Source organism: Lampetra planeri, chromosome 3 (assembly GCF_965212315.1).
Source record: "Lampetra planeri chromosome 3, kcLamPlan1.2.h2, whole genome shotgun sequence".
NCBI lineage: Eukaryota > Metazoa > Chordata > Hyperoartia > Petromyzontiformes > Petromyzontidae > Lampetra > Lampetra planeri.
The window spans coordinates 7,404,082-7,663,468 of NC_136109.1; the positions used below are offsets into that span (position 1 = coordinate 7,404,082).

At 46.6% G+C, this 259,387-nt stretch overlaps 7 protein-coding genes across 7 annotated transcripts; 4 read left to right on the forward strand and 3 right to left on the reverse strand.

The window, feature by feature from the left end:
- Positions 1-6,373: 6,373 nt before the first annotated feature.
- On the reverse strand, positions 6,374-23,277 carry LOC144734522 (adenine phosphoribosyltransferase-like). Its single transcript, XM_078616761.1, has 5 exons — positions 23,140-23,277; positions 18,938-19,031; positions 16,436-16,582; positions 8,061-8,156; positions 6,374-6,552 (listed from the first exon to the last, which is right to left on the reverse strand). The coding sequence occupies exons 1-5, from the start codon at positions 23,260-23,262 to the stop codon at positions 6,374-6,376; spliced, it is 639 nt and encodes a 212-aa protein (XP_078472887.1). The 5' UTR covers positions 23,263-23,277.
- A 16,490-nt stretch (positions 23,278-39,767) lies between these two features.
- SSC4D (scavenger receptor cysteine rich family member with 4 domains) lies at positions 39,768-92,013 on the forward strand. The gene is made up of 11 exons (XM_078616773.1): positions 39,768-39,810; positions 41,050-41,167; positions 41,991-42,073; positions 74,140-74,487; positions 75,224-75,283; positions 77,291-77,626; positions 79,205-79,294; positions 83,292-83,348; positions 85,961-86,275; positions 88,830-88,913; positions 91,548-92,013. The coding sequence occupies exons 1-11, from the start codon at positions 39,768-39,770 to the stop codon at positions 91,943-91,945; spliced, it is 1,932 nt and encodes a 643-aa protein (XP_078472899.1). The 3' UTR covers positions 91,946-92,013.
- Positions 92,014-101,074: 9,061 nt separating this feature from the next.
- On the forward strand, positions 101,075-105,943 carry LOC144737429 (uncharacterized). The gene is made up of 2 exons (XM_078620111.1): positions 101,075-101,598; positions 105,576-105,943. The coding sequence occupies exons 1-2, from the start codon at positions 101,197-101,199 to the stop codon at positions 105,726-105,728; spliced, it is 555 nt and encodes a 184-aa protein (XP_078476237.1). The 5' UTR covers positions 101,075-101,196; the 3' UTR covers positions 105,729-105,943.
- A 10,193-nt stretch (positions 105,944-116,136) lies between these two features.
- Positions 116,137-119,944, reverse strand: LOC144737433 (bifunctional peptidase and arginyl-hydroxylase JMJD5-like). Its single transcript, XM_078620127.1, has one exon. It carries the CDS (start codon positions 119,394-119,396, stop codon positions 118,053-118,055), a length of 1,344 nt encoding a protein of 447 aa, XP_078476253.1. The 5' UTR covers positions 119,397-119,944; the 3' UTR covers positions 116,137-118,052.
- Positions 119,945-126,378: 6,434 nt separating this feature from the next.
- On the forward strand, positions 126,379-159,099 carry USP30 (ubiquitin specific peptidase 30). Its single transcript, XM_078620141.1, has 12 exons — positions 126,379-126,485; positions 130,079-131,680; positions 132,704-132,807; positions 133,459-133,551; positions 134,311-134,356; positions 136,063-136,154; positions 138,502-138,561; positions 152,783-152,869; positions 153,319-153,378; positions 155,469-155,595; positions 156,577-156,702; positions 158,598-159,099. The coding sequence occupies exons 1-12, from the start codon at positions 126,386-126,388 to the stop codon at positions 158,699-158,701; spliced, it is 2,601 nt and encodes an 866-aa protein (XP_078476267.1). The 5' UTR covers positions 126,379-126,385; the 3' UTR covers positions 158,702-159,099.
- A 6,535-nt stretch (positions 159,100-165,634) lies between these two features.
- On the forward strand, positions 165,635-171,762 carry LOC144737444 (L-serine dehydratase/L-threonine deaminase-like). Its single transcript, XM_078620152.1, has 3 exons — positions 165,635-166,265; positions 169,171-169,544; positions 170,691-171,762. Exons 1-3 carry the CDS (start codon positions 165,939-165,941, stop codon positions 171,013-171,015), a joined length of 1,026 nt encoding a protein of 341 aa, XP_078476278.1. The 5' UTR covers positions 165,635-165,938; the 3' UTR covers positions 171,016-171,762.
- Positions 171,763-179,437: 7,675 nt separating this feature from the next.
- Positions 179,438-240,725, reverse strand: CORO1C (coronin 1C). The gene is made up of 12 exons (XM_078620165.1): positions 240,639-240,725; positions 213,510-213,805; positions 207,312-207,434; positions 204,802-204,931; positions 204,117-204,298; positions 196,825-196,944; positions 194,992-195,096; positions 192,340-192,485; positions 189,838-189,895; positions 186,473-186,622; positions 185,071-185,187; positions 179,438-181,195 (listed from the first exon to the last, which is right to left on the reverse strand). The coding sequence occupies exons 2-12, from the start codon at positions 213,711-213,713 to the stop codon at positions 180,131-180,133; spliced, it is 2,400 nt and encodes a 799-aa protein (XP_078476291.1). The 5' UTR covers positions 213,714-213,805; positions 240,639-240,725; the 3' UTR covers positions 179,438-180,130.
- Between the last annotated feature and the right edge of the window lie 18,662 nt (positions 240,726-259,387).

Below are 259,387 nucleotides of genomic sequence, written 5' to 3' on the forward strand. Positions count from 1 at the left end.
TGCACAAAGGAGACTGAGTTTCGCGGTCATTTGGGTCGGATCGCGTGAGCAATACGTTCAACAACCTCCTCCGCCCGATGCAACCAATTAATAAAGTAGTCGCGTGAACTAGAATGTGTACAGTGCACTACATTTTATCATTTAATTACATCACATTTTAGAAAGATTTCTGCAAGTAATAAATATTCAATGTCTATCATACCGCCGCGTTCAACACGAGAACATTTTATGCTTAAAATTCCAAACTAACCAATCCCTCGCAGCTGCACTGTTTTAATTCTTCTTCTTGGTTCTTTCGACAAAGTCACGTAGAAGGGAGATAATAAAATAATAAAAATAAAACATAATAAAATAATACAATTCTCACGACGTTTCGGCCACAACGCAAGCAGCCGTCCTCAGGTGAAGAACAGGTCTTTCGGAAAGACAGCGTCTGACAGACCTGTTCTTCACCTGAGGACGGCTGCTTGGGTTGTGGCCGAAACGTCGTGAGAATTGTATTATTTTATTATGTTTTATTTCTATTATTTTATTATCTCCCTTCTACGTGACTTTACCGAAAGAACCAAGAAGATGAATCCCTGCAGTCACGAAAGCTTTAAATCGAAATTTATTTTAATTCTCCTTAATCGATTCACTGTCCTTTTTACACGAGGTGAAGGCTTTTACTTCCCAAATGATTTGTTTTTATTACGGTGGGGTGTTTTTTACGCTTGGGGTTTATTCTTGACTTTGAAACGTAATGAATGTAACATGCATATATCAGTGTCTCGCTTCACAGCGTGAGTTGGTGTCAGACAGAAAACCACCGGACACGTGGTGGTAACGAAGCGGTCACGTGATCCTCGGAACCCACGAAGAGGCATTTGGCAATGTGTACTGATAAAGGGCCGTCCAAAAATGACGTCACGCGCCTAGGGGGGATGGGGGGGAGGTCAGCCATTTGTGACGATGTGTGACGGGGGGGGGGGTTTGAGAAATGTGACGTCACAACAAAATGCGCAACTTTCAATAAATATAGACAACACATTCTACTTAATTAAATAGACTTTTTAATAAATGTTTTCTCCTACAACAGAGTGCAGCGCCACATTAAATACGCACTACAATGACAATAGTTTAAAGCGATTTGAAGCATGTTTTATATGTTTGGGGGGGGGGGGGGGGGGCAGAGCTTTGTGACATCATATTTGAGGGGGGGGTCTGACTTTGGGTGATGCACAGTTACCGACGTTACACTTTGCAACTGGGTATCTGGCTTCACTAATAGCATTTCATAACTCACTCTTACGTCGTTAAGATATCTTATTTGTTTACAATCGGGCGATTTTAAAACAATACTACAATGCAATGATGTATAGAATGGCAGTCAGTCCTGTGACCACCTCTATCCTTTGTCTCCTGTCCAGACAACCGAACCTAACGATAGCTCTAAACTTAGACAAGAATTGCAGTCCACTCGGTCAAAGATAACACTGGTCAACACACTTGTTCTGGTATTCTAACGGTTTTAAGGAAATTTTGGGGTGCTGATTCCGAATCTGGCATCAGTTTTTGTCTATCACATCAGGTTTTTGAGATATCAAATATTGCATTTTCAATAAAAACTTCAGAAGAAAAATATTAAATAAATGTGGATATCTACATTAAATGATATTATAAACACACCATCCTAAAAATACAGCACCATATTTTAACACTAAAGCAGTCACTGACTCGCAACAACTTGCAATCATAAGTGACAGAGTTAATTTCTGGTAAAATCAATGAAAATGGGGTATGCCGATAGCATAAAAATGAGATGTGATAGAGCACATCTGAGATCAGATTTGGAATCAGCACCCTGAAATTAGTCTAAAACAGCTGCAAAAGTCCAGGCGAGAAAGAAAAAAAATTGTTGATCAGTGTAATATAAAGCAAATATATTGGATACAAACTAAAAAAAACGTAAATAAAAAATACGGAAAACAACTCAAATTCGTGGGTTTTTTCGCATTTGTGTCGTCAAGAGTCTGCATGCATTGCACAGGCACTGCCACTGATGATGTGACCTCATCAGCGATGTTTCATGCTAACATTGTATTTTCTTTAAAACACACTGGTTAACTACGATGCTTTTATGCATCCAACGAATATACAAATTAAGACGCGTTGCCACGGTGTTAAGTGACGTTAAATAGATCAGAAACGTAATCGTTAGTATGTTAATTCGAAACGAATTTCAGGATTTCTATTTTGTGAACCGAAAGGCTGCCAGAAATGTCAGTGTCCGCTAAGTGACGCCAGAAAAGTCGAATATTTCGAACGAACCTGTTTTCATATTAAATTAGTTAACTGAAGCAGCATTTTTATGCGAAAATATAAACATTGGCTTAAGGACCATTGCTGTTTCTACGCTGCAGAATTTTCCTGCAGCAAAACCACTCTACTATCCGTGGATGTTGCCGTGTAAGATATCAGGGCTATACAGCACTGATCATTACTTATTTATTTCTACGTACGTGACTTACCGAAATAACCAAAGAGTATGGATTCCTGCAGTCACAAAACTTTCAAATCAAGATTGTCAATTACTGTTAAGTTTCTCATTTGTGCTCAGGTCCGAGCTAGCATCATAATGCAGATCGATAATAGCAATTGCATTAAAACTGTGTTATCGGCATCATGTACAGAGGTGAAACACATTCCTGCGTAGGGAGCTGGTAGGAACGTTGGGTTGCTCGGTCAATGGCCAGGGTCAACGGCGGCGTGGTGTATTCTGCAAATATGGCTGACTGTGAGGGCGGGCACAAGCCGGCGTGAGTAGGTTAAACGTTGAGTTTTATAAGGGCACCACGGGGTGACCAGCCCCTCCCCACCCAGCCCCACCTCTCCCACCCCCCACCCAGCCCCAGCCTCCCCACCCAGCCCCTCCCCACCATCCCCTCCCCACCCAGCCCCTCCCCATCCTCCCCACCCAGCCCCTCCCCACCCTCCCCTCTCCACGCAGCTCCACCCCTCCCATTTTTGGATCCACGACGGACGGACGGACACAATAATCCCCTGTGAGCTGGTGTAACCAGGAGGTTCCTACCAGTATAATCCAGAAATCTCACAGCAGCATGCACCAATTATCAGAGAACAGCACAGGGAAGAGAGAGAGAGAGGTACGTCCAAATTGGGTTCTGAGCATAGATGGCTCGGCACTGACCACGAATAGCCCACGTGCAAGGTCCATCGGGATTGGATACGGGTGGAGACAGTACGGCGCCGATCACGAGGGCGCCGATAACTAATTGGGGCGCCGTGGTGGCCAGAAGATCTTAACTACCTCGCCTGGTATACAGGACGGTCGTGGGTTCGATCCCGACCCTGACGCCTGCTGTATATTTTGAGTTTGCGTGTCTCTCTCTCATCATCATCACGGTGGCCGGGAGATGTTAACTACCTCGCCTGGAATGCAGGAGGTCGTGGCTTCGATCCCGACCCTAACGCCTGCTGTATCATTTGGAGTTTGCCGTGTCTCTCTCCCCGTCGTCGCGTGGATTTCTCTCCTAGTCCTCTGTTTTTTCCCCTTCATATTTAGAATCAACAACCACGCGTTTAGACTATTTGGCTGCTATACATTTCACGCGATGAAATCACTCAGTTGAGGTTTCGTTTGTGCCCACGTCCCTTCTGAAAAAGAGATGTATGGCTCAGTGGGCCTTACCTGATAAAATACAAAAAAAATTAGTTTTGACTAATTCGAAGGTGGAAATGAAGTGGAATCGATACCTGTACAAGACAGCTGTCCAGGATGGCACGCTCATATTAACAGGCGAAGAACGTAGCCCTAGCCATGACTACAGTCAGAAACAGAAATACTTTTGTCCGAAGTATAATTGTAAAGCTGCCTTGTCTATTTGTAGGGGATTTGAATATTGGCACCTTTCAATGTACTGAATGTGCCCTGGATTTTAAAGTGTCATGAGCGTCGTTATCTGAATTATGTTTAGTGCATTGTGTACGTTTAACTACGTACGTTCTCAAGTTGATAGTCCTCGTCAGATTAGTACTGTACATAAGCTGTGTTCATATTAATTTTATAGAATTGTTTTGTGCATGTAATGTGGAACTCTGCTGCAAAGAAAGTGGTTTTTTTTGCTTCTACAAATTTCGTCCACACCAGTTAGGACTACTGAAAGTTACCCAGGTCTGCTTTACAAGGATCTCCGTTGGCAATAACAGGTTAAAGCAGACTGGGGCTTGAAAAAAAAAACATAAATAAACTTTATTACTGTACAATACTGTCTTAATACAGTATATTATTGCACTAGAATTGCATATTCTTATATACATTGTTTTGCAGCAAATCCACTGGGTATGCGGAGTTTGGTTCTTAAGACTTAGTGGGATGTAATGACAGTTAAACCCCTCTTATCCAGACTCTTAATATCTGCAGCCCTTACCTTTGATTTGCACTCTGAATAAGAATTGTGCAGCACATTCATCCTGCACGCACATTTATACACACACACACGTGAATACATCACCAGGAATTGGTCTAATCTGTTGAGATATCAGAAGCCGGGCAGGGGTGAGTCTGGATGTTACTTGGATGCAGAGCCGGCCCAGCCACTAAGCGACCCTTGCAATTGCAAAGGGCCCCGTGGCCAGCAGAGGGCCCCCTAGAGTCACTGCTAGCTCGTGGGTGAAAAAAATCATACATCAAAGGGGCCTCCAACCAAATTTTGCTTAGGGCCCCCAAAGGTCTAGGACCGGTTCTGCTTGGATGGGCAACTGCCTTGGACAGTAGGTTGCTATAGGCTGCTGTGGGGGCTACATGGCGGGCAACAGAACGCAGTGTAGCAAAATCTATTTGGTTGCTCTTCTTCTGGCTACAAGCAGGAATTACTGACGCATCTGATGAGATGGAAGGTTGTATGTGCGGAATAGAACTCGAGAAACGGCCGATGGAAAAATAACAAGGATGTTCCCACGATGGAAAAATAGAAGGAAATAGGGGAGAGGAATTGAAATTATATTTTGATTTGACTGTTCTCCACGAGACACGCCGATGGTCGCAAAAGATCAAATGTCTATGCCATGGACATCATCCCTCGGTTACGGTGATGACGTGAGATTGAAGTCTGTTTTGAAAGCGAAAAATACTTTTTCTTGGTTCTTTCGGTAAAGTCACGTAGAAGGGAAATAATAAAATAATAAAAATAACACATAATAAAATACAATTTTCACGACGTTTCGGCCACAACGCAAGCAGCCGTCCTCAGGTGAAGAACAGGGCTGTCGGAAAGACAGCGTCTGAATGAACACCACCAAGCTGCCGAAAGAACCAAGAAGAACCAATAAGATGAATCCCTGCAGTCACGAAAGCTTTAAATCGAAAAATACTTTTTCCTTCCATTTTGCAGATGAAATTAGGTTTTCCACTGCTGAGGTACAAGACAAATTGTCACACGATGGGGAGAATAATGTGTTTCATTACTGAAAATAAGGGAGAACTACATGTGAAAGGCATCCTCTTGCGTGGTGTAATTATTACATAAATAACAAAAAAAAAAAAATTAGACTTTTAGTGTCCCGGAGCAACTGACGAATTTTTCATCAGGATGGCTAACTCAAAAACACATTCCTGCGCAGGGAGCTGGTAGGAACGTTGGGTTGCTCGGTCAATGGCCAGGGTCAACGGCGGCGTGGTGTATTCCGCAAATATGGCCGACTGTGAGGGCGGGCACAAGCCGGCGTGAGTAGGTTAAACGTTGAGTTTTATAAGGGCACCACGGGGTGACCAGCCCCTCCCCAGCCAGCCCCACCCATCCCACCCCCCACCCAGCCCCTCCCCACCCAGCCCCTCCCCACCCTCCCCACCCAGCCCCTCCCCACCCTCCCCTCCCCACCCAGCCCCTCCCCACCCAGCCCCTCCCCACCCAGCCCCTCCCCACTCTCCCCACCCAGCCCCTCCCCACCCTCCCTTCTCCACCCAGCCCCACCCCTCCCATTTTTGGATGCACGACGGACGGACGGACACAATAATCCCCTGTGGGCTGGTGTAACCAGGAGGTTCCTACCAGTAAGAGGACGATCCTGCGAACTCCAGGGCAGGTGGCAACCATATATGGAGGGGAGTGGGAGATGGATGGAGCCCATGGATTTTGTGGGTCATAAAATGCTGACCCTGGGTCAGCATTTGTATAAACATCACGAGGTCTCACGTGGTTTTAACAATTGATCGACTAATCGTCCCCATTGGTGGTTGCCAACTTTTTTGGTACGTTTGAATATATTTCATTTGATTCCATCTCGGCTCAGTCCGATCGGGAAAAATGGCCCTTGATGAAGAAAATCCGGTTTCTGTGTGTGTATTCATGAGCTCGTACGGTCCGATTCCACGTCACTTCCACCCGACGCCGTTACGAAGAGGCTCGTGCTGAATCTGAAATGCGTTGAAGGAGCCCAGGCACTTGGAGTTGAACTCTCCCTGGATCTCTTTCGGGATGCACACGGAGCACTTGTAGCTCTTCTGCAGGGAAACCCCAGCCGCCGTCTCCTCCATGCAGATTGTGGCCACGCCTGCAATGCACAATTACGGACACATTTTCGTCCCCAATTTTGCCACGCTCACGTTGAATTTCTTTCGCGCCGTATGGAGCCAACCGTGCTAATCGGAGGTGCGAGGGAAAAGACGGAACTCTCGCCGGATTTTCAGAAACGCCGGATAATCGCATCATTACTCTTTGGTTCTTTCGGTAAAGTCACGTCGTTAGAAATAAAATAAAAGCGGTCGGTTACGACCGCTTGTGTTACGATCGAAACGTCGTGATTTGCTTTATTTTATTTCTAACTACGTGACTTTACCGAAAGAACCAATGAGTATGGATTCCTGCGGTCACGAAAGCTTCAAATCAAAATCGCATCATTATTTAAAATAGCTTTTTGTGTGCACATTCTTGTGTATACGTTTTCGTGTTTTAAATGTGTTTACTATGTGGAATTGGCGTAAAGAAACATAACAATTGACAAGAACAAATATCCCACTGTTAAAAGTTACTCTATTTACTGTACCGTACTTACCACTCCAATCTCGAAGACTCTGCACGGGATGATGTTCGTACTCACGCTCTTATGTCAACTACTCGCTGTGTTTGAAGGACGCGGGACTGATGCAGCCTTTAGACCCGTGCTCAGGCGAACTTTTCGCCGGTATCGCACTGTCTATTTTATGTTATTACTGCAGTTATACTGGTAGGAACCTCCTGGTTATACCAGCCCACAGGGGATTATTGTGTCCGTCCGTCCGTCGTGCATCCAAAAATGGGATCGGTGGGTGGAGAGGGGAGGGTGGGGAAGGGCTGGGTGGGGAGGGTGGGGCTGGGTTGGGGGTGGGAGGGGTGGGGCTGGATGGGGAGGGGCTGGTCACCCCGTGGTGCCCTTATAAAACTCAACGTTTAACCTACTCACGCCGGCTTGTGCCCACCCTCACAGTCGGCCATATTTGCGGAATTCACCACGCCGCCGTTGACCCTGGCCATTGACTGAGCAACCCAACGTTCCTACCAGCTCCCTCCGCAGGAATGTGTTATTTGACACTGACATCAAGCATAGCAACTCTTTTTGTCACGCACGTGGTGCCGATCGCCGCCGGACTGGTTACAGTCTTTAGAGCGGTTTTGTCGGATCGGCCCGGGACCGCCACATAATGTTGGAAGCAGCCGGATAATTCAATCGTCATATCCGCATCTCCTTTTGCTTTTGCCTCAGCTCCCCACTCCCAGCCCCGCTCTCTTCCCCTCCCCACCCCCCGACAAATCCCTTCTAGCTGCTCTTCACTCGGCAGCTCTCCACTTCCCCTACCCCACACCCCCCTCTCTATCTCTCCTCCCTGGCTCCTCCCCCCCTCTCTTACCTATATAGCCTCTTGTTACAGCAGCCCTTTTGCCCACTTCAGCAATTGTTTCTTGCTGTGGTTGTCCCACCTGATGACGGACGCTTGAGTTGCGCCCGAAACGTCGTGATTTAATCAATTTGATACCTACGCGAGTATAGAGCCGGAGAATTATCGACGATCGACCGTCACTCGCCTGCAACGGTACCCCCCAGGTTCTCCACCAGAGCAATGGCTGCATTCATTGTGCCGCCAGTCTCAATCCATTGGTCCACAATGAGGACGCGGATGCCTGCAGAGACAACAAAGACAACATTCGTCCGTTTAAGTAGCATAGCTTCTTCATACTAAGCGCTTTTAGTTTCACACTAAGTGCAGCCAAGGGGTTCTTTTCGATTGGGATCTTCAAGTTTCATATAAAATTAATTTCTTTTTTCAAAAACATTTCCGATTTTAACTTCTTAGCTATCCCTCCCCCTTTGGCATCGATGTAAAGCACCTTGGGATTGTATTATAACAGCTGCTATATTGTCTGTAATTATTGCTATTAATTGTTCAGCATCGTAAAAAAATGCAAACAATTCTCTATATTGAATTACACAGTACGTCGTTAGACATATGTGCCAACCTCCTACACTCATGAAAATGTAAGAATATTTCACAGTGTGACTGTGGTCAGCAATGTCCAACCATGGACCACACGATAACGCCACTACCCCCTTAGATCATTCCCTCATATTCACCAGACGACTCCTGGATGGGTCGTTTACTAACTTTGAAACGAATATGTATGCATGTAGAAATGATTTCGCACTGTACGCAGCCAACCGCAATAATCAGAAGTACTGGGGAAGGACAACGAACTAAACACAATGAACAGTTCTAAAGAATTTTGATTTAAAGCTTTCGTGACTGCAGGGATTCATATTCTTGGTTCTTTCGGTAAAGTCACGTAGAAGGGAAACAATAAACTAATACAAATATAAAACAATAAAATTCTCACGACGTTTCGACTGCAACACAAGCAATCATCATCATGTGTGAAAACCACAGCAAGAACATTTGAAAAAAGTGGCGGTCTTTTCTTAACGTTAGCACCATTCCATTCTCTTCCTCTCCCCCCTCCTCTTTTCCGATCATAGATGGACTCGTCCATCTGAACAACTGCCAAATTGCTGTCCGTGGTGCTGACGTTAAGAAAAAAACGCCACTTTTTAAAAACATTCTTGCTGTGTTTTTCCTACCTGATGATGATTGCTTGTTGCAGTCGAAACGTCGTGAGAATTTTATTGTTTATATTTGTATTATTTTATTGTTTTCCTCTACGTGACTTTACCGAAAGAACCAATAATATAGTTCAAAGAAATTCGTTTTCAATTTAGATTTAAGAGTGCATAGCACCAATCTTAATTTTAGAACTTTCGTGACTGCAGGAATTATTATTTGGTTCTTTCGGTTAAGTCACGTCTAAAGATAAAATAATAAATTAAATTAAATAAAATCAGGAGAAAGACACACTAAAATTAAATAACCTAGTAAAATATCGAAATGTAATGTAATACAACACAGAGGGTCGGTCAACACACAATTAACGCATAGCCTGGTTGATTACGTATTTCAAAGATTGCTAAGTTAGAATTTAAGTGTGAACATTCTAAAGAGGACACAGGCAGAGAAAACAAGTCGCCAGAGAGAGAGAAAAAAGATAAGCTTAAAACTTCCCCGTAGAAGTGGTTCAATCTTAATTTTAGAACTTTCGTGACTGCAGGAATTATTATTTGGTTCTTTCGGTTAAGTCAACCGAAAGAACCAAATAATAACTTAACCGAAAGAACCAAATAATAATTCCTGCAGTCACGAAAGTTCTAAAATTAAGATTGAACCACTTCTACGGGGAAGTTTTAAGCTTATCTTTTTTCTCTCTCTCTGGCGACTTGTTTTCTCTGCCTGTGTCCTCTTTAGAATGTTCACACTTAAATTCTAACTTAGCAATCTTTGAAATACGTAATCAACCAGGCTATGCGTTAATTGTGTGTTGACCGACCCTCTGTGTTGTATTACATTACATTTCGATATTTTACTAGGTTATTTAATTTTAGTGTGTCTTTCTCCTGATTTTATTTAATTTAATTTATTATTTTATCTTTAGACGTGACTTAACTGCATAGCACCAGTGGCTTCCTAATATCGGAAGTAAGAGTGTTCCAGACGGCTGCAGAAGCACATCTGAAAGGGCGCGATGGTTAGCCAAAAGCCGCTGCTGCGAGGATGACCGGGATTTCCTTGATGGTTTATGCTCCTTGAGATCAGCAAGGTATTGTGGTTCATTTGTGGCAAGCACTTTGTGTGTAATTAGTGCGACCTCGTAATGTCTCCGTTCGGCAACCGGAATCCAATGCAGCTCGGTGAGCACTGACTCGACCTTCCTCTGCGTTAGTGTAAAAATCCACCCACTCATGAATATTAATTAGGGGGGGTGGGTCTCATGTGGAGTGACGTCACGTGCGGGACACACACATTCTTGGCTCATATGGATAATATTGGTCGCGAAAGCTGACGTGTTAAACTGACCCTTACGTGTGTATGTATGTATGTTACCTCTTTACTATCGCCATAAAATACACTGAAAGATGAGGGCACTTTTTGAAGCCTCGACAAAATTGGGGTGCACACGCACTTGATTCATATGCATTAAGACGAGCACTGAGCACCCCACCCTGGCTTCCTCAGTCAGCGTGTAATATCAAACTCAAATGCCTGTAGAATAACAGCTGCTTCTATTCCAGCCAAGGCATACAGTTACCTTCCCACAAATATATGGATGTGCAGTCGGAGCTACGATGGTGATTGATCACAGAGCAATATGTTCATGAACAGGCTGTAGGAGCAAGTCCTGTTCGCGGGCACCTATGAAGGCCGGCATGGCATACAAGGAGGTGGGTGGCCAGCAACCACGCCCAGCCGCTTTTGTCTTCTTAGTGGCGATGTTTACACACCGCAGCAGATACTGTACTAGGGGAGGCCCAAGACTGGTTTAAATATTCGTCACTGGCGTTGAGCGGGAATCGAACCCGGGTCGCCAGGTTCGCAGTGCAGCGTGCGAACCACTGCACTACCACTCTTCATAAACACATACAAACACACGTGTGTAGTGACACAGTGCCGACTGCTGTCCAGCAGCGGCAACTGCGGTGAACAGTAGTGCACACGCCGTTGAGCATATACACGGGTGTGCCGGCAGGGCGGAGGAACTGGGGCAAGGGCCACGGAAGACCTCATCTGGAAGCCCCTGGAACCTGCTAGTGGGTTCGAGAAGGGAGGCGCGGCCAGGGCGGAGCCATGTGTAGTGTGGTTAAATACGTGGCGCACACTGTTGCAACCGAGGACAAACACGTGCGTGTGTGCAACATTAGGTTGCACGAGCAAACTGCCACCTAATTTGGGAGAGAAGCGAGTGCAGACCAGGTCGGCCCGAGGTCACACACTGACACCGGAGGTGTTACCAGGGAGACGTGCGATAAGGGGTGATTGATGGCCTGACAGGCGCCAGCCTGTCTGGCCCTTAAGAGACACAAGGGAGGAGCTGGATAATTGGGAGGGGGCTATAAAGACGTGCGTGAGAGCGGAGCGGGAGTTCGTGTTGCTGGGGACCAGGGAGATAAGACGTCTCGCCGCTGCCGCTCAAGCCGTGAACGGACCTCAACTCACACGAGTCGCCGGGCAGGTGATGGTTGATCCCTCCCGCCACTCGGGATGGATGAGTGAGTAGGTCCGAGGGAGCGGAGGCGAGGGCAGCGGTGGAAAGGGGGTGCTGTGTGAGAAGCTGTGTGCAAGTCTCTGTGTGCAAGCCTCTGTGCGAGCGCCGCTGTGTGCAAGCCTCTGTGTGAGAGCTAATGGGTGCAAGCCTCTGTGTGGAGGGCTGCTGTGTGCGGAGCCTTGAGTGCAGAGCTGCTGAGAGCGAGATCTGCTGTGTGCAGGTTAGCGAGGTGTAACGTAGATAGGGGGAATTGGTTAACAGAAGTGACCATATAGACAGTGATAGGAGTCTCTACAACTGGTGCAAAATGCTAATAAAGTGTAAGCAGGTGACCTGTTACAACGTCTGAGTGATTTTACAAGACACTACACTTGTAAAAATAAACCCACAACAATGGGTGCTCGGTGAATTATTACGCCGCAGGAATGTCAGATATGATAGTGGCTTCATCTAGCAACGGATTGACCATGACTCATGACAATGAACATTATAAAGGCAACCAGCCACCATATCCAATTGTCAACATTCTTGCTCATGGGTTACGCAAGAAGCGTTTGGGCCAAATGCCTATTTTGAGAATGGATTTTGTTTGCTTGCATCTAACTCCGGAGTGCCTCGAGAAAACTCCACGCAATGTAGAGAAGAACTCTCAAAACGCTCCTCAGCCACACAGGCCACTTCATTCGGGATTAGCATTCTTCATCATGAGCATATATGGTACACTTTAATGCTTTAGAAACTCAAAGTGCCTTGACTCGCATTTCATCTCAGCCATTTCAATGCCTGCTGAGATCAACCCAAGAGACCGCCCCCCTCATCGAGTAGCAGCTGTTCGTGTATAATCCAAGTGTAGGCAGTACCGACATTGCAAATAATTCTGGCAGTCGGGGGGGCATACCCTACTCTTTTTATATGTCAAGGGATTTTTTTAATACACGGTCAATACACTTACAGTGAGGGAAAAAAGTATTTGATCCCCTGCTGATTTTGTACGTTTGCCCACTGACAAAGAAATGATCAGTCTATAATTTTGATGGTAGGTTTATCTGAACAGTGAGAGACAGAATAACAACAAAAAAATCCAGAAAAACGCATGTAAAAAATGTTATAAGTTGATTTGCATTTTAATGAGGGAAATAAGTATTTGACCCCCTCTCAATCAGAAAGATTTCTGGCTCCCAGATGTCTTTTATACATGTAAGAAAGCACATATACATGCCCGTCTGAAGTTTGCCAATGAACATCTGAATGATTCAGAGGGCAACTAGGTGAAAGTGTTGTGGTCAGATGAGACCAAAATGGAGCTCTTTGGCATCAACTCAACTCGCCGTGTTTGGAGGAGGAGGAATGCTGCCTATGACCCCAAGAACACCATCCCCACCGTCAAACATGGAGGTGGAAACATTATGCTTTGGGGGTGTTTTTCTGCTAAGGGGACAGGACAACTTCACCGCATCAAAAGGACGATGGACGGGGCCATGTACCGTCAAATCTTGGGTGAGAACCTCCTTCCCTCAGCCAGGGCATTGAAAATGGGTCGTGGATGGGTATTCCAGCATGACAATGACCCAAAACACACGGCCAAGGCAACAAAGGAGTGGCTCAAGAAGAAGCACATTAAGGTCCTGGAGTGGCCTAGCCAGTCTCCAGACCTTAATCCCATAGAAAATCTGTGGAGGGAGTTGAAGGGTCGAGTTGCCAAACGTCAGCCTCGAAACCTTAATGACTTGGAGAAGATCTGCAAAGAGGAGTGGGACAAAATCCCTCCTGAGATGTGTGCAAACCAACTACAAGAAACGTCTGACCTCTGTAATTGCCAACAAGGGGTTTTCCACCAAGTACTAAGTCATGTTTTGCAGAGGGGTCAAATACTTATTTCCCTCATTAAAATGCAAATCAATTCATAACATTTTTGACATGCGTTTTTCTGGATTTTTTTGTTGTTATTCTGTCTCTCACTGTTCAAATAAACCTACCATTAAAATTATAGACTGATTATTTCTTTGTCAGTGGGCAAACGTACAAAATCAGCAGGAGATCAAATACTTTTTTCCCTCACTGTACATGTAGTATTTAAACACATTCCTGCGGAGGTAGCTGGTAGGAACGTTGGGTTGCTCGGTCAATGGCCAGGGTCAATGGCGGCGTGGTGTATTCCGCAAATATGGCCAACTGAAGGCGGGCACAAGCCGGCGTGCGTAGGTTAAACGTTGAGTTTTATAAGGGCACCACGGGGTGACCAGCCCCTCCCCACCCAGCCCCACCCCTCCCACCCCCCACCCAGCCCCTCCCAACCCTCCCCACTCAGCCCCTCCCCACCCTCCCCTCTCCACCCAGCCTCACCCCTCCCATTTTTGGATGCACGACGGACGGACGGACACAATAATCCCCTGTGGGCTGGTGTAACCAGGAGGTTCCTACCAGTACTACCAAACATGCCTTATGCACAGTGTACATGGGTACACTACGGGTCAAGTGTGGGTACTCCCATCTCCTGCAAGACTCCTCTCCAGCATGTAAGAATAGGCCAAATGCCCTCCAAAGAGTCTCTGTCGAGAACTTCCTCCAGTGGAGGCCCTTCCACCGGCGGTGGCGTGAGCAAATAATTTCACGGCTGCACCTTTAACCATAATTACACGCATCTCCGTGCTCCTGTGACCCAATATTGGCATCATTCGCAAGACTTGAAACTGAATACATGCAGGGCTCTAGCCCCCAGGCCCTCAGAGATTATGGCTCACTGCTTCTGAAGGACATGACCCTGAGGAAGGATATTTCTAACCGCCATCGACACCTTCTGCATTCCAGAACCGTCAACTAAGCGTGTCACGTGGCATCTAGGTCACGTTTATTTTTAATTCTGCCGACTCCTAGTTTCTGCTGATGCCCACGTTTAAACACCCAGTCATGACAATAATCTTGATCAATTTACAGATGGATGAAGGTTCCTCCCCCCCCCCCCTACGTTATCATCATCGTTCTTCTTGCAATGTCCTAATATATCTAGGTCCTGCATGTGAGCTAAGCTTACGACTCGAGCTACAGTCGTGGCTATCCCGTCCTCCTGGGCCATCATCCCTCCTAGCGATGTGTTCTGCCTAAGCCCACTTTTCGAAGAAATAAATTTGTCTTTCATATAACGCTTGTTTTGTGATCTATGGTGTTCTCTTTTTTTTCTGGCACTCAAAGTAATCCCCAATAGAATGCATGTTGGAGATTACTGTGGTGGGATGTTAACTACCTCGCCTGGTATGCATGAGGCCGTGGGTTCGATCCTGACCCTGATGCATGTACATGAGGAGTTTACATGTTCGCCCGGTGGTCGCGTGGATTTTTCTCCGGGTACTCTGGTTTCTCTCTCCACATTTAGAATCAACATGCGTTTGGAGTATCTGGCTGCGATAAATGTCCACGTGATGAGCCACTTCGTTGAGCTATTATTTGTGGCCAGGTTGCTTTTGAAAAAGAGCTACGTAGCTCAGTGGGCCTTACCTGGTAAAATAAATAAAAAATAGTTTCGTTAGCAATAGTTCGTCAGTGACTCTGCTGAGACCAACTTGTCACACAAGAGAACCGGGTTTAATCGCAGGCGGCTGCCTGGATGCAAACCCCGGGTCTCAGCGGTGCATGCTCGGCACTCTGATTTTTGAGTCATCCAGCTTTGACCCCGAGTTTATCTTTAAAAATAGAAAAAAAAACAGGTGGTGTGGGGCCTGAAACGTGCTCACGCCATTCCCCAGAAGAATGGATTCTACTAGAGAAAACTCTAGGGGGCCCCTTTTATAGCGTATATTTGGCTTACTCTTCCACATCGGTCAGACATCGTAAGAGATAGGGGTATCCATACGTTTGAGTCACATGTTTCAATGACGAATGAGTGTACCTTTGACCATATCACTCGGGATGCACCCAATCTCTTTCACATTTTGCAACTCAAGCAGAATCGAGCCGTGGCCCTTGGGCGGTGTCCACCACGTCTTAAAGACGGGGGCAATAGGCGTTGTGGGCAGTAGACGGCAGTGTAGAAAAATATACCCCCCCCCCCCATCCTTCATTAACCTGTATGAAGTAGTCTGTTCTCCTAGACCGCGGCAATTGCGTTCCTGAAAAGGAGGGAACCCTGTACGAGAAATATTTTGAAGTTAAACAAACTAAGGTATTTTTTATTTTACCAGGTCATGCCCACTAAGCGATATAGCTGTTTTTCAGAAGGGACCTGGTCACAAACGATTGCTCGAAAAAGTGGCTTTTCGCGTGGAACTATATCTAGCAGCCAAATACTCTAAACACGTGTTTCTCAATGTGGAGGGAAAGAACTGGAGAACACGCAAACTCCAAATATACAGCAGGCGTCAGTGTCGGGATGGAAGCCACGACCTCGTGCATACCAGGCCAGAGGGTGCCACCATGGCAGCAAACATCGTGCTGCTCGCAGCAGACATCGCGGCTGTCGCGATTTTCACCTGAAGACGATGGCTTGTGTTGCTATCGAAACGTCGTGAGTTATTTTGTTTAATTTCTACCTACGTGACTTTACCGAAAGAACCGAAGAGTATGGATTCCCGCAGTCACGAAAGCTTCAAATCGAGAATGAACAGTTATTTATGTTTAGTTTTTTTTGGTCCTTCCCCCGCACCTCCGATTAGCACAGTTGGCCACGTACGGTGCGAAAGAAGTTCAACGTACATACGCGCATTTGTATTGTCGCTTAATCTTTGCAATTCCTTCGCCGACAACCATTCCTCCCACTTCCTCGACCCTACCTACCCTACCCATGCCCCGTGTGTGTGTGTGCGTCTCTCTCTCTCTCTCACCTGGTTTAATAACATCCGTCCTGACCTCCATCTCCTTGTTTTTTCCCGAGTAGTCGGTGTAATTCTGGCTGATGGTTTTCACGCACAGGTGACCCGCCTTGCGGATCGCCAGGAACCCCTTGTGCAAGCGGTACGCGACAGCCGTTCCTGGGCAATGGAAAACGACCATCTCGTTGATAAGTGGAGATAGTGTGTGCCATCATCCACAAGGGGCGATGCAGGCACGGTGTCAATCATGGTGAACACATTGAAAGGCGTATGACCGTGCTGTGGACTTGTTTGATCGGTTGTCAGATGTCACTCGTCACCACCTGATTTTGGCCGTGATCTGGAATTAAAACCCAGGTGTGGACCGGGTTAATAGCGCAGTGCGCTCACCACTGCACCACCGCTCCACCCCCTGATCGATAATGATGGTGTGTAATAATAATAAAAGAGGATAAATGTTATTCACTGCTCAATCGACAACAATGGCGTCGCCGGTTTGATTCAATTTATCGACGTGGCACTTGAAACAATGGGGCAAGTGTCTTAAATCCTACCCCCCCCCCCTCTCTTGCCTCTGTCCGCACAGCAGTAAACGGGAACTCCACAGTGAGTCGATTGGTTGCGTGTGGTGGGGTAGAGTGTGGGTGCACCAACCTCTCAATGCATTAATATGTGTGTGTGTAAAACAATTAGCACTTCAACGATTCAACAGATTTGATAAAATGTTCACAAAGTAATGAATTGTCGTGATTTTAACTCACAAATCCATTAAACAATGAATGTTTTTGTGCCGTCCGGTTTCTGTCTTATGTGTATTATCCATACTGTCTACTGTGTAATTTTCCTGTTTGTATTGTCGAAACATGTACATATAACACTATGAGATCTCTTTTACCAGTGGCAAAATATAATGGTAGGTTTTAACCCTTTTAACTGGTACAAAACTGACACCTTTATTCAAGGCAAACATGATGCCTTGAATAAAGGTGTCAGTTTTGTACCAGTTAAAAGGGTAAAAACCTACCATTATGTACATATAATTTGTACAGTCCTACCGCACCCTAATATACTCTGCGTGAACAAAATCATCAAGCGCGACGATGACTGCCACGAACGCAACCACGGACCAAAGTGTGACAAGAAGAAATGAACGATTCTCAATGAAGACACAGATTAAGATTATTTCGGTAATATTATTAGAGACTGCATTGCACCGAGGAAGCCAAACAATGGCTGTATATAAATGACTGATTTCACCGAGTAGTAGACCTGTAAATGGGGAGAAAATTTGCGTGCTCCTCACACCGAAGCATTTAATGACCAAGATTGGACTGTACGTCAGGGTGCTTTAGTCGACAAAAAAGGACGACAAGACAATTCGCAAAGCACGAGATTCAAACTCCACAGGCTGCACTAAGACCACGGCCGAAATAAAACATTCTGCACTGAATTAACACCGCTTAGCACCCACATCACACTCGCCACTGGAGGAGTCAACCAATCTTGATTTGAAGTTTTCGTTACTGCAGGGATCCATACTCTTTGGTTCTTTCGGTAAAGTCACGTAGGTATAAAACAAAATAAATCACGACGTTTCGGGCGCAACACAAGCGTCCTTCATCAGGTGGGACAACCACAGCAAGAAAAAATTGCTGAAGTGGGCAAGAGGGCTGCTGTGACAAGAGGCTATATAGGTAAGAGAGGGGGGAGGAGGAGCCAGGGAGGAGAGATAGAGAGGGGGGTGTGGGGTAGGGCGAGCAAGGAGAGCAAGGCAAAATGCCAGGGGGGCAGAGGTCGCAACCGGGTACCCGATACCCGTACCCTACCCGATACCTGGCTACCCGTACCCGGCCGGGTACGGGTACGGGTACCCGTTTGCGACCCTGTTGCGGCCGGGTACAGGTACGGGTAGGCCGTGAGTCACTGGTGAGTAACCGTTTGTCACTCATTTCCCAACGTCTTGTCTCTTCTCACAATTCAAGTTCCTAGAATCAACCCACCCGCGCCTGCAACATGGCTTCATCCCAGAGGTTGCAATCAGGTACCCGTACCCGATACCCGGCCGGGTATGGGTAGCCGGGTATCGGGTAGGGTACGGGTACCCGTACCCTACCCGATACCCGGCCGGGAACGGGTAGCCGGGTATCGGGTAGGGTACGGGTACCCGTACCCTACCCGATACCCGGCCGGGAACGGGTAGCCGGGTATCGGGTAGGGTACGGGTACGGGTACCCGTTTGCGACCCTGGTGCGGCCGGGTATGGGTACGGGTAAGAAATCAAAACCTGTTTGCGACCTCCGCAGGGGGGGAAGTGAGCGGGGCTGGGAGTGGGAGGCTGCCAGTTAGAGAGGAGGGAAGAGCCAGGGAGGAGAGATAGAGAGGGGGGTGTGGGGTAGTGCGAGCAAGGAGAGCAAGGCAACATGCCGGGGGGGGGGGAGTGAGCGGGGCTGGGAGTGGGAGGCTGAAGAAACTGGAGTCAACCACTCTGCGTGAAGCTCCAAAGCTGTGACTCACCCAGGATGAAGCCCATGCCATCGATTCCTGCCACAATGTCGATGGAGTCGTTCAGGAAGGGTCCCACCAGGTCCTCCACGCAGTCTCTCAGAGCCTGTGCAAGATGGGTCAGAGCGTAGAATTGGATATTTAACACGTAGGCTTTCACGACCAGTATTATTCATAATAAAGGCTTTTGGATGAGATTGCATAAGTATAAATGTGTCACAACCCACCACCACCCGACACGGCCAATCAGTAAAACATGTATCACGTTAACAAGACGCCAATTAGTTACTTCTTCAGCCCATCGGTGTGTTTGAAGAGTGAATCCACAACATTTACAATTTGAGTACGACGTTTCGCTGGTAATTACAGTACACAACATTAAAAAAACGAATGTCTTGTACGAAAGATGAATTACCTAAGTTATCAACAGAAGGTGTATATGGGATCAATTGCTTATGCGGTAAATGTTATATTGGACACACGGGACGTAACATTAGCATAAGACTAAAAGAACACCAAAGGAACTTTAAATTCTCTCAAACACAACTGTCGGCAGTGGCAGAACACGCTTGCCAACAAGGACACTCAATTGATTTTGATAACGTTGAAGTGTTATGCAAAACTAATTATTATTGGCCAAGACAAATTCGAGAATCCATCGAAATTGAGGGAAATACCAATAATTTTAACCGCTCTGATAGCTACAGACGTAACACAGCCTGGAAGCGTATTATACAGGTAGGAACAACAGTTCCACACTGCCCACCAGGGATTATTTGTCTGTCGTGCACAGCTACGCCTCGATTTGTAATTCATAGAGTGCTTCGGGCGGGCTCAGCACCACGTGACGCGCCGCTCCACGCAGCTTGCGCCGCGTGACACGAATCGCACGAATGCGCTGTCCAACCAAGTTCCTACCTGCCCACTCCGAAGGAACGTGTTCAAGTAATACACAATACATATTACATTTCCTTATAGAGGAATCACATACTAATTAACTGATTACTAATCTATTATATAATTACAATAGCCCTCCCACCGCCTCTGATCTCGAAACCTGATGGGGTTCAACAATGATGACGTCGTCCTGCACTATTTAAGACCGGAAGCAGGTGTTTCGATCCGGATGATCGCTGCAAAGTATGATCTGTGTTTTGATTTAGTGTGCTGATCTTAAAGGTGCATTGAAAAATGTTGATACTCCGACTGATGCTCCTACTGTTGTGGAGTGACTCATGCAGCCAGCTATGGCTGCAGAGTTTGGTAGTACATGTTAACGTCGTTTATTGTGAAAATTCGGTCACAGTTCCTATGATCACTGTCTCATTGCTTGTATGGCTTTATTTGGGTGATTTTCGAAAAGTTTTTTGGTTTGGCCATGTTTGTTTGTTGTAGTACAGAGTTAGACTGATGGCCTTAATCTAAGTTGTCTTGTGGTTGTTGTTGTTGTTTGACTTGCATCCCACTGGGATTTTTGCACACAGTGTTGGTGTACGGTGATTTTTCTGCAATATTTTGCTGTCTTTTCTTGGATTTTCTGTTTGCACATAGTTACTTTAAGATGTATTCTTGTTCATGGTTTTGTTTTTTGTTTTTTGCGGTTGCACCCGATTCAAGAGCCGAATGGCTCACAGGGCTATACCTAATAAATGAACTTGAACTTGAGGTGGATGGCTTCACTATTCTGTCAAATCGCCAGAAGATGCTGGATGTAATTACCAGCGAAACGTCGTACTCAAATTCTAAATGTTGTGGATTCACTCTTCAAACACACCGGTGGGCTGAAGAAGTAACTAATTGGCGTCTTGTTAACGTGACACATTTTTTACTGATTGGCCGTGTCGGGTGGTGGAGGGTTGCGACACATTTATGCGAACGCGATCGAACCCAAAAGCCTTTTATGAAGAATTGGAGATATGTGTGTGTATAGTTATAACCAAGTCACCTGGAATGCACTCGATCTCGTCAGATGTTGGATCAAGGTCAAGCAGAGCTGTGGGCTTCAGCGGGCAAAGGGCACTTCCTTTCCAAGCCATAAGTCTGCCACATTTTCTCTTAGTTGTGGTAAGCTTATATAAATTGGTACAATGAGAAAGTGATAGTTGAGAGTGAGGGGTTTTCCTGGTGGAATACCTGTTTAGTCTAAATTTGAAGTTTTCGTGACTGCAGGGATCCATACTCTTTGGTTCTTTCGGTAAAGTCACGTAGGTATAAAAAGTAAAATTAATTTAATCACGACGTTTCGGGCGCAACACAACCACAGCAAGAAACAATTGCTGAAGTGGTATCACTTCAGCAATTTTTTCTTGCTGTGGTTGTCCCACCTGATGACGGATGCTTGTGTTGCGCCCGAAACGTCGTGATTAAATTTATTTAGTTTTTTATACCTACGTGACTTTACCAAAAGAACCAAAGAGTATACCTGTTTAATGTTGCGTGTTCGTGGTGGTGATAGTGGTGAACACAGGCGAAGTGGCGACTGACGGGTACCGGTGGAAGGGGGTAAACAGCAGAGGGACTCCCACACTTCCCCGAATGTCATAAGCCAGTGACAGCTCGCATGCCAAGTGGGTCGCTCAATGGAGTTCTTGCCTCCGAAAGGAACCTGCAACCTTTAACTGCGGTGGTGATACAGTGTGGGAAAAGGCGGCGTAGTGGTTTGCGCACTGCGCTACGAACCCAGCGACACGAGTTCGATTCCCATTCACGACCAATAATAACAGGGGGCGAATATCTGAACCAGATTCCCAGCCTCCCCTAGGTCTATTCAGCCTCAAATAAATAACTGGTTCGTTGTGTAAACATCGCCACTGGGAAGACAAAGGGGGCCGGGCGTGGTGCTGACCCGCCCACCCCCTCGTGTGCCGTGTCAGCCTTCATGGGTGCTCACTCACAGCACTTGCCCCAACAGTCCGTTCAGGGTATACGGTGGATCTGTCTTTTAGTTATAAAGTGCAGTACTGTGCGCCAAGCGAGGTTGACTGTATGGTGTTTGCTGGATGCCAGTGTGGTGTGAATCAGCGGGACTGACTCTACAAAGCCATGTGTAGTAGTGGGGAGTGTGCAAGTCCCACAGAGACAATAGGCAGAGAGCCATGGAGGGTGACTTTAATTGAGAAATCTTGAAACGCATTTCAATGTTGCAACTGATGTGTGACACCTCGAGATAATGCTGCTAATTGAGTGAGAGTAAATCAAGTGCGGTATGGCTGTGAGAGCTTAGGAACAAGCACTGTTTGTTGTGGTGTGGTGTGTGGCCACTGGCACAGAAAGTTATGTTAAAATGCATTCGATGCGTGTCTGTGTGGAGCACTAAGCCCCCGAACCATTTATAGGTTCAAGGTGGTGATGGCAAGTGGTGTAAACTAATGTGTTGACACCTAAATATTGTGCTAATACCCTATTCATATTGTGTGTACAAGGCGACTCTTTTGACGACTTTCAGGCCACGCAATTCACACTTGATATAGTCGTGTTTAGACCAGGACACATTTAGGTGGTGCTGTTTCTCTTGCCGTCAGGGTTCCCTTTTAAACTGGCGGTGTGATGCATCACCGAAGAATCTCCCTTCAACGATGGCGAGAGTAGAATTAAACCGCTTGAACTCCTTAAACGCGTCTCAGTCCTGATATGTTGCATCTCATGCTGTTGGTCATCCCACGTCATAAGTGACTGATGGAACCATTTTGCAAATTAATCCGAGGGACTCAAAGATGTGAGTCCACCCCAGAATTCGTATCATGGTAAAGTAGGTAGGGTAAGTAGCTATGCTATATACCCATCTTGCTGCAGACGATGATGGTGATGGTCAGTGATGGACTCGAACAAAAAATCGGCCAAGGCATTTGTAAACACACTGGCCCAAATTCTGGCTATGGAGTGACTTGACTTGTGATGTGACGTATTAGCGCGATTTTGGCGACCTCATTGGCCCATTTGCGCTGGGTCCAAAAAACAAATGGGCCGGTGAGGAATATTTGGGGCTGCTGAATATGGGACTTAATGGCACCCGAGAGCGTAAATAAGCAACGGAGTGTACAAATTAACGGTAATAAACTATTGTAAAAAAAAAAAATCAAAATTACTCTGATCACACATTTGCAATTTCCCTACACAAACCGGCCCACCGGCCCTCGGAATGGACCGGCCCTCCCAAGTATTTTCCCGGACTGTCCTATGGCCAGCAGCCACACCGAAAGCTCCGACTTCCTAACCTCCTTGTTGCAGTAGAGGCGAGATGGGTCCAGCCAGGCATATTTGGGTCCCTTCTCGTTCGGTGCCATGAGGTCCAGATACCAGCCCCGCCGCTGCTTGTTTATCGGGTTCCACACGTCCATCGCTTCTGGGCAGGGCTGAAAATCGTCCATACATTTTAGTAAAATACAAATCAGAAGGCGCGGTGTAAAATTCGTACACAGTTGAAACTACACCCGTTGCAGGATGTGGTTAGATTATTTGAGAATACTTCATGCTGGTCAGTGGAGATTTTGACACAGGTTTGGGAATATAACTCAGGTCGCAAGGATTCACAGCAAAGCGTGGTCACCACTATCCCAGCGTTCCAACATAAATATGTGCAAATATTGTACTGACACGGAGTGCGGTGTAGTGACATCGCGGACACCACAAGGGTGCGGGTGTAGTACCGGCCCTAGAGGGACCTAGTGAGCACTGAATGATCGCGCTTGATGGCACCACGCTTTGCGTGCAGTGCCAGCCCCTACAGGACAGGGTGTGTGAGTGCCGGCCGAGGTTACTCGAGGCCATGAAACTGTGGTTGACCCGGGAGGACACGTGACCAGTTAAGTCTACAAAGGGGCCCCCAGAGGGGGCTAGGGGTGGTCATGTGGTTGGGACCCAGATCCTTCCCGAGGATTCTAGAAGGTGGTCGTGGTCAAGGGCGGAGCTGGCCACGCCACAGAGGATATAAGCCGGGTCCTGAGAGGGACCGGGGTTGTTGTTCATCTTGGAAGAAACCTTCGTCTACGTTCTCCGTTCAACGAGTCTCCAACACGTGGACCCGGACCCAAGCTGTTGGTCCTGGTCCGTAGTAGTTACGTTGTAACTAGTGTAGTTAGCCTGGTGGTCACCAGCACAGGTTGTTATTCTGTTAAGGGGAAGTTACTTGAATAAATGTGTTGCCTCCACGTCTACGTCTGCGACTCAGTTGAACTTACTACATATGCTTGTGTGTGCAAAGCGTCTGGGAGCACATAAGTACGGTACGATAATGGATTTTACTCTGCATTGCCCTCTGCCGCCCACCACAGAGCCCTGTTGCCCTGTATCAACCTGTTTCATGCAAGGCTGTCACCCGTCCAAGCTCTATCCAGGCTCAATGTTGCTTAGCGTCCAAGAAATATACGGGCCTATGTATGGTTCATATGCCCATGTATTCCATTGCAGTCCATCGCAATTGTGCAGAGCTGGATATTTGCCTGCGCATATTCAAGATGTCACTATCAGTGAAAACCACACCGAGAGGTGCGATGGATGTGGACACCACCGCAGCCACTCCTTTTGCTAAAATTAAATTGCTGAACACCACGCAGCAGCACGTGCTGTAACTGATGCGATGACTGAAATTGCAAGCAAGCGACCTTTGCCTCGATGGGGAATTAGGGGTTGTAGGCTTGTATAACAGAAATTGCGATGGACCACCTCAAGTCAGTAAAATATCCTGCTCCTGTGACGTCACAAAGCTGCAGTCAACTTCTCCGCTGAATGTAACCCAATAAATAAATCAAAACCCTCCTGCTGTCAATTTTCGAACTGTAACCATCCAGCAACCGACAGAGCCAAACAAATTAAGTTGTCACGTGTGCAAATATGCCAATTTACTTGGTTTATCGGCATTTGCTTGGCTTTCATCATTGCAGTTTTCAAAGAAACCTATATGCAGTTTTCAAAGAAACCTATATGCAGTTTTCAAAGAAACCTATATGAATTTGCATATTTGTCCACGTGGCAACTTGAATTGACTTGGGTGATGGAGGGTTATAGTTAAAAAAAGACATTATACTTACACGATATAACCCTAAATAAATTATTGATGTTTGTACTATTGCGGGTCGTGAAAGTCTATGTACAAGATTATACACATTTTTATTTGAAAATGACGGACTCAAATAGCCCACGGCATTCATTAATGGGAGTTTTAATCTAATCGTATTTATTGGAATGCTTACAGAAAATGCTCTGCCTTAGTAAGCTGTTTCCTAAGTGTTATTGAGATGTGTTGTGATTTGTGAAATTAATGTTTCTGCAGTTCATGCACAAATCACAATTATCCCTTGTTCAGTGGCTGTTGGCTAGCCGTCGACCGAAGATGGGCACCGCATTGCGTGCTTTCAAATGCACTTCTGCAGCCGTCGACAATGCTCTCTTCCTTCCAATATTAGGAAGTCACTGGACCTATGCACACCGTTAAATCTATATTTAAAACCAATATCTTTAGAACTGCTTTTTGTGTTTAGTTCGTTGTCCTTACCCCGCACCTGCGATTAGCACGGTTTTGCTACGTACGGTGCAAAAAAAGTTCAAAATACATCCAAACAAATGATGTCTGCAATCTCGAATTCAAGCTAGTACAGCACATGATTGTGTGATGTGACAAAAATGTACCCATGCTCAGCTGCATTCGTCTCCCCAGTACTTGTGGGGGTTTACACACCCCACCAGCTACTTGTTTTTTTAGACCGAGTTGACCTACGGGAGGCCTAAGACAAATTCAGATACATATTGCCACGTCTATTGCATGTTGTAAAAAAAATTGGACCTGGCAGTATACTGGTGATGAAATTGGCCACGGCTATCAGCGACAGAGAGAAAGGCTACTTGGGATATTGATATTTACGAGCACCTATTAAAAGACAGCACTTCAACAACAATAGTCGAGGTGACCTCACCACGGCGCTTATGCCAGGCCAGGTGCACTTTGAGGCCACGTGAAGTGTTGAAGGCTCGCTGTTGACAGGAATTCACGGGACAGACCCAGGTGCCATGGGTTGACCGACCGAGATAACAGACAGATGCACCAGTTATGCCCCCCGCCGTGCCAGATTGCTTCGTTTTATCCTCCCGGCGTTCCGCCGGTTGTTGTGAGCGTCGCTCCTCTGCCTTCCGCTGTTGTTTAAGGGCGACTGCTTCCAATTGACCAGTAGCGCCCTTCACAAGCCTCCTCCATAGCACCTCAGAGAGTGGTATAACCAACACCACATGCTTGGCCGCCTTTGGTGTTTGCGCCGTTCTTAGAGCACAAGGCTATCGTTTCAGAGTCGGGGGCGATGCTGCTACGTGTCATCCGAATTGAGCGATTTGTGGGTAATTTTTCGATTTTGGAAAAGTTGGACCATAATGGCCTATTCGTTTTACATTCACAAACCGCACTTATTTAGGGCCTAGTCAACCTAGGGGAGGCCCAGCACCTGTTTAGACAATTGTCACTGGTGGTGGCCGTGAGTGGGGGGATCAAATCCGGGTCGCCGGGTTCGTAGAGCAGTGTGCTAACCACTACACTACCGCAGCCCCCACGAGGTGAACATACACTTGCACACATACACTCACACAGACTGGCACACACACACACCTGCACAGAAATCTACACATCTGCACACAAAAAACAATGAACCCCCGTATGGCCTTAATAGAGTGTTGGGGCAAGTGTTGCAAATGTTAACACACACACACACCAGGACAAATAAACGCGCACACGCAGCCACGCACCTACTTTGGACTGTTGCCGATGTGAGCTCAGATCCTGTGCCGTTTCTCGGCCTCATGATGCCCTCGTGCCCAGAGGCACCTTTAAAAAGGAGCGCAGTGCAGTGGGCGGATGTATTCACGACCAATCGCGACCTTTCAGGGCGGACACTCAAAGGTGATCAGTGAGAAATGGATTTCTTCGCAGCGCAGCACAAGGAGAGGATGAGCCGAGCATATTCGATTGCAAGTTCTAAATACGGCTGTCAATGTGGCAAGCGCCTAAACACAGCTGTCCAGAAGTTGTGTTACACACCGCAGACATGGGCTCACCACGTGGCAGCTAGGCTACGGACATAGCTGGCCCTAAATGTGGGCTGAACAGAGCAGATGTGGTATATAGCAACTATCAGATGGCAATCTGCAAACACAGCAGGCCAGGTGGAGGGCTGTTACATTAAATTGGATGGCAGGATACAGGCACAGCTGACCAGATAGGAGGTTGTTAACACAGCATGCCGATTGTGAACCCATCGGGCTGTAGACATTGCATGAAATGTAAGAGCAGAGGACATAAACACAGCGAACTAGCAAGTGGGCTCTGTTTACAGCAGACCAGATGCCCAGGCTGTATACATCTGCAGGAGACCTGGCACATTCTGTTTGATTTGGTCATAGGTGCGTATGTGTGGTATAGCGAGATTGAATCGTGAAAAAGAATGCACCGTTACTGACTCAAACAACTCGACATCAGCTCTGTTGAAAAACAAACACAGGGAGTTGCACAAACTCCGTGGACTTAACTGAATTGCCGTGGCATTGGTGCGCATAGTTTAACTTCAGATTAATACTGGTAGGAACCTCCTGGTTACACCAGCCCACAGGGGATTATTGTGTCCGTCCGTCCGTCGTGCAGGGAGGGGCTGGGTGGGGAGGGGAGGGTGGGGAGGGGCTGGGTGGGAGGGGAGGGTGGGGAGGGGCTGGGTGGGGACGGAGGGGAGGGTGGGGAGGGGCTGGGTGGGGAGGGTTGGGAGGGGCTGGGTGGGGAGGGGGGAGGGGCTGGGTGGGGAGGGGCTGGGTGGGGAGGGTAGGGCTGGGTGGGGAGGGGCTGGTCATCCCGTGGTGCCCTTATAAAACCTAACGTTTAACCTACTCACGCCGGCTTGTGCCCGCCCTCACAGTCGGGCATATTTGCGGAATACACCAAGCCGCCGTTGACCCTGGCCATTGACCGAGCAACCCGACGTTCCTACCAGCTCCCTCTGCAGGAATGTTTCATCCCACTGATGGCAATTTCACACTATTGTATTGGACGGGTTTGAGCTCTTGGCACTCTTTGACAATGGGGGCAATATTCTTCACAGATGATCAAAATAACACGCTGCGACCAAGTCAAACAAACAAACAAACACGAAAACACTGCTGGCCTTTCGGTAAAGTAACGTAGGTATAAAATAAAATAAATCACGACGTTTCGGGCGCAACACAAGCGTCGCAACAATTGTTTATTTCTGTGGTTGTCCCACCTGATGACGGACGCTTGTGTTGCGCCCGAAACGTCGTGATTTATTGTCTTTTATACCTACGTGACTTTACCGAAAGAACCAAAGAGTATGGATCCCTGCAGTCACGAAAACTTCAAATCTAGACTGATGGCCTATTGACCGTTCCACGTCAGTGCCTCATGTAATGAAACACAATCGTATCCCTTCTCAGTAAACGTGCAACGTTGTGTTGACATTGGCCCAAAGGCGACCGTTCTTGACTCGACGTTGCATGTTTACTGGGTTGTCGGTTTCCCAGCCAATTTTGGAGAACAGAATTGACCCTACATTTGTATCGGGGGGCTAATTTGTTTTAATACATTGTATTATTATTATCAGCACCACTATGTTCGGTTCATTTACATTTATAAAACACATTCCTGCGGAGGGAGCTGGTAGGAACGTTGGGTTGCTCGGTCAATGGCCAGGGTCAACGGCGGCGTGGTGTATTCCGCAAATATGCCCGACTGTGAGGGCGGGCACAAGCCGGCGTGAGTAGGTTAAACGTTGAGTTTTATAAGGGCACCACGGGGTAACCAGCCCCTTCCCACCCAGCCCCACCCCTGCCACCCCCCACCCAGCCCCACCCTCCCCACCCAGCCCCTCCCCACCCTCCACACCCAGCCCCTCCCCACTCTCCACACCCAGCCCCTCCCCACTCTCTCCTCCCCACCCAGCCCCACCCTCCCCACCCAGCCCCTCCCTTCCCCACCTAGCCCCTTCCTCCCCACCCAGCCCCTCCCTGCACGACGGACGGACGGACACAATAATCCCCTGTGGGCTGGTGTAACCAGGAGGTTCCTACCAGTATTATTCAACTCGAATGGAACGTTCCCGAGAGCTTTGAAACGCTCATTTGATTAGTCGTGTAAATCATATTATTTGATTTAATACTGTAATATATTCTAGCGATTATATTTCACGGTTTTCAGTTTCATCCACAGCGATCAATGATCTCTTTACATCTGGTCATTTTTTATTCAAAGGTAAGGGTGCAGCCCTGCAATTGCTGACTCGTGCCATTGCTAGCAAAAGGGCCCCCATTAGCAGGAGCTCTAGATAGGCTCTATAGAGGATATTTGGCCCACTTTCCAGACGTATTCCATGGTTCTTTCGGTAAAGTCACGAAGATAGAAAAAAGTTGTAAAAAAATATATATTTAATTTTAGTTTTAAGTCAAAACTTTCCAGACCTCTTGGATAAGTTACACTTTAGCCGAGTGTAACTACCTTTGTCAAAGATATCCGACCTTCTCACATATTTCCTTAAGTGCACAGCACGTCGGATATGCGACATTGTTATTGTACTGCCTTCTGACAAATTGGTTGAAATATCAATCATTTGAATCGATGCTTATTTAAAACGTCTCATGTGTAATCTATTTCCTTTTTCGGCACCTTACTAACGTGTGTAGTCAAAGATGATCACACTCAGCAAGGTCTGGAAACAATAACACTCTTAAAGAATAATAAAACAAGGGAACAACCAAAACACATACTGCTTAAGTTTTGTATTCTTTTCATACGCTTTAATTTAACTCACTCTGTCTGTTGTCGTATCCTCAAAAAAAGAATTGTAACTCAATTTTTACCCAATTCCCAATGTGGTATCGACTGCAAACTTGGTATACTTATGTAATACTGATGACAAGATTATATTCTATCATAAAAAAAATCTAAAACATATTTTAAAACATTCTTTTACACGCTTTTGATAAACTCACTCTGTCTGTTATCGTATCCTCAAATCTTGTAACTCAATTTTAACCCACTTCCCAATGTCGTATCGACTGCACACTTGGTATACGTATGTCATACTGCTGACAGTACTATATTCTATCATATATAAACAATATTTGTTATATGTTATGTTTCGGCTTGGGTCTGTAATTGCCAACGGCTCCTTACGCTATGGCAAGTTTCGGGGCCACTTCCTGGAGTCGTGGAGTTCTGCCATTACTAGTAGGGTACATTTCATTAAAGCGTGTTTATTTTTTTTAAAGTATTTTTTAAATATAACTTATTAGGTTTAAGTTTACTGCAACTCGCACATTGCTTCGCCCTCACTGTCCAATACGGCAGAAAGAAAATGCCTCCGCCCCCTTTAACTATGACGGCAAATGTTAGTTTGTCCACACACTTAAACAACTTCGGCATAAAAGGGGAACACAACCTACCGGTTCAGAACACGTTCTCGAAGACTGTGTCTTTGATCACATTGTTCTAAATCTGTGAGCGCTTGAGTCGTAATTAATACACGCTGTCGTGGTGTAATGGTCAGCAGTTCAGATGTCGCCAATTTTAAACACATTCCTGCGGAGGGAGCTGGTAGGAACGTTGGGTTGCTCGGTCAATGGCCAGGGTCAACGGTGGCGTGGTGTATTCCGCAAATATGCCTGACTGTGAGGGCGGGCACAAGCCGGCGTGAGTAGGTTAAATGTTGAGTTTTATAAGGGCACCACGGGGTGACCAGTCCCTCCCCACCTAGCCCCACTCCTCCCACCCTCCACCCAGCCCCACCCTCCACAACCAGCCCCTCCCTCCCCACCCAGCCCCTCCCTGCACGACGGACGGACGGACACAATAATCCCATGTGGGCTGGTGTAACCAGGAGGTTCCTACCAGTATAAATATCGCTGCTCGACAGCTGTTGTTGCAAGGGGAGAGTTCATGACATCTCCCAACCTCCTACCCAGCAGCAGTATTAAGGTGCACAGCACAGTTCGTCAACCGGCGTGGAAGAGTAGGCCAAATACCCTCCCGAGAAACTTGTGAGCACCGTCTAGTCGTCCCTATGGCTAGCAGAGGTGTCAGCATGCATTGTCAGGGGTGTACTTTTACCGTTGTAAACATGAACAAATGATTGTGTTGAGTTTGCTGTCCTTCCCACGCACCTCCGATTAGAGCGGTCTGTCTACGTAAGGGGCCGTCCATAAATGACGTCACGCACCTGGGGGAAGGGGGGGGGGTCAATACATTTGTGACGATGTGTGACGAAGGGGGGGGGAGGTTGAGAAATGTGATGACACATCAAAATGCGCAACTTTAAATAAATATAAACACGTTCTACTTAAATAGACTTTTTAATAAATGTTTTCTCCTACAACATCAGAGTGCAGCGCCACATTAAATACGCAACACAATGACAATAGTTTAAAGCGATTCGAAGCATGTTTTATTTTTAAAATGGAAATATGGTTTTGGGGGGGTGGGGGACAGAGCTTTGTGACGTCATATTTGAGGGGGGGGTCTGCCTTTTTGTGACGCCGTGTGACGATGGGGGGAAGGGGGGGGGTAAAAAATCGTCCAAAATCGCGTGACATCATTTATGGACTCCCCCTAAAACATATTCCCACACTCGTGAATTACGAATCGCCTCTTGCGTTTGACAATTGATGATTTACAGTTAATGGAAACCTCCGGGAAAGTTATTCGCTACTGTGGATATAGTTACACGTAGGCAAATTGAAATGACCAAACTTGTACAAGCGAGAACAACTAAGCGTGAAAATGTATAAATGATGATTTGAAGTTTGAATTTTTCGTGACTGCATCGATTCATAATACTCTTTGATGTTTTCGGTAAAGTCAGGTAGGTAAAAAATTTAAAATAAATTGAATCACGACGTTTCGGGCGCAACACAAGCGTGTCCTCACATCACTTGAGCGGTTGTGCTTTGGCCTAGTTGTCCCCACCCGAAGAAGGACGCTTGTGTTGCGCCCGCAACGTCGTGATTTAATTTATTTTAACTTTTTTACCTACCTGACTTTACCGGGATAAACAAAGAGTATGATTTGAAGCTTTCGTCACTGCAGGAATCCATACTCTTTGATTCTTTCGGTAAAGTCACGTAGTTATATTTTATTTCATACCGACGTGACTTTACCGAAAGAACCAACGAGTATATATCAATTACATGACAAAAAACGAGGCAAGGAATGTTTAAATCGAAGACACCGAATTGTAACAATTCATTGAATCGTCCGCAAAGACGGCAACTACTAAACGCAATGGGATATCACCTGCTCAAATTGAACAAACTCAAAATAAACACGTCACTTCCCTTCGGCAAATCCGCGCAAGCGGCAGTGGTTGGGAACGGCATGCATCGGTTTGAGCTCACTCGCACACTCACGTTCGCCCTGTCAATCACCTGCAGTTCACAGGGTTCACGGTGGCCGTGCGCGAACTCAATGGTGTTTCGGCTGTCGACTAGACAGCCGATACACCATGGCCAGGAGGTGGCATCGGGCCCTGAGGCAGAGGTCGCAAACGGGTTTTGATTCAAACTTGATTTGGAGCTTTCGTGACTGCAGGAATTATTATTTGGTTCTTTCGGTAAAGTCACGTATAAAGATAAAATAATAAATTAAATTAAATACTAGCATACGACGTTTCGATTGCAACACAAGCAATCATCATCAGGTATAAATTAAATAGAAACACAAATCTAGTATACTTAGAAATGTAATGTAATACAACAGAGAGTCGGATAACATAACAGTCAACACCCTATCTGGTTGATTACGTTCTTCCTGAGAATGCTAAATTTGAGAGAGAGATTCCTTACCCGTTCCCGTACCCGGCCGCACCAGGGCCGAAAATGGGTACCCGTATCCGGCCGGGTACGGCCGTGTACGGGTACCCCTTCACTACCCGTACCCTACCCGAAATGAGTGACAAACGGTTACTCACCAGTGACTCACGGCCTACCCGTACCCGTACCCGGCCGCACCAGGGTCGCAAACGGCTACCCGTACCTGGCCGGGTACGGGTAGCCGGGTATCGGGTAGGGTACGGGTATCGGGTACCCGGTTGCGACCTCTGCCCTGAGGCCAGGGCCAGTGTTCGCTGGTACACGTGTTGTGTAGTCGGTGTGTATTCTTATTCTTGGCTCTTACGGTAAAGTCACGTAGAAGGGAAATAATAAAATAAAACTTTATAAAATACAATTCTCACGACGTTTCGGCCACAACGCAAGCAGCCGTCCTCAGGTGAAGAACAGGGCTGTCGGAAAGACAGCGTCTGAATGAGTCTTTCCAACAGACAGCGTCTGAATGAGTCTTTCCGACAGCCCTGTTTTTCACCTGAGGACGGCTGCTTGCGTTGTGGCCGAAACGTCGTGAGAATTGTATGTTATTGTTTTATTTTTATTATTTTATTATTTCATTCTACGTGACTTTACCGAAAGAACCAAGAAGATGAATCCCTGCAGTCACGACAGCTTTAAATCGAAATTTAGTTGTGTATTGTTGGTTCTTTCGGTAAAGTCATGTATAAGGGAAATAATAAAATAATTATAAAATATAAAACAATAAAATTCTCACGACGTTTCGACTGCAACGCAAGCAATCATCATCGGGTGTGAAATCCACAGCAAGACACGTCGTGAGAATTTTATTGTTTTCTATTTTATAATTATTTTATTGTTTCCTTTCTACGTGACTTTACCGAAAGAACCAAGAATATGAATCCCTGCAGTCACGACAGCTTTACATACAAATTTAGTAGGTGTGTGTTAAGTCCAGTGACTTCGCTGTGGGTTAGCAGCGTTCGCTGGTACACGTGTTGCGTAGTAGGTGTGTGTTACTGGTAGGAACCTTCTGGCTACACCAGCCCACAGGGGATTATTGTGTCCGTCCGTCGTGCAGGGAGGGGCTGGGTGGGGACGGAGGGGCTGGGTGGGGAGGGGAGGGTGGGGAGGGGCTGGGTGGGGAGGATGGGGCTGGATTCGGGAGGGGAGGGTGGGGAGGGGCTGGGTGGGGAGGGTGGGGCTGGGTGGGGGGTGGGAGGGGAAGGGCTGGGTGGGGAGGGGCTGGTCACCCCGTGGTGCCCTTATAAAACTCAACGTTTAACCTACTCACGCCGGCTTGTGCCCTCCCTCACAGTCGGTCATATTTGCGGAATACACCACGCCGCCGTTGACCCTGGCCATTGACCGAGCAACCCAACGTTCCTACCAGCTCCCTCCGCAGGAATGTGTTTAAAGCGTGTTTTGAAAAAATATATTTTTTAATATTACTTATGTTTGCTGCTTTTTAGTCGTGGTGTTCGCAGTGCGATGCAGTGACACTGGCCGACGATGCCACCACACCTTGCCGACGATGCCTGCTGAAATCGACGCCGGCCCCGACGGTTTAGCATTTACTTATTTATTTACCTTCATTGATTGAAGCACCACCACCACTTTCTTTCGCCTGTGCCCCTTACCCACACGTATTTGTCATCTTCTCTCCACTGACTCGCCACTCACAATAGCGGGGGGGGGGGGGCGAAAGGGAAACAACACAAAAGGTCGCTTGTGTTGAGCACCAGCCAGACCCACCCCACTATCTGAACGGGCGCAGGTATTTTCTGTGACAGATAAAAAGAGTGATCAAATAAATAAATAAACATTTTCCCTTTGGCGGACGGTGGTTGCGTGGGGGGGCAGAAGGGGGCGAAAGGCATTTTCACGGCTGCTTCTCCCGCAGTGCTTGCATATGCGTGGGCTCGAGTTGAATTATTGAACGTTTTGTGAGTTTGATGTTTTGGTTTGCGTTCATTTTTTCCCGCTTCGTATTTTTGATGACAATGTGAGTCACAATGGAAGAGGTGTGCCTGTGCAGATTCTCACAGCGGAGGTAAGGTGGGGGAGAGGTGGTGGGGGGGTGCGTGGCTCAGGGTTGTTGTGTAAGATTTGTTTTTTTTTAGTTTGCTTGCCAACACAGAGCTTTGTCATCAGAGCTCGATTACAGATCAGAGGTTTTTTTAATTAACCTGGTTTAAAACATGTTTTTTTTATTTAAAAAAAAGCTTCACTCGTGCTCAAAATGAGATTTGCGTTGCACTTGTGCGTCTCTTTAGCGGTCCGAAACTCGCGGTGAAAAAATTCCACATCGTGGGTTTTTTTTTGCGAGACGAGTCTTTATTGAAGTCAATCGCTTGTTGATTTGTGGTACCTATTGTATCGACCACGGAGGAATGAATGATGCGCCGGGTCGGCCCACAATGGGGGGATTGTGAATCGGGAGGTCTAATCACAGTGTCGCCTCCCCTGGATTTAATGAGTTCCTTACAACAACAATAATTATGACCGTCGCGTTAAAATGCAATATAATTACAGTATTGTTGGTTTCTTTATGATGATTCTCTGGAGAGCGCTATACAAAAAAATATTGCTGTGGTTTTCACACCTGATGATGATTGCTTGTGTTGCAATCGAAACGTCGTGATTAAATTTATTTTATATGTTATACCTACGTGACTTTTATCGAAAGAACCAAAGAGTATATGGATCCCTGGCAGTCACGAAAACTTCAAATCTAGATTGAGCGCTATACAGTCAAATCCTAGCTGGGAGACTGACTCAACCCATCATTTCTCCTCGGGTCGTTGTAACAATTGCCAGCTTACTAGGGGATAAAAAAAAGACACTTGTCTCTTTTAGAATTTGAAACGTTTGTTTCACGCCGTAGGAATGCGGATTTTCCCCCACCACAGTTGTCGGACCGTTAACGGATTTAATCACTTCGACTCCCGTCGTATCGTTAGTTTTAGCGTATTGTTATCATCATTCATATGATATTCTTATCGTCATAGCCGTCATCGTCTGTGCTCGATTATGACCTCCCCCAAGTCGTCGCCAATTTCTCACTGTCCTGAAATGTAACTATTCAACGAGCACGTGCACACGGGCCAATTTCGTGGCTCCATCTCTGCGGTGGATGATCCTTTTCGAGCTCGTTCGCCGCCTTTGGCTGCTACTCCAGTCAGTCTGGAACCACCGGCGATCACCTCTCTGTGTGATGTCTCAAACCTGCGTACGTTGCGTTACTGGAGTGGTGTTGAGTAACGCCGCCGACCCTGAATAATTACAGCCTCATTGTTACCCCGCACCTCCGATTAGCACCGTTGGCTATATTCTTAGGTTTTTTCGGTAAAGTCACGTAGGTAAAAATTAAAATTAATAAAATTAAAATAAAAAATCTAAAATAAAAATCACGACGTTTCGGAGGCAACACAAGCTTCCGTCTTCAGGTGGAACAGTCACAGCACGATAGCTGTATTATTATTAATTAAAAAATTTTACCTACGTGACTTTACCGAAAAAACCTAAGAATATGAATCATTGCAGTCTCGAAAGCTTCAAATCTAGAACCGTTGGCTATGTACGGTGAGAAAGAAGTTCAACATACTAATAAGGGGTTTTCCCCTTTTTTTCTGACAACAAAACTGACACCTTTTGCAAGGAATCATGTTTACATTAACCACAATACTTGCAGTCAAATGCAAACAAAAAACAATACTCTGATAATTTATGCATTGTCTTTTAAACTGATTGGTCCACGCCAGAGATAGCTTTCTTTAGAGCCTAGTCTCATACGGTGTTCGACCAGATGACGCCAAAAGGCGCACAGTTCAAAGACAACGCACTTATCAGAGTAATGAGAGCTCGGGGTAAGCATCTACATCATGGGACCTCCTTTGTCAATACCAACATATACTAATAGGGTTTTCCCCCTGGTGTGGACCAATCAGTTTAAAAGACAATGCATACATTATCAGAGTATTGTTTTTTGTTTGCATTTGACTGCAAGTATTGTGGTTAATGTAAACATGATTTTTTGCAAAAGGTGTCAGTTTTGTTGCCAGAAAAAAGTGGGAAAACCCCTATTAGTATATTTTGGTACTGGCAAAGGAGGCCCCATGATATAAGTTCAACATACACACACTGAGACGTAGACGCATTTTATAATTCAACATCACCCGGCGGCCTTGACCTATCCGCGTGCGTCAGGATACAATCATCTATCACGCTCAATCTACGTCTCGTCCTGGAACACAAACCGATGTCATTACACGGAATCGCAGAGCGGTCGAAAGTGTGAGACGTATCCCGGTGACTGCTTGGCGATGTGAGTGGCAGGGCTTGGGAAGTACACGTTACGAGAAGTTGATGATGGCAGCCAAAGGTCTAACCCGCCCGCGTGTGGCATGCAAGCAACGGTTTGTGTAGTTGTCATGGTTGAATGGTAAGGTCCTTGAACCAATCCAAGGCGATACTGCCAGGGTGTGAGTGAATGGGGGCACTCGGCGGCGATGTGTTTGATAATCTGGGCTTCATCACAGTCGCAGATTGGTTGATTTATTTTATTTTATTTTCCATTCGTGGAACGTGTGCGCACATCTCCCGTGCTGCAGTGTGGTCCAAAGCCGCCGTGAAAGAGAGAACCACGGAACTTCCATAGTCGGGTCGAAGAGGATGTAGACTGTAATAACAACCCTGTGTACATTTAGTAGCAACAGTAAAGTAGAAATACGTTGTTATTGTTGTTGAGACGTCAACTGTCGCAATTACAATTGTGGAACGCGTATTTCATTGTTGAAGGATGCCTGGTGCTCAAGTGCTACCGTTTCAAAACAGGTCATCAGGTGAAAAAAAAACCTCACATAATTCTCATCAGGCCCCCATGGTGTTAATTCTAGTCTCCAACCCATATCAACTCGAGGAGCTCTCTCACCTCTTTGTTTGTGTGCTATGAGGAAGGGCCACTGTCCGGAAAGTCGCCAAATATACATTACTTTTTTTCTTTGAAGGCGGTGTTGTTGACGAGTTCATTGATGTAATAATAGGGGGTTTTCCCCTTTTTTCTGGCAACAAAACTGAAACCTTTTTTTTACGAGGATTAATGTCTGCATTAACCACAATACTTGCAGTCAAAATGCAAACAAAAAACACACGATGATAATTTATGCATTGTCCTTGAAACTGATTGATCCACACCAAGGGACGGCTTTCTTTTGAGCCTCGATCCAATTGGTGCTCGAGAAACGAGGCTCAAAAGAAAGCCGTCCCTTGGTGTGGACCAATCAGTTTCAAGGACAAAGCATAAATTATCATCGTGTGTTATTTGTTTGCATTTTTACCACAAGCATTGTGGTTAATGCAGACATGAATCCTCGTAAAAAAAGGTTTCAGTTTTGTTGCCAGAAAAAGGGGAAAAACCCTATTATTATATTTTGGTACCGGCAAAGGAGGTCTAAAGAGTATATTGAGGGTTTTCTGTTGTTGTTAATTGTGCTTGTGCACCACTGCCATCGGCAACATCACCAAGCAGACACGTGAAAACTAGTCCCGCTTTTGCCTTGTGTGAACAGCTGATGTGGAGAAACATTAGTCCAGTGGGCCACTCATCAGCTGTTCACCTTGAATGCTATCTAAATTGGCAATAACACATAGACCTTGTATTCGGCATGCAGCATAATGATTCACAAATGACTCAATTTGGGATCATACGTAGCAATCATCGCTCTCCTACTGTAAAACTTGGCAGGACCCTCCTTGAAATATTGGAATCAGTTGAGGCTTTCGTGGGCATTCAACAAGCATCACGATAATAATTCCCCACGACTTCCGCTACGTGAGCAATTGCCGGCATGATTCTCGGTCACTGAAAACAAATCTGTTATTGTCTCGTTCGTTTATTCTCTCGTCTTTGTCATTTGTGCCATCCTGCCTGTAGTTGGTCTCATTTGTGTCCTGTTCATCTCGTTTTGGATTGCCTCGTACGTCACGAAAAGTTTAGGGGCGCCATGGTGGCGAGATGTAAACTACCTCGCCTGGTCTACAAGAGGTCGGTGGGTTCGATCCCAACCCTGACGCCTGCTGTATATTTGGAGTTTGCAACTCTCTCTCTCCGTGGTCGCGTGGATTTTTTTTTTCTCAGGGTACGTCGAGTTTTTCCTTCCAACATTAGAAACGTGCGTTTAGATTATTTGGCTGCTTTAGATTTCCGCAGGATAAGTCACTTCGTTGAACTATCATTTGTGACCAGGTCGCTTCTGAAAAATAACTATATAGCTTAGTGGGCCTTACCTGGTAACATTAAACAATGCAGTTTTAGTTTACGTGCTGCCTTGTCTATCATGTGCATTGTATTGTCTCGATTCTACGTGTCTATCATGTGACCTACTGGTTGACTGTCTCGTTTCGTTGTGTTTGCCTCTTCTGTACTATTTTCTATATAAATATGTTATATTTACTATATTGAGATGCGGCCATTGAAGTAATGGTTAGTACACTGAAAGAATGGACACTATTTTTGATTTGAAGCTTTCGTGACTGCAGGAATCCATACTCTTCAGCAATTATTTCTTGCTGTGGTTGCCCCACCTGATGACGGACGCTTGTGTTGCACCCGAAACGTCGTGATTTATTTTGTTTTGTTTATACCTACGTGACTTACCGAAAGAACCAAAGAGAATGGACAACATTCTTAAATGTTACCTGCGTCTGTCTAACACAGTACTGTGTAAATGTATACACTGCAATCGGTGTGCGAGTTGCATGTGTTGGGGTGAAGTGTGGGTACTCCTACCTCTTCCAAGATGCCTGCCGTTGTCGAAAAGTAGATTTAAAAACCCTGAGGTGGGGTTTTCCAGAGCTACATGTGTATATGTGTATGCATATACATATACACATGCACCACTGATGATATAGCATTGCTGAAACAAACAGAAGCCAGCAACGCCATATAATGGCGTGAGAAAGTGTGCCTCTCAATTTCAGTTCCTGAATAAGATCCCATAATGTGGAATGAAACAAGGCCGTAGCCATGGAGTCAACATTGGGGGAGACCAAATCTTTCAGGGTGTCTGGTGCCCTCCCCCCCCCCCGCCCCCAGAAAATATCTACATTTGAAAACTAATTTCCTGCCTAAAATATGAAAAAAATTCACTAACACATGGGATGGACCTTTTTTTTACAATAATGTCTAATAGTGTATTGTATTACATTGCTCTGTTTTTTTCTGTTTTACCATTTCTTGTTCATTGTATGTAATGGCAGAGATTAGTGATTAATAAAGTACAACCATAACCACAATCATATGAACATAAATCTATGCATTGATTTATATGAAGACAAGTCCTGATATTGTGGCCAAGGTTTAGCAAATTGTTGTTTTTATATACATAGCATAGCAATTTTTATAGCAATATATTGGGGGGGGGGGGGCATTTTGAACATATTTGAATATTGGGGGGGATATGTCCCCCTCAAGAAATATTATAATTACGGCCTTGAAATGAAACGTCGGACAGCATGTCGAACAACCCGAGGTACAATCAGAAAACACATCAGAGAGCTGTCGTTCTAACCTTGTCACTGAGGATGTAAACATGGCCGACTGGAATGGAAATCCATCTCTCTCGATAGAACTTAAGTGTCAGGGACCTACCACCCATTGTTTATTAAGGCAGAATTTTTACATTTTATTATCAGTCTAGTTGACAACAACTTGTGGAATGTTCTTCTTGGTTCTTTCGGTAAAGTCACGTAGAATGGAAATAATAAAACAATAAAAATAAAACATAATAAATTAATTCCCACGACGTTTCGGCCACAACACAAGCAGCCGTCCTCAGGTGAAGAACAGGTCTGTCAGAAAGACAGCGTCTGAATGAACACCACCAGGCTTGGCAGCGTATATTTAAGCTGGGTTGGAGGGGGAAGAGCGCCTTGACAAAGGAATTTGCATATCAATAGGAATTTAGCATATTTATGGGAAATGCAGGTATGTGATTAGGTATCTTCATCTGCCATGGTTTGTGCAGATGTGGTTTATGGTGGATTATGAGCTTCGTGGAAGATCAAACCCAGGGATATTTTACGTTGGGTCTTTGTCAAGGTGTTTGTTTGTGAGTTCTTTTGAACTCCATTCAGTTTTCGAAGCTCCACTGTGCGTGTTTAAACTGGCACCGTTGAAGGTATTTTCGTCGCTGGTTTCCTGAACGTATTCTAACACCGCCGCCATCTTGACCGTTCTGTGGTTCCAGGAACCTGCTCGTGTATGGAGGCGTGGGCCCTCAGCGTGCGTGCCCCGTGGCCCTGTATAGGCGAGGAGGGCCGCAGGGATGTGGGCCCTGAGGCCGCCCGGGTGGCGCATGGCAGTGCTGCTTCGCGGACTCGCCATTGTCGCACTCACCCACCTGGGACAAAGCTGCCCACGGCACGGTGAGTGACAACGCGCTCGAGGTGCAGAAAAGTGAAAAGTGGACAGAAAGTAAAACGGCCATGCTCTATTTAGGAACGAGTGGGGGAGGAAACTGGAGTGTCCCACCAAAACAGAAGTTATCTGGAAGTGGCAGTTCAGTCATCCTCGTGTGCGCGTTTCAACACAGATCCTGGTAGCAGTACGAGATCGAGGTATTTTAGGTGTAATTACGAGTGACTAGGCTGAGATGTATAAGCTACTCCACTTGATAACATGGTTAAGCCACTTCGTTGAGCTACCGTTTGTGACCGGGTCGCTTCTGAAAAAAAAGCTATGCAGCTCAGCGGGCCCTTTCCTGGTAAAATAAAAAGTTTTTAGCATATGAACATTTTTCGATGTAAAGCTTTCGTGACTGCAGGGATTCATCTTCTTGATTATTTCGGTAAAGTCACGTAGAAGGGAAATAATAAAATAAAAAATAAAACATAATAAAATACAATTCTCACGACGTTTCGGCCACAACGCAAGCAGCCGTCCTCAGGTGAAGAACAGGTCTGTCGGAAAGACAGCGTTGTGGCCGAAACGTCGTGAGAATTGTATTTTATTATGTTTTATTTTTATTACTTTATTATTTCCCTTCTACGTGACTTTACCGAAAGAACCAAGAAGACATATGAACATTATCCCATTGAGTCCGCCAGACGCAGAACTTGACCCTAGCTGTATCTCAGAGGTGCTGACGCAGCACCCTGACATTAACATCAGCCCTCTCATAGTCAGCTCAGCTCCAGTGATCAAACCCAGGTTTCTCAGAGGGTGCTGGCTCCGTGCCCTCTGGCGCAGGTATCAGCTGCCTGAGAAAATCCTCTTCTCGAGCTTGAACCCAGGTTTCTCAGAGGGATTGCTGGATCGGTGCCCCAACGCTGGTGTCATCCTCCCAAAGAGAGAAAGAGAGAGAGAGAGAAACAGCCACCCATCGCCCCATATCTTGCATGACTCTGGTCTCGATACCAAAAATATTCATAACAGACACGGTCCGTTTGAAGTCCTTAAGCGGAAACGATTCTGTTGTTGTGGCCAATTTGGGTGCCCGAGACGGAGAGCATGGCGATTGTTTTGTGCGAAGGCAGGGGCGCTGCAATTGGAGGGAGGCGAGGTCCCGCGGGTGCTGACAGCTGCGGCCCAGCGACCATGGTTCCCCTTTGATACCCACGATACCCTCCCGCCCCTGACACCGGAGCCTCCCACCCCCACCCCTCCCCGGCTCTGTTCCGTAACCTCCTTTGCGAGCCAAGAGGGGCAGGCTGGCCTTGGGAGTGGTCACGGGAGGAACCTCGTCGGCTCACATCTGAATAGGGTTTGCTACCTGTGAGGCACAAACGAATTAGGCCACGTACGGGAAAAATAAAATCTCGCCGTCCCGGCAGAGGGGAGAACTTCATGTTGAAGGTGCACTGCTGCGATTTCTTGCTCAAGCTGCTGCTGACACTAGGACCTCCATTATAGGGAGAGAGAACACATTCCTACGGAGGGAGCTGGTAGGAACGTTGGGTTGCTCGGTCAATGGCCAGGGTCAACGGCGGCGTGGTGTATTCCGCAAATATGCTCGACTGTGAGGGCGGGCACAAGCCGGTGTGAGTAGGTTAAACGTTGAGTTTTATAAGGGCACCACGGGGTGACCAGCCCCTCCCCACCCAGCACCACCCCTACCTCCCACCCCCCACCCAGCCTCACCCTACCCACCAAGCCCCTCCCCACCCTCCCCACCCAGCGCCTCCCGACCCTCCCCTCCCCACCCAGCCCCACCCTCCCCACCCAGCCCCTCCCCACCCTCCCCACCCAGCCCCACCCTCCCCACCCAGCCCCTTCCTCCCCACCCAACCCCTCCCTGCATGACGGACACAATAATCCCATGTGGGCTGGTGTAACCAGGAGGTTCCTACCGTTAAAAAAAAGAGAGAGAGGGCTCTCTAGCGATCTCTAGAGAGCTCTGGAGTCAAGTTCACATGTATTTGTTTAAACAGGCAAGAATTCAAAAGACCAGGATGAGTCTCAATTACAACAGTCGCCATGGTCACCGAAATAACAAAAGCCAAAACATATAAAAATCGAACGCCGCAATGAAGCAAACCGAAATCGGGGCCCAAAACAATTGTCTCGCGCGAGAAATAACACAAAATATTGCACGAACATAATTGAAATGTTAATATTAAATTCCCTGTAGCGTAAGTCGACTTGGGCAGATGATTTTATGTTGGCGGTAGTGGATGTGCAATGTCAGCTTCTGTGTGCGAGTGTGCTCGCATGTAGCCCACATGCCCAGCCACCGAATGCCCAAACGGCTTTTGTTTGGTCGGATTGAGGGGTCTAAACGGGTGCGGCACGGGCTCGAGAAGAGATGGACTGATGTGGTACAAGAGGATGTGGAGCTTCAAGTTAAAGTTAATTTATTAGGTTTAGCCCTGTGAGCCATTCGGCTCTTGAATCGGGTGCAACCGCAACAAACAAAAAACAAAAACATGAACAAGAAAACATCTTAAACATCCCTTTATTACTGCTAACCCTACCTCCTCCATTTGTTGCTGCTAATCCTACATAATGCATATGACTTTGACCTCCCCCCCACCTCCTACGCATTCCACAAGTAGTGACTAATCCCATATCTGCATTTGCCATAAATATGCTAAATTCCTCTGTTGATATGCAAATTCCTTTGTCAAGGCGCCCTTCCTCCCCTAACTCAGCTTAAATATACGCTGCCAAGCTTGGTGGTGTTCATTCAGACGCTGTCTTTCCGACAGACCTGTTATTCACCTGAGGACGACTGCTTGCGTTGTGGCCGAAACGTCGTGAGAATTGTATTTTATTATGTTTTATTTTTATTATTTTATTATTTCCCTTCTACGTGACTTTACCGAAAGAACCAAGAAGATCTTAAAGTGACTATGTGACTATGTGGAGCTGAGTGGACTTGCCGATGAATGGTATCAGCGGTGTCAAAATCGGCCTCTGTGGAGGAGGCTCGTGAAGGATGCTACTGAGCAGTTGGAGGGCAGAGGAGCGACGCTCACAACAACGAGCGGATGCTAAATCAGTCAACCCATGGCACCTGCATCTGTCCCGTAACCTCCTGCCAGTAAGCCTTCGACACTTCACGTGGCCTCAAAGTGTACATAGCCTGGCACAAGCGCGTTGGTAACGTCACTGTCACTTCCTGGCGAATGGCGGTTGGTGTTGTTGTTGTTGGATGTGACAGAGGTGGGGGGACGGGGGCGAGGGTGTACGTGTAGATTTGGAGTTTTAGCCCACAAACATTCACTTACACACGCAGACATGTAAGGGGCCGTCCATAAATGACGTCACGCGATTTTGGACGATTTTTGACCTCCTCCCCCCTTCGTCACACGGCGTCACAAAAAGTCAGACTCCCCCTAAAACATGACGTCACAAAGCTCTGCCCCCGTCCCCCCAAAAAAAGAAAACATGCTTCAAATCGCTTTAAACCATTGTCATTGTAGTGCGTATTTATTGTGCCGCTGCACTCTGATGTTGTAGGAGAAAACATTTATTAAAAAGTCGATTTCATTAAGTAGAACGTGTTGTCTATATTTATTGAAAGTTGCGCATTTTGATGTGACGTCACATTTCTCAAACCCCCCCCCTCCGCCCCCCCCTCGTCACACATCGTCACAAATGTCTGACCCCCCCCCCCCCTCCCAGGTGCGTGACGTCATTTAAAGACGGCCCCTAACCTTCACATGGGGTGGTGCCACCATCTACAATTGATTGGGGGGCGGGGGGGGGGTCGGAGGGGTGGGTCGGGGGTTGGGAGAGATAACTGATTCCACGCTCGCGCGGGGGGGGTGAGGGGGGCGTGGGAATAGGGGGCTGGAGGGCAGGGCTAATGACGTAGATGTTAAGTAGCTATGCAGCAGCATCTGCTGCTGCTTACTGGCTGGTTGGATCGCATTAATATCAATGCGTCGTTAGCCAAATCACCACACGATACAGTCAATTAGTAAGGTTTGTCACGTCAACAAAATGTGCCCGTTAGTTGCTACTTCAGCACACCGGTGCGTTGGAGAGTAAACGCACAACGTGAACAATTTTTAGATTTAAAGCTTTCGTGACTGCAGGGATTCGTATTCTTTCGGTAAAGTCTCGTAGAAGGGGAATAATAAAATAATACAAATAAATATAAAAAAAAAATTACTTTATTATTTCCCTTCTACGTGACTTTACCGAAAGAACCAAGAATATGTGAACAATTGTAATATGATCTTTCGCTGGTGATTACAACCAGCTTCATAAGACGACTTGCCAGAATTGTTTACGTGGAAAACCATACTAATTGGCTGTGTCGGGTGGTGGGGGGTTAACGACACATTTATATTTACGCGATCTGACAAAATAAAAAAAACTTATTTTAAATAATATTGGTCGTTAAAGTAGCGATTCAGATATCACTCAACACTGATATTAGCCATGACCAAAATCTAATTCAGGCTGGCAGTTTCATAGCGCAGTGCACGAATCACTCTGCCCAGATAAAATGTTTTACTGGTAGGAACCTCCTGGTTCCACCATCCCACAGGGGATTATTGTGTCCGTCCGTCCGTCGTGCATCCAAAAATGGGAGGAGTGGGGCTGGGTGGAGAGGGGAGGGTGAGGAGGGGCTGGGTGGGGAGGGTGGGGAGGGTGGGGCTGGGTGGGGAGGGTGGGGAGGGGCTGGTAACCCCGTGGTGCCCTTATAAAACTCAACGTTTAACCTATTCACGCCGGCTTGTACCCGCCCTCACAGTCAGGCATATTTGCGGAATACACAACGCCGCCGTTGACCCTGGCCATTGACCGAGCAACCCAACGTTCCTACCAGCTCCCTCCACAGGAATGTTTTTGTAGCGTGATGTTGCCTTCCTCGCCTGGTATACAAGAGGTTGGGGAGGTTGGGGATTTGACCCCGACACCGTCGCTTGTATATTTGGAGTTTCCACGTCTCTCTCCCCGTGGTCGCGTGGATTTTTTTTCTTTTCTCAGGGCCCTCGAGTTTTCCCCCTCCACGTTTAGAAACGTGCGTTTTAGATTATTTGGCTGCCATATATTTCCACACGATGATGAGCCGCTTCGTTGAGCTATCATTTGTGGCTAGGTCGCTTCTGAAAAATAAGCTAATAGCTCAGTGGCATTTACCTGGTGAAATAAAAAAAATTGTGATTGGCTTACCATTCCTATACTATGGACTCCTATCGTGTTTTCCGATTAATTGTTGTTTCAACTTTCTGACACGCCCCTAATGGACACCTGTAAAAAAAGAGCTGTATAGTTCATTGGATTCTTCCTGTAGTGTTTTACGCGAGTAAGGGGCCGTCCATAAATGACGTCACGCACCTGGCGGGGGGGGGGGTCAGACATTTGTGACGATGTGTGACGAGGGGGGGGGGGGTTGAGAAATGTGACGTCACATCAAAATGCGCAACTTTAAATAAATACAGCAAACACGTTCTACTTAATTAAATAGACTTTACAATAAATGTTTTCTCCTGCAACATCAGTGTGCAGCGCCACATTAAATACGCACTACGATGACAATAGTTTAAAGCGATTTGAAGCATGTTTTATATATTTGGGGGGGGGGCAGAGCTTTGTGACGTCATATTTGAGAGGGGGGGGTCTGACTTTTTGTGACGCCGTGTGACGATGGCGGGGGGGTGTCAAAAATCGTCCCAAATCGCGTGACGTCATTTACGGACGGCCCCTAAGCCACGTCCAGTAGTATGAATGAGTACACCGGAGTCGATCGGCCAACTGGTCGGATGGAGTGGTTAAGTGTGGGCACTCCCACCTCTCCCAAAACGTCCGATCAGCGTGGTAGTTTCGGCCTAAATACCGTCCGGAGAAGGAGCTGTTTTATTGCTCCCTCTAGCAAAGATCCTTCCGGTACAACAGTGGCACGAGCAAAAATTGTCAGCGCTGTGCTCATGGGCGGCGTTTGCGGGGTGAGGGGGGCACGGGGAGGGGCTCGGGGGGCACGGGGAGGGAAAGCCCCCCCCCCCCCTCAAAACTGGACACCTTTGTTAATCTATTTTCAGTCGTTTACAATTAAAATTCAACGTAATAATAATTATATGCATCCGCGATTCCGAATGTGAGGGACAAAGCGAAGCCCTGACCTCCCCCCCTCAAAGATAGAAGTCAAGCTCCGCCTATGGCTGTGCTTTTATCTCTCTGAACATCTGTGTCATCGATAAAAAAACAATCGAAGTGGAATCCCACTGCTTGCTTGCGCCTGGTATACAGGAAGGTCGTGGGTTCAAACCCGACCTTGACGCTTGTATATTTGGAGTTTGCGTGTTCTTTCTCTGCCCGTGGCCGCGTGGATTTCCCTCCGGGTCCTCCGGTTTTTTTTCCCCTCCACGTTAAGAATCAACATGGGTTTAGAGTATTTGATTGACTGCTGTACGGTAATTTTCCACGTGATAAGCCACTTCGTTGAGCTATTATTTGTGGTGGCCAGGTTTGTTCTGAAAAATAAGCTACATAGCTCAGTGGGCCTTAGCTGGTAAAATATAATAAAAAGTGTAATCTTGATTTGAAGCTTTCGTGACTGCAGGAATCCTTACTCTTTGGTTATTTCGGTAAAGTCACGTAGGTAAAAAATTGCGCACTCGTGATAACCTAGGCTATAAGAATAAAATACGACGTTTCGATTGCAACACAAGCAACTATCTTCAGGTACAAATTAATGAGAAAACAAACATAGTAAACTTGGAAATATAAGGCAATACAACACAGCGAGTCGGCCAACAAAACAGACAACACCCCACCTGGTTGATTACGATCTTCCAAAGATCGTGTTGCAATCTAGACGTCGTATTCTATTATTATTTAATTTAATTCATTTCTACGTGACTTTACCGAAAGAACCAAAGAGTATAAAAATTAGTTTAGTTTTTATCATGCGTGTCTGTGAAACAATAAAAAAATACTAAAATAAAATATACTAAAATAGAAAATAAAAATAAATTATTTTATGTTATACCTACGTGACATTACCGAAAGAACCAAAGAGCATAAAAAATAGTTTAGTTTTTATCATGCCGTGTCTGTGAAAATGTACGCACCATACACAGCTCCGTTAACATTTCCACGTTTGTGTTTGTGCCGGCAGCTATTGGGAGAATCACGATTCAAGACGGCGAATACGGTACTCGACCCCCCCCCCACCACCCTTCTCACTCCTCCTGGTGGCAGCACACACAGAGGCATCCTTATGAGCCTCGGCACATTCATTCAGCTCCGCTGAGACTGACACCAAATTGAAAATATCTTCCCATCGTTGGCATCAAGGGAATGGAGCGGATTTCCCTCACAAATAAAATAAGTGCACAGTTTCGTTTAGATGCGGTAAGACTCATCTTGTCTGCCCTTTCGTGGCTGTGTAATATGCAGATTGCAAGATGCACTTTGCCCTCGATAAAGTGTTTTAAAGGAGAAGTTGGGGGAGGGTCTTATAATCTGGCATGTATGTGTGTGTGTGTGATCCGATTTGTCTAACTTTATTGACACCGGGGGCACGTTTGCGATATGGCTTTCTTTTCGGAGCATCGTATTATCTGAAGAATATGGAACCTACTTTTCCGATTATATCCGATTCAATTCGCAGACCTTTCTATTTATCCGCACATCAATGATTCCTATTTTGTGCACATATGTATGTTGAACTTCTTTTGTACCATACGTAGCCAGTCGTGCTAATCGGAGGTGCGCGGGAAAGACAACAAACTAAACACACAAAGCAGTTCTAAAGAATGATAGATTTAAAGTTTTCGTGACTGCAAGGATCCATACTCTTTGGTTCTTTCGGTAAAGTCACGTAGGTATAAAATAAAAAAAGATAAAAATTAAAATAATAAAAATAGAAAATGACTAAATTAGATCACGACGTTTCGGAAGCAACACAATAAACGGAAACTTGTGTTGCTTCCAAAACGTCGTGAATTAATTTAGTTATTTTCTATTATTATTATTATTATTTTTTTCACCTACGTGACTTTACCGCAAGAACCAAAGAGTACAGTTCTAAAGAAATTAGTTTTCAGTCTCGATTTAAAAGTGCATCGCTCCATTAGCTTCCTAATATCGTGAGGAAGAGCGTTCCAGACGGCCGCGGAAGTGCATCTGAAAGCGCGCGATGCAGTGACCACCTTTGTCCAATGGCCAGCCAAAATCCGCCGTGAGAATGACCGGAGTTCACGTGAAGCTTTATGCTCCTTGACGAAATCAGCAAGGCTATTGTGGTAAAATTTCGATTTAAAGCTTTCGTGACTGCAGGGATTCATCTTCTTGGTTCTTTCGGTAAAGTCACGTAGAAGGGAAATAATAAAATAATAAAAATAAAACATAATAAAAAACAATTCTCACGACGTTTCGGCCACAACGCAAGCAGCCGTCCTCAGGTAAAGAACAGGTCTGTCGGACGCTGTCTTTCCGACAGACCTGTTCTTCACCTAAGGACGGCTGCTTGCGTTGTGGCCGAAACGTCGTGAGAATTGTATTTTATTATGTTTGATTTTTTTATTATTTTATTATTTTCCTTCTACGTGACTTTACCGAAAGATCTTCTTAGGTTTTTTTCGGTAAAGTCACGTAGAAAGTAAAATAAAATAAAAAACAAAAATCACGACGTTTCGGAGGCAACACAAGTCTCCGTCATCAGGTGGGACCGTCACAGTCAGATTAGCTGTATCAAGTGAGGCAATGATTCAAGATGTAATCCCTTAAAAGCGAGTTGAGGGGGGAGGGAGAGGGAGGGGGGAGCTCATCAGACTATGGTAGCCAATGAAAGGAACGTATCGGGAGGGAGGGGGGGCGAGGCCAAAAGGGTGGGCGATGGACGTGGAAGCGCTTGTGGTTCATTTGTGGCAAGCACATTGTGCGTGACGAGTGCGATCTTATCATGTATTCGTCAGGTGCACGTTTGGTAGTTGCCCCATTGTTATAACACAAGGCTATCACAAAGGCGGTTTTTTTTCACAGACAGGTAAAATCTACTAATAGTTGCTATCTGGTTTTTACATAATTGTGTTGCGATCGCAAACACAAGTGGTCGTCTTGATGTCGACCGCTTGTGTTGCGATCGAAACGCCGTAGTTTTTTTGTTATTTTCTTTAAACCTATCTACGTGACTTTACCGAAAGACCCAATGAATATGGATAACTGCAGTCACGAAAGCTTTAAGTCAAGATTTAATTCAGTAATTTGCCGATAACTTTCTAAAAACTGGCAAATGTTGTACCGTGATGCCGACGCATACAGCCTACGCTTTTTGTCTCGTTAACGCCACAGGATCTTTAACGTGAACTGTGACGCATCCTGTATGTTATGGTTAACACATCTGTAGTATATTAACCGGAGTTGCTCCTGGCCTCGCACCACGAAACTCTGCAACTACCTTACTACAGCTCGACAATGTCACCACTCTTACCTCTCTCTCATGCTCTGTCAGTACAAAATTAATGTTTTGCTATTCTAAATAAGCAAACATAGAGGAATATATATTCTTGGTTCTTTCGGTAAAGTCACGTAGAAGGGAAACAATAAAATAATGAAAATATAAGACGATAACATTCTCACGACGTTTCGACTGCAACACAAGTAATCATCATCATTGTCTTATATATTTTTATTTTTTTATTGTTTGCCTTCTACGTGACTTTACCGAAAGAACCAAGAATATGAATCCCTGCAGTCACGAAAGCTTTAAATCAAAATATAGTAATATATTATAATTTATTACATAAAGTTTACGTAACTCGAAAAATATAGATTTTTTTTTATACACACGATTCGAAGCTTGTTTTTGTAATTGTAAGCATTTTGGTGGACGAATCAATGAATCATTATGTGCAGACCGTTACTGACTGTGTGTAATGTTATATAGCGTGCCGTGGTCCCCCAGCTTGGCCGCTTGCTCGACCATCATTCATCGTTATCATCTTGCATTGTGCGCAATTCACATATCGTTTCAAAGCGCATGTCACAACACAGATCAAATACAGAAATGCGGTCAAAGTAAATGAATACGGTGCCGATCGTGTCGAGGAATGTTTATTTCATGGAACACAAACGGCATTTACTCGAACATTTCATTCATTGCCCCGCACAATGGACTCTTGATTAACTGCACTCCAGTAAACTGGCCGAGTGATCAACCTTTTTCTCGCACAGCTGAGCGTGATTATGTATTTCTTTATAATTTAAACTGGTCTACTTTTATCCTCAATTGTATTCCAATGGCACCGTCAGAGTCATGTCGTGAGATAAATACATTTCCATTTGTAGGAAGCGGTGTAACCTAACCCCGTGATACAGGACAACCCGTGGAAGTTGATATCACAGAATTACTTCTGTGAACCGTTCAATTGCCTCGTATCCACACTCGGCAGTGCGCCTTCTAACATGCCATGCTACAGGGATGTTCACAAATAGCCATTAAAGTGAACGTGTAATTTTAGTCCTCGAAAGTTTGAATATTTAAATTAAGTGAAACACCAAGTGTATTGTCACGGGGGTTTTTTGGTTTGTTTTGTATGGTGATTGGCAACTAGGCTGAGAAAATGGTAGACCACGGGTAGATAAAACTTGGATTCGAATACCAGGACTCAGCCACCGATGGTTGTTTTCAAATCTGAATGTGGGGTTTGACCCGTGTCCAAAAATTACATATGTGCCCGATCTCATCAGATCTGATAAGCTGAGCAGGTCTGAGCCTGGACAGTGGCTCCATAGGTGACCATTGCATCTCCACTTAGCGCGTTTGGCTGCGTACTGTGTGAAATAAGTTCAACATACATACATTGTGAACATAACAGGTGTTGTCGACTACTGCAGGGCTACGTTGAAAAGTATGTGTATTTATGAATGCTCAATTCTTATAGCCTAAAAACTCAATTCGAAGATTTCGTGACCGCAGGAATTACTTTTTGGTTCTTTCGGCAAAGTCACGTAGAAAGGAATTAAATTAAATAATAATAGAATACGACGTTTCGATTGCAACACGATCTTTGGAAGATCGTAACCAACCAGGTGGGGTGTTGACTGTTTTGTTGGCCGACTCGCTGTGTTGTATTGCCTTATATTTCCAAGTTTACTATGTTTGGTTTCTCATTAATTTGTACCTGAAGATGGTTGCTTGTGCTGCAATCGAAACGTCGTATTTTATTCTTATAGCCTAGGTTATCACGAGTGCGCAACATAGATACACAGTAAGCTCTCGTCTAGATCTGAAATTTTCGTGACCGCAGGGATCCATACCCTTTGGTTCTTTCGGTAAAGTCACGTAGGTATAAAATCAAATTAAATCACGACGTTTCTGGCGCAACACAAGCGTCCGTCATCAGGTGAGACAACCACAGAAAGAAACAATTGCTGAAGTGGGCAAAATGGCTGCTGGAGCACCCCCCCCCCTCTCTCTATCTCTCCCCCCTTGCTCCTCCCCTCTCCTCTCTTACCTATATAGCCTCTTGTTACAGCAGCCCTTTTTCCCACTTCAGCAATTGTTTCTTGCTGTGGTTGTCCCACCTGATGACGGACGCTTGTGTTGCGCCCGAAACGTCGTGATAAAATGTTTTTTATACCTACGTGACTTTACCGAAAGAACCAAAGAGTATATATAATAAGCTCTGTTCAACATTTCTGCCTTGCATTTTCTACTGAACTGGTTAAATGTCAATGAAGAGTCTCGAACATCGTGCGGCTACAGTGAGTTCCAGGCCGAAGTACCGCTGACGGCGAATCTGCAAGGTCCGACTCTCGCTGTCCGAGTGCGCAGAACGATCAGGGTCACCGTGAGCTGCCGAACGAAGATGACGATGGTTGACAATGGAGTGTGCCGGCACCCACGTGTCCATCCGATTGCGTGGAGCAGATTGGTGTAGACACACACTTTGTGTATACAAATGTGCACAGCTCGTAATCCATCGTTAGTTGAATTGGCAGCCAGTGCAGGTCATCACGAATAATCAGTGCGGCGATGATGTCGTAATTCCACTTTTGCACCATCGGACGTGCCGTTGAGTCAACAAAGGGCAGTGCGGAAAAATCCATTGTTGTACTGTACCGTGCTCCAACGTCTATGCTCTCCACCTTCACCAACCCGCGTTAACCGGCGTAGTAAAGGATGGTCAAATGACCCTCACGACCTGCATGACATGGGAAGGCCTTCATTTAGCAGTGGCTTGATCAGAAAAAAACCCGGCGACCCGAGTTCGATTCACACTCACGGCCAACACCAGCGACGATTATTTTAACCGGTCCTGTACCTCCCCTAGGTGGACTCAGCGTCAAATGAGTTCCTGGACCAGTGTGCAAACACCGCCACTAGGAAGACAAAGGCGGCCGGGAGTGGTGCTGGCCACCCACCCTCTCGTGTGCCGTGCCGTCCTTCATAGGTGCTCGCTAACAGCACTTACTCCCACCGTCCGTTAAGGCTATACGGGGGATCTTTGTCTTTGTTTCACACCTCCTCTACTCACTCCCACATGCCCTCCCACTTGCACTTTCACCGTGCATCGCTTCTTCCAACTAGAGCACGGACGGGTGGCTCATCGTTTTCCCTCGGATGACTTAGCACAGAGCAAGGCCGTAGCCATGGAGTCAACATTGGGGGGGGGACCAAATCTTCCAGGGGGTATGGGGTCCCCCCCCCCAGAAAAAAAATCTAAAATTCAAAACTCATTTCCTGCCTAAAATATTAAAACATTCACTAACACATAGGACGGAGTTTTTATTTATTTTTTACAATAATGTCTAATAGTGTATTGTATTACATTGCTCTGTTTTTTTTCTTTATTACCTTTTCTTGTTTCATTGTATGTAATGGCAGAGATTCGGGATGAATAAAGTACAACCATAACCACAATCATATAAACAGCAATCTATTTCATAGCAAAAATATTGGGGGGGGGGGGGGACATTTCGAGCATTTTTGAATATGGGGGGGGGGGGATGTGTCCACCCCAATATTATAATTACGGCCTTGGCACAGAGAACCCGGGGGGTGAAGGAGAAGGTAGGCCACAGGCCTCATGGCTGCACTGTTGAGACTTGGGGATAGGAAGACGCTCGCTTAGGAACTTTCCCAGGAGGGACGCCTAGGAAGGGGGATTGCTTGGGGGCTTTGCCAGGAGGGATCATAGGGGTTGCCGCCAGAGGATGGATCCCGCTATGCGTTGTCTCGGTAAATGCTTCCACGTTTGATTTTACTTGATTGAGGATCTGATTAATTGCTAAAGCTTATTTAGACAGGTAGTGACTGGGGAAAAACCGGAGGAAACTGGAGAAAAATCCACGCGACCACGGGGAGAACACGCAAACTTCAAATATCACAGCAGGCGTCAGGGTCGGGTTCGGGATCGAACCGCACAACCTCCTGTATACCAGGCGAGGTAGTTAACATCTCACCACCGAAAATATAGTAAGCCATTTGGGCCGGCGTTACGGTCCAAATAAAAATAAAATTACCTTAGCAATGACTCATTTGGGACGATACAGAAATCGTCTCCCCGCTCCCCACCCCACTGATTTACTACTGCAGAGCATTCCTGTGAAACATTACGCCTTCATGAAAGATCCTCGCGCAATGTAAGTGCGAATAGCAAGTGTTCTCATGATTTCAATCGATTCTGACACCTAACGATGTGGGGCGCACGTCAGGAGGGGGACATCGTTGCCCAAGAGGCAAAAACTCAAGGTGGCATTCTGGAATTTGAAGTTTTCGTGACTGCATTTCAGCAATTGTTTCTTGCTGTGGTTGTCCCAACCTGACGACAGACGCTTGCGTTGCGCCCGAAACGTCGTGATTATTATTATTATTATTATTTTTATACCTACGTGACTTTACCGAAAGAATCAAGATGGCATGTCCGTTTGTGGATGGGCTATGGCCTCTGCGTGGCTCAGAAATCACCGAACTAAACGGGTCCTCTCGTATCCCCGGGATACGACGAGCCCCTTGCTTTATCCCCTCACGCCTTTCAGGTTCCAGAGACGCTGACAGAAACGCTTTCAGGGCCGCCTACAGTGCGCACTGTTGGGCCGAAACAGATGGGCGTCTGTTGAGGTTGGGTTTTTTTTGTGTGTGGCACGACTGTACGTGCGCGCGTGTGGTCACGTTGGGGGAGTGGTGGTGCAGCGGTTGGCGCCGCCGCGCTACGAACCCGGCGTGTCCCGAGTTCGAACCCCGCCCACGGCCAACACCGAGTGACGATCATCTGAACCGGTGCTGGGAGTCCCCTAGGTCGGCTCAGACTCAAATAAGTACCCGGTGCGGCGTGTCTACAATGCCACGAGGGAGACAAAGGCGGCCGGGCGAGGTGTTGCCCCCCCCCCCCCCCCTTAACCCTCGTGTGCCGTTCCGGTCTTCATAGGTGCTCACTAACAGCACTTGCTCCAACAGTCTGTTCAGGCTATACGGGAGATCTCTGTCTTTTGGTGATGTGTGGAGGAGTGGTGGCACAGCAGTTAGCGCGCTGTGCGACCCGTGTTCAATGCTGCCGCTCGCGACCAAATAACTGTGGCGAATATATGTTTGAACCAGTCCTGAGCCTTCCCTTGGTCGACTCAGCCTTAAATAAGTAACCAGTGTGGTGTGCGAACATCCGCATTGGGGTGACAAAGGTGGTCGGGTACGTGCTGTACCGGCTTTTACAGGTGCTCGCTAACACCACTTGTTCTCAATAGCCTGTTAAAGGCAATTACAATGAATCGTTGTACTGTATTTATTGTGTGGCGTAGTAGTTCGTGCCCCTTCCATATGTAGACCCTTTTTTAACACGCTTTCATTTAACTCATTCTGTCTGTTGTTGTCGTATCCTCAAATCTCGTAACTCAATTTTAACCCACTTCCCAATGTGGTATCGACTGCAAACTTGGTATACATATGTCATACTGATGACAATACTATATTCTATCATAAAAAAGAAAAATAAAGCATTTTTAAACATTCTTTTTTATATGTTATGTTTCGGCTTGGGTCTAATTGTCCACGCTCAACTGACGTTGGCTGTATATCACCACGGTTCCTTACGTTATGGCAAGCCTCGGGGCCACTTCCTGGAGTCATGGAGTTTTGCCATTACGAGTACGGTACATTTCATCAAAGCGTGTTTTTTATTAAGTATGTTTAAATAGTACTTATTACCGTGGAGCACTCCATAAGATCGCAAATAGCAATTGCACAGTATTTCAGGTTTCCCTGAGTCTTCCCCAAGGTCCACTCATCGTAAACTATTGAGCAACTGTTGTGGCGTGTCTACAGGGGGTGGGCATGTGACGATTAAATCCCCAAGCGATTCTGTAAATTTCCCAAATTTAGGAAAAAAAATAAGAAACAATACAAACAAGACATTATAATCTAGATTTGAAGTTTTCGTGACTGCAGGGATCGATACTCTTTGGTTCTTTCGGTAAAGTCAGGTAGGTATAAAATAACCTCTTACCACGGCAATTCTCTCTCCCACTTCAGCAAAAAAAAATTGCTGTGGTTTTCCCACCTGATGATGATTGCTTGTGTTGCAATCGAAACGTCGTGATTTAATTTATTTTATTTTATACCTACGTTACTTTACCGAAAGAACCAAAGAGTAAGACATTGACAAAAACAAATACATTCTTAAATTGCATCGTGACCATGAATCATGATAATGTATTGAATATCTTAGTGTTTGGATTGGCGAGTGGTGGGAGAATTGAGATGAATTGTTACAAGCCTGATTGAAATGAAAAAAAACAATGATCCCTCCTGGAGTAAACTAAACGAGTACCAATTAGTGACAAATGAAGGGCATTTAGATGCTATATATTTCCATATTTTATTATTTTGCCGTAAAGCAATGGTTAGCTTACCGATGGACATGCCATCTCCACTATCAGTGTTTTGGATCACATCTTAATACGTATTCCTTCAACCTACGTTTTCTTAATTACGTGCAAAATGTTTTTTTAATGTTGTAAACATCTGTGCATACGTTTAAAGAGACATTTCCCTTTGTAATGTTAAAATATCCCTGCAGCGTTAACCTGACGATATTAATGGCCACCTTCATCTGCACAATATTCAGCGTGAAAATGAAAAAAATTCAAACATTAACTATTGAGACTTTTAAATGCCACGTGGCAACGTCGTGTTTAACAAGCTCGCTAAAGTATGCAAACGTATTTCCCCGTGTTATTATACAAATGCTTTACTTGTTGAAAGGCCTTTTTTTTAAATATCAATTCCCATGCCTCGTCCCATTTTTAGGTGGCAGAACAAATGAAAAAATTTATGCAACAGCACGCAGTGAATATGAAGGTGAGCTGCCTATCTATGAGATCAACACGCACAACTGTATCGGCACAGCACCTTCTGATGCTGTCGCCCTTAAATGCTGTATACATCAGCATCTGGCCAGCGGGGAAAAGTAGGCCAAGTACCCTCTTAGAGGAGCTCTCCTGAGCTCCCCCTAATAGAAGACCTTCCGTGAGGACCAAATTCACTAGAATTTGCTAGAACTGAAACCACTGGTTGATTTGTCCATGGGCATACACGTACAGGCCTTTTCCACTGCTGGATGAGCACCTCCCCACACGTTGTGGGTCTATGGGTGTTATTCTAACGTAGTCTATACTATGCTGGTCAGTTGCTGGTTGGGCGAAGGTGGAGAGCATAGACGTGGGAGCATAGTGCAGTACAACAACATTCTTCGCTGCACTGCCTTCTACTGCTAGCAACGTTGCCCCATTGCAGTCTAGAACACCATATTCTTGGTTCTTTCGGTAGAGTCACGTAGAAGGGAAATAATTAAAGAATAAAAAGAAAAGACTAAAATTACTTTTATTGTGACTTTACCGAAAGAACCAAGAATATGAATCCCTGCAGTCACGAAAGCTTTAAATCGAAATCTAGAACACCTGTTTTATGCGTGGTGGTCACGAGTAGTGAACTAAGCTAAATGTTTTGGAAGGGATAACTCATTGCGGGCAAGAAAAATGTATTGCATATAATTGAAGCTTTGCTTGATTTTTTTGGTTGTTATTTAAAAGGGAAATAAACATCAAACATCATGAATTAACTAAAATTTTACATTCGTGAAAAAAATCTCAAAAAATAGTTTCTCATATGCAGCGGTCCATCTAAAAAAACAAATGTCACCGCTCTGGTCGGTGCAGGATGGTGAAGGGGAAACATCCAGGATCGGTTCAGGGCATCAATCACGACTGACTTTCACCATGGCCACGAATCGAACTCAGGCAGTCAGGTTCATGGGGCAGTGCGCTAATCACTGTACCGTCACTTTCGATCACTGCTTCCCCATGTGATTAAGATTTCCCTGGCCATGTAAAAGCGGGACAGTAATGCGAATGGGTCCTGACGTCATTAATGTCATGTCCTGTGTTCATCTTTACACAGTCGGCAGAATGAATGGGAAAATATATTCGACGACAAAAAGTGCTTACGAAGGTGAGTTGCTTCCACTTCATTCGAAGCAAGAGTTGGAAACATTTTCAAACAGTACTTTCACATTCATTATTGTTGTCTCGCTGCCTTGCCCAAGCTTACATTTGATCTTTAAAAAATCTGCAATGTGTACGACCATGCTGTAATCTATATTTGTATTTACTTTCCTCAAATGTTCTCTACCTTACTATTATATATTTTCGTGTATTTTTGTTGTCGGTCGAACTTGCTGTCCCAGCCCTTCCGGGCATCTGTGCAAAAAGAGCTTCGATGCACATCGATATTCTTCCTGTGTCAATAAAGATTGTGATGCTTTGGCCATCCACACACGAGGTCACACCTTGAGCGTTATTCAATAACAAAGCACGAAAACACAATTCTGGTTCACCTTCGACCGCATGCACGAATTAAATGCCTGGGCCTGCATTGTTCTCATTAATTGTGAGGGTCAAAATTCTGCAGAAGAGACACACAGCGAAGAGCCTTGCAGTGATGGATATGAATATCGTACACAGCATGAGGCTGTGTACGATATTTTGTTTTAGTTCCACAGTTGCCGACCCGAAGGTCCAAAATGTCAAGCGACCAGCAATAAATGACACGATTAGCAAAGCTGTAGTAGATAAGAGATTACACGGTTGCTGAATAAGGGCTTAGGAAAAGAGACCGTATTTAGATCTGGCCACACCTGAGTTCCATTCTCTGCCGTGGTAAGTGGCATATAAACCGGTCCGGGCTCCTAAGTTCACCAACTCACACAGTCCATTTGTGGTTAAGTATCGTCAAACAACCTCATGACCAATGTGTGGGAGAGCCTTCATCTAACAGTGGATTAATAAGTGGCATAAACTTAATTTTTCATCATAATTTTTTCATCATATAATTGAAAGCGCAACACAGGGACAATATCTGCCAGACACTATGACGTCCGATCTGCCTTTGACTTTTATGGTCATGGACACAATATATTCATGCAGATGTTTCAATTGAACAGGTGCAAGAACTCATGGGAAAATGCATTCAACGTCACGACGCCCTTATGAAGGTGGGTTGTGTAGAGATTGACGTGAATATAATAAAAAAAAACAATAATCTGTTATTACATCAACCAGCAACATTCCCAAGGCGATGCAGGTATACATACACAATTTCAATATGCTGAACAATTAATACGCCTCAGTGTGTCAATATAATTGAATTATTTTAATTTGCAAGTGTCGGGTATGTCAACCGTGGTCATGATATGAATGTATTGGTCCCCTTCCATGAGAAAGCAGAATTGAAACCCCTGGCTTAGGTCAAATAACTAATTAAAGCGGGGGCAGCAGAGGAATGATTTATATACGAAGTATGTCATTGGTTCCTGGAAATCCTCACATCAAGGTTAATGAAATCCTGCAGCTGTTTTAATCACAGCTCCGATTAGTCTTCTTGGTTCTTTCGGTAAAGTCACGTAGAAGGGAAGTAATAAAATAATAAAAATAAAACATAATAAAACAATTCTCACGACGTTTCGGCCACAACGCAAGCAGCCATCCTCAGGCGAAGAATGAAACACCCCAAGCTTGGAGCGTATATTTAAGCTGGGTTAGAGGGGGGGGGAGGTGGGAAGAAGAGCGCCTAAACAAAATAATTTGCATATCAAGAGGAATTCAGCATATGGAAAATGCGTAGGAGGTGGGCGGGGGGGGGTTCCAAATCAATACTATGCCCGTGCATTATGCAGGATTAGCAGCATCAAAGGGGGGGGGGGGAAGGGGGGGAGCATTAACAAAGGAAAGGAATGTTAATAGTATGTAGCTGTAGTTACTAAACAACCACGTAAAAAACTACAGTATAAACTGCATGACAAACTAAAGTATAAACTACATAGCATCATCAGTAAACTTACTATACTCTACAATAAGCTGAGTTACTAACAGTAAGTAATACATGAAAAATTCTACGTTGTAAAAAATTATATAATATGCTTCCATCTAAACTTTATTCTCTTACATCACACGCGTCTATACCGTACTATATACTTCCATAGGCAAAACCAACATTAAATTACATACTGTATTGCTATAAACCACCCTATACCTTATACATTTTAAATATAACACTATGTATTATTCTACCCACCCTAATGTGTATCAAAATGGTTTATTACGTCCTTCCAGTGATTGCTAAGCCAGAATCCATCTTCTCGGTTAAAATTGTCTCTGTGTTTGTAAATGTGGATCGCCTCATGTACGAATCTCTCATGATAGCCAGATGGCTTGCAGAGAACCTCTGTCTTGGAGAAGTCAATGTCATGTGAGCCCACTGAGTTGTAACAGTGATCTGCCACGGCTGAGGTGTTTGTCCTACAGTGTTTCAGGTCAGCTTTATGTTCACGGATGCGGTCCGAGACATGTCGTTTGGTTTCCCCAATGTAACTGCTACCACAGAGGCAACTTAGTTTGTAGACACCAGGGTACTGTATGTCTGGAACCACATCTTTTACAGACGGTACCAGATCACGGATTTTATGTACTGTGTTGAATCGGACCTGGATCTTGTGTTTAATCAGGATTTTGGAGATCTTTTTTGTGACCCCAGCAATGTAGGGTAAGGTGATGGTCTTGAAAGGCTCCTCAACAGGATCCTTCTTGGTGGTTGGAGTGATGGCTTTGCGGATTGTGTAGTCGGAGTAACCATTAGCCTTAAGAGCTTGGCGTACGTGTTTGAGTTCACTGGAAATGTGTTCATGGTCGGAGATGCATTGGGCTCTATGATATAGAGTCTTGATGAGGGAATTCTTCTGGGATGGATGGTGGTGGGAATCCGGTTTTAGATAAGCATCCGTGTGGGTGGCTTTCCTGTAGACAGAGTGGCTCATTGAACCATCAGGTCTCCTTTTGATTAGGACATCCAAAAAGGGTAGCTTGCCATCATTTTCGACTTCCATGGTGAATCTGATGGCTGGGTGTATGGAATTGATATGGTCGAGAAATTGGTCTAGAGCAGGCCGGCCATGTGGCCAGATGACAAAAGTGTCGTCTACGTACCTCTTCCATAAGGTCGGGCGTAGAGTGGCAGTCTGGATGGCGTCCGTCTCAAATTTCTCCATGAAGATGTTGGCTACAACCGGAGATAAGGGGGAGCCCATTGGGGTGCCCTCAATTTGCTTGTAGAAGGTTCCATTCCAGGTGAAGTATGTATTGGTTAAGCAGTGTCTCACCAGGGGGGGTACCCCAGCATTCAGTCCTTGATGAACCAAGTCTTCAATGATTGCGATGGTGTCAGGCACAGGCACCTTGGTGAACAAGGAAACCACATCAAAACTGACAAGCAGGTCGTCTGGGGACAGGGCAATCCCCTTGATTGTTGATACCAGGTCAGTAGAGTTTAGTACTGCAGAGGTGGTTTTTCCAGTGAAAGGCCGTAGGATTTCGGACAAAAAACGAGCCAGTTTGTAAGTCGGGGAGTTGATAGTAGAGACAATGGGACGAAGAAGTGTATCTTCTTTATGTATCTTTGGCAAGCAAGAAGATACACCTCTTCGTCCCATTGTCTCTACTATCAACTCCCCGACTTACAAACTGGCTCGTTTTTTGTCCGAAATCCTACGGCCTTTCACTGGAAAAACCACCTCTGCAGTACTAAACTCTACTGACCTGGTATCAACAATCAAGGGGATTGCCCTGTCCCCAGACGACCTGCTTGTCAGTTTTGATGTGGTTTCCTTGTTCACCAAGGTGCCTGTGCCTGACACCATCGCAATCATTGAAGACTTGGTTCATCAAGGACTGAATGCTGGGGTACCCCCCCTGGTGAGACACTGCTTAACCAATACATACTTCACCTGGAATGGAACCTTCTACAAGCAAATTGAGGGCACCCCAATGGGCTCCCCCTTATCTCCGGTTGTAGCCAACATCTTCATGGAGAAATTTGAGACGGACGCCATCCAGACTGCCACTCTACGCCCGACCTTATGGAAGAGGTACGTAGACGACACTTTTGTCATCTGGCCACATGGCCGGCCTGCTCTAGACCAATTTCTCGACCATATCAATTCCATACACCCAGCCATCAGATTCACCATGGAAGTCGAAAATGATGGCAAGCTACCCTTTTTGGATGTCCTAATCAAAAGGAGACCTGATGGTTCAATGAGCCACTCTGTCTACAGGAAAGCCACCCACACGGATGCTTATCTAAAACCGGATTCCCACCACCATCCATCCCAGAAGAATTCCCTCATCAAGACTCTATATCATAGAGCCCAATGCATCTCCGACCATGAACACATTTCCAGTGAACTCAAACACGTACGCCAAGCTCTTAAGGCTAATGGTTACTCCGACTACACAATCCGCAAAGCCATCACTCCAACCACCAAGAAGGATCCTGTTGAGGAGCCTTTCAAGACCATCACCTTACCCTACATTGCTGGGGTCACAAAAAAGATCTCCAAAATCCTGATTAAACACAAGATCCAGGTCCGATTCAACACAGTACATAAAATCCGTGATCTGGTACCGTCTGTAAAAGATGTGGTTCCAGACATACAGTACCCTGGTGTCTACAAACTAAGTTGCCTCTGTGGTAGCAGTTACATTGGGGAAACCAAACGACATGTCTCGGACCGCATCCGTGAACATAAAGCTGACCTGAAACACTGTAGGACAAACACCTCAGCCGTGGCAGATCACTGTTACAACTCAGTGGGCTCACATGACATTGACTTCTCCAAGACAGAGGTTCTCTGCAAGCCATCTGGCTATCATGAGAGATTCGTACATGAGGCGATCCACATTTACAAACACAGAGACAATTTTAACCGAGAAGATGGATTCTGGCTTAGCAATCACTGGAAGGACGTAATAAACCATTTTGATACACATTAGGGTGGGTAGAATAATACATAGTGTTATATTAAAAATGTATAAGGTATAGGGTGGTTTATAGCAATACAGTATGTAATTTAATGTTGGTTTTGCCTATGGAAGTATATAGTACGGTATAGACGCGTGTGATGTAAGAGAATAAAGTTTAGATGGAAGCATATTATATAATTTTTTACAACGTAGAATTTTTCATGTATTACTTACTGTTAGTAACTCAGCTTATTGTAGAGTATAGTAAGTTTACTGATGATGCTATGTAGTTTATACTTTAGTTTGTCATGCAGTTTATACTGTAGTTTTTTACGTGGTTGTTTAGTAACTACAGCTACATACTATTAACATTCCTTTCCTTTGTTAATGCTCCCCCCCTTCCCCCCCCCCCCTTTGATGCTGCTAATCCTGCATAATGCACGGGCATAGTATTGATTTGGAACCCCCCCCCGCCCACCTCCTACGCATTTTCCATATGCTGAATTCCTCTTGATATGCAAATTATTTTGTTTAGGCGCTCTTCTTCCCACCTCCCCCCCCTCTAACCCAGCTTAAATATACGCTCCAAGCTTGGGGTGTTTCATTCTTCGCCTGAGGATGGCTGCTTGCGTTGTGGCCGAAACGTCGTGAGAATTGTTTTATTATGTTTTATTTTTATTATTTTATTACTTCCCTTCTACGTGACTTTACCGAAAGAACCAAGAAGATGAATCCCTGCAGTCACGAAAGCTTTAAATCGAAAAGCTCCGATTAGCACGGTTGGCTACGTACGGTGCGAGAGAAGTTCAACATACATACATATTCTACTCTCAAAGCTAGAATCCAAAATTGTCGACAATGCAATCACTATGAGTGTACCAGATGTCAGTAGCTACGCATACCATGAGCCTGGCTAGTACTTGGATGGGAGTGTGTCTGGGAACACCAGGTGACAGCAACAGGTCCTGATTTTTTCCCTCTCAATTCATTCAAATCTGCTCGTTATTAACGAGTTGGATTCTGGCTACAGCTGCCTGAAAATGTGTAAGGGAGAGCTATTGATTTTAAGCTGAATGCTCAAGGTTCTCTGCTGTCGGCTTTCACATGAGTAGGGAATTGTGTGGCACTAGTATCATAACTTGAATCTTAAAATGGCCCATGTATAGTAATGTAAAACATAGCCAGATTTAACACATTCCTGTGGAGGGAGCTGGTAGGAACGTTGGGTTGTTCGGTCAATGGCCAGGGTCAACGGCGGCGTGGTGTATTCCACAAATATGCCCGACTGTGAGGGCGGGCACAAGCCGGCGTGAGTAGGTTAAACGTTGAGTTTTATAAGGGCACCACGGGGTGACCAGCCCCTCCCCACCCAGCCCCACCTCTCCCACCCCCCACCCAGCCCCACCCTCCCCACCCTCCCCTCCCCACCCAGCCCCTCCCCACCCTCCCCTCTCCACCCAGCCCCACCCCTCTAATTTTTGGATGCACGACGGACGGACACAATAATCCCATGTGGGCTGGTGGAACCAAGTGTTTCCTTCCAGTATCAAAATCTATCTTACTGAAGACAATACATTATCATGTAATTAATTGCACACGTACAGCTATATATGTATACATCTTAATTTTAGAACTTTCGTGACTGCAGGAATTATTATTTGGTTCTTTCGGTTAAGTCACGTCTAAAGATAAAATAATAAATTAAATAATAGAATACGACGTTTCGATTGCAACACAAGCAATCATCATCAGGTATAATGAAATAGCGACATAATATCTAACCAGAAAACTATAGACAGACATATTAGCAGACAGATATCACAAGATACATACATAGCGAGAGCAACACAGGTGACAGAGAGGGGTGATCGTCTCTGTGGGGTGGCCTTAAATAGACAGAGGGGGGGCGGAGGCAGAGAGAGGGAGGGGGGTTAGAAAAAATTAGCATATCAATGAGTGGTCCAAAAGAAAACGTGGTGCTGCGAGTACGATGGCACAGCAAGCAAGCCTGAAAATCAGGAGAAAGACACACTAAAATTAAATAACCTAGTAAAATATCGAAATGTAATGTAATACAACACAGAGGGTCGGTCAACACACAATTAACGCATAGCCTGGTTGATTACGTATTTCAAAGATTGCTAAGTTAGAATTTAAGTGTGAACATTCTAAAGAGGACACAGGCAGAGAAAACAAGTCGCCAGAGAGAGAGAAAAAAGATAAGCTTAAAACTTCCCCGTAGAAGTGGTTCAATCTTAATTTTAGAACTTTCGTGACTGCAGGAATTATTATTTGGTTCTTTCGGTTAAGTCACGTCTAAAGATAAAATAATAAATTAAATAATAGAATACGACGTTTCGATTGCAACACAAGCAATCATCATCAGGTATAATGAAATAGCGACATAATATCTAACCAGAAAACTATAGACAGACATTAGCAGACAGATATCACAAGATACATACATAGCGAGAGCAACACAGGTGACAGAGAGGGGTGATCGTCTCTGTGGGGTGGCCTTAAATAGACAGAGGGGGGGCGGAGGCAGAGAGAGGGAGGGGGGTTAGAAAAAATTAGCATATCGATGAGTGGTCCAAAAGAAAACGTGGTGCTGCGAGTACGATGGCACAGCAAGCAAGCCTGAAAATCAGGAGAAAGACACACTAAAATTAAATAACCTAGTAAAATATCGAAATGTAATGTAATACAACACAGAGGGTCGGTCAACACACAATTAACGCATAGCCTGGTTGATTACGTATTTCAAAGATTGCTAAGTTAGAATTTAAGTGTGAACATTCTAAAGAGGACACAGGCAGAGAAAACAAGTCGCCAGAGAGAGAGAAAAAAGATAAGCTTAAAACTTCCCCGTAGAAGTGGTTCAATCTTAATTTTAGAACTTTCGTGACTGCAGGAATTATTATTTGGTTCTTTCGGTTAAGTCACGTCTAAAGATAAAATAATAAATTAAATAATAGAATACGACGTTTCGATTGCAACACAAGCAATCATCATCAGGTATAATGAAATAGCGACATAATATCTAACCAGAAAACTATAGACAGACATATTAGCAGACAGATATCACAAGATACATACATAGCGAGAGCAACACAGGTGACAGAGAGGGGTGATCGTCTCTGTGGGGTGGCCTTAAATAGACAGAGGGGGGGCGGAGGCAGAGAGAGGGAGGGGGGTTAGAAAAAATTAGGATATCAATGAGTGGTCCAAAAGAAAACGTGGTGCTGCGAGTACGATGGCACAGCAAGCAAGCCTGAAAATCAGGAGAAAGACACACTAAAATTAAATAACCTAGTAAAATATCGAAATGTAATGTAATACAACACAGAGGGTCGGTCAACACACAATTAACGCATAGCCTGGTTGATTACGTATTTCAAAGATTGCTAAGTTAGAATTTAAGTGTGAACATTCTAAAGAGGACACAGGCAGAGAAAACAAGTCGCCAGAGAGAGAGAAAAAAGATAAGCTTAAAACTTCCCCGTAGAAGTGGTTCAATCTTAATTTTAGAACTTTCGTGACTGCAGGAATTATTATTTGGTTCTTTCGGTTAAGTCACGTCTAAAGATAAAATAATAAATTAAATAATAGAATACGACGTTTCGATTGCAACACAAGCAATCATCATCAGGTATAATGAAATAGCGACATAATATCTAACCAGAAAACTATAGACAGACATATTAGCAGACAGATATCACAAGATACATACATAGCGAGAGCAACACAGGTGACAGAGAGGGGTGATCGTCTCTGTGGGGTGGCCTTAAATAGACAGAGGGGGGGCGGAGGCAGAGAGAGGGAGGGGGGTTAGAAAAAATTAGCATATCAATGAGTGGTCCAAAAGAAAACGTGGTGCTGCGAGTACGATGGCACAGCAAGCAAGCCTGAAAATCAGGAGAAAGACACACTAAAATTAAATAACCTAGTAAAATATCGAAATGTAATGTAATACAACACAGAGGGTCGGTCAACACACAATTAACGCATAGCCTGGTTGATTACGTATTTCAAAGATTGCTAAGTTAGAATTTAAGTGTGAACATTCTAAAGAGGACACAGGCAGAGAAAACAAGTCGCCAGAGAGAGAGAAGTTTTAAGCTTATCTTTTTTCTCTCTCTCTGGCGACTTGTTTTCTCTGCCTGTGTCCTCTTTAGAATGTTCACACTTAAATTCTAACTTAGCAATCTTTGAAATACGTAATCAACCAGGCTATGCGTTAATTGTGTGTTGACCGACCCTCTGTGTTGTATTACATTACATTTCGATATTTTACTAGGTTATTTAATTTTAGTGTGTCTTTCTCCTGATTTTCAGGCTTGCTTGCTGTGCCATCGTACTCGCAGCACCACGTTTTCTTTTGGACCACTCATTGATATGCTAATTTTTTCTAACCCCCCTCCCTCTCTCTGCCTCCGCCCCCCCTCTGTCTATTTAAGGCCACCCCACAGAGACGATCACCCCTCTCTGTCACCTGTGTTGCTCTCGCTATGTATGTATCTTGTGATATCTGTCTGCTAATATGTCTGTCTATAGTTTTCTGGTTAGATATTATGTCGCTATTTCATTATACCTGATGACGATTGCTTGTGTTGCAATCGAAACGTCGTATTCTATTATTTAATTTATTATTTTATCTTTAGACGTGACTTAACCGAAAGAACCAAATAATAATTCCTGCAGTCACGAAAGTTCTAAAATTAAGATTGAACCACTTCTACGGGGAAGTTTTAAGCTTATCTTTTTTCTCTCTCTCTGGCGACTTGTTTTCTCTGCCTGTGTCCTCTTTAGAATGTTCACACTTAAATTCTAACTTAGCAATCTTTGAAATACGTAATCAACCAGGCTATGCGTTAATTGTGTGTTGACCGACCCTCTGTGTTGTATTACATTACATTTCGATATTTTACTAGGTTATTTAATTTTAGTGTGTCTTTCTCCTGATTTTCAGGCTTGCTTGCTGTGCCATCGTACTCGCAGCACCACGTTTTCTTTTGGACCACTCATTGATATGCTAATTTTTTCTAACCCCCCTCCCTCTCTCTGCCTCCGCCCCCCCTCTGTCTATTTAAGGCCACCCCACAGAGACGATCACCCCTCTCTGTCACCTGTGTTGCTCTCGCTATGTATGTATCTTGTGATATCTGTCTGCTAATATGTCTGTCTATAGTTTTCTGGTTAGATATTATGTCGCTATTTCATTATACCTGATGATGATTGCTTGTGTTGCAATCGAAACGTCGTATTCTATTATTTAATTTATTATTTTATCTTTAGACGTGACTTAACCGAAAGAACCAAATAATAATTCCTGCAGTCACGAAAGTTCTAAAATTAAGATTGAACCACTTCTACGGGGAAGTTTTAAGCTTATCTTTTTTCTCTCTCTCTGGCGACTTGTTTTCTCTGCCTGTGTCCTCTTTAGAATGTTCACACTTAAATTCTAACTTAGCAATCTTTGAAATACGTAATCAACCAGGCTATGCGTTAATTGTGTGTTGACCGACCCTCTGTGTTGTATTACATTACATTTCGATATTTTACTAGGTTATTTAATTTTAGTGTGTCTTTCTCCTGATTTTCAGGCTTGCTTGCTGTGCCATCGTACTCGCAGCACCACGTTTTCTTTTGGACCACTCATTGATATGCTAATTTTTTCTAACCCCCCTCCCTCTCTCTGCCTCCGCCCCCCCTCTGTCTATTTAAGGCCACCCCACAGAGACGATCACCCCTCTCTGTCACCTGTGTTGCTCTCGCTATGTATGTATCTTGTGATATCTGTCTGCTAATATGTCTGTCTATAGTTTTCTGGTTAGATATTATGTCGCTATTTCATTATACCTGATGATGATTGCTTGTGTTGCAATCGAAACGTCGTATTCTATTATTTAATTTATTATTTTATCTTTAGACGTGACTTAACCGAAAGAACCAAATAATAATTCCTGCAGTCACGAAAGTTCTAAAATTAAGATTGAACCACTTCTACGGGGAAGTTTTAAGCTTATCTTTTTTCTCTCTCTCTGGCGACTTGTTTTCTCTGCCTGTGTCCTCTTTAGAATGTTCACACTTAAATTCTAACTTAGCAATCTTTGAAATACGTAATCAACCAGGCTATGCGTTAATTGTGTGTTGACCGACCCTCTGTGTTGTATTACATTACATTTCGATATTTTACTAGGTTATTTAATTTTAGTGTGTCTTTCTCCTGATTTTCAGGCTTGCTTGCTGTGCCATCGTACTCGCAGCACCACGTTTTCTTTTGGACCACTCATTGATATGCTAATTTTTTCTAACCCCCCTCCCTCTCTCTGCCTCCGCCCCCCCTCTGTCTATTTAAGGCCACCCCACAGAGACGATCACCCCTCTCTGTCACCTGTGTTGCTCTCGCTATGTATGTATCTTGTGATATCTGTCTGCTAATATGTCTGTCTATAGTTTTCTGGTTAGATATTATGTCGCTATTTCATTATACCTGATGATGATTGCTTGTGTTGCAATCGAAACGTCGTATTCTATTATTTAATTTATTATTTTATCTTTAGACGTGACTTAACCGAAAGAACCAAATAATAATTCCTGCAGTCACGAAAGTTCTAAAATTAAGATTGAACCACTTCTACGGGGAAGTTTTAAGCTTATCTTTTTTCTCTCTCTCTGGCGACTTGTTTTCTCTGCCTGTGTCCTCTTTAGAATGTTCACACTTAAATTCTAACTTAGCAATCTTTGAAATACGTAATCAACCAGGCTATGCGTTAATTGTGTGTTGACCGACCCTCTGTGTTGTATTACATTACATTTCGATATTTTACTAGGTTATTTAATTTTAGTGTGTCTTTCTCCTGATTTTCAGGCTTGCTTGCTGTGCCATCGTACTCGCAGCACCACGTTTTCTTTTGGACCACTCATTGATATGCTAATTTTTTCTAACCCCCCTCCCTCTCTCTGCCTCCGCCCCCCCTCTGTCTATTTAAGGCCACCCCACAGAGACGATCACCCCTCTCTGTCACCTGTGTTGCTCTCGCTATGTATGTATCTTGTGATATCTGTCTGCTAATATGTCTGTCTATAGTTTTCTGGTTAGATATTATGTCGCTATTTCATTATACCTGATGATGATTGCTTGTGTTGCAATCGAAACGTCGTATTCTATTATTTAATTTATTATTTTATCTTTAGACGTGACTTAACCGAAAGAACCAAATAATAATTCCTGCAGTCACGAAAGTTCTAAAATTAAGATTGAACCACTTCTACGGGGAAGTTTTAAGCTTATCTTTTTTCTCTCTCTCTGGCGACTTGTTTTCTCTGCCTGTGTCCTCTTTAGAATGTTCACACTTAAATTCTAACTTAGCAATCTTTGAAATACGTAATCAACCAGGCTATGCGTTAATTGTGTGTTGACCGACCCTCTGTGTTGTATTACATTACATTTCGATATTTTACTAGGTTATTTAATTTTAGTGTGTCTTTCTCCTGATTTTCAGGCTTGCTTGCTGTGCCATCGTACTCGCAGCACCACGTTTTCTTTTGGACCACTCATTGATATGCTAATTTTTTCTAACCCCCCTCCCTCTCTCTGCCTCCGCCCCCCCTCTGTCTATTTAAGGCCACCCCACAGAGACGATCACCCCTCTCTGTCACCTGTGTTGCTCTCGCTATGTATGTATCTTGTGATATCTGTCTGCTAATATGTCTGTCTATAGTTTTCTGGTTAGATATTATGTCGCTATTTCATTATACCTGATGATGATTGCTTGTGTTGCAATCGAAACGTCGTATTCTATTATTTAATTTATTATTTTATCTTTAGACGTGACTTAACCGAAAGAACCAAATAATAATTCCTGCAGTCACGAAAGTTCTAAAATTAAGATTGAACCACTTCTACGGGGAAGTTTTAAGCTTATCTTTTTTCTCTCTCTCTGGCGACTTGTTTTCTCTGCCTGTGTCCTCTTTAGAATGTTCACACTTAAATTCTAACTTAGCAATCTTTGAAATACGTAATCAACCAGGCTATGCGTTAATTGTGTGTTGACCGACCCTCTGTGTTGTATTACATTACATTTCGATATTTTACTAGGTTATTTAATTTTAGTGTGTCTTTCTCCTGATTTTCAGGCTTGCTTGCTGTGCCATCGTACTCGCAGCACCACGTTTTCTTTTGGACCACTCATTGATATGCTAATTTTTTCTAACCCCCCTCCCTCTCTCTGCCTCCGCCCCCCCTCTGTCTATTTAAGGCCACCCCACAGAGACGATCACCCCTCTCTGTCACCTGTGTTGCTCTCGCTATGTATGTATCTTGTGATATCTGTCTGCTAATATGTCTGTCTATAGTTTTCTGGTTAGATATTATGTCGCTATTTCATTATACCTGATGATGATTGCTTGTGTTGCAATCGAAACGTCGTATTCTATTATTTAATTTATTATTTTATCTTTAGACGTGACTTAACCGAAAGAACCAAATAATAATTCCTGCAGTCACGAAAGTTCTAAAATTAAGATTGAACCACTTCTACGGGGAAGTTTTAAGCTTATCTTTTTTCTCTCTCTCTGGCGACTTGTTTTCTCTGCCTGTGTCCTCTTTAGAATGTTCACACTTAAATTCTAACTTAGCAATCTTTGAAATACGTAATCAACCAGGCTATGCGTTAATTGTGTGTTGACCGACCCTCTGTGTTGTATTACATTACATTTCGATATTTTACTAGGTTATTTAATTTTAGTGTGTCTTTCTCCTGATTTTCAGGCTTGCTTGCTGTGCCATCGTACTCGCAGCACCACGTTTTCTTTTGGACCACTCATTGATATGCTAATTTTTTCTAACCCCCCTCCCTCTCTCTGCCTCCGCCCCCCCTCTGTCTATTTAAGGCCACCCCACAGAGACGATCACCCCTCTCTGTCACCTGTGTTGCTCTCGCTATGTATGTATCTTGTGATATCTGTCTGCTAATATGTCTGTCTATAGTTTTCTGGTTAGATATTATGTCGCTATTTCATTATACCTGATGATGATTGCTTGTGTTGCAATCGAAACGTCGTATTCTATTATTTAATTTATTATTTTATCTTTAGACGTGACTTAACCGAAAGAACCAAATAATAATTCCTGCAGTCACGAAAGTTCTAAAATTAAGATTGAACCACTTCTACGGGGAAGTTTTAAGCTTATCTTTTTTCTCTCTCTCTGGCGACTTGTTTTCTCTGCCTGTGTCCTCTTTAGAATGTTCACACTTAAATTCTAACTTAGCAATCTTTGAAATACGTAATCAACCAGGCTATGCGTTAATTGTGTGTTGACCGACCCTCTGTGTTGTATTACATTACATTTCGATATTTTACTAGGTTATTTAATTTTAGTGTGTCTTTCTCCTGATTTTCAGGCTTGCTTGCTGTGCCATCGTACTCGCAGCACCACGTTTTCTTTTGGACCACTCATTGATATGCTAATTTTTTCTAACCCCCCTCCCTCTCTCTGCCTCCGCCCCCCCTCTGTCTATTTAAGGCCACCCCACAGAGACGATCACCCCTCTCTGTCACCTGTGTTGCTCTCGCTATGTATGTATCTTGTGATATCTGTCTGCTAATATGTCTGTCTATAGTTTTCTGGTTAGATATTATGTCGCTATTTCATTATACCTGATGATGATTGCTTGTGTTGCAATCGAAACGTCGTATTCTATTATTTAATTTATTATTTTATCTTTAGACGTGACTTAACCGAAAGAACCAAATAATAATATGTATACATGTTGAACTTCTTTCGCATCTGCAGTTTGGAGTCATGACTTTATTTGAGAATCAAATATTTTTTTTGTATTATGTGTCTGGTACGTTCCGTCTTGTTTCATTATCCTTGGGGTAGATTACCATATCATAACCATCATCAGCAATGACCAATCTACTGCTGGATCACTCACGATCCTCTGACACAATAAACCACCTAGTGCTAAAATTCATCACTCGTCATTGGAATTTTGTCTTAAAGAATTGAATATTTGTATGTACATTACATGATCATCTCAGAACGTTGAGAGCGAGATTCAGCATATAATCATAAGCAATATATTCATCAGTCACTTGCAAAAATGCAGAAAGGCACACATTTTTTGCAAAATTTCGACGTTAATGTAACCCAAGGATGTTCACATTTACTCAGTAGTTGCTCAACATTAAGGTTGCCAGTGGCACCGGGCCCATTTGTGAAAAACTAAAAAAATAAGTCCATAATACAGGTGTTATTTTGGGTTAGATCGCGTAAATATATGAACGTGTCGTTAAACCCGCCACCACCCGATAAAGGTAATTAGTAAGGTTTGTCACCAAAAGCGACCATGCCAATTCGTTACTAGTATAGTACAGCACACCGGTGTGTTGGAAAGCACAGCAACAACATTTACAATCTGAGTACGACGTTTCGCTAGTAATTGCAACTAGCTTCATCAGGCGACAGCCAGATGTGTGTTCAACAAAAACAACATTGAATTACTTGCTCATTATATATACATAAACTGCAAACACGCCCCTTCCATCCCTCTTCGGAATTCCATTTACCAGCAACATATGTATCCACCGGCCGCCACTGCCTCTAACTCTCCCCCCCCCCACCCCTCTTTCCCAGCCACATTTGGGCCCAGGCTACGTCTCTCTGGGAGCCTGGGAGACACATCCGTGTCGACCGACTCAGATCGCTGCCAGGGCCGCGTCGAGGTGCTCCACGACGGCACGTGGGGCACGGTGTGCGACGACGGCTGGGATCTGCTGGCGGCCGGCGTGGCCTGTGCCTGGCTCGGCTGCGGGGAGGCCCTGGCGGCGCCCGGAGCGGCCCACTTTGGCCGCGGCCGGGGCCCCGTACACCTGGACAACGTGCGGTGCGAGGGGTACGAGAGCGCTCTCTGGGAGTGCGAGCACGCCGGCTGGGGAGACCACAACTGTGGGCACCATGAGGACGCCAGCATCGTCTGTCAGGGTGAGTGCTGCTGGATAACGTTGTTGAGTGGCGCGCAGGTTGGCGCGACTGCACTGGGGGCCCTTGGGCTGGAGGGATCCAGAAGCTGGGCTGTGAAGAGTGGGGACAGTCGGCTCCGTTTCAATTGCTGCGTCGTCTATCAGGGTGGTCACCAGTGGCATAGCTAACCGTGCTATTGCTCCTGGTGAAACTGGGCGTGGATGGGCAAGGGTGTGACGTGATTTGCTGGGAGATTATGCATTGTGGAGGTAGCATGGCAGGTGCTATTTAGTGGTGGGTGGCAGCTCCCCTGTGACAATCATGTGTGTGTATGTACGTTGAACTTCGTTTGCACCGTATGTAGCCAACCGTGCAAATCAGAGGTGCGATTAGCATCCCTCCACCTCTCTGAGGTAAATGCTGGTTGGCCAGAGTACAACAATCTGGCACGTTGACGAGCACAGGTGGTGCATTAGCCACTCCAATCACCCTAATCAGTTAAATTATAACCCCTCATCGCTGCCGACAACATACGTAACATGATGTGTAAATAATGACCCATCTTCATAGATGATGAAGAAGGGCAATTGCTTGAAACGTCACCTATTACATACATATATTAAGTCTCTTGAGGACAAGTGTTAGTAAACAAATGTGTTGCACTTCAGTTTTCAGGGCAGCCATCTTGGTTTCCAGTCTGGCTTTTGGGCCCGCTAAAAACTGACTGATGTAAATGTGACCCTGTCTGTGTGTTTAGGGGCCTTTCCAACCACGACGATGCGGCCGACTGTACAGCCGGTGTCCGAGTTCCCGAAAGGTAATTGCGAAAGTGAAACTGTACAGCTTTGCATGATAATCGTTTGTCGCCATATTTGTTTTTACTTACCTAGGAAAGCCTCGGTGGGTTCTCAAGGCTATGTGGTAGTAGTTTTATACCGAAATGATTGTCATTAACCCTCCACCACCAGACAAATTTGTTACGTTGACAAATGTATCATTTTAAAATGTGGCTATCGATCGGATTTCTGACCAATGAAGATCACAGGTCGCTTAAAGATGTTTCAAGACTGAATTCAACATCAATATATGATGACATTTCGCTCAAACTGCTTTGAGCTTCGTCTGGCAGTATACTCGGAAACCGAGTACACCCAGTACACTGCAAAGGCTTTTACTTACAAGTGAGAAAGACTTATTTATTTTAAAGCACCACAGTGGAACGAATTCTCCTTGGAAGCAAGAAGAGTTGATTGATCTGATTCTCTCAAACAAAGCCACGTGTGGTGGTGCATCCCTTATGCAACACGGTTTGGCGGATCACAAACATTCGTGAATTTTCCACACCTTCTGGGCTGTAACGTGGCCAGGGAATGCTTGTACGGCACGTTGAGTTCGTGAATCCTACTGTGCAGGCATCTTGAGTGTTACCGCTTATATGTGTGGGTTTTCTCGGGGTACTCTGATTGCTTCCCGCGCAAAAAGTCAAATTGGACAGACATTGCATTGCAGGATCCTGCTTGAAAGCACCTTTGAGGCTCAGTCAGGCTTTCCTGGATGCACAAGGGGCCGTCCATAAATGACGTCACGCACCTAGGGGGGGGGGGGGTCAGACATTTGTGACGATGTGTGACGATGGGGGGGGGGATTTGAGAAATGTGACGTCACATCAAAATGCGCAACTTTAAATAAATATAGACAACACGTTCTACTTTTTAATAAATGTTTTCTCCTACAACATCAGAGTGCAGCGCCACATTAAATACGCACTACAATGACAATAGTTTAAAGCGATCTGAAGCGTGTTTTTTTTTTGGGGGGGGGGGGCGGGGGCAGAGCTTTGTGACGTCATATTTGAGGGGGGGGTCTGACTTTTTGTGACGCCGTGTGACGAAGGGGGGGGGGGGGGGTCAAAAATCGTCCAAAATCGCGTGACGACATTTATGGACGGCCCTCAATAACAATCATAATTATAGAACATATATTTGTCAACCTGCGTGGTCGAATTTTGGGGTTATGTGAAAAATAACATGCCCATGGCATTTGCTCCTCCAAATCTGCTGAAATTTGATACATTGCTCACGAATGACATATTTGGGAAAAGCAACGAAAAGCAACGAAAAGCAACATTGCCCCCTACTGGCATACGAATGCCGACTTGCAGGCGAGTGCTGCGTTCACCTTGTGCTGCCACCACCACCAGGAGTCCCCTTTGGCTAGACCACCACAGGGTGCCCCCAGATGTTGCTGCACGGGCGACACGGTGTTCAAAAACACATTCCTGCGGAGGGAGCTGGTAGGAACGTTGGGTTGCTCGGTCAATGGCCAGGGTCAACGGCGGCGTAATGTATTCCGCAAATATGCCCGACTGTGAGGGCGGGCACAAGCCGGCGTGAGTAGGTTAAACGTTGAGTTTTATAAGGGCACCAGCCCCTCCCCACCCAGCCCCACCCCTTCCACCCCCCACCCAGCTCCACCCTCCCTACCCAGCCCCTCCCCACCCTCGCCACCCAGCCCCTCCCACCCCCCACCCAGCCCCTCCCCACCTTCCTCACCCAGCCCCTCCCCACCCTCCCCTCCCCTCCCCACACAGCCCCTCCCTCCCCACCCAGCCCCTCCCTGCACGACGGACGGACGGACACAATAATCCCCTGTGGACTGGTGGAACCAGTGGGTTCCTACCAGTATAAATGATATGATACCAAATCAACTCGATGAGTGATCCCGAGCCCTCGTCACCTTTAATTTTTCTCACTCCCTCCTGCCTCGTGAACCATCTCCCCCCCGCCGCCCCCCGACCCCTCGGTGGGTGGCACACGTAATTAAGGGCTCAAGCTGCTGCGCTTGGCGTGGGGCTCGGAGCCTGGACTGCGCCCCCCGCCGCGCTGCCAGGGCCGCGTGGAGGTGCTTTACGAGAGCGAGTGGGGCACGGTGTGCGACGACGAATGGGACATGCTGGAGGCCAGCGTGGCCTGTGCGTGGCTCGGCTGCGGGGAGGCCCTGGCGGCGCCCGGGGCGGCCCACTTTGGCCGCGGCCGGGGCCCCGTACACCTGGACAACATTCACTGCCGTGGGGACGAGAGCGCCCTCTGGGAGTGCGAGCACGCCGGCTGGGGAGACCACAACTGCGGGCACCACGAGGACGCCAGCATCGTCTGTCAGGGTGAGCGCACGTGGTGAGATGTTGTCGGGGTGATGGATGGGCGTGTGTCTGTGTTAGCGCGAGATAAGTGGCGTGGTGGAGTTGGTATGGGCCCTGGTGCAAGGGATTTAATGGCACCCTTTTTAATATTCGCCCAACTTTGTAGTTTTTTTGTCTCGGCCCCACTGAGCCTGCGACCCTGGTGCAGTTGCGCTGCCTGCACTCTCGATAGCGATACCACTGGGTGAGGCTCATTGTATGATGTGTCAGGGTGAGGTTTGCGGTGAGGTGTATCGGGGTGAGGATGGGGGTGTGATGTGTCAGAGTGAGAATGTGAGTGAGGTGTGTCAGGGTGAGGCTTGGGGTGAGATGTACCAGGGTGTGGCTCAGGGGGTTGTAACGTGTCAGCGAAAAGGAAGGGGCATTGGTGAGCATTAGGCAAATAGCGATGCATTGATATAATTGGATAAAACCGATGATTACACTCACAATACATTGTAGTGACTGTTTAAGAATTCAGTCACTATAATGATATGGAAATACTGCAGTTAGGCTAATGCGGAAAAGAAAACAAGATACTTCATTGCAAACAAGATGGTAAAAATTGTATTAAAAAAAAATGTCTTAATCAAATAACTACCCAAAATTGTAATAATTCATCGAATCACTGGCAAAGGGGTTGGGGGTGAATTCTGAGAGGCCAATAATTCACTGGTCAACACACTTTTTCTGGCATAAGGTATTCCAACGGGTTTAAGGTAAATTTGGGGTGCTGATTCCAAATCTCGCATCAGTTTTTGTCTATCACATCAGGTTTTTGAGATATAAAATATTGCATTTTCAATAAAAACTGCAAAAGAAAAATATTAAATAAATGTGGATATCTACATAAAATGATATTATAAACACACTATCCTAAAAATACAGCACCATATTTTAACACTAAAGCAGTCACTGACTCGCAACAACTTGCAATCATAAGTGACAGAGTTAATTTCTGGTAAAATCAATGAAAATGGGGTATGCCGGAAGCATAAACATGAGATGTGATAGAGCAAATCTGAGATCAGATTTGGAATCAGCACCCTGAAATTAGTCTAAAACAGCTGCAAAAGTCCAGGCCAGAAAAAAAATGTTTTTGTTGACCAGTGTAATCACCCGATGACCTCAGTTGTGTGCATTGGCAATGTTTAACTTAAACATATAAAGACATTCTAGATTTTAAGTTTTCGTGACTGCAAGGATCCACACTTTTGGTTTTTTTCGGTAAAGTCATGTAGGTAAAAAATAAAATAAATGAAAATGAAAACAACTAAATTAAATCACGACGTTTCTGGCGCAACACAAGCGTCCTTCTTCAGGTGGGGACAAACACAGCGAAAGAACAACCGTTTAAGTATGCCTTAAGCGGTTGTTCATACTTGCGCCCGAAATGTCGTGATTTAATTCAGTTGTTTTCATTTAAATTTATTACAAATTTTTACCTACGTGACTTTACCGAAAAAATCTAAAAGTATATAAAGACATCGTTAAATCGACGTGAAACCTCACTCTGTGGCCATTGTTGCATTGTGTTTGTCATTGCCTTTGTCTCTGTAGGGGCCTTCCTCACTACGCCGGCCCCGACTACCCCTACGCACCCTCCGACAATGAGTCCATCCATCCCCGACTCCTCCAATGTCAGTTCCGGTGAGGCCTTGCAGTCCTATCGCATTCGGTTATTCAAATGAATTATCTTCTTGGTTCTTTCGGACTCTGTCTTCAGACTCTGTCTTCTCGACAGACCTGTTCTCCACCTGAGGACGGCTGCTTGCGTTGTGGCCGAAACGTCGTGAGAATTATTTTATTATGTTTTATTTTTATTATTTTATTATTTCCATTGTACGTGACTTTACCGAAAGAACCAAGAAGATGAATCCGTGCAGTCACGAAAGATTTAAATCGAAATCAAATGAATTCGTTTCACGATTGCTATGACAAACAGTCAAAGGGGTCAAAGTGTCTTCGTTCATTCTGGATCTTCTAAAAGGCAGAAGTATGATTTTTTTTTATGTAATACTCATTGACGATATAGTAAAACCTTGGATTGCGAGCATAATTCGTTCCAGAAACGTGTTTGTAATCCAAAGCACTCGTATATCAAAGCACTCGTGTATCAGTTGCGATCACGTGATGCTCGGCAGACAAAGCGTATACATGTACTGCTCGTATTGCAAGACCTCGCTCGTTTATCAAATTAATATTTACTTAAAAATGTTGCTCGTCTTGCAAAACACTCGCAGACCAAGTTATTCACAATCCAAGGTTTTACTGTATCGGGATTCTCCTGCTTTTCATCGGCTTTAGCATCATATTCCACCGGAGGTGAATTACGTGGTTCATTGATGATGGGGGTGGTATTGTTTTAGGCGTTTAGCGCGAGACTTAAAGTATCTTATAACTTCATGCTTAGCTTACCCTATAAGTAAAACCAATTCAACTCAGGGATGTAGTTTTGGAGCTGAACTTCTAAAATTTGGGTTTTTGGATTGTCTTAATTGTGTCCATGGAGTTAAAACATATTTGTGATAAATATTGAGATATCCAGCCTTCCATAAACCATTATAATATATACCAGTAATAATGGCATATATGTATTACAGTTCTTAAAATATCTTTCGGAATTTTACATATTATTTAATATTTTCGTCTTCATTTGTACGATATTTTTTGTCATGTCATCTTTTTTGTTGTTATGTTTGCACGTTGGGATTTGTTACCCATCATTCTGGACACTATAGACCAGAATTTCCTTTCTGCTGCCTGCGAGCCCCATCCTGCCCACGAAAGTCTGTTGAGAGATGCGAATTAAGACATACAGACTCGTGAGATGAAAGATAAGAGGCAGAGATGAGAGAGCTGGAGACAACGGACACAGATTCGTGGTCACGTGTACATATGTTATGACATCACGTGGCTCACCAGCAAAAGGAAATTTACCGTATTTTCCCGCATATAACCCGCAACTCCATATACCCTGCATGCATTCATATCTTTAACGTCGTTACCGCAGCTTAATTCCATCATATTTATACGAAGTTTACATTTGTAATACATTCCACTATCAATTGTTAACATTAAAATCATACCGTGCACAAAGAAAACTAACTAACCGGAAACGAGTGAACTTAAAACAGTAAATAAGTAACAAAAGTAAATATCCAATAAATAAGTAACACGTAACTGGTAGATAAGTAAGTACAGTTTTAGCACTGGTAGATTGCGCACTGCGCGGACAATAGCGGTACTACGGTAACGCCATCGCTTCGCCCCCACCCCCCAACTCTCTCTCCTCCCAGCTCCCCCACCCCCCAACCCCTACCTCTCTCTCCCCACGCTGCCCCACCCCCCAACCCCCACCTCTCTCTCCCCCCAGCTGCCCCACCCCCCAACCCCCACCTCTCTCTCCCCCCCAGCTGCCCAACCCCCCAACCCCCACCTCTCTCTCCCCCCAGCTCCCCCACCCCCCAACCCCCACCTCTCTCTCCCCCCAGCTGCCCCAACCCCCATCTCTCTCTCCCCCCAGCTGCCCCACCCCCAACCCCCACCTCTCTCTCCCCCCAGCTCCCCACCCTCAACCCCTACCTCTCTCTCCCCCCAGCTGCCCCACCCCCCAACCCCCACCTCTCTTTCCCCCCAGCTGCCCCACCCCCCAACCCCCACCTCTCTTTCCCCCCAGCTGCCCCACCCCCCAACCCCCACTTCTCTCTCCCCCCAACTGCCCCACCCCCCAACCCCCACCTCTCTCTCCCCCCAGCTGCCCCACCCCCAACCCCCACCTCTCTCTCCCCCCAGCTCCCCACCCCCAACCCCTACCTCTCTCTCCCCCCAGCTGCCCCACCCCCAACCCCCACCTCTCTCTCCCCCCAGTTCCCCACCCTCAACCCCTACCTCTCTCTCCCCCCAGCTGCCCCACCCCCCAACCCCCACCTCTCTTTCCCCCCAGCTGCCCCACCCCCCAACCCCCACCTCTCTTTCCCCCCAGCTGCCCCACCCCCCAACCCCCACTTCTCTCTCCCCCCAACTGCCCCACCCCCCAACCCCCACCTCTCTCTCCCCCCAGCTGCCCCACCCCCAACCCCCACCTCTCTCTCCCCCCAGCTCCCCACCCCCAACTCCCACCTCTCTTTCCCCCCAGCTGCCCCACCCCCCAACCCCCACCTCTCTCTCCCCCCAGCTGCCCCACCCCCCCAACCCCCACCTCTCTTTCCCCCCAGCTGCCCCACCCCCCAACCCCCACCTCTCTCTCCCCCCAGCTGCCCCACCCCCCAACCCCCACCTCTCTCTACCCCCAGCTGCCCCACCCCCAACCCCCACCTCTCTCTCCCCCCAGCTGCCCCACCCCCCAACCCCCACCTCTCTCTACCCCCAGCTGCCCCACCCCCCAACCCCCCACCTCTCTCCCCCTAGCTCTCCCATCGCCGTTAAACAGTGCGAGCACTTCAAACATTGTCGTTTAATTATACAAACAATTAATTTAAAACGTGATAACACGTGCAATTTTAGTGTGAGTGGTTTATTCAGCAGTGCTTTAGTCAAAGGTAAGTGTTGCATAGTAGATAGTCCTACCATGAAAAAATTAAACGAGTTATGACATGTCACACGTGTCAAATATGTTTGGGATATCCCGCACCTCCATATACCCCGCAGCGTCTTGTTTTGTTTGTAAGAAGTGGTATACCCCGCGGGTTATATACGGGATAATACGGCAATTTTATTATGTGGCCCTCCAGAAAATGGTGTTCAAGAAGCCTGCCCTAGACAATGCAGATGAGCAATTCGTTGGCTCTTGGCCTTGTCTCAGTAGTGGGCAATTTGCAGCCCATGGACTGCTATACTATTTATTACGATATATCCCACTGCTCAATCAAGTCACTTTATTAATATTCATATTCTTGGTTCTTTCGGTAAAGTCACGTAGAAGGGAAATAATGAAATAATAAAAATTAAACGTTCTAAAATTAAAATTCTCACGACGTTTCGGCCACAACACAAGCAGCCGTCCTCAGGTGAAGAAGCAGAGCTGTCGGATAGACAGCGTCCCAATGAACACCGCCAAGCTTGGCAGCGTATTTTAAAGCTGGGTGGGAGGATCAGAGAGCCTTGACAAAGGAGTTTACATATCAACAGAGGAATTTAGCATGTTGATGACAAAGAACTGCAACTACCCTACTACCATACAATAAACCGATGTGAAAAAACTAAATATAAACTACATCAACCTAATCAATGTACTCAATAGACTCTCCAATAAGCTGAGCTATTAACATTAAGTAACTGGGTATACACTACACTATATAATGCATACCATATAGTGAACCGATAAAAACTAAAATATAAACTACATCAATATCATCACTATACTCAATACACTCTCCAAACAGCTGAGTTTACATATCAACAGAGGAATTTAGCATATTGACGCTAAAGAACTGCTTTATCCATTTCACCCCCGCATAAGTGTAAATAATACCTATTGTGAATAAGCATTTTACAATATTATATTTCTCACCATTTTTTTGACACATAGTGTTCTTTTTTGTGCTTTTCTTACTTAGTTTTATTGACGTAGTATTCTATTGTGCTCTTTTTCTGCTTACTTATTGCCTTTATTGAATAAATTTTTTTTGTTCATTTGCATTTTTAGCCAATGGAAGTGACGCCACTACAGAGGTGACACCATCTACAAGCCTGCACAACCAAGGTGAGTGTCGTGCATTTCAGGATAATGTCGACGTTCACTAAGGGTGTGCGTCAAATATTTGCCCGTGTGCTGTGTTATTATTGTTTGTTTATCTGTTGCGTTACTTATATTATCCACAACGACACTCGTGATTATTTCTTGGGCTTTTGGGGCAATGCGGGGGGGAGGACAGTGGTTAACGCACTGCACCATGAACCTTGCGACCTGAGTTCGATTCCCGACTATGTCTTCCTTTAGTGACATTGAGGGTGGGCAATCAGGACGCAAAGCAAGACGAGGCGTCATAAAACATTCAAGAGTGAGGGATGTCGCACAGACAATGATTCTGGAAAATACCGTCCATCTCCCGGACTGAGATGACTCAAAGAGCGTCTCTCAGTTATTCATCAGTAAATGACAAAGACACAACTATCCTGCCACCTCTACAACTCCCTGGCGGCCCGCAGAGGGTTACTTTATCAATTAGTTATTCGACCAGGGTGTCACTTCTGTTACGGCTGCCAGAGCCCTTCTCACCACCACCCCCTCTCCTCCGCTTTGTGTAACATTCAGAATCAGAATCTGTATTTGAGATTGGAGGAGGAATCCGATGAGCTATGAGGCTCTTTTTCACGCATGTCCAGTATGGGCAGGTTAGCAAGTTACAGCAGCAAACAATAGAAAACAACATAGAAGTGTAAAATAAGTGAAAAAAGGTAAGCAAATCATTAAATATAAATAAAGTCGGTAATTGTTTTTTTACACTTTTATCTGGCAACAAAACTGACACCTTTTTACAAGGAGTCATGTTTGCATTGACCACAATACCTGCGGTCGGAATGCAAACAAAAAACATTCCGACCGCAGGTTTTGTAGTCAATGCAAAAATAACTCCTTGTAAAAAAGGTGTCAGTTTTGTTGCCAGATAAAAGGGTAAAAAAACAATTATCATATTTTGCTACTGGCAAAGGGGGTTCCAATGGTATAAATAAAGTCATTATATAAGTCCGATTTATCATGCTTGGGTAAGGCAGCAAAAGCAACATAGCATTCCCAGTCCCTCAATAAAATGGCATGTTAACATTGAACTATCGATACACAATTTTTAGATTTAAAGCTTTCGTGACTGCAGGGATTCTTATTCTTGGTTCTTTCGGTAAAGTCACGTAGAAGGGAAATAATAAAATAATAAAAATAAAACATAATAACTAATAAACATAATAAACATTAGGACGCTGTCTTTCCAACAGCTCTGTTCTTCACCTGAGGACGGCTGCTTGCGTTGTGGCCGAAACGTCGTGAGAATTTGTATTATGTTTTATTTTTATTCTTTTATTAATTCCCTTCTACGTGACTTTGCCGAAAGAACCAAGAACATGTATCGATACACAGGTGAGGATCAAAGTTACAAACCACATTTGCAAATGTGCCTGTATCCAGCGCTGTTCTTTTGCTTCACGATATTTTTTCTATGGAAAAGTTGTGATGTTTAGGGAGGAAAGAGGGCTGTTCCAAAACGTTGGTGCTGCAACGGCAAAGGCTGTATTACCTGTTCCAATTCATGTTCTACGGATATTTAAACGGTAAATATATGGAGCCCTTAGGTTTCTTAGGTTTTGACAATGGGGATAATGAATTGGCTCAGTATAGCGCAGATTTGCCAATAAGAATTTTATGGATGAACAGGGCCCAATGGAGGTCAAGTGGCGTTATGCTTTAGCAAGGCATGGTTTTTTATTATGGGATATGGCAACCACTGTGTTAGAAGAGAGATAAGTGTGGGTATAAAGAAAATGGTATTCGAGGCGTGAGCGATATTCGTATTACAGTATGGATCAGAGAGTTGAACTCGATGCAGTCTGAAATTGTTGGCATTTGAGGACAAGTATCCGTGACAGATATTGACAATTTCATGGCAAGATATGATAAGCATTGCAGAAGTCCAGAAGGGAACATGACAGGTAAGTGTTGTAGATATGATTAGGAAAAAAACAATTGTGCTGGGTGGGACATTTATGGAGGATTGGAGAAGGCCGGTTACAAATACAGGCATTGGGGTGGTCTCTCATGGTGCTAATCTCCCATTAACACCGCTGTTGTAGGCATATGCGGGCATGATACTCTCATGCTGCGACGGACGCTCATTCATGCTAATCTCCCTCCCTAATCACCTCTCTCCCTAATCTCCCCCATTAACACAACTGACGTGCTTGAGTCCGTGGATGGAATTCCTTTTCAGCTCAGACCCCGCTTGCTTGCCCATCGCCACATAAATAACCTCTTGTTGTTATAGCTCTCTCGCTGGTTCAGCAGTTCCACTGCTGGATTATATTTTTTCTGCCTGAGGACGACCACTTGTGTTGCGATCGAAACGTCGTGATATATTTTATTTCTACTTACGTGACTTCAAATCAAGATTGATCTCTAAAACTGTAATGACTAAGGGTAAAACCAAACAACAGACAGTGGCATATACTGAGGACAGATCTTGGAGTTGTTGTGTCTACTGTGCAACAATTACGGGATCGGAGGCTAGAAAGCATCGGTGAGTTGCGGCGGCATCACCGGCTTTGGTGATGACGATACCGTGACCCACTCTATCCCCTCCCATACGCCACCGCCATCCCCGCCAGACGTTCCCACTCGGCTCGTGGGCGGTGCAAGCCCATGCGAGGGCCGCGTGGAGCTGTCCGTGGCCGAGGGGCAGTGGGCCACGGTGTGCGACGACGTGTGGGACCTGGCGGACGCAAGGGTGGCTTGCCGCTCAGTGGGCTGCGGCCCAGCGCTCGCCGCGCCGGGCTCGGCGGTCTTTGGCCGCGGTCGGGGGCCCATCGCTCTCGACAACGTGGAGTGCGTCGGCACGGAGGCGAACCTGGGCCACTGCGCGCATGCCGGCTGGGGCGTACACAACTGCGGGCACGGCGAGGACGCGGGCGCCGTTTGCGCAGGCACGTCTCCGACACGCAGGGATTTAAATTAGTAAAGATAAAATCCATTTGAATATTGTGTCGTGCCCTCCTACACTGGGTTTTTTTCTGGGTACTCTGGTTTTCTCTTGGATACCAAACACGCATTAACCCTTTGCCGTGGATGAGTTTTTCATCCGATTCCATTCCAATGACGTACGTGTACATCATCAAAGCAAAACCGGAGGAAAAACTTAAAAAAGTCACTTCATCAGTACAGAGGCTACCACAAGGCTATGCGGGAGGGCGTGTGGCACAGTTTGGCACCAGCTATCATAGAGCGCAGTCGTGTCGCTACATTGTTCTGCGGTGAGTACAATGTCTTTAAAAACAATGGTGCTATGCCTCTCTAAATAAAATTAATGATGAGCTGCTTGCGCGTTCCAATATTCAGAGGTATACGGGACCCACCCTGCAATTTCCAGACATCTCTGAATAGGAAAGGGTCAATGGAATTGATCAAACATCTCAATGCAGATCCGTCCTTAAAAGTCTGAAGATTCAATGGGACTTTCTTGGATAAAGCGAATTATTAAAATGTAAATAAATTTGCTTGCTCACAGCCAAAATATTAATTGTCGACTTTTTGTTTTTGGAATCGTCCCCCAGATTTAGATTTTGCTATTGGCAGCATGCAATTGTGTGGAATATTTATTCAGATCTCTCGCCTGAGCTTTGCATACCTTTGTGTAACAGAATGGCCCAAGGAAGTGGATATCACAGAGATACCACTGAGCTCCCTTTGAGTGACCTCTGGATCACACGATAGAGGACAGCACTTTCCATATGTCCTGTCAAGGAGAGTATTGTTCATAACGTGATTTCCTAAACCAATTTCTATTTCACAACTTTAATTTAGCCGAACGAGGGACGTAACCAAATTTAACGTGATGGTTTTTGCATTTATGAACGAGGCCGAGACCATCACCTCCCCAATATTTGAGAATTTGGTTGAATCACAAATAGCTATCTGAATATGAACTCAGGATGTCAGCGTTCTCTGCCCAGCTGTCAGATGTCTGAGTGGGCTGGGCACCTCTAGAGACTGAAAAACAATACAAACCAACTAATACATCATTGCGAATTATCCCGACTTCAGAAACCCAACGGCAGAAAAAGTATGAGAATAAAATGAAACGTAATTTCATGTGCAGGCAAGACTATAAATAACATAAAAAAACAGTGGAACATTATGGTTATTGCAAAACAATGTTAAGAAAACTGGTAGAAAATGTGAAGAAGTATTGTAATGAGAATATTGTTAGATTTAACTGTGTGTATGTTGAACTTCTTTTGCACCGTACGTAGCCAACCGTGCTAATCGGAGGTGCGGGTGGAAGGACAACGAACAAAAAACAAAAATCAGTTCTAAAAATAGTTTTCCATTGAGATTAAAAGTGCATAGCTCTAGTGGCTTACTAATATCAGAAAGAAAAGCGTTCCAGGCGGCCACAGAAGCACATCTGAAAGTGTCCGATGCAGTGACCGTCTTTGTACGATGGTTAGCCAGAAGCCGCTGTGAGGATGACTGGCGTTTGAGTGATGGTTTATGCTCCTTGAGATCAGCAAGATATTGTGGTTAATTTGTGGCAAGCAATTTGTGTTGGAATGAGTGGGACCTTATAATGTATCAATGCAGCAACTGGAAGCCAATGCGGCTCAGCGAGCACCGGATGGACGTGGTCGGATCTTGCCAAATGCAGACTCATACTCTTAGGTTTTTTCGGTAAAGTCACGTAGGTAAAAAATAATAATAGAAATAGAAATAAAATAATAATAAAGAACGAGAACTTGTGTTGCCTCCGAAACGTGATTTAATTGATTTATTATTATTATTATTATTTTATTTCTATTATTATTTTTGTATTTTTTACCTACGTGACTTTACCGAAAAAACCTAAGAGTATGAATCCTTGCAGTCACAAAAGCTTCAGATCTAGAAATGCAGACTCGATTGATATGAACACAAATCCAGAGTCAGGAAATACAGTGAACAAAACAACGTCCAATTTCAGTGTAATGAAAAGCGGTTAAAATTATACTGAATGTGTAGCAGAGTGCCAAATGAAATTTATTCACCTGTGAAAAAAAAACTGATACCACAATTATGACAAATAGTGTGAAGGATATTCCTCATTTGGACTTATGGAGCATCTAATCGTGACCGCATTGCGAGGTGATGTACAACTAAAATACTGATGTCAAAATCTCATCCAGAAAGCCCACACAGCATGTTGGACTAATACGTACTCATTGTGAAAGTGAGCAAACCAGACCCAGCACTTGAGTTGATTTTCAACAAATCTACTGTTGGAAATCCAATGCTGAGAACAAGTCACTCGTAAACTAGGCTGGCACACTTGCGATTGTCCACGCAAACGTAGCAAGATACACCACTGGAGATCGTTGATGACTGGGATGGGCCGTGAGCCGAAATTGCAGTGAACCGTGTGATTTAGTTTATATAGCAGGTGCTGTTGCAAGCAAGTGCATATTTTTTTTGCAAAACTGAAGCCATTGTGTTCCTCCTTTGCAGAGCCCGGGAGCGACACGACTTACGCGAGCCCTCTGGAGTTGTCCAGCGCAGGGACGGCGCGATTCTCCTGGATGGACACCCCTTGTGAGTGGCCGCACGTCAGAGCTCTAAAATTCGATGTTAGGGAGGCGGCCAGGTGGTTCGGGCGTTAGGGGCACTGCTGAGAGCCTGGGTTTGAATCCAGGCAAGCGCCTGTGATTTTTCCGGGTTCTCACGTCGAGTAAGATGGTGTTCATCTGGACACCAACAACCGCGCAAAAAAAAATCGTCAAAACAAAACTAAACTATTTTTTATATTCCCAGGTAAGGTTCACTGGTCTATAACACTGGTCAACACATCTTTTCTGGCATGAGGTATTCCAACGGTTTTAAGGTAATTTTGGGGTGCTGATTCCAAATCTGGCATCAGTTTTTGTCTATCACATCAGGTATTTGAGATATAAAATATTGCATTTTCAATAAAAACTGCAGAAGAAAAATATTAAATAAATGTGGATATCTACATAAAATGATATTATAAACACACTATCCTAAAAATACAGCACCATATTTTAACACTAAAGCAGTCACTGACTCGCAACAACTTGCAATCATAAGTGACAGTTAAATTCGGGTAAAATCAATGAAAATGGGGTATGCCGATAGCATACAAATGAGATGTGATAGAGCAAATTAGATTTGGAATCAGCACCCTGAAATTAGTCTAAAACAGCTGCAAAAATCCAGGCCAGAAAAAAATGATTTTTTTTGTTGACCAGTGTAATAGCTCTTTTTCAGAACCAAGCTGGTCACACACGATAGCTCCAGAGAAGTGGCTTATCATGTGGAAATGTATAGCAGCCAAATACTCTGAAACACCTGTTGATTCTAAATGGAGGGGAAAACGGGAGGACCCGGAGAAAAATCCACGCTATCATGGGACGAAAGACATGCAATCTCCAATTATACACAAGTGTAGTGGCTGACTTGGAGACGTAACTTCTTGGAGGCAATTCTTTCATTTAACACCGAGCACACTTTGTACACTTTATACAATACACACTCCACACCGTTGCACACTCTCTGTCTCTCGCTTATACGCAACTCTACACTGGTTGCTGGCCTGCACACAACGCTAGCCGTCTGACACTGACGGTGCTGAACCGAGACAGCCAACTACCGTCTAGCAGCGCAATTATCAAGGGACGACAGCGACGAAGGCGGCAAGACGACCGCGACGATGGCGACGATCTTCAACAGCAACGACGACGACGGGGATCCCACTCCAAACGACAGCCCCGAGCTCCTGCTCGGGGTCCCCTTTGATCCTGCTAGCGTAGCCTCGCTCCACCCCGGCCACGCCCCCCTTCTAGAACCTACGAGCGAGCTCTCGACGTGTCCCTTCCGTAACCTTTACCCTAGATCCGTTTCGGGTCTGTCACGTGGCCTGCTGTCATGGCTGCTACAAGCTGCAGATCCCCTACCCTGCCAGCAGCCAGCGCTATGCTACTTAGTGACCAATTCCAGGTCACTACACAAGTGTCAGGGTTGGGGTCGAACCCACGATCTCCAGCGAGGTAGTTAACATCTCGCCACCGTATCGCATGTAGAAGCTCATCTCCCACCTTCCCACTGATTGGAAAAAAAAGTATTACGTTTCAGGGTTGCAATTCCACATTGAATTTGACATTCAAGAAGTGTGTTCCTTTTGTCTTGCTTGTTTCATCGAAAAAGTATGTCCTGTTTGTACATTCTCACGTGTATTGTTCATGTTATCTAATTTGTATCTTCTCACTTGTCAGTACTGTGCGTCTCATTTGCTGTAGATTGTCTAGATTTTTCTGTTGTCACTACTCACCCAAATTTGTCGTCTAATTGTTACCCTCTCTTGAGCGACTCTTTGTCTCATGTGTTCTGTTTCATTCATTTCAACCATTCACCTACAGGAATCGCTCGTGTACATTTTTCATGAATCAAAATAATCATGCCCAATTCGATGCATGTATAATGAACAAGCATAATAATTAGATTGTTGCATCGTTGCGTGCCTATTACCGTATTTTCCCGCATATAACCCGCAGACGCATATACCCCGCAAAAATAGCGTTTCGTGTAAAAAAAAAATTCAGACAGCCCGCCACCTCCATATACCCCGCATGCATTCATATATTTAACGTCGTTACCGCAGCTTAATTCCATCATATTAATACGGAGTTTACATTTGTAATACATTCCACTATCAATTGTCAACATTTAAATCATAACGTGCACAAAGAAAACAAACTAACCGGAAACGAGTGAACTTAAAACAGTAAATAAGTAACAAAAGTAAATATCCAATAAATAAGTAACACGTAACTGGTAGATAAGTAAGTACATGAAAAAATTTAACGAGTTATGACATGTCACACGTGTAAAATATTTGTTTGGGATAGCCCGCACCTCCATATACCCCGCAGGGTCTTGTTTTGTTTGTAAAAAGTGGTCTATACCGCGGGTTATATGCGGGAAAATACGGCAATTTAAAAGGCACGGAACGATGCCTGTTATATTGTCCTTCCCCAGTGCCTCCGATTAGCATGGTTGGTTTTGTACAGTGCGAAAGAAGTTCAGCATATAGGCATACATAATTATCAAAAAATACTTTGCAGAAGCAAATTACCATCACTAATACTGCTTTAATATCTATAATCACAATCCAAATGCCACCTCTCTGTGCCAACTCCGTTGTCCCCACAGCCTCCCTTCTGCCCCCCATGCGACTTGTGGGAGAGATGGAACCCTCGCCCAACAACTCTACTCGCCTACCACCGCTGCCACCGATATTGTCCTCCACCAACGTCCGTCGCTGCCAAGGCCGCATCGAGCTCTTCCTCATGGGCACTTGGGGCACCGTGTGTGACGACGCGTGGGACCTGACAGCTGCCAGTGTGGCCTGTGCCGCACTGGGCTGTGGGGCGGCCATTGCTGCCCCCGGTTTGGCTGCCTTTGGCCCAGGACGTGGCCCCATTTGGCTCGACAACGTCAAATGCGAGGGACATGAGGCATCGCTTGTGCAGTGCTCGCACATTGGCGCCTACGCGCACAACTGCGACCACACGGAGGACGCTGGCGTGGTGTGCGCAGGGCCTGGCTAAACGGCCATCCCAGTCATGGGATTTCAACAGCAAAACTTTACAATGATAATAAACCTCCTGATCAATGAGTTTGTGATCAGATGGCTCGGTGTGTAAATGGCCACGTCAGTGGTATTTCTGAGCACTGGTGTCTTTATGTAAAGTGCTGAGCAGGTAATTGAGAGATTGGGTTTCAAACCAAAGTGATGAGTGTCTTGGTGGATTTATGCCTATGTCGGAGAACCAAAGGACTAATTACGAGGAGATGGTTTAAAGTTCTAGGGCTTGGTGTGTTTCATAGGGTTATTACATATTCTTTTCGTGGTCTGATGTCTACGTCAGACCACAGGGTAAAACTTGAGATCCTGGGATCAAGTGCCAGGTTAGGGGGCTGAAGCCAAGCTGAAGTCATGAATGAAATGAAAAATTACGTTTGAGTCCTGGGCTTCAACCTGAGACCTCGTTGCATAGTAATTATAATGGTTTCAACCAAGTTACCACGAACCACACAACAAAAAAGAAACCCATCACGTAATTATTCTTTTTTTTCTACTGAAATTGTCCTTAAACTGAGGGATAAAAACAATATCAAATGGGGGATGCTGCCATGTTGTAATAGTCAGCACGCTGGACTTCAGGAGTCACTGGTTCGATTTCCCAGCACTGCAGTTAAAACAAAGAGAAAGGTCTGCACAAATGGAACACATTCCCGCGGAGGGAGCTGGTAGGAACGTTGGGTTGCTCGGTCAATGGCCAGGGTCAACGGCGGCGTGGTGTATTCCGCAAATATGCCCGACTGTGAGGGCGGGCACAAGCCGGCGTGAGTAGGCTAAACGTTGAATTTTATAAGGGTACCACGGGGTGACCAGCCCCTCCCCACCTAGTCCCACCCAGCCCATCTCCACCCTCCCCACCCAGCCCCTCCCCACGTAGCCCCTCCCCACCCTCCCCTCCTCACCCAGCCCCTCCCTCCCCACCCAGCCCCTCCCTGCACAACGGACGGACGAACACAATAATCCCCTGTGGGCTGGTGTAACCAGGAGGTTCCTACCAGTATAATGCAATTGTTTGACTGCCATGTTCTGGCCATCTCTCAGTCCAGCAGATTTGGGGGTAGCATTTCCACAAACTCTTGCATCCCAAGTGTTGGATCATGGATGGGTGTGTGGTACCGCGCACGACTGACATCACGTGATGCATTGGTGACTGACTTACTTGAATTATCCCTGTTTTTGCCAGCAGAATCTGTAACTTTATCACAATTTTGTTTCACGGTCAAGATCAAGAGGCCATCACCACCAATGCCATTGATGTCTACACACGTCGCCATTGCTTCCTTTGTTTTGCAACCCCCCGCCCCCCCCCCTTAATTTGCGTAATTGACATTGAACCTCCCACGTCTACGCCACAATATCCTTACTGCGTGGCTTTAGATCGGGGGTGGAGAACTTACGGTGCATGGACCGCACAATTTCATTTTTTTCCTGGATGATTCACGCTTCGAAACGGTCAGCAAAAGATATTCATCAATCACAAACATCTCAGTCACACTCATCGGGTACAAAGGTATAGGATAAATCCTCGAACCGCAACTCGCGTTATCAATGGCAGCTTGGATTGTTCGTGAAACCTTTTAAACGCGGCCCTATTTCTTCCTATTATCCTTGATTTTTCCCATAATGCATAATGCTTCCTAATACTGGCATTTTTTCACAGATAACAGTTGCACGGCACATTATCCCTGATTATTCCTGATATCGTTAGTTTTTTATGACCACGATCAAAGTAAGTGCACGGGCGGAACTTGCTATGAGCACGAGACGAGACAGACAGACCACAGACACGATTATACTCAGAGACACGGCACCGAAAAAAGAGACAAACATATACACAGAGATACAGACATGGAGAGAGAGAGAGAGGGACACACAAAGATACACTCAGAGAAATTGAGACATACACAGGGAAAAACGGAGGCAGGCTTCGTCAGGACAAGTCACTAACCACGAACAGCACACGGGTTGAGGAACTTGTGTAACTCATGTGCAAACTACCTCCACTGCGCTTTAAAACGTCCCTTACACACGATTTCATGGCTATCAAGAGTCGCGGAAAATTAATCATTACATGGGGGTTATCCATGGGTAATGGACGTTAAGTCATTACCCATATGCACGATTGTTTTGCGGATTAAGAGAAGTCACATGGCAAGTTCACCCTATAATCTGAGGGTTATTAGAAACATATCCCACAAATAAGAGGAAAATCATGGATAATAGGATTCGTGATATTGGTCCCTAGATAACTTCAGGTAAAGACTTATTTGTGATGATTTTGATCTGGCAACACTGTTTCTCATCTTAGCATGCTCAGTCACTTCTGTGATCGGAAGGGCCGCTTGCGGTGACAGAAGTGAGGTTTTGCATTAATGCGTGGCCCGCCAAAGGTAGCCACTGGAGCCATGCACTTGTGAGTGTAAATTGAAAACTAATTTCCTCATAACTCCTTTTTGTGTATCGTTTGCTGTCCTTCCCCCGCACCTCCAATTAGCACGGATGGGCTACTTACGAATAAGTTTAACATACATATGTAGCGACGCACTCGGAGACACTCGTATTAGGAGGCATTTTGTTTATTAACAGCCTTCACAGGTTACAAGGGTTAACTACAACGCTCAGTCAGGACAGCTGGCAGACTGCCTGACTGACGACGGCGAGAAAAGGTGAAGACGTTGACGAAGACGTTGACGAAGACTCCAGCAGCCCGACGGGATTCCACTCCAAGCAACAGCCCTGAGCCTTCTCTCGGGGTCCCCTTTTATCCTCCTAGCGTGGCCTCGCTCCGCCCCCGGCCACGCCCTCTTTCTAGAACCTACTAGCGGGTTCCTGGGCTCACCTCACGTGCCCCCTCTGTCACCTTTGCCCTACATCCCTCTCTCTGGCTTATCACGTGACCTGCTGACAGACAAGGGCAGCTGCAACTGCAGATGCCCTTCTCTGCCAGCAACCCACGCTATGCTACGTAGTGACCCATTCCATGTCACTGCACGTACATACCAAGGTATTTGAAAGTCCAATTCGACCCTCGTTCAAGAATATGTTCCCCAGGCGTATAACTAGTAAATAAAATCTACTTTATTTTATTAAAGTACCAACTGAATAATAGCTATAATTTGCATACCTATATCACAAACTGGTTTTAAAACCTGATACATAATAAATGCAAAAGTATATTTGCTAAAATAGGAAAATTGTGAACGTAAAAAAAGCTTACAGTTAAATTTTTTTTATATATATTCAAACTCGATATTTTTATCCGGAGCCCACTCTAGAGTATTGTATATCAGCGTGTTTAGATGGACACAAATCTTAAACAAATAGTCATTCACAGATAACAGCCAGTCTTTAAGTTGAGCAAGTACATATTTATAATTACCTATGTATTACTTGTTGATTTTTCTAAAATTGGATGTAAATATTTTTTAAAAGTAAAAACCCTGCCAAGGCTGCACTGCTAAATGATGTGGTTCAGGTCGAGTTGTGTTCGACCTTAACAAAATAATCGATTGGTGCTCCGGTTACCACCTGTCCTGGTTTTCCCAGGATTGTCCTCTTTTCGAGGTAGCTGTCCCGAGAAATATGTCAGTCTCTCCAGGAAATTAAAAGTTCTGGTGTTTGTCAGTTGTGTGATAATTCACCACCTCCAATTAGCACGGTTGGCTACGTACGGTGCGAAATAAGTTATATTTTTGTGCTGCGCGATATCCCTATGTCAACGATATGTCCTGGATGTTTTTTTTGTACTGTATCTCAGAGGTGGCAACCCTGTTTGGGGCTCATCTCTTTTCAAGAGTCTCAACGCCATTGGTGGAAAGTTCACATTCCCAGTGTGTAGACTGGGTTCAACCACAGGTAAGTCAAACCAGTGGCACTCTTTGGTATTTACCATTGCAAGGGCGATTGCTGGAGTTGACCACTAACCAGAAGGAGAGTCGAGTTTAAGAGGCGCCACGGTGGCGAGATGTTAACTACCTCGCCTTGTATACAGGAGGTCGGTGGGTTCGATCCTGACTCGGATGCCTGCTGTATATTTGGAGTTTGCGTGTTCTCCCCGCGATCGCGTGGATTTTTCTCCAGGTCCTCCGGTGTTTCCCTCCACATTTAGAAACATGCGTTTATAGTATTTGGCTGCTATATATTTCCGCATGATAAGCCACGTCGTTGAGCTATCATTGGTGGTCAGGTCCCTTCTGAAAAAGAGCTATATAGCTCATTGGATTTTACCTGATCAAATAAAACATAGTTGAAGTTTAGTTTTTATAGAGTCCTCAACATTTTGATTGCGAGTTGGGCACTGCCATTGCAATGTGTCGTAATATACTGACGTGAAATATACTGCTGACCAACAGTAGTGAACATGTTAATGGGTGGAACACACTCATGCATGGGAGGATGAATCGGGGTGTAGTTAGGGATTTAATTATGGCTCGGGATATTGATTGGCTGTAGAATTGTTTTTTCAGAGCAGAAGTAATTAACGTGATCACACCACCAGATTATTTGGGTTGGGATGGATTTTTATTTTAATTAACAGCAAGGATGGCACATTACCCCTGGGGTATGGAACCTACAGCTTTTAGGCCAGATACAAGCCTTGATTTAATCTGGGTCACTGCCACATGAGGCCTTTCTCTTCCAAAATGGCCTGCAAATAAGATTTATTCATCACGGCAAGCATTTAGTCTCGCTGATCATGCACCATGTTTCTACTTTGAGTGTTCGGAGGCATTCTGACTTTGGTGCGTGTGTTCATTGTTTTGGCCCCATTTAGGTTTTTTTTTTAATCCTCTTCGATCCTCAGGAAGGGAAAGGTTCCCTACCCCTGCCATACCCTGGTGACCAAAGAACACAGAGAACACAACACAGAAAGAAGTTACAGCACTGATGTGACGAAATAAACAATTGCAGCGATTTCACAGCCCATAAACTGATCAGTTACCCACTAATAACACCACGAAAAAGCGACTAAGCCAATTACAACACGCAAGAAGGGGTTTACAGCTCAACCCATGACCAGACAACTGACCTATCAGCTATAAAAAAAAAACTGTGAACCAATCAGGGGCGGTTTCTTCATTAGGGCGATTGGGCGACGCACCACCAATGTCATTCAACCACAGAGTCACGCTAGCCGTCACTGTGCCTCTGGATATAGTCCAATCAGCGTCATGTCACGTTCTGTGGAGTACCACCTCTTTTTGGGCGATTTCACTCCGGCTGAGAATCGCCCAGAGTGGTCCCATAGACTTACATTCAAAGATGTTTTTTTTCGAATGGGGGGCGCTGCAATGCATTCTCTATGGCTTCCGGGAGGGCTCGCACTAACGTGCTTACGTCATCATACGTAAGCACGTTTCAGTCAACAATTTTATTTGTCGCCACCTAGTGGAATCTTTAATAAAAGAAACTTGAGTGGATTGTATTAATAGTGAGTATAGAAACAAACAAGATGTATTGTAAGAGTCACTTTATTTTTCATTAATATTAAAGAAGTGAAGTTGCCTTTACATGCTTAAGCTGTTAATTTATCCTTTGCATGGGTGGACCTTATCCTTATAAATCATCCAGACATTTGCCCCCCCTGAGAGATTTTGCAGGAGCCGCCACTGGAACCAATCATATGGATTATATTAATCGGGTCAATGACAGCATGACGATGTGATACTAGCGTAGAACCAATCACAGTGAGGTTAGACACTGCGCCAATCACAGCCGTGCAGCAATGCCACGAAACAATCACAGTACAGCCCAGGTGATGGACCAATTGAAACAGGAGTCAACTCTGGCCAATCGTAGCACAGTGTCTGCTTTCTATGCACGTACATTGAATTGCTGGTTGAACCTCGTCAATACATTGTGCCAAATGTCATGTTAATAGTGTCACAAACCACAATAAGAGATTGTCCGGGTGTCTCAGGGAAGCCAATGCCCATGTCAGAGGACTGAGACGTATTCTTCTTTCACCTCCTCTCAGCTCAAGAGTGATGATGAGGGTTGCCACTTGTTCTAGCATGACCCAGACAGTTTCGGGAATTGGCATCTGTTTTCAGCTGCCAGTAGTATGATCTGTGCCCTGTTCTGGCGGTATTGTGTTGAACTTTTATCACAGTATACTGCACAGTTTTGAGAAATCTAGGCTTACTTAGAAACATGCCCAGGTTTGGTCCGTGGGAAAGGTGGCAATCCTAGGCTTGAATGCACTCCCCATGTTTGGTCCCTTACCAGCTGTGTTTGCCCAAATCATACTTGCACCTTTTTGTTCAGTGTCATTCTTAATTAGATCAATCCATCTCGTCCTTGCTCTCCCTTTCCTTATTTTGACTTGTACAGTCTGTTCTATAACGTGGTAGTTGCGTTCCAGAGGAACACCGCGCTATGGAAAAATCGCGTTATAATAAATGATATACAATATAGGATAAAGCACGGTCTGCGATAAGAACGTGAGATGCGTATGCAGGCTGAACAAAGATTGAGGCGCGTGGGTAGCATCTAGAAGCATCCAGCAGCATCCCCGCCTTGTGTGATGCTCCACCGAGGCAGCCGTACAGCCGCTTATTTCTACTCGCGCGACGTAGTTCTGTTCACCCAATCGCGTTCTATCCAATTCGAATCCGCGTTCTAAAAAAAATAAGTGTTCCCTAATACAGTCATCGCGTTATGTCCAATTCCCGTCATGAAAACACGAGGCGTGAAAAGGGGCCGTCCATAAATGACGTCACGCACCTGGGGGTGGGGGGGGGGGGTCAGACATTTGTGACGATGTGTGACGAGGGGGGTGGGGGGTTGAGAAATGTGACGTCACATCAAAATGCGCAACTTTAACTAAATATAGAGAACACGTTCTACTTAATTAAATATACTTTCTATAAAAAAAAAATCTCCTACAACATCAGAGTGTAGCGCCACATTAAATACGCACTACAATGACAATAGTTTAAAGCGATTTGAAGCATGTTTTATTTTCAAAATGGAAATATGGTTTTGGGGGGGGGGGGGGGCACAGCTTTGTGACGTCATATTTGAGGTGGGTCTGACTTTTTGTGACGCCGTGTGACGAGAGGGGGGTGGTCAAAAATCGTCCAAAATCGCGTGACGTCATTTATGGACGGCCCCAAAGAGAACAGACTGTACTGAAGTATGGATTTCTAATTGTATTCATTCGCAAAAAACATGAGCAACCCATGCTATTATTCTTTCTTGAATTGTATGAAGAGGTGTTGTGCCTCTGCTCCTAAACACTATCTCACTTGTTCATTTCTTCTTTTTCTGTAGTTTTTGTTGACACCTGTGATTTGCCTCAAGCAGCTCATCTCTGCAGACCACCCCCCTCCCGTTCAAGTTATAGTGCCGGGAGCCCCAAAACAATATCAGGGGTTCATGGCACCGATGTTAGAATACAGTGCCATATCTAGATTATTACACGTGCACTATAACAATGGCGACGAAAAGTAATTATCGTGAAGTGAATCATAACTCCCAATCGTGGAGGATTAATTTAAATTAAGGTGGCGGGGGGGGGGGTAAACGCTGCTACGGTACTCGGGGGGGGGGGGTTCTTTTGCCACAACCAACAGTGCAATCGACGACGGCGTTTGCAATTTTTATTTCGCCGCTCACTTTTGGGTGTGAACATCGCACCCGAGAGCTGGCGGCGATTCGAGAGGTTTAAGCATTTCACGGCTATGAAGGTGAGTCATAGGTGGACAATAAGGGCAGGTAGAGCCAAGTTTCGATTTAAAGCTTTCGTGACTGCAGGGATTCATCTTCTTGGTTCTTTAGGTAAAGTCACGTAGAAGGTAAATAATAAAATAATAAAAATAAAACATTATAAAATAGTGTCTGAATTCAGACACTGTCTTTCTGACTGACCTGTTCTTCACTTGAGGACGGCTGCTTGCGTTGTGGCCGAAACGTCGTGAGAATTATTTTATTATGTTTTATTTTTATTATTGTATTATTTCCCTTCTACGTGACTTTACCGAAAGAACCAAGAAGATAGAGCCAAGTTGGTGATTGAGTCAGTTCGGGATTGAATTGTGACTTTCACGGGCGCGTATTAACCGTAGTCTCTATATTACAAGATGCACTATTTCCCCCTCTGTTTTAAAGCAAACTTTGGGGGTGCGTTCTATAATCCGAAGAATACTTAGCCTTCCGGAATGCATGTTCAATCCAGTGGTTTAGAATTGTCTTTCTGAAAGAGGGTTTTCCGTCCAGAGGACAGAAGACACCACCGGCCGTTCAGGATCATCTTCAGACATCTTTTTCTCCCATTTTTTTAAAAAAAAGTAGTGCATTCATTTTCTTGGTTCTTTCGGCTGCTTGCGTTGTGGCCAAAACGTCGTGAGAATAATTGTATTATGTTTTATTTTTATTATTTTATTATTTCCCTTCTACGTGACTTTACCGAAAGAACCAAGAAGATGAATCCCTGCAGTCACGAAAGCTTGAAATCGAAATTTAGTGCATTCATATTCATCTTGTGGAAAACTGATCTCCATAGCACCATCAGCTCTCAATTAGAAAACACTTTTTTAATTTCAAAATGACCCCCAAAGTGTGTATGGTATTCGTTTTATTTTGCATTGAACGAGGGTCCCATGCAGCCAATAACGTCCGTTTGTTTTAACAAATCCAACTGCTGACGAGACCCATAAGGGGCCGTCCATAAATGACGTCACGCACCTAGGGGGGGGGAGGTCAGACATTTGTGACGAGGGGGCGGGGGTTTTGAGAAATGTGACATCACATCAAAATGCGCAACTTTAAATAAATATAGACGACACGTTCTACTTAATTAAATATACTTTTTAAGAAATGTTTTCTCCTACAACATCAGAGTGCAGCGCCACATTAAATATGCACTACAATGACAATAGTTGAAAGCGATTTGAAGCATGTTTTATATATATGTTGGGGGAGGACAGAGCTTTGTGACGTTATATTTGAGGGGGGGTCTGACTTTTTGCGACGCCATGTGACGACGGGGGGGGGGGGGTAAAAAATCGTCCAAAATCGCGTGATGTCATTTATGGACGGCCCCTAAGATCGCAACCGGTCCAGAGTTTGCTTGCTTTACAATAAAACGACTGTCGTTTCAAACTATTGATCTGGAAAGGCAATGGTATAATGGACTAAACCACGACTCTTTAACTCACGTGTCTCGACAGAATGGAGTTCTGCGTACGCCGTTTTTGCTTTGACTGAAGCGTGATGTGCGTGCGTCTTGTGGATCCGGGGAGTATGGTCAGCATTAAGTTCGTTCACAAAGAGCGCGCGCCGAGGCTCACTTGTTGGACTGGCCTCGCGACGTTGTTTTCATCATCGCAGCCACCGGGGGTGGGGGGGGTCCCACATTGCCCGGCGCGCTCCGCCTGCAGACTCGTTCATCCGCGCTCTTTACGCATGGGCGGTGGGATCAGCTGTAAGGGCAGCTCTACGGGCGCTGCCCCCAAGTGCCCCGATGCTGCCCTCCCCGGAACCGGCGTTCGGGAGCCGCGGGTCGCGCAGGCAGCGGCCGACGCTGCGTTTATCTCCGAAGGTTTGGCGCGCCTGCAGGTCTGCTCCGACGGAGAAGAGTCGGCGCGGGATGAGCGAGTCAGTGGGGACGGTGAGGTACGTTGTGTGAGGTCTGGGGGGTGGGGGGGGTGTCTGGGGTGTACACGAATGACTGAATTTCGATTTTCATCGGGATTCATGTCAGTTTAGTACATTCTAGATTGGAAGTTTTTGTGACTGCAAGGGTCCATACTCTTTGGGTTTTTCGGTAAAGTCACGTAGGTTAAAAAAAGAAAAATACATTAAATCACGACGTTTCGGAAGCAACACAAGCAACCGTCATCAGGTGTTGACTGCTCCAACAAAATGTATTAATTAAGTAAGTTGCCTGCAACGTCGCCGGTATATTTTTTTCGAGTTATACTTTTGTTATTTTGGGGCAGTGTTGTTGAGGAGTGTGATGATGTATTTAACTGTGCTTGTGCACTACTGCCAACACAGCATTATCAAATAATTGGTTCTGATTTTAATATGGGACACTTTCTTTTAATAAACAAAAAATGTAAAACTTGGTAGCCTAATTGAAGAGGCATTTGCAACGTCATCAGCGTCATCATCATCTTAGACATTAGCTTAATCACTCATGCACCTAATCGTCATAAACTTGTCATTAAACTGGTTTAACTCTTACTTGATACAGCAAGCGTGCTGTGACGGTTCCACCTGAAGACGGAAGCTTGTGTTGCCTCCGAAACGTCGTGATTTTTATTTGACTTTTACCGAAAAAAACCAAGAATATGGTTTAACCAGTTGGATAAGGCTTAAGCCCGGGGTCGGCAACCAAAAAATAACTCTAAGATAATTTTTTTGTTTCGAATTCGGTAAAAAAAATGTTTACTAAATATTTCAAGAGCCGCTATGCGTGTGAATACGATGCGGTGTTAATTCATAAGTGACGTCACGCAGCGGTCCTTAAAGAGCGCTTCCGGAGCGGCGGCAGGTGGCCGATCCCTGTGGGTCAGGGCGAGCATTTGTATGAATGTACGTTGAACTTCTTTAGCACCGTACGCAGCCAACCGGAGGTGCGGGGGAAGGAAAAGAAACTAAACACACCCCAGTTGACTAGCAAGTTCGTTATTGTTATGGCTAGGGGGCCGTCCATAAATGACGTCACGCACCTGGGAGGGGGGGGGTCAGACATTTGTGACGATGTGTAACGAGGGGGGATGGGGGTGTTTGAGAAATGTGACGTCACATCACAATGCGCAACTTTAAATAAATATAGACAACACGTTCTACTCAATTAAATGTACTTTTTAATTAATGTTTTCTCCTACAACATCAGAGTGCAGCGCCACGTTAAATACGCACTACAATGACAATAGTTTAAAGCGATTTGAACCATGTTTTATTTTTGTGGGGGGGGGGGGGGGCAGAGCTTTGTGGCGTGATATTTGAGGGGGGGGGGGTCTGACTTTTGTGACGCCGTGTGACGATGGGGGGGGGGGGTCAAAAATCGTCCTAAATCGCGTGACATCATTTATGGACGGCTCCCTAGTACTAATAGCTTCTCGGTTGGTTAACTATGGTTAGCGGGAGTAGGAGGACCAGTCCTAATGGCAAGCTCGCTAGTTAATTAAGGTTAGTGGTAAGTTACGAGTGGCGGTTTTGCTAGCTGTTTATGGCGGTGAGTGTGTAACGCTCACCAACTTCAATTCCTTCATCCTTATTTTCAGTGTTGATCTCTCATAATTTTTTGTTGTTCACAGCATATCTTCCATTTGGAGATCTGATGACTAAATCCCAATAAAAAAATGCCGGGATGCCAATATTTCTATCCATAATAAGCAGCCTCTAGTGGCTTGCTACAAAGCAAAGATCTGGTTCACGCTGGAATGTGAAATAAATAACCAACGCAATCTAATAGCTAAGCCAAATGTCATGAGCTGAAATGTTAAACTCTGTTAATCATTAGTAAACACTTAAGCAAATCCATTTAACATCCAAAGCGTGGTCTCTTTTTCAAGACTAATAACACGCACGACACACAAGCCCTGTTTGGTCTTTTATAGTTTTCGGGAAAGTTCCAGCATGGCCACCTTTGTCTCCAGTGTTGTTTACATCTTCGGCTAAGTCGACTTTGGGAAGGTCCAGGCCAGGTGCATATACCACGGCCCAAATCTAAGGCAGGACCTTGGAATAGTAGCGTCATGCGTGAAACATTCCTAATTCCTAACTAGGGAATGCATGCAATGGCTTGCTTGATACGGTACATATTTTTTCTGATTTTATATTCCCACGTCACTGCCATGACCAGGGTGCCCGCTAATGGTCAGCATCGCCAGGGATATCTGTGGGCAGGGCTGACTGGAAGTTTTCACGTCCCAACAGATGTCTGTGCGTGCTGGAACATGGGAATGCATCGGCTTGCCACCCAGTGTGTGTTCATGGAAACGTTACTCTTTGGTTCTTTCGATAAAGTCACGTAGGTATAAAATAAAATAAAGCACAACGTTTCGGGGCGCAGCACAAGCTTCCGTCATCAGGTGGGAAAGCATGGTCTGCTGCTGATGCAGACTGCACCCGAAACGTCGTGATTTATTTTATTTTATACCTACGTGACTTTACCGAAATAAGCAAAGAGTATGGATTCCTGCAGTCCCGAAATATTCAAATCAAGATTAATGGAAACTGTTCCTGTGCCCTATTAGCCCATGTCTTCATTCAAACACCTTAAAATTTTACATGTCAACTCTTCCACGTGTCATTTGGTGGTACTGCCTGTCGTTCAGCAGTATTTCCGAAATCTCACTGCACATGCCAGGAGCTCATTTAGGAACCGAAGCTCGCAGCACGTGGAGAGAAACGTCAGGCATCGTGCCGAACACATTTCGTACATAAAATACAATACAAAGTGCTTTACGAGACAAATTACGAGCGACTGACACTATTTAAATAACAATAAGATGAATAAGTTAGAAACATATATCCCACAATGAACTAAAATGATCATGAAAATGTTAATAAGCACACAATCAGGACATCATAATTAAAAGCCAATCTAAAAAGGTATGTTTTAAGATGTCGTTTAAAAACATATCCTAATTCTATGACAGTAACCTACCTGCCAAAATCCTACACTAATCTCAAACAACTTGGTATTTTTCTGATTATTCTTGGTTCTTTCGGTAAAGTCATGTAGAAGGGAAATAATAAAATATTATTTCCCTTCTACGTGAATCCCTGCAGTCACGACAGCTTAAAATCGAATTTCTTCTGATTGTCATCTCCCAGTGATCCACTTTGGTTCGGGTGAGAGTTTTGTAAGGACCTGGGTTAGGATAATATATATTTTTCATCTGATGCCCGTAGATCACTAAACGTATGGTAGATCACTCACAAGACGAATCCACTTTGTTGTGTGCATGTGCAGGCCTTTGCAAATATACTTGTGGATGAGGGCCGTCGCGCACTGCATGTGGTGGAGATAATGAACACATTCCTGCGGAGGGAGCTGGTAGGAACGTTGGGTTGCTCGGTCAATGGCCAGGGTCAACGGCGGCGTGGTGTACTCCGCAAATATGCCCGACTGTGAGGGCGGGCACAAGCCGGCGTGAGTAGGTTAAATGTTGAGTTTTATAAGGGCACCACGGGGTGACCAGCCCCTCCCCACCCAGTCCCACCCCTCCTACCCCCCACCCAGCCCCACTCTCCCCACCCAGCCCCTCCCCACCCTCGCCACCCAGCCCCTCCCCACCCTCCCCTCCCCATCCAGCCCCTCCCCACCCTTCCCTCCCCACCCAGCCCCTCCCCACCCTCCCCTCCCCACCCAGCCCCTCCCTCCCCACCCAGCCTCTCCCTGCACGACGGACGGACGGACACAATAATCCCCTGTGGGCTGGTGTAACCAGGAGGTTCCTACCAGTATTATGAGACACTACTGCACCATGCTGCCACATTGTTACAAGGTAGCATGAATAATTCCATAGGTAATGTTTTTGTATAAATATTAAAATGGTCACGCATCCCATGCACGACAATAACATCCACTAAAGTTTATTCGTCCAAAAATGATCTTTTTTTTATATTTTCAGTCACGAGTGGCCACGTGCTGTGCAGATAATGCCACTGAGCCACCCAGCGACAAGCAGCAGGAGCAGCAATCAAGTGGCCTGCACCCCAACCGCATAACCTACGACTCTGAAGAGGAAGAGATCATGGAACGCATTGAGAATGAATTCAGCTGACGTGGCCTCGTGGCATGGGAGCTAATGTGTGAAGAACTGAGATGATGTCATTGATTGAAAAAAAATGTTATTGAGCAGCCAGATTTGGCCATCGTTGGTTTCAGTCCAGTCACCAAAGACAGCAAATAAGACACATTCCATATGGTTTTTCACTTTCTGAATGATTAATGAAGACTTAAAGAAAATAGTCCAGAACTATTATTTTGATTCAGAAACATTGATAAAAATATAAGCAGGCTAAATAACACTTTAATTAATGACATGTCGGCAGGCATCATGACGTATGTTGAACTTCTTTCGTACCGTACGTGAACAACCCTGCCAATTGGAGGTGCTGGGGAATGACAATAAACTAAACACAAAAAGTGGTTCTAAAGAAATTAGTTTTCAATCTAGTACTAAAAGTGGACAACTCCAGTGGCTTTCTAATATCGGAAGGAATTGCGTTCCATATGGCCGCCGAAGCGCATTTAAAAACACGCGAGGCAGTTATCGTCTTTGTTCGATGACCAACCAAAAGCCGCTGTAAGGAATGACCGGAGTTCGTGTGATGGTTTATGCTCCTTGATGATATCAGCAAGGTATTGTGGGTTCACTTGTGGCAAACACTTCCTATAGTTGTATTAGATTTTACCCATACTGTAAGTAAATATTATAGAATTTTATAGCAGTTCTTAATTTTATATTGTGAGTGTAGTTTCCATTATTGTTATTATATACTTTTGCTGAAGTTCAATGATATTTTATCGATAATTGGGAGTGTAGTGAGAGTAGCAGAGGATAGATGCATGCTATATAATCCAATGAGAGGTTGTGTCAGCTCGAGTGTGTGCTATGAGAGTACGCAGTGGTAGAAATATGTAAATTGCCATGTGATGGTGTTTGTGTGTCGTCTGTCTTTATTTCACGGTATGTTTGTTATTTTTTTGTAAACAACGATCCTTTCAAGCTCAGTCTATCACAAACCTCGTTTACTACAAAATGCATGGAGAAGCAAGGAGATTAATAAAGCTATTTGCGTAGAGCCAGAAGATAATAAATGCAACATTCGAAGCTTTAAAATACGGTGCAGAAATCCTCAACCAATTGACCCTGATAACTGTGAGCATTATTTGGAACTTAAAGATGCGTGCTCAAAAATGGACAAAATGAAGGGTGCCCGTTGTCTAAATTATTTTCTTGGGTAATTTACCCAATTAAGTGCAGAACCAGTTAATGGTGACCGGGTTGAGGCCATCAACTGACTTGAGAGGAACCAGTTGAACCACAGACAGCTGCCTGGATTTGAACACCAGAACAGCTCAGCACCCTAAGTTCTAAAGCCACCAGGACAGCTCAGCACCCTGGCTTCTAAATCCACTTGGCCACCTCTCGAACGGATGCCCATATTATGGCGAACCCCTCTCTGGAATTGGTTAAAATGGTGGTGGTCAAGAACATCAATCGTTAATTGATTTTGGGTTTCTCACTCATCAGAAGGTGCTCATTTTTGAGTGGCCAGGTGGCCTCGGGTTGGAATTCAGGTCGCAAACTCATGGTTGAACTATGTGCACAAATATTAGTTCGTCTATGGCTTCATACCAGTCACCATTGATTACAAACATAAAATTACGTTAGTTTTTTTTTACTTTCCAAAGTGTTGGCTTAATTCCATTGTTGGAAAGTTATGAAACATTATGGCGTTGAATGTCATGCGACGGATTTATATTTGTTAAAGGACGTGTGGGAATGTGCACCCCCCCCCCCACCCCCTCTGATTTTTCCTTCTGCATGTCAAAGGTCTTTCTATGACACTGAAAATGTTGTGAATGGATCCTTCATGTCGTAACATGATTACCACTGCAGAATTTCTACACAATTAATGTTTTTAAAATATAACGCTCGTTTTTACCAACCCTGGAGTGAAGACAATGATTCTAATGTCAATCGCAATCGAGCTTGATTCAGTCTTTGCAGGCAGTTGAATTCAGCATCACACAAACAAAACTTTTCGAGACAGTAGAGATCCCACTATCAGACAAAGCAATCGCATGAACACAAGACCAGACAATCACTTGAAAAAATTGCTTTGCATGGATTTTTATTCGTTAAATTTCACTCCATGTTGGTTAAATCGCAGTAACTACAAATCACGTAATTTGTTGCCACCAAATGCAATAAAAAATATATTAATTATGCAGCAAATTAGCTAAGCGGTTGTTTCAAGTGAGTTCACTTCACGTAATCACTGTACTCCATTACATATTTTGCTCATGAGAAAACAAGCATTTTGCTCGCAAGTGAAAAAAAAATTACGTTGTGAATTGGACAGTTTGTTAAAAGGAGAGTATTTCCTTCACAATGGTAAAATATTTGAATCTTAGTCGTGTTTTATGCCAATATCTAATAAAAAAACATGTCATATGCACTTTTAAAAAATGTGTGAATTATTCCCAAAAATGTTTTTCCAAATATAAGAAAAAACAAAGATATGACTGCAACTGAGAGGTAATTGTGCAGGATAAGGATGAGTCAGCAGGACCACGGATACCAAATTTGAATTGAGGGGGGAGATTGAATGAGTTGAGACGGTGCAGGAGTCGGGCTGTCGTGAGAAAGCATGCAGTACACTAAATGGGTAAGAGTGAGTATGCGAAAAGGTGGGAAGTAAGACCACAAAAAAAAATGGGGCATCACTTCTTGAAAATGAAAGCACATTAATCCAGCGCATATCCACAATTCAATTCACAATTAACAAACGTGCATATCCAGGCAGACCTCGCTTGGCGCCAACCCACAAGACGCTGATCGTTTTAGTGCTCTCTAGAGAACATTTTTATGAGAAAAATCAAAAAAGCGCTCACGATTGAGAACGCGCAGCCGACGAAACGTGCCCACCTCCACAATTCACTCAGCCCATGAGAGAGACGTACATTCTGGAGTCAGTCAGTCCCCAACGAATCGTGGTCACATTGCATTGTTTTAGGGAATTGGGGAACTCACGAGACCAGGATAGAGTCTCAGGCTTCACCTGCATAGAAACTTCAACACAAAGGACGTCCTGAAGCTCTTCTCTACACAGCAGCCCCTTAAACCTGCCATGTAGGAGTATAGTAGAATGCACTTGCAGCACATAATACTGATTCATATTCTTGGTTCTTTCGGTAAAGTCACGTAGAAGGGAAATAATAAAATAATAAGAAGATAAAAACAATACAAATTCTCACGACGTTTCGACTGCAACACAAACAATCATCATTTTTGATTGCTTGTGTTGCAGTCGAAACGTCGTGAGAATTTTAGATTATTATTTTATTATTTCCCTTCTACGTGATTTTACCGAAAGAACCAAGAATATTAATCCCTGCAGTCACGAAAGCTTTAAATCTAAATATAATACCGATTGTTATTATAAATCATTAAATTTTCTTACCAAGTAATGTTTACCATGTGTATTATTAGCAGCGCTATTATCAATACCCCAAATAAGCCTTCACATATTGCTCGTACGAAAGAAATAACGCTGCAGGGACCGTATCCCCATTTACACAATGGTATAACGACCCCTTTTAACGCTGATTCCATTCGTGCTCACCTCTCCAAAAACGCATCTTAAGCGGGGTCTGCCTGTACCAGCAAGTATGTATACATGTTTTCCATATACGAACAAGTATACATGGTAAAGTAGGCCTTGCGTCAGAAGGAGATCTACGCTGCAGCATCAGTGCCCGAATGAACACGCGTTGGACTGCATTGAATAACGTCGAATGAACGCTCCTTACTCTTTGGTTCTTTCGGTAAAGTCACGTAGGTATAAAATACAATTAATTAAATCACGACGTCTCGGGCGCAACACAAGCGTCCGTCATCAGGTGGGACAACCACAGCAAGAAACAATTGCTGAAGTGGGCAAAAGAGCTGCCGTAGCAAGAGGCTCTATAGGTAAGAGAGAGGGGGAGGGGCAGCAAGGGGTGTGAGATAGAGAGGGGGGGAAGGGAGTGCTCCAGCAGCCATTGTGCCCACTTCAGCAATTTAGTTTCTTGCTGTGGTTGTCCCACCGGATGACGGACGCTTGTGTTGCGCCCGAAGCGTCGTGATTTTATTCATTTTATACCTACGTGACTTTACCGAAAGAACCAAAGAGTATGGATCCCTGCAGTCACGAAAACTTCAAATCTAGAATTGAACGTGTATATTTGTAATTTTTTGGCAAACCAATGGTGATCACACTTACATCAAATTCACTACACTGGAGGACTTGGTTATATTACGGTTGCAGCCTTATCTTGGAAACGGAACCGAGTTGGATTTGCACTGCCACTATGAGCCACAAGAGAGACACTCAAACCCGCTGCTTGAACCCAGGATTTCAATGGCAAATGTTGTGTACTCTAACATGCTCATTTGGTGAATCCCTGACAGAGGCACAGACCCACCCACGCTTCATCTTGTTTTGCCAGTGGCTAAGCATGCTTCTTCACTTTATGGTAACGCATCGGAATTTTTTGAAACGAGAACACCAGATGTGCTAGCTCATTGATTGTGAAAATATCATAAAGACTAAACCTTAATATTAGTTTTAAATATCGATTTAAAGCTTTCGTGACTGCAGGGATTCATCTTCTTACTCTTATGTTTTTTTGGTAAAGTCACGTAGAAAAATAAATTAAAATTCATAAAAGTAAAATAAAAAAAATCACGACGTTTCGGAGGCAACACAAGCTTCCGTCTTCAGGTGGAACCGTCACAGCACGCTTGCTGTATCAAGTACTTTTATTATTTTTTTTTACCTACGTGACTTTACCGAAAAAACATAAGAGTATGAATCCTTGCAGTCACGAAAGCTTCAAATCTAGAATTCATCTTCTTGGTTCTTTCGGTAAAGTCACGTAGAAGGGAAATAATAAAATAATACAAAATAAAACATAATAAAATACTCACGACTTTTCGGCCACAACGCAAGCAGCCGTCCTCAGGTGAAGAACAGGGCTGTCGGAAAGACAGCGTCCTTAATATGAGTGTTTTTAAATGAGATTTATTTTTACATTCACACGAATTCAGAAGTTTGAATATGCTGAAAAGAAAAAAAAGCCTGAAAACTCCTCTCTTCAATCGCAGTTCCTGGATACGGGATAGACCACCACCATTGCGGATTTGAAACTCCCCTCTGTGAGCTGGGCTCAATGGCCTAACATGGAGCAGCTCTCACCGTGCACTGCACAGTGTGATGTGGCCACGGTCACAGGGCTCCCTCTAATGACGTTTAGGGGGAGATGCCGGGGAGTTGCTGGGCGTTCGTATGATACAGAAATATTCAGGTGTGAGGATGTGGGCAACAATGATCGACTCATAAGTAATATTTAAAAATACTTTTTTTAAACACGCTTTAATGAAATGTACCGTACGAGTAATGGCAGAACTCCACGACTCCAGGAAGTAGCCCCGAAGCTTGCCATAACGCAAGGGAGCCGTGGTGATTTACAGCCAACGTGACCTGAGCGTGGACAATTAGACCCAAGCCGAAACATAACATATCAATAAGATGTTTTAAAATATTTATTTTAGTTTTAATGATATAATATAGTATTGTCATCAGCATGACATAAGTATACCAAGTTTGCAGTCGATACCACATTGGAAAGTGGGTTAAAATAGAGTTACAAGATTTGAGGATACGAGAACGACAATAACAACAGAGTGAGTTAAATAAATTCGTGTAAAATAAAAATGGGCACGTGCATAGATAGGACGAGGCGCCTAACAGATGTGTGTGCGTAAGGTGAGGATACAGCGTTCATACCTGGAGAAACCTCGACGATGAAGGAGATACCTGGAGAAGGGAGATGAACGGACAAGGGGAAAAAAATCTGACGGAGGGAATACAAACTAAAAAGTTACATATTTTTTTATTCTCACCTTTTCACCGTCAAATTGCCGAGGGCTGATTTCACCACCAGGGGGCGATCTTAATTTTAAAAAATCTCCATAAACGCCTCTTCCAGGCAGTTGACATTCCACCTCCACGCTCCCACGTGTGGGTCAACCAACAACATCCTCCCATTTACAATACAGGGGTTTTTTTTTTGTTAGACCGCGTAAATATCCATGTATCTGTGCGACTTCACGAGTCAGTGGCACCAAACCGATCTCCCGAACCATACCCTTGTTGTCGAGCCCTCCGAAAAGTTCACGTAAGTACCTAGGTACTTTTCGATTTAAAGCTTTCGTGACTGCAGGGATTCATCTTCTTGGTTCTTTCGGTAAAGTCACGTAGAAGGGAAATAATAAAATAATAAAAATAAAACATAATAAAATAATTCTCACGACAGCTGTCTCCCCGACAGACCTGGTCTTCACCTGAGGACGGCTGCTTGCGTTGTGGCCGAAACGTCGTGAGAATTATTTTATGTTTTATTTTTATTACCTAGGTACTGTATGTTGAACTTCTTTCGCACCGTATGCAACCAACCGTGCCAATCGGAGAAACGGGTAACACAACGCTGCCTGCGACTGTCTTGAAGTCTCGGGGGGATAACGGAATGCCAACAAATACTGCTTGCAACTATTTTCGAACATGAGCACACAGTACGGTTTGTTCACCATGCCGTAGGCGTGTAAAAAAGGGGTCTGGGCAATCCCACAAAGCGAGGCAGGAGCATCGGAGGACTAGGGATATGGTGTATGTCTTTTGTGTGCGTGTGTGTGCTACCACGTATGTATCTGCACTTTGGGTGCCGTTCATAAATGACGTCACGCACCTGGGGGGGGGGGGCGTTTGAGAAATGTGACGTCACATCAAAATGAGCAACTTTAAATAAATATAGACAACACGTTCTACTTAATTAAATAGACTTTGTAATACATGTTTTCTCCTACAACATCAGCGCCACATTAAATACGCACTACAATGACAATAGTTTAAAGCGATTTGAAGCATGTTTTTTTTTTTTGGGGGGGGGCATAGCTTTGTGACGTCATATATGAGGGGGGGTCTAACTTTTTGTGACGCCGTGTGACGAAGGGGGGGGGTCAAAATCGTCCAAAATCGCGTGACGTCATTTATGGACGGCCCCTTTGCTCACGAATACTTGCAAGAACTGGACACATTCCCATCAGTGAGCTCCTCCGGCTGGTACAGCTGCGTTGGATGGGTCATGGAGCCCGCATACCCAGTCACCACATGCCAAAGCAGCTTCTGTTTGGCCGGATAGAGGGGGGGGGCTAAACGGGCACGACATAGGCTGGAGATCGACTGATGCGGTACAAGATGCGGAGCTGAGTGGACTTGCCTAAGACTGGTACCAGCGGTGTCAAGATCGGCCTCTATGGAGGAGGCTCGTGAAGGACACTACTGGTCAGTTGCAGGCAGTCGCCCTCCAGCAACAGCGGAGGGCGGAGGAGCATCGCTCACAACAACAAGCGGAGCGCCGGGCGGATAAAATCCAGCAAGTTGGCACAGGAGGGGACATAGCTGGTGCATCTGCCAGTCATCTCACTCAGTCGACCCATGGCACCTGGGTCTGTCCCGTGACCTCATGTCAACGAGCCCTCGAGACTTTACGCGGCCTCAAAGTGCACCTCGCTTTTCTAACATTAGCATCACTAACCCAGCTTCTCTCTACCTTCCATCTATTACCTGTGCCCAACTCCCCCCCCCCCCTGTCTCACAGCGCGACAGCCAATGCTGCTGCATCCTGTACCATTGACATGCTAATTTTCTCACGCTCCGCCCACTTACCCATGGGGTAGAGCCCACCAAAACCCTTTATAAGCTCTAGATTTGCTCTTGTTGTTAACAGATCTTTCTCCGAAATCAGCAGTTGTCCTGCTGTATAGATTCCGCCTGATGACGGTCGCTTGTGTTGCGATCGAAACGTCGTGATTTATTTTATTTTATTTCTACCTCCGTGACTTTACCGAAAGAACCAGAGTATGGATTCCTGCAGTCACGAAAGCTTCAAATCAAGATTGCACCTCGCTTGCCACAGGCGCCGTGGCGATGTGGACACTTCGCGTGGCCTCGAAAGTGCACCTGGCCTGGCACAGGCGCCGTGGTGACGTCACCGCTACTTCGTGGCGAATGGCGGCTGTTGTTGTTGTTGTGTACTTTGCACGGGTAACACTGGACGTGGTGTTTCCCCCGAGTGTAAGAAGCCAATAGTAAAACCTAAAAATATATACAGTACTCTACCCTGCCAGCGGTCTGTTGCCCCGCACCGCCGCCAATCACCCTCAACGCACAGCAAGGCCCTTTCTTCGAATGCAAGCATACAGAGGCCAAAAACAACATGTTTTTAATGGAAATGTCGATTTGAAGTTATTTTGAATGGCTGATGTGCAAGTAATTGAGATTTGCCTGTACAGTACAATCATGGCCAGTTTAAACGCTTTTTTATAAAGGGATTTCACGATTCACTGTGAGATGTCAAGCCATTGCACTTAATTTATGGACGATTCCAGTTCTGCGAAATGTATCAGTTTAACTACCGTTTGATGCACATCTCTCCCTGTCGCAGAATGTGTGGGAATGGAACTGCTCCCTACCGTGTGGATCTGAATACACCTGAAGGGATTTCAGAGGTCGCTCTGTGATATCCGCTTCCGTGGTCCATCCAGTAACATGACGGAATGAACTGCTCTTGCGAGAATTCTGAAGGGGTGTCTCGTGACATGACGTTACTAGTTCTACAATAAGTATAGCCCGTAAAAACAAAGTTTTTCACTATAAATCCTTTATATGCGTGGCGGCTAGAGTCCTCTCGTCCTCTGGCTTGAGATGGCTGCCACCTATGGGTCAGATGATTGCATTGCACCATTAAGCAATTGGTAATTAAATATAATATTTTTGTCCTAAGAAGTGTACAATTTTGGAAAATTTTTTCACGAACATTAATTGTCACGCACAGCGAGTCTGTGTGGAAAATGTCAGCTCTATTGGATCTCGGGAAGTGGGTTAAAAAACGACTGAAAGATTTGCACGGTCCGAAGCAAGCAAGCGAACTTAATATAAAGGATTTAAAAAGGCTCATCACCATCTTCACCTTTCTTTGTTAGTTAAGAATTTTCAATATCCAACACCCCATCTTTATTTAAACGTAACTATTCATCTGATAACTTCCTTTAGTAACTGTTATTTCAATAGCTTAATTTTAATTCAACGGCTTAATTTCAATAGCTGGACTGCCACATATCACGGATTCCTTGGTAGGGGAGACAGGGTCTGCTCTTGCATGTTTGACAGCCATCACAGTACACGACTACATTATATATCTGGACCTTGTATACAACCCGATACAAGCCTCCTTATCATTGCTCAAGTCCCTTGACGAGTATGGGGGGGATAAATATCCATATTCCCCACCCCTTTTTCAAACCACTGTTGAATAAAGGCCTTGCCATGCTAGGCATGATGGGGATTGATCGTTTTTGTCTGTGCGGGTTTGGGACCAGTTCAGATATCACTCGCCACTGATGTTAGTCATGACCGGGAATGAAACGTAGGTCACTGGGTTTACAGTTCGGTGCAGTGATAATTGCACCACCACTCCGTACCAATACCGATATTATGAATTCCAAATTTAGCAAACACCGTCAATTTTAAGCAGTCTGTGAATGTATATTGTTTCTATTTATTAACAGAGGTTGCTGGGTGGCTCAGTGAGCAAATACCACGTCAGAATACTCAGCGGGCACCCAACAGGTCCTGGGTTCAAATCCAGACAACCATCAAATATAAATTATGATTATTATGCTCTACTCAGGGAAGCCTCATCAAGTCTCATTACAATTTTTCAGGAGAGTCCTGCCAGGTTTTTTGCAACAGGGCAGAGGTCGCAACCGGGTACCCGATACCCGTACCCTACCCGATACCCGGCTACCCGTACCCGGCCGGGTACGGGTACGGGTAGCCGTTTGCGACCTTGGTGCGTCCGGGTACGGGTACAGGTAAGCCGTGAGTCACTGGTGAGTAACCGTTTGTCACTCATTTCGGGTAGGGTACGGGTAGGGAACGGGAACCCGTACCTGGCCGGGTACGGGTACCCATTTGCGACCCTGGTGCGGCCGGGTACGGGTAAGGAATCAAAACCCGTTTGCGACCTCTGCAACAGGGGTAACAATTGTTATATAATCCATATTAGTATTTTTTCCAAAATTCGGATCGTGACTAATGCGGAATGGCTTTTACCTGTGCCAAAAATAAACCAACGGTTTACACTAACATCTTGGGATTATTTACGTCCACCGTGAAGTAGACGGTGTGTATTTCTACGCTTATTAAGCCAACAGTAATCACCCAGGCGGGCACTGGTTTCAAATCGTGAACATCTGGAAAAAGTGGCAGATGCGCTACCGCTAAGCCATGTAACCAACCCATGATGGAACCACATTCTCGAGTGTTGCGAGCTGACAGTACCATCCATGTCACCAATTACTGCACCACAACCTCCCATTTTATTTAATTTGGTGTATCACTTAATTTGGCATATTCAAACTGTGACGATGAAACAATGTGGTGCGATTACCGTGTGACAAGCACTACCCAAGGTGAACAACCCAGTGTGGTTAAAAGAACATCAAAGGGACATACATATTTCAAATGTCTTGTGGTTGTCGATCTCTGACACAAAGCGATGCAGGTTCCTTGCCAAAGTTCTGAATTGAAAATGTATTTAAGTCATGACGTCACTCCATTTGCAAAGCTTTGTGAGGAAGAAAAAAAAGTGTGCATTAAACAAAAACCCAATTAAGCCATGCTTCACAAATTCACCCATTCAAGATATGTTCATAAAAAGCCTTTATGCAAGTACCTGCTTGCATGCATTTGTAAGCGTGTAAGTGTACACATTCCATCTCAAGCAATGAAGCAGTTTAAAATCAGTTGCTGAATTACTTCCCATTTTGCTAGCAACACTCCCTCCATTTTCGCACTACATAAAACAACTGCATGAAGACAACCGACTACGAAGCTGCACATTTAAATTTCACATTGTAACGTAAAACTTCAAATCAATCAGATGGTCATTGCAATTGTGTCTAGGATGATCATTAGGACTATTAGAGTATGAAGATAAAGACAAAGACCCCCCATATAGCCTTAAATGAATGTTGGGGCAAGTGCTGTTAGCGAGCACCTATGAAGACCCCGGCACGACACACGAGGGGTGGGTGGGTGGCCGGCACGACACACGAGGGGTGGGTGGGTGGCCGGCACCACGCCCGGCCGCCTTTGTCTCCCCAGTGACGACGTTTACACACTCAAACGAGTACAATGTGTGAGCCTACCTAGGGGAGGCCCAGAACAGATTAAAATAATCCTCACTGTTATTGGCTTTGAGCAGCGCGCTAACCATTGCACGACCGCTTCCCTCATGAATACACGTAACGTAGACAGACACCACGCGCATAAACTGGATCCATGACAAATGCAAAAGGTATAGATAGAAACAAAATGCAACATTGTGACCGAAGAATTCGGTCCCCCTCCCATCTTGTCTTGAAAGTCATATGGCCACCGTGCGATGTGCACAGCGACTTTTCTCAGACCACGAAAACAGTGAAACATGTGGCCATGTTATTTCAGACTCCTTTGAATTGGAGGTCTCAAAACAAGGCTGCGTGTGCATTATACACACAGCATCGCGGTGGAACGCAACGTTGCAGAGGGCGTGGTGGCAGGACCCTGTACAATGATCTCCATCGCACATTTTCCTCCCCAGAAATCACATTACGGGTTAAGAGACGCTACGGAAAGTAACGCACCAAAAACTTGTTGTATAAATCTGGTCAAGCACACACCCAAAGTTTTTTTTAAAAAAACAGAAATAGAGGGAAACCGCGTCTTATAATCCGTAGAATACGACATTGCTCTTATCAGCATCCAGCCGGCACTCACTGTTATCTCTGATTTGTTAGTTACTCATCATTTACAGAAAGTGTCAGAATTCGCTGACATTTTTCGATTTAAAGCTTTCGTGACTGCAGGGATTCATCTTCTTGGTTCTTTCGGTAAAGTCACGTAGAAGGGAAATAATAAAAATTCAACATAATAACATACAATTCTCACGACGTTTCGGCCACAACGCACGCAGCCGTCCTCAGGTGAAGAACAGGGCTGTCGGAAAAACTTCATTCAGACGCTGCTTTTCCGACAGCCCTGTTCTTCACTTGAGCACGGCTGCTTGCGTTGTGGCCGAAACGTCGTGAGAATTGCATTTTATTATGTTGAATTTTTATTATTTTATTATCTCCCTTCTACGTGACTTTACCGAAAGAACCAAGAAGATGAATTCGCTGACACACACGGCGTGGTGGTTGCGGTGTGTGTGTGTGTTCATGTGTGTGTGTTCACAGTTCATCAGACGTGCGTGTTTGCTGCGCTTGGGGGTGAGTTGCCTGCCGCAGAGGCGAAAGGACATTGTCATCCTCCGTCTTCGCATCACCGGTGACGCCCAGCAGAGAGGCGAACATCTCAACCGGTGCTGCGTACAGCTCCTCCATGGTGAGGGCGCCATCCCCATCCCTGTCGCTGGCCTGGAATAACCGCGCAAGAATCCCACTGCCGTTCGTCTGGCCCCGTCCCCGCAGCCAGTCCTTCATCTCGCCCAGCGTGACCACGTCTCGACCCTCAAAGTCCTCGAGCACCTGCGACCTCAACAGCTCCAAGGTGGACGCCATCTGGTAGTCGCTCAGAGGCACGTCTTGGGCCGCTGGCGGCTGCGGCGTCTTCTCGCAGTCCGTCTGGTTGAACCAGTGGAGGTGCACGAACCAAAAGTTCACCGCTAGGCTCCTGCCCGCGTCCGAGTTCACCTGATGGAGCCACTTGTAGGGGATGAAGAAGCAGTCGCCGGCGTCGACCGTGGCGCGGTACCAGCGCATGCGACGTAGCCCCGGGTATCGGTACATATCCACGCGGTCCACGTCGACCCCGAGGAACGCCTCGTCGGCGTGGTCCAGCGCAAGGCGCTCCAGCTCCGCGCGGTCAGCCATGAAGAAGCGCTTGCGTCCGGCGAGCACGCAGATGATGTTGTCGAGCGAGTCGTAGTGGAGCACCGATTTGGTGCCACCGCCGCTGAGCCAGAGCACCGAGTCGACGAGCGCTCGCTGGAGACCTCCGCACGCGAGGCACGAGGGCGGCCACACTTCGTCGCGCATTGCCACGGGAAGGCTCTCCACCATGTAGACGTCCTCGAGCGCGAACGAGCGCAGGAACGACGCCAGGCTGCTGCTGTAGACGCCCGCCGAGCGGTTTTCCTTCTTGCCTAGTTCGACGCTCACCTCGAGCGAGCCGTAGCGGACGCGCAGGTAGTCGTCGTCCGCCCAGCGCGAGAACGCCGGCATGCGCAACGCGGCGCCGCGGAAGAGCACCGGGCGGCCGGGCGACACGAATTCGTGGAAGAATGAGGTCGGGGAGGGCATCGCTGCGAGCGACGGCGCGTCCGCCTCGGGTGGGGCGTGTGAACCCAGTGGCCTCATGTGACCCGGCGGGTGGCCCGTGGTGGTGGTGGCGGTGGCCGCATCCTCCGGCTGCGTGGGTGAGATGGACGTGGCCGGAGTGGCTTCGGTGGCCGGTGATGTCGACCACAGGCTGGCGCACGCTGGGGCCCCCATCAGTGCCACGAGCAGTATTCGCGTTGTCAGCTGAAGGGCAGCGATCGTGCGCTGCGGAGAACACGTGCCGTGCTCGGCCATGCTAACGTTGACGCCGCGATGGGAGCTGGTCAGCTGAGCTGTGAGCCGTGGACCGGGGGGGGCGTTAAAAGTTGTTTTTTGTTACGTGGTCTCCTTTGACAAGGCAGAGGCTGGGCTCTCTACATCTTCTGTGCCTGGCCTAACGCTCCGTTCCGTGCAACTCGGGTTGCCCTCTTGCTTAAAACTTCCCAGCGGATCGACTGCGAGCGCCCAGTTGGGTGCAGCCAAGGGCAGTCGGAGGTGGTGGTGATGATGCTGCTCCAGACGCCGTGAGTTGGGAGCTAAAGCTCGTCCAGTGATGCGAACGTTGTGGCCGCGGCCCTCTCATCTCACTCGTAGCAGGAGGGGGGGGGGAGCAGAAAGTTGAGTTCACAGCGACACGGGAGCTCTAGCGAATGCACAGCGCATCTGCAGTTCCGGCAGCTGAACTATTTTTTTTTCTAAAAGTGTTTTTGTTGTCGTCATATCCCCAACATGAACAAAAGAATCCCACGTTCGTCTGTTGAAACATTTGTTTAGATCAACTGATTGGGATCAGAGTTAAATTGAAATTTCACATTCCCCCCCCTCCATCCCTCCCATCGCCACCTACGCCGCACTTGGTTTCGCCCACAGCAACTTGGATGACGTGGCTGCCCCGCCCGTCATCCCTGTCCCGCCCACCCTCCGTGCCCCCCCCCCCCGCCTTCACCCCCCCCCCCCGCCTTCACCCCCCCCCCGCCTTCACCCCCCCCCCGTCTACACCCCCCCCCCGCCTACACCCCCCCCCCGCGCCTTCACCCCCCCCCCCGCCTTCACCCCCCCCCGCCTTCACCCCCCCCCGCCTTCACCCCCCCCCCGCCTTCACCCCCCCCCTGCCTTCACCCCCCCGCCTTCACCCAACCCATCCCCATGTGATGGAGTGTGGTGATGCAATGAATGGGGCTCGGTGGATAAACAGCGTTATCCGAGGTATGGGGCCATCGTTGCAACTCCCCCCCGCCCACTCTGTCAATACACTGCGGGGACGAATGCCTTGCCACTTGACATTTCAATAATATGGGTGTTGTTCTTGGTTCTTTCGGTAAAGTCACGTAGAAGGGAAATAATAAAAGTAAAACAATAAAATTCTCACGACGTTTCGATTGCAACACATTGCAATCATCATCAGGTGTGAAAACCACAGCAGGAACATTTGAAAACCGCCACTTTTTTCAAATTTGGTGCTGATAATGTTAAGGCTCGTGGTGCATAATACGATTCTGTTGCTGACAAGTGGTGTAATAATTGTTTCATTTTATATAGTGTTTTTCATGCAAATTGCATTTGACAATCACTGAGGAGCCAAAGATAAGCTGCAATTAAGGCAGTCAGGTGCCAACAATTTCCCAAGCTCAGCAGTTAAGATGTGTTCAGCCAATTAATGAGCGCTTATACGTAATTATTGCAAAGGTGGCAATGCTGCTACTGATACAACAGCGCAACAGCAGACCTGGCACAGGAATTGCTCATAAAAGACTCAACACACATCATGGACCATTACATTTTTTGTTTACTCATCATGAATCAATGCTGCTGAAAGTATGCACTCACAAAAGGCCGTACAGCTCATGGTGTGTATAATAAATTATTTTTTAACAAATTTATTTAGAGAGACAAATGTGATGGACACATTGCTTATTTAATGTATTTATATTCGAACAACTATTTAGAATTTTACATCAGAGTAAATAAATACATTTAACTGAATAGTTTTCATTTTAAAAAAGATTGTGTAAAAGTAGCGTTCAAATGCTGCAAAAATCATCCACCTTGTCGACGTACAGTGCTCAGAAAAAGTTTGTGAACCCCAATACTAATTATGGAAATTCCATAGTATAACCATGATAGCCTTCTTCAATCAAAACCGTCTTTTGTTAAATATCCAATAGGCGAATAGGGTTTATGTTAACCAATTCCATGTATTTTGAAACAAAATTATGTATTAATTAAACAAACAATGAGTATTCTATTGTTCTTTCGCTAAACTCACGTAGATATAAAAAAAGAAAATACAAAAAAAGAAAGTGATTAAAATATCACGACGTTTCGATCGCAACACAAGCGGTCGTCATCAGGAAGAGAGAGGTTAGCCTCTGAGAGCAAGCTGTTAATAAAGGTTTAGAGATGAGCGGGCAACTAATGTTAGGACTTAGATTAAGATATAATACAATTTTAGATTTGAAATATGTGAAAATCCTAAGGGGTTCACAAACATTTTCTCGGCACTAGCTTATTTTTCCTGCAACGATAATTTGCCATGAAAAATATTGCCTTTTACTGCTCTCTGTATCCTAGCAATGCGATCATAAGGCTACGTGTGAGTGTAAAGGCATGCGTTTTATGGACCCCTTCCCGCGTCCAACGCTCGTAAGCGGGACTGCACAGTATCAGCAGTTAAAACATCGTAAATGCTTGACAAAACTCACTTAGGCCACCCCTACCAATATATGTACAGGTTTTATAATTTTTTTGTTTAGGGCCGTCCATAAATGACGTCACGCACCTGGGGGGGGGGGGGGGGTCAGACATATGTGACGATGTGTGACGAGAGGGGGGGGGGGGCGATTTGAGAAATGTGACGTCACATCAAAATGCGCAACTTTAAATAAATATAGACAACACGTTCTACTTAATGAAATAGACTTTTTAATAAATGTTTTCTCCTACAATATCAGAGTGCAGCGCCACATTAAATACGCACTACAATGACAATAGTTTAAAGAGCTTTGAAGCATGTTTTATTTTTTTTTGGGGGGGGGGGGGTCTGACTATTTGTGACGCCGTGTGACGAAGGGGTGGGGGTCAAAAATCGACCAAAATCGCGTGACGTCATTTATGGACGGCCCCTTTGAAGAATTGCATTTTCATATAAAATGCAAAGTTAACGCTTCATAACATCTCCTTCATCAAGTGAAAATTAAAGACAAGGTGTGATTGTGACCATGCAACACAAAGTATGGACCAAATAGTAAACGACTGTAGTCTGTGCCCCCTCAATGGAGGAGGAATACGAAAACTGCACGAACTCTCTTCTGAAAGTACTCTTAGGTTTGTTCAGTAAAGTCACGTAGGTAAAAAATCTAAAAATAAATTAAAATGAAAAATAATAAACTAAAATAACTTACTTTTATTAATTTTTATTAAAAAAATTATTAACAATTTTTTTAAATGACATTTAATACAAGTAAAAGAACTTACTTTTATAAATTTTAATTGTTTTTTTTTTATTTTTTACCTACGTGACTTTACCGAAAAAACCTAAGAGTATGAATCCTTGCAGTCACGAAAGCTTCAAATCTCTTCTGAAGCCCGCTCGTGGCCAGCAGACCTCGACATTGGCATTCGGCTCCTGAACGTATTTCCATACGCAAGAATATATTAACGGTTAATTTTCTTTTTGATTTAAAGTTTTCGTGACTGCAGGGATTCATCTTCTTGGTTCTTTCGGTAAAGTCACATCGAAGGGAAATAATTAAATAATAAAAATATTAAACAAAATTCTCAGGTATGAAATCTACAGCAACATTTTCTTGCTGTGGATTTCACACATTGTTTTTGAGATATTTATGATTAAAGCGGTTTTTAACGAAAAAATACGCATTTTATGACTTTCAAATCTGAATAATTCGAAAACGGTCAAAGATAGGAGCTTCCCCTCAAAGAGTATTAAGTTCATTAATTTTAGTTTTTTTCTGTTAAAAATAGAACGGAATTTTTCTATTTAACGGTTTCCGATGAGTATGTACGTCTTGAAATGTAAGAAGTTGAATGAAGCCGTCAGCAATAAAAAAAAATCGTGGGAAAATGCAAATTTTTGGAGTAAGTTGTTAGTGTCTGATCGTAAATAAAAATAGTCAAAATATATTTCAGGTTCATTATTATATGTATTAAATCAGAATACATATTCTGATAAACATTCTGATTCTGACCACAACTCAAAACCAACCCCGACGTCACTGCAAAGGGCGCTTTTCCACTGGCGATGACGTTCCACCGACATGACGTCATCTCGCTCCGGGAATTCACAGGACGTGAAGGCGGTTTGCGTGACGTCATCGCGCACGAAGCAGGCCGCCACAAAACGCCGGCGACGTCACGACGCACGGGCGTCACGTCACGTTACGTTACGACGCACGGGCGTACGACGCCTCACGTCACGACGTACTGACGTCACGTCGCCTCACGTCACGACGCACTGACGTCACGACGCAGGGAGCGCGTGTCCAGAGCCAGGGCCCAGAGTCACCGGGACTGGGACTGCGATTCGTGGCGAGTAAGAGGAGGAGGAGGCGACGGCGAGTTTCTGCGTCTCTCCCCTGTCTCTCCCCTGTCTCCACACGGGTCTCTGTCTGTCTTGTCTCCACACAGAGACAACAATGTCCTCGTGTGTCTCATCACGAGTCTTGGTTCTGCCCGTAGCCAGCCGTGATAATCGGATATCCGCGAGTCTCCGTGTCTCATTGTATCTTAATCTCATCATGAGTCTGTATCAACCCCTCCTCCTCCACACGATGCGTACCTGTCTCCGTACGAGGCGTGTCTTCCTGTCCCAATGTATCCCTGTCCCCCTGTCCCCACGTCTCATTGTATATCACCCTTTCCCCATCGTCTCTGCGTGCCCTTGACACGATTGTATCCTCGTTAACTGCTCGTCTCGCCGTGTATCTGTGTCCTCAATCTATCCCCGCATCTCAATATGTCCTTGTGTCTGCGTTGAGCCTGTCCTGCCCGTCTCTCATGCCTCCCTCGTCTCGCGATACGCACGTGTCTCTGTGTATCCCTCCAGTTGTGAACATCTGTGCGCAAAGAGCTTCATAGCTCATCGGATTACTCCAAGAGTTCGATTTGTCTCCGTGTCTCTCCACAAACCTGTATCTCCACGTCCCCCCGTGTCCCCCCTATGACTCCATCTCGTGGGTTTGTGCTGTGGCCTGTGTGTGTGTCTGTGTGTGTGCGCTATGAGCGATGTTTTCATAGCAGTATGGGACTATGGGTCCACGTGCATTTAAAGTGCACCACGCTGACGTCACCGCTGTGGTGATCACAGTTTTCAGTTTCATTGATTTGCTACGAGGGGGTGGGGTGACAGCACCACGCCCGGCCGCCTTTGTCACCCCCCCCCCCCCCAGTGGCGATGTTCACACAGCAGACCAGTTACTCGTTTGAGGCTGAGTCGACCTAGGGGAGGGCCCAGGACCGGTTCAAATAATCGTCACCGGTGGTGGCCGTGAGCGGGAATCGAACTCGGGTCGCCGGGTTCGTAGCGCGGCGTGGCGCTAACCACTACACTACAATGCGTTACGCTTCCACGTGCGCGGGTCACGTGACAGATTTAACGTCACAGTTAAATTGCCGTGCAAAAAATAAATGCTTTATTGAGCTCCCCCCCCACCAAAAAAGTGTATTTTTATCATTTTTGCATGTCGGGAGGTACGCTAAACATTTTGAACAGACAAATAATCACACCTTTGCCTTTGACAAATGTGGAGATAGCCCTGTGAGCCATTCGGCTCTTGAATCGGGTGCAACCGCAACAAACAAAAAAACATGAACGGGAAAACATCTTAAAGTGACTATGCGCAAACAGAAAAATTCAGGAAAAAAACAGCAAAGTCTTCCAGAAAAAGCACCGTACACCAACGTTGTGCAAAAAACCAGTGGGATGCAAGTCAAACAACAACAACCCCAAGACAACTTAGATTAAAACCATCAGTCTAACTCCGTACTACAACAAACAAACATGGCCAAACCAAAAAACTTTTCGAAATCACCAAAATAAAGCCATAAGCAATGTAACAGTGATCATAGGAACTGTGACCGAAATTTCACAATAAACGACATAAACAACATGTACCACCAAACCCTGTAGCCATAGCTGGCTGCATGAGTCACTCCACAATAGCAGGAGCATCAGTAGGAGTATCAACATTTTTCAAATGCACACTACATCGTTACCGGCTACTGCTCAACGTCAGTGGCAAATTGTGCCTTAAACGGGTTCAGTACAAGGTGCTTTGTGTATTGGAGAGAGTGAATAAGGCGGCAGGGGAGGTTTTCACACCACTTGCCCCAAAAGTCTGTTAAGGCTTTGTCTTTGACCAAATCACCTGAAATGTACCTGATTTCGATGGATCTCAGAACCTACAACACCTGGGTGATTACCTGGTGTTGTAGGTTTTCGGGCTGCGAGGTAGTAGGGAGATTATAGCATTGCTAAGTGTTTCCCTATTGCCGTGTGTAGGTTTCCCCCCCCTAGAGTTCTTGAGTAATGTATCCTGAAATGTGCCAAAAACTCATGAATGGAATTGGCCAAACAACCCCCCAAATGCAGGACCCTCCTGGGAAAAAAAAGAGTTCAGATTCAGTGAGGCTTTTCTGGGCAATGTTTGGTTACCGTACTAGGAATGATCTTTGCTGAAACCACAACCATTCGTATGCATTGTGTGCAGTGCAGGTCTTGATAGGAGACTGCAAACAACATTTAATCTCAGGGTGTTCACACTCAAAGGGGAATATTTGCTTTTATACGGAGGCGTAATTGTGGTGATGAAAGTGGTGCACCGGTTTTCTTATCGATGGCGACGATGTGGTTGGTGTATGTTACTTTGGATATGTACGATGCGAATTAAGTTTAACATGCACAATGATTAACTGGGGGAGCGGTAGTGCAGTGGTTAGCAAGCTTCACTACAAACCCGGCGACCGGAGTTCGATTCCCACTCATGGCCAACTCCAGTGACGATTATCTGACCCGTCCTGGGCCACCCCTAGGTCGACTCAGCCACAAATGAGTACCTGTGCAATGTGTAAACATTGCCAATAGGGAGACGAAAGCGACCGGGCGTGATGCTGGCAACCCATCCCCATGTGTACCGTGCCGGCCTTCATAGGTGCTCGCGAACAGCACTCGCCCCAAACGTGCGTGAAGGCTTTATGGGGGATATTTGTCTTGTGTTCCCTGCTACAGGATGGGGGTGGGGTGGGGAGAGGTTTGGGGGCTGCTGGGACTGGCGGCGGTTGGAGTCTATGTCCTGTGGGGTCCTTCAACTCGTGCATCACGAAAAAAAGGTACTGATATCACACACACACTACATGTATGTTGAACTTCTTTCACACCGTACGTAGTCAACCGTGCTAAATGGGAGGTGCACCATATACCACAATCTCACGTACTGTCTTCAATCACACGCCATATACTACACAACCTCACCAACTCTCTGAAACGCACACACACTACATACGCACCATATACAACGCAATCTCACCTGTCTGAAATCACACTGCATACACACCACATACGACATAATCTCACCACTGCTGAGTTAAATCGTACTGCACACCATATACTGCACAATCTAACTGCGATAACACACACTGCACATGCACTTGATACTACAGACTCACCTGTATCATACACACTACTTTGACTACACGTCATGTAACGCACCAAGGTTGCGCACATGCGTACCATACACAAAGTAGCCATGCCACATTTTTCGAGGCCAGAGAAAAATTATATATCACTCGGCAGACAACATTTAGTTTCGTTGCCAAATAAGAGAAGACAAAAGCACATTTTAGTCAGGCAATACCATCCATTCTTGTCTGGCACAGTTTTTCGATTAAAGCTTTCGTGACTGCAGGGATTCATCTTCTTGGTTCTTTCGGTAAAGTCTTTCCGACAGACCTGTTCTTCACCTGAGGACGGCTGCTTGCGTTGTGGCCGAAACGTCGTGAGAATTGTATTTTATTATGTTTTATTTTTATTATTTCCCTTCTACGTGACTTTACCGAAAGAACCAAGAAGATTGCACAGTTTTTCTCTGCTATGTTAAACAGGCCCCGTAGTTGCATAAACCACCAAGCAACGTTTGTTTAACAAGCCACACCCTGCTTGTAAAACTCAAACTCAAACCAGTTCAGTGCTTGCCTGATTTTAAAAAAATGCAGCTGGCAGATTACAATTATAGGGATGAATGAGACCTGCGTTTTATTTGTATTATACCATGTGCACACATAGTGGTGTTGCATTTCTTTATAGCGCTCACTGCGCTGTGAACTTGGTGACCCGAGTTTTGTTCCCGGTCACATAAAACATCAGTGATGAGCGATATCTGAATTCGCCCTGGGCTCCCCCTTCACAAATCCACATCGACCAGCAGAGTGAGTTACGGTCAAACAACTCTCATGATAACACGGCATAGGGAGACCTTCAGCATACCTGAGGCTTCATTCCTCACTGAATATTTATCGGCTTGCCAGTAGACTGAACTTTTGCTGGTTATGTTGTACCGGGTGCTGAAATAATTCAAGACACACGGACATTAAACCCAGCATATATCACATTCTGTATTAGGGTTGTTAAGCAATCGTCATTAAACCATAACATTTTTCCAAAATCGAACATCGATTCCGAAAGTCAGGAACCAGTTATCGTTTGCGGTGGGATTTTGTATGTATGTATGTTGATCTTCTTTGGCACTTATACGTAGCCAACCGTGCTAAACAGAGGTACGGGGAAAAGACAACAAACTAAACACAAAAAGCCGTTTTAAAGAAATTAGTACGCAATCTAAATTTATAGTGCATAGCTCCAGTGGTTTCAAAATATCGGAAGGAAGAGCGTTCCAGACGGCCGCTACAAGGATGGCCAGAGTTTGCGTGATGGTTTATGATTCCTTGTCGAGATTAGCAAGGTATTGTGGTTCACTTGTGGCAAGGACTTTGTGTGTAATGAGTGAGACCTCAGAATGTATTTGTTAAGCAACCGGATGCCAACGCAGCTCAGCGAGCACCAGGACGGACATGGTCAGATCTTGCAGTAACCGTCACGACGTGTGCCAAAGAAGTTTGGACACGCTGCAGCTTGCTATTGTTTTTGCCAGACGTCAAGATGTTAGCAATGAATGCACTCACTGGCACGTGCAAACGTTCAAACAGAAACGGCGGTCTTAAGTCACCACATTGTACATTTACCATCACAGGTAGTCCCCGAGTTACGATGGTCCGACTTAGGATGTTTTGATCTTACGATGGCGATAGCGATACGACAAAATTGTAAAATATTTTTAATTTCGCGCGGCAGGCAAACGCAGCAGCGTACGATTTAATTTTAGGGTTACGTTCAATGCATGTTAAAAGTTTTTATAGCAGATAGGATTGTTTCCTGAAAATTTTTTCTATTAAATTGCAGTTCATATAGGTAGGCTAAGAATGTACCTTGGTTTTTTACTTAACATTTTACTGTGCAATAAAGTATTGTAATTAATAAATACATACAGTATATAGTTTATACAGTACGGTACTGTAAATTGCTCTGTTTTGCTAAATTATCACCATTCTTTAAGACTCCTGGGTAGGCTAGGCCATTTTCGACTTACGATGGGGTCGTCGTAACGCATCTCCATCGTAAGTAGAAGACCACCTGTATTACTTAAAAGGTAAAGGTGCAACTCTGTAATTGCTTCCTCGTTCGTGCTACTGCTGGTGGAAGGGTCTACTCCAGAGAGAGTTGTAGAGGACATCTGATGTACTCTTCCATGCTGACCAGACCTGGCAAAAGAGGTGGCCATACCTACACTTAACTCTCCCACACATGACCTCCAATCGACTAACTGCGGTGTGTACCGATTCACACTGCTGAGTGGACATAGGTGGGGAGGGGGAATTAAAGAAAAGTTGCCCCATTGTTTCAACCACCATGCCGGGAGATCGATTGAACCGGCATCCTCAGGATCACAATTTCATTGTGAAAACCATTACATGTCACGTCTATTTATAGACAATTCTGTACACGAGTCAATGTGTTTACCATTTTACGTGATTACCTGCCATGCAAAAATAAAATTTTAACAACCTGCGCCACGTGTGCGGTCCATCACGCACACTCAATCCAACCCACATACGCAACAGACACACCAGACTGTTAGGCGCGTAACTCATCATACACTATGCTTTAGTCTTCTTGGTTCTTTCGGTAAAGTCACGTAGAAGGGAAATAATAAAATAATAAAAATAAAACATAATAAAATAATATAAAATATTATTATATTATTTTATTTTATTATGTTTTATTTTTATTATTTTATTATTTCCCTTCTACGTGACTTTACCGAAAGAACCAAGAAGATGAATCCCTGCAGTCACGAAAGCTTTAAATCGAAATTTATGCTTTAGTCGTTTACCATACTATTCACCACTAACATAACCAATGTACAAATTGACCCAGAATGTGCCCCATTTCTTCCCATCTCAGAAGCTAAGCATAGTTGAGCCTCAATCGCGCTTGGATGGCTTTAGGAGGTCAAACATTCTAAGCGTACTTGGTTATACACATAAGCGTGTGTTTGTGGGGAGCGGTAGTGTAGCGGTTAGCGCAATGCACTACGGACCCGGTTGATCAAGTTCAATTCCCGCTCACGGCCAACACCAGTGACGAATATCTAAACTGGTCCTGGGCTTACTCTAGGTCGACTCGGCCTCAAATGAGTACCTGGTACGGTGTGAAAGCATCGTTACAAAGGCATTTGGACGTAGTGCTAGCCACCCACCCCCATGTGTGCTGCGTTGGGCTTCAAAGATGCTCGCTCACAGCACTTGCCCCAAAAGTCTATTTAAGCTATACGGGGGATCTTTATTTTTGTGTGTGTGTGTGTGTGCAGGTCTTGTACCGGGCCTGCGAAACATTGGGAACGCGTGTTACCTGAACGCACTGCTGCAAGCCCTTGCCACATGCGCGCCTCTGCACGCCTGGTTACAGGGCACCGACTCAGCCCCTGGCTCGGAGCCGGAGCACGGCACGAACGAGCGAATGCACAATGAGTGTCACGCTCACAGCGGTGACGCACGCACGCCGGGCCCGTGTCACAACCAGGAAGAGGTTACTCACGGCGGTGACACGGGCACGCATAGCATTGACGCGGGTTTCACTGGGATTAAGGCTGACGCACACAGTAATAACACAGAAACACACGACAGCACAGACACAGCCGGTGGTAACACAGACACACGCGGCATTAATACTGACACACGGCAAATGAACACTGACACGCTTGACATTAACACAGAGACGCACGGCATTAGCACAGAGCCGCACGGCAATGACATCGTGACACACGGCATTAACACAGACAAAAACGGCATTATCACAGACACACAGCAAATTGACACTGAGACACCCAGCATTAATACAGAGACGTACGGCATTGACACGAACGCCCATAGCATTAACACGGACACAAACAACACAAACACACACAGCATTAACACAGACACCGATGACTTGCATACGGACAGGCACAGCAATAATACGCACAACACAGACACCCGCGGCATGAACAGTGACACGCATGACACGAACACATACAGACCTAACAGAGACACAGGCAGCACGATCACCCACAGCGTTAACGTGCACGACACAAATTCCAATGGCACTAACCCAGACAGCATGAGCACAGCCATACATGACAGGAACGCAGGCAGCATTAATGCAGGCATACAGAGCATTAAAACGCAAAGCAGCAGCGAAAACACAGACAACAACAATGCACACATTGCTGGCTTGGACACACGCACGACGAATATAGGCAGTCACAGCAAAGACTCGGGCAGACATAGACTCAACACAGACACACGTAACAATAATGCAGACACGCAAACCAGCAGCACAGACACGCATTCCATTGACACACGTAACACTAGCATGGACAGTGGCGGCACTGACACAGAAGCACACGGTAATAATATTGCTACGCGTGTCATTAGCACAGGCACACGTAGTGCTGACACGGGCACACACAGCAGTCAAACGGCAAGGTGCCACGCTGACACAAACATGCACGGCGGTAATAAAGGCAGGCACGACACCAGCACAGACACACACCACACAAACGCACGTGCACACAGCGGCGATACATTTATACGTGACGCGAACGCAGGGTCAAGTAGTCCTGGCGCAGACGCACATACTAGCATGGACACAAAGGACAAAAACATAGCCGCGCAGAGCAGCGGCACAGACACACGCCACACGAACACAGACATTCACTGCAATAACACAGGCAGACGCCACACTAACGAGGGCACGCACGCCACTTACGCGCCGGCCTCCCGCTCCTTGGAGAGTGTTGCGTCTGAAGTCGGCGAGGACCCGGGCCTGGGATCCGGCTGCTTCATCATTCGCCGGAGCAGCGAGTCGAGCGCTCGCGAGCGCAGGGCTCCGAGCGGTCACCTTCACGCCGCTCTGCTGGGAATGCTGAGAGGTGAGGACCGCGGAGAGCAGATCGCGAGTTTGTTTTTGTCGCCGTTTGCCGAGCGCTGGTCAAAAAACGGCAAGCGATCGGCGACAGACGGCACGATGAGAACTCGGCGAAAGGAGGCGGTGGAAGGGAATTAATGTATATCGGAGGTAGAACTCGTCTTCTTAGTTCTTTGGGTAAAGTCACGTAGAAGGGAAATAATAAAATAATAAAAATTTTACATAATAAAATACAATTCTCACGACGTTTCGGCCACAACGCAAGCAGCCGTCCTCAGGTGAAGAACAGGGTTGTCGAAAAGACAGCATCTTCAGGACGGCTGCTTGCGTTGTGGCCGAAACGTCGTGAGAATTGTATTTTATTATGTTGAATTTTTATTATTTTATTATTTCTCTTCTACGTGACTTTACCGAAAGAACCAAGAAGATGAATCCCTGCAGTCATGAAAGCTTTAAATCGAGAGGAAGAACTGATTGATTTTCTGCTTGATGTTGCCATGCAACATGTGGGATCCCTATATCATGGTTAGGTCTGGTCCATGTGACCAGGAGCTTATTTTTCGAGGGAGTCTATTAGGGTGGTTATTTGGTAGGCAATGGCATGTAATGATGCGTCCGTTTATTGATTAAAGTCAATTCTGCGATTCTTGCACTCTGCAAGCATCAAAACTTATGTATGTGAGAATTTATTTTTGATGCAAATTACATGCTATAAATCTGTATTTTATGTGCCAGTATTACACTCAATGATATAGGAATCGGTGCACATTACAGCAGAATGGAGCAAAACGTATGCATGAGATGAACAAAACGAAAAACAATATGAATGAGATGACAAGAAACAATTGCTTCTTGAATAGGATTGCCACTCAGATTTGTGACAATTCAATTAGTGGCTGGATAAATCATAAGATGATGCTCACTGTCACCACCTAACTGAGTTAGTCCTTGGCTTGATGTGAAGCCATACATGTGAATCTGCGCCCCTCAACTCCGCGTTCCTCTTCCCGACTTGTCTTGCTGCAAGTGCTCATGGGAGAAGGGGATGCGGCGGATGCCCCAGTGCATGCTGGGCCGGTGTTGGAGGCTCTGCGATCACATGGTTGGGAGATCCCGGCACATCAGGAGCAGGTGACCATCATCATCATTCACTATTTATATCACGCCTGCCATGCAGTACATCTCAAGGCACCAGAACAAATGGGTAAATGAAATAATTGCTCGGTAAGGATGTGATTGCAGACCAAATGACCTGGAATGTGCCCGATCTCATTACACCTCGTGAGCTAAGCGGGAGTTGAGCCATTATTGTACTGTACTTCTATGCACCCGTATACTCTCTACCTTCACCAACCCACACTGACCAGTGTGTTATAGTCAAATAATCCTCTGTGGCCCACACGACAATGGTGACGTCCTCGTCCAGCATTGGATTGCGTAACGAGTTCTGTTTTTTTCTCTTCTTGGTTCTTTCGGTATAGTCACGTAGAAGGAAATAATAAAATAATAAAGATAAAACAATAATTCTCACTACGTTTCGGCCACAACGCAAGCAGCCGTCCTCAGGTGAAGAAACAGGTCTGTCGAGAAGACAGCGTCATTCACCTGAGGACGGCTACTTGCGTTGTGGCCGAAACGTCGTGAGAATTATTTTATTGTTTTATTTTTATTATTTTATTATTTCCTTCTACGTGACTATACCGAAAGAACCAAGAAGATGAATTCCCTGCAGTCACGAAAGCTTTAAATCGAGAGTTCTGTTTTGTTCTTTTTCGACCAAAGGACGCCCACGAGCTGTTCGCTGTTGTGATGACGACGCTGGAGGAAGAGAGGCAGGGAAGGACATCGCTGGCATTTTCCGGGCTGCAGCTGCAGGTATTGGTGTGCATGTGTGCGTAAATCAATAAGCAAAAAGACACAAGATCCCCCGTATAGCCTTTTAACAGACTGTTGGGGAAAGTGCTGTTTTGGAGGAGCTATGAAGGACAGCACGGCACACGAGTGGGTGAGTGGCCAACGGTACACTCCCCAGTGCCGATGTTTACACATGGCAGCAGGTAGTCATTTGAGGCTGAATCGACCTAGGGGGGGGGGGCTATGAATGGTTCATCTATTCATTACAGTTTTTGGTAAATGGGCACTTGAGGAGTAATCTTTTCTTTTTTAATGTTTTGTGTTGCTCTTCCCAATTAAATATAACCTTTGGTTGCAGTAGCTCTCGCTAAATTTCTTCCTGCCTCAGCATTCCGCCTGCTGTATTGTTTCACCTGAAGACGATTTGCTTGTGTTGCGATCGAAACGTCGTGATCTATTAGTTATTTTTCTACCTACGTGACTTTACCGAAAGAACCAAAGAGCATGAATTCCTGCAGTTACGACAGCTTCAAATCAAGATTATTATGATATAACAATGGATTTTTTAAAATGTGAAGCCACTTGCTACATTAGGGCCATTATTTATATGTAGCGGCGGCCTCACTTAAAATCCAGGATCTCAGCAACTCAGTGTTTCGACATTGTTTAGCCCCTTTGAGCCACCCTGGCCCCCTCCCATTGTATTGTACGCAATGCGACCCTTGAAAGAGACGTAATGAATCTCGCTGATGATGGAGTTCGACCAATTATTTGTTACAGAGGCTGCCAATGCTGGAGTCGGCTGGAGTGGTCAACAGAGTGACTGGTAACTAACTCACCATCATCACCAATTATATCACATCTCCATGACCGACACTGTCACCTTTATTATCACTTCATTAACAGTCCTTAAGATCACTATATAATGTCCATTTGCATCATCATGAACACCATCTCTCGTATTCTATGGCATTATCATTTCTCCCTTCACTGTTATGGCATCACTGTAAGCACATCAAGCGTTAGAAGGCTGCCGGTTCAAATTCTCAGCCTTTCAGATTTCTTGGTTCGTAGAATGACGACACCTTTGTTGGAATCCAGTCGTTGTGCATCTAGAGACACTGGCCCCTGCTATAGGAGGAGTGGGGGATTCCCATGAATGGTGCAGCACTGTGAATGTAAGATGAGCACTTTGGAAGGCTCATTTGAGCATGGAAACACTTTCAGTTTGTATAAACAAATTACCGTCCATTTCTATCACATCACCGCTGCCACCATTCCCCATTGCCATCATTAACAGCATCTCCATCATCATGGCTCTGTCCTGATCCCCAAAGTTAAAATGCATATTGGGAAGTGTTCATCTTAGTAAACTGTCCTGATCTAGTGGTGAAATTCCATGTTGCCTTGGCAGGAACCAGGTTATCTGTCCTGATAATCAATACAAATGAGGCAGTACAAAAAAACAAGACAAAACGAATAAGTAATATAATCTAAATGAGAACCTAATGTATACACAAACAGCAGTCACTGTTAACTTCCCAGGAGCAATCTTGACATACGGGGCTGCTTATACAAACCTGAGGGATGATCATAGTGAATAGGTCTACAATGAATCACTCCCACCCCCAGTGATTGGATGAATTGCCTCAATTCAGTGTCTCAATTAGGTTCCGCTACGTATTCGTTTGGTCTTGTTTTTTTACTGCCTCATTTGTATTGTTTCTCTGATTATTTTGTCTTATTTAGTTTTACTATTCTAATCATAACATACCCATATCAATTGCACATAATGATGATAAATTTGTAAATAATTAAGTCTCAGCGCACGTAATTCAATGCACATGATGTGAGCTAACAGGCCATTTTTTACACGCTTTTATTTAACTCACTCTGTTGTTGTATCCTCAAATCTCGTAACTCAATTTTAACCCACTTCCCAATGTGGTATCGACTGCAAACTTGGTATACTTATGTCATACTGATGACAATACTATATTCTATGATAAAATAGATATATATTTTTTAACATTCTTTTTTACATGTTATGTTTCGACTTGGGTCTAATTGTCCACGGTCAACTGACGTTGGCTGTAATTGCCCACGGTCTCTTACGTTATGGCAAGCTTCGGGGCCACTTCCTGGAGTCGTGGAGTTCTTGCATTACTACAGTACATTCATATTTACAATGTGACGATCGATCTACTTGCTGGATGGCTGCTATGAATCTCTACGCGATGTGCTACTTCGTTGAGCTATCGTTTGTGGCCAGGTAGGTTCTGCAAAAAGCGTGTTTAAATTTTTTTTTTTTATACATATATATTATTCATTGAAGAATCATTACATGCCTAGTGATTGATTGAGATGAGCAAATGCTGGCTAGGATTTGAACTGGTCGTGTCATGCTTGAGGGGGCCCTGTTGTGCCACTTGTATCCACGGCTTCAGTTGCTTGATTAGCGAGGGGAGTTTGAATAAGGTGAGTAAGTGGCGTGCTGGCGTTCTAAACACCTGCCTTGTGCCCGGCCATCAGGAGGCCTACACGTTCCTCTGGCCAAGACCAGGATGTCCCCTTTCCTCGGCCGATTTGCGATCACCCTGCAGTGCACGCGGTGCAAACATAAGGTAAGCGCACACTCGCGCGCTTACACACACAGACACGCGCACTTTCCCATGCACGCTGTTGTAGTGCATACACATTCTCCAATGCACACCGTACTGCATACAACCCTATGTACAAAGCCTTTGTAACCCCATTGCTGATGTTCACACTCGCACCAGATACTAATTTTAGGGCGAGTCAGGGATGCCCATAACTAATTGGAATATCTATAGCCTGGCTTCACAAAAACTTGCCTGCAAAAGATTGTTGGGGCAAGTGCTATTAGCGAGCACCTATGGAGGCCGGCAATGGCATACGAGGGGGTGGGTGGCCAGCACCATGCCCGGCCGCCTTTGTCTCCCTAGTGGCTATGTTACCATACCAGGTACTCATTTGAGGCTGAGTCGACCTAGGGGAGGCCCAGATAATCGTCACTGGTGTTGGCCATGAGTGGGAATCGAACTCGGGTCGCCGGGTTTTGTAGCACAACGCGCTAAACGCCACACTGCCACTCCCCTTACAAGTGTAGTGACTGACTTGGAGACGTAATTTCTTGGAGGCAGTTCTTTAATTAACACCGAGCACACTTCGTACAATGCACACCCTTACACTGTTACACAGGGCCGGCCCGAGGCATAAGCGAACTAAGCGGCTGCTTGGGGCCCCCTGGCCACCAGGGGGCCCCCGAATCGTTTTTTTTTTTTTTTACAATTAAATAACTTAAACAAGTGATATAAATGAATTAATGAATGAATGAATAAATGATTCAAGACAAGAAAATTCTGTCGACAACTGCTGCTTTGTCACGGCTCACGGATGTCACGGCTCATTGACAATTCGCGTGGGCGCGGGCGCTGTATTCGTTTATAATATTCGCTATAACATTATAGTGTGACATTTGTGTCAATAATCTTCTAGCACAGATGAGTCTGCGTGGTGGGAGGGGGGCCCCCAAATCAAATTCTGCTTAGGGCCCCCAAGAGGCTCGGGCCGGCACTGCTGTTACACACTCTGTGTCTCTCGCTTATACGCGACTCTACACTGGTTGCTAGCCTACACACAACACTTGCCATCTGACACTGACGGCGCTGAACCGAGACAGCCAACTACCGTCGAGCAGCGCAATTATCAAGTGACGACGACAGCGACGAAGGCGGCGAGACGACCGCGATGATGGTGATGATCTTCAGCAGCAACGATGGGGATCCCACTCCAAACGGCAGCCCCAAGGCCCCCTCCCGGGGGGCCCCTCTTATACTGTGAGCGTGGCTTGGCTCCGCCCTGGCCACGTGTCCCTTCCGTAACCTTTTCCCTACATCCCTCTCTGGTCTATCATGTGGCCTGCTGTTGGTCAGGGCTGCAAAAAGCTGCAGATCCCCTTCCCTGCCAGCAACCAGCGCTATGCTAAGTGACCAATTCTATGTCACTACAACACAAGTACCTACAAAGATAAAGATCCCCCGTATAGCCTTAACAGACTGTTGGGGCAAGTGCTGTTAGCGAGCACCTATGAAGGCCGGCACGGCACACGAGGGGGTGGGTGGCCAACACCACGCCCGGCCACCTTTGTCTCCCTAGTGGCGATGTTTACACATCGTACCAAATACTCATTTGAAGCTGAGTAGACCTAGGGGAGGCCCGGGACCGGTTCAGATAATTGTCACTGGTGTTGGCCGTGAGCGGGAATCGAACCCGGGTCGCCAGGTTCATAGCGCAGCGCGCTAACCGCTACACTACCGCTCCCCACAAGTACCTACACCTCTCCATGCACACTCATACACAGGAAACGTGTGTAACTCAGAGTGGCGTTTCATTTCAATCGGGGCTTTTTACTTCTATGCGCCCGTATCTACGGTTCTAACCTTCCCCCACAACCCACCCGGCATAGGGAGACCCTCATCCTTGGTATGAAGAGAAACTGTTAATCATGTGCGGAGAAGAAGCAGGGGAGAAGAAGGCCCTTGGTGGTTGGAATGGGGTTAAAAATGTGAATTTGGATGGTGAAGAGATAGTGATGGTGATGAATAATAAGGCTGTTGGTTATGTGAAAGCCAACTTTACTCATAAGGGTGATGAGTGTGACGGTAGTAGTCATTTGAACTTGGACGATGGTAATTGTGATGTCGGTGATAGTGACGAGTGAAAAAAATATATATCTTCATGATGCGTCTATCACTTGCATCTCAAGACTGAAAAAATAGGAAAGGAGATTGGGCATGGGCGGGTGATCAGGAAGAAGTAGAGAGAGTTTTGCACATTTGGGAATGATGATGTCCGTGATGTCCTTTGTGATGTTGATGACGATGGTGGTGGTGATGCTGAGAATACTAGAGAATTATGATGTTGATGACATCGGTCTTGTTTTTCCAGGGTCCCGTGAGGCTTGAGAGCTTTGAAAGCGTCTCGCTCCCAATCCCTCCCAACATGCACGTAAGTACACACGCACGCACACATTGCACAAATATCCTTCGCAGAGCCTTACACAGACTGTTGGGGTGGGTGTTGTGAGCGAACGCCTATTGAGGCCAACCCGGTAGATCACCATGACATGTCGACTTTGTCTTCTCAATGCTAATGTTTGAATAAACGGCACTAGGTACTAAATTTAAGGCTAAGTCAAGTCGACTTTATTGATCACATACCCATGCATACATGAGGTACATGGCAGTGAGATTCTTCGTGCCCGTGTCGCTCTCTCGTAGCTTTTACAAATTAACAACAATGTAAACAGTAGCAACAATATTTTAAAATCTATAAAAAAATGTATAAAAAACGAAGTAAAATCGCTGTGCAGGTGATAAAAGTGACGTGTGCATCGCAGAAATAGGGACCATTGCGGGTGAGCTTTAGAAATGATCTTGTTATGCAAAATGTTCTTGTTTAGTTAATGTCTAGTGCAGTCGGTGGGGGGGAGGGGGAAGAGTGGGTGTGAATGGGGGTAGGGGGAGAGCAAAATCAGGGTTGGTGGGGCTTGGGCAGATATTGCGCAGGGTCCTGCTTAGCTCAGCATCCGGAAGGCCTGGGGATAGAAGCTGCCCCTGAGGCGGTTGGTGGTAGCCGCAATGCTGATGTAGCCGGGCTTCCTCTTGGATTGTTTCCTGATGATGAAAAGGTCATGGCCCGGGTGGCTGGAATCGTCGATGATTTTTTGGGCCTTCGCGATGCACCCTCTTGGTGTCTAGGCCTCTCAGGGTGGGCAGCACGCCACCTGTGATCCGCTGGGCAGACCGCATCACTCTGTTCGGTGCAGTTACCGTACCAGGTAGTGATGCTGCCAGTCCAAGATGCTCTCAATGGTGCACCTGTAAAAGCTCCTGAGAACAGGTGCGGGCGTGGCAAATTTCCTCAGCCTTCTGAGGTTATGAAGGTGCTGCTGAGCCTTCTTGACTGGTGTATCCACGTGCTGGCGACAATGTCAGGTCCTCTGAGATGTGAACTCCGAGGAAACTGAAGCTGTTGACCCGCTCCACTGAGGCCCCCGTTGATGGTTAGTGGCACGTGCTTTACTCCTCTTCCTGAAGTCCAGAATCAGCTCGTTAGTTTTGCCAACGTTGAGCTCAAGGTTGTTCCCTTGACACCACGACGAGAGATGCCGTCGCCTCATCCACGTAAGCCGTGTTGTCGTTGGTGATGAGGCCCACCACTGTCTTGTCGTCGGCAATATTTATGATGGCGTTGGAGCTGTACCTGGCTTGTACAGTCGATAGTGTAGATGGAGTACAGGAGGTGGCTCAGCACACATCTTTGGGGGGCACCTATGTTGACTGTTGGGTAAGATGAGATATTATTGCCCACCTTTACCGCCTGAGGTCTTCCCGTTCGAAAGTCCACTCAACTGCAGAGAGGGTGGCGTTCGCACTCGAAGCGTTCCAGCTTGGAGATTATGATGGAAGGCACGATGGTATTGAATGCTGAGCTGTAATCGATAAACAACATTCCCACATAGTTACCCTCCTTCACCTCCAGGTGGGATAGTGCCTTATGCAATGTATTAGCAATAGCGTCGTCCGTGGACCTCAGAGTGCGATACGCAAATGCGGGGAGTCCAGTGTATTTGGTAGGATGGAGCAGATGTGTTTCTTGATTGCCCTCTCAAACCACTCCACGATGATGGGGGTGAGTGCTACGGGTCTGTAGTCATTAAGGCACGTAATTTTGGTCCTTCTTGGGGACCGGAATGATATACAGTAAAACCTTGGATTGCGAGCATAATTCGTTCCGGAAACGTGTTTGTAATCCAAAGCACTCGTACATCAGTTGTGATCACGTGACGCTCGGCAGACAAAGCGTATACTGCACCTACTACTCGTATTGCAAGACCTGGCTCGTTTATCAAATTAATATTTATTGAAAAAATTTGCTCGTCTTGCAAAACACTCGCAGACCCCAAGTTACTCTCCAATCCAAGGTTTTTACTGTTTAGTAGACGTCTTGTGGCATGTTGGAACAACAACCTGGGCGAGGGAAAGGTCGAAGATGTCTGTTAACACGGGGGCCAGCTGGGCTGCGCATGCCCTGAGGACACGTCCCCGGTATCTCGTTTGGGCCGGCTGCTTCGTGTGTGTGTCAACCTGCAGGAGGATCTTTTATCACCTCACCTCTGTTGAGCCCAGAGGTCGCAAACGGGTTTTGATTCCTTACCCGTACCCGTACTCGGCCGCACCAGGGTCGCAAACGGGCACCCGCACCCTACCCGATACCCGGCTACCCGTACCCGGCCGGGTATCGGGTAGGGTACGCGTACCCGATTGCGACCTCTGGGATGAAGCATGTTGCAGGCGCGGGTGGGTTGAGTCTAGGAACTTGAATTGTGAGAAGAGAAAAGACGTTGGGAAATGAGTGACAAACGGTGACTCACCAGTGACTCACGGCCTACCCGTACCCATACCCGGCCGCACCAGGGTCGCAAACGGGTACCCGTACCCGGCCGGGTACGGGTAGCCGGGTATTGGGTAGGGTATGGGTATCGGGTACCCGGTTACGACCTTTGGTTGAGTCTAAGGATGCCTGCAGGAGAGCTGTAGTCGGGGCGATGGGGGGGGTAGACGAAGGTGGGGGATGTCGGGGAAGGCAGGGGGGGGGAATGTGGAGCTGGGGTCGACGGTGTTGAGCTGGTCGGGGAGGGAGGCGTTGTTGATTGCCTCGCAGCTTATTGTCCCTTTGTAGTTTGTGATGGACTGTACCGTACGCCACAGGCTCCTAGAGTTGGATTCATAGTACAGGGCCTCCAACTTGTCCCTGAAATTGTCTCTTGCCCGCCTTGGTGGCTTTTTGGACCGCGTATTTGCTTCTTCTGATTTCAGCAGGGGTCTCTGGATTTGCATGCTTTGTGTCGGTCCTTCAGTGCTGCTTTGACTGCCGCGTTTTGAACCCAGGGGTTGTCATTTGGGTAGGAACGGACAGTCTTGGTTGGCACAGAAACGTCCATGCAGAACTTGATATGACCTCGCACTGTAGATGCAAATTCCTCCACTCTGTTCTTGGCCACATCCCTTAACATATATGATAATTGTTTTTTTACCATTTTATCTGGCAACAAAACTGACAAAAAAAAGGTGTCAGTTTTGTTGCCAGATAAAAGGGTAAAACACAATTATCATATTTTTTCTTCTGGCAAATGAGGTTCCAATGGTGTAAATGCTTACCCCGAGCTCTCATACTCTGATGGTGCATTGTGTTTGAGTTGTGCGCCTTTTGGCGTCATCTGGTCCAACACCATGTGAGACTAGGCTCTAAGGAAAGCTGTCTCAGGTGTGGATCAATCAACTTCAAGGACAGTGCATGCGTTATCAGAGTTGTGTTTTTTGTTTACATTACGACTGCAGGTATTGTGGTCTATGCAAACATGGCTCCTTGTAAAAAAAAGGTGTCAGTTTTGTTGCCAGATAAAAGGGTTAAAAATCAATTATCATATCCCAGTCTGTATCCTCCAGGCCATCCGTGAGTCTGCCCTCTGCTTCTTCTGACCAGCATTGGACTTCTCTTGTAGTGGGAGCCTGTCTCTTGAAGAGAGGGCGGTACTTTAGCAGCAGCAGCAAGATGACATTATGGTCGGACTTCCCCCGAGCGGTGGGCTGGGGAACGCCCTGTAGGCTTCTTTCAGCATTGAATAACAGTGATCCAAGAGGGCATGTTTTCTGGAGTTGCATTTCACATGTTGGTAAAATAATAGGGTTTTTTCCCCTTTTTTTTTTCTGGAAACAAAACTGAAACCTTTTTTACAAGGATTCATGTCTGTGTAGTAACGCTCACGACTCGTTCACACCGGAGTTGGAGGCACACTTGTTTATTTAACACCAACGTTGTGACATACACATTTGAGGGGGTATCGGCCCCCTCACCCGTCTATCTGAGGACACACCTCTCTAGCTAACCCTAGCCTGCCTCTGAGTCCTCCACTAATGGGCTAGGGGAGGCTATCTTGGCCCGACACTGGTCAGTCGGGCCGGTACCCAGAGTCCAGACCAGCACTGGCTCTGGCTCTGGTACCACGCCACTGGCTCGAGCCTGCGCGGTCCTGATAAGGACGGCGTACCAGGGGGAGTCCAGGGCTCTATCTCAGACGTCTTCCGCCTCCTCTTCTTTAGCTAAACATCACTCCCGAGCCCTTCGATACAATCCCCTTTTATACCCAACCCCTCCCTGAGGGGTGGGGCCCCGGGGGATCATAACGACCGAATCGACCCCCCAGGGTGTCTGGCGCGGACGTCGCAGAGGGCACCTGCTTGTGCACACATGTAGCCCCGCCTACTGTGTTTGTTTACCATAGGCTGCCATGCATAACGGGCTCTCTCTCTAACACCCCTACATCACTCCCCCCCGCATAGCATGCAGCCGTCCCGGCTGCCAACATACAAAAATTTGACAATAAAGGTGCCTTCACCCCCTGACCGCGCGTGTGCCTCACTATTTTTGAACAATAACAGGAACCAGAACAAGAACGCAACAACAAGATGAGAAACAACCCGACGCACCCCCCCCCGAATAAATACGAATTCCGTAAAAAAAACAGCCTATATACAATCAGCAGGGAACCCACCACGCACACACAACACACGGTGAACCCAACATATGTACATCCGAGGAGCGGGGAACACACCACCCACACAACAGCCAATAAACACAACAGCTATGTACACATTTTCCGGCCTCACAACAGTTTGCGCATTTTAGCGCGCGTCCTTGCAGCGGGCCCCTCGCACGGGGTAACCCCGCGTGGCGGACCATCAGGTGGCGACTGTCCGTCTTGGGGTGAGCATTCATCCGACTCCGCGTGACCCTCGGTATCCGCAGGAGGGGTGATCGGGCGTGAGCCCGTCACTCCCGATGCTCCTGAAGGTGGCACAGCCGGCAAGGCATTAGGTGAGAGCGACGGAGACGGACCCAGCGAGTCGGCCGACCCCCCACACGTTTGGCCACGCGCGTGTGAAGTGGGATTGTGTACCGCTGCGAAGGGTTTCAACCTAGAGGGGTGCACGAACCATCTCCGCTTCCCCCACTTTATGCGCACGCACTGCGGACGTAACACCTCCACCACTTCCACAGGGCCCCGCCACGGCCGCACCAGTTTAGAGGAGGTTGCCAGTGGCACCTGGGGGCAGTGCAACCATGCCTTGTCCCCCGGCTTCCACTGCAGTATGTGCGCTCGACTCAATCTGAGGCGCTCATTCGCCTTCTGACGGAGGTCAGAGTTTTGCATTGCAGCATCCCGTGCCTCGGTCAATTTGTCCAGATTAAATTTAACATGGTCAGCCAGATTAGTTTTTCCCTGCGGCACGGGGATCCGCAACTGGGCACGAACAGGCGGGTCTGGTTCTCGGCCGTACATGAGGTAAAAGGGAGAAAACCCCGTAGCTGCATGGGGTGCCATCCGGTACGCCGCCAAGACCCCCTGAATTTGTAGGTCCCAATCCGTTTGCGAGTCCGAAACTTGTTGTGATAACATGGACGAGATGGTGCGATGCAAACGTTCGACCATCCCGTCAGTTTGTGGGTGATATGGGGAGGTCCGAATTTTCTTTGTGCCCAGGAGATCGCAGACTTGTCTGAGTAGTTTACCGGAAAAATTTCTGCCCTGGTCGGTCAGCAACCTCTCCGGAGCACCTTTGTCCAGGACATAACCCTGAACAAAGGCCTCCACGATGGCTGCTGCCGACTGGTTGGCCAGAGGCCAGGCCATAGGCCAGCGTGTAAAATACTCGACACCAGTCAACAAATATCTATTCCCCCTGGGGGTGGCGGGGAATGGTCCCAAAATGTCCAGAGCGACCAGCTCGTTTATCCTGGACACTTTGATCGATTGCAAAGGCGGGTTAGACTCCCGTGCCGGCGGTTTGCGTTGTGCACATTGAGGGCATGATCCCAACAAATCCCCAACATCCCTCGTCATGCCAGGCCAATAAAAATCAAGTTGCAACAAGGCGAGAGTCTTTTGGGTCCCCAGGTGTAGGAGGCGCTCATGAGCGGCCCATACCACCCTACCCCGCAACCCAGTAGGGACCACCAGCCGATGTCGGCGTGACTTCCCGTCCCAATGCATCAGCAGACCTTGGCACATTTCCCATGCGTCGGAACCACCTCTTTTTCCCCCCGCCGCACCGCCAACGCGACGTCGCCACCCGAGGAGGGAGACATCCTCCATCTGGAGGCGCCCCCATTCAATGACGGGCAACCCCAACAGGGAATCTTTGCCCTGTTGTTCGATCGAATTAGGAACCACTGCATCGTCGTCGTTGGCGGCCGCCAAGACAGGTAGCGATGTGTCCCCTGGAGGCCTGCAACGTCCAGACCCCAGGAGGCATGCACACTCGGAGGCGGTTGGCAAGCGTGACAGAGCGTCCGCGTTGGTGTGGCGAACGCCCTTACGGTATGTGGTTTGGAAATCGTAATCCTGGAGGACCTCCAACCATCGGGACAATTGTCCCGATGGCTGTTGAACCCTCAGGGCGTACTGCAGTGCCGCATGATCTGTGCGGACGGTGAAATGCCGACCGTACAGATATGGGCGATACTGTTGGACGAAATGGACAATTGCCAACAGTTCCCTACGGGTGACACAATACCGTTGCTCCGCTGGAGACAACACCCGACTGCCGTACGCAACCACATGTTCCACGCCGTCAACCACCTGGGAGAGCACGCCCCCAATACCCGTGTTGCTCGCATCGGTGTCGAGCAAGAACGGTTTTGAAAAATCAGGGTAAATCAGGGGAGGAGCGTTTACCAAAGCATCCCGAAGGGAGCAAAAAGCAGCCTCCTCCTCCTGACCCCAGCAAAACCGAACCCCTTTAGATGTTAAAGCATGTAGGGGTTTGGCGATAGTCGCAAAATTAGCGACGAAGCGTCTATAATACGACGCAAACCCAATAAAACTCCTAACCTCTCCCACTGAGGTGGGAGTCGGCCAGGAGCTTACACACTGCGTTTTGGCGGGATCGGTAGAAATACCTGAGCGCCCCACGATGTGCCCCAAATAACGCACCGACTCGCGTAACAAATGGCATTTTTGGGGCTTAAATTTCAAATTAGCAGCCCGCATCTTTAGGAAAACCGCCCGCAACCTCTGGAGATGTTCCTCAAAAGTTTTGCCAAAGACAATGACGTCATCCAAATAAATCAGGCACGACTCCCATTGCAATCCAGCCAAAACCAATTCCATCAACCGCTGGAAAGTTGCCGGCGCTGAGTGTAAGCCCATCGGCAACCGGTTGAATTGAAACAGGCCGTGCGGAGTACGGAAAGCAGTTTTAGGCTTTGAATCATCGTCCAGAGGAAGCTGCCAGAATCCCGAAAGTAAGTCCAATGTGGAGAAGAATCGCGCTCCCGCCAAGGCGTCAAGCGATTCGTCCATCCGTGGGAGCGGGTATGCGTCGGCAACCGTAATTTTATTAAGGCGCCGAAAGTCAACGCAAAACCGCAACGAACCGTCCTGCTTCTTAACCAGGACGATCGGCGCTCCCCAAGGGCTGTTGGAGGGAGAAATTATGTCGGCGGCTAGCATGTCATCAACAGCCGATTTGACATGGTCCTTTTCGGCGGGACTCAACCGAAAAGGATTTAGGCGTATTGGCGCGCTGTCACCCGTATCAATATGGTGACGCAGCAGATGAGTGCAGCCCAAATCGTATTTATCCCGACTGAAAACGTCGGAAAATTCCCTCAGTAGTGTCTTAAGACGTTGGCGCTCTAAATTTGACAGGTCCGTCGATCCCGCGCAAAGCGCCTCGAGCCACCCTTCATCGCTGTCTGAATGTGGTCGCGGTGCAGGGGCAGCGCCGACATGACTCGCGACGGGTTCCTCACAGGGCACCGGCGTTGCGTGAGCAAGCACGGTCCCCTGTGGGACCACCACCGTCTGCGAGCCCACATTGAGGACCGCGATGAAGGGTTCTCCATCCCCTCTCACTATGGTCTGGGCCGGGAGTAAATTAGGTCCACTGACCCCGGCCCTAGACGGTCCCAGCAAAACCCCTTGAGCCCCAATGCCCTTAGCGAAGGGCCGCCGAAGTCTCAAAGGAATTAACATTTGCGCCCCCGGAGGAACGCGCACCGTTCTATCTACGAACGCCGGCACCGTCGCGAACGCCGTCCGGCTCGTAGCGGGGGATGGCAAAAACGCCATGCGTCGGCCCGATGGGAGCTCAATGCATCCCTGGTCGATTAATATCCTAATCGGCATTTTGGCCAGGAAATCCGTCCCCAGCAGGCACGGAACCGCCAGCGAGGAGGAAACAAAAATCGGCCCAGATAATTTAATATCCCCGACACAAATTTGGGCTCGAATTTGTCCGATGATGCCAAGTGAACCCCCGTTAGCAGCAAAGAATGGCACGTTAACAGGCATCAAAGGACGGCTTTGGGCAGGGAGAATGTTATAAATCAACTCCGAAATAATGGTCGCCGATGCTCCTGTATCGACCAGGATGCGCACCTCGACCCCATCGATGTGACCCACAACGGCCGACGACCCTGACGACGCGGCTACAACCCGATGGGCCAACACGGACCACTGGCTGGGTTCAATCTGAGTACCCAGAGCGGTGCGTGTTGGTGCCATGGTACGCGATATTGGCCCCCCCTTCGCTGCGGTGTTTAAGTGTGCGACGGGCGTGTGCGTGGGCCAAACGTGAGGGGTGCCGCGACTCGCCGGATTATGATGGTGGAGCTTGTGACGAGGGCCGGCGTCCCGTTGAGGTGTCGTCCTGCGCTGCCCAGGAGAGCGGCACCCCGAGGCGACGTGGCCCCGGATGCCGCAGTTGTAACAGCGTGGAAGCGCTGGTGACGACGATGGATGTTGTAGACGGCTTGAACCGGCCCGGTCCTCCCGTACTCCCGCTCCATGCTGCCGTTGATGGTCGATGGCGCAAACCTCTTCCGCCGGGAGGGTGGCTGCAGCGACGGCACGCCCGCTCGCCGCCTTGCTGGCCTTCCGTCGTTGAGAGGACAGGTTTGCGTGGAGAAGACGGGCCGCTTGGAGGGAGCACATCTCTGCATCGTCCTGTGCGACAATGACGATGTCTAAGTCGTCCGCCAGCAAAAGTATCTTCTCTGTCACCATGGCGTCGACACCCTCGTCATCCATTCGTGGAAAGGCCTCCTTCGCCAGTGCCAGGAGGCTTGTGCGGTACGCCAGGGGCGACTCCTTCGTCCCCCGCTGGCGATCGTAAAAGAGTTGGCGACAGTCCGATGGTGGACCATATACCGCCGACAGCACCTGCATCGCCTTCCGCAGCGTGGAGCGCCTCTCCTTCGAAGCCGATGTTAGAGTGGCGAGGGCGTCGCTGTCGAGAAGTGCTGGCAGCGCGCGGAGAGCCTCGGCGTCTGTCCACTGTGCCATCTCCTGGTGAGCGAGGAAGCGCCGCTGGAAGCCGCCCCAGTCGCCATCCTCGCCCACAAATTCCTTGAGTGGAGGTAGCCGCTGATGTAAGGCAGCGGCTGCAGAGGAAGAACGCACTCCCTCGTCCGCCTCACTCAACTCAGCGTCGGCACGAACCAGCGATGGCATCGCCGGTCGCACCCGTGGTGACGTTCCGCCCGTTGGTGGTGACGCGGCAGGTACTGTACTCCCGCCGTTGGACGCGATGCTTAGAGCGGCCACGCCCTCAACAGCAGCTGCAGCGATGGCGGGAGTTTCAAAATGTTGCTCCGTGGAAATGGCGGGAAGGCGCTGTGATCGTCGGCTGCCGTTGCCCCGTGGCGGTCCCGCAGCCCTCAGCTGCGTGATGGTGTCGAGCATGGCGGCTGCGGCGTACAGCAGCTCGGTCAGCTTCGCGTGCGCCTCCCTCAGCCCCTCCATCGACGGCTCCCCTTCCTCCAGCTGCTGTGGCGTGGATGCGCCCAGCCCCGGCTGGTCGATGGCATCTTCAGCCGTCTCGGGCCCTCCGACTGCAGTGGTGTCTTCTGCCTCTGGTACCCCGACTCGAGTCGTCCGGCGTGTATCCATGTTCGTACTTTGTTTCACTTCTGACGCCAGATGTAGTAACGCTCACGACTCGTTCACACCGGAGTTGGAGGCACACTTGTTTATTTAACACCAACGTTGTGACATACACATTTGAGGGGGTATCGGCCCCCTCACCCGTCTATCTGAGGACACACCTCTCTAGCTAACCCTAGCCTGCCTCTGAGTCCTCCACTAATGGGCTAGGGGAGGCTATCTTGGCCCGACACTGGTCAGTCGGGCCGGTACCCAGAGTCCAGACCAGCACTGGCTCTGGCTCTGGTACCACGCCACTGGCTCGAGCCTGCGCGGTCCTGATAAGGACGGCGTACCAGGGGGAGTCCAGGGCTCTATCTCAGACGTCTTCCGCCTCCTCTTCTTTAGCTAAACATCACTCCCGAGCCCTTCGATACAATCCCCTTTTATACCCAACCCCTCCCTGAGGGGTGGGGCCCCGGGGGATCATAACGACCGAATCGACCCCCCAGGGTGTCTGGCGCGGACGTCGCAGAGGGCACCTGCTTGTGCACACATGTAGCCCCGCCTACTGTGTTTGTTTACCATAGGCTGCCATGCATAACGGGCTCTCTCTCTAACACCCCTACATCTGCATTAACCACAATACTTGCAGTCAAAATGCAAACAAAAAACACACTATGATAATATATTGGCATTGTCCTTGAAACTGATTGGTCCACACCAGAGACAGCTTTCTTTTGAGCCTCGACCCAATTGGTGTGCGACCAGATGACGCCAAAAGGCGTACAGCTCAAAGACAATGCACTATCAAAGTAATGAGGGCTCGGGGTGAGCATCTACATCATTAAACCTCCTTTGCCAGAAAAAAAGGGGAAAAACCCTATTATATTTTGGTACTGGTAAAGGAGGTCTAACGATGTCGGTAAAAGTTTGGGAGTACACTCCAAGGTTCGCTCTGTTAAAGTCCCCAATTACTAATCACAGCAGCGTCCGGATGTTTGGTTTCCAGTACAGAAATTGTTTTGTGTAATACGTCCATAGCCGGCGTGGTGTTGGTGCTCGGAGGTGACGTACACAGCGACTAAAACAATCGCGTGAAATCCTCTCGGGAGGTAATGAGGGCGGCATGATAGGATCACAAACTCTCTACAGCTGGTGAACACAAAGACGCTTTGATGGAGACATTACTCGCGTTACACTAAGATGAGTTGATCATCACGCACAATCCGCCACATTTTGTTTTCCCACTGTCCAAAGTCCGCGAACAAGTGAAGAGCCTGTTAGCCCGATGGTTGCGTCCGGGATATTTCCATTCATCCAGCTCTCCGTGAAACACAGAACATTGCAGCCTCGTGTCTCCCGTTAGAATTCGATCCCGGCCCACAAAACATCAAACTCGTTAACCAGGGAGACTGTGCGTTGCACAAGAACATGCTCGGCTTTGCTGTATGGCGAGGACGTTCTTCCACGTCTCGTCTTATGTTGTTGTCTGGTAAATCAAAGGGTCGTCTCCGGGCAGGGTGCATTGGGTAAGAAAGCTCTTCTTTCCCGATGTCCAATGATGTTTGTTTATCATAGGTAATTATCGCAGGTTTGGTTCACATTCTGGTGAAAATTTGTATTAAAAAAAATAAACGACAATAAATGACGTTAAACGCTAAAATCTAACTGCGGTGAGAGAGCAAGTCGGGAGGCGTGCTACTGCGTTGAGGCCCAGGATCAGTTCAGATATCACTTGCCACCGACAGGAATTGATCCCAGGTTGCCAGGTTCATAACACAGTGCTCTAACCACCAAGCCACTGTTCCCCTCACGCACGCGCTCACACATGCATCCAAACGCAGAAAAGTGCAGCTTCCACTCCATTCAGGCCAATAAAACACATTCCTGCAGAGGGAGCTGGTAGGAACGTTGGGTTGCTCGGTCAAAATATGGCCGACTGTGAGGGCGGGCACCAGCTGGCGTGAGGAGGTTAAACATTGAGTTTTATAAGGGCACCACGGGGTGACCAGCCTCTCCCCACCCAGCCCCACCCCTCTCACCCCCCACCCAGCCCCACCCCTCCCCCCACCCAGACCCACCCTCCCCACCCAGCCCCTCCTCACCCTCCCCACCCAGCCCCACCCCTCTCACCCCCCACCCAGCCCCACCCCTCTCACCCCCCACCCAGCCCCACCCCTCCCACCCCCCATGCAGTCCCACCCTCCCCACCCAGCCCCACCCTCCCCACCCAGCCCCTCTCCACCCAGCCCGACCCCTCCCATTTTTGGATTCACGACGGACAGACGGACACAATAATCCCCTGTGGGCTGGTGGAACCAGGTGGTTCCTACCAGTATGAGTTCTTATACACGTCGGAGGAAAATATGGAGCACCGAGAAAAGAAAAATCTCAAACGTGGGAGGGGGGGGGCAACACTGTCCCATGTGGAAGGGACACGTGATTTTTGTCCATGCTTTGCTCTGTACTGCCTTCTGCTGGCAAGCTCAGGATACCTATGGGAAGGGAGCTTCGCAAAATTGTTGCGTTCCACTAACCCCTAGCCTCCACAGTGCCAGATTGCAGATGTGGGCAGCTGCAACCTGGCTGTAGATATATACGCCGACACTACCTCTGAATGGCATGGTTGGCTACGTGCGGTGTCAAAGAAATTCATCATATATCAAGCTACATATTTCTGTATTCGATATGCCCATACTGCAGGAATCCATACTCTTTGGTCCTTTCAGTAAAGTCACGTAGGTATAAAATAAAATAAATCGCGACGTTTCGTGCGCAACACAAGCGTCCTTCATCAGGTGGGAAAGCATGGTCTGCTGCTAATGCAGACGGTTTTAAAGGTTTGAAATGGGTGTAGCTATTTTTATTTTATTTTATACCTACGTGACTTTACCGAAAGCACCAAAGAGTATGCCCATATCTTCTTGGTTCATTCGGTAAAGTTTCGGCCACAACACAACCGTCGGACGGCTGCTTGTGTTGTGGCCAAAACGTGAGAATTTTTATTTTATTATGTTTTATTTTTATTATTTTATTATTTCCCTTCTACGTCACTTTACCGAATGAACCAAGAAGATGAATCCCTGCAGTCACGAAAGCTTTAAATCGAAAGTATGCCCATACTTGCATGCACGTATCTGTTTAAGTGTGTATACTTGTGTGTGCGTATGTGTGTGTAATCAGTGTGTAGGCATGAATGTGTGTGTTTATTTGTGTATACATGCTTGTAACTGCATGGAGCGCTAGCTTAGCAGTTAGCCCTACGGGAACCCGGCTGTCCTATCGGGAGGCTCCAAAGGGCCATATCATGTGGAACGTTTAACGACTTGCACATGTGGAATGTTTAACTATTCGCACGTGGCCAGCAATCTAGATATGCACCATCGTACAGTCACTTGAGCAGGGAAATGCATTGACTCTTTGCTAATGCAGAGTACAACATGCTTGTATGTGTACGGGTTTGCGTGTTTCTGTGTGTCTTTGTGTGCAAATGCGTTGAGGTGGGGAGTGGTGGTGTGGCGGCTAGTGTACCGCACTATGAACTTGGTGACCCGAGTTCAATTTCCGCTCACGGCCAACACCAGCGACGATTATCTGAACCAGTCGTGGGCCTCCCCTCGGTCGATTCAGCCTCAAACGAGTACCTGGTGCGGTGTGAAAACCTCACAACGAGGGAGACAAAGGCAGCCGGGCGTGCTGTTGGCCACCCACCCCCTCGTGTGCCGTGTTGGCCTTCATAGGCGCTTGTTAACAGCACTAGCCCCAATAGTCTGTTAAGGCTATATGGGGGACCTTTGCCTTTTTTGCGTGAAAATGCACACACATTGGTTGGTCAACCGATGGCACCATGGGTCTGTTCCCTGACCTGTCACGTGGCCTCCAATTTCCACCTAGCCTGGCACAAATCGCTATGGCGGCAATGTTACTGCCACTTAGTGTAAAATGGCAGCTGTGTGTAAATGCATGCTTCTGTATATGTGAAATGCGACATGAGTAAATGCACGCATTCTCACACGTATAGGTGCTCGACAAGTTGAACCAAAAACCTGTGCAGGGTATACGGAAGATCTTGGCTACACGCATGGGGTGGGAAGCGAGTGAAATCACCCCCGCCATAACGTGAACATGCCTTTGACGGCGTGTAACTGTATTGCCCGCGGCAAGAAACGAGTCCACCCTTTCGTATTTATCATATACAGATGATTAGTGATGAGTGAATCATTTACTGTGCAGGCCCCCTCGGTCCCCCTGGAACTGTGCCTGGAGAGCTTCTTCCGCTCGGAGCTCCTCACGGGAGTGAAATGTGATGCGTGCAGTCAGGTACGCATGCGAACGCACTCGCACATGCACGCTCGTGCACAACAACATAACGCGCCCTTCCCCCCCCCACCCCCCCTGATGATCACCCTTTCGAAATGAACCTCAAAGTATTTTTTTCTTCTCAAACACATTCCTGCGGAGGGAGCTGGTAGGAACGTTGGGTTGCTCGGTCAATGGCCAGGGTCAACGGCGGCGTGGTGTATTCCGCAAATATGCCCGACTGTGAGGGCGGGCACAAGCCGGCGTGAGTAGGTTAAACGTTGAGTTTTATAAGGGTACCACGGGGTGACCAGCCCCTCCCCACCCAGCTCGGACAGTACATTTCATTAAAGCGTGTATTTTTTTAAAAGTTTTTTTTAAATATTTTATTAACGACTAAAGCACCCTGCCGTGCCTTTGTGAATCCCATCCCCGTGGACAACACAGGTGATCATTGTCTCTCTTCTCAGACACATCCTTCAGGTGCCTCAATCCAGGCCGACTTCCTAAAAAGGACTTTGCTGGCAAAGGTGAGTTTTACTGTTGGGAACCTCCTGGTTACACCAGCCCTCAGGGGATTATTGTGTCTGTCCGTCGTGCAAGGAGGAGCTGGGTGGAGAGGGGAGGGTGGGGAGGGGCTGGGTGGGGAGGGTAGGGCTGGGTGGGGAGGGGAGGGTGGGAAGGGAGGGGCTGAGTGGGGAGGGGAGGGTGGGGAGGGGAGGGGCTGGGTGAGGAGGGTGGGGAGGGGCTGGGTGGGGAGGGTGGGGAGGGGCTGGGTGGGGAGAGTGGGGCTGGGTGGGGAGGGTGGGGAGGGGCTGGGTGAGGAGGGGAGGGTGGGGCTGGGTGGGAGGGGCGGGGCTGGGTCGGGATGGGCTGGTCACCCCGTGGTGCCCTTCTAAAACTCAACGTTTAACCTACTCATGCCGGCTTGTGGCCGCCCTCACAGTCGGGCATATTTGCGGAATGCACCACGCCGCCGTTGACCCTGGCCATTGACCGAGCAACACAACGTTCCTACCAGCTCCCGACGCAGGAATGTGTTTTTTTGCGTTGGGCGTGTGCACACTCAACTCCAAATTCGTTCTTTTGCTCCCCTAATCGCCTGTTGTCCAAGCCTACGTTTGCCGAGTTTACAAAATGAGTCCCAGTTTGGAATACTCCTTATTCATTCGCTCTGTCATTTCAAAAGTTAGGCTGGGCAATTCATATGAATGGCAGGTGGCTGTTTTTTTCTTTGGAAACTGATCAATTTCGCATGAGACTGAGGCCAGAGTGTCCCTTTTTATCTGATTGTTTTTGGATCTTCTCTCCTATCATATTGCAATTGCATGAACAGTAATGTCTTGAGATGAAGGCTATGACGTTCTAAACTCGCATTGAACCGTGCACGATCTTCTGTCCATGACCGACCCTGGAAGCCAGCAGAGGACAATCACCTAGCAAATAATGTCGTCGTTGGTTGACATTCTTCGCATGTTAACCCAAGACAAATATTCAACACTCCACGCTGGAATATTCCAAATTAAGTGGAAAACAGCATTTTTTTATGTGTTTGTTTTGTCGGCTGTTGAAAGCCGATTAATTACAAGCAACTGCACAGATTTCAGCGCTAACGTCGCATTGGGCCCTCTAAGCCACTGGGCCCACTTTAAAGCTCCTTTAATGGTCCTGAGTTTGAATCCTGAAGCTGGGTGACTGATACCGATACCCACGTTTATAGGCATAACATCCGTGCCTTTGAGGTGGCTGTATCCAAGGCACTGCAAGGACCTCTGGTGTCCCAGGTTTCAATGCACAGAGCCCCCTTGTGGTTGAACCAGGTTTTCAAGCGAAAATAAATTTACAAAACTGTTAACTGATATAAGCATTCCAAATGCGGCCGCGTCTCAAAAGTACACACCATATATGTTATCGGGCACATCGAACATTCTACGGGATCTTGTTACAAAGCACCAGTAACAATATCTGTATGCATGTTGAACTTATTTCGCACTGTGCGTAGCTAACCGTGCCAATCGGAGGTGCGGGGGAAGGACAAACTAAACACAAAAAGCAGTTCTCAAGAAATACGTTTTCAATCTAGATTTGAAAGTGCATCAAATATTGTGGTATTACTTAAGATAATTTGGAGAGTAAATCAACCAAATGAAAGTAATTGGATGAGATTACTATGAACCTATCAAGTGTGGGTGTGTTGCGTTACTTCTAAAGCGTAAGATTATTAGCAATTAAATATTGTTTAATCAGAGACTAAAATACTAATATTTTGCATCCCTATGTAAAATAACTTCTGAATGAAGGCATTCCCTCACCATTTCTTTGACCATATTTTGCTCCCCGTGGTCGCGTGGATTTTTCTCCGGGTCCTTTGGTTTTCCCCTTCACATTCACAAACGTGCGTTTTGAGTTTTTGCCTGCAATACATTTCCACGTGATAAGCCACTTCATTGAGCTATCATTTATGACCAGGCCCCTATAAAGCTCAGTGGGCCTTACCTGGTAAAATAAAAAACTAGTTAAAATGTCCAGTGTGCTTGCTACCTATTGTCTGTCACACCACAACCCATGTTGTATGTTCAATGATATTCACCCCTTCCTCTCCGTCGCGTCCACACACCAGCTGCCGCAGTGCGTGTGCATTCACCTGCACCGGCTGGCGTTCTCCCGCGACTCCCACGCCTACAAGGAGCATGGCCACGTCTCGTTCCGATCCTCGCTCGACCTGGCTCGATACACACTGCAGAGCGGTGAGCAAGTGCTTCTCCACGAGGCACGTCACTCGTTCACCGCTATGCGCAATCAAGCGCGGATAAGAGGAAGTGGCCCAGCAGTGGGAAGCAGAGGTCGCAACCGGGTACCCGATACCCGTACCCTACCCGATACCGGGCTACCCGTACCCAGCCGTACCCGTACCCAGCCGGGTACGTACCCAGCCGGGTACGGGTACGAGTAGCCGTTTGCGACCCTGGTGCGGCCGGGTACGGGTACGGATAGGCCGTGAGTCACTGGTGAGTAATCGTTTGTCACTCATTTCAGGTAGGGTATGGGTACGGGTAGGGAACGGGTACCCGTACCTGGCCGGGTACGGGTGCCCATTTGCGACCCTGGTGCGGCCGGGTACGGGTACGGGTAAGGAATCAAAACCCGTTTGCGACCTCTGGTGGGAAGCCGCTTCTTGTACAGAATTTTCTAGCACGTGTCGTGGTGGGCGCTGCACGAACCAGCCCGTGTCCGTCCGGTGCTCGCCAAGCTGCATTGGCTACCGGTTGCCGAACAAATAAATTCTGAGGTCGCACTCGTTACACACAAAGTGATTGCCACAAATAAACCGCAATACCTTGCTGATCTCGTCAAGGAGTATAAACCATAACGCGAACTCAGTTCATCCTCGCAGCGGCTTTTGGCTAGCCGTTGACCCAAAGACGGTTACTGCACCGTGCACTTTCAGATGTGCTTCTACCGGCCGTCTGGAACGCTCTTCCGACGATAGGAAGCAACTCGAGCCATGTACTTTTAAACCTAGATTGACAACTCATTTATTCAGAACGGCTTTTTGTGTTTAGTTTGTTTTATTTCCCCGGACCTCCGATTGGTACGGTTGGCTATGTACGGTGCTATCAAACAATGAACGGACAATAGGTATGTGTTGTAATAATATGTATTAATTATAAGACAATTAATATGGTGCCTCGTGTGCATGTGTGTGTGTGTGTGCACGCTCCCTATAGAGCTGTCGAAAGGACGGGTCGGCCATTGTGGCAGCCGGTTCACCCTCACTGCCGTTGTGGTGCATTATGGGAACTCGACGAGTGGGCACTTTGTGACGTACCGCAGCATACCGAGTGGAGGACGGGGTGAGGGCACTCGCTTGTGATAGCAACATCACGCACATACAAACACAAATTTTGCGCCATACCAGCCTTGGCTGGACTTTTGGGGCAAGTGCTGTTAGCGAGCGCCTGTTGAGCCTGGCATAGCACACGAAGAGGTGGTGCGGTTACCACCACATCCAACTGACCTGTCTCCCCAGTGCTGATGTTTACACACCGCACCAGTTATTCTATTAAGGCTCCTCCAAGCTAGTGGAGGCCCGGGACCGGTTCAGCTGTGGCCGGGTATTGAAGCCGAGTTCATAACGCAGTGCGTACATCACTCTGCCACCACTCTCCAAACACACACTCGTACCATAAAAATGCATTTCTGCATGTACTGTATTGCACCTCATAGAAGAGCCATATCATATACACACGCACCATGCAATACACATTGGGTTGAGCGATATACACACAATTCTTATACTGGATTATTCTACTTATCGTGATATAATAATGCCAGTACTATTGGCATCGTGGCATCTGCCCACAACACTGGGCATTAGATGTAACTTATGAAACCTATACAAATGAACAGCAATAGAAAATCGCCATCAACATTTGATTTCGGAGGAGCGAAGGCACGCTGGTTTGGATTCCCGGCCACAGCTATCATCAGTGGCGAGTGATACCTGAACCGGTCCTGGGCAACCCCCCCCCCCCTCTTCAACTTAACCAACGCACCCTGACGATCGAGCGTGGTGATGTACGGTTAAACCATCCTCGTAACCGACACGGCGTTGGCAGGCCTTCATCCGGCAGTGGATTGACAAAAAGGGTTTGTATAATTAACTTACCAGTATTGTTTTTCATTAATGCTTTACTGTATTCATTATCGCTGGGTCAGTATTCTATTGCGTAGTGATAAATAACAGTCAAATTGCCTCCCTGCTCAATGAGGAAATTCCATAAGATAATAGTTGTTTTACCCTTTTATCTGGCAACAAAACTGACACCTTTTTTACATGGAGTCATGTTTGCATTGACCACAATACCTGCAGTTGGAATGCAAACAAAAAACACAACTCTGATAATGTATGCACTGTCCTTGAAATTGATTGGTCCACACCCGAGACAGCTTTTCTTAGAGCCTAGTCTCACATGGTGTTGGACCAGATGACGCCAAAAGGCGTACAACTCAAAGACAATGCACCATCAGAGTATGAGAGCTCGGGGTAAGCATTTACACCATTGGAACCTCCTTTGCCAGTAGCAAAATATGATAATTGGTTTTTTACCCTTTTATCTGGCAACAAAACTGACACCTTTTGTCAGATAAAAGGGTAAAAACCAATTATCATATTTTGTTACTGGCAAAGTAGGTTCCAATGGAGGACATTCCACTTGCCTCTTACGTAGATCAGTGTAGCTCCTTGGGACAAGCACGATTGACGTCTCACCGAGTGGCACTTTCTTACGACCTCAGAAGAGTGACGCGCGGAATTGAACCCTCGGCTGGGATGATTATAACTTGTAACATTTGTGGTTTGAGTTTATGGTGCTATAGCCACAACACTAACTGACCCTTCGTCAGCATGACTTGAATATATTACGTGCAGATGACCTGCAGTCTGTTGGCTAGTGGGTCGTGCTCCATCGGAGGCGAATTGTTTGGTCCAGTGATGAGTTGGATCTGCGTGTAAATCTCGACAGGCACGGCCCTATGATTGATAGCAAGCAACTTCTGGACTGTTTTTTTCCTCGTGATGCATATTTGTACATTTTGAGATTTTAGTAAGTTATCAGCATTGAAACTATAATTATGAAAAAAAATGCAACTTTCTAGCCGTTATAAATCTTATTATGATGTGCATTGATTAGTCAGTCATAACCATCTGTGTATGTTTCTATGTGTGTCTGTGCGTACGTGTCAACAGTTCGCGGCCGCTGGGTTTGCTGCTCCGATGATGAGGTCCGCTCTGTGAGTCTCTCTGAGGTTCTCAACTCCCGGGCCTACCTACTTTTCTATACACGCACGTGATGTCATCATCACCACCGTCATCGTCGTCGTCGCCATCGGCACTTTCACGACCAACAGCTGCATTAACCGCACTACCGTCACCATCACCATGATCATCACTATCACCACATTTGCCATTATTATTGCTATCACCACCACTGTTATTATCACCTCCACTGTATCGTCCACACCACCACAATCATGCACCACCATTGCCATCATTACCACCACCTCGTAACACACGCCATCATAACTGCAACCACAATCATCACATTCGTCATCACGATCAACTCTGCCATCACTACCATCATCACCACCACAATCATTGTAGTATCCGTCTCACCCATAGCCATTATGCTTGAAATCCAGTGTGTACATTTTTTTAATTCAATTTGAAATAATAAAACTTGGTGTATATGTATTGTCGTCATTCTGTGGTTTAACGATTCATTGTTTCTTTTAGGTTAGTTTGTGCGGGAATGTACATGTTTTCCCTATTATCCTTCGAACCGTTAATAGCCAATCAAAGCAAGTTGTCACGTTGGAAAATATGCCAATTTGGGTTATCAGCAAACAGGAACGTGGAAAGACAGGCAACATTGTTACAATTTTGTACGAAGTTTTGCTGGAGATTACATCCAGCACCATCAGGTGTTAATAAAAGCTCAACTGTCACGTAGTTCTGTCGTTTAAATCCAATATCTTCGTGATAAATTAATTTGTTTATTCACCCACGTACTATTCTATTCACAAAACTAATCATTTCTACTGGCTAAAAATGTGCACACCACCGCAAAATACCCAAGAGCTGCTCTCTCACACAACAGATGGCTTCTGAATATATTTTTACGAATAGATCATTTGTTTGTGCATGTGTAGTGGCATAGCGCTGGCTGCTGGCGGAAAAGGGTAACTGCGGTGTATGGCAGTACTCACGTCCGCAGGACACGATAGACACGAGAGGGGGACATCTCGGGGAAAGGTCACAGAGGGCGCCATCGGGAAGCCTCGGGAACCCGCTAGTAGGTTCCAGAGAGAGGGCGTGGCCTGTGCAGAAAGGGGGCGTGGTCCGGGCAGAGAGGGGTGTGGCCCGGGCAGAAAGGGGGCGTGGCCCAGGCGGAGCGAGGCCACGCTGAGAGTATAAGAGGGGCCCCTGTGGGGGAACTCGTGGCTGTTGCTGGAAGTGGGATCCTCCATCGTGCTGCTCAAGATTGTCGTTACCATCTCGTCGCCATCGACGCTGTCGTCTTCACTCGATATTGCGCTGCAAGATAGTTGTTGGCTGTCTCCGTTCAGCACCATCAGTGTTAGACGATTAATGTTGTGTATATGATAGCGACTGTAGAGTGTGCACCCACGTAGGGTGTGTATTATCCCGATGGTGTTCGTTAAATAAAAGAAACTGTCCGAGTTAGTCACGACACATGTGCAAAAGAGGTCCATTCATAACTCGTGTATCGGCAACATTGTTTTGATAACCTTACCAGAAATGGTCGTGCTTGAACAAAATTCCCTTTTATATGTTTGTAAGCACAAACAAATAACCAGTCTCCGTGCCACATGGCTGCAATCTGGAATCGAATTTACGAAGTCTATTTCGCCTCGATGACGATATGAGTTGTGTTTCAGGTAATATGAAAATACATAATGGGTGGGGGCCACTGTAAGAAGGCTATCGTCTCCGACCCAAGCACCTCAATTGAAACCCAAACATCGCAAACCCAGACTATGGGGCACACAGTAAGCCCCACTGGAGTCTCTGCGCTCCTTCAATGTGTAGTGGGCTTATGTGACGCAGGAGAAGTTGATTGAGGCAACACGTATTTATTACAAATTGATACAGTAACAGGGTAACGACCCTAACACTTGAAGAGGTAACGGCCTCTTCACCCGGTCTTTATCAGGAGAAGTGCTCCCCAGTTAATGCCCACATTAACTGCCTACTTCCCCGCTATTCCAGACCTTCCTCCTAGGAGGCTAACTAACCTGGCCCAGCTTCGGCGCAGGTTCCGACCCTCAGCCACACGAGTCCGGCCTTTACAAGGACATCAGACCTCGCTGCTCTGAGGTCGCACCACTGGCTTGCCCTGCTCGGCCCGCACAAGGGCAGCGAGTCAGGGGTGTTCCAGGTCTAGCTAGCTGGCCTTCAGTCTTCACTGGCTCTTCATCTTGACCTGTACCCAACGACTCCCTCGAGCTCCCTGGCTCTCCGCCTTATATACCAACATGCCCTCAAGAGGCGGGGCTGTGTGGGATCACAGCATCCCCCCCCACACAGCCCCCCAGGTTGGTAACCATTTGCGGACGTGGATGTAGACACCCCAGTGTAACTGCCCGTTCCCCCCCCCCCCCCCCACGTAACACCCCTACAAATGGAGGAGGAACGGCAAAACTCGACGAACTCCACTGAAGCCCTCTGGTGACTTGCAGACCTCGACATTGGCATTTCGTTCCTTAACATATCGCGACACGCAAGAATCGAATGGCTGCAATCTCCGAGACATTTTAACAAAATGTGTTCTATACTACGGTGATATATTTTGGGTAATAATATGCAGACCAGGCGTCTGTTGTATCACGTACAAATAACGTCACTTATTTGGGCCATCAGCGAGCGTATGAGTCATGCGGATCAATACATTCCAGCAGCATTTCTTGCAACCAGCCAAATTCCGGAATTGATTTCAAATTTCCGATTCTCTTCAGTACACAGCTTTGGTGCAATTTTGCTGCACTTACTTTAGTGGGCACCACTATGTCCACCAAGCAGCCTTTGCCTGTAACACCAGGGAACCCAACAACATTTCGTGAACATGCCACATTCTGCTCCATTCTGAGATGTTTTTAAGTCATTCTTCCACATGCACGAGATGACCATCACCGGTTCTGAATTTAGAATTGGTGGACGTGCAGCAGACATTGACTCTAAAGTTTCTGTAGCTATGCAAACACAAATTATCGGTACGATCATCGAGCTAAGGAATAATGTCAGCTTGTAACACGCCGCACAGCATTGACAAGGAACCACAGAAAAATTGGGAAGGCAGCCACACGGTAATCCAGTGCCAACAATTTCCCAAGCTCTGGAGTCCTCTATATACGAAGGTGCTAGCCAAGTAACGAGTGTTTATATGTGGTAGGAATCTCCTGGTTGCACCAGCCCACATGGGATTATTGGTTGGGGAGGGAGGAGCTGGGTGGGGAGGGGAGGGTGGGGCTGGGTGGGGAGGGTGGGGCTGGGTGGGGAGAGCTGTGTGGGGAGGGCTGGGTGGGGAGGGGTTGGTCACCCCGTGGTGCGCTTATAAAACTCAACGTTTAACCTACTCACGCCGGCTTGTGCCCGCCCTCACAGTCGGGCATATTTGCGGAATACACCACGCCGCCGTTGACCCTGGCCATTGACCGAGCAACCCAACGTTCCTACCAGCTCCCTTCGCAGGAATGTGTTATGTGGTAGGAAATGGGGGCACCTACAGAAAACCCACACTCTTTCCCACACAGATGGAGTCCACATTTTTGCTGTACCGCCTTCTGGCGAGTCAGGGCATGGCACCTCGATGACCACAAGTAAGGGAGCCTCACAACATTCGTGTGATCTACCAACCTTCGCCTCGACAAGTACTGGATTACAGGCGAGCATATCCATCACCGCCCGGCTAAATGTAACAGCGTACCAACACATTCCTGCGGAGGGAGTTGGTAGGAACGTTGGATTGCTCGGTCAATGGCCAGGGTCAACGGCGGCGTGGTCTATTCCGCAAATATGCTCGACTGTGAGGGCGGGCACAAGCCGGCGTGAGTAGGTTAAACGTTGAGTTTTATAAGGGCACCACGGGGTGACCAGCCCCTCCCCACCCAGCCCCACCCCACCCCTCCCACCCCCAACCCAGCCCTACCCTCCCCACCCTGCCCCTCCCCACCCTCCCCACCCAGCCCCTCCCCACCCAGCCCCTCCCTGCACGACGGACAGACACAATAATCCCCTGTGGGCTGGTGTAACCAGGAGGTTCCTACCAGTATAACATTCAATGTACATAAATGACAAATAGTTATTGATTCACACGTGCATGGTTCAATGCACGTGTTGTGTGTGATAGTGGAGCCCACCAGTACTGCTCTTGCAATCTCCCTCATCTTCCCATTGGTCCATGACCTCTTGGTAGCACATCAAAGCCTGTGTATTTGTAATCAATCAATCTTTATTTAACGTGCCAATATCGCCCTCCACAAAAAGTAGGCATCAGTGCACATCGCAGCAGAACGGCAACGGTACAGGGGGTGGGAAAAGACACCCGTAACGACCTCCAGGGCTAACACAGAGTGAGCAAACCCACCCCGACTGGACATCTGTGAAAAAATAGCTTCATAGCTCATCGGATTCCTCCAGTATGAATAAATATTCTGATTCTGAATTGCAACCGCTCGGAACACATTCCAACCGTGCAGAACGAATAGCATAAGAAAGTTAGGTAGTAAATATAAATAAATTAAAAGTAACGAGTTTTTATTTTGGTTTAACACGTCGGCTTTCGCGACTAATAGTATTCATAATAAAGGTTTGTGGGTTCGATCGCGTTATTTATAAATGTATCGCAACCCTCCACCACCCGACACGGCCAATCAGTAAAAAAATGTGTCACGTTGACTAAAGACAAAATAGTTCACTATTATAGCCCACCAGTGTGTTGAAGAGTGGATCCACAACATTTGCATTTTTTGAGTACGACGTTTCGCTGGTAATTACATCTAGCATCGTCGGGCAATTTGCCAGAATTTCATTAACTTTACATTTTAGATGTTATGGGAAGTCACCTGCCCTTCTGCACCCTGCTGTATCCGCCCCACACCTAAGTGTCGCTTCCCGACGTACCACTGTGCACTGCACAAATCACCACCCACACGTCTGTCCCACCCTCCCTCCGCGTCCCTTCCCCATCCCCCTCATCTCCCATCCCTCGTTGTCACTTCGCCACGTTGCCTCTTTGTAAACGGCCCCACCCCTCGACCCTTGGACGCCCCCGTAACCTCTGGTCATCGACTTCAGCCCAGCACGGGCCGAATGAAGTTCACGTTTAACTGTGGAATTTGCACCGAGTGTGAAAACAAGTCCGAGATGGCACAGAAAGCGCGGCGTTGCTGTTTTCTTCTTCTCTTTTTGTTTACGCACGCGAGATTGTTTTTCGTGGATTGGATCTTTGCTATAAACTAAACTATTTACCAGCTAATGCCCACTGAGCTATATAGCTCTTTTACTGGTAGGAACCTCCAGGTTACACCAGCCCACAGGGGATTATTGTGTCCGTCCGTCGTGCAGGAAGGGGCTGGGTGGGGAGGGAGGGGCTGGGTGGGGAGGGAGGGGCTGGGTGGGGCTGGGTGGGGCTGGGTGGGGAGGGGCTGGTCACCCCGTGGTGCCCTTATAAAACTTAACGTTTAACCTACTCACGCCGGCTTGTGCCCTCCCTCACAGTCGGGCATATTTGCGGAATACACCACGCCGCCGTTGATCCTGGCCATTGACCGAGCAACCCAACGTTCCTACCAGCTCCCTCCACAGGAATGTGTTCCTGGCTACACATGATAGCTTAACGAAGTGGCTTATCACGTGGAAATGTATTGCAGCCAAAATGCTCAAAATGCATGTTGATTCTAAATGAGGGAAAACCCGGAAGACCCCGAGAAAAGAAATACACGCAAACACGGGGAAAACATGCAAACTCCCAAATATACAGGCGTCAGAGTCGGGATCGAACCGACGAACTCCTGTATACGAGGCAAGGTAGTTAACATCTCGCCACCCGTGGCGGAAGACCACAAGTTTCACACAACACGCACACGTGGGAAAGCACTCGGCCACCGTGCGTTATGAAAGAACCCACACGCAGTTCATGAAGCAGTGCATTGTAGTGTCCCTTGTCTTAAGTCACCATCAAAATGTGAATAAATGTGACCCACTGCCGGTAGCAGAGATTCAGAGAAAGACAACTTTAGACGAGTTTCATCCGTATTCGTACTCATCGGTACAGCACTGCACAAGGAGCCGTCCATAAATGACGTCACGCACCCAAGGGGGGGGGGGGGTCAGACATTTGTGACGATGTGTGACGAGGGGAGGGGGGTTTGAGAAATGGGACGTCACATTAAAATGCGCAACTTTAAATAAACAAAAAACACACTATGATAATATATGCATTGTCCTTATCAGTTTCAAGGACAAGTCATATATTATCATAGTGTCTTTTTTGTTTGCATTTGACTGCAAGTATTGTGGTTAATGCAGACATGAATCCTCGTAAAAAGGTTTCAGTTTTGTTGCCAGAAAAAAGGGGAAAAACCCTATTCGTATATTTTGGTACTGGCAAAGGAGGTCTAATGATGTAAAGGCTATGTAGGTCAGTGGTCCTAATCTGGATAAAATAAAATACGTAAATAAATTTAATATCACTCCAGACCCGGCCACCCAAGTTCTATTCCCGCTCACGGCCTAAATCAGTGACGAACGTCTGATCCGTTTCTGGGTCACCCCCTGTCGAATCAGCTTCAAATGAATGGCCTGGTTTTTCTGTTTGCACTCAGTCACATACACTGTTCATGTTTTTTGTTTGTTGCGGTTGCACCCGATTCAAGAGCCGAATGGCTCACATGGCTATACCTAATAAATGAACTTGAACTTAGCTGCGGCGTGTAAACATCGCCGCTAGGGAGACAAACGCGGCCGGGCGTGGAGCTGGCCACCCACCTCCCCGTCGTGTGCCGTGACTGCCTTCATAGGTGCTCGCTCACAGCACTTGCGCCCAGCAGTCTGTTGAGGCTACACGGGGGATCTTTGTCTTTAGGGGTGAAGGGGTGGGGTGAGCGATTGTTTTTTTTTGAGGCTCGGGGCAACATTCCAGACGAGGTCCCCCCACCTCCCCTCCCTCCTCTCTCTCTGGGGCTTCTGGACAGGTGGGTGGAGAGAGGCGGGCTACAGCGCTTGCACCGGCTCCAGGAACACGCTCGCACGCCCACACACGCACCGCTGCGTCCGTCTGCAACGAACGCTCTTCCATTCGATGCTGATCGAAAGCCATCGGAGCGATGCACCGTGAAATCATCCCGATCGAAAACGCGTTTCTTTACAACTGATTATTGCGTTTAGTCCCACACCCCAGCCCTCGCACCTCCGATCGGCACGGTTGGCCACGTACGGTGCGAAAGAAGTTCAACACACACACAGCAGCGGCGGCGACCGGCGTTTGGGGGGGGGTGGTGGTCCCGCACGATGTACGGCGTCGCTACGAGCCCGCTGCACCAGCCGACGCCTCTTCGTGAGAGCCCGCGCCTCTCCGCAGCTGCCGGGGCGGACGTGCTACTCAAGCTCGAGAACGCGCAGCCGGGCGGAGGCTCCTTCAAGATCCGCGGCGTGGGGCTGCTCTGCCAGAGGGCCTCTGCGCTGTGGCACGGCGGTGGCGGTCGTGGTGTCGGTGGCCTCCACTTCGTCTGCTCCTCCGGTGGGAACGCGGGCATGGCCGCGGCGTACGCGGCGCGGAGGCTCGGAGGGCGCTCCACCGTCTTCGTGCCGCGCTCCACCGCAAGCTCCACCAGAGAGGCGCGGGGTCAACGGCACTCACACGAGGGGGGGTGGGGGGGGGCAGGGAGTGGGAGGGGGGGGCGAGGAGGCGGTTGGTGGGGGCGTTCACCGCGGTATGAGGCCGTTCATAAATGGCGTCACGCACCTAGGGGGGGTGGGGGGGGTCAGATATTTGTGACGATGTGTGACGGGGGGAGGGGCGGTTTGAGAAATGTGACGTCACATCAAAATGGGCAACTTTTAATAAATATAAAAAAACACGTTCTACTTAATTAAATAAATATTTTCTCCTACAACGTCGGAGTGCAGCGACACATTAAATACGCACTAAAATGGCAATAGTTTAAAGTGATTTGAAGCATGTTTTATTTTCAAGATGGAAATATGGTTTTGGGGGGGGGGAGAGCTTTGTGACGTCATATTTTTGTGACGTCGTGTGACGAGGGGGGGGGTCAAAATCGTTCAAAATCGCGTACGTACGGTGCGAAAGAGTTCAACATGCTAAACGAAACTTTTTTTATTTTACCAGGTAAGGCCCATTGAGCTACATAGCTCTTTTTTCAGAGGCGACCCAGCCACAAATTATAGCTGAATGAAGTGGCTTATCACGTGGAAATGTATAGCAGCCAAATACTCTAAACGCACGCTTCTGAATATGGAGGGTAAACCGGAGGACCCGGAGAAAAATCCACGCGACCACGGAAAGAGAGTCACACAAACTTCTAATTTACAGACGTCGGGATCGAACCCACGACCTGCTGTATATCAGGCGAGGTAGTCAACAGCTCGCCACCGTAGCGCCCATAATACAAGGTGTTTAAAAGAGATGGACCCAAATTAAAATCGCTATATCTCTGCACCCACGAACCGCCCATGAATGAAACTCTTACCACTTGAAAGGGCGGGGCATAGAGTTTCAAATGATTACCGCTAGATGCCTCTCCCAGCGCACAAACAGCCCCTAGCCTCAGTCATTCGCAAGATGGTGACCCCGCAACACAAGGCGTTTTGCGTTCTGCAGTTCAGCAAGACTGAATCCGTAATTGCGGTGCAGCGTGCGTTTCAACGGCGTTTTGGCATTGATCCGCCAATGTCAAAGAGCGTTCGTCGTTGGTACCGACAATTTGTGGAAGCAGGCTGCTGTTTATGTAAGGGGAAGAGCACAGGGCGACCACGCACCTCAAAGGAAAATGTGAGAATTAAACTATCGTCTCGATGTTGTCCATGCAGCAGGTGGAGGGCAACATAAAGCATTTATAAAATGGTTAGTAAAACTTGATAACTCATTAAACCGTTTGTAACTTTTTGTGAATTGTAACATGTTGCAATCGTGAAATATACTGCTTTTAAATTGGGTCCATCCTTTTTAAACACCCTGCACATTCATTCCTAAATACTCCCGGCCAGTCGCAAAGCGTCGCTCAGATGGGGCTTAAGCGACAACGAACGCTCACTGCAGCTGTGCTCCGAGATGGACGGAGCCGCACGTTGTTGAAGACTGCGGTCCACTAAGCGAGCCGAGTGGCGGTCTGAGAACGATTGATGAAATCATCAACTGATGGATGGAGGGGAATGGGGGGGGGACCGGTGGCTGGAATTGAAGCAACGTTCAACATCGAGGTGTTGTGGTATTCATGACCTAATAACCTCTTTGCCTCTTGACATCGGACTGTCGCACGCGAATCCACTGCTGGACGAAGGCCTCTCCACCACGTGTCAGTCACATTCAGTGCGACTTGGTGAGTTGGGGGTGGCGGGGGTGAAAGCAAGTCCAGTTGAGATATCACTCGGCACTGATGTTTGCCATGGGAATGAAACTCAGGTTCGCCGGGTTTCAGAGCGCTCTGTGTTACTGTTCCATCACCAAATCGGTGATATCGATGCTTATCCCCAACCCCCACCACAAGTTTCTTAAACCCCCCCCTGCCGCCATCCACTCAACTATATACATGGGTGCAACAATTTTGGTTTCATTATACAGTCTTTCACGACCAATATTATGATTCGTAATTCGTTTATTTTTGGTTAGGTCGTGTATGTAACAAACCAGTTTTCATTTAAGGCCCTCCGTTTTCTAATAAAAGAAAAACTAAATAAATTTGGCATATCTGTCCACGCGACAACTTCATTTGATTGGCTCTGTCTGGTGGTGGAGGGTTATTGTAAAAGTTGACATACCTACAGGATCTCACCCGAAAGAAATGACAGTAATTATGAATTGTGCACACGGCAGTTAACCTGTATGCAGGTCGCGTGTGGTGGCATAAAGTGTGTGGCTTGCTCCCCAACGTCTGGCCAAAATGGAAAAATAGGCCAAAGCACCCAGTGGAGAGAGGGGGCTCTGTAGGAGCTTGTGGAGCTCCCTCTCTTTATATCGGATGCCCTTCCGCCAAAGCAGCGGCGTGGTCAAGTGAAACAATTCAGAGTGTTTGGCTGCAATCCATTTCCACGTGATCAGCTACTTTATTGAGATATCATTTGTGTATGTTGAACTTCTTTAGCACCGTACATAGTCAACCGTGCTAATCGGAATTGCGGGGGAAGGACAACAAACTAAACACATTGAAGCAGTCCTAAAAAAAAGTTTTCAACCTCTTTATACGTGACTTTACTGAAATAACCAAAGAGTTTTCAATCTAGATTTGTCACTTCCTAATATCGGAAGGCAGAGCGTTCCAGACGGCAACACAAAAATGAGTTCAGAGAAGAGAGTTGTAAATCTAGATTTTAATCAATCAATCTACATTTGTGGCCACATCGCTTCTGAAAAAAAAATCTGCATAGCTCAGTGGGACTTACCTGGCGCACACACACACACACAAAAAACGATTCGTAGTTTTAGTTTAAACAATCGCACGGCCGCTCCTTTCTACACCCGACACCTAACCCCCTGGATCTTGCCCGGGACCATTCCCCTGCTCAGCGGCTGCAGGAGGAGGGCGCCTCCGTGCAGGTGGTGGGGGACGCGTGGGACGAGACGAACGAGCACGCGTTGCGCGTGTCGACGGAGGAGGGCGACGGCTGCTGCTACGTCCACCCCTTCGACGACCCCCTCCTGTGGGAGGGCCACGCGAGCCTGGTGCACGAGCTCAAGGCGACCATGGCGGCCGGCTCCAAGCCCGGGGCCGTCGTCGTGTCCGTGGGCGGCGGCGGCCTCCTCTGCGGGGTGGTGCGGGGGCTCAGGGAGGTGGGCGGCTGGGGGGACGTGCCCGTCATCGCCGTGGAGACGCAGGGAGCGCACAGCCTGCACGCCGCGCTCAGCGCGGGGGAGCTCGTCACGCTGCCGGCCATCACCAGGTGGGGAGGGGAGCGCACTGCGCATGTGAGCCAAAGGGGGGGGGGGGGCTTTGGTCGGTGCCATCTGGGGGGGGGGGTGTCGAATGTCACCTATTCACCATGGGCAGTCTCGACCGTGAGAATAAATATTAGCGTACGTGAAACCGTCTGTTTATTGGTATACATATGTATTTCCATATTTTGTATATGAAACGTTGGTCTTCCGCCGCGGTGGCGAGATGTTAACTACCTTGTTTGGTATACAGGATGTCGTGGATTCGATGCCGAACCTGATGCCTGCTGTATATTTGGTGTTTGCGTATCTCTCACCGTGGTCGCGTGGATTTTTTCTACGGGTCCTCCGGTTTTTCTCTGCACATTAAAAAAAAATGCGTTTAGATTATTTGGCTGCTATACATTTACACATGAAAATATGCCACTTCATAACATTGCTCGCTTTCGCGATGTTATCCATAATAGAGGTTGTTGGGTTAGATCGCATGAATATAAATGTGTTGTTAAACCCGCCACCACTCGACACAGCCAATTAGTAAGGTTTGTCACGTAAACAGAACGTGCCAATTCGTTACGAGTACAGCACACCGGTGTGTTGGAGAGTAAACCTACAACATTTACAATTTGAGTATTCGAGTACTCGAATTGTAAGAGTAAACCCACAACATTTACAATTCAATTACTCGAATTGTAAATCTTGTTCTTTCGGTAAAGTCACGTAGAATGGAAATAATAAAATAAAATAAATAAAACATAATAAAATATTTTATAATGTTTTATTTTTATTATTTTATTATTTTATTATGTTTGATTATTATTTGATTATTTCCATTCTATGTGACTTTACCGAAAGAACCAAGAAGATGAATCTCTGCAGTCACGAAAGCTTTAAATCGAATTGTAAATGTTGTGGGTTTACTAGTAACGAATTGGCATGTTTGTGTTTACATGACAAACCTTACCAATTATCTGCGTCGGGTTGTGGCGGCTTTAACGACACATTTATATTCACGCGACCTAACCCAACAACCTCTGTTATGGACAAGCCACTTCGTTGAGCTATCGCTTCTGAAAAAAAGCAACATAGCCCGACCTGGTAAATATTGAAAAAAATTTGACCGACTCCTCTACGTATGTTTGCATGTGTCCCAGCGTGGCCAAGACCCTGGGCGCCAAGCGCGTGGCGGAACAGGCGTTTACTCTCGCCCGGGAGCACGCGGTCTTCTCCGAGGTCGTCTCGGACCGTGACGCCATCGACGCCGTGCAGAGGTTCCTGGACGATGAGCGGATGCTCGTGGAGCCGGCGTGCGGAGCCGCGCTGGCCGCCGTCTACTCCGGGGTGGTGCGTCGTCTCGTTGCCGAGGGACGGCTGGGCCCGCGGCCTGGCCCCATCGTGGTGGTGGTGTGCGGGGGGAGCGGCGTCACGCTGGGGCAGCTCCGCGAGTGGAGGGAGCAGCTAGGCATGGGCCCCGAGTGAATTAAATTAAAACTTTGTAGTTCATTTTACCCAGGTAAGGCCCACTGAGTTTTTTTAGCTCTTTATAAAAAATAGAATGTGACCTAGCCACAAATGTTTCGATTTAAAGCTTTCGTGACTGCAGGGATTCATCTTCTTGGTTCTTTCGGTAAAGTCAAGTAGAATGGAAATAATAAAATAATAAAAATAAAATGTTATTATTTGTCTGCCTCCCTAGAAAATAAAAGATGTTATTTTATTTTTATTATTTTATTATTTCCATTCTACGTGACTTTACCGAAAGAACCAAGAAGATGATAGCCACAAATGATCGTGCAACGAAGTGGCATATGTGGGAATTCATAGCAAATATACCCGGAGGAGCACGGGATAAATCCACGCCACCACGGAGAGAACATGCAAACTCCAAATATACAGGCGTCAGGATTGAACGCACGACCTCCTGCGGCCTTTAGTGAGTCCGAGAAGGGGCATCGGAGTGCAACTCTTTGTGTTTCCAACTCGATTTAATTTTTGTATTCGATTCAGAATAATGGATTCGTAATTCCGCATTCCTATTTCGTGCAACGATTCTCTCTCCCAAGAAATGTGAATTGGCACGACTGGAGGTCGTGACTCGATTAGAAAATCGGTTATAGTCTTTTCACCGTCTTGTTTGTAATGTTTCATCAATTTCTCGTTTATATAACTTTTATTTCAGCACAGATGAACTCATTCAGCAATAAATGCTAATTTTTGTATGAGGAATTATTCGTCTGCCTCCCTAGCCTAAATGTAACATTTGAAAATAATCCGTATGCAGTTTGCATAAACTGCAAAAAACCGAGCCTTATATGCACAAATCTTGTAGAGGGACTGATTGCAATCGATGATTGTGCATCATCACATGCCGACATGTTTCCACGGCCACTGGCTGACGTCAATTTGATTTGCTGTCACGGCTAATATCAGTGGTGAGTGATATCTGAACCGGCCCTGGCCGCCACAAGCGAGGTGACGTATGGTCAAACAACCCCCACGGACGACACGGCGTGGGGAGACCATCCATCCTTGTTTTTCCCCTTTCTTTGGTTTACATTATTGTAGATTTGAAGTTTTTTCGTGACTGCAAAGAATCCATGCTCTTTGGTTTTTTGTCGGTAAAGTCACGTAGGTGAAAACAAAATAAAATAACTAAATTAAATCACGACGTTTCGGAAGCAACACAAGCATCCGTCATCAGTTGTGACTGCTCCAGAAAAATTACTGTAGCGTATGAAGAGAGCTATTTAGAGACACAACTGCCCGCGACGCCACACGGCCTACCGCATGCCCCCACCCCCACCCCTTGGCTCCTCCCCCCCCCCCCTAGTACCCTATATAAACACGTGTCTCTAAATAGCTCTCTTCATACGCTACAGTCATTTTGCTGGAGCAGTGACACCGAATGACGGATGCTTGTGTTGCTTCCGAAACGTCGTGATTTAATTTAGTTGTTTTATTTTATTCAGTTTTTTACCTACGTGACTTTACCGACAAAAACAAAGAGTATGTTTACATTATTGTGTTGCTTTCAATATTAAATTCTGCTTTCTAAAAGCATGCGGGTTGGTGCAGATTGGTGCCACTGGCTCAATCTGGCCCCGATCCTCCGATTGCTTTGACACGTTGTGACGTGTGTTCAAATTTGCTGAGTTAAAACCTACGTTTTTAAGTTAAACTAAATAAGTAGACAATCCGTCTCTGCACGAACAATGAAGGTATGTGCATTATTAGACCTCCTTTGGCAGTACCAAAATATAAGAATAAGGTTTTTCCCCAAAAGAAAGCTGTCTCTGGTGTGGACCAATCATTTTCAAGGACAATGCATATATTATCAAAGCGTGTTTTTTGTTTGCATTTTGACCACAAGCATTGTGGTTAATGCAGACACGATTCCTTGTAGAAAGGTTTCAGTTTTGTTGCCAGAAAAAAAGGGAAAAAACCCTATTATTATATTTTGGAACTGGCAAAGGAGTTCTAATTATGTTGATGCTCACCCCGAGCCCTCATTACTTTGATAGTGCATTGTCTTTGAGCTGTACACCTTTTGGTGTCCTCCGGTCTAGCACTAATTTAGACGAGGCTCAAAAGAAAGCTGTCTCTGGTATCTCTGGTGTGGACCAGTCAGTTTCATTTTGACCACAACTATTGAGGTTAATGCAGACATGATTCCTCGTAGAAAGGTTTCAGTTTTGTTGCCAGAAAAAAGGTGGAAAAAACCCTATTCTTAATGAAAGTATGTCTCACGCAACCCGTCAGCCAGGCAGCCTTCTGGGAGTGCATCATTTCAGCAGCGTTGATTCGAGACAAGCAAACTCTGCGTCGGCGTCGACAAGTTTCTCATCACCTCCAATAGTCCGCGACTGCGGTCATCCATAACAGACTGGAGTGCAACATGTGACGACGCAATGCCCGACCCACACATACGAAGAAGACACTCCGCTGCTCAACCTCCATCGGCCGTTCGAAATAAGCAGCTGTCGGACTCTCTTGAATGCTGGTGAACTGCCAATCTTACAGGCAAGAACCCTCTAAAAATATAGTAATATGTTTTTACCCTTTCAACTGGTACAAAAACTGACACCTTTATACAAGGGATCATGTCTGCAATAAACACAACACAAGCAGTCAAAATGCAAACAAAAAGAAACAACTCTGATAATGATGAGTTGTTTCTTTTTGTTTGCATTTTGAATGCTTGCGTTGTGGTTATTGCAAACATTATCTCTTGTATGAAGGTGTCAGTTTTTGTACCAGTTGAAAGGTTAAAAACCTATTACTATATTTTGCCACTGGTAAAGGAGGTCGCCTAGTGTAAGCCCTCTAAAAAGCCTGACTCTGCCGATGGGAAATGTTTGATGTCAACCGGCGATGAATTTGCTTGCCTTGAATCAATGCTGCTTTTATGCAATCCCAGAAGGACGTCCAGGCGAAGGGTTTGTGTAGGACGTACTTTTATTAGTTTTTTTACGTCGAGATACGGAATACGTGACATTGTCCGCTCATTTATTTTGTCATTTCTATTCCGCACAACGCCGTTCGTGATGTTTTAAGTCACGCACGTGACACCTGGCCCCCCTTCCTCCGTCCGCCCATTCGCCTTGAAGCACTGCAGACGATCATCCACGTAAACTCCATAAGCCGCTTTAATAAACGCAACAGAACTTACCACACAGCTGACAGATACGACTGCCCAAAAATACTGAGCACAAATTGGAATCGGTTGAATGGAAAAAAAAAACACACCGAATAAAAGCAAATCCTATATAAAATAACCTTTTTGTTGTTGTTGTTGTTGTTTTAGAATTGTCTCACAGAACCATTTGCGATTGGCCGCAGACTCACCCAATGGTCGGATATCGAGATACGAGTCGCAATCGTGACTCTCAAAGCGGAAAACTCCGGTCCCACTTCTAATAGTAACACAATACAACACAGCACAGTACAATGTGATTGCTTCCAACATCAACACTTAAACCGCGTTGTCCCTCTATGCCAGGTTTTTTTCCCAAATGCCAGTCCTCGCAGACTCACCACGCAATGTCTTTCCGCGTTTATTAATATACTTTTCCCAATTAAAATGCTAATTAGCTCTCGATTAAAAGTTTTCGTGACTGCAGTGATTCATACTCTTTGGTTTTTTCGGTAAAGTCACGTAAGCGGTGTGCTTTCGCTTTTAAGCGGTTGTGTTTTCGCTAAGTTGTCCCCACCTAAGTTGCGCCCGAAACGTCGTGATTTAATTTATTTTACATTTTTACCTACGTGACTTTACTGAGAACACCAAGAAAATGCTCATTAATTCGTTTAATGTTACTTGCGCCAGACGACTGTAAAACATGTTCCCACACATGACGTGCTAAGCAATTAACGCCGTCTGGGTTAATAGAAAGAAGATTCCAATTAAGGTTGAGCTCTCGGTGTGGGCGTGCGTACACATGCGTGCATACACGTGCGTTTGTGTGCGTAAACGTGTGTGTGCATGTGTTCCATCGATAACAGCACTTGCCCCAACAGTCTGGCAAGGCTATACAGGGGATCTTTGCCTTTGCTTGTTCAACGCGATGCAGACAGCGTGAATTGCTTAGCGTGCCACGTGGGACGTGATTAACAATCATCTGGCGCGTGCAGCGTGGAATGACTGAATTCATATTTGCGAGTCAATTGGGTCGTAAGGACTGGCGTTTGGGAAACCCTTCTCTTTACCATCGACTGACACACACCTCGGCTCAGAGTTGCCGCATCAGAGGTTTCAGCGTTAAATCGAGACGTCCTTCTTTGGGAACTCGCGCTTTCGATTTCATCTTTTTTATTCCAGGTTTTGTCCACCCATACGGAAGTACGGTGCATATTGCACCGCGTGCGATTTATTCCCAAAGCAACACAGACAGGGAGAGGGGGAGGGAGAGGATTAAATATTACATCCGTTACAACGTGGATTAATGCACACGTGTTCACACGCAGGAGACATCACAGCGATGCACTCCGGTGCTCCTGACGCAGTTATCTGGCTTGACCACCTGAGTGTGAATTTGTAGTTGCTGCTCTGCATCTACATCAGCCATACGAAAGAAGAAGGAGGAGAAGGAAGAATATGAGCCAATTAATAATTATTAAAGTCCACAAAGTTCTCATCCCAAAGCCAATTCGTGAAAGTGTCACAAGAAACGAGTTTCTCTTTAAACCAGCTTGAAACTGACCGCTGGTTCCTGTGCCCGTTGCCCTACTTCGTTGTATTGTACTTCTATGCTCCCGCAGCTATGCTGCACTTCATCGCCGACCCGCACTGACATTAGACTTCACGGTCAATTAATCCCCACGTGAACCGCATTGCGTGGAGAGGAGGCCCTCCATCCAGCGTTGGCCGTAAATCGGTCGGTCGTGTACGCGTGTCAGCAGAGATTCCATTCACTGTGGACCTTTCCTTCTCTAGAATTGGTTGATTACATTGAGCAGCACTGGCTTGACCCACTGTGGGGAAACTTCAACAGAGCACGGTGGCATCAGCCGGCTGAATAACGTCGACCTGTTGATGGAAATTCACTCTTAACACCACCACACTGTGGCCGGTACCATGCGGCAAACACGAGACTGGAGAAAGTGCAAAGGGGTTTTCCTCCCACGACGTGTACATCTATTGTGAATCTGAGCGATTTTTTTATTGTTATTGTAGAGTTTTCTTTTCCATATTTGACATTGTCAAGGGGGGGTCATCACAATGTCACTGATGCCACCACCACCACGCTTCTCCAATGCTTTCTTCGTTGCTTGTGCGATATCCCTAAGGGTTTGTACGGTCGATATGCGACCGGCAAGGACTGCCAATCACAAGCCTCATCACCACCAACCTCTTGTCTCTAAGTCCCTCCCCACCAACATTCTGTCACAATTCTGGGATTCTTTACTTTTGGCGATTGTCGAGGCAGGGGGCGCTACGGGTGGATCTGCACGTTCTGCTATTTTCCTGCGTGGAAAATCATGGCCAATTCCAGGTTACTCCTCTCATCCACGTTTGAGTGTCGCGAATAGGATCACTTGTACAATTATGTAATTTCTACTTGTAACGTGCGCCTCCGATTAGCACGTTTAGCTACGCACGGTGCAAAATAAGTTCAACGTACATACATGCACGGTTATCGCTCACTCTGAGATAGAGGGGAATAAAACGACTCGGAGATGCGGGGAAGAACCATACATGGGAAAGACAGCCAAGTGGTGTGACAGTGCCAAATTTACCCCCAATCCCCCTGGAGTCCTTTTTATGGTAAGGTATAATCGGCCAGTGGGAGGAAACCAGAGCACCACTAGTGCGAGGGGGTAATACTCGATCCCATACAGATGGAACTGGTGAGGGTTCACATTTTGCTGTACTGCCTTCTCCTGGCAAGCCAGGGTGTGGAACCTCATCGATACCCACAGAGAGTTTTATCACCTGGTCCACCAAATCCTCGCCTCGACACAGCCCGGCTAAATAAAATGCTTCCGTGAGGCCTCTCTTACGGGTACATTTAGGTTGGTTCAAAAGCTGCGAAAATAAGAATGGTTAATGGGATGGGATTGGCCACTAGTTCTGTGTTACGCCTCGTATCTGTGCATACGAGTGGATAATCGGAAGGTCGATTGTTAGTGAAGTAAGTCTCGGCATTTCTTGTCGCGCACTCTTATGAGTCCAGTCCGTCACGAATGCACACGAGTTGCGGGTGCAGAGTACAGAAGGGTGAATAGGATGAGTTTCACTGCCATTTATCTGGCACACGATCACGTCAATAGCCCGGCACATTGCGCATATTCTAATTACAACATGCAGTTGATACAAATTGCAAGTGCCCACGTGTGACCTTGACTACAGCCACGCACTGCGGACCCCCTTGAATTTGTGTGAACTGGCCTGATTTGTCGTCACGGCCACGTTAAGACGTCTATTATTGGGCAAATGTTTTAGAACCACCCTAGGAAGAAGCCAGGTGTTGGCACCTCTCTTGCAGCAGAGCAACTCAGAAATGCGTCTCTCCATATTGCAAGTCCCCTCTCGCTCGATCCCATCCCTCGGTGTTTATGCACGCTAACTAAACTAAACCATTCTAGATTTGAAGTTTTCGTGACTGCAAGGATCTATACGCTTTGGTTCTTTCGGTAAAGTCACGTAGGTGAAAAAATAAAAAAATAAGAATAAAAATACCTACGTGACTTTACCGAAAGAACCAAAGAGTATACAACTAAACCATTTTTTTTATTTTTTACCAGGTAAGGCCCACTGAGCTGAATAGCTATTTTCCAGAAGCCACCTGGCCACAAATGATAGCTCAACGAAGTCGCCTATCGCGTGGAAATTTAGCAGCAGACAAAATACTCCAGACGCATGTTTCTAAATGTGGAGGGGAAAAGCGGAAGACCCGGAGAAAAATCCACGCGACCACGGGGAGAACACGCACGCTCCAACTATACAGGCGTCAGGGTCAGGATCAAACCCACAACCTCCTCTATACCAGGCGAGGTAGTTAACATCTCGCTTACCATGGTGCCCAAACGGCCATTGGAGTAATACTGCCCGGTGTGAGCCTTTAGTACTGCAAGGGTTTAATTGACAATTGTCACCAGTCGGCTGACACGGTGTTTCTCCTGCATGTCCAATCCGGCAGCACGGGAGGTTGGTCTGGTGGACCAATCGATCAGCCATGAGTCGACCATCAACTGGGCAATGAAGTATGATTTGTGTAGGGCAGTACAACAACCAGGCTTGCTGTGTACATCTGCGCTTGGGGGTTATCTTGTACGCTTTCATAAGAGATGCCTGCTTTTTGGATGTCATTGTATTTCACGTTTAATGTTGAGTGTAATAATTCTCATCGAAGCTGATCATAAATATACAGTCCTTAATTTTGCGTTTGGCTTTTCCGGTAGTTTTACCGCTACCGAGTGCAATTATTATTGGCCTTTAATTGTGGTTGGTCTGAATAATTTTTTTAAAAATATTTTTTTATTTTACCAGGTAAGGCTCACTGAGCTATGCAGCTCTTTTTCAGAAGCAACCTGGTCACAAATGAAAGCTCACCGAAGTGGCTTATCATGTAGAAATGTATAGCAGCCAAATACTCTAAAACGCACGTTTCTAAATGTTGAGGGGAAAACCAGAGGACCCGGAGAAAAAAATCCACGCAAACATGGGGAGAGCATGCAAACTCCAAATATACAGGCGCCAGGATCGGGATCGAACCCACGACCTCCCGCATGTCAGGTGAGGGAGTCAACATCTCGCCACCTATTTAAGTTGCAAGTGCAGTTACCATTATTGTTATTTATTATCGGGTTTTACTGCAATTCGATTTGATGTGTATGTGTACTTGTGAGGATAGATTAAACTGTATTTTTTTTTACATACAGCACGTCGAGATAATTCGATATGAAAGGCGCATTATAAAATAACGATTATTCCTAAAAAGTTTCCTACAAAAACCAAAGACTCAAAAAATAAATTCACCTCTCTCGCCTAACATTCAGGAAGAAGAGTCTTGGAGAAGACTCAGCGGCGAAGCTTTCCCGAGTGGAAAGATTTAAAGTCAAATTGAGTGTGTTTAGCACACGCTTAAAACTCATTATATATACGAAACTCCATTACTCGAGTACTTTTTGTGCCGTACAGAAACTAGTAATGACTCGTTCTGCCCAGAAGAAATAAGACAGATTGCTAGATCAGCTGCATACCACCTCAGATGTTTGACCTATGTAACAAAAAGACTGAATTGACCCCAAATCCGTGAATACACCGCGCCTCCACTACGGGGCAGCAGTGGCAAGGTAGTGGTTTACTTGGGTGAAAGCCCCAGTCGTACGAGGTGAAAGGTGACGCGGTGGTGGGGGGCGAAGTCTAAGGAGGCCTCCAGTCACTCTTGCAAACGCAGTCCCATTAAGAATTGCAATTTTAATAGGCATTGTGCCATCCACAAGCACGTATTTCTACTTAACCTTTGACCGATTCCAAAAAAAAGTGCCTTGTTGCAGCCGAGTTACACGGTAGGGTGACTGATCGATCGCCTGCATTTGAGCACTGATTTGCGACTGCTGCAGTTCTGGGTTCGGAAATCCAGGCAGTCACCCGCGGCTTAATCAGGGTTATCGATTGTAGCGAGCTGATGATCTCAAACCTGCACACCGATGTGCACCAAATGCATCCTTTTGGTTATCGCACTGGTCGGTCGGTTTGGCCAACTCCTGACAGCCGAAATGTATAAATATATCAGAAGACTGAAATGTCGGCGTGCCGCACTGCACAGCATTCAAGAAGTACCATCGAATTGCTCGTTAAGAGGTGTCTATTAAAAAAAAAGGCAACAGAAGAAGATCTGTAGCATCAGCTTCTCCAGCCTTTCCCTGAAAAAATCGATAGATGTGAAGCTCTGCCAGCTCTATCAAAGACGTGCCCCACAATGGATGCACCTTCCGGCCCCAGCACGTCTGATAGTCTCAACGCCTGGGAAACAATCGTGACACAATCCCAAAAGGTTCCGAGATATTCTTTCGTCAAGCATTTCAATTCAAGAGCTCGTGCGCGCGTCCAGCGGCCCCTCCCCCCAAGCCCCCTCGACCTCCGGAACGAGCGTCACACGACCGCCTGAGTGCCTGGCGATTTGCCTGTGTCTGAGTGCAAGTCCCCTTTGTCCGAGGGCACCTCGGCTATTGTGGCAGGTGTCTCCGTGTGACCCTCGCCTGCACCCGAAATGGTGGCAGGGACATCCTTGTCCGCATCCGTCTGCCCAGGCTCGCTAACGCTCACCGCAGTGTCTCCGTGGGGCGTGTCCTTCCCCGTGTGCGCCCCCGTCTCCTCGTGGTTGCCCCTATCCTTGCGTTTGTCCAACCGTGTCTCGATGTTAAAGTGTTTGTCTTTCTGCCTGTCTTTGTCGAGCAGTGTCTCGATGTTAAAGTGTTTCTCTTTGTCCGATACTCTGTCCTTGGCTCTGTCCGAACATTCACTTCTATCTTTAGACCTATCTCTGGCTTTGTCAAGGTGCGCTTCTTTGTCCACCGATTTGTCTCTGCCTTTTTCCCCATCCCCGATTTTGTCCTTCTCTGAGTGCGTCGCTAAGTCCGCACGGTTGTCTTTGTCTTTTGCTTTAGCACTCACTTTCTCGACACTCTTTGCACTGTCTGCAGCTTTGCCCTTGCCTGAACAGTCATCCCTGTCCTTTGCCTTATCTCTGGCTTTGTCCGTGCGCGTCTCGGCCTCATTCCCTCTCCCCTTCGCCTTATCTTTCTCCGAGTGCGAACGGCCTTCTTTCTCCTTCGTCTTAACCCCACCCTCGTCCGAACGCCTGTCGACAGCGACATCTCTGCCCTTGTCTCTGGCCCTGTCTGGGTCCGGGAGGGGCTCCCTCCTTCCCACCGCCGCCGCCGCTTTGTCTGCCTGTGCGCGCGCCGACGGCTGTCCCCACCCGCGTCCGGCGTCCGCGTCCCTTCCGCTCGACGGTCCATCCCAGCGCCAGTCCCGGCCACCCGTCGACCGGGAGGGCTCCTCGTCCGAGTCGACCATGGCGAGCGCCTCCTCCAAGGCCTGAGTCAGCGACGACACCGACTCCTCGAGCTGCCCGATGCGGCGCTCCTGGTTGCGCACGACCGTGCGCAGGAGCCCCACCTCGTCGCACACGTCCTTGAGGATGTCCTCGTATGACTGAGTGGGGGGGGGGGGAGGAAAGCACGCTCAGCATACAAAGATCGCCCACGTATAGCATTAAACACATTCCTGCGGAGGGAGCTGGTGGTGTATTCCGCAAATATGGCCGACTGTGAGGGTAGGCACAAGCCGGCGTGAATAGGTTAAACGTTGAGTTTTATAAGGGCACCACGGGGTGACCAGCCCCTCCCCACCCAGCCCCACCCCCCACCCAGCCCCACCCTCCCCACCCAGCCCCTCCCCTCCCCACCCAGCCCCTCCCCACCCAACCCCTCCCCACCCTCCCCTCTCCACCCAGCCCCACCCCTCCCATTTTTGGATGCACGACGGACGGACGGACACAATAATCCCCTGTGGGCTGGTGGAACCAGGTGGTTCCTACCAATACAAGACTGTTGGGGCAAGTGCTCTCAGTGAGCAGCACCTATGAAGGCCGCCACGGCCATATTAGGGGGTGGGTGGCCAGCATCCACGCCTGGCCGCCTTTGTCTCCCCAGTCGTGATGTTTACACATCACAACAGGTAATTATTTTGTTGTAGAGTGACTCATGCAGCCAGCTATGGCTGCAGAGTTTGGTAGTACATGTTGTTTACGTCGTTTATTGTGAAAATTCGGTCACAGTTCCTATGATCACTGTTTCATTGCTTTTATGGCTTTATTTTGGTGATTTTCGAAAAGTATTTTTGGTTTGGCCATGTTTGTTTGTTGTAGTACAGAGTTAGACTGATGGCCTTAATCTAAGTTGTCTTGTGGTTGTTGTTGTTTGACTTGCATCCCACTGGGATTTTTGCACGCAGTGTTGATGTACGGTGCTCTTTCTGCAATATTTTGCTGTCTTTTCTTGGATTTTCTGTTTGCACATAGTCACTTTAAGATGTTTTCTTGTTCATGTTTTTGTTTTCTGTTTGTTGCGGTTGCACTCGATTCAAGAGCCGAATGACTCACAGGGCTATACCTAATAAATTAACTTGAACTATTTAAGGCTGAAACGACCCAGGCGAGGCCCAGGACAGGTTCAGATTCATCGTTCGAGTTCGTTATCGTTTCCTCCTCATCAGCTGCGTTGAACCGTGCGGAAGCTGCTTCGGCCACAATCCTGCCATCGATCTACACTTGTAACACACAGACTTCCTTCACAGGAACGCTGGCACTGGCCTGGCACACTGAGGCTGGCCTGCCTACAATCAGTCCTGGGTGTATCCACAGTAGATTGTGTGAGGAGCTCCTATACTCTTGAAATAGATATATAGGGTGCTTCAAAAGAATGTTTAAGACATCTTAGAATTTGCAACAATACCACAAGAAATGTGCCTCCGGGCTCTCGAGACCATCTGGAGAAGATTCCAGACGTGCGTCGACAATGATGGCGAACAAAGAAGAGACTATTTGGCTTTTTGAAGCTATTAACATACATTTGTTACGGTGTATTATCCGTTCTTTTTCTATTAAAAACGATCGTCCCATATAAGTGCTAAAATAAAATTTCAGCACCCTGTATTGTTCCTATAAGGTCCTCCAGCAGGCATGGAGGGCCTAATGAGGAATAGATGGATTGGTTGGATCATGTGGCCCACAATAGATGGATTGGTTTGATCATGTGGCCCACAATAGATGGATTGGTTGGGTCATGTGGTCCACAATAGATGGATTGGTTGGGTCATGTGGCCCACAATAGGTGGATTGGTTTGATCATGTGGTCCACAATAGATGGATTGGTTGGGTCATGTGGTCCACAATATATGGATTGGTTGGGTCACGTGGCCCACAATAGATGGATTGGTTTTATCATGTGGTCCACAATAGATGGATTGGTTTGATCATGTGGTCCACAATAGATGGATTGGTTGGATCATGTGGCCCACAATAGATGGATTGGTTTGATCATGTGGCCCACAATAGATGGATTGGTTTGATCATGTGGCCCACAATAGATGGATTGGTTGGGTCATGTGGTCCACAATAGATGGATTGGTTGGGTCATGTGGCCCACAATAGATGGATTGGTTTGATCATGTGGCCCACAATAGATGGATTGGTTTGATCATGTGACCCACAATAGATGGATTGGTTTGATCATGTGGCCCACAATAGATGGATTGGTTGGGTCATGTGGCCCACAATAGATGGATTGGTTTGATCATGTGGTCCACAATAGATGGATTGGTTTGATCATGTGGTCCACAATAGATAGATTGGTTTGATCATGTGGTCCACAATAGATGGATTGGTTTGATCATGTGGTCCACAATAGATGGATTGGTTTGATCATGTGGCCCACAATATATGGATTGGTTTGATCATGTGGCCCACATGCCAAGCCACTGCATGCGCGAGCAGCGCTCATGATGAATACAGTGCTGGGTGACTGTAACACAGCGGGCAGTGCAGGCAGTGCATCTGCCCGTCATCTCTTCCAGTTAAAACACAAGTCCTGCATCTATCCTGTTGACGCTCTTGTCAGCAAGCCTTCAACATTTGATGTAGCCTAAACGTGCACTTAGCCTGGCACAAGCACCGTAGTCACCTCACTGCCACTTAGTGGAGAATGGTGGTCGCTATTGCTGTATGTGCTCGTGTGCCTGTGCATAGTGGGGAGCGGTAGTGTAGCGGTTAGCGTGCTGCGCTACGAACCTGGCGTCCCGAGTTCAGTTCCCGCTCACGGCTAACACCAGTGACGATTATCTGAACCAGTCCTGGGCCTCCCCTAGGTCAACTCAGCGTCAAATGAGTACCTGGTGCGGTGTGTAAACATCGCCACTAGGGAGACAAGGGCGGTCGGACATGGTTCCTGGCCGCCCAACCCCTCGTGTGCCGCTCCGGCCTTCATCGGTGCTCGCTAACAGCACTTGCCCCAACAATATGTTACAGGCTATACGGGGGAGCTTTGTCTTTGTACATGAATAACCTCCTGCCAAGGAGCCTTCGATACTGCACGTGGCTTCAAAGTGCACCTGGCCTGGCAGAGGCGCCGTGGTGACGTCACTGTCACTTAGTGGAGAATGTCGGGTACAGTAAAACCTTGGATTGCGAGTAACTTGGTCTGTGAGTGTTTTGCAAGACGAACAAAATGTTTAAAAAAATATTAATTTGATAAACGATTGAGGTCTTGCAATACGACTAGTACGTGTTTACGCTTTGTCTGCCGAGCGTCATGTGATCACAACTGATGTACGAGTGCTTTGGATTACAAACACGTTTCCGGAACGAATTATGCTCGTAATCCAAGGTTTGACTGTATTGGTAAATATGTGTACGTACGTGCATTGAGCAGTGGTGCAGTGGGCAGCACATTGCTATGTGAATCTGGCAACCCAAGGTCGGTTCCTGATCATGGCCAACATAACTGGAGAATATCTGAACCAAGTCCTGGTGCTGCTGTATCGGCCTTCATCGGTGTTCGTAACACTTAGCCATAACAGTTTGTTAAAACACTATATGGGGTCGTCTTCGTGTACATATGTACGTGCGTGGAAATGTACGTGGCACAGGTTCCCGTGATCATTTCCACTTAAGTGGCAAATCCCTGCTGTCTTCTTAACGTGTGTAAATGTTTGGGGAGTGGTAGTGTCGTGATTAGTATGTTAGTAGTAGTTAGTACGAGCCTGGCAACCAGAGTTCGATTCCTGCTCAAGGCCAACATTGGTGACGAATATCTCAACTGGTCCTGGGCCTCCCCTAGGTCAACTCAGCCTCCAATGAGTACCTGGTGCGGTGCGTAAACATCGCCACTAAGGGGCATGGTACTGGCCACCCACCCCCTCGTTTGCCATACCGCACCTTCATAGGTATCCTCTAATGGCTTATGCCTCAAAAGTTTGTTAACGCTGTGCGGGGGATCTTTGCCTTTCTTGTTGCGTGTTTGTGTGTTCACCATTTCCTTGCCGCCCATGCACACGGATTTGCTGCGGGCGAGCGTTGGGGGCGGAGCTGCTCCATTGCGAACGTCCGGGTTCGCCGGGCGGTTGTCCAACACGTTCCGTCGCACAACCTGTGAGCGTGCAGCAATGTAAGATGGCGCCATTCAACTAGCACTGTTCAATAATAATACAATTTCAACCCGTCCACGAGGTCCCACAAATGTGGTACAATCGACATCGACTGTGTGTATCAGACTTGGGCGACTGCCACTAATGTGTGTGTGTCACGCGAGCCCTATTTCCACGAGCCTACTGAACACCTGACCTCCGAGGGCCGCTCTCACAGTCTCATCACCACCCCGTATGGATTAAGATGTTCCCCTTGAACACCGACCTCTGGGTGGTTTCTCTCGCCAACCTACCCTCTCCTGAACCACAACACCTCGCTGATCTCGTCAAGGAGCATAAACCATCATGCAAACCCCGGTCATCCTCGCAGCAGCTTTTGGCTAGCCATTGAATGAAGTAATTGCATCACGCACTTTCAGATCCACTTCTGCGGCCGTCTAGAACACTTTTCCTTCCGATATTAAAAAGCCACTGGAGCTATGCGATTTTAAATCTCGATTAAAAACCAATTTCTTTAGAACTGCTTTGTTGTGTGAAGTTTGTTGTCCTTCCCCCACACTTCCGATTAGTATGGTCGGCTACGCATGGTGTGAAAGAAGTTCAACATACATACATGTGGTCATGGGCAGTGCTGAAGGCTCCTCGATTGAAGGTCAAAAGGACAGAACTAGGTGCTGAGGTTGGAAAGGCTGAAGGACCCGCTAATGGGAGGTCATACGACAGACCCGGTCCTTGAAGGTGGAGTTGTGAAGGTTCATAGACCCAGGTTCTGTGGGTGGGGCAGTCGATGCTGGCCGACAGGAGGTAACGATACAGATTCAGGTGGAGTGGCGGTGTCTCCTGTCCTGAGAAAATATGGACTGATGCGATACTGGAGGATGTGCAGCTGACACCGCTGGCCGATCTTGACACTACTGGTACCGGCGGTGTCAAGATCGACCTCTATGAAAGACAATTCTGGTCAGTTGAAGGCAGTCGCCCTCCAACAAAAATGGAGGGCAGAGGAGCGACGCGCACAACAACAAGCGGAGCGCCGAGCGGCTAAAGTCCAGCAAGTTGGCACAGTAGGGGGCACAGCTGGTGCATCTGCCGGTCATCTCAGTCGGTCAACCCATGGCACTTGGGTCTGTCCTGTGACCTCCTGTCAGCGAGTCTTCGACACTTCACGTGGCCTCTAAGCTCACCTGGCCTGGCACAGGCGCCGTGGTGACGTCACCGCCACTTAGCGTGCGAATGGCGCACGGTTGGTATTGGTGTAGTTGTGCTGAAGGTGCAGAGGGAATGCACCTTGACGTCCTTGCTACGCGTAGACACGTAGCCCCCCCGCAGTGACACGAGCACGGGCTCGCCATCCTTGCCACTCAGCCACTCGTCCGCCTCGATGGCTGCTTGAGCTGCTGCCGTGTCCGGGTAGAGGTCGTCCTGGAAAAGGTCCGACTGCAAAGACAAAGACGCCCTCAGTGTGTAGACCATGGGGGGGTGGGGGGTCAAGTATTGCGAGCGGGCACCCAGCAAAGGGGCGGAGTGATCAGAAGGATCAGATCATAAAATGTATTTATACTGGAGGAATCCGATGAGCTATGAAGCTTTTTTTTTTTACAGATTGTCCAGTAGACATTTGTGAGTGGTGGCGCAGTGGTGAGCGAATTGCGCTATCAACCTGGCCACTCGGGTTTTATTGCCAGCCCATGACTAACATCGGTGTCGTTTCTGGGCAACTCTTCACCAACCGGCGCTGACCGGCGTGGTGAAGTATGTCCAGACAGAGCCTGGGGAGACCTTCATCCAAAATGACAAACGATTGTGAAATCTAACCTTGCGGTTGGAAAAATGGAAAGGGGGCTGGTAGCCTTCTCGTCACCCGAGTTGTTGTGTTTCCTTAAACATAACTAATACCACCGTCTAGGCCAGCGGTTCTCAATCGGCACACACATAGGCCTATGTGTGTCTCTCTCTCTGTGTGTGTCTCTGTGTTAGCTCTCTCTGCTTATGTGTCTGTCTATGTGTCTCCGGTTCTGTGTTTTACCTCTCTCTCAAATTTAGCACTCTTTGGAAGAACGTAATCAACCAGGTAGGGTGTTGACTGTTATGTTAGACGACTCTCTGTGTTGTGTTACATTATATTTCTAAGCTTACTCGGTTTGTTTTCTATTTCATTTGTACCTGATGATGATCGCTTGTGTTGCAATCGAAACGAAAGAACCAAAGATAAAATTGAAATCAATATGGTAACCTAGACCGATATAAAAGACCTTTCTAAACTCATTGATCGTAGACAATGTGGTTTCCGAGCGTCGCCAGCAAGGGCGAACCAATTACGTCACGCATGCTGAGCGTCCCGTTGATTTTGTTTTATTCCCATGCAGTTACTTATCTAGTTAGGATACCTCACAAAATGGACAACTGGTTAAAATACTATTGTTCATTATTCATACATTTATTTCTCCGAACCACATTAGCTGCGGCAAGGCGGGCACTCGGTTGAAACAAAAATTCAACACGGGGGTACAGTAGCTAGAAAAAGGTTGAGAACCACTGATCTAGGCGAAATGTACATCATTCGAATCCAGATATGATCAGTAAAGATTGTAATTTTTTATTAAAAAGGCGGCACGGCACACGAACGCGTGACGCGACCAGCATTACGCCCGGCTGCGTCGGTCTTCCAAGTGCTTATGTTCATACACCCTGCAGCCAGCCACTCACTTAAGGCTGAGTCGACCTGCAAGAGGAGGCCGACGGCAAGCTCAGATATCACTTGCCTGTAAGGTTGCATATGGCCGAGATTCAGGGGCGCATTGACCTATTTCAACGGGGATATGCAGCATACGACCGTGCCCCCCCCCCTCCTTTCTCCCGACTTACTTTTACTGAAATAGCTACGGATGTTTTTTTTACCTGTATGCAATAGAAAATATTTAAAGGTAAAAAAACTCCCAATTAAGTTATCATGCCTCTTGCTATCAATCCTGGGGTTCAGTAACAAACACCAGTAGCGCGACTAATATTTTACGCTACTTATTTTTTTTCTTCGGAAAATATTATTTTTTCTTCATTTGTAACAATGTTTTTTTGGCATTCATGGTTAATTTTGAAGAAAAAAAAAGAATTCGAATAATTTTTCTTAACATTTTGTCCTCGTTTAATCTGTTGATTCGGGGCCCCCTTGCGGCCGACTGTGTATCTATGTGTCGCATCACGCTGCATACCCAATAGTTGCACCCCTGCCGAGGATAAAACATCGCGTCACCGGGAGTGTGAGGCATCGTGGCCCAATCTACGATTGTGTCTGTTGGCAGCTCCTGGTGTCGTCAAGTCTGTCAATGATGAGAAAACACTCACCAAAACAAAATAATGTTGCAGGCTGGACAACCGTAGGTTTCAAACAACACACGAAAACGTATACAAAGCACTCCAGCCTCTGTGCATGATGCAAAAAACAGCAGTAGTTCCTGATTGTCTTAGGACACCATAAAAACAATCTGAGTAAATGTGACCATCTGAAGGCAGCAGTCAGTGATGACCGAAGACACAAGGACCACAATGCACTTCTTCAGGAACTGTTGATAGTTTTTACCATAATACACAAAGTCTGAGTGCTTTTTTACGCTATTGTGTGTTATTTGAAACTTAAGCCCTGAGGCAGCAGTGGAAATTCCACATTTTTCGTGGTGGGGGCCAGTTTATCCATACCAAAACCACTTTTGACTTTCCCCCAAAGTCATACATGTTTTATTGACCTCTGAGGTATGATGGAATGAGTCCAATCCCTAAGCAGAATTTGAATGTGAACCCTTCCCAGTGTGAGTCAATCACAGCACCACCTAGCCAGATTTTTCTGAACTACTACATTATATAAACATTTCTAACACAATACAATTTTGAAGAACAAGCTAAACGTATTTGAATAGACCGTCTGGAACACCCTTACTTCCGATGTTATGAAGCAACTGGAGCTACGCACTTTTAAATCTAAATTGAAAACTATTTTCTTCAGAACCGCTTTTTATGTTTAGTTCATTTGTCCTTCCCCCGCACCTCCGATTAGCACGGTTGCCTACGTACGGTGTGAAAGAAGTTCAACATACACGCACACACATTTTGGGTGCTGGATTTACAACGTTGAGGTCTCCAGTAGGGTTTTTATTTCCCGGCGCGGCAATTAGCAACAATGGGGATAATTTATTAAACCCCCACAATCTCTGTCTAACCCATAAGTGTCAATGGGTTCAGCACAGTTAGTCGATCGGCACGCCACGTGTGGTGGGGTAAAGTGTGGGTACCCCCACCTCTTCCAAGACGCCTGTCCATTGTGGAAGAGTTGGGACAATATACCCCCTAGAGGGGGGGGGGGGCTCTCTTGAGCCCCCCCCCCCCTCTAGTGGAGGCCCCATCCCCCAGCAGGGGCATGAGCGAGCAACATCAGGGCTGAACCTTTACCTATGTAATCAAGGTGAACTCAATTTTGTTTCAATGTTATGATTTTGCACGAACGGTGCACGAAAACACTTTTCATTGCGAAATGGATTCCGAATTTCATGCTCGGAGATTTATATTGTGGAAGAGACCTTTAGCCTCAGCGAACTTTTGCCCAATTACATAATATTTACAACCACTATTGCTGCTGCTGCAGCAAGATAAGGTGTCCTTACCTTCCTGGGCACGGTCATGATGATGGGCTCACATCTGCGTTCATGCAGCTTGTAAAACCTGGAAGAGATTGCAAAACCTAGAACAAGTTATAAAACATTCACCGTATTTATGATGCCAGCTTCAAATTGCTAAATCTCTAATGCGTCATGAAGCGTGGGACAATTTTGTAAAAGCTGGAGCCGATGCCAAAATCTACAATGGCCTTTTAAGCCAAAATGTGTTTTCAGACCTTGGAACGGACAGTAAATGTATCCATATAATGCGATATCTGCAATGGATTGTAAACAACTTGAAATGTGTTTATAAACCTGAAACAGGCTGCAGTATATGAACCTTATGGTGGAACCACGAGGTCCCATAAGCCCCCGGCTCTCAACATAAACTGCGTTGCGACGTCATTTTATGTCTCTTTATATTCTTGGTTCTTTCGGTAAAGTCACGTAGAAGGGAAATAATAAAATAATAAAAATAATACAATTCTCACGACGTTTCGGCCACAACGCAAGCAGCCGTCCTCAGCTCTGTTCTTCACCTGAGGACGGCTGCTTGCGTTGTGGCCGAAACGTCGTGAGAATTTTATTATGTTTATATTTGTTTTATTTTATTATTTCCCTTCTACGTGACTTTATCGAAAGAACCAAGAATATGAATCCCTGCAGTCACAAAAGCTTTAAATCGTCATTTTACGTCTGTTGAAGGCAAAGGACACGGCCATCTATTCCTCTCCACGAGCTCTACACGATGCGCTAATTAAAGTTTCAAAGTTTTGTTTCTTCTGCGTATTCGTCCTCGCCGCTACGCTTGGACACGACATGACAACAGAATGATCCGCGCCAGGTGGGTCACGGCGTTTATGTGCGCGGTAGGACGGAGTCGCCAAAAGTAAATTAATGAATTGCGATTTTTTTTTTTCGGGACCCCGGGAGTCCCGCCATAAGGTTTATGTGAAACAATAAAAAAATGTGGAAGAGATTCAAGAAGCCACACTACAGAACCAGAAAAGCAGGCCCTTGCATCATACATATCGTTCGTTCTCCTGTAACGCGGTATTCGTGTTCCTAAAGAACGCCACTTTATGGTAAAATCTTGTTATAATAAATAATTAAATACTTACTACTATAATGAGCCAAGAATGTCTATTTGTGTGTAGCGCGTGACGTCACTCAACATGCCGGACCGCCCCCCTGTCATTAATATTCATGAGTGGGTGGATTTCTACACTCATGCAGAAGGTCGAGCGGAAATCATTTTTTTCGCAAATTCGCTCTAAGTTTGACGTTTCTTTATTGAAAGTGAATCTAATAAATAATTCTACGCAGCAACAAAGTGGATTTGGTGTCTTTATTTATTTCTTCAGCACTTGAGACGAAAGGTAAGTCTAATTGATGCTTCTACATTATGGTAAAATATACATTTCTCGGTGATTTTCCACATATTGTATCGATTTCCAATTTATTTCTACCCCAGCGACCGAAAGCAGAGGAGAATAAAGAATCAGAGCAGTGAATTTGAACAAATTGAAGGTACAGTGATATACAGTGCTACAGTGACATGAAGTGAGGTGTTTTATGATGTAGTTTTGTGCAATAATCTCTGCCATTGATACAGTGCTACAATGAAATGCAGTGAAGTGTTTGATGACATATTTTCGTGCAAGATTCACTGCCAATAAATTGACACAAGGTACAATGATACACTGCTCAATTTGTTCCTAAATATTACAGCTTCCGTCCTAGGACGGGCAAAGGAGCTAGTATATAATTTCAGGTAAAGCGCAGTCTGCGATAACACGTGAGATGCGTTTGCAGGCTGAACAAAGACTGAGGCACGTGGGTAGCATCTAGAAGCGTCCAGCAGCATCCCCGCCTTGCGTGATGCTACGCCGAGGCAGCCGTACAGCCGCTTATTCCACTGACGCGACGTAGTTATGCTCACTCAATCGAGTTATATCCAATTAGCGTCATAAAAAATGTGTTCCTTAATAGATTCATAGCATTATCTCCAATTCGCGTTATGAAAACATGCATTACAGGAGAACAAACTCAATATGAAAACTGGAATAAATATGACAAAATGGGATGGTTTTTTTTTTTACCGGAGTTGTTTATAACACGATGGAGCTGCTCAGTCATTAATACAATCGGTGGACATCTCCCCACGACCGTGAGCGCTAACCTGTGGGAGCCACGTGGTTGAAGTGGCACATGGCAGCTCAAAGGTCAGGGGGCACAGTTGGCACCGCTGTGATCCTAGATTTGGATCCGCAAAACCCACAAGGGCTGTAGGAAGACACAGCCTCTACCAGCCTCTACAACGCGCTTCTTAAAAGTAATTGGCTGAGTGGCCGAGTGGCTCAGAGATCAGAGCACTGAGCTAACACCACTGAGATCCTACGGTTTGAAAATCCGGGATTCAGATGCCCGTGATAAAAACCGGGTTCTCAAGTCTCATGAATGTATGCTCTTGCACACCACACACTCACACACCACACGCGCGCGTACCTCGCGATCTCACACTTGTTGACGTCCAGGCCACGCTTGGGCATGAAGCCCATGCCGCGCTGAGGCTCCTTGCTGCTGAAAAGGTTCAAGAAGTGGACGTAGGGAGGTTCCGGAGTGACCTCGAAATAGCGGATCGTGCAGTCGCCCTGTCACGCACAAAAAGACAAAAAGACAAATATCCCCCGTATAGCCTCAATAGACTTTTGGGGTGCTAACCGCGACACTACCACTTTCCATACACCCATGTGTCATTAAAAACACATTCCTGCGGAGGGAGCTGGTAGGAACGTTGGGTTGCTCGGTCAATGGCCAGGGTCAACGGTGACGTGGTGTATTCCGCAAATATGCCCGATTGTGAGGGCGGGCACAAGCCGGCGTGAGTAGGTTAAACGTTGAGTTTTATAAGGGCACCACGGGGTGACCAGCCCCTCCCCACCCAGTCCCACCCCTCCCACCCCCAACCCAGCCCCACCCTCCCCACCCAGCCCCTCCCCACCCAGCCCCTCCCTCCCCTTCCCACCCAGCCCCACCCTTCCCACCCAGCCCCTCCTCACCCTCCCCTCCCCACCCAGCCCCTCCCTCCCCACCCAACCCGTCCCTGCACGATGGGCGGACGGACACAATAATCCCCTGTGGGCTGGTGGAACCAGTGGGTTCCTACCAGTATAACAGCAACATCGGTGACAGCAGCGAAAATAACAACCTCCTCAAGAACTGTCGATGAGCACTAAGTGTCAGCGACATCAAAACCGAATAACATCCGTGGCAGGCCTGCTTCGTTGCGGAGGTGAGTGGAGTGGGTGGAGCGATGAGAGCTCATTGGGCGGACCCAGGTGCTGTGGGCGGAGAGGTGGATGATAGGGAGGGATGGACTCAGGTGGAATGGGTAGATAAGTGAAGGCTCACTCACAGGTAACAGGGGAACACGTACCTCGCCAATTTCACACCTGTTCGTGAGGTGGAGTGGTAAAGCTTGCCGATGGAAAGATAATGAGGGACACACTCAGGTGCTGGGGTTAGAATAGTGAGGAGGGCTCACTGACAGGGAGAAATCGGGTAGAGACGTGTGCATTATGGGCAGTGAAGGCATTATACTAATTCTAGATTTGAAGCTTTCGTGACTGCAAGGATCCATACTCTTTGGTTTTTTCGGTAAAGTCACGTAGGTGAAAAAAGGAAAACGAAAACAAATACATTTAATCACGACGTTTCGGAGGCAACACAAGGCCCCGTCTTCAGGTGGAAGTCACAGCAAAATGCATACAGTAATTTTGCTGTGACAGTAATTTTGCTGTGACTGCTCCACCTGAAGACGGGGGCTTGTGTTGCCTCCGAAACGTCGTGATTTAATTTATTTGTTTTCGTTTTCCTTTTTTAAACTACGTGACTTTACCGAAAAAACCAAACCGTATTATACTCGTTGTTTTTTTTCCGGTAAAGTCACGTGTGTAGAAATAAAATAAAATGTTAATAAATTAAAATTAAAGTAAAATAAATCACGACGTTTCGAACGCAACACAAGCGCTCATCATCAGGTGGGAATGGGGTAAAACACACAGCGAGGGAACACACAGAGGGACACCGCGTACATAGCACATAGAGAACGGCAAACTGCACGGAGGCAAATACAGAAAGAAGATGGGAGACGAGAAACTCAACAAACCTTAGAAACACAACGCGATGCAAACCAGTCGGCCAACAACACAGTTAGAGACTAACCTGGTTGACCACGCATTTCAAAAGACTGCTCAATTTTTTGTGTTCATCTTCTAGGCTGAACACACCAACGTGAAACAGGAGACAATGACTCGTGGACGGACACGAGGTACATACACAGAGAAGACACACGGGGAAAGATGTTTTGGGCAGCCCAGAGGGACAACCGGAGTAGCACCACACCAAGAGACGTACACACACGCAGAGGCGCACACAGAAAGACGCCAGTGAAGACATTGCTGGGTTGTTATGGTATAGACCATTCTGCTGCACGTGGAGTGAAGGCTTGCTAATGGATAATGGAGAGTAAAAGAAGCTTGGAGACAGGGGGAGGGGGTCACAGGTGGACTGACACAGATGCTATAGGTGCGATGGAAGAGGCTCGCTAGGTGGAGATCGCAGATGGACACAGGTGCTAGGGCTGGGGTTTTGGAAGGCTCGCTCATTGGTAGGTGCGGACGGACAGACCTAATCACTGGGAGTGAAAGTGGTGAATGGTTGATGTAGGTATGTTGAGTTTCATCATTAGACCTCCTTTGCCTGTACCAAAATATAATAATAGGGGTTTTCCCCCTTTTTTCTGGCAACAAAACTGAAACCTTTTTACGAGGATTCATGTCTGCATTAACCACAATACTTGCAGTCAAAATGCAAAAAAACTAAAACATACTATGATAATATATGCATAATATATGCATTGTCCTATTATTATATGTTTAGCTTAGTCAACCGTGCAAATCGGAGGCGCGAGGGAAGGACAACACACGCAACACAAAAATCAGTTCTAAAGGAGCTGATGATGACAGGGAGCCGATGGGAGGAGACCCAAAGACCTTGATGGATGGCCTTCGTACAGACGCCGGTGTCAGTGTTGGGAGACCCAGGTGCTGCGATCAGACCGGTTGGAGGCTCACGGCAGGGAAAACCCGAGTGTACCTTTCCGCACAGGTAGATGATGTTTGTGTCCATGTCGTAGTACGGGATGAGGACTCCATTGCTCGAGTCGAGCTCCTGCAGCGTGATTGGTTCTTCGAATTTTTTCTGAAACAAGGAAGAAAAATCAGGCACGTGTGTGGGTTTTGTAACTAGAGGCCGACCGAAATTTGGTTTTGGTTTCGGCGCCGAAAGTTGGCAAATGGCCTCTTTCGGCATACTTTCGGGTTCGGCCGAAAGTAAAAATTTTACTTTCGGTTTCGGCTGAAAGTAAATTTTTTACTTTCCGTCTGGTTACGGTTTTGGCCGAAACTGATATTGACTTTCGGTCGTCATTCGTCAACCGAAGATCTATTTTTTTTATATAATGCTAGTGCTACGTCTATCAGTCGGCGCTAGGCAATCCTATGCGATGGGTTGCACTCCCTCGTCGAGGAGGCCGCTCTTCCTCTCCTTCTTTTCTACAGTTACATGCTAATTTCTCACATTAACATCATGCTAATCTCTCACATTAACATAGCCACTTGCGTGCCCTCTAATTTCTCACGTCAACATCATGCTAATCTCTCACATTAACACAGCCACTTCCGTGCCCTCTAATTTCTCACATTAACATCGTGCTAATCCCTCCCATGAACATAGCCACTTCCGTGCCCTCTAATTTCTCAAGTTAACATCATGCTAATCCCTCACATTGACATAGCCACTTCCGTGCCCTCTAATTCCTCACATTAGCATCATGCTAATCCCTCACATTAACATAGCCACTTCCGTGCCCTCTAATTCCTCACATTAACATCATGCTAATCTCTCACATTAACATAGCCACTTCCGTGCCCTCTAATTCCTCACATTTACATCATGCTAATCCCTCACATTAACATAGCCACTTCCGTGCCCTCTAATTTATCACATTAACATCATGCTAATCCCTCACATTAACATAGCCACTTCCGTGCACTCTAATTTCTCACATTAACATCATGCTAATCCCTCACATTAACATAGCCACTTCCTTGCCCTCTAATTCCTCACATTTACATCATGCTAATCCCTCACATTAACATAGCCACTTCCGTGCCCTTTAATTTATCACATTAACATCATGCTAATCCCTCACATTAACATAGCCACTTCCGTGCCCTCTAATTTCTCACATTAACATCATGCTAATCTCTCACATTAACATAGCCACTTCCGTGCCCTCTAATTTCTCACATTAACATCATGCTAATCCCTCAGATTAACATAGTCACTTTCGTGCCCACTAATTTCTCACATTAACATCATGCTAATCCCTCAGATTAACATAGTCACTTTCGTGCCCGCTAATTTCTCACATTAACATCGTGCTAATCTCTCACATTAACATAGCCACTTCCGTGCCCTCTAATTTCTCGCATTAACATCATGCTAATCTCTCACATTAACATAGCCACTTCCGTGTCCTCTAATTTCTCACATTACCATCATGCTAATCTCTCACATTAACATAGCCACTTCCGTGCCCAGTTACATGCTAATTTCTCACATTAACATCACTAGCCCCGCCCACTTCTTTATAACCCTTGAGCTACACCAATTTCAACCCTTTTAAAACATTCCGCATCAACAGCAGACCATGCTTTCCCACCTGATGACGGACAGCTTCCGTTGCGCCCGAAACGTCGTGATCTACTTTCTTTTATACCCACGTGACTTTACCGAAAGAACCAAACAAAGAGTTGGTGAAAGGCGTTATGGGGGGAGGGGGGGGACTGCTTGTCTTTGTACGCATTGCGTGTACATTTTATGTTGCGCGCGCGCGTGTGTTGTTGTTGTTGGTGGAAGTCTCACCGGGTCCCAGAGGCCGAACTGTCGCTCGCTCATGCGCGTGAAGCCGGTGGTGAAGACGAGGTCGTCCCTCGTGAAGAGCGCCCGCATCGGGCGGATGCCCTCGTGTGGGGTCATCCTCTCCTGCACACGCACACAAAGGCAAAGATGCCCTGTATAGCCTTCAACATACTGTCGGGGCAAGTGCTGTTCCGCGAGACACTTACGAAGGCCGGCAATGGCAAACGAGGGGGGGGGTGGGTGCCCAGCAACATGCCAGGTCATCTTTATCTCCCCAAACGCTGATGCTTATACACCACGCCAGGTACTTATTTGAGGCTGAGCCGACCTAAGGGAGGCCCAGGACCGGTTCAGATAATCGTCACTGGTTGTTGGCCGTGAGCAGAAAATCCAACTCGGGTCGTTGGGTTCGTAGCGCAGCGTGGTAACTGCTACACCCCAACACAAGCTCCTACAGTCATATACACACGCACGGTCACATGGGTCACGCTGGGGTCATCCACACGGGGTCGTACACACACACAAGCAATGCACACACACACACGGTCGTACACACGGGAGTCATTCTCTCCTTCCAGCGCACATTTGGATACAGCAACAACAACAACAACAGTCGCCGTTCACCACTCGGTGGCGTTGATGTCACCACAGCGTTCGTGCCAGGCTGTGTGCACGTTTGAGGCTACGTAAATCGCCAAAGGTTCGCTGACAGGAGGCCATGAGACAGAACCAAGGATCCACGGGTTGGATGTGACGACTGGCAGATGCACCAGCTGTGCTGTGTTTTAGCTGCCTAGCGCTCGGCTCAACGTTGTGAGCGTCGCTCCTCTGTCCTCCGTTATTGCGCCCTCCAACTGCCCAGTAGCGTCCCTCACCAGCCTCCTCCACAGATGCCCCATTGATTATCAGTCATTAGCAAGTCCACTCAGATACATATCCTCCTGTGCCATGTCAGCCTATTTCACTCCTTTTCTGGCCTGTGCTATGCCCATATTACACGTAGGGATAACATATAAAATAAATTGAATCACGACGTTTCGATTGCAATACAAGCAATCATCATCAGGCGTGAGAACTACAGCAAGAAAATGTTTAATTCAATTTATTTTATATTTTTCTACCTACGTGACTTTACCGAAAGAACCAAAGAGTATTGATCGCTGCAGTCACGAAAACTTCAAATCTAGGATATGCCCATATTGCCCCCTTTATCTGGCACGAGGTGATTAGGCATGGAGGCTACATGGCCCAGCCAATGCGGCCTCTCCTGCCGATGGAGCTCACCGATGGGACGATGTCCAGATCTTTCAAGGATCTGTGAGCTCCTCACAAAATCCAGCCGGGCGAAACCCGGGGTGGATCGTGGGCAGGGATATACAGACACAAACAATCTGCCACCGCGCACACACATGCAAGGGTGTCACGAATGCACCTCACACGTGCTTGTCACGCAAACGCATACACAGGGCCATATATGTGTCACATACACACACAAAATCATACACATACAGGGTCATATTACCTATATGTCAGTTTCAGTTTCATTAATTTGGAATAGCCCTGTGAGCCATTCGGCTCTTGAGTCGGGTGCAACCGCAACAAACAAAAACACACGAACAAGAAAACATCTTAAAGTGACTACTCGCAAACAGAACAATCCAGGAATGTACAGCAAAGTCTTCCAGAAAAAAGCACCGTGATTCAATGCCACATACACACACACATACCCACAAAATCATACACATACAGGGTCATCTTCTCACACAACACACGCACACAGGTGTCAATCACGTACACATGGGCGTGTCACACACACGTCAAGTGCTGTTAGCGAGCACCTATTAAGGCCGGCATGGCACACGAGAGGGGGTCGGTGGCCATAAAAACCCCCGGCCGTCCGTTGTTCCCCCCAGTACTGATGTTTAGACAATGCACCAGATACGCATTTATGGCTGAATCGACCTATGGGAGACCTAGGATCGGTTCTAATACTCACAAATAATGTTGAGCTGTGAGCGTAAATCGAACTCGGGTCGCTATGGTTTGTCAAGAGTGCGCTAACCGCTACACTACCACTCTCCACAACAAGAAAAAGGCAAAGATCCCCCGTGTAGCCTTAACAGACTGTAGGGGCAAGTGCTGTTAGCGAGCACCTGTGAAGGTCAGCACGGCACACGAGGGAGTGGGTGGCCAGCAATACGCCCGAGCGCCTTTGTCTCCCCAGCGGTGATGTTTACACACCGCACCAGATTCTTTCTTGAGGCTGAGTAGACCTAAGGGAGGCCCAGAACCAGTTCAGATAATCGTCACTGGTGTTGGCCAGGAGGAGCAGGAATTTAACTCGGGTCACCAGGTTGGATAGTGCAGGGTGCTAACCGCTCCGCACATACTTTGTATACACGGGGTCACACGCATGCAAGGGGAGAGACGGACGCGATGTGTTATGTTGAATTGTGAAACGATTGAGTCGAAAACGTGCGTACCGGGCTGCTGCTGCAAGACGGCGCGTTAGCTGTTAGTGCGAGAGGCAGACACAAACAAACACACGTGCACACACGCACATGCATTGGTCACACGTGCTGGGAGACAGTCTGGATCAGGAACCACCGGGTGATGGATTAAAATGATCAATAAGAAAACAATCTCAGTTTTCTCATCAACGAGGCTCCCAGGATGCACATTCAAATGCAACAATTCACCCGTTCGCGTTAAGGACATCGTCTCCATTTAACAAACTATTACCGCTGGGAAATATGCATCTGGTAGAAAGACCAGAGCTCAAGCGAGGAAATGTTTTGTTATTTCCCCCCCCCCCTTTTTTAACGATTAAGCAACCCGCAACCCTATGGCCAGGTCTCAGAAGCTAAGCAGGGTTTAGCTTGAATAGAGACGCAATGGACAAACACCATGAATAACAGGTGTTATAGGCCACGTTATGAGCAAGAGAAGGCAGTGCAGAAAATGCATTGGTGTATGGCACTGTACTTCTGTGTTCCCACACCAATGCTCCCCATCTTTACCACCAACCCACGACCCGCATGGAGTAGCTAGGGGGAGGCTGTCATCCGGCAGTGGATTTTCAAAAGGCTGTATATCCACGCGATTAAAAATTCCTTCCCATTTACATTTTGACGGCAATTAGTTCATCCTCAAGCAGAGGCAAGACCCCGTGGGAGGAGTGCTTTGATGTTTTGTTGGCCGGATGTTATTGGCAGGAGCCGCCCTATTTACCTCTGGAGACCCTGCCAGTACAAAGCACGTTCTGTGGGCAACCAAGGTTTGTGAGGCCTGACTCTGCTGATGAAACTCAGAAGGTTGAAACCGGCACAGAATTGTTGCCCGCTCAGACAAATCCCACTATGAACGGCTGGACTGCACGTCCCCTCTATTGTGTACAATTTGACGAGATACGGTTGCATTTAAAATGGAACGAATCCACAGACTAGGCTCTAAGAAAAGCTGTCTCTGGTGTGGACCAATGAGTTACAAGGACGATGCATGAATAATCAGAGTATTGTTTTTTTGTTTGCATTTTGACTGCAAGTATTGTGGCTAATGTAAACATGATTCCTTGCAAAAGGAGTCAAATTTGTTTCCAGAAAAAAGGGGGAAAACCCCTATTAGCGAATCCACATTATATATATACATAGTACACATATGGACGGGTATCGTACGGTGCGAAAGAAGTTCAACATTTTGTAATGGGTGCTGGATTTACAACGTGGAGGTCGCCAACTGGGTTCTATTTCCCGGCGCGGCAATTAGAAACAATGGGGCTAGTTTATTAAACCCCCCCCAGCCCCCCACCATCTCTGTCTACCAGAGGTGGGACAAAGTCATTGTTATGCAAGTCCAAGTCGAGTCGCAAGTCATCAAATTCATGACTCGAGTCTGACTCGAGTCCAAGTCACATGACTCGAGTCCACATCTCATAGGTGGGACAAAGTCATTGTTATGCAAGTCCAAGTCGAGTCGCAAGTCATCAAATTCATGACTCGAGTCTGACTCGAGTCCAAGTCACATGACTCGAGTCCACACCTCTGCTGTCTACCCATCAGTGTAAATTCGTTCACCACAGTTGATCGATCGGCACGCCACATGTGGTGGGGGTAAAGTGTGGGTATCCCCCACCTCTCCCAAGACGTCTGTCCAGCGTGGAAGAGTTGGGGACAATACACCCCCTAGAGGGAGAGGGGGGCCCTCTCTTGAGCTCTCTCACCAAACAAATGTTTAGGCTGAGTCAACCGAGGGGAGGTGGAGGTGGACGTCAACGCTCTGCAGGTTTAGACACCGGTTGGCCGTATTGTAATGACGATGTGCATCGCGGCCTGCACTTGATGGGAACGCACAGCTGTGCAGCGTCAGACACCGTTACGCACGCACAGTAACATGGCAAGCGGTGGGCAAATGTGCACTCGCTTCAGCGGCGCAGGTTACACGAAACGTAGAACGCCAGTCTTGATTTGAAGCTTTTGTGACTGCAGGGATCCATACTCTTTGGTTCTTTCGGTAAAGTCACGTAGGTGTAAAATGAAATAAAATCACGACGTTTCGGGCGCAACACAAGCGTCCGTCATCAGGTGGGAAAACGTGGTCTGCTGCTGAGGCAGACTGTTTTAAAAGGTTTGAAATGGATGTAGCTTTTCTACAGTTACATGCTTATGTCTCACTTTAACATCATGCTAATCCCTCACATTAACATAGCCACTTCCGTGCCCTCTAATTTCTCACATTAACATCATGCTAATCCCTCACATTAACACAGCCACTTCCGTGCCCTCTAATTTCTCACATTAACATCATGCTAATCCCACACATTAACATAGCCACTTCCGTGCCCTCGAATTTCTCACATTAACATCAAGCTAATCCCTCACATTAACACAGCCACTTCCGTGCCCTCTAATTTCTCACATTAACATCATGCTAATCCCTCACATTAACATAGCCACTTCCGTGCCCTCGAATTTCTCACATTAACATCAAGCTAATCCCTCACATTAACATAGCCACTTCCATGCCCTCTAATTTCTCACATTAACATCATGCTCATCCCTCACCTTAACATAGCCACTTCCGTGCCCTCGTTTAGGAGGCCACTCTTCTATCTTACAGTAACATGCAAATTTCTCACATTGACATCACTAGCCCCGCCCACTTCTTTATGACCCTTGAGGTAAAACCATTTCAAACCTTTTCAAACAGTCTGCCTCAGCAGCAGACCACGCTTTCCCACCTGATGACGGACGCTTGTGTTGCGCCAGAAACGTTGCGATTTACTTTATTCTATACCTACGCGACTTTACCAAAAGAACCAAAGAGTATAGAATGCCAGCTGGTGAACCGGGCACATATTCTTACAACCTGGGCCCCAAGGCAAAGCTCCATGGGCAGTCACTGGAGGCAGGTTAAGTGGGCACACGTTAGCGGTTAATAAGCATTGTGGAGTATCTCATACTGTTTTTCTGTCGAGGCACCCCAGTCACTCAGTAGGCGGTCACTCATTCTCTCCTGCTGCCGCCATTGTCTGGAACACCCTTCCCCCAGCAACCGTGCTGAAGACTTCCTGTTCAAGTCCAAGTCCAGGCTCAAGGCCTTCCTTGTTTATTCTGCCTATGACTGACTGCCTCTTTCTATACACGGGGACAATTTACACTCTTCCTGTAAGCATCTTGAGAAGTGCTTGCATACAGAGGCGGCATGAATCCACGATTGCATCCGAACTGTATTGTATCTGCTTCTCCACAGAACGCGTAATGCCAATTTACACGCCTTGTGAGATGAGAGACGCAGCCTCCAACCCAAGATGGCGCAATCGCTAGTGGCTCAATGCGCTGACACAGAGACTTGAGCACTGTGGAGAAAAGAGGCAGTGAAGCCCTAGGACTCAAACCTAGACAATCGGCACCACTGGCTAATTGTCCTTACACGAGCATCAACCGACATCAAGACACTTGGCAACAGGACTCAACCCCAGGGGCTCCACATTGCTTGCTCAGCACAATGAGATAGACATAATTCACATGATTAAAGGGCAGGAGAGAGATGCCCTACACCTGCAGGGCTCGAACCCAAGACCTACAAATCATTGACTTTACAAAGGAATTATCATTAACCTCCTGAAAGATACACGGCACTACTAGGGCTCAACGTATAAACTACTAAAACTCAACTTTTTTTTTTACCAGGTAAGGCCCACTGAGTTATATAAGTAGCTCTTTTTTTTAGAAGCGACCTGCCCACAAATGACTGCTCAGCGAATTTGCTTATCATGTGGAACTGTATATCAGCCAAACGCATGGATGGAAAAACTGGAGGACCCGGAGAAAAATCCACCAGACCACGGGGAGAACATGCACAGAAGTGATCTCGCCACAAGTGCCGTATCATGCGGAAGTATTTTGCAGCCACGTTCTCTAAACGCTATCTGTCCATGGCACAAGACAAAGCAAAGTGGAAACAAATGACGACGTGTGCAGTGGACACCCATGGTCTATCTGCCCATGGGCCGTGACGATGATGACTCTAAACGCTCTGAAATATAACTTTAGAGCAAATAACGATAGACACCCAGACGCTTGGCTCAGAGCCAGCATTTTTCAACATTGCCGGCTCAATGCTCAGTGGACAAGTATCAGTATCCTTAGAGACGCCCAGGCCTAGAGCTCAAAACCTAGGATCTCAACATTGCCGGCTTAATATATCCTGACACAACATCAACGGCATAGGTCAATCAGTCACCACGGCCGGTGCCAATGATGCACCCACTTGTTGCCATCACTCTCGTCCCCCCTGCTAGATTCCCACAGCTGCTGCAAAGTTGACGCCTGACATCCACAGGGTCTGCTGTGAGAGTTTGACCACCTTGGCTGCCGACCTCTGGGTGCCCTTCCTGCGCCTGTTCCTGTAACCTCTCCTCCTTCCACCCATCACGACCTCCTCTTCCTGATTCACGTCCACAATCCTTTTGTTTTTGCCCACATTCTATTTCAAACGTCCAAGTTGCTCAACCCTATCCGAGCAGCGTTTCGAAAGTGCATCGCAGTTTCCTGCTCAAACTAACATAGGCACGGTGGAATGGGCCTGCGATCCAGTGCATAGGAGACAATGGCTGGAGGATCGCTCGAGAGATCTGTGACCCCCCCCAACCCCCCCCACCAAATCATACTGATTTGGTGGGGGGGGTAACCGTTAGTCGCCAGAGCCACACCATCAATCACATGACCCAACAATGCCCCCTTCACCACCAGGGTCGGGGCAGCGGGGTGGGTGGGGGGGGGTCACTTGTCACGTACGGCGATGGTGCACCCCTTGCGGGGGTCGATGACGCGCACGCGTTTGTCTCGGCTCGCGGTCACCACGAGCGAGCCCACGCGGTTCCACGCCGCGCTGTAGATGAGGTCCCCGTGCAGGTCTGGCAGGCTGAGCACGGCGTCGCCCGTGCCCACGTTCCACACGATGATGACGTTGTCGCAGCCTGCGGGGAAGGGTCGGCGAGGGCCCGCGACCCCGTTTACACACCCACACGGCGCAACAACAACACAACAACACAATAACAGCAGCAGCCGCAGCCGCTATTCGACCGCAAAGTGGCGGTGACGGCAGACTAGCAGCAGAAAGACGGTTAAATGGGGGAACTCGGGCAAAAATCCGTCCCCCATGGAGATGGAGCAAAGACCTCGTGTGCAGGAGCTTGCTGCATTGTGACGCCATGAAAATCGACGACAACTTGGGGGGGGGGGGCCTTCATCCAGCAGTGGATAGTTCATGGCTGATGATGCCAGTGATGCTGATGACAGTGTTGATGATGACAGTTGCTGCTCATGATATTGATGCCGATGGCGGTGTTGATGATGAGAGTGACGCTGATGGCAGTGATGTTGATGGCGGTGTTGATAATGCCAGTGATGCTGATGACAGTTGCTGCTCATGATATTGATGCCGATGGCGGTGTTGACGATGGCGGTGTTGACGAAGCACCTGCGCTCATGAGGATGTTGCGAGCCGTCGGGTGCCAGGCCACGATGCCCACGCGCCGTGAGTGCCCCTCCAGGCACACGACCGGCTCCGTCATGGGGCGGTACAGCCCCGCGTCAGGGATTTGCCACACCTGCATCCCACGCACCATACCACGGTGAGCCCCGCCTGCTCCCACGCACCATACCACGGTGAGCCACACCGTAATAGATTGCACCACACATTGACGAGACTGGTCACGCATGTTGGTAGCCAAAGGAGGAAAAGGTGTCCCAAAGCACGTCGCTTGTGGAAGACGGAGCGATTCAATAATTTGACGTGCAAGTGCTCGATGGCTTGCGGGGGGGAGGGGGGGGCTTAACACCAGCGGTGAATTTATCATGGTTAACTAAACTATTAAATTATATGTTTTTAACCAGGTAAGGCCCACTGAGCTGAATAGCTCTTTTTCAGAAGCGACCTGGTCACAAATAATGGCCCAACGAAGTGGATTATCATGTGGAAATATATAGCGGGCAAACACTCTCAACCCATGTTGATTCTAAACGATGTGGTGGATGACCCTTGAGAAGTAACGAAAAGGTGCTCGACAAAAAACATACATAGGTGTGAAAACCACAGCAAGAAAATTTAAAGAAAAAAACGCCACTTTTTTTTAAAATGTTCTTGCTGTGGTTTTCACACCTGATGACGATTGCTTACGTTGCAATCGAAACGTCGTGAGAATTATATTGTTTTATTTTTATTTTGTTATTATTTCCCTTCTACGTGACTTTACCGAAAGAACCAAGAATATACATACATAGATGTTAGAAATAGTAGTGGTACAGGCAGACCTCGCTTAGAGCGGCCCCGTAGCACGCTGATTCGTTATAGCGCAAAAAATATAACGTCAAAATACAGCGTCTCGCAAAGTGCTTACGAGCGAGAACACGAGGAAACGTACCCGCCCCCATCATTCGCTCAGCCAATGAGACCGACGTACGCTCTGAGCCAACCAGATCACACCCCTCACAATTCGATTATGACGATTCTGAGTCACGATTACATTTAAAAAAAAATCTTTTTCGTGTTTTTTTATTACACGCTTTTATTTAACTCACTCTCTGTCTGTTGTTGTTGTCGTTGTCCTATCCTCAAATTTTGTAACTCAATTTTAACCCACTTCCCCATGTGGTATCGACTGCAAACTTGGTATACTTATGTCATACTGATGACAATACTATATTTTATCATTTTAAAAAAATTAAACCATTTTTTTATGTTATGTTTTACCTTGGTTCTAATTGTCCACGCTCAACTCACGTTGGCTGTAAATCACCACGGCCCCCTTACGTTATGGCAAGCTTTTCGGCCACTTCCTGGAGTCGTGGAGTTTTGCCATTACTCGTACGGTACATTTCATTAAAAATATATATTTTTAAATATAACTTATTTTGTTACAGAACGATTAGCCAGGTGAGAACTCACAAGACCAGGATAGAGTCTCCGGCCCCACCTAAAATAACCCTCACCACAGACATTCTGACTGAGGGCATCACACAGAGCCACATTGGCAGCGCAGCAGCATCAGCTCCAATCTCATCTCTCACTGCTGCCTTGTTAGGAGTCCAGAAGAATGCACTAGTGAGTACAGTACAAAATACTTACTGGAAGTTATCATAAAATATCATTTGTATGTCTGAAAACACATTCCTGCGGAGGGAGCTGGTAGGAACGTTGGGTTGCTCGGTCAATGGCCAGGGTCAACGGCGGCGTGGTGTATTCCGCAAATATGCCCGACTGTGAGGGTGGGCACAAGCCGGCGTGAGTAGGTTCAACGTTGAGTTTTATAAGGGCACCACGGGGTGACCAGCCCCTCCCCACCGAGCCCCACCCCTCCCACCCCCACCCAGCCCCACCCTCCCCTCTCCACCCAGATCCCACCCCTCCCATTTTTGGATGCATGACGGACGGACACAATAATCCCCTGTGGGCTGGTGTAACCAGGAGGTTCCTACCAGTATAATGTTTAGCATCTGTATTATTATTTGCGCGATTACCGATACCCCATTGTATCCTTCACGCAATGCTCATATGAAAGAAATAACGCTGTCGGAAAACGCATCCTCATATATAGAGTGCTATAATGACCCTTTTAAGCGCCGATCGATTAGCGCTCACTTCTCCAGGAACGCATCGTGAGCGCTTCAGCGAGGTCTGCCTGTACAGTGACCCATTTACAGATAGCCCACCTCTAACGACCCCTTCTCAACAGCTGATTGAGTGTGGTGAAATTGGTGGCTCAGAAATGTGTAAAATCAAGCACACTCGTGTACGACATTTAACAGGAGATCGCAACCATCACCATCATCATCAGGCGTTAACAAAAGCTCAGCTCTCGCGTGAAAGAGCTCCCCGATCCGGGTCCTTAATCTATTTTTATCCTACTATTTTAGTGGGGTGTCTATAAATGGACTGCCGCCCCGTGTGACCGCCATCGTCGTCGTCATCGTCGCCGCCGCCATCTTCACCATGACGGTGCAGTCCTCGGAGCCGCTGGCGATGACGTTGTCATCGTGCGGGCACCAGGCGATGTCCAGGACGGGTGCCGTGTGGCCGCACACGGTGGGGTTCGACTTGTCCACGCGCCCTGTCTGTGGGACACGCGGGGGATGGCCACCGCCAACACTATCATCATCTACAACAACAACAATGACACTGCAACCGCCGTCAACAATCACACCATCAATACCACCGTCAACAATAACACCATCAACAAAACCATCAACAATAACGCCGCCAACACCACCTTCAACAATAACACCATCAGCACCACCATCAACAATAACACCATCAGCACCACCTTCATCAATAACACCATCAACACCACCGTCATCAATGACACCATCAGCACCACCATCAACAATAACACCATCAACACCACCTTCAACAATAACACCATCAATACCACCATCAACAATAACACCATCAACACCACCGTCAACAATAACACCATCAACACCACCATCAACAATAACACCATCAACACCACCATCAACAATAACACCATCAACACCACCATCAACACTACCATCAACAATAACACCATCAACACCACCATCAACAATAACACCATCAACACCACCATCAACAATGACACCATCAACAATAACACCATCAACACTACCATCAACAATAACACCATCAACACCACCTTCAACGCCACCATCAACACCAGCATCAACAACAACACCATCAAGAATAACACCATCAACACCACCATCATCAATAACACCATCAACACTACCATCAACAATAACACCATCAACACCACCATCAACAATAACACCATCAACACCACCATCAACAATGACACCATCAACACCACCGTCAACAATAACACCATCAACACCACCATCAACAATAACACCATCAACACCACCATCAACAATAACACCATCAACACCACCATCAACACTACCATCAACAATAACACCATCAACACCACCATCAACAATAACACCATCAACACCACCATCAACAATGACACCATCAACAATAACACCATCAACACTACCATCAACAATAACACCATCAACACCACCTTCAACGCCACCATCAACACCAGCATCAACAACAACACCATCAAGAATAACACCATCAACACCCCCATCATCAATAACACCATCAACACTACCATCAACAATAACACCATCAACACTACCATCAACAATAACACCATCAACACCACCATCAACAATGACACCATCAACACCACCTTCAACAATAACACCATCAACACCACCATCAACAATAACACCATCAAAAATGACACCATCAACACCACCATCAACAATGACACCATCAACACCACCTTCAACGCCACCATCAACAATAATGCCATCAAGAACGCTACAACTGCCATGAAGAACACAACAACCACCATCAGCAACATCAACGACAACAACATTACAAGCACCATCAACACCATCAACAACAACACTACAACCACTATTAACAACACTACAACCACCATTAATACGACCATTACCAAAAACAACAACATTACAACCACCACCAACAATAACATCACCATCATACAGAACACAGAGAACAGCATTGGCACCACCACTACCGCCACCACCATCAACACCACCACCTCTACCATCACAACCGCCGCAAAATTACAGAGGACCGACCACTGCCATACAGAACACGTGACACTGCCATCATCACAACCACCACCACATGGGATAAAGAGGAGACCATCAGAAACATGCAGAACGTAGGCAGATCCATTTCCCCTATTACTTTATATAAATGATGACAAATTCATCAGACATAAATGTATGTCCAGGCTGGATACAAGGAAGATTTGTTTATACGTATAGAAAAAAGCACACGCACAAATTGATTTCTTGACAACAAAATTAATTTAATTTAGTAGTTGTCTGAAACGAGACTGTGTGCACTATACTGTCAGTATAATGATGTAATGTAACCTAAACGGGATTACCAATGCAGTGGCAACAATCGCACTTATTTTTGCTGTACATAAATTACCCGTTCATCATGAAGCAGTGTTAATGACTAACGTGGTCAATGTTTTTGAGCTGTGAACCTTCGGAGCAGGCCACAGCCTCATCATGCTTCAAGTTGCCACCAAACATTATCAACAGACACATTATTCAATGAACACCCACAGATATGGTGAACACATCATTTGGTAGTACTGCACTGGCAGCGGTGTACAATCCCAAATATCACAAAAACTACCATCTCTAGCGTCTCTCATGTGCTGTGAAGAAGGACCGTTGCTCGAAATGTCGGCTCTCATGTCCTCGTTTTTAATGCAGTGTTATTAACACATGTGTTGAATTTCACAGTTGTGCTAAGATTCATAAAGTTTCACGACACGGTTGAAATGCTGATAAGATACGGTACGGTCAAAGCTGTCTGCGGTATTGCGTGAGTCAGTGTTGGCTGGCTTTTTCAAACCTTGCTACGAGTCGCATTGTGTGTTTGGCAAGGCCCCTTGGTGCAAGGATTGATATCGGGGTGCATGTCCAATTTCCCAAAATTTCCCCCCCCCCTTCAGTTTAACACAGGCATTCTCGACCAATATTATCCATATTAGAAATGTTTTTTTGGGTTAGATAATGTACATATGTGTCGTTAAACCCACCACCACCACCCGACACAGCCAATTCGTAAGGTTTGTCACGTAAATAATACATGCCAATTAGTAACTAGCTCAGCACACCAATGTGTTGGAGAGTAAACCCACAACGTTGACAATTGGAGTGCGACGTTTCGCTGCTAATTGCAACCAGCTTCATCAGGCGATAGCCAGAATTACGGTAGAATCCCTCCTGTTTCGGTCGCTCAGCGCTGGGGCCAGGTGCAGTTGCACCGCTTGAATGCTCAATGGCTCCACCACGACTGGGCTGGAGGTGCCCAGGCACCAGGCCATGAAGAGAAGAGCAGCGGGGGCGAAATTGAACACGGGGGGGCTCCCAATTCATGCCTTGCACCAGGGCACATGCCAAGCACGCTAAGCCATAAGTCGCAAGGTTTGGAAAACTCAGCAAAGATCGGTAGTGGAACGTACACTTAAGTCCAGTCATGTGCCCCCCCCCCCCACTGTTATATATTTCTAGCCAGGGCATTCTTTCCCCTGAAAAAAAAGCCACTCCATTTTTTTAAAAAGAGCTTCCCGGAAAGTGCTTTGTTGAAAGCTCCCCCACCCCCAGCGTTAGGCCGACCACGGTTGACGTGGGCACACGCCGCTGTTGGGAGCTGACGTCAAATGCCACGGTCGTGGACTGTGCTCGGTGTGGCTGCGCGCTCAGGATAAAGAGGGTCACATGGCGGTATCGGCAAGATGTTAACTCCATCGCCTGGGACGCAAGGAGGTTGTGGGTTTCATCTCAACCCTGACGATGCCTGCTGCTGTATATTTGGAGTTTGCGGTCTCTCTCTCTCTCGCCCCGTGGTCGCGTGGATTTTTCTCCAAGTCGCTTCTGCAAAAAAAGCAATTTATCTCAGTGGGCCTTAACTGGTAAAAAAAAGATATAGTAAAGAGTAATAGGAAAAAGGGTCTCCTGGCAGCGTCGTCTCGTGGGGACTGCTACGCTCCGGCCAGGGGCAAGCAACTGATGATGATGAGCATGAGGTAAACACCACATATTTTCTTGTATCACTTTGGAATGTACGGGCTTTGATTAAACACATTCCTACGGAGGGAGCTGGTAGGAACGTTGGGTTGCTCGGTCAATGGCCAGGGTCAACGGCGGCGCGGTGTATTCCGCAAATATGGCCGACTGTGAGGGCGGGCACAAGCCGGCGTGAGTAGGTTAAACGTTGAGTTTTATAAGGGCACCACGGGGTGACCAGCCCCTCCCCACCCAGCCCCACCCCTCCCACCCCCCACCCAGCCCCACCCCTCCCACAGACACAAGCAGAGAGAGAGAGACAACACGTCGTACTCTATTATTTAATGTATTTTCTTTCTCCGTGACCTTACCGAAAGAACCAAAGAGTAATTGCTGCAGTCACGAAAGCTTCAAATCAAGTTTCATGCTCCAATGACGATGCTCGCCGTTGCCTTCACCAACCCGTTCTGAGCAGTTTGGTATGGTAAAATGACCCCCGCGACCAGCAACAGCCTAAGGAGGAGGCTCCCTCCAGCAGTAAATTTAGACAAGGGCTCGATATATATGTGTGTGTGTATGCCCGAAGCACTGAATGTGATGGCTAAGCGAGCAGAACGCCTCGTGGTCACAGCCGGCACGGAACTGGCTCAAGAGCCAACATTCCCAACTTTCCAGCCACGTTCATGTTTCACAAACATGACAGAAGATACAAAATAACACGCAACTATATGAGCAATAATTTAATATATCCCATGACTTGAATAACATTTTTGCTAAAAATATCTATTTTATTAACATCGTTTTCCGAACCACACTGCCAGCTTCGGAAGTGAGGGAAGGAGTCTGATGCTTCATGGGGTGTAAACTCAGACGTGGGCCCTTTTGCTGTTTTTGGGGCCATGGAAACATGGCAATGGGCTTCAGTCTGTTTCGCTCTCTATCTGTATCCGTCTCTTTCTCCTCTAAACGTCAAGCTAAACAATTTTATTTCCCAGGTCAATCCCATTAAGCTCATAACTCCTTTTTAGAGGCGATCTGGCCACACGATAGATAACACTGGTCAACAAAAAAAAAAAGTTCTGGCCTGGACTTTGCAGCTGTTTTAGACTAATTTCAGGGTGCTGATTCCAAATCTGATCTCAGATTTGCTCTATCACATCTCATTTTTATGCTATCGGCATACCCCATTTTCATTGATTTTACCCGAAATTAACTCTGTCACTTATGATTGCAAGTTGTTGCGAGTCAGTGACTGCTTTAGTGTTAAAATATGGTGCTGTATTTTTAGGATAGTGTGTTTATAATATCATTTTATGTAGATATCCACATTTATTTAATATTTTTCTTCTGCAGTTTTTATTGAAAATGCAATATTTGATATCTGATGTGATAGACAAAAACTGATGCCAGATTTGGAATCAGCACCCAACAATTACCTTAAAACCGTTGGAATACCTTATGCCAGAAAAGTGTGTTGACCAGTGTAATCTAATTTGCATATTATGTGTGGGAATATATAGCAGCAAGATACATCTCAAAACCTGTTTATAAATGTGGAGGGCAAAATCATCGTCAGGCTCAGTCAGCATAGAACCCATGACGTCCTCCTGCACTACCGGGCGAGGGAGGTGACATCTCACCACCACGGCGCCCCTCTCACTCATTTAAAAAAAAAACTATTTTACACGCTTTTATTTAACTCACTCTGTCTCTTGTCATTGTCGTATCCTCAAATCTTGCAACTCAATTTTAACCCACTTCCCAATGGGGTATCGACTGCAAACGTGGTATACTTATGTCATACTGATGACAATACTATATTCTATCATAAAGAAAGAAAAAAGATATATTTTTAAACAATTTTTTTAATATGTTATGTTTCGCCTTGGGTCTAATTGTCCACGCTCAACTGACGTTGGCTGTAAATCACCACGGCCCTTACGTTATGGCAAGTCTCTGGGCCACTTGCTGGAGTCGTGGAGTTCTGCCATTACTCGTACGTTACATTTCATTAAAGCGTGTTTAAAAAAAAGTATTTTTTAAATATTACTTATTATTTTATTTCACCCGGTAAGGCCCACTCAGCTGTATAGCTCTCTTTCAGAAGTGATCTGGCCACAAATGATAGCTCAACAAGGTGGCTAATCATGTGGGAAAATGTATAGGAAGCCAAATACTCTAAACATATGTTTCTAAATGTGGAGGGAAAACCCGGACGGCCCGGAGAAAAAACCATGCGACAACGGGGAGAGAGACACCGTACACTCCAAATATATAGCAGGCATCCAGGTCGGGATCGAACCAATGACCTCCTTACTCTTTGCTTCTTTCGATAAAGTCACGAAGGTATAAAATATGAAATAAATTAAATCACGACGTTTCGGGCGCAACACAAGTGCCCGTCGTGATTCAATTTATTTTATATTTCATACCCACGTGACTTTACCGAAAGAACCAAAGAGTGTGGATCCCTGCAGTCACGAAAACTTCAAATCTAGAATGAACAATGACCTCCTGGATGCCAGTTGATGGTGGCAAACATCTCGCCACCGTGATGCCGACCGACTGACTGACCCGGATGATGGGCAGGACGATGAAGGCGCCGCCGCCCGATGCGTCGGTGAGGATTGCGATGAAGCGAGGGTTGATGGCGCAGAGCGGCGAGTCCCAGGTGGTGCGCGTCACCCGCACGTCCTCGTAGCAAAACTCGGGCCGGGCCGCCTGCCCGAACACGTGGCGGAACTTGCTCTGCCGCACGACGCGGCGCGCAGCGGACATCGTTCCCGCTGGGGCGCCACGGGCCGATGGACGGACGGATGGACGTGGCACGCACGCACGCACGACGAGCGAGGCAAGTGGTGGCGTCGGTTCTGAAAGACATAACGAGGAACCCCCCCAAAAAAAACAATCAAGCAACGCTCATTGGCACTCGAAACAAATTAATATTCGATTTTTTTTCAAATGGATTTAGATCCAGAGCTTACCGAGGCTAATATTAGCCTTACCGAGGCTAATAACGTCGTACTCTGACTGTAAATGTTGTGGCTTTTCTCTCCAACATACCGGCGTGCTGTACTAGTAACAAATTGGCACGTTATGTTTCCGTGGCAAAGCTTACTAATTGGCTGTGTCGGGTGGTGGTGAGTTAAATGACACATTTATATACTTACGCGATCTAACCCAACAAAAAAAATCTGTATTTTGGATATTGGTCACGAAAGCCTACGTGTTAAAAGGCTAAAATTGCTGATGTGACCTTGCCATTGCTTCCTTCTCCGTGCCATAATTTCTGAGCTATTGCACAGTCGACACTCAATCTCCGAGGTCTTCTCTTACAGTCTCATCGTTCCCATTTACCATTTGGCTTTAGCTTTCCGCCTCGTTATCGTTTAAATACCTTTAGGGTCGCTGGTAAGGTCTCATCACCACCACCAGGTGGATTTAGATCTTCCCCTTAGTTGTCGACTTCTGAGTGTCTGTCTCGGTGACCTTCTGGCCTCCTTCAATTCTGGCCCATCCATTGCAACCTCCACCCTGCTGATGTCCACAATGCTCTCTTTTCACCTTTCATTTTTAATGTGACGATGCATTGATTCGTCAATTTAAATCGATCCTTGTGCACGCGATGCATGTGCAGTGACTAACTCTGAGACAGTAAGACTTGGAGGCACTTCTTTTTCTTAACAAACACCATCAGGATAATACACACCCTACGTGGGTACACACTATTACTGTCGCTAGCCTATACACAACTTAACCGTCTAACACCGACGGCGCTGAACGGAGACAACCAACAACTATCTTGCAGCGCAATATCGAGTGAAGACGACAGCGTCGATGGCGACGAGATGGTAACGACGATCTTGAGCAGCAGGACGGAGGATCCCACTTCCAGCAACAGCCACGAGTTCCCCCACAGGGAGCCCCTCTTATACTCTCAGCGTGGCCTCGCTCCGGCCCCTGGCCACGCCCCCTTTCTGCCCGGGCCACGCCCCTCTCTGCCCGGACCACGCCCCCTTTCTGCCCGGGCCACGCCCCCTCTCTGGAACCTACTAGCGGGTTCCGGAGGCTTCCCGATGGGCCCCCTTCTGTGACCTTTCCCAGATATGTCCCCCTCTCGTGTCTGTCATGGCCTGCTGACGTCAGTACCGCTGTACACCGCAGATCCCCTTTTTCGCCAGCAGCCAGCGCTATGCCACTACACGTGCATGAAAACGCGTGCATAAGACTCATTTTATACTCGTGATGTGCTCCTAGTAAAGATGCAATGTTTGGGCGTACGTTGGACCAAAATTGGTCCAATGTCAACCAACGTTGGCCCAGCGTTTGCTCCCGTTGGCCCAACGTCAATCCAACGTAAACTAACGTTGGCCCGACGTGTTGCGTGTTTACTGGGCTGCCACGTAATTGGTTCACACGACCCCTGCAGCCATAAATAGGCCGCTACATTAATCACAACATTAAATGTAATAGGTTGACCTCTTTTTTCTGGCAACAAAACAGCTGTGTTAAGATGTTAAAACACCAAACTGAAACCTTTTTACAAGGAATCATGTCTGCATTAACCACTATACTTGTGGTCAGAATGCAAACAAAAAAACATACTCTGATAATTTATGCATTGTCCTTGTGGACCAATCAGTAACATCTTAACACCTGTGTTGTTGCCAGAAAAAAAATGGGAAAACCTATTCTCATATTTTGATGATTTAATTAATAAATAGACATATTTAAAAAACATATTTCAAATCACAAGGCCCAAATTCAGGAGAGTTCACCTGAAGGTGGGAGGGAAAATTGTTACACGCACCCCATACAGCAGAGATCGGTCTACCCACATCCCCTCTGGCGTCAATATGATCTGGCGTCAATACAATTTGGCCCTTTTGGCCATTCCACTGCTGGATGAGGGCATCTCCAGTGCCATGCAGGCCGTGACAGCTGGTCAGAATGGGTTGGTGAATGCAAGTAGCATAGCCGTTGTGGCATAGTGAGGTACAACAATGGATTATTGTGGCACTACCTCAGCTAACAACATTGCCCTGCAGCAGCCTGTAACCATGCGTGGTGCTTGCACATGCAAGTGTAATAAAAGACTCGACCACGGTATCTGGCTTGGTGTCCTTTATTCGGGTTCGTCTACTTTTCCCACACGGCTCTCTCCCTCTGAGACCCTCCGCTCGGCGCCGACGCTGCTGTCGCTCCCGTAGCCTCTAGCAGCCTCGCTGCTGATCTCCTCGTGCAGCCTCTCCGGCTGCCCTCGCTGCAGCCCCACCGCTGCTCTCTCTCTCTCTGAACGGTCCCACTGCTGCCTCTTCGTGCAGCCTCCTCGGCTGCCCTCGCTGCAGCCTCACCGCTGCTCCCTGGGTTGGTCACCGCTGGCCCACGGTGCCAATCCGCTCTCCGTGTGTGTGTGGCGATCTCGCCACTCCCCCCAGCCTTCGCCCTGCGTGGCCTCACTCTAGCCCAGTCTCCAACAACCTCCCTTCCTCTTCCGGTTTCTCCCCTTAAAGACCCGAACCCTTCTCCCACGTGACGTAACTCCTCCCCCCCGTGACGTCACATCCGGAAGGTCGTTTACGCCCGCATTACACAAGCACTATCCAGGCTAGACCCTGCTAAGCTTCCAAGATATTCTCATAGCTGCTTCTCATTCGTGACTAAGCGCACGATTACTTTGAAATGTAATTTTGAAAAAATCCGACGTCACATGCTACATCTTCACCCACGTTCATTGTTGGTAAACTCTAAACATGACTATCTATATGGCTACATCAGCTCAAGCCTCCCGGAAGTCACGTGACTCTGGAGGCATCCCCTTCTCCCCGCCCCCTTTGAAAACAAACACTGCTCAATGCAGCAGCGCCCAGGCCCTGCTGTAGCCGCTTACTCCCTCTTGTGACCCTTTGCTCCCATTTCTACGTTTCTATTCCCACCCTTTTCCTCTTTTCCCATTTCTCTCTTTTCTTTCCTATTGGCTGACTATTTTGACTATTTCAAATTTTACCAGGTAAGGCCCACTGAGCTACGTAGCTCTTTTTCAGAAGCAACCTGGCCAGAAATGATAGTCCAACGAAGTGGCTCATGACGTGGAAATGTATTGCAGCCAAATACTCGAAACGCATGTTTTTAGATGTGGAGGGAAAAACCGGAGGAACCGGAGAAAAATCCACACGCCCACAGGGAGAGGGACACCGCAAACTACAAATATACAGCAGGCGTAAGGATCGGGATCAAACACACGACCTCCTGTATACCAGGCGAGGTAGTAAACATCTCGCCACCTTTATTCACAACATTATAAACTCCCCTTCCTGTGGTATGTATTTATGTATTTTGAACTTCTTTCGCACTGTATGTAGCCAAACGTGCTAATCGTAGGTGTGGGGGAAGGACAACAAACGGTAGAATAAGTAATATTTAAAAAAACATTTGTTTAAAAACACGCTTTAATGAAATGTACCGTACGAGTAATGGAAGAACTCCACGACTCAAGGAAGTGGCCCCGAATCTTGCCATAACGTAAGGGACCGTGGTAAATTAACAGCCAACGTTAGTTGAGCGTGGACAATTAGACTCAAGCCGAAACATAATATTTAGAAAATAATGTTACAAATATATATATTTTTTTAATGATAGATTGTAGTCTTGTCATCAGTATGACATAAGTATACCAAGTTTGCAGTCGATACCACATTGGGAAGTGGGTAAAATTTGAGTTACAATATTTGAGGATACAACGACAACAACAACAGAGTGAGTTAATGAAAAGCGTGTAAAAAAAGTTTTTAGCACAGCCTAATTCACGTATGTTTTGCATTGTCTGTGTTTTCGTTTTTTTATCTGGGCTGCCCTTCTCCCACCTCACCCGGGGATGATCGAGAGCTGACTGTGCAGATACATGCGGAGGTCGTGCAGGGACAAGCCAGGATTGAAGGGAGGGGTCATGCACGGTTGGCTACATACGGTGAGACAGAAGTTGAACATAATACACCCAGTGAAATGATTCAGGAAAGGTGCTTGGCAAGAAAGGCGCGAAATAGGGGATAGAGTAGAAACGAGGTGTCGGACAAGGGTACGGGGGCTCTTGGGGGGGGGGAGGAAGAAAAGTCTGGATGTCAACAACATGTGTTCGTGCCCTGCCCTCATAAGTGTTCGTGTCGGTGTTTATCGGAGCGATGAAAAGTTCCCCTTGCCAGGACGAGCCGTGTGGACTTCGTTTGACATTCACAGGTTTCCCTCGCTTTATACGGTAGATGCGTAAAAAAAAGAAAATGGTGGATAAAACGCGAAACCGCAAAGCCGCCTTTGAGTGAATCCAAACCGCATATATAGCGAATTTTGGGGAGAAATAGGTTAGCCGTGTGTACGCAAATTCGCACAAACCAAACCCGCATAAAGCGAGGAAAACTTGTATGCAGCAAGGCCGTAATTATAATATATATTTAAATATGCTCAAAATGTCCCCCCCAATATATTGCTAGAAAATAGATTTCTGTTTATATGATTGTGGTTATGGTTGTACTTATTAATCCCTAACATCTGTCATTACATACAATGAAACAAGAAAAGGTAAAAAAAGAAAAAAACAGAGCAATGGAATACAATACACTATTAGACATTATTGTAAAAAATAAATAAAAAGTCCATCCTATGTGTTAGTGAATTTTTTAAATATTTTAGGCAGGAAATTCGTTTTGAAATTTAGATTTTTTTTTCTGGAGGGGGACCCCCACACCTCCTGTAAGAATTGGTCCCCCCCAATGTTGACTCCATGACTACGGCCTTGGTATGCAGTAATACCCCCAGATTACGTCGGGGACGCGTTCCTTAAAGGTATGACGACGAATATTGAAACGACGTAAATCAATTTCCAGGGTAGGTAATGGAGGCAAAGGCTGAGGCGACGGATACGAGGAAGGAAGGATTGTGTCAGCAATGCAAGTGTCGGTTTGAGGCGACGAAATTCAGGTGGTGGTTTTAATAAAAGCGACGACTTACACTGTATTTGTTAAATGAAGTAAAAGGCGGAGACGTAAATCGGGGGTATAACTATCACTGTTAAATTTTTCTGACAAAAGATTTAAATAAAACTCAATTATTAATGAATATTTTTGCCAAATAAATAGATGTTACCCATTCAAATAGTGCTTTGCTAAAAAGAAAAATAGCAATTGGCAGCAAGGTAATTATTTCACGTAATTTTCATATTTCATTGAATTCCTTAATCACTTTTGTGTAACTGCCAGCGTGTGCCTTTGGGGCCGTCCATAAATGACGTCACGCGATTTTTGACGATTTTTGACCCCCCCCCCCCCCCTCGTCACACGGCGTCACAAAAAGTCAGACCCCCCCTCAAATATGACGTCACAAAGCTCTTCCCCCCCCCCAATTTTTTTTTTTAAATGCTTAAAATCGCTTTAAACTATTGTCATTGTAGTGCGTATTAATGTGGAACTGCACTCTGATGTTGTAGGAGAAACATTTATTAAAAGTCTATCTAATTAAGTAGAATGTGTTGTCTATATTTATTTAAAGTTGCGCATTTTGATGTGACGTCACATTTCTCAAACAAATGTCTGACCCCCCCCCCCTAGGTGCGTGACGTCATTTATGGACGGCCCCTTTGAAGCATTATAGTTTGTAACGTATAGATGTACTTGTGGCACGCTTATGTTGAGTGAACCGCAGTCGACTTACTCCCAGTCATCCCTATTCATACTGAAAACACAGTACTGTATATATATTCATATTCTTAGGTTTTTTCGGTGAAGTCACGTAGGTAAAATATTAAAATGATTAATTTGAATATGTTCGGTAAAGTCACGTAGGTAAAATATTAAAATTAATAATTAAAATTAATCATTTTAATATTTTACCGAAAAAACCTAAGAATATGAATCCTTGCAGTCACGAAAGCTTCAAATCTAGAATGTATATATATTGGCCAACAACGTTGAACCAACGTTGGTCCAATGGTTCCAGCCACGTGCCAACAACGTTGGCCCATCGTCGTAATGTTTACTGAGGGCATAGGATGGCACGAGAAAATAAAGCAATAAATAAGTTAAATATTGCACCTTTACAAAGCCGTGGGAGACTGATGTGGATATTGCAGTGCGCCGTCGTATTGTGAAAGCGATCTCATGGCAACGCTGCTGTGGACCTAAGCGACGTGTTTGTGGATGCGCGTGACGTACGATGAACGCGCACAATCACAGTTTGTTCCGCCAAGACCAGCAGGGTCAGCCAAGTCAAAGTCACGTTGGTAAAACGTTAAAATTAATAAAAGTAAAATAAAATAAAAATAAAAATTTTAGGTAAAACATTAAAATTAATAAAAGTAAAATAAAAATAAAAATTTTATTTTACTTTTATTAATTTTCATGTTTTTACTTTTATTAATTTTAATGTTTTACCTACGTGACTTTACCGAAAAAACCAAAGAATATGAATCCTTGCAGTCACGAAAGCTTCAAATCTAGAATTCAGCCAAGTCAAGTTGCATTCGTTTAACCAGGTGACAGAACTCAAAGATACCAGGATTACCGTCTTATTTGCAGACAGGTGCCACGCCTGTAATCCAGCACTGTGTAGGCGGGAAGGGTTAGTAGATCACACAAATTCTAGACTTGAAGCTTTCGTGACTGCAAGGATTCATACTCTTAGTTTTTTCGGTAGTAGGTAAAAACCTACTACTATATTTTTGCCACTGGTAAAGGAGGTCTCATAGTGTAAATTGCTTACCCCGAGCTCTCAATACTCTGATAGTGCGCTGTTTTTGAGTTGTGCGCCTTCTGGTGTCATCTGGTCCAACACCAATGGAGACTAGGCACTAAGGAAAGATGTCTCGGGTGTGGACCAATCAACTTCAAGGACAGTGCATATTATTATCATTATCAGAGTTGTTTCTTTTTGTTTGCATTTTGACTATTTGTGTTGTGGTTATTGCAAACATGATGCCTTGTATAAAGGTGTCAGTTTTGTACCAGTTTAAAGGGTAAAAACCTACTACTAAAATAATAATTATTGAATTAAATTAAAATAAATTAAGTAAAATTATTATTATTTTAGTTTATTAATTTTATTAATTTTCATTAATAAATAATAAAATACATTTTTCTTTATTATTTATTTTAATTCCATTTTTTACCTACGTGACTTTACCGAAAAAACTAAGAGTATAGATCACACAAATGCTGTGAAACTCCCTTCCCGAGGGTGTTAAGGAGATGCCGTTAGCCTGGCTCGCCGGAAAGCGGTACAAGTGTGGACTGTCCCATCTAAATGTCCATCGCTACGAGGTAGTGTGTGTTTCTCTCTCTCACACACACGTGGGTTTTTTGTCCAGGTGCTCTGGTTTCCTGCCACAAGTACGCACTCGTGTCTGTTCACGAGTCCTGGTCCTCTGTTTCACGTTGGCATGTTCAGCCCAGAAGATGGACGCAGCAAATTTAGCAGTCGTTTTGAAATGCGTGGTCAACCAGGTTAGTGTCTAACTGTGTTGTTGGCCGACTGGTTTGCATCGCATTATGTTTCTAAGGTTTGATGAGTTTCTCGTCTCCCATCTTCTTGCTGTATTTGCCTCCGTGCAGTTTGACGTTCTCTATGTGCTCTTTGTGTGAAGACCCTCTGTGTGTTCTCTCGCTGTGTGTTTCACCCCATTCCCACCTGATGATGAGCGCTTGTGTTGCGTTGGAAACGTCGTGATTTATTTTAAAAAATAATAATTGTATTTTTTGTTCATTTTATTTATTTTAATTTTATTTTATTTTTACACACGTGACTTTGCCGAAAAAAAAAACCAATGAGTATAGTAATTTCTGCAGTCACGAAAGCTTCAATCCTAGATTAAGTAAGCACTCATGAACTGGTCGATAACCCCTCGACATATGGAGGACCACAGGAGCTGGTGGGGTCATTTGACGCCGGCTCGTCACGTGCGCTCCCCCTCGCCTCCGATTAATTCTCTTCAAGAGCTGAGCGGACACTGAAGCACCTTACAATTTGGCATTATTATTATTATTATTGAGACTTCAGGTCGCACTCATTACACACAAAGTGCTTGCCACAAATGAATCAGAATACCTCGCCGATCTTGTCAAGGAGCATACACCATCACGGGATCTACAGTAATCCTCGTAAGTAGCATTTTGCTCGCCATCGAACAAAGACGGTCACTGCATCACGCGCTTTCAGATGTGCTTCTGCAGCCGTCTGGAACGTTCTTCCCTCCGATATTAGGAAGCCACTGGAGCTACGCACTTTTAAATCGAGATGGAAAACTCATTTTCTTTTATTATTACTTTTTGTGTTTAGTTTGTTGTCCTTGCCTCACACCTCCGATTAGCACGGTTGGCTACGTAACGTGCAAAAGAAGTTCAACATACACACGAGAAAGATAAAAGTCACGAAGAAAAAGTAAGCTTTAAATCGAAGTTTGTTAAATAAATGGAAATATTCGTCACAAGTGGAAAACAGCAGAATGTGAACAGTATTCCGAGCTCGAGCAGTTACTAGAGCTGCACTGACATTGAATTGATGGCAGAGAGTAGGTTGTAATGGTTTTGGAAAACCGAACTTAATAGTGAGCAAAAACAAATTCGGTAAAGTCACGTAGGTGAAAATACAAAAATATTGAAAAAAAATAGATTTTTTTTTTCACCTACGTGACTTTACCGAAAGAACCAACGAGTATGAATCCTTGCAATCACGAAAACTTCAAATCTAGAAAGAAAAAAAATCGCTGTGCCTAAATAAAAACATTTTTGTAACCCGCTGAACATTGAGAAAATCGAACAAAACCTATCCAAAAGGTGCGCAAAGGACACAGAGAGAAGTGGATTCTTTAAATTTGACAGAGGGACAGTGAGAAAAATCGATTAGATACCATCTAATAGTTATCTTTACCAGAATCTTAATTTAGATTGGAGGAATTCGATGAGCTATGAAGCTCTTCTTCACAAATGTCCAGTGTGGGCGGCTTAGTTATTGATCGTTAAGGAAAGTGAATGTGCCCGGGCAGGATACTTAACATTTTTTCCAAGATGTTTTATTTATTCAGCCTATTTCAAACTGATGCTGTTTTGGGTTTCCATGACTCTGATTCAAAAGCTCTAATTTATATTGTCTAAATTAAGACCAACGCTTGAAAGGTAGTTTTGAAGTTTTCGTGACTGCAAGGATCCATACTCGTTGTTTTTTTTCGGTAAAGTCTCGTAGGTGAAAATAAAATAAAAATGAAAAACAACTAAATTAAATCACTAGAATTTAGTTGTTTTTCATTTTATTTTCACCTACGTGACTTTACCGAAAAACCAAAGAGTAGAGCTTGAAAGGTAAATGGGAGTTGGGGAAAGACAAACACATGGAGTGGCTGCCAAGGGAGGGAACACGCCTGCAATGGACGCCTCCTGTGGAGATGAATTACTAGAATCGGCTCGTGTGCGTGACACAAGATGGCCACGGCTTGCGGAGGCCTTCATCCAGCAGTGGCTTGACCATGGCTGCTCACGGTGAAGAATGTGGGAGCATTGCAGCCTGTGGCTCAAGCGTCTGCGTGACGTTTCCATGACCACTCACGAGAGGGCTTGGTGACACAGGAACATCCCGCTAAGCACTCTTGGATCAGTAGCACGGCGTGGGTCCAAACACTTGATGAGTCATGAGGCTCCGTACCACTTTTTTTTTCTCCTCTCTATCCTTATATAAAAAACAGACAGTTGTAAACAACGTTTAACTCAGGCTTGGGTTGGGTTATACTATTCCCAAGCAAAGGTGTTATTTTTGTAATTGTCTGCTGTGTTTTTTAACTCGAATATACGCTCCATATGCACGTTGCAGAGCACCAGGGTCGCCAGGGTGAGCCCTGCACCACCAGATGTCCCTTTGGTACCACCCGAGTTCACTCTGATTTGCAGTGTGCACTATTCCCTCGTTATTCGCGAGGGATACGTTTTGGGGATGCTAGTGAATAACACATTTTGCGTATAATGACATTGGCCTCCGAACACCTATTTTTTATGAATGACCTTAAATAAATGCATAAATACGCTATTAAATACATGAAAATTATGACACGGTATTAAATAATAGTATAGAAAAAGAAATTACCTGAAATTATTTTGATGCTGCTCATCATCATTTTATCTCGTCATTTTATCTCGTCACTTTCTCTCTCGATCCGGTCGTGTTGAGTTCCAGATGCGATTCGCGGAAAGCCAAAAATCGCGGACAGCAAGTTCGCGAATAACGAGGGAACACAGGAGCTCAATACTGTGTTTGGTCGACACATCAGCTCTACATGTCTCCCTCCCCCCATCCGAGAGGAGCCGGAGCTTGGGCTGTGGATAATTTCCGCATAGATCATGCGATGTCACACAACAACTTTCCTGAGCGCAGCCCACTTCAAATGGTGAAACACTGAGCCGCCCGGTGACCTGGCAATCTGCATCGCGCTCATGCCTCTGAGAACCACGTCTCTCGGCAGGGCTGTAGGTCCGCAGGGCCGCTCGTTAAAGAGCCCCGCAGGTCGAAAGAATTCCCAGGAATTGGGTGGTGATTTCAGGCTATGGATAGTGGGATCTGCCCAGCACGCGTGGTTGCCCACTCTCCCCTCTCCCCCCCCTTCTCTCTCGCTGCTGTGACGTGTATGGCCGCCGTCCGAAACATCAGCCGCCTACTGATTTCGTCGTTTTCCGCTCCCTCCGCACGACGACGGTGGCAAGTTTATCGGCGTGTGTGCGGCAGGGCCGAACTGCGTCATGGAGGCACGAGGATAGTAAAAGAGGGATTAATAGTGGTGGTGCTGCTGACATCGGAGAAGGGAAAATTGTTTACGCGGAGCCTAATGTTTTATTTTAAAACGCGGTCACGAATGTAACGAGGCAATGCTCTCGATGGGGGGAATTGTCTCCAATTGGTTTTATTTTTGTGCCAGCGACGCCATACGTGAGCAAAAGAAGAAAAGAAACGGCAATGTCAACTCACGTAACGTCTCAATGAAGGAAAATATCAACCATGATTGGTAACGATGTAAATCAACAATAGGGTAGAGGGGGGGAAGGTCAGAGCAGGGAACGCATGGGAGAGAGCAGGGACAGAAACACCGCCTCACAGCTCACCGGGACCAGGCAATCGGAGCCCAGCACCAACAACGACAACGAGCCCCAGGGGATAGTCAGGGCAGCACCAATGGCCGACGGGTGAAACTCCTCATGTTCGCACGAATATATCCTCCATAATAGAGCGGGTTTTTTTGGGTTAGATCGCGTAAATATATAAATGTGTCGTTAAACCCGCCACCACCCGACACAGCCAACTAGTAAGGGATGTCACGTAAACAGAACGTGGCTAATTCGTCACATTTATATATTTACGCGATCTAACCCTAAAAAACTCTATTATGGATGATATTTGTCGCGAAAGTTTACGTGTTAAACGAATATATCCATCCGCTCTTCCTAATCCATAGGTTAGAGAGAACCATCCAGACGTGGTGGAACATTATTCCCATTTTCCACACTTGTCTGCGAATTAGTCACCCACAAGTGATAATTAACATATTATCGACACTTATCCGTGGACTTTGACTAATTATGATGTCACTTCAATGGGGCTGATAGCCAGTGTTATCCCCATTGTGCTATCGACATGTTTCTAGATTTGAAGTTTTCGTGACTGCAAGGATCCATACTCTTTGGTTCTTTCGGTAAAGTCACATAGGTGAAAATGAAAATAATATTAATAAAATAAAAATGAAAATAACTCAATTAAATCACGACGTTTCGGAAGCAATACAAGCCTCCGTCATCAGGTAGAACAGATACAGCAAACAAAACATTATTGCTGTGGCTGTCCTACCTGATGACGGAGGCTTGTGTTGCTTCCGAAACGTCGTGATTTAATTGAGTTATTTTCATTTTTTTTCTCCGACGTGACTTTACCGAAAGAACCAAAGAGTTTCTATCGACATGTTATCAGATGAGGAATCAATTCGGAACAGTAATACCGGTGCATCGCTCCACGTTCGAAATTGGTCTCAGAGCTGCAATTTAGCCAAATTAATTGAGAACCCAAATTTAAAATGACGAGGATGGGGGGGGGGGTACCATCATTGGTGACTAATTTGAGATCATCAACTCATGGCACTTGAGAACACAGTCTAATCACAGGTGGCCAAAGCTCGAATTAAAACCCTGGATCTCAGCGAGCGGTGACAGCTCCCGCGTTCTGACCTCCGGGCCACGCGGCCACATCGAAAACACGGTGCTCTGACTCTGTAGTAGCCCGCCCCGGGGTCACATGGCCACCACCAGATGTTTAGTTTCAGTGGAGCTGGCTGAATGTCTCTCTCAAGGGAAGCGACATCTGATTCACAGGACTGGGCCAACAGCTCTGACAAGCCTGGGGTTCAAGCCCCAAGCATTGATATACGGTGCTTTTTCTGTGTTTTTTTTGCTGTGGTTGTCCCCACCTGATGACGGATGCTTGTGTTGCGCCCGAAACGTCGTGATTTAATTTAGCTGTTTTCACTTTTTATTGTATTATTATTAATATTATTATTATTATTATTTTCACCTACGTGACTTTACCGAAAGAACCAAAGCGTACGGATCCTTGCAGTAACGAAAACTTCAAATCTAGAATTTTCTGGAAGACTTTGCTGTTTCTTCCTGGACTTTTCTGTTGTGCGTAATCACTTTAAGATGTTTCTTGTTCATGTTTGTTTTGGTTGCACCCGATTCAATGGCTCACAGGGCTATACCTAATAAATGAAACTGAAACTGAAGCCCTCTAACGGGAGGCCTGATGATGTCTGTGACGGAGCACGGAGCCAGCACTTATGATGTCCGAGGTTGAAGCCCATGGACCGAGCATTTCTTAGAGAATGCGGTCCGCTATGGCAATTCCATACAGTGAGACACTGAAATTGTATGGTAATAGGGTATGTGTAGTTCTTTAGAAACTCCTTTTTTGTTTTCCACATAATGCACTAGCTTGATACGCGGTGGTTTGGGCTGTTGCAGTTCTTTATTATTAAACATTTCCTACCTTTATTACTGCTAATCCTACATAATACACTAGCATAATATGACTTTGAGACCCCCCACCGCCTACACATTCCACAAGGAGTGACTAATCCCATATCTGCATTTGTCATCAATATGCTTCATTCCGCTGTTGATATGTAAACTCCTTTGTCAAGGCGCTCTCCTCCTCCCACCCAGCTTAAAATAAGCTGCCAAGCTTAGCGGTGTTCATTAGGACGCTGTCTTTCCGACAGCTCTGTTTCTTCACCTGAGGACGGCTGCTTGCGTTGTGGCCGAAACGTCGTGAGAATTTTATTTTATTTTGTTTTATTATTATTATTATTTTATTATTGCCCTTCTACGTGACTTTACCGAAAGAACCAAGAATATGAATCGCTGCAGTCACGAAAGCTTTAAATCTAAATTTAAGACGCTGAAAGTTCAGGTTCTAAATGGGAACAATGTTTATTCTAAAGCTTGAAGGAGGGCAGTGAGCCAGCACCTCTGAGACTTGTAGGGTCGAATGCCCAGTTGCCCTTCACAGTTTTACCAGAGACGCGAGTACAATAGAAGACTGGTCAAATTCGACAGGCATGGATTGTGTCTTCAATGTGATGATCCATCTCACGCGTATACATGAAGGGTTCTCATGGCTCCATCACCGTGGTGGTCAACCTCGAGGGTGTGTTCTCTTCTTTGGCTGTCATTCCATCGCCAAAATAAATAAAAACTTAACTATGAAGTATTTTTTATTTTACCAGGTAAGGTCCGCTGAGCTGTATGGCTCTTTTTCAGAAGCAACCTAGCCACAAATGATAGCTCAAGGAAGTGGCATATCGTGTGGAAATGTATACCAGCCAAATACTATAATCGCATGTTGATTCTAAATGTGGAGAGAAAAACAGGAGGACCCAGAGAAAAATCCACACAACCACGGGGAAAGCAAGAAAACTCCAAATATACAAGGGTCAGGGCCGGGATGGAACCCACGACCTTCTGTATACCAGACAAGTTAGATAACATCTCGCCACCATTCCGTCAATGTGACCATCATCCCGTCTAGCGATGTTGTCCTGCCCAAACTCACTTCATGAACATCTGTGAAAAAAATAGCTCATCGGATTCCTGCAGTATAAATATTCTCATCCAATTCTGATCTAACTTTTCTTTCACACTCAATATGACTTCTCTGCTTTTTTGCATTTATTCCCTCATCAATGCCTTATCTCTCAATCTAATTCCGAGAATTCACGAGCCGTTCCAGAATATAGCGTAATTTGAGAAAAATACAGAATTTTTAAAAATTGAGTCCATTCAGTGTCGCCATCAACCTCACCAACATCGCACTGAATTCCAAGGCAGCGGGGCACCGCTTAGCGAGGCTGCATCAACAGCCGGGAAGTGGGCAGTAGTGGCTGAGTGAATTAAGAAGGGAGACGATTGTTTTTCACGGTTCAACTGTGATGGAGAAAGTGGAGAGATTGAATTAGTGCACCGTGCTGGGTGTTGAATATACCCTTCGATTTGGTGGGGCAGTTCATCGGCAATGTTCATAGGCTCGTGTTGAGATTGGTGAGTGAGCCAGCGAACAGTCTTAAGGACGAGTCTGATTGATTATCTGAAACGCTGTCATTGAAACTTCTGTCGAACCCGTCACTCTGTCGCCCGTTGAACCGTTTCGCAAAATCCGACGCTCTAGAATTTGAGCAAATAACGTATGCACATACGCCATATATATGTTGTACTTCTTTCATACCGTACGTAGTCAACTGTGCTAATCGAATTCTAGATTTGAAGCTTTCGTGACTGCAAGAATTCATACTCTTAGTTCTTTCGGTAAAGTCACGTAGGTAAAAAATGAAATTAAAATTAAAAATATTAAAAGATTAATTTTAATTTTATTTTTTACCGACGTGACTTTACCGAAAGAACTAAGAGTATGTGCTAATCGAAGGTTGGAAGGACATCAAACTAAACACAAAAAGCAATTCGCAAGAAATGGGGTTGCCCACACGCACACACACACAGCTCTAACTTAAACTAACAATCCCTGTTGTTTACACACCGTGCCAGGTTCAGATATCACTCGCTACCGATGTTAACAATGGCTAGGGATCGAACCTGTACACAACAACAATAACAACAGTCCCCATGAGCCACTCGGTCGCAGTGACGTTACCACAGAGCTATGTGCCAGGCCAGCTGCACTTTTGAGTCCAAGTGAAGTGTCGAAGGCTCGCTGACAAAAGGGTCACGGGGACAGACCCAAATGCCATGGGTGAACTCACTGAGATGACTGCTCAGCATTCGCGTGAATCACAAACAAGTGATTTTCACACGTGCGAAAATGTTGCATGTAACATGAGGGTAATAATCAATTTCATGCCGGTGAATCAATGTATCGTCACACACACACACACCGTATCGTTACATACCTCACTCAAACATTCACACACGTTCACTCAGACACAAGAACAAAGATCCCCTGCGTAGCCTTAAGGGGCCGTCCATAAATGACGTCACGCGATTTTGGACGTTTTTTGACCCCCCCCCCCCCTTCGTCACACGACGTCACAAAAGTCAGATCCCCCCCTCAAATATGACGTCACAAAGCTCTGCCCCCCCCCCCCCCCAAAAAAAACATGCTTCAAATCGCTTTAAAACTATTGTCATTGTAGTGCATATTTAATGTGTCGCTGCACTCTGATGTTGTAGGAGAAAACATTTATTGAAAAAGTCTATTTAATTAATTAGAACGTGTTGTCTATATTTATTTAAAGTTGCGCATTTTGATGTGACGTCACATTTCTCAAATCCCCCCCCCCCCTTCGTCACACATCACAAATGTCCCCCCCCCCCCAGGTGCGTGACGTCCTTTATGGACGCCCCCTAAAGAGACTGTGGGAGGGAAAGAGCTTTTTAACGGGCACCCATTTCAGACTGGCGTGGCATTCGAGGAGGGGTGGTGTGGTCATCATCACACCCGACCACCTTTGTCTCCCGAGTGGCGATGTTTACACATCACACTGAGGTGCTCATTTGTGGCTGAGTCGACCTCGGGGAAACCCGGTGACCGGTTGAAATTATTGTCACAAGGCTGTAGCCATGGAGTGAACATTGGGGCGGGACCAAATCTTCCAGGGGGTCTGGGGGTCCCAACTCAGCAAAATATCTAAATTTGAAAACTAATTTCTTGCCTAAAATATAAAAAAATTCACTAACACGTGCGATGGATCTTTTTTTTACAATAATGTCTAATAGTGTATTGTATTGCTCTGTTTTTACCTTTTTACCATTTCTTGTTTCATTGTATGTAATGGCAGAGATTAGGGATTCATAAAGTACAACCATAACCACAATCATATAAGCAGAAATATATGCGTTGATTTATATGAAGACAAGTCCAGATATTGTGGCCGAGGTTTAGCAAATTGTTTTTTTTTATTTACATAACATAGCAATTATTCTTTTATAGCAATATATTGGGAGGGGCGGGGGGAGACATTTTGAGCATATTTGAATATGGGGGGGGGGGGGTTTGTGTGTCCCAATATATATAATAATTACGGCCTTAAATTATAATCACTGGCGTTTGGTCGTGAGCAGGATTCCAACTCGCGCCGTTGTAGATTCGTAGGGCAGCGCCATAATTGCTACACTCACCGACTCATAAACGTACACGCGCACAACAACAACTGAGGCTGATGTTTACCACGGCGCTTGTGCCAGGCTAGGTGCACTCCCGGGGCAACGCACAGTGTCGAAGGCTCGTTGACAGAAGTTCTCACGGGATAGACCCAAGGTGTCGCCATCAGTTGACTGAACTGAGACGACTGGGCCAAGATGCACCAGCACAGACACACACAGACACACACATATATATATAACCACACACACACACACGGACACACACACAGACGAGGCCGGATGGGTTCACGTGATTACTCGAGCTTTACATGGACAACATTCACTGCCACTGTACCAGAGCCGAACAGCTGCTTTGAACTCCCCAAGCGATAAAAACAGCAAAGGGGTTTTGGCTTATTAAGCGGCAGCGGTTAGCCGCGCGCTGTGAATAACCAACAGTTTGAGATCCTAGTAGTAGGTTTTTTACCCTTTAAACTGGTACAAAATTGACACCTTTATACAGGCATCATGTTTGCAATAACCACAACACAAGCAGTCAAAATGCAAACAAAAAGAAACAACTCTGATGATGATAATTGATATGCACTGTCCTTGAAGTTGATTGGTCCACACCCGAGACAGCTTTCTTTAGAGCCTAGTCTCCATTGGTGTTGGACCAGATTACACCAAAAGGTGATACAACTCAAAAACAGTGCACTATCAGAGTATTGAGAGCTCGGGGTAAGCATTTACACTATGAGACCTCCTTTACCAGTGGCAAAATATAGTAGTAGGTTTTTACCCTTTAAACTGGTACAAAACTGACACCTTTATACAGGCATCATGTTTGCAATAACCACAACACAAGCAGTCAAACAACTTCAAGGACAGTGCATATCATTATCATCATCAGAGTTGTTTCTTTTTGTTTGCATTTTGACTGCTTGTGTTGTGGTTATTGCAAACATGATGCCTGTATAAAGGTGTCAGTTTTGTACCAGTTTAAAGGGTAAAAACTTACTACTATATTTTGCCACTGGTAAAGGAGATGTCTCATAGTGTAAAAGTTTGAGATCCTATTAGGAGTACAAATTGAGCTCGTTTGGTGTTCACAAGGGACAATGTATCTAACCGAATGCTGCCATTATTAACCCGTGCTGTTATCATGCCATTGATTAAAGCTGGCAGGTGGTGAAATATATAATGTATATTATTTTGTTAGCGGGGGTGGGGGGGTCTGATCTGGTAAGGGGCCGTCCATAAATGACGTCACGCACCTAGTGGGGGGGGGGTCAGACATTTGTGACGATGTGTGACGAGGGGGGGGTGGGGGTTGAGAAAACACAGAACCACTTTGAGGACCTGAATTCAACACCTCGGGTCAATTGTCTGTCGAAACAATATGGTAAAGGTGAAATAGACTTTTAAAATACCGCATTACTCAGTGCACAGATACGTCCATAAATGACGTCACGCACCTAGAGGGGGGGGGGGTCAGACATTTGTGATGATGTGTGACGAAGGGGGGGAGGGGGGTTTGAGAAATGTGACGCCACATCAAAATGCGCAACTTTAAATAAATATAGACAACACGTTCTATTTAATTAAATATACTTTTTCATAAATGTTTTCTCCTACAACATCAGAGTGCAGCGCCACATTGAATACGCACTACAATGACAATAGTATAAAGCGATTTGATTTGGGGGGGGGGGGGGGCAGAGCTTTGTGACGTCATATTTGAGGGGGGGGGTCTGACTTTTTGTGACGCCGTGTGACGAAGGGGGGGGTCATAAATCGTCCAAAATCGCGTGACGTCATTTATGGACGGCCCCTAAGTAGAGTGCGTGTCGTACGCCTTGGTCCATCCGACACGACCAACTACGACGAACACCGCACCTGCGATGGGCCTGGTTGGCTAGGTACGGTGCGAAAGAAGTCCAACGTACACGTACGCGCGTGCTCCCGGTTTGCGTGGGGGAGGATGCATTGCTGAAAGTCGCGATGTCAACAAATCTGGGTATTGCTCTACTAACGTTTCCCCGTGAACTCACGTGACCATTTTATTACTGCTTCAGCACACCCACCACCGGCGATGTTGGAGAGTAATCCTGCAACATTTAACAATGGGGTCTTGCCAGAATTCTGTGCCGTGCTCACTAAGGGCACTCGCCCCGAACAGTATGTTAAGGCTTTACGGGGGGGGGGGTGTGGAGCGTCATCTTCGTCTTATTAGACGCGATGGCAAATCGCTAAATGTGTGTGGATCAGTGGCGTGCTCAAACAATGGCGTGCTCAAGCAATAACCAACTGGCGTGTTTGTTCACGTGGCAATGTAATTTATTGGCTGTGTCGGGTGGTGGAGGGTGTTGTCGGCACGCGTTGGCGTTTTATCTGATGTGGCAATCTGAGCCAAAAATGTCTTATGAATCACAGCCTATAGATACATTATTATTATGACGGAATGCACGTGTGGGCTTATTAATACTTGTTGAGCGCGTGAGTTCATTCGCTAATTATGTCACGAGGACTGAAGCCTCCCCACAGTACAATGAAAGCACCTGAAACAAGTACAAACATTCGATAATTACACGTTAATTTACATAATAGAGAAAAATCCACGGAGAACAGGCAAGCACTAAATATACACGCCGGTAAAAAATATAATAAAATAAATGAAAACAACTCAATTACATCAGCTGTTTTCATTTATTTTATTTGATTTTTTACCTGCGTGACTTTACCGAAAAATCCAAAGAGTATTAATCCTTGCAGTCGCGAAAGCTTCAAATCTAGAACTAAATATACAGGCGTCAGGGTCAGAATCAGGATGGAACCCACAACCTCCTGCATACCAGGCCAGGTAATGAACATATCGCCACCACGGCGGATATCCAGGCCACTTCCCACCCTAGCAGGTTTGGGAGTTTCACAGATCTACATTATCCGCCAACCTCTCCCCTCCATAGCAATAGTTTACAGGCATGGACCCTGACTCCCCAGGGGGTAAATTGTTATTTACAGTTAACAGTCCCATATGACTCCTAAATCAGCAGTTGTCCTGCCGTATCGGTTCCACCGGATGACGGTCAATTGTGTTGCGATCGAAGCGTCGTGATTAAATTTTATTTTATGTTTTATACCTACGTGACTTTACCGAAAGAACCAAAGAGTTTGGATCCCTGCAGTCACGAAAACTTCAAATCTAGAAAGTCCCATATCCACAGTAACCAGGTTTGCTGATCACTGTTTACTGCTAAATCAACCTTTGGATGGCGACACTGGGTGGGGACTATGTATCCTCAGATGCAAAGCACTCGATGTCATTTTCCACAGGGAAAGTTTCTAAAACAGCCCTATGACTCGACTCAATGAAGTCATCTTCCTCCAACGGATTGTTACACGGGGTTGTTTTTGTTGTTGTTGCAAAAGACAATCTGAAAATACTTTCACCTGAAATTATGGTTTAATCTTGGCCGACTGGCTTCCGTAATTCAAATCCAGGACCTCAGCAGTGCCGGCTTATCGCTTGGCCCGCAGGGATTACGAGCGACTTGATTCACACGGCCACTTGCGGTTCTTGAGTGCGTGCCAAGTTGAGGTGACCAGGCGGATCAGGTCAGAGCGTTGAGCCGACACCCCCGAAATCCTGGGTCCAAATTCACGATGTCAGCTGTAATGAAGCCAATGTTCTCAAATGTGGTCAGTTGATAGTGTCAGCCTTGTCACCAATGACTACGGGAAAATACAACCGCGTACAATTTTTTGCTCTGTATCTAATTTAGTGGAAGTCCAGTTTTGAGAATTAATAATATCGAATTTGATTGTCATGCGATTGGCGTTATTCTCGTTATTAGGGCAGGTAGGAAAGTGCTGTCTGGGCCAGAGGTCACTTGAAGGCATCTCAGAAGAAGTTCTGGAGCATACCCTTCCGCAAACTATTCTCAAACACGAAGAATTGCACTACTGCATGAGAGATTCCGATTGTTAAATGCCTGCTTGCGATAACGCCTTCCGAACTTTAGCTCATCACGTCTGGGGTTTGTTTAATCCATACTTCACCACACTGGTCAAGGCAGACTGGGGAAGGGGGGGGAGGGGCCCAGGACTGATGCACATTTCATTCGCCAATGAAGTTCGCCATGAGCAGAATTCCAATTCAGGTCACCAGGTTCATAATGCAGCGTGCTATCCACTGCGCCACCACCTCTTTCTTTGTGGATCGCATACACGTAATGATGCATCATCAATCTACATATATAAAAAGGAAATTTGTGAATATGTGTGTCTGTTCAAAATGTTTAGCAAACTTCCCGACATGCAACAAACTTGAAATTTGCCATTTGGGTACTTTCCAGACTGTACACCATGCAAAATTTATAAAAATAGACTTTTGTATTTTTTTGGGGGGTGGGGGGGGCGCAATAATGCATATATTTTGCACGGCAAGTGAGCTGTGACGTCACATCTGTCATGTCACCCGCGCATGTGGAAGCATCACGCAGTGTGCCTGCTGACGTCACGCATCCCCCCTCACCCTCCGCGTAGGCCATGTATCAATCCAAGACAAGAATTCAAGTTCCGGGCGAAGCCGGGTAGTAAAGCTGGTAATATAATAAAATGTCTCAATCTCCTGACACATAACGTCGCACTCATCACACACAAATTAACCAAAATACCTTGCTGATCTCTTCAAGGAGCATAAACCATCACGCAAACTCCGGTCGTTCCTCGCAGCGGCTTTTGGCTAGTCGTCGAAAAAAGACGGTCACTGCATCGCGTGCTTTCAAAGGTGCTTCGTGCGGCCATCTGGAATGCTCTTCCAATTTGAAGAAGTCACTAGAGCTTGCACTTTAAAATGTAGATTGTAAACTAATTTCTTTACAGCTGCTTTTTGTTTTTAGTTTGTTGTCCTTCCCCCGCACCTCCGATTAGCACAGTTGGCTATGTACGGTACGAAGGAAGTTCAACACACATGCATCGAATTGCATGTGTAACAATCATGTATGACTCATGAAGGTTCCATGCATATTATGTGCAAATGTTACAACGCAGTCAACATAGCGAAACAAACGATACAGAAATATAAAATGAGAAGGCAAACCTTAGACAGAAAAGAGCATGTCCTTGAATCAAGTCGTGCTCGATTCGTGACGATTCGTGAAATCGCAGGGGTAAGGAAGAATGGTTTGCATGCATCATTCATTTATTTCAAGTCTATTTAACTTCATTGTGATATTTTAATCCATGCCCACATACATCTGTGTTTTCTTTACACGCCGATAAAGTTTGACCCCTGAGTATGTGTGATTTTCTGCAACTTATTAATATTCCGTGAATTCAACAACGCACTACTGACTGTGAGTTGTATGCACGGTCCATGATTTGTTGTTAAAATCTCCAGCACATCACAAGATGCAGAACGTCATGTACCCGGAAATTGCATTCGATAGCTGTGAATGTTCACGATACATTCATCAAATTGCACACTTAATGCATTCACGGTGTACGCAGTTTTGGGCACAAATGATATGCAGATTACATAGTTAGGCGAATTCACTGAACAAACCTACAGTGAGGGAAAAAAGTATTTGATCCCCTGCTGATTTTGTACGTTTGCCCACTGACAAAGAAATGATCAGTCTATAATTTTAATGGTAGGTTAATTTGAACAGTGAGAGACAGAAACACAACAACAAAATCCAGAAAAACGCATGTCAAAAATGTTGTAAATTGATTTGTATTATAATTGAAATAACTATTTGACCCCCTCTCAATCAGAAAGATTTCTGGCTCCCAGGTGTCTTTTATACAGGTAACGAGCTGAGATTAGGAGCACACTCTTACAGGGAGTGCTCCTAATCTCAGCTTGTTACCTGTATAAAAGACACCTGTTCACAGCAGCAATTAATCAATCAGATTCCAAACTCTCCACCATGGCCAAGACCAAAGAGCTCTCCAATGATGTCAGGGACAAGTTTGTAGACCTAGAAAAGGCTGGAATGGGCTACAAGACCATCGCCAAGCAGCTTGATGAGAAGGTGACAACAGTTGGTGCGATAATTCGCAAATGGAAGAAACACAAAAGAACGGTCAATCTTCCTCGGCCTGGGGCTCCATGCAAGATCTCACCTCGTGGAGTTGCAATGATCATGAGAACGGTGAAGAATCAGCCCAGAACTACACAGGAGGATCTTGTCAATGATCTCAAGGCAGCTGGGACCATAGTCACCAAGAAAACAGTTGATAACACACTACGCCGTGAAGGACTGAAATCCTGCAGTGCCCACAAGGTCCCCCTGCTCAAGAAAGCACATATACATGCCCGTCTGAAGTTTGCCAATGAACATCTGAATGATTCAGAGGACAACTGGGTGAAAGTGTTGTGGTCAGATGAGACCAAAATGGAGCTTTTTGGCATCAACTCAACTCGCAGTGTTTGGAGGAGGAGGAATGCTGCCTATGACCCCAAGAACACCATCCCCACCGTCAAACATGGAGGTGGAAACATTATGCTTTGGGGGTGTTTTTCTGCTAAGGGGACAGGACAACTTCACCGCATCAATGGGACGATGGACGGGGCCATGTACTGTCAAATCTTGAGTGAGAACCTCCTTCCCTCAGCCAGGGCATTGAAAATGGGTCGTGGATGGGTATTCCAGCATGACAATGACCCAAAACACACGGCCAAGGCAACAAAGGAGTGGCTCAAGAAGAAGCGCATTAAGGTCCTGGAGTGGCCTAGCCAGTCTCCAGACCTTAATCCCAGTCTCTGATAGGCTCTCTAAGACAATGGATTGACACGGCAGCCTCTGATAGGCTCTCTAAGACAATAGCTTGGCACAGCAGTCTCTGATAGGCTCTCTAGACAATAGCTTGGCACGGCAGCCTCTGATAGGCTCTCTAAGACAATGGATTGGCACGGCAGTCCCTGATAGGCTCTCTAAGACAATGGATTGGCACAGCAGTCTCTGATAGGCTCACTAAGACAATAGATTGGCACAGCAGCCTCTGATAGGGTCTCTAAGACAATTGATTGGCACGGCAGCCTCTGATAGGGTCTCTAAGACAATGGATTGGTACAGCAGCCTCTGATAGGCTCTTTAAGACAATGGATTGGCACGGCAGCCTCTGATAGGGTCTCTAGACAATAGATTGGCACGGCAGTTTCTGATAGGGTCTCTAAGACAATGAATTGGTACGGCAGTCTCTAATAGGCTCTCTAAGACAATGGATTGGCACGGCAGCCTCTGATAGGCTCTTTAAGACAATGGATTGGCACGGCAGTCTCTGATAGGCTCTCTATGACAATGGATTGGCACGGCAGCCTCTGATAGGCTTTTTAAGACAATGGATTGGCACGGCAGCCTCTGAGAGCCTCTCTAAGACAATAGATTGGCACGACAGCCTCTGATTGGCTCTCTAAGACAATAGCTTGGCACGGCAGTCCCTGATAGGCTCTCTAAGACAATGGATTGGCACAGCAGTCTCTGATAGGCTCTCTAAGACAATAGATTGGCACGGCAGCCTCTGATAGCCTCTCTAAGACAATGGATTGGCACGGCAGTCCCTGATAGGCTCTCTAAGACAATGGATTGGCACAGCAGTCTCTGATAGGCTCTCTAAGACAATAGCTTAGCACAGCAGTCTCTGATAGGCTCTCTAGACAATAGCTTGGCACGGCAGCCTCTGATAGGCTCTCTAAGACAATGGATTGGCACAGCAGCCTCTGATAGGCTCTCTAAGACAATAGATTGGCACGGCAACCTCTAATAGGCTCTCTAAGACAATGGATTGGCACGGCAGTCCCTGATAGGCTCTCTAAGACAATGGATTGGCACAGCAGTCTCTGATAGGCTCTCTAAGACAATAGATTGGCACAGCAGCCTCTGATAGGGTCTCTAAGACAATTGATTGGCACGGCAGCCTTTGATAGGGTCTCTAAGACAATGGATTGGTACAGCAGCCTCTGATAGGCTCTTTAAGACAATGGATTTGCACGGCAGCCTCTGATAGGGTCTCTAGACAATAGATTGGCACGGCAGTTTCTGATAGGGTCTCTAAGACAATGGATTGGTACAGCAGCCTCTGATAGGCTCTTTAAGACAATGGATTTGCACGGCAGCCTCTGATAGGGTCTCTAGACAATAGATTGGCACGGCAGTTTCTGATAGGGTCTCTAAGACAATGGATTGGTACAGCAGCCTCTGATAGGCTCTCTAAGACAATGGATTGGCACGGCAGTCTCTGATAGGCTCTCTATGACAATGGATTGGCACGGCAGCCTCTGATAGGCTTTTTAAGACAATAGATTGGCACGGCAGCCTCTGAGAGGCTCTCTAAGACAATAGATTGGCACGACAGCCTCTGATAGGCTCTCTAAGACAATAGCTTGGCACGGCAGTCTCTGATAGGGTCTCTAAGACAATAGATTGGCACGGCAGCCTCTGATAGCCTCTCTAAGACAATGGATTGGCACGGCAGTCCCTGATAGGCTCTCTAAGACAATGGATTGGCACAGCAGTCTCTGATAGGCTCTCTAAGACAATAGATTGGCACGGCAGCCTCTGATAGGCTCTCTAAGACAATGGATTGGCACGGCAGTCCCTGATAGGCTCTCTAAGACAATAGATTGGCACAGCAGCCTCTGATAGGGTCTCTAAGACAATTGATTGGCACGGCAGCCTCTGATAGGGTCTCTAAGACAATGGATTGGCACGGCAGCCTCTGATAGGCTCTCTAAGACAATGGATTGGCACGGCAGCCTCTGATAGGCTCTTTAAGACAATGGATTGGCACGGCAGCCTCTGATAGGCTCTCTAAGACAATAGATTGGCACGACAGCCTCTGATAGGCTCTCTAAGACAATAGATTGGCACGGCAGTCTCTGATAGGCTCTCTAAGACAATAGCTTGGCACGGCAGTCTCTGATAGGGTCTCTAAGACAATAGATTGGCACAGCAGTCTCTGATAGGGTATCTAAGACAATGGATTGGCACAGCAGCCTCTGATAGGAACCTCTAGACAATAGATTGTCTGATGGTGGTCTGCAGACCAAACACAAACAGCCTCTGCTGAACGTACCAAGGTCAATGTGTGTCCGTGCAGCAAAGAGCATGGGGAAAGTGATCCATTTTCTGTCAGCGGCCCTGGGCCATTGCTGAAAAATTCCACATTCCTATTGAGGGACAGACTCTCAGCCACACACAGGGTAACAAATGGCAATCACTGGTGACTTGCGGAAAAAAGTTGTGCATGTTGTATTGATCACGGAAGGGCCACGGGCTGAGTCGATCCCGCTTACGATGGAGAAGTCGGCATACAAGCCACAGCGCCACAGACGAATTTAACCTTGGCCGAGGCTCCTCCTCATTGCTCCCTGCATATTTGTGCTAAAAAAAAAATCACTCTCACGTATTACCGTGCCTAACCGTAACCCCGACCCGAAACAATAACTCTAAACCCTAAACTCTAACCACGAATTCTAACCCTAACACCCAAACCTAAGCCATGAGCCCACGAGTAGCACGGTTGGCTATGTACGGTGCGAAAGAGGTTAAAAACACAGTACATACATATGAACCTCGCTAATAACTATACACCCTAACCCTCTATGTATGTTGAACTTATTTTACACCGTATGTAGCCAACCATGCTTATCGTAGGTGCGGGTCAAGGACAGCCAAAACCATAACCCTTAAACCTAAGCCATGAACCAGATTAATAACCATAAACCTAATCCTAAACCTCAGCTATAATCCTAAGCTCTAACCCTAAACCTTAACCCCAAACCTCAGCTATAACCATAAACCCTCGGCAAAACCTCTGACTATAAACCCTCGCTCCCTAATTATCTAACTGTAACCCCGAACCCTAACCACAATGCTTCAGCCCTGCGCCGTAAGTAAAGAAGCCACCACGCGTCAATATTTCACGCACTGAAATCCAAGGAAGAAGCGCACCGCACAAAACACCTGGTCTACGATCGGGTCAAGATCTGTAGGGACAGCACGGGTACTTGTGTCACGTCCTTAGACATGATTACCTTGAGACAATGTGGAGACTTGGCGATGAGCAGTAAGAGTCCAGTAGGAGACACAGTAGTGGTGAGCAGTCGAGGGGCGCTACGTGTCCCCTTTAGAGACAGCATTCCACATTGAGCCACGTTTAGACGCGGCTGCTTCCATCCTTGCAGCGTTGGAAATAACCGGCGGTCGAAAATAGCCGCAGCGTCAGCCATCCAGCCACCGCTGACTCCGATTAGTGACGCCAGCATCAGCATAACCACAAAGTCTACCAGAGCTACCACGGACACAGGCAGCGTTACCACGAACTTTCACCACAACTACCACGAGCACAATCACCACAGTTACCACAAACTCCACCGCAACTACCACGAACTCCACCACAGTTACCACGAACTCCACCATAGTCACCACAAACTCCACCACAGTTACCACGAACTCCACCATAGTCACCACGAACTCCACCACAGTTACTACGAATTCCACCACAGTTACCACGAACTCCACCACAGTTACCACGAACTCCACCACGGTTACCACGAACTCCACCACAGTTACCACTAACACCACCGCAGTTACCACGAACTCTACCACAGTTACCACTAACACCACCGCAGTTACCACTAACACCACCACGGTTACCATGAACTCCACCACAGTTACCACGAACTCCACCACAGTTACCACGAACTCCACCACAGTCACCACGAACTCCACCACAGTCACCACGAACTCCACCACAGTTACCACGAACTCCACCACAGTTACCACGAACTCCACCACGGTTACCATGAACTCCACCACAGTTACCACTAACACCACCACAGTTACCACTAACACCACCACAGTTACCACTAACTCCACCACAGTTACCACTAACACCACCACGGTTACCATGAACTCCACCACAGTTACCACGAACTTCACCACAGTTACCACGAACTCCACCACAGTTACCACGAACTCCACCACAGTCACCACGAACTCCACCGCAGTTACCACGAACTCCACCGCAGTTACCACGAACTCCACCACAGTTACCACGAACTCCACCACAGTCACCACGAACTCCACCGCAGTTACCACGAACTCCACCACAGTTACCACGAACACCACCACAGTCACCACGAACTCCACCACAGTTACCACGAACTCCACCACAGTTATCACGAACTCCACCACAGTTACCACGAACTCCACCACAGTCACCACGAACTCCACCACAGTTACCACGAACTCCACCACAGTAACCACGAACTCCACCGCAGTTACCACGAACTCCACCACAGTTACCACGAACTCCACCACAGTTACCACGAACTCCACCACAGTTACCACGAACTCCACCACAGTCACCACGAACTCAACCACAGTTACCACGAACTCCACCACAGTTACCACGAACTCCACCGCAGTTACCACGAACTCCACCACAGTCACCACGAACTCCACCACAGTTACCACTAACACCACCACGGTTACCACGAACTCCACCGCGGTTACCATGAACACCACCACAGTTACCACGAAATTCACCACCAGTGTTAATATTACAACAACCACCATTGCCACTCATATCATCACCACCATTACCACTAACGACTGTAATATAAACATTACCAAAACTATTACCAGTGACATCAGTTTCATCTCAATGACACCGCCGTCATCACCGAATGTATCACCACCAGTGCCGGGAAAATCATCTCCACCACTGCCACCATAACCACATTTACCACCAACATTATCACCATCGTCAATATGAACCAATAATAACACATTATCATCATCACATCGCCACCACTGCCATATCTCACCATCGCCACCACCATTACTAACATTACCAATGTCTCGATTTAAAGCTTTCGTGACTGCAGGCATTCATATTCTTGGTTCTTTTATTTTATCGTGAGAATTTTTATTTTATTATGTTTTATTTTCAGTATTTTATTATTTTCCTTCTACGTGACTTTACCGAAAGAACCAAGAAGATGAATCCCTGCAGTCACGAAAGTTTTAAATGGAAAAATTTCATTCGGTAAAGTCACGTAGAAGGTAAATAATAAAATAATAAAAATATTAAGCAATACAAATCTCACGACATTTCGACTGCAACACAAGCAATCATCATCAAAGTACAGTAAATCATTTTTTTCACACCTGATGATGATTGCTTGTGTTGCAGTCGAAACGTCGTGAGAATTGTATTGTTTTTCATTTTTATTATTTTATTATTTCCCTTCTACGTGACTTTACCGAAAGAACCAAGAATATATATTACTAATGTCACCACAATTATACCCATGACGGTGATTTCCACGGACGTAATGCAATCAACCACCTACATCATTTTCCTTACCACCACAATCACCACTACAACTACCATCAATATGGCATTACCACCACCACAATCATCAATACTGTAAACCACCTCTACCATTATCACCACCGTCATTCATACTATAAATCATCTCTACCATTATGGGGCCGTCCATAAATGACGTCACGCGATTTTTGACGATTTTTTACCCCCCCCCCCCCCCCGTCGTCGTCACACGGCGTCACAAAAAATCAGACCCCCCTCAAATATGACGTCACAAAGCTCTGCCCCCCCCCCCCAAAAAAAAATAAAACATACTTCAAATCGCTTTAAACTATTGTCATTATAGTGCGTATTTAATGTGGCACTGCACTCTGATGTTGTAGGAGAAAACATTTATTCAAAAGTATATTTAATTAAGTAGAACGTGTTGTCTATATTTATTTAAAGTTGCGCATTTTTATGTGACGTCATATTTCTCAAACACACATTGTCACAAATGTTTGACCCCCCCCCCCCTCTAGGTGCGTGACGTCATTTATGGACGGACCCTATCATCACTATCGTCACTACCACCCCGCTACGATCACAACTACCATAACTAATGCATCCACTCCTAATAACAATCACAAATACAAAGATCCCCCATATAGCCTCCAACAGACTATAAGGGCAAGTGCTGTTAAGCGAGCGCCTATGAAGGCTGGGACGGTACACGAGGGGGTGGTTGGCCAGCACCATGCCCGACCGCCTTTGTCTTCCTAGTGGCGATAGTTACACACCGCAGTGTGTTCATTTATAAAATGTAACAATCAGACAAGATGAGCAACACGTGTATTATGGATAGAAGCAGGTACAAACTGAACATTCATGATAATAATTAGAGAAAGGCAAATTATAGATTTCTTGGAATTGTAATGCTAAAACAAGATACTGAAATATAAATGTTCGACTGGGAACGTTATAGATAAAACACGGGGATGACGGCGAATTGAGTTACATAAGCAATTTAAACAATTTGATGCAACAGGGACCATCCAATAATAAAGTTCTTGAGTAATATCAATGACAGAGCTAAATAGAAGAAGGCCCGGTGGGCTTTGAGAAAGGGCATATGGCACATATGGAGAGATTTTTGTTAAAATGTAAAAAAAAAAACAATTTAAGTGTTAAAATTGGTTGAGGGCATTCAACGGGCATCTAAAAAAAATTCCGTGGGTAGGGGAGAAAACGCCCCCCCCCCCCACCTTGAGTTTATTCAGCCTCTGACCACCGCTGTGAACCATTCTTTTTTGTTCAGTTTGCTGTCCTTCCCTACCCCCCGCACCTCCGATTAGCACGGTTGGTTACGTACGTGCGTGCATCAACATTGTCACCATTGGCACCGCTGCCGTGATTTTACAATAGATCGCCATCGTGATCTAAAAACGCCCCCAGAACAATGTCTAAGTTGGGCCGCGTCTGCCCGCCCGTCTGCCCGCCCGTCTGCCCGCTCGCCCGCCCGCCCGCGTCTCTCTTTCACTGCCAGCCGTGGAAGCACTAGTATGTCCCTTGTGCCGGACCCGTAGCGAGGAATGTTGTGAGTGCTTTGCGTCATTTCAACCAAAGGAGAAAGACCCCCAAGACCCACGTCGTTGGGCACCGTGACTCCTGGAGGGCAGAGGCCCTTTCATAAACATGTTGACTTTGTTTACTCACGCAAGTTTGGCAGAGTCCCAAGACTTTTTTTTTTCACCAGGGTTTGTAAGGCATGATATTTGATGCCATTTAGTTTTTTCATATAGTCCATAATATATATTTTTGTTGGGTTAGATTGCGTAAATATACGTGTCGTTAAACCCGCCACCACCCGATGCAACCAATTAGAAAGGTTTGTCACGTAAACACAAACATGCCAAATTTCGATTTAAAGCTTTCGTGATTGCAGGGATTCATATTCTTGGTTCTTTCAGTAAAGTCACGTAGAAGGGAAATAATAAAATAATAAAAATATAACATAATAAAATACAATTCTCACGACGTTTCGGCCACAACGCAAGCAGCCGTCCTCAGGGGAATAGCAGGTATGTTCTTCACCTGAGGACCTGTTCTTCACCTGAGGACGGCTGCTTGCGTTGTGGCCGAAACGTCGTGAGAATTGTATTTTATTATGTTTTATTTTTATTATATTTTATTATTTCCCTTCTACGTGACTTTACCGAAAGAACCAAGAAGACATCACCATTAACTTCACCATCACTATCAACTCCACCATCAACTACTACCATCACCATAAATTCCACAATCACCACATCACCCATCAAATCCACTACCACTATCATCACCACATCACCATGAACTCCACCATCACCAGATCACCAACAACTCCACCACCACTGCCATTACCAGATAACCAGCACCATAAAATCCACACTCACCACATCGCCGCCAACTCCACCAATACAATCATCTCCACATCAGCATCACAATGAACTCCACCATCACCAGATCACCAACAACTCCACCACCACTGCCATTACCAGATAACCAGCACCATCAAATCCACACTCACCACATCGCCGTCAACTCCACCAATTCAATCATCTCCACATCAGCATCACAATGAACTCCACCATCACCACATCACCATCAACTCCACCACCGCCAGCACAGCATCACCACTGCCGTGAACAGCCAGCACAGCTACACCACAGCCGGTAGCTACACGATTGGGGGTGCCCTCATCCAGCAGTGGATTGAGACCATGGCTGCTGCACATGTACATTGTAGATCTGTGCAATTCGCCTCTTTGATTTCGATGGTATTCTCTTGTGTGTTCCGGTTTTATGACTATTTCATTATTTTACTTACAAAAGTAATCTTTCGATTTTAGCAATAATATGTTTCGTGAGTTTGCATGATTGATTTAAATTGATACTTGCCGGTTGAAGCTATATACATTTTGACATGCGAGTTATAATAGATGTTTGATTTAAAAAAAAAAACACACGCTCAGTGCACCAGGCTTTATAGATTTAAAAATAACTCAAGCATTGCAATTCTTCTATATATTATATGTGAAAGCCTTCATCCAGCAGTAGCTTGACAAAGTGATGTACATTATCATTGATATGAATCAAACTTAAACGATAATTATCGTTAAAATAAAACGTAATAAAATACAATTCTCACGACGTTTCGGCCACAACGCAAGCAGCCGTCATCAGGTGAAGAACAGGTCTTTCCGACAGACAGCGTCTGAATGACGCTGTCTTTTCTGAATGACGCTGTCTTTCCGACAGACCTGTTCTTCACCTGAGGACGGCTGCTCGCGATGTGGCCGAAACATCGTGAGAATTTTACCGAAAAAACCTAAGAATAGTATTTTATTATGTTTTATTTTTATTACTTTATTATTTCCCTTCTACGTGACTTTAACGAAAGAACCAAGAAGATAATTATCGTGCCATAGGCTCCTACAATTTTTTGGGATGACCCAATTTCTACGGTAGAAACGCAGCATGTCCGCTCGACGTGTGTGGAAACTGCAAGTCAGGAAAAATGACCCCACACGAGATGGGGTAGCGTTAAAAATATATCCTTATCAGTGAGCCACCAGCTGCACTGCATCCTCCAGGCATTACTGCACCCCGTTGCCCCGCAACAAGGTGGGTTGTCTGACACACATGCATTGGTGCCATCACGTTGTGATCCGTCAACCCCACTCGATTACAAAGTCTCTTCATGTAAAAAAAAAATACAGCACTTCGTTAGCAGCCAATTGCGCTCCATTCAGTGTTGTTAATTATCTTCTAATGTTTATTGGACTTGGCATTTTGGGATGATGTTTGATGCACCCCCCCCCCTATTAATTTCACGAATCCCTTAGGGTTCCGAAGCTTTTTGCTTGCTTTAGATCACGCCGAGCACTGCCGCTTGCCACAAATCCATGCCGCTCATCTTGTGTCGGCGGAGCAGTGTGAACTCAAACGCAGTCCCATCCATGCGTTGTCCTTGCGTGAAGATCGCGCCTCCTGATCTCCGCACTTTTCTTTCCTTCGCCAAAGATTCACCCGATGTGAAATATACGAGCACGACATTGGCAGCCCAACTTCGCTACACTCATTGTTGTTGTTGTTGGGTTCGGGTGCAAAGTGGTTTAGCGCACTGCAGTCTGAATTCAGTTCGCCTTGCCATGGCTAAGGGTCAGTGGCGGGTGACACCGAAACTGGACCCGGGGCGCTCTCCCCCCGAACAACCCTAACACTGAGCGGTGCCGTGAAGAATGGAGAAACGACCTTCACGGACCGACACGGCGCGGGAAGGACCGCGTGCAGCGAACGGACGAGTGAGGTCCACAAGTTTCTGCGTCATCCTAAATGTCATACTTTATAAGTGACGGTCGTGGCTGCGGTCCACGCAAATTGCCCCACGAGAGGGAATTCTCAAGAGGCGTTCTACTCTCGAGGGTTCATTGTCCCGCTCTTCCACGCTGGCCAGATATCTAGGAAGAGTTCTGAGTAGCCCACACTTGACCCCACCACGCACGACCTGCAGATCAACTGTCGTGAACCCATTGACGCTGCTGGGTGGACAGAAGTGGTGGTGGTGGGGGGGGGTTGAATTTACTAAAAACCCGCCCCATTGTTTCAACTGCCGCGTCGGAGGTCGACCGATGACCTCTTGCATGTACGTATATGTATGTTGAACTTCTTTCGCACCGTACGTAGCCAACCGTGCCAACTGGAGGTGTGGGGGAAGTGACAGAGAACTAAACACTTCAGCGATTGTTTCTCGCCGTGGTTGTCCCACCTGATGACGGACACTCGTGTTGCGTCCGAAACGTCGCGATTTATTTTATTTAATCTCATACCTACGCGACAACAAAACGGTTCTAAAGAAATGAGTTTTCAATCTAGATTTAAAAGTGCATAGCTCCAGTGGCTTGCTAATATTCAAAAGCAATAAGCGTTCCTGGCCGTCTTTCGATTGAAAGCTTTCGTGACTGCAGGGATTCATCTTCTTGGTTTTTTCGGTAAAGTCACGTAGAAGGGAAATAATAAAATAATAAAAATAAAACATAATAAAATAATTCTCACGACTTTTCGGCCACAACGCAAGCAGCCGTCCTCAGGTGAAAAACAGGTCTGTCGGAAAGACACTGTCTTTTTCGACAGACCTGTTCTTCACCTGAGGACAGCCCTGTTCTTCACCTGAGAATGGCTGCTTGCGTTGTGGCCGAAACGTCGTGATCATTATTTTATTATGTTTTACTATTTTATTATTTCCCTTCTACGTGACTTTACGGAAAGAACCAAGAAGATTGCCGTCTTTGTTCGATGTCCAGCCAAAAGCCGCTGCTGCAAGGGGTGACCGGAATCCGCGTGATGTGTTTCTGCTCCTCTGCGAAATCGGCAAGATATTGCGGTTCATGTGGCAACGAGTGTAGACCTCGTAATGTATTTGTTCGGCAACCGGGGTGCCAATGCAGCTCAGCGAGCACTGGACGGACATGGTCGGATCTTGTAGTATCAGTGTAGTATCAGTGTAGTATCAGTGTAGTATCAGTGTAGTATCAGTGCAGTATCAGTGTAGTACCAGTGACGACACGTGCTTCTGGATCGCAAGCCCAGAGCGCAAACACCACAGCAGCAGCATCCCACTTTTAAAAGTAGCGTGATTTAATGATCGAATCACTTTAACGGATCATGTAATCGAATCGTCATTTAGGTTTGTGTTTAAGCTCACTGGTTCACAGCAATTGCTATCATTGCAGCTCTCTAGGCATGCTGGACTTCTTTCGCACCGTACGTAGCCAACCGTGCTAATCGGAGGTGCAAATCTGCGTGTGTGTTGTGATGGGTGTGCATTGGCACAAGTTGGTGACTCTATCCTCTTTCCTTTTTTTTTGGGGGGGGGGGGGGGGGTGGTAGATTTTGTTTTGTTAATGAAAGTACAGTAATTACACACATTCCTGCGGAGGGAGCTGGTAGGAACGTTGGGTTGCTCGGTCAATGGCCAGGGTCAACGGCGGCGTGGTGCATTCCGCAAATATGCCCGACTGTGAGGGCGGGCACAAGCCGGCGTGAGTAGGTTAAACGTTGAGTTTTATAAGGGCACCACGGGGTGACCAGCCCCTCCTCACCCAGCCCCTCCCCACCCAGCCCCTCCCCACCCTCTTCTCCCCACCCAGCCCCTCCCCACCCTCCCCTCCCCACCCAGCCCCTCCCTCCCCACCCAGCCCCTCCCTGCACGACGGACGGACACAATAATCCTGTTGGCTGGTGGAACCAGTGGGTTCCTACCAGTAAAAAGTACACAGTATAGACACGTATTAATCTAAGACAAAGGACTTTATTTTCAATGGCGAGGTACCATTGAGCCAATCAGCTCTGTTACAAGGATGACCAAACGAGCACAAACAAGACATTATATCGTGCCAAACACAACAATCTTATTATAAGCTCAAAACAGCACTCGCAGTCATGAGGATTACAATTACCAGCGCTTGTAACGCGATTGCAATAACTAAAAAGCATTGCGCCAAAACACTGGCTATGAAGATGACCATCATACTAATAAAGCCCTTATCTGTTAATTTCCCATACAGCGTGCTCTGTTTACAAAACAAATGTCTTGGGCACTCAGCGAGATCCAACAAACATAAAACAGGAAAGTAAAGAGTAAACAGAAATAGCAGCCGTGGGACCCAATGGAATTTCAAACAGTGACATGAACGTGAAGTTAAATCATGGGTTTGCAATACGCCATCGTCATTGGCGATGCCGCGTCGCGCGCTTTCACGTGCGCCTCTGCGGCCGTCTGGAACGCTCTTCCTTCCAATATTAGGAAACCGCTGGAGCTATGCGCTTTTAAATCTAGATTGAAAAACGTATTTTTTTACTGGTAGGAACCTCCTGGTTACACCAGCCCACAGGGGATTATTGTGTCCGTCCGTCCGTCGTGCATCCAAAAATGGGAGGGGTGGAGCTGGATGGAGAAGGGAGGGTGGGGAGGGGCTGGGTGGGGAGGGTGGGGAGGGGCTGGATGGGGAGGGTGGGGCTGGGTGGGGGGAGGGGCTGGGTGGTGAGGGTGGGGCTGGGTGGAGGGTGGGTGGGAGGGGTGGGGCTGGGTGGGGAGGGGCTGGTCACCCCGTGGTGCCCTTATTAAACTCAACGTTTAACCTACTCACGCCGGCTTGTGCCCGCCCTCACAGTCGGGCATATTTGCGGAATACACCACGCCGCCGTTGACCCTGGCCATTGCCCGAGCAACCCAACGTTCCTACCAGCTCGCTCCGCAGGAATGTGTTTGTTTACAACTGCTCCGTGTGTTTAATTTGTTGTCCTTCCCCCCACACTTCCGATGAGCGCGGTTGGCTATGTACGGTGAAAAAAAAAGTACGCCATACAACAGCTGCACAATCCAGCGGAAGGACACACCGGTGTGGTACAACGACCCCACGCCCGCGACCTTCATGTTCCACAATCCATTCGCTGTCACGTGACGCTCTTGCCGACTGAGAAGCGGCACGGCCCAACTCTCTGCTTGACCAGCGCGGGGACGTGCACACCTGTACCAGCCCCCGTTGTCCAATCCGCTGTTGGACAAGGGCCTTCCCGCACGGTTTGCATCATCGGGGGGGGGGGGTGGGGTCATTTGGCCACACATTCATCATCACGCTGGGGTCAGTGCGGGTGGATGAAAAGGCAGTGAGCGCATATACGTCGCGGCGTGGCACAACGCAATTGTCGATGCTCCCTGCTGACGAACCGAGCCTCGTGGCAATCTACCTCGGCCGCCGTGTTATAGACACGGTGGCTGGCCATCCGAACCTGCTTGGCTACCGAGATCTGACCAGATCGCCTGTGGGGGCAGGGGGGGGTGTCGGGGGTGGTCAGCATTTTGGGCGATCCGATCATGGGCAGGTTAAATTTCGATTTAAAGCTTTCGTGACTGCAGGGATTCATCTTCTTGGTTCTTTCGGTAAAGTCACGTAGAAGGGAAAAATGATAAAATAATAAAAATAAAACAATAAAATAGGACGGCTGCTTGCCTGAGGACGGCTGCTTGTGTTGTGGCCGAAACGTCGTGAGAATTATTTTATTATGTTTAATTTATTTTATTTTATTATTTCTCTTCTACGTGACTTTACCGAAAGAACCAAGAACATGGGCAGGTTGTTTGTCAATTCTTCACGGCGCTGCTCAGTGTTGGCGTTGCTCAAGGGGAGAGAGTCCCCGGACCGAACGTGATGAGTGAGATACCACGGTGGCAAGATGTTAACTACCTGGCCTGGTATACAGGAGGTCGTGGGTTCGATCCTGGCCCTTCTAATCCCTCTAGCAGCGCTCCACTCCCCCTACCCCACACCCCCCTCTCTATCTCTCCTCCCTTGCTCCTCCCCCCCTCTCTTACCTATATAGCCTCTTGTTACAGCTGCCCCTTTTGCCCACTTCAGCAATTGTTTCTTGCTGTAGTTGTCCCACCTGATGACGGACGCTTGTGTTGTGCCCGAAACGTCGTGATTTAATTCATTTTATTTTCTACCTACGCGACTTTACCGAAAGAACCAAAGAGTATGGATCCCTGCAGTCAGAATGTCGCAGAGGGCAAGCGAAATGTTCCGTGGTGCCGTCTGATGTTTCGCTCGAGCTCACGCCAGGCATCGTCAGACTCTCACGTCAAAGACCTTCCTGATCCAGGTCCTCAAGTAGGCGGCGTGACATCGTGGAGGCAATCAGCAATGAAGTCTGATTATAATCTGATTGTAATCAGACTTGATTGCTGACCAGTGTAAAGCATGGATGCAAGTTCCATGTACGACAGAGGTCATTGCGATGAAATAAGGAACAGTTTTTGACCAAACCCTCGTACATGTTTTATGAATAATAACTGTCAACAATGCACGTACCTTTGCCGAATCCATTTCTGTGTGAAGGCCTCCAAGGTCTTTCTTTCTTAGGGGTTGCTTGACTATACTTCACCGCACTGGTCAGTGTGGGATTGGTGAAGGACAGGGGAGCCCAGGGACCGGTTTGGTTTTCACTCGCCGCTGATGTTACCCATGGTCAGGAATCGAACTCGGGCCACCCAACTTCAGAGTGCTGTGAGCGAGCCCACTGCACGACTGCTCCACCCAGTATTAATTACACGGTGGTTAATGCCACATATTTTACTTAATTTGGCCTGCCCCAGCTATAATGACCTTCACTGAATTGGTAGCCAAATTGGAAGCTCGCCATTTCAAAAAGCAACAACAACATTAAACAGACACTATGAGGCCTCCTTTACCAGTGGCAAAATATAGTAATAGATTTTTACCCTTTCAACTGGTACAAAAACCTATTACTATATTTTGCCACTGGTAAAGGAGGTCTCGTAGTCTTCTTGGTTCTTTCGGTAAAGTCACGTAGAAGGGAAGTAATAAAATAATACAAATAAAACATAATAAAATAATTCTCACGACGTTTCGGCCACAACGCAAGCAGCCATCCTCAGGTGAAAACCAGGTCTGTCGAGGCGACAGCGTCTGAATGAAACAGCAAACGTGCTTGGAGCATATATAAAAGCTGGGTTGGAAGGGGGGGGGGATGGGCGCCTTGACAAAATAATTTGCATATGAAGAGGAATTTAGCATATTTATGAGAAATGCAGGTATGTGATTAGTACTACTTATGCCCGTGCATTATGCAGGATTAGCAGCATCAAAGGGAGGGGATATGGGAAATGCAGGTACGTGATTAGTACTACTTATGCCCGTGCATTATGCAGGATTAGCAGCATCAAAGGGAGGGGATATGGGAAATGCAGATATGTGATTAGTACTACTTATGCCCGTGCATTATGCAGGATTAGCCTCGACAGACCTGGTTTTCACCTGAGGACGGCTGCTTGCGTTGTGGCCGAAACGTCGTGAGAATTATTTTATTATGTTTTATTTTTATTATTTTATTACTTCCCTTCTACGTGACTTTACCGAAAGAACCAAGAAGATGAATCCCTGCAGTCACGAAATCTTTAAATCGAAAAGAGGTATCGTAGTGTAAATGCTTACCCCGAGCTCTCAATACTCTGATAGTGCGCTGTTCTTGAGTTGTACGCCTTTTGGCGTCATCTGGTCCAACACCAATGTAGACTAGGCTCTAATAAAAGCTGTCTCGGGTGTGGACCAATCAACTTCAAGGACAGTGCATATCATTATCATCATCAGAGTTGTTTCTTTTTGTTTGCATCTTGACTGCTTGTGTTGTGGTTATTGCAAACATGATGCCTTGTATAAAGGCGTCAGATTTGTACCAGTTGACAGGGTAAAAACCTATTACAACATTAAACAGAGTTCTCCCGGGAGGGGTACAAGTTCGTCGAATTAGAGGCTTGAATATTCTCCACGCTGCCTCATATATTGGCGGTGCTTGTTTTGGTGTTTTTCACGTGCAGTCGTATTCCGGCTTCGAAGGTTTTCTTTCCTCCTCCCCGACTACTTTGATCACCGCACGTTTTCATCTACTCCGTTGCTTTTGTGCTTGAACGCTGGCGAGTTGTTCTATCGAATCGCGGTGCCTAGTCTGTGACTGCAGCATTCCCTCGTGAGTCACTAACTTGCTATCCGCAATTTTGTACATCCGCGAATCGCATCTGGAACTCTACACGACTGCCTACGAGAGAGAGAGAGAAATAAAGAAAGTGATGCGATAAAGTGATGAGAGAGAATGTCATCTATATACATAAAAGGGAAATGTGTGATTATGTGTGTCTGTTCAAAATGTTTAGCGTACTTCCCGACATGCAACACACTTGAAATGTGCCATGTGGGTACTTTCCAAACTGTACACCATGCAAAAATTATAAAAATACACTTTTTTGTGGGGGGGGGGGGGGCTCAATAATGCATTTATTTTGCACAGCAAGTGAGATGTGACGTCACATATGTGTTGTGCTTAGCGCGCCACGCTACGAACCCGGCGAGCCGAGTTCAATTCCCGCTCACGGACACCACCGGTGACGATTATTTGAACCAGTCCTGGGCCTCCCCTAGGTCGACTCAGCCTCAAAACGAGTAACTGGTGTGGTGTGTGAACATCGCCACTGGGGAGACAAAGGCGGCCGGGCGTGGTGAATCCAAGTCCCGGGCGAAGCCGGGTAGTAAAGCTAGTGAGTGATAAAGTGATGAAATGAAGTGATGAGATAAAGTTATGGGAGAGAATGTGATGCGGTATCATCGTAATTTAATGCAAGTTCATTTATAAACTGTTATATATTACTTTAATATTATTATTTTATTTATTTAATGTTTACTATAACCTATTTATTTGTGTTATGATAATTGTCATGCATTTAATAGCTTATTTACGTATGCATTTAAGGCAATTCATTCAAAAGATAGGTTTCCGTAGGGCAATATCATCATCCGAGAAATTTGCTATTTACGAGCACCTCCGGAACGTATCCCTCGCGAATAACGAGGGAATGTTGTTCTCATACTGAAGAGGGACACTGCCGTGATGGAACGGTGAGCAGAACGCTGGACTTGAATTGCAAAGGCTCACCATTCTAGATTTCAAGTTTTCGTGACTGCAAGGATCATCAGTTCAATAAAAAAATTCTTCCAGCGTGGCAGTTGATGCAATGGGGCAAATTTCTTTGAATCGCTACCCCCACCACCTCTTATGTCCACCGAGCAGCCCACCGATAGGTTGCGTGTAGTGGGGTAATAAGTAATATGTGTAATAAACGACTGGACCACGATGTCTGGCTCAGTGTCCTTTATTATTCGGTTCGTGCTGTACACCCACACGGCTGTCTTTACTCTGTAGCTTCTCCACGGTGCTGACTCCAATGTCGGCCCGATCCACAACAGCAGCTCCGCTGCTGTTTCTCTCACACAGCCCCCCTTGGCTGTACTCTCTGCTGCTCTTCTCCCTCCGCAGCTCTCACAGCTTCTTGCTCTCTCTCTCTCTCTCCGCAGCTCCTCCTGGCAGCCACACCGCTGCCTCTAACAAGCAGCCCCCTCTCTCTCTCTCTCCGCAGCTCCTCCTGGCAGCCACACCGCTGCCTCTAACACGCAGCCCTCCTGGCTGTCTCCTCCCCAGCTGCACACCACTCCGCAGCTTCCTCTTATCTTCGGGGTTGGCTCCCGATCGCCGTCGGCGCCCCCCCTCTCCACACTTGCCCGCGTGGCCTCACTCTTTTCCGCTCACACCCCGACTACCTTCCCCTTCCGGTTTACCCGCTTAAAGCCCCGAACCTTACCCCCACGTCACATGACTCCACCCCCCGTGACGTCACCTCCGGAAGGTCGCTTACGCCCGCATTACACCACCCTCCCCCGTAGAAAAATCCCAGCCGACCTCGGCTGACCAATAGCAAATCGTAATGCGGCGAACCGAGCTTCCCCCCCTAAAGGACACTAAGCATATAATGTAACAGCAAGAACAACAACAACGCAATCAACATCAACGATCGTACAAAAGCATGCAATAAATACAACTGTAAGAAAAAAATAACAAGACAGCAACAATCAACGAAACGTAAGCGATTTGGAACGTGTGCGGGTCGCCGGCCCGTCCTGGACGGTCGGCGGCCCACTCGCAGAACGGGAACGCGATGAAAGTCGAGGAACGACAGGGGGTAATCCCCCTGTCGCAGCTGGAAGTCCACCGCCGTCCCGTGTCTCTAAAGAGTTAGTCTTGGGCTTGTCCTGTGACCGTGCCCGCAGCTGGGTCGGAAGGGCTGCAGGGCTCGAAGGTCCCGCAGACCTGGCAGGCGTCCTCCGAGCAGGGCCCCTCGTCCCCCGCAATGTCACGGCCGGCCTGTCTGGAACAGGTACGACAGGCGCTCTAGCGAGATCAATGGACGCAGGCAGGGGAGAGTCAGCAGCAACAGACCCCGGCAAGGCAATATTGGGGGATGACGCATCATGTAAGGGAGCAACATATGGTTTCAAGCGCGACGTATGCACAACCCAGCGACGAGACCCAATCTGGACGCGTGCTGTCTGTGGGTTGGGAACCGCAATGAGGCGTACGGGACCATGCCAGGGTTTGTGCAATTTCGGCGAGGTCCCCGGACGTACCTGTGGACAATGAAGCCAGGCTAGGTCCCCAACCTTCCAAGGGCACTCCCCCTCAGACCGTCGCGCATATCGCTCGTTCCGGGCCTGGGCTTTGGCCGTAGCCACGCGGGCATTCTCCCGCGCCTCCGTGACTCGGCGAACCGTGTCCTGGATGTATTCAGGAAGTGGTTTCCGAGGTCCCTTCACCCCAGTTCCCAATTGCACATCCACCGGCGGCACGTTTTCCCGACCATACATAAGGTAAAACGGCGAATATCCTGTAGCCGCATGAGGCGTCATCCTGTACGCCGAAAGCACCCCGGGGATGTGCAGATCCCAATCTGATTGTTGTTCACTCACGGTATGGCAAAGCATGGCAGACAATGTCCTGTTCAGCCGTTCAACCATACCATCCGTCTGCGGATGGTATGGGGATGTCCGTACTTTCTTAGTCCCAAGGCCCGCGCACACTTCCGCCAATAATTTAGAAGAGAAATTCCTGCCCTGGTCCGTGAGGAGTCTCTCAGGCGCCCCCTTATCCATAATATACCCAAACAAAAAGGCGTCGGTAATGGCCGCGGCCGACTGATCGGGCAACGGCCAGGCCATCGGCCAACGGGAGAGGTACTCAACCCCTACCAGCAAATATTTATTACCCCTCGCCGATGGTGGAAAAGGTCCCAATATGTCCAGTGCCACCAATTCATTGACTCGAGACACCTGAATTGACTGGAGAGGCGGCACGTAAGGATGTTTCGGCGGCTTACGTTGTGCACACGCAGGGCACGCGCGCACGTGCCCTACGACATCTGTCGCCATGCCGTGCCAAAAATAATGACGTTGCAACGTCAACAAGGTCTTCTGCACCCCTAAATGTAAGAGAGTGTCACAATGGAGGGTTCTAATCAACTCGAACCGCAAGGACGTTGGTACCACCAGGCGCCAACGTTCCTGGAACCCCTCCCGCCACATAAGCAGACCATCTCGGAGAGCGGTTTGCGGCCCCACAGCCGTACTCGGACTCCCATTGTCCTTAGCAGACCGCTTCCGCAAGGACACCAATGACTCATCCATCATCTGTTCCCGGATCCAGACAGACCGCGGCAGATTCAAAACCCCGTCAGCCGGTCCCGGTTCCATCGGAGTGTCCGACTTCTCGACGGCCAGCGTGAGCGGCTGAGGGGGGTTTGGAATCGGCGAACACCTATGCGTCCCCGACTCACATTTACAAGGGCCGCGCCGCGGTAATCTGGAAAGTGCGTCAGCGTTCGCATGGCGCACACCCTTCCGATGTTGAATTTGGAAGGAAAATTCCTGTAGCGTGTCCAACCAACGTGCCAACTGTCCGGATGGCTGGTCAATTTTAAGGGCATATTGCAAGGCCGCATGATCCGTACGCACAATAAAAGAACGACCGTAGAGGTATGGTCGAAATTGCCGTAGGAAAAAAACAACCGCCAATAGTTCTCTGCGAGTGACACAGTAGCGGGTTTCCGCAGGAGACAAGACTCGGCTACCATACGCCACGACACGCTCTACACCCCCTTTAGACTGTGATAACACCGCCCCAATACCTGTGTCACTCGCGTCCGTATCAAGAATGAATGGGTGATCGAAATCGGGATAATCCAATGTTGGGGCCGTGACCAATAGATCACGCAGTCTCCGAAAGGCCGCCTCCTCCGGCTGTCCCCAAACAAACTTCCGTCCTTTACCCGTAAGGAGATGCAAGGGCCTCGCAATCGTCGCAAAACCCGGCACGAATCTTCGGTAATACGAGGCAAATCCCAAAAACCGCCGAACATCCCCCACGGTGGCCGGAGTCGGCCAATCCCGGACGCACGCCGTCTTTTCCGGATCCGTGGACACTCCCTCAGCGCTCACAATGTGCCCCAAATAGCGGACGGACCGTTGCAGTAGGTGACATTTCTTTGGTTTGAATTTCAATTTGGCAGAACGCATCCTCGTAAACACTGTCTCCAGCCGCGTCAAATGTTCATCGAATGTGCGGCTGAAGACAATGATATCGTCCAAATATATAAGACATGTCTCCCACTGCAACCCCGTCAAAACGAGCTCCATCAATCTTTGAAATGTAGCAGGGGCCGCATTCAATCCCATCGGGAGACAGTTGAATTGAAATAACCCCTGAGGCGTACGGAATGCGGTTTTCTCCCGTGAGGACTCGTCAAGGGGAAGCTGCCAAAATCCCGAAGAGAGGTCCAGTGTGGAAAAGAACTTAGCCCCCGACAATGCGTCGAGGGAGTCATCCATACGCGGCAGAGGGTACGCATCTGCCACCGATATCTTATTCAATTTGCGGAAATCAACACAAAATCGCAATTTGCCATCCTTCTTCTTAACCAAGACGACTGGAGCGCCCCATGGGCTGTTAGATGGCGATATAATGTCCGCAGCCAACATGTCTTCCACTGCCCCCCGTACGTGTTCTCGCTCCGCAGGACTCATCCGATGCGAATTTAATCGAATAGGGGCAGCATCGCCCGTCTCAATGTGATGGTAAAGCAAGGAAGTGCGGCCCAAATCCAAATCATCGGAGCTGAACACATCGGAATATGTCAACAACAATTTACGCAGCGCACCACGTTGCTCCATGGACAGGGAAGAATTTTCGTCACATAATTGAGCAACCCAACGATCATCCGAACTCCTTGGCTCGGAAACCCCAGCAACAACTCCCCGGCTATGTGGACAATCATGGGTCGCAAACGCCGTAGTGGCATGTGCCACAACCGTACCGGCCGGGACACGGACGTTTTCTCCCCCCGCATTAAGCACCTGTAAAAACGGTAATTGATCCGGCCGGACGATGGTCTGTGCCCCCACTAACGGCAACCCGGTTGTTATCGTGGCGGACGGTGACAACAAGACCCCTACTGCTCCTAGCCGATCAGGCAGGGGCTTCCGATACCGCAAGGGTATAAGCATCTGTGTACCAGGTGGGATGTCCACAGATGCGACGGACAGCGCCTGCACTTGTACGGCCGAAGCAGGTCGCCCCCAGGGCGACGGCAGAAACGAGATTTGACGGCCCCCCGGCAGTTCAATACAATTCTCATTGATTTTGATCAAAATGGGCATCTTAGCCAAAAAATCGGTGCCTAACAAACAAGGAACCGCCAAAGATCTCGATATCAACACAACACCCGAGGCCGACACATCCCCAATAGATATCTTAGCATCCACCTGACCCACGATGCCCATGCTACCCCCGTTCGCAGCGACGCACGACCCATAAACCGGACGCACAGCCCCCGACGGAATGCCCAACAGATGGAAAATGACATCCGATATAATAGTCGCAGACGCCCCCGAGTCGACCAAAATGCGCACGTCCACACCTTGTATGGACCCCGGTACAGTGGACGAACCCGTAGCGGCCGCGACAACTCTCC

Excerpts from the sequence above, each read along its gene's own strand:
- LOC144734522 (XM_078616761.1), bottom strand. The coding sequence starts at position 23,262 with ATGGACGTGTGGAACCCGATAAACAAGCAGCGGCGGGGCTGGTATCTG. Across the intron at positions 16,583-18,937 it reads TGGCATGGGCTTCATCCTGG|GAACGGCTGTCGCGTACCGC; the intron begins GTGAGTCACAGC and ends TCCATTGCCCAG. Across the intron at positions 6,553-8,060 it reads CCTGGGGGGTACCGTTGCAG|GCGTGGCCACAATCTGCATG; the intron begins GCGAGTGACGGT and ends TGTGCATTGCAG.
- SSC4D (XM_078616773.1), top strand. The coding sequence starts at position 39,768 with ATGGAGTCAACATTGGGGGAGACCAAATCTTTCAGGGTGTCTG. Across the intron at positions 39,811-41,049 it reads CAAATCTTTCAGGGTGTCTG|GCGAGGAGGGCCGCAGGGAT; the intron begins GTGCCCTCCCCC and ends GGCCCTGTATAG. Across the intron at positions 74,488-75,223 it reads CGCCAGCATCGTCTGTCAGG|GGGCCTTTCCAACCACGACG; the intron begins GTGAGTGCTGCT and ends CTGTGTGTTTAG.
- LOC144737429 (XM_078620111.1), top strand. The coding sequence starts at position 101,197 with ATGTGCGTGCGTCTTGTGGATCCGGGGAGTATGGTCAGCATTAAGTTC. Across the intron at positions 101,599-105,575 it reads GAGTCAGTGGGGACGGTGAG|TCACGAGTGGCCACGTGCTG; the intron begins GTACGTTGTGTG and ends TTATATTTTCAG.
- LOC144737433 (XM_078620127.1), bottom strand. The coding sequence starts at position 119,396 with ATGGCCGAGCACGGCACGTGTTCTCCGCAGCGCACGATCGCTGCCCTT.
- USP30 (XM_078620141.1), top strand. The coding sequence starts at position 126,386 with ATGGGGGTGGGGTGGGGAGAGGTTTGGGGGCTGCTGGGACTGGCGGCG. Across the intron at positions 136,155-138,501 it reads GCACGCGGTGCAAACATAAG|GGTCCCGTGAGGCTTGAGAG; the intron begins GTAAGCGCACAC and ends TTGTTTTTCCAG. Across the intron at positions 152,870-153,318 it reads AATGTGATGCGTGCAGTCAG|ACACATCCTTCAGGTGCCTC; the intron begins GTACGCATGCGA and ends CTCTCTTCTCAG.
- LOC144737444 (XM_078620152.1), top strand. The coding sequence starts at position 165,939 with ATGTACGGCGTCGCTACGAGCCCGCTGCACCAGCCGACGCCTCTTCGT. Across the intron at positions 166,266-169,170 it reads CCGCAAGCTCCACCAGAGAG|CGGCTGCAGGAGGAGGGCGC; the intron begins GCGCGGGGTCAA and ends TCCCCTGCTCAG. Across the intron at positions 169,545-170,690 it reads ACGCTGCCGGCCATCACCAG|CGTGGCCAAGACCCTGGGCG; the intron begins GTGGGGAGGGGA and ends CATGTGTCCCAG.
- CORO1C (XM_078620165.1), bottom strand. The coding sequence starts at position 213,713 with ATGTCCGCTGCGCGCCGCGTCGTGCGGCAGAGCAAGTTCCGCCACGTG. Across the intron at positions 196,945-204,116 it reads GCAAGGGGTGCACCATCGCC|GAGAGGATGACCCCACACGA; the intron begins GTACGTGACAAG and ends GTGCGTGTGCAG. Across the intron at positions 186,623-189,837 it reads TCATGACCGTGCCCAGGAAG|TCGGACCTTTTCCAGGACGA; the intron begins GTAAGGACACCT and ends TTGTCTTTGCAG.